Raw genomic sequence first — 266,864 nt, 5'->3', positions numbered from 1 at the left:
CTGCAGTGATCCAGCACTTAAAACGCAAACGTGTTGGGCTCAGGGATGACGAGCCAGAAGCTCAACATGAAGCGAGAAGCTACAAAATCACACTCCTTTCATATGTTGTGAATTGCATAGTATGTCTTTTAGGACTTGTTTTGTCTTTTTATTAAATCATCACCCCATTTGAAATCAGTAGGAGTTAATTAAACCAACGTTAGCATTAGCGTTAGCATTAGCGTTAGTATTAGCGTTAGCTGCTACAGATAGTGGTAGAGCAGAGGGGGTGAACTGTTTGACCTGCAGGTGAAAAGATTGAGGACACACTTTTATTTATTCTCCTTTTTGGCCCACTATGATCTTCATCTGATGACACAATATATTTTCTGTTATTTTTGCAATAGATTCATGTCGTTTTTTTATACCTTATAAATTTAGCATCTATTAAGCTTAAACTATATTCAAATATATTGATTCTTTGTACATATCATTAAGCAAATAATAGTCATTGACTAAAATGACAACACATTTGTTTTTGCAAATTTTACTATTATGCATTCACATACTTATTTTTTCACCCCGATTCATCGTAAACATAATCGTCAGAGTAATTTATTACTAAACTAATCGTTAGTTGCATCCCTGGACATTATTCTAGTTATAAGCTAATATTTTAGCTTTTTTTTTTTTTTGTTCCATTAAAACAAGACATTTTTCTGGACTAATAAGTTGAATGTGGCTCATATCAAGTATAATAAGACAATTTTTATTTAACGTAAGACAAAAACAATTGATAAGATTTCAGTTTTTGCAGTGTATAGACGGCTACTGAGTAATACCAGGCTCTGCTGAATCCAAATGGTAGAGCCAGGAGAGAAAGGCGTGCTGTCATCCTGCGTGTTATGATAAAGTGAGACATGTATGAAGCCTCTTTGTCATTCCTCCAGTGAATATTGTCTCTTGCCTGCCTGCAGTGCAGCAACAAATCCATCAAGTGTTCAATGCAGAGTCTTAAATTGTATGCAAACCAAGACAGAGATGGAGGAGTTCTGCAGCAATGGAGATAAAGTGGCACTGAAATCTGCCTAATTGTCATAGATCTTCTTGTTATGGGCGTTTATTCAAAAGTTACCCCAGAAAGGGAAAGTAAAAAGTTATGGAGGAAGAAGTCATAAATTGCTCTGAAAGCCTCCATCCTGTAAGCATGTTGACCTGGGAAGCTTCAGGAAAATGTCAGCACCAGGCTATTTGAGGCATTCAAAATGTTCCCTGAAAGCAACAATCTCACAGTACACTGGGCAGATTCAAAAAACAAGTCACGTGTGCCCAGAATCTGGCTGCGAGAGGGATGTTTGGTGGTTTTTCTCTGCAGTAGAAGACAGCCTGGGCTTTAAGTTGAAATCTTAATCTGTGAGTCAAAGACAGTCAAATTTTTGTTTCACATATATTCAGGCCACATTCATTTCCATCTGTCAGTTTAGTCCATCTCAAGTGCACTGACTGTGCTCCAAACCCCTCCAGCCACCCAGGGCTTGAAGTACTCTCAGCTCTTGAGGAAGGAAATTACAGCTGGACCTTCAAAGCAGTAAACCCAACGACGACACCAAAAAGATGTGTTTTCCTCTGTTTGGTCACAAAGACTCTGTTCTCTGCTGTCAGGTGAGATAGCAGCTCATCTGTTTTCCTGTTTGGAAACAGTGTATGTCAGCTCTCTGCCCTGCAGCACATACCAACCAGACTCACAGTCACGCTTCATGAGCAAGCCGCCCCGGAGCAAAGCCACCAAAGATTGTCAGTCTGTGGCAGCAGACTCTCCTGTTAAACAAGCAGATCCTACAGAAGCTACAGACGATTAGTGCAGTCATGCTCAATTAACTTTTCTTTTTGTGAGAATTAACACAGAATTTACAATATTGTTGACATTTTAATGTGGTTTCAGAATGCCAAGAACAGCACAAAATCCCCAGAACAGTGTTCACAGTCTGTTTTACAGCAGCTACAGCAAATACTGAAGATATGTAGCATCAAACCTGTGCACAAAAGATTTAGTGTGACATGATGTCATACACTAAGCAACATCAAACTGATGACATGTAGCCTGTATTTCAATCACTACTATTTTTCATGCATCATGACTTAGGTAACTCCAATAACCATCTAGCTGAGTTTACAGACACTTGGCTACATAATGCGCTAGCTTGTTGCTTACACAGCCCATCAGTTTAGGTTTCTACTTCAGTAATCTGTGCATCATATACACTTTAACCAGGAATGTGCTTTTGAGTTAACTAAATGATTAAAGGTTGTCTCACTTGTCAGATCTGGGATTACCAGTGGGTAAGATAAAATATCAACAGTCAGACGGATGAAATACACCACGTCCCGTTCCGTCACAAACGGATCACATAGGATTCCATTCAAATCAATGTGTCAGCTTACACTGGATGTCTGTCTGCATGGCTGGTTCGTCATGTCGCAGGTAATACGCCAGCCATTTGATGGACGCGGAGCTGTGACGCATGAACCCAGCGTGGGGAAGCTCAAGTGGGACAGGAAGTCTTGACCGGAAACTACCTAAAAACACCCAGTGACTTTCAAAAAACAGACCGTGTCAAAATTAGTTTGTATATTTTGCTTGACTACAATGATAAATGGACATAATGAGCGGAGCCAGACCAGGAGTCAACAGGTTGAGGTTTTAGAGCCCAACATGAATGAAGAGAGACCTATCAATGGAGTGGGAGGCACGGGAACTCCAGACTCCAGACTCCAGACATATCTGGTGTATTTAAGGCGAGACTGTAGCCTCAATTAATGGTTGCTGCCACCAATTATTCCTTGCCAAATCAGAGAAACGGCTCAACTAAATGATAGGCAAGCACCCTATAGCTGTAAGTGTGGAGTCTTAAAGTGACACTCCGGGATGGAACAAGTTGGGTCCTATCACAAGGTTTAGGGCAGAAATTACCCCTACAGCAGTGTTTTTGTGCAGCAGAAGCCCAGAGCGCTCGCACCAAACCCCCCCTCCCTGCTCCTCTGCCGGTTTCCTCTGCACTCAGACGGGGCCATATTTTACTTGACCAAAAACACAAATAAACAGACTCCCACTGAAAAAATCTGATATCCATCTGCACTCACGCTTCATTTAGATAATTTTCAGCGCATTACTTTCACACAAAAACACCGCTAAATAAGGCTCTAGTTCTCATTGTGTCTCTTTATCCTGGCAGACTACCTGCGTTTGTTTATATCTGGCACGCCGCGCGCGTGGACTGACACACTAAGCGGCGAGCGCCTCGTAGCCAGCTGTGGCTCTGCAGCGGAGGTAGCGTCGTTTTACAACACAATGAGAAACGGCATTTTAGCCGACCTAAAACGCAAACTTATGAAAATGGACTCCAGAGTGGAATTTTTCTGAAACTCTGCTGACACCGTTGCCGTGTGAATGGTAAGCCGGCGTTTTCAGTGGAAACGCTGACGTCACGCTCCTCACGAGCGCATACAACAGAACAACAGTACAGTTGTTAAGATCGTCATGAAGTACCGTTTTGTGCTCGTGCTGCTCAATCTGTTGTCTGCTGACTGTCTTTCAACAAAATGTGCATCTTTTGCTCCACTTTTTAACTTAGGATTCCCCAATACACCAGATGATCGGCTCAACTCTACTTCGGTGGAGATCTCCCAAAAGCGGCTTCTAGACAAGACAGCTATAGCGCAGAATGCAGGCCTGGCATGTTTACTACAGCGTTTTCTGTCCCCCTGCGTTCCTGTGTAAACGCAGATTTTTTTCACTGCGTTTCAGCGTTTTCAGATGAAACGTTGTCGTGTAAATGGGGCTTCAGACTCACAATCAGAGTCTAAGACACTGAAAGCCAAGTTGCTAATAGCAAAAGCCAGTGATGTGTGCTTGTGTGTGGATGGGTGAGTGTTTAAGCACTTAGCACAGCTTCATCTTCCATCAATGAGTTGATGGGTGAAAGTGTAACGTATTGAAAAGCACATAACGTACAAATTAAAACCTTGAGAGACCATGAATGTTGCAACCAAATGATGTAGCAACACAACCAACTGTTGTGGAGATACTTTATCTACCAAAATGCTAAAATCTATCATTTTAGCAAAGGGCTGATAAACATAGCAAAATTTGGTTTGGAGCTCAGAAATGTTGATTTTGTTTTTTGAAAAGTAAACAAGAAAAGTCAAACACTAAACATTTCTGTGCTTTCAGTTGTTGCCCTCGCTTGTTGTTTTGTTTGGTCTCTCACAAAATAACAGAGATGTCACATATACTAGATCCAAATGTGTGTGGGCATGTGCAATATGGTCTCGTGCTGTGTGTGAATGTGTGAATGTATATACCAGCGTGTGTGTGTGAGTGTTTGTGTGTGTGTGTGTGTGTGTGTGCCAGCTATAGGGTTTTTCCATAATACGAAAGGGAGGAGAGAAAGGACCCCTGCTGTGTTCAATGCCGCAGCCTCAAAGAAAATAAATCAAACCATCAGAATCTCTCCTCACTCAGGGACTAATCTGCAGCATGGTCTCATGAGAGACGGGACTTCTGAGTCGTGATTGGATTTAACTGTAGCGGCTGTATTCAGGCGTTGAGACTGTAACCCTTTTCAGCGGAGCAGAGCGGTGAATGAAAGGGAAGAAGAGCATGAAAAGAAAGTTGAAAAAAAATCTGATTTTACACTCATTAAGTCATGAGTGGCACACCATCCCCAGAAGTATCAGCCGACTCATTTCAGACACCGTGGTGTCATCTGGGCCCTGTGTCTTCAGCCTGATGCTTGCAGTGCTCTCCCACATTTTGCAGGCCAAGTCAATTTATCCACAAAGCCGCAGAACAATCAAAAATTTTATTGGATTTTCAAATTGCACTTGATGCTATTTGCCTCTTCAGGAAATTAGCATCGCCCAGGAAGAAGCCTACGGAGAGAAGAGGAGAGATTACCTAATAAACTAACTCCTCCTTCAGGATTACAATACAACACTCATAAATTATAACCTTAAATGAGCTTTTTGTTTGATTTACTATTGTTAAACAAATCCTGCTGTGTGATGATTATCGAGGCTCTCTCTGATATTAGGAAAATAAAGCCTCAAAGCAGATCACTGATCCACATGTGTCTTTTTTTAACAGAGCAGGAGACCGTGAGGAAGAGGAATATTTGCAGAAAGTATTCTTTCCTGACCTCACAGAGTTGGAAGCAGCACTTATCAGCATGTGCTTAAGGCTGCTGCACAATCTGCCAATCCAAATTCATCACCTGACCTCACTGAAGAAACGAGGTCATGCTGTTTTAAAAGCCCTCGAAGCTAACAGTTGGTATCTCTTCCATCACTGTGGTGAGTAAAACACATTCACACCTTTGCTCAGTGTTTGTGTTGAAAGCACAGGTGAGCCTGTCAGTCAAAGCTCAGGTCTCATAACACCACTTAGAGGATAAGAGTCACCGTGTAATAAAACGTGTTCCCTCATAACACACTGGAGGGATCTGTGGCTGAAATTATCAATAACAGGGACCCTTGGTGGAGAACATGATGTGGCTGTGGAGAGACCTTCAGCTGAACATCATCTTCAGCCTGCTTCAGTTTGAGAGCTTTGTGATCTCAAATGTCTATTTTCGAGATCTTACATGAAATCTTACATGTAACCAGGGTTGCCTTGTTTACACAAGAGATTTCACCTGTTAGCAGCTTGTAGCATGTCGTTACTAACCGTTAGAGGGTAGCGGATCAATCCAAATGTTGATTAAATCGATACCAACGTTGGTACTGATATCGAATGATACCAGTGTAGAAAGATTGATACTCAAGTTTATTTTTCTCCTGCATGCACTGGCTGCTATGGTTTTATAAAAGTGGCGACCTGACTGTGTCTGTGTAAGTGCTACTGTGTTACAGCGCGGAGTAGCACACTCTCTCACTCCCCCTCCTGTGTTTTGATGCTGCACCATCACGTGGCTCAGCGGCGCCAGGGAAAAAGCAAGCAGGTTCTAAGAACAGAAGCATGTTTGAAAGTTTTTTAACATTTATTTTACTGTGATGACTCTTTATGTTATATTATTTAAAAAAATGGTATTAATAATGGGAGACCTTTTAGAATTGCAGTCTTCAACTCTGTACCTCAAAAAATATTTGTTTTCATTTTACCTTAAAGCGTTATTGTTTTGCACTTTATTTTCTTAGGAAAACCATTCCACACATAACAATGTACTGGGGAAAATGTATGTGTTACTGTTGAATTGTTTCTGAACATACGTTTTTATCATGACACTAAAGTATTTTGTAGTCACCATTAAACTTTGACCAAATTCTGTCCTAGGTTTTAAAAACCTAATCAAAAGAAAATATCACAAAAACACCTAAAGGTCAGCAGTTTAATAATACATCAACCTTAAATAATTATGATAAATTATTGTTATTTTTTTCGGTATCAACGATACTGGCCCAGTATTTACTTGGTGTAGGATTCTCAGTATTGCCCGCCGCTACTGCACGTTGCTGGGACTGGTGTTCTCTGCGAGCTGAGGAGAGTGAAGCGAGGAAGATGCTGGTGATGATGTGAGCTAAGAAGAGATGACATACCCCAAATGTAAGATCTATCGCCAATAAGACGGACGAGCTAACCGTGCCAACCCAGCACCGGAGGAATACCAGGAGACAGAGTAGCGTCATGCTATTCACATTCATGCTAACAGAGCTAACACTGGAAACAAATGTCACAGTGGAGGATTTTACCTGCTGTGATTGGACAAGATACCAGAGAGCAAGACTGAACAGATTGGTAAAGAGGTCCAGCTCAGTCCTGGACCTTGTAGAGGTGGAGGCTCACAAAGAAATTATGGCCAAGCTGTCGTCTCTGATGGACATTATATATATATATATATATATATATATATATATATATATATATATATATATATATATATATATATATATATATATATATATTCTCAAACAATTTGGACACTATATTGCTGCTGTCACTCAGAATTTTCACATTCTATTTTATTTTATTCTATGCTATTCTATTCAATTTCAGAAACTGATCAAAATAAACGTGTTTGCTTGTTTATTGGCAGTGTTTTAAGTATAATAATGTACTCTTTGCTAACATGTTTCCAACTCGTTTATATGATTTTCTCTATCCTCTGTCTTTTGAAGCAGGAGAGAGGCAACTACTCTGTAACATTGAGTTCTTTTTCAGGATAAATATTCAATTTACCTTCACACAAGCTTTTTATAATCTCGGTTTGAAAGAGCAGCATGAGCTGGAGTTCATAAGGGGATTTTTTTAAGGATTAAGAATCATTTGCTCTGAAATTGAACTGACAGATATTGTTACCTTAATCACGCCTCCTGTTGAGTGAATTTAAAGTCTCTGTTGGCTCCTTAGACTTCACAAAGTATTATACAACAAGGTGTTACAAGACAGAGTGAAAATCAGTACAAATAAAAAAACGCTTGCTGTGACGGCTTGAAAAAAAAAGAAATCAGATCCCACACTGTTCAAATATGAGCATCCATTACCTCTGAACCACAGATTTCAACATCCACTCCACAAAAACAGAGACATGCACCAGGGTCATAATTCTTGGATGCACAGGGCTCAAAGTGACACAGCCGAGAAACCAAAGTGCTTAAAGTTAAAGGACCGCGGAGCCTCGTTAAATGCTGGGTTAGTAGCCAAAGCTTTCCCTCCATCCAAAGGCTGTGCGCTCGGATTTTCCACGGTGCTCAGAGCATTTTATGAGCAGTCCCAGCACAGCAGGAGGAGCGCTAACGGGTTTCTGTTATACTTTCCCTGCAGCGTCAATTCCAGTGAGGCTTTGAGAGATGCAGCTCTGAGAGGAAGGATGTTCTTACAAAGCTTGCTGCTTTTGTTCAAAGAGGTGCGACTCAATGCAAAGGAGGAAATGCTTATTCTTTGGTACTTCCAAAACCTCAAGGACAAATGCTTCATGAATAAAAAGATAACAAATGTGTATAACACAAACTACAGGTAGTGAACAAAGGCTAAGTACTACTTAAAGAGTATCACGGCAATCTCACTTAGCATCCAATTACTTACACACAGATATCTGGTTAGTGGGGGGCTCAAACAGGAGCCTGTTTAAAAAAGGACAACAAAGCTGTTCCTCAAATCGTTAAGAGCTCCCCCTGCTGGCTAGCTGCAGTATTTCATAAACTCCCTGCCTCCATCACATAGACAGATCAACATGAGTGGAATACGGAAATTTAAGGATGTCCCAATCCTGATCCCTAGTACAGGGTTGGGCCAATAATGGCATTTCTTCTCCCAACCGATCATTCACGTTAGCCGTCAGTAAAACCGAGCACTATAAGAGTGTCCAACCTCATAAAGTTGATTAGAGAATGATAAAATAAAGTATGGTACAGTGATGTAGAACAGCAGCCATAATTATCTTTATTACATAACACCTGTGCACGACCAGATACATTACAGCAATAACATCGGCTTTACAGCACCCTACGGTAACTCTACAGGGACAAATGGCTTAAGCCGAAAACAAACCAACACCTTAAATCCTGTTAGCTTAGCATTTACAACTCAGTGGCTTCAGTGTCAGCAGTGTGGAAATACAAACTAGAAAGTGAGATCAGTCCAACAGCCACATCTAATCTCTGCGATCTGTTCAAGAGGCGTTCAGTTCGACCAAAACAACACAAAACAACACGCTTCGTCGTTTACTTACCGAGGGAAGACTGCTCCGCTGTTTCTGGGCTTTAAAAGAACGGATAAATCCACGAAGAGAGAACGACAGCGTCCAAAAAGCTCTGAGATGAGGTAGGACGCAGGTTTATGCCATCTCAGTTATTCACGGTATATCCTTCCGTCCAGACATTTCGTTTAACAGCCTGCTAGCACAGTCCGTAGTAACGTGCGTTGTGATGAAAATGATATCAGTTTGACAAACAGAAGTTTGTCTGGTGTTTCTGCTGAGCCTCACAGCACCACACAAGATTTATCTTTTGCCATGGATGGTTCGGGTCAGTTGAAGTTATAACCCAGTTGGCAGCATATCCATGAAAGGGGAAAAACATGAGATAGTCCCGTCGGTGTCTAATATTTACCTCTAGCACCGTCTTCGAGGAGTTGTGTTCAGGGCAGCCTCTGATTTTAGGTTTTAAGGTTTGCTGAAGGCCGAAAAGAAGCATAGGATTTTTTTTATTTCAGTTACATTTAGAGAGCAAACCGGTCATTTTCTGCAAATGTTCTGAGAAGACGTGGAATTCAAAGCAGTGTTGATAAGATTCGCTCATATTTTGCGTCATGTTGAGACATGTTTTTGGCTTCGTATGTGATACATTCAAGTGCCCCCGGAAACTTGAGAATCTGACGATTACCCCAGTGTTTTCAGTTATTGGATTGGACAAGGTTCATAAATGCCAGTCATTTAATAATAAGTGGTATTTGACCCTCGCCGACGGGTTTGGGATCCAGAGGCCCCTAAATATTCAAGGTTCAGCTAGCCGGACCAACGGAATTTACGACATGGAGAGGCGCATTACGGAAAAAGGGAACTTCCCTGTGCAGAGGATCAACAACACCATAGCAACAGGGGTAGAGAGAGATGGCGCTGTGTTGTTTGGCAGCTGGAAAAGTGGCAGACTTCGAAACTAGCTAGACTTGGTTAAATGTACTTAATAAGCTTTAACTGTTATTTAATTCTATATTATCTATAATATATCGTATTGTAAACGCAAAAAGATAAATAAATAAATAAATAAATAGATACATAAAACTGTGCTGCTTCACTTTCTCACTTCTTCAGCAAAGATTATCTCCAAACCCAAAAATCTGACCAAAAATTAAATAATCGGGATCGGGAGCAAAATGCTTATCGGGACATCCCTAATGAAATTAACATCTATACAGTTTGAGTGGTTTATGTCTAAGAGGGTTTTCTTTGATTTGACCCGAGACATCTTTTCATGCAAGTTTCTTTCAAGTGTTCATTTATTTAAAAAAGTCAATTTCTTTGGTTGTTTGATGCTCTACATGCGTGTGTTGCTGTATAAAAAACACATAAACATTAAGGCCTAACGCGCTCTGTTTCAAACACAAACAGATCCTCTAACTACTTCTCCATGAACAACACACACTCCAACACTTGAAGGCACTTGTGTGTACTCAGACTGTAAGACACACATAGAGGGAGGAGTGTGTTTCCCCTCAGGGCTGGACAGCACAGCAGGTTAGGAGAGGACAGCCAGACACTTTCCACCCACTGATAAGTCATTGTTTACCGTCATTCAAACCTGCCTGTGGGGAGCCTGCGGCTTCACCCTGAGTATAACCTATCGGTTTTAAATCAGGTTCTCATCCGTCTCTCTCCAAAGGTCTTAAAATGTCTGCTGGAGTGGAAGATGAACATCAGCAAGCACCAAACACTCAGGAAACAACACCATCAAGCATGAAAGATGAAAGTGAGACATGGAAGAGGAGACTATCCTGGGGCATTAGTGCAGACATAGCAGACAGGGATCTGTAAAGAGGAAGTGAACCATCAGAGATAAAGTTGTGAAGGATCAGGTTTTCCTTTTATTTACAAAATCATCCTCTCGTGTTTTTTTCCTAGACAGTGGCCCTCATTTACCAATCTTGCATGGGGATTAGCGCAGATAGGTTGTGATCTCATGTAAGTGAACGTCTTTTGTTATGAAATAGTCACTTTTTCATACACAGTTCACGTTCATATGATAATGTTGTGGGAAGTGAAATAATCATCTTCACAGTAAATCCTGTAATCAATACAGCTTCCTTAAAAAACTCCAGGCAAAAATTTTGATCCAGCGTCCTCTGAATGTTCTCTGCAGAGACTTTATCATAGACATGAGAGTGTGTTAAAAACTGATAACCACCTCTCTCTCCCTCTCTTTTTTTTAAGTTAACCGATAGAGGAAACACATTTTTAAACTGAGAAATCAGCTGACAGCTCACGCTGCTCTTTCATAGCAAAGTATTTTATGGATTTGCAGAGGAACAGTCAAATGCTAGAAACATTTTTGGTGTCATATCTAATTCAAGGATCTAAATTTTAATCTAAGAACATCAGTTTCTATTTCTGAAAATAATTTGTGCTCATATGATCTAATAATTCTCCTCCACACAGGGATTTCCCTCGCTGCACCGCACTCCCCACTGACATGAAACTTGCGTACATGAACTCAGACCTGGCGTGGGATTTGAGCGTACGCGATGCCCACGTTCAAATTGATAAACGCCAATATGTGCGTGGAAAGGAGCGTACACCCATTTTTCAGGCGTATGCACATTTGATAGATGAGGGCCAGTGTGATTGTTTGTCTGCATGCAGGCAATTTACTCCTGAGGAGAGGCTGACAGCATAATAAATACTTAATTCAGATGATGAATGACTAGAGGAAGACAGAAACAGAAAGAAAGATAGAGAGGAAAGCTAAGACACAGATGCAAAGAGTATTTTAAGCTGAGAGTAAACAAGGTTTCTTCTCTCTGCCCTGTGAAGTTCAAAGCCACTGAGCAATGAAACCAGAACAAGACTTTTAATAATTGGGGGAAATTCAAACACATGCACAAGACAGATGCATAATGTATCTGCATCAGTGGGTTCAGAACACAAACCTGAAGCTAATCTTGTGGTTAATTTGAATATGTAAATAATTCTGGCTGAGGCCCACATGGGACGGGATTGGATGAGATGATTTATCTGGAGCAGGACTGTGAGCCCTTCTGTCTGCAGATTCTATCATCCTCAGGGTGTCCTCAGGGAGATCAGCAGAAACCTGTCAGAGCTCAGCCAGCCAGCGCTGCATGTAAGCCTCATTCCCTGAACACACATCTTAACCCTCAGGATTATCAACATCCACATCAAAAATGGTAAGAGCACGGCATGAAACAGACAATCAGGAGGGCTGATGGTCATCTTGATCAAAGTGCCTCCAGGCAGAGGTGTGGGAAAAAGATGTGACAGGACTCCAGCGGGGCGTAAATCTCCATCTCCAACAAATCCTTCACATTGGCGATTACTAAAAGAACCCACAAAGAATCCCAGAAAACTCCACTTAAGACCGTCTTTTAAAGATACAAGAGCACAGTGACCTTTGAAACACTGTTAGAACTAAAACATGTTAGTAAAATTTTGGGTTTATCATTTTAAAAAAGGCTTTAACAACAAAATTATAAGAAACAATATACAAATTGTTTTATTTGGTTAACTTGATAAAATAAACTGCTAATGAGTATTGCAAGAAAACGGGAGGTAAAGAGGAGCAATTTTATTGATACATGAAGGAGTACAAATTTCAATTTTATAATGTTAGCATATTAGTTGTCCTATCACAGCTACATGTTTCAGAAATCAATATTTCCTCATCTTTTCCTTAAATTTCTGCTATCAGATGTACCAACTAGTAAACATGTCTCCAGCTGCACACAATGATTCCAGAAGTAGCTTTTGTTTGTCAATAGGGAGGAACAATGAAAAAAGTAAAAGCATAAAACATAAAAACTAGGTCTGTCACTTTAACGCGTTAATAATATTAAGTACACTGCAAATTAATGCGTTATAAAAAATTTACTCACGATTAACTCATTGGTTGCCAGCCATTTTCAGAGCATCTTGAACGATCTTTCAAGATCCAAATATTATTGTTTTCTATGACGATGTAAACACCAAAACTACCTAAGAAGAGTGGACTCTCTTTTATGTCTCTCTTCCTGTTTTTGATCTAAAAAACAGACAAAGCAAACTTTTTTTGATCACGTTCATCGTGATCAAGCAGAACAACCTTTGTTTTGTTTGCATGCTGCTGCTCTCCATACTGCCTGCTGTGTGTCTCTGCTCCGCTCTCTGTCACACCTGAGGCTCTCACTTTGCATCTGTATGCTGTTCAAGTTTACAAGTTAGCAGCTGCCAGGATGTCTTGAGCAAAAGCACATGATGAGAAATCTGAAAATAATGACAGAGGCCAGGGTCCTGTGTGGATTCAGACACCAATTTATACAGTATATCAGTAAAAAAATGCCCATGCCTTGTTTTAAGATGATCCTCTTACTGTGCTTTTAGGGCGTATTCAGACCTGGACTGTTTGGTCCACTTCAAACGGACCAGGGTTCGTTTCCCACGCTGGTGCGGACTTTTCATGCAGGTGTGAATAGACACAAACGAACTCTGGTGCAGTTTGCGGTTCTCCGGTGCAGGTCTGAATACAAACCAAGGTCCATCTGAACTAACTACAGGATACATGCGTCTTTTGGGCCTATAGAGCCACCGTAACCTAACCGTCTTTGGTTCATACCTGATCCTCAGTCTTCTGTTTAGCCATGCTGTTGCTAGCATGTTGTGGGTCAGGACACGCAGAGCATACCGTCTCCTTGCTGTGCGCATTCGTCTTCGCTGTTCCAAAATTTGAAACGGTGTTGTTAAGCTGCTTTGAAGGAGCTGCTCTTGAAACTGAAAATGATTTTGCAGCTCTAATAAGAGCACAAACACACCTTTACCCCCATTTCCGGGTCAGTATTCTGTGTGCCGCCCTTTGTCAGTGCTGTCCAATGAGAGCACCGATCGTCACACACGTGGATGTGTTTACAGAATATAGTCCACTCGCAAAAAGTACAATCTAAATAAGAACCGCACCAAACGAAAAATATAAAGTCCGCTTTTGGTCTGGACCAAACAAGTGGACCAAAGGACTTTTCTGGTCTAAATACAGCCTTGGTAACTGTTGACATTAGTTCACTTAAAACCACATGGAGGTGGTAGTAAAATTGTTAATATTGTGACAATCGGGTTTTTTATAAATTATAATGTTGTTTTTTTCCACCTTTTAAATATGGAATAAGTTATTTGGAGTATTGCAATATGAAACTGTATGCATCCTTTATCACAATACACATTTTTTAATGCAGCTTAAGTTTTTAATTCTAATATCTATCTTATTTTACAGTTCATCAGTAGTGGTGTCGTGCATGCTTTGAGACATGCATCATGTCATATCTTTGCCAAAATCAAGTCATAATTCACACCCTATGATCTCACTTTTTGTAAATGCAGAAATGTTTTTCTCTTCTTGAAATACTTATACAGCCAAAAAACCATGGTGACTAAAGAAGAAACAAAGAAGTGATACACAAAGGAGGACACACAGAGGCTTTATTCACACGGGGTAATGAGCAACAGGTGTGGACACAGGTGAAACTAGTGAGTGCAATCAAAATGGAAGGAAATACGCAAGGGGTAAAACGTGACATGAAACACAAGGAGTGAGAACTACAAAACAAAGCACATCGTAGACTCAAGGCACAAGTAAAAATTCATTCACAGAAGGAATGAATCAACAGAAATCACCAACAAACAACTCAAGATAGACAAAAGAACAAAGCAAAACTAATACAAACAGGTGGGGAATCAGAGTCAGATAAGACAAAGAAAATCTGCTGTTGTTGAGTCACACTTGGTGTAGTTTCAGTGAGAAACACAGGCGACTCTTTCAGCTTTGACTCAAGGAGAAGCGGTTCAGGGAAGCGAGTGCATTGTTTGTGGTTTATTTACAGCCTGTATCGTCATCAATACTCCTTTTTATTGCCCCATCAAACTTCATTGTAGCATGACGGCCCTGTCCTTCAGTGACGATTGTTTTCGGAAACATGACGACCTTAGCTCTGAACGTAACAGCTCATAATATTCATCTTTAATGATGTGTTGAGCAAATAATACAGAACTGAACAAGCTGTGATAAAGTGAAACTAAAGAGCCTGGTCCACAGAGAGGTCAGCACTCACAGTGGTGTGAAAACCACACAGCATGTACCACATATGTTATATATGTCTATAGAATAAATCACAGTCTCTTCTGGTTTCCACCCCTCCCTCTTTGGTTCTCCTTACCACACACTTACATGCTGTCAGTGCGAGAGCGAGGCAAGGATGGTGTGTAATTGCCATTAAAAGAAAAGCTGTCACACTGTGGGGTCGGCTCACTCTCTGTTAAACCTTTATTTGCTGTCTACTTCCTTGCACTCGCTGATCTGTGGGGCCAAGCTTTCCTCTAAGTAATGAGAAACAGGCAGAGCCAAGAAGAGCACGCTGGGCCCTATGATAACCAAGTGATTGAAATGGAAGGTGCAGTATACTGATGGTGTTACTAAAAGCAGGGCTGGGCAGCCATTGTCAAACTGGTGTGTGAAATATGGGTCTATATGGTAATGGTACCCGTGAAGCACATTTTCCACTGATCACTGGGGATGTCAGTGGGTCCACTTTCTGATATGATGTATTGCTTTCATTATTCTGCCATCCAGTAAAAATCAAAGCAGGGCAATCATTTCTGGGTCAGTGTTTAGAGGTTCGTCGCTCAGCTTTATTTGCAACCATGAAAAGTGAAGAGATTTACAATGTCGTCACTACTCCAACCTGACTGTTCAGTATTTGTTTAAGAGCTTTTTAGCCATTGGCATTATGTTTCTACTTTAACACTCCTGTAAAAAACAGTTCACAGAGCAGGAAGGAGAGTTTTCTCCACATGTTTAACTTTTTTCTGCTTTTCTGGACATTTGAGCACTCTTTAAATTTGACTTTGTTTTGGTCTTCAGTTTCAATTTAGTTTAATCACACACACACACACACACACACACACACGCACACACACACACGCACACACACACACGCACACACACACACGCACACACACACACACACACACACACACACACACACACACACACACATATATATATATATATTGAAAGAGCGACCCCCAAGGAAGCTATGTAAAGTTTTTAACAGGTTTCTGTTAAAACCCAGATGCAGTACACTAAGGGGCCATTTCCACGTCAAAGGTTTTAGGGTGAAACACAAAAGTATAGTTTCGTTTTGTTTCGTTTCGGCCTTTCATTTTAGCCAGCCGACCTAAAACACAAACTTTTGAAAACAGACTCCAGAGTGGAATTTTCTGAAATGCTGCCAACACCTTTGCCGTGTTAACAGTAAGCCGGCGTTTTCAGTGGAAACACGAGCTGAGATTACGCTTTGTTACGCGCAAGCACGCACAACAGGACAACGGTACTGTTGTTATGATTGTCGCTGACCACCGTGTTGTGCTTGTGCTGCTCAATCTGCTGAATCTCCTGACTGTCTTTCAACAGAATGTGCCAAAATGTGGCTCTGTTGCTCCGCTTCTCCACTAAGCCTTCACAAATACACCACATGATCGGCTTGACTCTCCTTCAGTGGGCATCTCCCAAAAGCCACTTGTGGACAAGACAGTTATAGCGCCTCCTACAGGCCAGCGTTTTCAGTCCCTCAGCATTTCCATGTAAAAGCGGATTTTTTTCACTGCGTTTAAGCTTTTCTGGATGAAACACTGCTGCGTAGACAAGACCTTAAACTCAAACTAAAAAGACTAATCCAAACGTTTCCCTCCAGCAGGTTAGACGACATCCAGAATGCTGCTGCTCGATTCCTGACCCAGAACCAGGAAATATAACCATATTAGTCCAGCTCTCAGATCTTTGCACTGGCTTCCTGCTGCTCAGAGAATAGACTTTAAAACTGCAATGCTTGTTTGTGCGTCTTTTCATGGTTTAGCACTTAAGTACATCTCTGACATGTTGGAGCCATATGAACCAAAGTGGACTCTGAGAACCTCAGGGAGGGGTTTCCTGTTGTTGTCTAGAGTCTACTAAATGAAGGAGGCTGCATTCCAGTTTTACGCTCCCAAAATCTAAGACATCCCTGAAGATGTGAGACAGGCCTCAACTCTGACAATGTTCAAATCCCGACTGGAACCAAATCTGTATAGCTTACTGAAAGCCAACTGAAAGTATTTCATCTGCACTCCTTGCTTTTGATCTAGTTTGATTAATGATTTTTAATGTTTTATGGAATTATTTTATTTTGCATATCGTGATTTTTTTTCTTTTTTTACAGTTTGAATTGCCTTGTGTATCAATTGTGCTCTACAAATAAACTTGCCTTGCCTACAACCCTGTTCAAGCTACCTGTCACCTGAGCAAGATGGCTGTCATATATGAGCAATGTGCAGCTTCATCTTAGTTTGAACTCTTGTTGCATCTTTCACTCCTGAGCTCAGGATCAGTGGGTACAATGTTATAAACATGCTGAAAGGGCACATGGTCATGCATGCTTTTAGATCAAACACAGCATATCAACATTGAGTAAATATGGCTGACCCTTCAGATTGTAAGTATTGACCTGTACTGGTAATGTAATTCTCCTCATGTTACAAACACGTGAGGTGGTGTGACGACAACGGTCCAAACATGAGGTCTCACAAAACCTCTCTTCTTTAATAATTCACAGAATCAACTGTGTATTCGAGTTCACCCACATCACTTATCAGGAATATTTGCTTATTGTGAGGCCATGATTAAACCCCAAACACAATTAGATCTGTGAGATAGCGCAGTAGATGAAATACAGAGCCTCTCATTTGTTATCTGCCTCACTTCTCCAAAGTCATCACTCTGTCTGCAGTGTTGTGAAAGCTGGGACATGAGGGGCAAGACCCATGAAATTACCTGTGAATAATCTTTTTGTGATCATTTTGTTTGTTTACCACTTTAAATATTCAGACTATTAGTGTGAGTCACACTCTGCCATTGTACGTCTGCACGCCTCATTCATGGGTTGCTTAATGGGCACCGTGGTTATGGGTCATGTGTTAATAAGAGTTTGAAAACATGCTTGTGCCAGAAAATTAAAATCATCTGAATGCAGTATGTTGCAAATGGTAGACAGACTGTGTTTACATAGTGCTTTCTCTTGTGACGGCTCAAAGCACTTTTACACTTCATGTCACATTCACTCTTTTATTCCAGATTTATACTCTGAACCAGGAACCAAGGCCAGTTTGGGATTGGGTGTCACATGTGTACCTGGGATAAAACCCTTGGCCTTTGGATTGACTCTATGAGCTACAGCTGCCCAAAGTGTCTGGGGGGCACAAATATTTGCAACATGTCCTGCACGATGCTGTTCTTTCTTTGCATGAAAAGAGGAGATAATGATAATAAACCTGGCAACAAATGTGCAGCATTGGTGTTAGAAGTATTAACCTTGTAGCCATGGAACTGCACCTAAAGGTGTAGACATGATGAGTTATCTCATCTGTGCACATAGACTGTCTAAAACATGGATGTAGTTTCTGTGATGTCACCAGTCTGTTCCTGAAATAGTGAAATGAAACTAATCTGCGTATGCAGCCATATTGGATATGACGAGGGCTTTGAGCTTCCTTTCCAGCAGCTATAGGGCGCCCGTCCTTCACCTGAGCTGAGCTGTGTCTCTGACTGGACGACCTGACGATCCCAAATTCATGCTCTGTACAGTGTGTGTCAATAGTGAAATCTGCATTGTAGGCTCAAGCCGTTTTTTGAACCAGGCTGTAAAAAGGCTTCTCAGTGCCATCAAAGTCAGTTTTTTTGCTTGGTGTGTACGTGGTTTCCGGTCTTTCTGTAGCCAGCCTCGTGCAGATTCTCAATGAAGAGCAACTTTCAGCGCTTCTGTGTAGGCTTCATTTTTCTAAACCTTTCTAAACCAGTTGTTGCTCCTTGGCTTTACCCAATGAAATCAAAACTCCTGAGTTTGTAACTGTTGCTGTTTTAAACTGTAAGAACAAAAACCAGTGCTAGCACAGCCACATATCTGGCTGGGACCCCACTTCCTGCCTCAGCCCAGCCAATCAAGCTGCTTTTTTGTTGATAAATCTGTTATTATTTTAATTTGGTCAGTCCGACCATCTTTGTTTCAGCCCTTCATCTGCTATGCATACTGTCACAGGTAAGGAGGACTTGTGATAGGAAATCTTTAGGCCTACTGTAACAGCTCAAATACACCATATGTGTCTCGGGCTCTGCTCCGATGCGTGTTTGTTGGCTGCGTATGTCATCTCTTGCTGGCTGTGTTCAGCTGGAGTCACAGGAATAAGAAGTTCCCACATTTCCCAATCCATTGATGAGCCTCTCCTCTTTCTGGTTTGGGCTGTAAAACCTCCAACCTGTCGACTCCTGGCCTGGATGAGCTCATTATGTTGGCTTGTTGTTGTAGTCAAGTCAAATTCGATCTGGTTTTTGTTATGTTTTATTTTGAAAGTCACAGGGTGTTTCTGAATAGCTCTTGGTCACACCTTCCTGTCCCTCTTGATCTGCTTTTTGTGAAATTGACACATCATAGCACTGGCATCCAGCAAAAATGGGACTGTTACGTATCTGCTGCAACCTGCTGGAGCAGGGATGCAGCTGGGCCGCAACGAAGCAAAAGGGGTGTGAGTTGGCACATTGACTTGAATGGAAAGCTATCTGATACTGTGCTATTTATAAATTAATTGTGGGCCCACTTTTATTTATTTCATATTTGCATATTTATTTTATTCAATTTTGCTGCAGGTCAATTCCTGGCCACGGCACTGTGCTAGCGAGGTCAGTGGCTTGTGGTCCATGAAACAGGAGAAATTCAGAATTGACAGGAAGTGCAACACTCACTTCATAGTTCTGTCCTTTCTGCTCTCATTGTCAGGTATTTTTTATTCAGTATATAGAAACACATAATGGTTTGAACATTCACGTCGACTTCTTTTCCATCGACCTTGAAATATACGTCAGCAAGGCCAAGCAGTCATTTTGGGTGACTTAACACTGAAGCAGTGACCATACAGAGATGTTGTTCTTTGCCCTTTGAGTATAAATGTCACTGGTTAATACAGAAAGTATTGTATGTGTATTGACTGAGATCATAAGAAAAAAGTTATTCACAAAAAGTTTTCTTGCACAAAGTAATGCACCATTACAGAGCTCCCCTGTGGAAAAATAAACTACCACCTTTGAGAATGTGACGCTTAAGATACACCATCATTTTTTAAAACTGTGTGAATACCAGTAATTCACACAAAAACATCAGCTCTCAGGAGGAAAATCAATACGCATGCCTGGAGGACGGGAGTATTGACTCTGTCTTCGTGTGAGGGTATTTGCAAGCACACCTCGCACCGCTGCCGTTAAGATGCATAGTACTGAGTGATCTGGGATCAAATATGAATCATTAGGTCTGCTGTACCATGTCTGTGCTGTGTTTTCATGTTAGGCAGCTGCTTAGCATCATGTCAGATGTTGCTCTTGTTTTCTATGAGTTTTATTGAAGAAGCAGACACTGGGTCTGAGAGAAGAGCCCCCTCAGGTTTAAACTCAGTCTCTATTTTTATGTATTTCAGTCATTCTTTTCCCCATTTTTAAACAATATGTTTACATTTTGTGTACACATATCAACGGGCTCAGGAATGAAAACCCTCTGAATTTACCGCTTCTTTAATCAAAGATGGAACGATTGTTCCTATAGACGATAGTTTATAGGAGTAGAGACGACCTCATCAGCTTTGAAAATTGAATTTCCCCACAAGGATTAATAGAGTATTTCTTCTTTGTCTTGAACAGAGCTCTAATTCTCTTTGAGAGGCCTTTCTATCCTGCTTATGTTTTCCACCACACACAACATTTGTTTCCACCCATGCACAGTTACTCAAGCAACAAATTAGCAGTGAGTGGTGGAACAAGATTCTCAGAGGGCCGTCGTGAAAGTTTATGCAGCGGAGTCTGACATCCAATTAGGAGCTTCAATCTGCCATGTCCGTCAATAAGAAGAGAACACAACACCAAGATGTCTATTACGTTAATGAAAGTAACTGGGTTTATTGGATTTTTACTGAATTATTTCGGGGTTTAATGGTTTCTATGTTGAAAAAAGGGGTAGCCGTCACTATGTTACATTTATCCCAACGTAATTGACTTTGGTTTCTCACTGGTGACTTAACTTCTGAACCCTCATTTGAAATTTCTGGACTCCTTCCCTGCACGGGGGCATAACAGACTCTTCCATGGATGCAGTCAGATCCATTCCCTTGCAGGTTGATTTGGTGACAGGGCTGAATCAATAAAACTACTCTAATGAAAAGCCTGGTGAATACACTTGACTGTCATTATCCCCAAATGGGTTCATCTAAACCCTGCACAGTTCTTCGGTTACAGTTTTCGATTTTCTGCTCTTTCAGAGTGTGACATTGAGATTGAAGGGTGTTCATGTGTGTATGTGAGTTCCAGTTTGCCTGACACCCAAAATTTGTTTTCTACTCTTATATCCTGAGTTGAACCCTTCATCTTGTCCTCTTCTCTGTCAGTGAGAGAAAGCTAACCTGATAGGAGTGCAAGCTGATGAACTCTTTACCAGGAGTAGCCTCTAAGATAAAGACTTCATGATAGGATGAAGATGTAACCGTGTTGTAATTTTCTTTTTATATGTTTTAAATGAGATTATCACTGTGAGGACAAAGAACTTCAACTATCAAACTGACAAAATTCGGCCTATTGAAGCTAGTAAAGCATGCTAGCTTTTGCTAGCACTAGAATAATGCAACTACAGCTAGCTGTTAAAGGTTCAGTTTTTTTTAAGTGGGGTTGTATGAGCTCTATGTGACCACTAAGGACATTAGATACAGTAGAAAGTTGTCTTCTCTCCCTCAGTAAGACACAGACTGTAATCGATGGTGACGAGGAAATAGACGCTAACAGGGAAAGACTGTACCAAATTCAAAGGCTATTTTCTCTGCCTACAAGAACTAAAATCAAAAAGTAATACCACAGTTTAAGAGTACGATACATAAAATAATTTTTAAGTGCATTAAGTCTTCGGAAATATAAACATTTACCCGGACCTAACTAACTGGTCATGTATCCTTCTGCGCAACACCAGCGCGCTCCGTCCCCCCTCCTCCTTTCAGCTGTAGGGAATGTAAACAAGCTATGCTTCGGGCGCCGGTTGTAGCCTCGTGTGAGTTTGATCAAGTATCGTAATTCTTTTGTTTGTACTCTAAGGATTGTGAGGCAGCGTAGGAAATTCAAAATGAGTGACTATGACAGCGACGATGAAGTTTCATTCACTTTGGAACCAAAAGGATACCTGTATGAACCGGAGTACACAGAAGAGGAGCTGCTACAGATGGAGACTGAAAGGAATACAGAGGAAACATCCACGAACACTGGACATCAAGATAGAGTCGGAAATACTCTGTGTATCTAATGTTCTTAGTGGTCACATAGAGCTCATACAACCCCACTTCAAAAAAACTGAACTATCCCTTTAAACTGCGGTAAAAACTTTCAGAGTTTATGTGTTGTCTCATTTCAAATAACAGCGCTACTTAACAGTTGATGAATACCTTACTTTGCCATGTTGTATCTGGTTAAAAGTTGTTCTGAACAATGAAAAATAGTGTTAAAAAGATTTGATATCCTTTCAGTTTTCCAAACACATGCCCTATTAACCCCTTACTGCCTGAATTAATCAACAATTAAGAAAATATTTTTTTTATGTGTTTTTTAATTCTTACAGATGTTAAATTAAGTGGAAATTGTAAATTTGAAGATTGTACACACAATAATTATCACTAAGTTATATCATATATATATATATAGACACTGGAAGTTTATCCCCTGACCAATATATATTGTGACATAGTGGATCTGATCCGGTTTATGGTTTGTGTAGAATATGAATCAATAGGTGATAATGAGATACAAAGGTCGTTTCAGCTGCATCAAGACCTGACAGGGTATGTCGCAAATTTTTTACAATAGACATCAAGGGGTTAAGAGTGACATCATCACAACAGTGTGCATGCAAATCCTGCCAAAGATGTTGTTCTGTCCCTTTGAGTTATTTTATTATTTTTGTACTTACCTGTTTTAAGAAACTGGTAGCTTCGTTAGATGTATTTCGTTCAAAAAGTATAGGTGAGGCTTAAATTCTTTTGGTTGGGGGACATGCAGACACAACAGTAACAGTCACTCACTGAAGACTGATTTTGTTTTAGTAGCAAATTAGATTTTCCCTCAGATATCAGTGGTGGAGTGTTCGGTATCCAGCCAGTATCTGTCTGAGTCCATAATTAACACGCTTGCCCCGGCGTTAGTTTTGTCATCTGTCGGGGCAAGCGCCCCACAGCTTTAATCCTTTTGTAAAAATGGAGTTTGAACCTTGGTAAATTGTAAGCATAGCTCCCATTTTCAACTTGATAAAAGGTGTAATCAGCCAAACTAATTTTATCCCTGCAGAGGGATGAAGGAGGGCAGCAGCTGAGAAACTGGGTTTCACAAAAAGAAGTTCACATGAAAGTTAATAAGAATTCCAGGGCTGAAGATTCAAAGACAGTTTATTTTCAAAAACTCTCCTGTGCCTGAGAAATCTTTCATAGATAATGACCGTTGATAAATGTAAATCCTTTCTTTCATGTGAAACCAGCCTCCCTCATGTCACATCTTATCTTGTCAATCATCAAGCAAAGAAAAATTACCGATCGCCTCTGCCAGTTATTGTTAAACATGTTTGAATAGACATGAATAAAGACTGCGTCAGTGCATATCAGCAGACAGTGAAGAGGTGGAGGCCGTGACACGGTGATTACTAGGAGCTCAGCTCAATGAAACCTGGCAGACACACAGGAGCAGAGAGCGCCTGCTCTTTTATCTGAGAGGGTATCTGGGCCACCGCCTCACAGGAGGTGCTGTCCAGCTGAGCAACCAAATGTGCAGCACAAGGACAGAGGGAACAGCGGTGTGGGCAGGTCATGAATCAGGGTGTTTGAGGGCATGAGGGTGAGAAAATCTCTGCAAGAGGGACTCACAAGGGTTGAATGGTCAAATACTCTCACAGGAACCACAAAAAATAGAAACAGCTACTGATCCATCAGAGCAGGAGGAGGAGAAGAATAAAACCATAACAGAAAGGAGCTTAGAGTCTTCTTCTATTAATCTTTTTGTTGCTGCCATGTTAAGAGTTTCTCCCTTGGGGTATATTTTGAAGCCAGGAGAATCCATACCCCCTTGATGGTGAGCTATGTAAATATCCCACAGGGAGATGCCTGGAGGGACCTGCATGATGCTGATAACAGTCACAGCCACAGCAGAAAAGTGAGCCATCGATCAGTGACTACCAAAGACTGAACCCACCTTATGAATCATCTCATTGAGCACAAAGAACCACTTCACCACTGAGTCTTCATTCACCTCCCGCCATTTACAAGAATCAATTAGGAGTCTTCAGCATCTGACAGACTCTTACAAATAACATTTTGGGTCATTGTGCTTTCAATCTCAGAACTCAATCAGCTGCAGTCTGAAAATGTTATACCTCTTAAAGAGGTAACCAACGAGTACTGGGATCCCATTATGGAGACTTTTATTCCCTCCCGCTGTCAGGGTTTTTCTTCTAGGTCTTGGTCTTAAACTCATTGACGTGAAACCCATTCTATGGAGCTCCTGCCACAGAGTTTTTGTACTTACATCAGTTATTCCCAACCAGGGGTACACAAACACATTGAACAGGAACCATGGAAACCTTTAATAAACTATCTTGGAATTTTTTCTTGGAAATACTGAGATAAGCCGTCAATAAAATGGTTTGTGTGCGCTACAACTTGTTTCCCCCAGGGAGACAATAACCTGTGTCATGGCTGCATCAAAATCAAAATGGATACTCACCTGCAGCCATGAAAATATTCAAAATAAGCAAGTGCAGGGTTTCGCCACGCTGAAACAAAAGCCGCCATGCCTTCCGACTGAAACAAAACTTATGCTTTCTCTGCTGCATCTCAAATTTATCTGTACATAAAGTCAGTGTAACTTAAACACTTGTTTTTGTTTATGGAGTCTGGTAGCTTTGAAAAACCAGCTTTTTTTGGCTGTTGGTCTGTGTCTTTAGTGTTTAGGGTTGTGACAGATTTTCCCCTCCCGATTATTCACCAAAAAGATTCATCACAGCGATATTATCTCAGTCTTCATAGAAAATTAGAAAGAGATTAATTTACAGTCAGATCACAGAACCAAAGTCACGTCTTCACCCATTTCCAAGTAATATTTTATCTGTGCAAAAACAGTTCCCAAAATGGCAAAGTTACTTTCGTTGATCCTTCCACATGATTCCTGATTCAATATCAGCCACACACTGCAGTGAAAACGAGCTACCTGGTTATTAAATCATCTTGTGGAGCTGCGGCTTCTTTGTCCATCCTCAGTTTTATGATGGGTGGCATTAAGCGTGAAGAACCACTTCTCTATTTATTACACTATATCGTTAGTTCATGGTTTAATGAGACTGTTAACATCAATACCAGTTTGTTGGGACAGCCTGACCAATAAGCTTTCCTAGAATCTGAGCCCAACACAACACTACAGGTAAATGTTAAAAAAACACTTAAATTGCCCTTTAAAAATGCAAAACCTGAAAATACATGATTAAAGTCTGTTATCTTCTCCGTATCAGCGTGGACAGATAACTGCTGCACTTCTCTGTACTTTGACTAAAGAGTCACAATAACCTGATACATCCACTGTGAACGTGTATCTGTGAGTTTTGATGCTTGAAGACTTTCCACACCGTGACGACGTCTGTGTCAGGTTACTCCAGATTGAGTAATGTTTTATGTACATCTTTATTTTCTCTCACATCAATCAATATTTTTTACAATCCAACGCTAATTCAAATACTGTGAAGAATTTCAAGCCTTGTTTCTACTAGCCAGAGAAATCTGGATATTTGTACTAAACCTGCTCTGATGAGCAAAACTAAAATAAAGTTGTATTTCTATTTGTTGAATTAGTTTTTTGATTGGTTGATGAGGGCTGTGGTGAATTCAGGTTAAACAATCCTGAAAGAGTAAAAACCAGTGATCAGCTGATTAAAGAAGCAGGAAAAGAAAGATCATTTTTCTTTTTAAATTTTTTTATTCAGTGAAAACATTTTAAAAAATTGAAAATTGTAAAAAAGTAAGAATCAAACATTTACATATAAAAAAGTTCATGAAGAAAATAGTTTTTCTTGTTTTTTTGTTTGTCTTATTTACAGCCTGTGTGTCTCTTAGGACAGACAGGTTTCACCCCCAACCACACGTCTCCTCATCTTTGCAGAGGACGTCTGGTCTCCAGCTGAGCCTGAAGCTGAAGCTGCTTCTTCATCTCTCTTCCTCTTCCTCTTCTGAGGCTGGCCGACCTGAGTCAGGCTGGGAGAGGCTGCTTCTGGGCCGCTGATGACTTCTGTGACAAAGAATGTTTGTTTAATCATCAAACAAATACTGCTCAAAAACACGTCACCAGTTCAAGAAATCTCTGACATCTCCCCAAATCCAAAACGCTACAGTGAGGCTAAAGGTTAGCACGTTTGTTCATGCACACATGCTGATTTCTCTTCCATATCTTAATTGGAAACAGCTCAGTTTCTCTGAAACAGTCCAGAGTAATATTTGACTAAACTTGATCTCATGGCTCTGATTGCTCCACAGTGTTTCAGTGTGTGTTATAATGTCAGCTTACTGTTGACGCTGGCCACAAGCTGCTCGCTGAGGTCCACACTCCTCTTCTTTGGAGGACAGATCAACTCTGAGACCTCAGCATCATCCAGCTTTCTTTTCTGCAGCGAGGACTTTGGAGGGCTGGTTTTTCCTCCTGCCTCAGTCTGTGCTGCATCTTTGGACTCAGTCCTTGCCTTTTTCACAGAGGTGGCGTTTGGGTTTCTGTGGTGGGACAAAAACAGTTTGAATCTCTTGAATCTCTCAGGAAAGCATCAACATATTGGATTATTTGTTTTCTTATTGTGAATTAGATGGGATGATTGATCTTTAAGAATTAACTTTGTAGCTGTGCGGACCTCAGCTTAAAGAGTGGGTGTTGTTTTGTCAAGGCTTTATACTGTCCCTGTTTTTCTCACACTAGTTTTTTTAAAACACGAATAACCCCTCTTTAATGACCCCCTTTTTAGCCCACTAACTTAACTGTCTCTTAATGTAATAACTCGCTCACAGGGGCACTAAAGTTTATCTTTTTTGTTATCACAACACATAGAAATATATGAGTATTAAATATGCATTTTTATATGAAGCTACATGCTGTAAATTTCTGTCTTAGACTCATTTTAAGTCGTCTTGAGCTCTGCGTTAAATGTGCAGGAAAAAATCTCCCTCCTGTTACGCTGAGCACAAACCTGAACAAATAAACGTCTGAATAGTGACTATTTCTATGACAAAGGGAACATGAGAGGAAAGTTATTCCAACCTGTACCTTTTTCCACTCTCTGCTCCATCTTCACCATCTCTCTTCCTCTTCCTCGATGAACTGAGTGCAGGAGGTATGATGGTGCTTTCCTTGCTGTCGCTCGGTCCAGCAGGACGTCTCTCTGGAGGGTCGCTGTGGGGGGCGGAGCCATCAGGGCAGGCCTCCTCTTTGGGCCTCTCATCCTCACAGATGGCCATCAGCTCAACACCCTTTTTCACACTGAAAGAAAAGCAGCCACCGGGTCAAACAGCCTGTTTTCAGAGAACACACACAAACACAGACAGGTGCAAAATCCCCACACACACTTACTGTGGGCTTTGGACAAAAGACCCCAGGTGGCTCATGGTGATAAATGGATGCTGGAGAATCTCTGATGGTGTGATTCTCTCGGCATAGTCCACCTTCAGGGTCTTCCTGAGGAGGTCTATGAAGAACCCCCGGTCCCACTCATCAGCTTCCAGGTCTTTCCCAGAGAGTTTAGGAGACACCTTGCACTGGATCAGAAAAAAACACAGGTTTAGTTTTTATGTCCTCTTGAAGATGTGACCTGATGTTGCAGTTAAAGAAGAGATATCCTACCTTCATCAGGTCAGACAGGCTGATCAGGGAGTGCCGGGTTATATTGTAGTTCCTGGCTTCGAGAATCGACTGAGGAGGAGAAAGGTGATTTTTCAAGTTAACCTCAACATGATGAAAAACTGACACAAACATTCAGATAGATATTCACACTGAAGCTAAATGAAAGCAGAGAAATCGTACCTTTAAGCGCCAGCGGCGTTCTCCTTCAATGAGGCTCAGAGTGAAAAACTCTGGAGCGTACAGAGACGCTGAGAGCATGTGTTGACTCGGCTCTCCAAGGATTAAACTGATATGCCTCATCTGTGGACACAACACAGTGATGTTACACCTCTGTGAACACTTTCAAAGACTGAGCCAAGAGGATCAGCCACCAACAGGAGAATCAGTGATCTTATTCTTTTTGTAAAAATCAAGCAAAACTTTTCAAAACTGCAAAATCATTAAGGGAAAGAGTCACACTGACCATATCATACTCATCGAAGCCAGGGAACAGCACAGAGCCCATCAGCATCTCAGCAGCGGTGCAGCCGAGGGACCAGACATCGATGGCTTCATTAAAGGGGGTCCCCAGGATGATCTCTGGGGCCCTGAGACAAACACAGAAACACATTTCAGAGGACTTCGCATTAAAGTAAAGCATCAGCTTCTGTTTGCTGTCCACATGCAAGCCTCAGTTTGCAGACATCAGTCATCTGTATCGATTTAAGCTGCACAGCTTCCACAGATTTACAGATGAACTGTCGCACAGTCTTAAGGAGTGAAAGCAAGGGGGCCACTGCCCAGCTTCAAAGTTCTTCTCTTTAAAACCTCTGAAAAGTTGTTTTTCTTTTTACTTATTCAAGTGTGTCCAGCTTATTCCTATCATCTATCCTGTATTTATCAACTACTTAGTATATCAATGACCATCTGGAATATCAAATGGACCAAATCTAACTAGAAAACTGACCTCTTGCTGAAAATGTAAATTCTTTTCTTGATTATTTGTTAATAACTTTCAACCTTCCTTTCATTTAAGTTAAGATTTTCATATAAGTTGCTAGGCACCGCCCTGTTGGCTATGGCTGCCTTTTGCAGCAGCTCTCCCTTCTTTGTCCGTTTCTTGTAATTTTTTTAGTCTCTTTTTCATCTCTTTTTCGTAATCTTTGTATTTGGAGTGTTAGTCATGGACACCAAACTTTTTGTGTCTTCAGTGATATTTTTACTACTTTTTCTCCTGTGTTTGTCTGGAGATCCTACATGTAACCATGGCTGCATTGTTTACATGTGAACTTAGCTGTTAGCAGCCTGTAGCATGTCAATGCTAACTGGTGCAAGGCCGGATGTTTTCCCACAAGGTGAGGAGAAGGAGGCGAGGACGACGTGCTGGTTCTCAGGTGTGAGCTAAGAAGTGACGACATGGACCTGTCCTTCCATCCATCGTTATTGGGAACGTAAGATCTATCTCCAATAAGCTGGACTAGCTAGCTGTGCTAACCCAGCAACAGAGGGAATACCAGAGGGCAGAGTAGCATCATGCTATTCACAGACATGGCTAACGGAGCTAACATCAGACACCAACGCCACATTGGAAGAGCTTCACCTGCTGTGAGCAGACAGGATCCAGGAGACAGAGACTGAACAGACTGCTGAAGAAGCTCAGTCCTGGACCCTGTGGAGGTGGAGGCTGAACTGGAGAATGATGGACAAGCTGTCATCATCTATTTTCTTAGGGGTCTTTTTGCTGCTGTGACTTCAATTTCGTTGTACTTGATACAATGACAATTAAGTTATGTTCTATACTATACTCTACTATTCTATTCTAGTTTCACTCCATAAACTGCTGCAGAAATATTCATCAGAAGTCAGAGGGTTGTGTTAGAGGAAGTGAAAAATCTCCTGGGGAAGGACCTACGACTCCCATGATCCTCCCCCTTCACTCACCTGTACCACCGAGTCCCGAATGTCACTCCTCTATATTTCGCAGGATCGGTCAGAGCGAGGCCAAAGTCGATGATTTTGACTTTGAGCGGCTGCTGCTTATGCTCCACCATCATTATGTTGGCTGGCTTCAGGTCAGCATGAGCGATCCCGGCTCCCTTCAAGAAGTCCAGAGCCTTGGCCAACTGAAAGCATCGATAACAGCCAGGTTAATGTCACAGCATCATTCACTCAGTCAATAAAACTGAACAAAAACTTCAAATGAAAGATTTTTGCAGGAAATTTAACCCTAATCTATCAGAAAAAAACTGAGAAGTTGGCAGAAACGTGTTCCTGAGGCAGCTTTAGACGGACTGCTTTCTTGACTGGATCAGTCCATGTGTTGGTTGAGATGGTTTGGACTAAACATGATGGATGACGACTGCAGACACTAAAAGGTCTTTACTTTGACTTTAAAGGACAAAAATCTTACAATCCACCAACAAAGGTCTGCAGTTAAACCTCATTTCTTTAAATTTCAACCTCCTGCTGGAGCCTTTTTTATTAAAGATGTTTTCAAGAAAAGTAAAACAAGGAACTTATCAAAACTGTCACACATGCTCACAGTGACTCAATGCATTCTTCTTCAGCTGCTCCAGATAATTTAGAGCAGCTTGTGGTTTAGATTTCTACAACAAACACCCCACTAAACATCATCAGACGTCGGAGAGACGTGCAGATTAGGTCAATGATGAGTAGGTCCGTCAAAGACCATATCTAGACATCAGAGCAACGTGCAAAATAGGTACAATTTTTGACATCTAAATCTGACCTTTTTGGATGTTGTAATGACGGATCAGATGTCATTTTCAGACAAAATCTTGATGTCACTGAAATGGATCCAAGATTCAGACGTCATTAGTAGACCTATTTTGGACTCTAAGATGACATTCAGATTTGTACCTCATCTGGACATCCGTCAAGGATAAAATCATGACGTCAGCAGAACGTGCAAAAAGAACCAACACCAAATGTTGCCTATACTGTGGTTGTGTCATTCTGTCCACCTGTGTCTCTGAAGTAAAATAATCAATCTGTGTAAAACTTGGCACAACCACTGTTGATGTGTTCAGATAGATAGTGACACAGCCCTTTTTTACTTTTTCAAGTGTAGAGCCCCCCCATGTTGGAAAGACTTGTTAACTTGGTCAAATTGTGGTAGTTACAGACTTAAATTGACATCCACGTTTTTTTTCATATGCTACACTTAATTGATAGAAATAAAAACTCAGAAAGGCTAACAGAAAGACTAGCAAATGTGGGAACTGTGCTTTCCGTCACAATCTAAGTGCAACACAACGTGCACTCAGCACAGCATGTTTGCGCCTCATGGAGTCGACTGTGTGGGAGTTCTGCAAAGTTTTTGAAGGAGACAGTTCAAAAGGGAAAAGTGAACAGCTTCAACACTTCAAGCCTTATCAGTCAACATAACCATTGTTTCTACAGAGTTTTTGAAAGTATATAAGGACACGCAGGCCGCTGAAGACGCTATTAACAAACAGCCAACCACAACAAAACCACAGTTGTAATTGCAGAAGAGATTCAGTACTGGAATTGGACAATTTTTATTCCATTGTTCCCATGTTTGTTTGTTTTTTACCTCAAATGAAGAGATTGGAAATGAGAGGCAACAAGCTGTGATTTCGACTGAAATCGCACGTCATGTGAACATCCGATTTGAAATTGATTTGAATTGAAAATGATTTGTTGGACCTCCATATGACGTCCGAAAAAAGACAAATAAAAACTTTGATTCTGCACCTTCAGGAGACCTGATTTGGACGTCAAAAATTAAGTAAAATAAACGTAATTTCAATGTCACATTGCCAGTGGGACCAACCTGTTGAACGATGGGGCGGATCTCCATCAAGCTGAGAGGCCGATTCCGTCTCCTGTGGATAAACTGACTGAGACTGATGTCCATTATCTCAAACTCCAGGAAGAAACGTCCCCTGAAAGTAAAAGACTCGCCAAGGCAGATGATGTTGTATCCGCCACAGCCAAGGTCTTTCAGCCTTTTCAGGATGGACATCTGAGGACAAAATGAGATGTCAGAGAGATGTGAGGTGGATGTAAAACTGTTATGATGAATTAATGATTAACAGAGTTGATGTTTCACCTCCTCCTCTGCCTGCTCCTCATGCGTCCATGAATTCAGGGCTTTTAGTGCCACGGTTTCATTGGTAGCTGCCTTCAGACACTGAAGAACGCTCCCGAAGGAACCGCTGCCCAAGAAAGCCTGGATCTTGTAGTCTGAGGAGGAGGATGAGACCAGGTCTCCAACCATCAGGATATCCATGCTGCCAGTCATTTTGAGTTAGTGATGTGGAGTTATATCACACCTAGGAAAACATGTAACAGGTCATTTTCACGTCTTATAGCAGATAAAGCACAAAACTGACACGCAGGATTAAGATTCATCAGATTGATGAGAATATACTGCTTCTATTATCTACTCCACTGTCAAGAAACACTGCATGACATGCTTTATGACTGTTTTATGGCTGTTTTAAATGTGAATCTCAAGATAAAACTCAACAGAGCGGAGCGAACATACCCTCTGACCTCACTGACCTCAACTTAAACACGGTAAAAAAGAAAAACTGTCTTTAAAAAAACAATAATTAAAATGCCTGTGATGGTCAAACTACTAAGAACTCATATTTTCTTGTTTTTGTTTTCAAATTAACACATCAAACAATCAAGAAGTGCTTATAATGCCACATGATGTAATTACGCCACAAAATGAAATGATGTCATAAATTTATATTTCTTCTTGTAAAAATGTTGCATTTCATGATAATCTGATGCATTTTGTAATAAAATTCTGAAACGCAATATGCAATACACTTTGCTTCTGTATGTAATAAGTTTCTACATATTTTGCATGTTTGTTCCTGTATTTAATAAGTAAGAACTTATTACACAAAACGGTAAAAATTTATTTTTAATACAGCGTCAAAGAATTTTATTACAAAATGTGGCGGATTATTACAAAATGCAGCATTTTTACAAGAAGAAGTCAAAATTTATTACGGTATTACACATTGAGGAGTTATTATATCATGTGTTCAAAGAAAGCTGTTACTATATGCGCTTTATTTTAAAGACTGGAAATACTAATGAAAACTTACAGAATTTTACAACTTTGAAACATTAAAAATCAAATGCTGGATTCAAAATGTGATTTTAAATCTATTCTTATCTAAACTGTAATGAAATGATTTGATTTCTCTCTGCTGAAATATTTTGTGTTTTAAGATTTGAATCAACTTACCAGACTGAGATCTGACAGTGAAGTTTCAAGAGGATTTTCAGCGAAAATCAGTCTTAAAAGACAAAAGTTTACAAACTGTTTCAAAGTTTGCTTCAAAGGTTTGTTCTGTAAAGGTGTCGAACAGTGATCAAGCCAGCGAACTTGGTTGAAATGGCCGAAATGTGACCTCAGGGTCTAAGGAAATGTTGGGTTCTGTGCTGTGATGTCATAGAGCGGATCAGAACCTCCAGCAGCAGACTGTTAGAATCTGTGAGAAATAACATGTTTGAACAAAAACAAATACACACTCACTGAAAGATCCTGAAAGGACTTTTTATTTGGTTATAAAACAGACTAAAACTAATAATAAAGACCTAAAAAAGACAAAAAGATCATGAATGACCAGGCTGACAATCTCTGTTTTCTAATTATTAACGCCTGAAACCCCTGACACAGGGCAGGTGTCAGACAAGACTCACTACAGCTCGGTGTCATCACTTTCCTCAACAAAGATTCTCACTATGATAACTTATTATGTTATTATGAACACATTTTAATAGTGTAGTGATGTACTGATTTGTCCACAGAGGGCACCAAGCTCAACTTTAACCCAAAAGTTCCTCACAGGAGCTTTAACTTCATAGGGGTCAAAGGTCAACACCAACCACAGTGTTTGAAAATGTCACCAAAGCATCTCATTAACTGACACAAAACACTTTGCAGTGAAATTTAGACTGAGTCATTTCCTGTAAAATAATTAATTACTATTCCCGAACCAGTAATCAGATTACAGTTACATATCCACAGTACCTGGACCAAAAAAGGTGCAGGAGCCCTCATATTAAAGTCATTGTGACATGAATAAGGAGTGCACACAATACCAGTTTCAAGATGTGACCTTTATTATTCTCCCTTTTTTTTTTTTTATTGATAATAAAAAACCAAGCCTAACTCATGAAGAAAGTGAAATAATAAAAGATCAGCCACCCACCACGAAACAACATAAGTGACAATTTGCAGTCTTTTCAGTTAGTATATCTGTTTTTAAAAGCAAGAATAAACAAGTTCAGTTCACCAATTTTTCTTTTCAAGCCAAAACAAATAAATAAATAAAAAACAAAGTTCAACAGTTTTCTTTTTCTTTTTTTTCTTTCTTTCTTTCTTTCTTTTAGATCATACTGATCTAAAATGAGCTTGGGGTGAAAAAGCATATTCAGTGCTGTCAAACATGCCAAATGCAAAAGCCAGAAAACAGAAGGTGACCCGGAAAGTTGCAGCAAACCACTGTCAGTCAGCCATGGACATAACGGGACTGTTTCCAAGAAGTTCAGCAGGCAATGTCCGTCTTCTGGTCATTGTTGACTTCTACACACACTTGGATGAGTTGTTTCCTCCATGCGTGCTGCAGGAGCTGCTTCAGTAGTGCCGATATACCTATATTATTTGGATATGGTTATTAGATGACTTTTGTATGTAGATCTTAATACAAATCAAATTGTGCATGGATATTGTACAAAATATGCTCACAATAAATGAACTGAAAATATGAAAATCTTTGTTGTGTTTTAAGAAAAAAAAAATACATTTTAACAGACAAACAGATAAGATTTAATCAAATCCATCAACAAATATCCCCTGATATAAAAACAAATTTAAACAAAAAATTCACATCATAACTACTTTAATGCAGTCCTATATAACCTGTTTTTTTTAATGACTTTTGTATTTATACAATAACAGAGGGCCATCAAAGTACAATCATCTAAAAAGAAACAAACAAAAAACAAGAAACATTGACCAGGGTGTGCTCACATGAAAGGGGTGGAGTATGCATCGTCTGACCAATTACAAACCCTGCAGAGCGGCCCACTTTACCCTGGAGGAGCAGATAGTGCTTTAAAATTACAAAGAATTCGAGCACATTATCCAGGACAAAAGCAACACTACTGCAGCAGCAACATCCAGAAAGGAATGCTGGGAGAAAATTGTCAACTCTGTTAATACGTTATTTTGTGAATGATCAATCAGTTTCACTTTATTACAGCAGACGTTTGGGGCAGAGCTCTCCCTCAGTGTCCTTCCTTTGGTTTATATCTTACACTGAGGGGCCGTTTACACGACAGCGGTTTTAGGGTGAAACGCAAAAGTTTTGTTGTGTTTCAGCCTCGCGTTTCAGCCGACCAAAACGCAAACTTTTGAAAACGTTGAAACTTTTGAAAACGGCCTCCAGAGTGGGATTTTTTTCTGAAACGCTTCCGAAACTGTTACCAGGTAAACAGTAAGCCGGTGTTTTCAGTGGAAACGCTGACTAAACGCACACCTCACGCACCCATGCATTCAGCAGGACAACAGTACCGTTGTTACGATCGTCACTAACTACCGTGTTGTGCTGCTCAATCTGCTGTATCTGCTGACCGTCTTTCAACAAATTGTGCATCTTTTGCTCTACTTTTTAACTTAGTATTCCCCAATACACCAGATGATCAGCTCAACTCTACTTTGGTGGAGATATCCTAAAAGCGGCTTATGAACAAGATAGTTACAGCACCACCTGCAGGCCTGGCATGCTCACTACAGAGTTTCAGTCATTCAGCGTTTCCGTGTAAACGCAGATTTTTTTCACTGCGTTTTCACAGCGTTTTAGCCTTTTTCAGATGAAACGTTGTCGTGTACCTCAGTTCTTCTGAGGCTCAGCCCTTCCCCCCGTGTGTGTGTTCAGTGCTGGAACCTGTTTAGTGTTAATTCCTCACCTTGACACCAAACTTTTTGTGTCTTTAGCAATATTTGTTACTATATTTCTCCTGTGTTTGTCTGGAGATCCTACATGTAACCATGGCTGCATTGTTTACATGTGAAATTAGCTGTTAGCAGCCTGTAGCATGTCAGTGCTAACTGGTGTAAGGCCTGATGATTTCCCTTGAGGTGAGGAGAAGGAGGTGAGAACGACGTGCTGGTTATTGGGTGTGAGCTAAGAAGTGACAACATGGACCTGTCCTTCAATCCATCGTTATTGGAAACGTAAGATCTATCTCCAATAAGATGGACGAGCTAGCGGTGCTAGCCCACCAGCAGAGGGGCTGCCGGAGGGCAGAGTGGCATCGTGCTGTTCACGGACGTGGCTGACGGAGCTGACATCGGATGCCGGCGCCACATTGGAGGAGCTTCGCCTGCTGTGAGCAGACAGGATCCAGGAGACAGAGACTGAACAGACTGCTGAAGAAGCTCAGTCCTGGACCCTGTGGAGGTGGAGACTGGCTGAACTGGACAATGATGGACGGGCTGTCGTCATCTATTTTCTTATGGACCTTTTTGCACTTTCAATACACTTTCTTGCTTTTGTTTTCTTGATTGCTGCTGCTACTTCAATTTCGTTGAACTTGTTACAATGACAATAAAGTTCTATTCTCTATTCTCTTTCTCTTGACGACACGAGTAGTTGTGTGTACTATGTGCCCTACTGTGCTGTGACACACTTTCAACCTATCTGATGAAATTCTGTATCTTTTACACAGGATGTCATCAGGGTCATCGTAACGATTGTATCTATCCCGAAAACCTCTTATTCTCCTCAGTGCTCCTCTCACAATCTGCGCACTAACTTCGACAGGATCATCTAAGAATGAGCAGACCAGTTTCTCAGAGAGCTGATTGGTCAGGAGGTGGTGCTTTTATACTTGTTGATCTTTTATACAGAACTAAACCTGCATTTGAACAGGTTAGCCATTCAGCATAAGTTACTGTGGTGATGTACTCTGGTAAGAAGTGTATCAGTGTTGTAGGATGGAAAACTCAGGGTGAACTCTGAAGTTACCTCGCTGAGAGAAAATCCAGCTTCGTAGTGTTTTCCTCTGATCTTTTGCCTCGTGGCTGTTGTTCCTAAACACTTCCACTTTCTAACAACGTCGCTTACTCGAAACAGTGAAATATCCAACAGATTTGACATTTCAAGAACCATGCTTGTAGTCTCTGAGCTCTTAAGAAGGAACCATTCACAAAAGTTTGCAAATGGAGACTGCATGGCTTGGTGCTTCATACGCTGCTTTACCAAGACATGAGATTAGAAACACAGCTGTTTGTATCTTCTCTTCATCCCCACACATGCTCAATGACTATAAAAACACCCACATATTTCTATAGTATAAGGAACATAGTGAGTCATTAAGTTAAAATGAGTCATCCACAGCTCTTTTAGCAGGATCAGTGGGTTTCCTCTGAACAGGAAGACTGCAGGGTTTATCCACACAGGAAGCCACGTTAATTAATAGGACAGCGTCCTGCTCCTGGCAACGCAAAGCACCATTAGGATGAAAGGTAACAACAGCTTTACTAAAACAGTTTTTAAAGGTTGGATATGATTCAAAGATTATGAAGATTATTCAGGGCACTGTAAGGATAAAGAGGGAATTAAAGGAATAAACAACAAGAGTCAATTGTTAGTGTGTTTATTATGTTAGAATCATTTTGGTTCAACCTACAGTAAAACACTGATTACTGATTATTTTCACTATAGTGCACTTGACTCTAAACATAATTTGACAGAGTTTAAATATTTGTTTTAGCTTCAGCTGATAAGAAACGAGACGCTGAGAGGTGATCAATGACAGCACACTTCCAGCCAGTATCATATAAAAACCCAAAACAAGACACAAAGCAAGAAATAAATACAGACATTGTTCAAAACATTCACATTTACAGTTTTCTTCATGAACAGTTGCTGAGGAAATATGAAGCTTTTTTGTCTCTAAACATAAATCAACCTTCTCCCCCCTCGGCAGGTCTGGTTTAATGGAGACGACAGGAGGGAGCGAAGGGCTTTGAGCTCTTGTAGTCGACATGGTTCAGATATTAGCTCGTGAAGAATCCCATCATCAGCTCCTGACTGCACAAAGCAACAAAACTGATGGAAACAAACAAAAAAATTAACCTTTTCATTGCTCAGCAAGGAGAAACAAAAGAAGCTGCTTTATTCAGATTTTCAAAATCTCACACCAGGATGATAAATTATTTTACTCCACAGATATGACGATCAAATGCAGCTGGAGCGTATATACAATACGTTGACGTTAACTACACTAGATAATATATATTTTTCTGAATCATCATTATATTATATTTAAGTCATTGATGGACCAAACAAACAAAAAAACATTCAGTCAGGCACAAATAATACCCTGAAGTGAATAGTATACAGAGAAAACAGAAGCAGGAAAAACAGAAAGAGTGCATCAGAGGAACATTCAACCACATGATGTAGCTTGATATCGAAAAGTGGAGGTGTATAACTGCTACACACGCTTCAAGGATCTGAAACCAAATACGCTTTAAGAATTTAACACCACAAGACTTTCAATTAATTTTTCTTTTCATCTCAAAGTACATGTGACAAAGAAATGCTCATTTGGTGATGAAATACCATCAACAACCACATTATCTGTAATCTTCACACTTCGCTTCTTATCCTGCGCTCTGAGGAAGTCTTCTTCTTGAAGAGACTGAAAATGGTTTCAAACAATTTGCAGACAAGCTTGATATGCAGCATGGAAAACACGAAGGCGTGCATTATGATCCTTACTTAGTCTAGAGTAGCTGCAGTATGCCTGAAGGTGGTGGTTTTAGCGATAAGTCGTCAGTATGTCATGAGGTGCATTCAGCAGGTCAGCGTTTGTGTGTTTAACAGGTTTACAGCTGATTAGCAACTGGCTAAAGGATTAGCGGGTTAACATGTTTGAAACACGGCAGCATGAAACTGAAGACATTCTGTGCAGAGCTCCTCTGAGGGGACTTTTTCTACTGGAGTGACCGTCTCTGCTGGATGATGCGTTCAGGGTCGGCTCCACTCAACAGTCTATCTCTTGGGTCTGTCGATGTCATCAATGGCAGCCAGGAGTTTCTGACGAGCCTTCTTGTTTATGTGCGAGCCCAGACAAACATTCACCAGGTTGGCTAGCTGCTTCATGGAGTACTCCTGAACGGAAACACACAAAGAGCGGGTCAGAAACGCTAACACACACACACACACACACACACAGCCTCTCTGTAAAACACCGATGATGACTGCTTCACTGTCTCACCCTGTGGTTCTTGATAAACTGCTCCATGTCGTTCTCCGTTAGATAGTAGGCTTTGATATAAGTCTCCACAAACTCTTTGTCAGGGATTGGTCGCAGGTCGGTCAGTTTCTCCAGCTTCATGAGGAACTGCTGGAAGTCCAGCTGCATCAGGGCTCGGCCCTCGTTGCTGCATTTCTTCACATTGGCATAACTGCAAAAGAAGACGGAGCAGTCAGTGAGAGGTTTCCAGCAACGCTTCAGACAGATTCAAGTTAAAGACTTAAAGCGTGAAGCTCTAACTGGACTACAGTCTAAATGCATATAACTTCCATGAGATGGGCATTGGTAGTCAGAAAACACAAACTCTGCATGTTAATACAATAAGATAGAGGGTGACCCAGCAAAATTCAGGATATTTCATTTATTCCATAATAAATATGAGTTAAATGTGAATTTTCTTCACTCAGGTATAAATTAAATGACATTTCATTACACACAGAAGTGTTCAAGCACCTCCTTTGCTACCCAAAATGAATTCTGATAGTATGAAGTACCTGAAGTATCATATGTCAGTTAAACTTGAAAAGAAGCCCAACATTTCAACTGGCAAGAGCCCAACATTTCAAGTGTCAAGACTCGGTGAAGCTTCACTGACTTCATCAGAAAGAAGTTTGTAAACACTGAGAGTTTGGATCGCAGGAAAGGCTCATGAGGGAAAAACAAAACCTCAGGAGTGAAAATCAGAAGGATCAAGAGACTGATTTTGAACAAGAAATGGAGACGTGTCTGGCAACTAGCTACATATTTTCAATAAAGTTAGTTGTTTTCATGTAAATGTATTGTGTAATAAGCCAATAAATAGTTCATCCTGGATTTTGCTGAGTCACCCTTTAAACAGCTTTGTCCACAGGGGGCACAAAAACCAAGACAAAAAAAAAAGAGTTCCTTATGAGTGTATCCAGACTGGTGACATGAGTCAGCCTTGAAATCAGGCAGACCATCCCAAGTGCCACACCAAAATACAGATGTATGACTGGCTTCATGTCTTGTAAGAGATAAAACTTTATGTTAAAATAAACAACCTGCACTCTGCTGCAACAGGCTGCTTGTAGTGATCTTTGCATTTAAATGAAGCACATTTTCTTCTGTTGGTACTTTAAAGATGCTGTGAGGAGGATCTGTTTTAAATGGACAGTCTCGGCACCTTCTGGCCCAGGGTCTTTCTTACACTGTCGTAAAGATGTGACTTTTAACCAGGTGTGTTTGTTTTCGAACAAATTTTCTTTGCTCGAGACGACTCTTTATCAGATGCAACGTGACGAGGTAAGGTTTCTATCAGTACAGTTATGCAGCACTCTTGTTTGAAACGTGACATCAAGCAAACGTGAGTTTGTACCTTGTGTAGGTAGCCGACTATATGCAGCTCTACTAGCAGCCTGGTGCTACAACGTATCTGTAGGCTAATGTGTCAACAAGCAAACTGTCAGTTCATACAGTAGTTTAGTAGCCAGCCATACATAGCTCCGACAGCCCAGTGCTCTGAGATGTGTCCGTAATGTGGACCGTTAGTACATCCTGGTTATGTCCTACCAAGCAGAGCTAACATAACCTCACTCTTCATTTTATTGATAGACTCTCAAGTTTGAACAGACCACTGCAGAATAACTGCTGACTGTGGGTTGGAACAAACATTAGCACCAACAGTTTAGGTCCTGCCCGACCTGATTGAGAGGCTACGAAGAAGCTACTAAGTAGTATTTTGACATAACTTATATTGGCGCTGATAATCTCATTTTAGTGTTGATTACGATCAGGCATTTATCTAGAAGGGAGACTTTTTCAAGATCACTTTCAAACTCCTCACAGCCCCTTTAAATACTAGAAAAATACTTTGCAGATCAGTTTCATCTGGCAGATTTCATTTGAGGGATCCAACCATAAAAAACTGCAACCCAACTCTTACACAGTTTCCAAAACAGTTTGACAGCATGCAGAAGTTTGCTGAGGATCAGACATTTTATTGTCATTATAGAGTTTCAAAGATCTTTGAATCTCTTTCTGCTGCCTCTAAGTTATTTATTTGTTATGGGTAAAAATTATATAATGTCTGTATGATACTCAAAATGCCAGAAGTCAAAGTACACAACCTTAATGTCACTCTGTACTTGACCCATTTAGGCCACCACAGTGTAAAAAGTCTGGACATGCCCGCTTTAAAAACCTTTAACATTAAAAACTAACAAATTCTTTATTTTGTTTTTTGAGTAACATTATCTCATGTGGCATTTCTTGAAACACTTTTAACCCTTCAATGTTTACATTTATCACTACTTTAAACACAATGTGTCTTCTTTGTTCATTAATGACAATTCAAAGTTGAAATTAGGGATACACCGATCGGTATTCGTGGGAAGAAGAGATCCATGGTGCTGATCCAGGCAAACAGCTCTATGCCTTTTTTTTTCTTTGGTACTTGATTTCTAAATTTTGCCTTTGATGCACTTGATTTGTTTTTTGCTACATTACCAGTCAACAGGGTATTAAAGTTTACATTTAGAAGGGCTTGTGTACATTCTGAGGAATTGTTTTTCTGGTAAACACTTAAACATTACCAGTCTTATACCTCAGTAAGGCAAGCAGGCTATTATTTAACACAGGTATTAGATCGGTATTGGTCGATACCAAAGCCCAGGTATTGGTATCAATATCAGAACCAGAAAAGTTGGATCTGTGCATCCCTGGTTGAAATGATTTAAAATTCTGTCTTTGCAGTCTGATGTGTTCCTCTGTTCATTTGTTATGCATTAAAGACGAGTTCCTGGGCCTCATAAGCCAATTTCTGATGAAAATAAAGTTGGAATTGAAATTCTGTCAAAACTCCTGCAGCAAAGTGCGGTACATTGAGGTACCAATACACTCAGACTCCATTAGACTTTTCCAAAATAAGTGCAAAAATGTGTACAGAGGAAAATAAAAAAGGGTCTCAAAAGAATTCACAAGTTGTGTTGCATGAATTTGTTTTGTATTTGCTGGCCCTGCATGTTGGAGTGAATCAGTTGTTCAGCATGTGTGTGTCTTCTGTTAGTGCTGGCAGCAGGCACCGTGTCGTCCACTGGGAGGTCAGAGTCTGATATCCACGGTACATTAACACACAGCACACAGACAGCTTAGCTTCTCTGTTTAGTGTTTCAGGTTTTCTCTTCCATTTCCTGCCTCTGCTGCTCCCTCTCTCATCACCTTTCTCCTCCACCCTCAGTCGCTCTGTTTTTTTGCTCGTCAGGCCTGCCAGAGCCCAGCGCCGAGCTCAGGCTCCGACCGCTAACAGAGCCTCTGAGGGGAGACGGGCGCTGGACGGCGAAATTGAATAACAGGCTGAGCGGGCCCGAGTACAGACAAACAAATATGACCACTCCGTCTTCTTGTGGTGCCAGAGGGAAAAGGGATGTGTGTGTGTGTGTCCATGTGAGTGTGTGTGTGTGTGTGCAGAGATCAACAGCAGCTAAAAATCTGAAGAGCTCTGCAGTCGTAATGGGCCATTTGGAGATTGGAGTTGGTTCAAATGTTGGCTTACACAACGTGAAGAAAAGTGGTGTAGTGAGGTAAACATGTTCCTGTTTCTCAGCGGACGCGGCTGAGCCCTCCTTCGATCTTTAATGCCTAATGTTCTTTTTCCTCCTTAATGCACTTGGAAAGCAACAAAACACTTCAAAAACATTTTCTGTGCCCACCACAGAGGCATCATCACCGTATCCTGAACAAACGAGCAACCTGCAAAAACCTGTTTCCAATGCAATGTGAGGGAACTCGTGCTAAGTGTCAGCTGTTAGCATCTCGTTCATCTCCATCTATTCAGACGGTCTGACTCAGTGTTTCTGTGCATCCAGTCTGTCAGATCAGACAGGTTTTCATCACACCTTCAATCTAAAAGCCTTTTCTCCCCCTCCCTCCGCACAGGGACGCTGAGTAAAAAGACAGCAGGGATTACAGGTGTCGAGAGAGAGAAACACTCTGCCGCTCTGTCACCGATCGCAGCTCATATCTCTCGCTTACAAAGGAGAAAGCAGTGAAATGCATTACGAGAGAAGTGTCAAGAGCATTTTTTGTGAGAGTGGTCTGTGTCAAAGAATCCCCCTGATGGGCTTTTGGTGGAACTGGAGTGATGTGAAACAGAGGCTTGCAGAGTGAGGAGAGAGGAGAAGAAGATGGCAGCAGCTCAGAGTGGTTTTCTTTGGGGGATTTCTCCAAAGGAACTTGGCAGCAAACTCTTCAGGTTTCTTGTGTACGCGAGGTAATTTCCCCTGTTATCCACCAAGCTTGACAACACGCTCTGGAAAGTTCCTTTTTTAATTTTTAATTTATGCTGTGCAGATGTTAAAACTGGGGGATAAACACAGAGAAATAGAAATCAAGGAGCCATAATGGCTCATTAATGCTTAAAGTTCCCATATTATGTAAAAATCACTTTATTGAGTCTTTTAGTGAAATTTGTGGGTCTTTGGCTTTCCTCCCAGCCCACAAAATGTGATATTCAATGACAAACCCTGAATGTAAAATCCTGACCTATAACGAGCTGTTTGGATTCTCTTTTTTGACCAATCAGGAGCAAGTCTGACCTGATTGGTCCACCTGAGCAGATACCCCGAACCCCCTTCCCGCCCACTCCCCTGCCATGCCAAAGTTGAAGAGCCATCACTGCTCTGTTTTTGGCTGTTAACAGTCATATAGTTCCATGCACAAGCTTTCCATCTCAGAAGAAGACAAGACTAAGTGGCTAGAGTTCATTTGTCAAGGAAATGTTCCAGCTACGCTCAGTAAAACTGTGCATGTGTGTGCTAGTCACTTCACTGCCGACTGCTTCTCCAACTTTGGACAGTACAACAGAGGGCGAGCGAATAGACTGGTCCTGAATCCAGGTGCATCACCAACCATCCACCAACAAACCTCGGACCCTGGAAATGTGAGTGTTTTAAATGCGGTGTGCTGTGGAGCAGATAAAAGAGCTTTTCCTCAGTGTCCCCCCTGTCTCTGTGTTAGCTTCAGGATGCTAACTTAAGCTGCGGTTAGCCTGTTGTTTTAGCCTGTAATGTTACAGTAAACGAGCTTCGCTGTTTTCTCAACATTGTGCACTTGGAGCTCTTGGCACCACTCTCAGTGACGCGGAAGAGCGGGGTGGTATCAGCAGTGGCTCATTGACATATGAAGGTCACGCCCACTAAATCAGAGCGTTCTGAACAGAGGGGCTATGAGAGCCTGGAAACAATGCTGCTGTGCTTGATTTATTGGCTTTTTGGACCAAAACATGTTACTACTATTTCATGAAGACATCAATGATCCATATCAAACTGCAGAAAAGGAGCAGAATATGGAACCTTTAAGTTTACCACTGTAACCTATCAGGAGCAGGTCGTGCATCATACTCTGTGACATACAGCTGCCCTCAATGGTCGTCCCCACTGCAAGTTTTAAAAGCAAAATTCATCAACTTTAAGCTGTTTCAATCATTGACTGTTTATAGAGTAGACAGCATTGCTCTGTCATTTATATGGTTTTGAAACCAAAATATCCCCGTCACAGGCGCCTCCAACGGAAGCTGTTGTGCAGCCAGAGTCTGCGCAGTTGAGGCTATGAGATAATCTGAGTGAAGCCAGGTGACAAAAATGATAACTTTTTTTCTTCTGAGTCTAATCTCTTCTTGGCTCTCCCTCCTGACATATTTTACAATCCTCGGAAAAAATACACAAGATCAGCAGCTGTCAATCATCGTTAAACGTTACGTAAAGCCTCATTTTTAACCTCTTATAACTAATGAAAACAAAACTCTTTAGAAAAAAGGCAGCAAAATAATATCTTCAAATCACCTCAACAATCGGATGTGAGAAACATTTCTACGAGGTGTATTAACTTTTCAAAGTTTGACCACAGCCCATCTGGAATGGCTGGGGAGATGAATTTTTTTACCTATACCACAGCCAGCCACCAGGGGGAGCAGTTATGTTGAGACCTCACCTCGAGCCTAACAAGATGACGTCCATTTTTTTTTTACAGTGTATGGTTTCAATAGCTTGACACAACTTTTTGTGTTGCTCAAATTTCAACAACATGACACTTTTCACGAAAACTGCAGTTTTAAAATCATTCAGCCTTTTTATGACACTCATCTTTACTAGTGGTTCTTCAGTGTTCTCACAAACCTCTGCCCATTCCCCAAGAACAATGGCCTGGAGTACACCAATAGTCTTGGGTTTGCATGCTGCAACTAGGGATGGGTACTGAATTAGGTACTTTTAAAGGTACCTACCGAATCCTGTCAAAAGTACCAGGTATCGATTCATGTAAAATCAAAAGGTACCATGTTTAGATACCTAAATGCATCCTTGTGACTGTGAGGGAGTGGAAGAGTAGGCAATTTTCCATGCTGGACATGAACACAGCATTGCAAGTTTATATATTGAAGAGTAAAGTGAAAAAAAAAACTTAATTATGAAACAAATTTATATTTTTTACCACATGAACACAAAAAAGTACCAAAAATTGGTACCGTTGAGTACCGGTACCGATTACCAGGTACCGGGCATTGGTACCGTATCGTCTCAAATGTGAAAGGTACCCATCCCTAGCTGCAACTGCTTTTTTTCAAAACCCACCACAGATTTACTGAGAGGTTTACGTTAGGTAACCGTAATGACCAGGACTTCTTCTGAAACCAAGCCTTAACAGATGTTCCTTCCTCACGGATGGTTTACATTTTCTCCCACAAATCCCCTCATAGTGCAAGAAGCAGCAAAACAGCCACAGAGCATCACAGAGCTGCCGCCATGCTTTAAGGTTTAGAGAGTTAAACATCCCCTGAAGAGGCTACATAAATATTTAATTTTTATCAGCTTTTTAAAGAGAATTATATAAACTACCACTTTATGAACATTATATCATGATAAATCAGAACATGTATCAATAATGTAAGACGTAGCACATCACAGGTAGACTCACCACAACCTCCCATGTAATCAGTTATTTCTAATCTCTACAATTTTTCTGTGCTCTGCTCTTCATCTTATCAAAGGGGTCATTCACAATTTATAACCTGATCAGTCTCACCCCTTCACTTACACACCACTGTACCTCTGTTCTCTGCACAGTTACCTTCCCTGTCTCCTTCCTTCAGTGTGTCTCCTTCCTCTCTCTGTATGTGTCTGTGGTGAATGTCTTCATCAGCTGTACGTTTCATTTAGCCAGAAAAGTACAGGACTCCAGTGAGAGAGTACTGAAGATGTGTACAGCACACTTCTCCTTCAGATCTTTAACTCTTTGATATCACTGACTCCCCTGATAGGACAGTGTGGTGGTAGGGATTTGGGGAAGACATGCAGCAAAGGGTTGTGGCGTAGAATCAAATCGGTGACCTACAACAAGGACTGAAGACTGAATACCAACCAGCACCTGGTTTGATAAATTTCTTACCCTTCTACGAGAGTCCTGTTGGCCAGGCGGATGCAGTGCTCCCACAAGACATTGGACACAGGCAGCGGGATACGCACATGTCTGGAAACATCTCCCAGCCGCTTGTTAAACTGCTCAAACTCCTAAAAAATGGAAAACAAAAGACGGATTCAAGAGTTAGCAGCAGGAAATAAATGATGTTCATGAAATGGAATTTTTATTGGATTATTAGGTGTGAAGTTTTTGTTATGTAACCAGACGAAGACTATGTGCTGGTTGTAAACAGATGCAGACGATAATTAAAGGTAGAAATCTCAGCAGTTTGTGTATGGCGTATTAAAAAGAGCTGCATAGTGAGCAGCTGCAGTGAGAAACGAGACACAGCAGACAAAGCAGGAGAAATGAAATTTGTTTTTCTACCGGAGAACCTATTCTGAACTCCTGGACAGAGCTGGTGGACTGCCTCCTGCTCTGAACTGCACAACTGAAGGATAAACTGGATCAGATTTTTGTTTAAATCTTTGTCTTTGTTTGTATAACACACAGCAGTCTTACGGTGATGTCAGGTCTATCAATCAATAAAAAGGTTATTGATTTCTTCCCCACAGCAGGCTGCCGGATGTATATATCCATATCTGGGGGATTTTACCTTTTGCTCCTCTTTGACCCAGCTTCTTTAATGACTCTACAGTCTGGACTGACAAACACAACACCCTGATGTACAGAACAGACCAGGGCAGGAAGTATGAATTCACAACGCTGCAAATCATGGGCTGAAATAAATCATTTGTGGGCCTCTGGATACTGTTCTCAGGTTTAAAAACATCCAAACTGAACTCATTTATTATCTTGTTGAACTCTTACAGTTACTCCTCAGTTTGCCCTTTGGTTTCACTTTAAGTCATTTATATAAAACATCTGAACTTTGACAACTGAGAAAATCATTCAACACGGTACCTCTCACTCTTGAGCTGCAGCATCGAAAATGTATTAGCTTATGATTTGGATCACTTCTGAAACTGTTTTGTTTTTGTGTTAAAAGTCAAAATTCTCTGATTACAGCTTCTTAAACATATTTATTTTTAGTTTCTCTATTCCATAATGAGAATTTGGTTTAAGGAAAAAAAAATGTTAGACTTTAGTAAACACTGATTGACATTTTATCCAATCTTCTAAAACTCTTTCAGACTCATATTAAAGAAATAAAAGACAGTGAAGACTGTGTCATTGACCACCTTCACACTGTTCTCAATTTGTTGCACCTTTGGTTCTAGCCACAAACTGTATAAAAGATCACTGACACAACAGCCCTCTTAAAGTGAAGTCATAACATTCACAGCTCCCCCTATTGACCAGCTGCAGTATGAGTAACAGAGCCTGTCTCCTCCATTGTAGCAGATCTGAAATGGCTTAAACTTTTACATCAAAACACAGACATATAACATTTAATCAGTTTTGATTTCTGTTTGTTTTTCTCACATTGAACTCCGAAAAAAAAAAAAAAATTTTTAGAAGTTTGAATTAGTGATGTTTTCACTGAGCTTTCCATGGTCATGCTTTGTGTGGTATTGTATTTGTGTAGACGACTGTCTGCAAAGCCGATTGCCCCATGAGGACATTCAAGTTTTCTGCTGCACTGTAAACTGTATGGATCTTTTATCTATGAGTTAAATGTGTGTTTCAGTTAGCAAAAGAAATTAGATGTCACTTCTTCTGAAAACTGGTTCTTTCTTTACAGACTCTGGCTCTCAATGAGGAAGGGGTCAGTGCATTACTTTTATTCACAGTGGGGGGTGGGAATGCTTGCTACAGACAGTCAATATTTTAAACACAATGACTGTGTCATCACTGAGACACTTTGAAAAGTTTTACAGCCTGCTATATTGTTGTTCTGCACTTATTTGTTTAAATGACACAACTCACAATGCAGAAGTATCTTGAATGTCCAGAAAATGTTGTTGTTATCACTTTAACACTTAAAGGTGGGTACACACTACAGGATAATGGGGCTGATTTTTGTCCTAATATCCTCCGTACAATCAAAGCCAGCAAAGGCCCAATTTGCTGATGTCTGCAAATGACATAGTGTGTGATTTTCCTGTGGTGTGGGGTGTATCAAGTGTGATTTTGTCTGGTCAGAGCTGCTCAGAAGGCCTCTGATTGAGAGATCCTAGATAATGATAACATGTTTAATATTCGCGACTAAAAATTCTGTTGTGTGTGGGGCACTCCGGGAGGAGCCGAGCATGTACAGTGTGTGATGTCACATGTTTGAGAGCAAAGCCAATTAGGACCTAAGCCAGGGGTGGCCAACCAGTCAGAGACCAAGAGCCACAAAAATGACCATGGTACTACAAAGAGCCACGTTACACATGGGGTCTTACAAACACACTTCCCCTCACACATAAATGAAATGACATAAAATGAAAATCAATACATTTACAATTTTCAAAGGGAGATTTATTGTGTTTGTTAGTGTGTTTAAATTCGTGCTAGAGAAGAGAAACTGAAACTTAAGTATTAATCTGTACACCCAAACATTGAACAACACCAATCCCAACGTTGGCATCAGTATATCAATATTTAAGATTGATCAGCACACTGCTACTCTTGACTATATATATATATATATATATATTTTTATGAATGGATCGAGGAGCCACACGCTGAAAGGCAAAGAGCCACATGCGGCTCCCAAGCCGCAGGTTGGCCACCCCAGACCTAAGCTGACTCAGCTGACTGACCAAAGAGGAATAAATAAATCTATCTGTAATACTTGTGACGACTTTACTCATCAACAAGTCACATTGTTAGTCGTACAGCTCATATCCCCGCCATCGCCACGACTTTTTAAATGAAACTTTTTCTTTTTTGTGTTTTTTTCCAAAATTTTGAGGCTGAAAACAACAATTGTTGCTTCTCTGTTTGTCCGTCACATTTGTTTACACTGCAGTCACATTTTACAACCCAAGATTTTGAATATTGGGCCTGAAGAAGCTGAAGCTCTGCTGAAGAATCAGTTAGTATGTGGTTTGCTCCAGAGTGCAGACTACACACTGTAAGATCAGAAGAGAGAAATCTTGTGCGATCTGTCTTTTGTTATCGTCAAGTGTGTGCTCTCTGAATGTGTGAAGGTTTGAAGAATCCTGTACTGTGTACCAGCCTTAACATCACCAAGTGTTTTATGGTCAAAGTCATCCAAGCTTAGCTGAAGCGTCTTGATACAAAATGTTATTTTTGCGGCCTACATTAAGTCATCAGGGTGTTTTATCACAACAGCAACAAGACGTTCTCTCTTTTTATGTTTTAACACAAAGAAAAAATAAAACTGCAATGGAAGGCATTGGCTGCAGGACACATGATGTACTGAAATGAAAGACGAGGTCTGAGGTGTGCCAAACATGTGCTGTGTACTTTCTGCACTCTTAAAACTCTCATTGTGTGTGAAGACCATAAAACAGCTGTGATATGATGTTGCTGTGCAGGGAACAAGTCAAGCTGTAGATCCATATGGTCCAACGTGTCCAGGTCTTTCTTGTAGACCGCATCATGTTGAAAAAATGAAGCTGAATTTTAAGACATTCTTCCATTAATTTTCCTCCCAAGAATGAAATGTTATTCATTCACTAACAGTCGCACAGTAGTGTCTGACTTAAGCACTCTGTCAATGAAGTCATTCTGAGGCTGCTGCATTTCCTCACCACTTTATATGCAAATCAATGCCATTGTTGAATGCCAGTGATCAACCTGAATTCATGAATAAAATATCCTCCAGTGTGCAGTTCCACAAAATGTTGCACATTCTGTTCAATCAGCACACATAATGCTTTCCATATGCATGTCTGACAAGTTGGCAGAGGCTATTAGGACCTGATGGGGAAAGTACATGCTAGCTGTAATATGCTTTATGTTCAGTTTGACACTGTTCACTCATTTAAACCAGGCCTGTGAGATGATGATCCTCCCATTAGGAGCAGCTAGCTCATGAGCTAAATTAATGGACTAAACTGCACAGCTGCTTAATCCGGACAGATTTAAAAGCTCTTCATGGACTCAAAGGTGAGTTTGACTCTTTATAGGCCCACAACTTTTTGCTGTGAATCGGAACTTAAATTATTCACCAGTTTAAATAGGATCTACCACCTGAAGAGAGGTTTAATCTACATTTTCCTGAGAAACTCTGAAGCACGTGGAGGTTTTTCATGCTTTGGGTCTGATCAGGATTTCACACCACAGCAGGCCCTGCAGAGACCTTTCTGTCTCTGAGGTTAGAAAACTGGTGCAGCATGTCCTTCCAACCCAATGAAAAATGTATAATGGGATAAGTGGCCAGAATGCATAAAGACGCATTTAGAAGAAAGCTGTCATTTCTAAAAAAGAAATACTCTGAGCTTGAATGTCTTCCTCACAGCAAACGAGGAGGAAAGATCTGCATTCAGCTCATCCATGTGCTGAATTATTCACCTCTGCCCAAATAATTGATAATAAAAAGTTCCTGAATGAATTTAAACTCAAGTGGGACGACAAGGAACTTAAGAGTTCTTGACTTTAGGTAGAGTAAGAGGTGATGGTTATGTAAATGAAACAGATTTTAAAGGGATAGCCTAGTTTGCATTTCACAGGAACAAAGAAAAACACTGACAGGCCAAATGAAGATACAGGAAACAACACCTGCTTTTTGTACTTTTTCTTTTTTTGGTCCAACTAACTGAGGCATTGGCATTTTTTCCTGGGAAAAATAATCAAATTGAAGCAGATTCTCAACTTTTCTTTAAATAAATATGAATTAAAAAAACCCTTGAAGCTTAAGTAGCGTCATTGTTTTATTCAACTTGCCAGGAGTCGTCTTGCAAATATATTCAATTATCTTAATGGATTTAATTGTGATGTCTCCAGATTGTCTCACAACAGGTCCTTAACACAGAGCAAATTAAGTTCAAATATGAAGGATTGTAATTATAGCTGTGTGAGTTAACATCCCAATAAAAACAACAGATAATTTGACTTTATGTTACATGAATGATGATACTTGCTTTGATAAAATTTACAAAATAATGAATAACTAACCCCTCTTTCCCTCAGCTCTCAGATCATTTATGGAGTCTTTAGGATCTTTTTTTTTTCCAGACAGGAGTTCACACAGGGCTCTTAACAACTACTTATCCAGCAGCAGACCACTGGTTTAATAAAATCAGTTTGCGGTTCAAGCTATAGAATGACCTGTATCCTTGCTTGTAATCACTTTTCAAATTGCTTTTTACTCATTGTTTCTCTATTACTCGGACCTCTTGGATGTTTTATGTGTAAGACTTGATTATAACATCAAAAGCAACATCAGTTCTGATACTTTCCTTATTATCAAACTCAGTTAAACTGACTTTCCAAAGCCCTCTTGTCTCAAAGTAGAAGAAAAATTTGGTAACTGGTTAACACACAAGTGCAGTAAAAACATGAAAAAAAAAGAAAATTGGTTTGAAATCATCAAAGAAATTCATGAAAAAGAAAAATGACTTTACTGCTAAGATTAAGAAAATATTTGTAAACTAGGAAAGCACTCAGAGAGCGCAGACCTCCACCAAGCATATTGTGATTGTGACGCAACACTTTAGTCCTACTTTAATGTTATACTCCCTTTCAGCAGACTGTCTGCTACAATTTGGTGTTAGTTGCAGGTTTGTACGATGATTTCTGACAGTGTTGAGAATGATGACGACCCAGTACATTTTTCATATTACTGATCTTAGTATCCAGAATATTGCCAGGATCTGGATCATACTTTTACATTTGTCAGAAATGATGGTGACCTTGTCTTGTATTGTTTTGCAAAGCAATCTGACCATTTATCATAGTTATATACACATATAGTAAAAACAGCCCTATCTCACAATGATAAAGAATCCTTTAAAAAAACCTGGATCCAGACGGTGATCTAGATCACCTCCACAATTTAAAAACTTCTTCCTTATCCCATTTTGAACATTTCCTCAAAATTTCATCAAGATTTGTTTGTTAGTTTTTGAGTTATGTTGTTCACAGACAAACAGACAAACTCTCCTAAAAACATGACCTCGGGAGGTAATCACAAGGTAGAAATAATGGACACTATACATTTTGTAATAGAGCGTATGTGTGATAGCTGCTCTACTGTTAAAAATATTACTAACCTACATCTTACTAACAAAACCTACGACTGTGAAGCTTATTTGGAACTGTGAATAAAACAAAGTCTTGTCACGACTTACATTTTTTTCTTTTGTATTTGTTGTTCTGTTTTTTTGTTGCGCCCAAATTAAAAAAATGTAAATAATCTTTAAATGTTAAAAAAGAAAATGCATGCATTGTAGTTTTACGGTTAGGCTGGTCAGATGCCTAACTGCAGCTCCATGGAAGTCAACATGTAAATGTTTTTCTGCTTGGTGTGTACAAGATTTGTGTTTTTTTTCAGTGAAAGGTTTTCATCATTTTAATATTCACAAGGGCAGCACCTCTGTGTCTCTATTCAGAAGCCACCAGCACTACAGCGCACCTCGTGTTATGTCAACTCTTATGCAACATTACCTTCAACAGGGCGTCCACGTATACATTATGCTGTGACATTATCTCCCTGATGTCCCATTTAACTCCCGCCATCATCAGCAGCATCTGTTCGTAGTCGATGGCCTTCGCTGCAACAATCCAGTAAATTGGTTTCCGGAGTTCACTGGCAGTTGACACCGTCTGATACAAGGAAGGGAGAAAACATATATGTGTGTTTGATTCAACATGTTTTCAAATATTATGTAAGAAGCAAATGTCACAGAGGCAGACACGAAAGTCAAAGTCCTTTCTGAGGGGAACTTGCTGTGAAGGTAAGAAAACGCCACTGATTGCACAATATTTCCAAGAGTGAAATTACAGGACATGGCATTCATTTGATGTTTGGGGTAAACAGACATGCCTGAGTATCTGGGCGTTTCAAATGCCAAGAGAAAATACAAAAGGGGAAGGGAGAAAGCTGCCTGCATGGTTGTGAGTAACCATTTTATTCTTGATGATTCAGAACAGGTCTGAAGCTGGTAGACACTGCCATTTTTCTCAGAGGAGGTAAAGACTTTTGATTAAAAAAAATCAAAGCAGACTGATAGTTATGAGTTAGGATCAGATTATTCAGAGAAGTCAAATGGCAAACATGGATGACATTCTGCTGGACAGTTAAAGTGGCTCAACATGTCCATAGTTCAATAATATGACAATATCAAATCTCTGTGGTCGCTTTTCAGAACACACAATAAAAAACCTCATCATTCATTCTTCCCTGGACAAACCCCAAGTTCAGCACTGTCTGACACAGGAGAAGTCAGGTGCTGGCCCTTTAAGGCCCATTCCATACAAACCCACTTTCTACTGATTGGCCAACTTTCTAGAGGCCTGTCAGGGAGAGTCTGATGTTATGGACAACAAACACTGCCTGGCCAAAAAAAGTCGCCACCAAAAAAAGTAGTCACACACTCTGATATCACGTTGGACCGCCTTTAGCTTTGGTTACAGCACACATTCCCTGTGGCATTGTTTCGATAAGCTTCTGCAATGTCACAAGATTTATTTCCATCCAATGTTGCTTTAATTTTTCACCAATTTTTCTTGCATTGATGATATTAGAGTCCAACCGCAGTGAGGCTAACCGGAATAATAGGCTTCAATTTGCTAGGGAGCATAAAGATTGGACTCTGGAGCTATGAAAGAAGGTCATGTGGTCTGATGAGTCTAGATTGACCCTGTTCCAACGTGATGGTCCATCAGGGTAAGAAGAGAGGCAGATGAAGTGATCACCCATCATGCCTAGCCCACTGTCCAAGCCTGTGGGGGCAGTGCTATGATCTGGGGTTGCTGTACTTGGTCAGGTCTAGGTTCAGCAACACTATGAGGTCAACAGGATAGTAATGAGGTCAGCTGACTACCTGAAGATACTGAGTGACCAGGTTAGTCCAGTGGACTTTTTCTTCCCTGATGGCACAGCAATATTCCAAGATAACAATGCCAGGATTCATCGGGCTCAGATTGTGAAATAGTGGTTCAGACATCAATTTCATGCGCACATTGGCCACCACAGAGTCCAGACCTTAACCCCACTGGGAATCTTTGGGATGTGCTGGAGAAAGCTTTGCTCAGCGGTCAGACTCTACCATCATTAAAGAAAAATCTTGGTGAAAAATTAATTCAACACTGGATGGAAATAAATCTAGTGTCATTGCAGATGCATATTGAAACAATGCTGCAACAATGCGTGCCATAATCAAAGCAAAAGGCGGTCCAATGAAATATTGGAGTGTGTGACCTTTTTTTGGGTGGTGACTTTTTTTGGCCGGGCAGTGCAGCTCTGTGACTTTGTGATGTCACCAAATCTCAAAGGAGCCAAAAAAAAAACAGTGAAACCTGTTTTTCAAGCAGCCGCCAAACTGGGCTTTAAAGACTGAGGGATTTGTTGAGCATCATATTATCAATTCCTTTTTTTTAATTTGTATTCTAACCACAGAAAGTTTATAGTAAAGCGATAGCATACTTGTGAGTAAAACTGTTGCAGGAAAGGCTTCTTGGCTGCAGGCATCATGGTGTCCAGGTGGGACTGGAGGGATTCAAATTGTTCTGCCAGAAACACACTGAAAGAAAAAAAGAAACGACAGAAAACTCCATTTAATCCAGCAAAGTGACGGCAAAATATCTATAAGTGACAAGACACCACAACAAAATGACTGTGTCCTGCTTCTGTGTTTTCCTGAGTGACAGATCAATTTAACAAAGCTGATATTACTTTGGATTGCATTTTGTTTTGATGGCTGGAATTGAAGCAACAGACATTTAGAGAGGGTTGATTTGTCTATCAGAAACAATCATTTTTTAACATCCAAAACAGGCATCAGAAGAAAAGAAAATGAGGAACGAAGCCTCTAATTTGAAACTGCAACACAATAGCAAAATAAAAAATGGTTGAAAGAGTCAGAGTGGTGTCAGGCTTCTCATATTTTTCAGTTTCACAAGCACAGCAAGTATAGGCATTGTTCTTCTCTGTTAAAGGAATTTAATTTCTCTGTGGGGATTATCACAGTATAATGTAATAAATGATTGAGTTAGGAAAGACTTCTGTGTTGGAACATGATGAATTATCTTACAGTTACTCCACTGTTGTTAAATTGCATTTAGTAAAAACTTAGTCTGCTTCTAAACCCTCAGTTCGCACACCTCACAGACCCAACAAATCAGCCAGAACTTTTGCAGTGAATGGATTTCAGTTGCCCTTAAATATCATGAGGTCTGGCGAAGTAACAGAAAAAAGACAGACAGGACTGAAAAAAATCAATGCAGACAGAAGTAACACCCCTATTCTACAGTGAATCCAGCTCTGTCTGAATAAAGTCCTGTTGACTCGGACCGATCGATGGCTCTGAAGTGCTACTGCGCACCAAACAAAAACTGACGTCTGAATGAAGTTCAGAGCCACGTCCTGAGTTTAACAAGCGTGTCTGCTGCAGTGCTGCCCCTCTCAAGCTGTGATTTCTTGACAGTCCCAGGTCAACAACAACAACAACACAACTGACCGGACAGGGCAGTTTCAAAGAGGGAAAAAGCATGACCAGACAAAAACGTATCCTTGGTAACAGGCCTTTAATCTCTCAGATGCCCTTTGAGCTCAATTTTTGTTTGAACTCTGTCGGAAACAAAGTGAAGAATTTCACAGTCAGCGCCACACAGTCCTGCTTGTTTCACCAAGAAGGACCCTGTCACTCTGAGCTGCTCCAGGTTACTTCATCAATAGATTAACAATCTGAGAGGAAGGGACTTTGGCAAAGAGATAAGACAATAAACATCTGCTTACACTGAGAGCTACAGACGTGTTAATAAAAAAAATAATAAAGGCACCTCAGTTAAAATTTAACCTAACAGAGAAATAATCAAAATGCATTGTACGGTATGAATGAAAGTTTTATTACCTGAGCAATAACAGATTTTTAGATGGTAAAAGCCTGAGTCTTTTCTTTAGTGGTTTCCTCACTAAACAAAAATAAACATCCATTACTCTTCTTTAAAAAACATCTTACTGAAAATGGTTATTTTTTCAGAGAAAACTGAAGATGGTGCTCCCAAGGAAGGGTCTGCAATTCCCAATCCCCGCCTGCCTGATCCCATAATTGAGCCTCAAATAAACCTTCTTAAACAGACCATCTGCAGGAAATAAATGTGAGCCCCCTATTTCTAATAAAAGCAATAATTAATGATAAGTGCTGACTTTTTTACACTACATCTAAAGGCACAACATCTAGCAGAGCCAGAGTTTCATGAATAAAGACCATAGAAAGGTGTTTTCATGACGCAGAGAACATCACAACACAACAAGAGGAGCAGCTTTTGATCTGACAATCACATAAGATACTTGCACCTTTAACAAAAGGCTAACCACTGACTGAGCCCAACACACACATTCCTCTATTCAGGGGTGTGTCTCAAAGTAATAAACTGAAGCCTCCTCTCTCCTCTCTCCTCTGCGGCATCAGAAGTACTTTCCAAGTCACCATTTTGAAGGCTGTCTCTTTCCTCATGTCTCCCCCATGCATCTCGGGTGGGAGGGACTAAGACGCAAGTGGACGATGTTAGTGGAGGAAAGAAGGATGAAACTTTGGAGCTCCGAGACGAACCCCATGTGTGCTGCTCTGTTGATACGTTACATATCCCCAGTAGTCAACACAATCAACATTTCTATACCAGTGTTTTGACAAGTCAGGCCCATGACACCTCAACAAAAGCTCAACAGTTAGCTCCAGTATCCTGGAACTACTCCAATCTATGCTAGACAACATATTCATCAAAGATGAGAACAAAGGAAAAGGGAAATAGAGAAATGGAAAGACTTGTAAAAAAGTGAACAGGAAAGGCTGAGCCAGGGCAAGAGGCAAGAAGCCTACCCTCCTAAGTTTGGCTGTGCGCTCTACCTCCCCAAAATCCCCCCAGTCTGAGACACGTCAGCAAAGAAGAAATCTTGAAAAGAGGGCAGGGCGAAGGGACAGTTTAGGCTTGAGCTCTGCCCCACACAAGTTAGCCTGTACACCCCACCCTGCCCCCATAATCTACGAGGGAGTGAAGAGGAAAAGTGGAGGGAAAGGAGAGGAGCATTTCTAGGCTTTCCTTTTATACTTCACCATGAAGTGTCTTCACCTCTGCACCGCAGCTCTTTTAGCTCAATCAATCCTCTGACCTTGTTGGCTGGCGCCATTACAAGCGATAGTTTGAGTGAGAGAGTGTTGGCCTATTCAGCTTTGTCCATCTGGGTCCTTGGTTTTAAAAATTCTGCTTTAAAAACGCTTATATGAGTGATTCGATAACTAGGGGTACATTTCAGGTAAACAAAAAGTGAAAAAAATATGTGCTTTTTTGTTTCATTTTTTATTTGATTGCAAATGATACACCTGGAATGTACTAAATTCATTAGTTTGCAAGCTCTAATCAATTCTTAAATATTAAAGTTACAAAAAAAATTAGGAGCATAATTTTGTCAACTGTGTTATGGACAAAGGTTGTGATTTTTTCTTAACATAAATCTTTATTCTACTAAATTCAGAGTTATTCAACATTTCTCTGCAAGACTACACTCCCTCAAAATGACCCTCATCATTTATATCACAGTTAAGACAAAATTTAAAGAATTATGGCTTAAAAATCACATGTAACACGGTCGACGGGACAAACGAGTCTCTACAACATTAAAATTTGGTGATGGGTGACACAGTTGACCTTTTCTCAATTTTTTGTCTCTTGCACTAACTGCAGACTTTGAACATGCCACCACCTGACCTCAATCATCTCATATTTCTGTGCATTTTCTTCACTGTTTGTTTGTTTTTTAAACATTTATAGTAAGAACACCAGAAAACGTTGGCAACACAGTTGACGGACAATAAAAGCACACCATGTACAGACAACCATTTTGGTGAAATATTGATGAGGAGGAGTTAAAACATGCAATAATTTCTTCAAGGTTCCCACCAAAGACAATGTGACTTCAATTGATTTAAGTCATGTGACTTTGGAGAAAACCATTGCTGATTTAAAGGTCTTTCTTCAGGGTAACACAGCTGATGCTGATTTCTCAAACACACAAAAAATGATTTTTTTCATCCATATAAAATATTTAAATAGTTTTTTTAAAACACGTTTGTCATATTTTAATGAATATTTTAAACAAATAATACTGTACATAATATTCACAAACATCTATTATAGTGTTAATTTTGAAGCACAAACTTGAAATTTGAGAAATCGGACAGCACAAAAAACTGCAAATTCCAAAACATGATTTTTAGCTAAATAAATGATGGAACCTGTTCACTTTCTGTATCAAATAAAAGTGAAATATCACCCAAATGACCCACTGTAAAATTGGTCATTGCTTGAAATTAATACTTAGTAAAATTGATAAGTATATCCCATAGAGATGAAATGTTCCCCTAATTACAGAATCACTCATACGCTGCAGACCTTTCATGTCTGAAAGTTGTTGAAACCACAATAGCTTGGCCTAATTATGTACGAGAGGGCTTTTAGTGGAGTTTTTGGGAACCAAAGGAAAGGTTAAAAAGAAAGAGGCCAAGAAAGAGCGACAAGTACTGAAGATGATTAAGAAGCTAAGTTTGGTAAATTAAAGAGGCACAGCTGGGAAATCTACTCAGACGTGGAAAAGACCTTGCTGTCACTTTTTTTTATAATCAGCTTCTCTTTTCATACCAAGGAGCTTCATGGATGTGACTGTTGAAATAAACACAAAAACACACTGCAGGTCATTCTAATGTTTGGTGGCTGGGCTTCATGATGATGCTGCTTAATGAAATTATGATCACCTGGAGGCAAAGCAGTGGGTGAGAAGCATCTTTATCTTGATAAGAGAAAACTCTTTGATGCCACTGCTAACAAACATCAGGCTGCAGCACAGCCAAAGATGGACGAGACACAAACTACAAACCACGTTTTTAGGATCTTTACCAACACAAGAGGAGAAAACACCAATACCAATACGTGTCTCAAGGTGTAATTACATTGATTACTTTGTAATGACTTTAATTACAGGAGTGTTTATGTAAAGCGTAAAGTCATTACCCGGAGTGTGGTGCAGGGATTACTTACAGAGACTCAGTGGCCACCACCCGCTGGGCGAGTCCATAAAGAGTCCCGCTGTTAGTGAGTACCACCAGCTGGCTCAGATGGGGGCTGGGAACCTTCTCTTTCCTGTCCTCCGCTGGACCGTGGACCCCTGTGTTCTCCCCCACCGCCTCCTAAAAGACACAAAGGTAGATGGGACAGGTAGTGAGCAGATTTATTTTCTTTTCATGTCTTCAGAGAAATGTAGTCATAATGACAATACAAAATTATTTTGCTGACTTTTGAGAAAGTCATTCATGTCATTATTGCTAAGCTACTTGAACATTTTAGAATTGCTCAATCAAAGCCCTTAAAGAGCTCATTTGTTTTTGCCTTGTTTGGGGATGCAGCACATGTATGTTTTGCCACCTGCAGGGCACAAATCAGCTGCAAAAATACATCCAAACTAAAAAATGATTTCATGAGGATGGATGATAGTGTGGTGGAATTTTCATATTGCTTTATGCCTCTACTTCCAGACAGTATGTTTTTCACGTGTGTTGACCACACAGACTGGTCCTTTAGGACTGACTCTGCATTACACTGGGCACTCATGTCTGTCACTTCTCCTCAGCCGAGCTGTATAAACTTAAGCCATGAGTCCTCTTCATCAAGTGGTCAAGATTCCTGAAATTTCCTCAACAGATGTTTTCTGTTAACACTAGAGGACATCTTTGTGACCAAATTCAAGAGAAGAGGAAGGAGACTCAAAGGATACTGAAAGAGAGGGGAGAAACATTTGTGCTGCCTGGAGAACAAGAGAGACCGCATGTCACCTGGGGGTACAGGTGTGTAAACTGTGAGCTCATGTCCACAAATTGAGGGAGCGACTGGGACGAGGTAACAAGAGAGCAGAGGATACCAGCGTCTCACAAACAACAGCTGCACTTACATCCAGAGTACTGAGTGTAGCTGATTGACTGACTGTCTTCATTTTTTAGAAGTTAAATCAGAAAAACGGTAAAGCTAAATGAACAATCATACGTCATATATATGCGTTTACTTCAGGATATCTTTACTGTACCAATATTCTATATCAACCAGACGATGCATAGATTCTCTCAAACTGAGATGCACTAACACCATTTTTCAAAGTATAGACCAACTTAATGGTTTGCAAACGTTTTTAGTGATGTCCCCCCTGTGAAATGTTTTTTTTTTCCTGCCAAGTACCCCCCAACATGTGCAAAGCAATTTTGGTTGGAAAAAAGATGTAAAACACAGCGCTGTACTTGAGTGTTTAATGGACATAATACTCAATTAATGAACTTTAACTTGTATTGGATTCAAACATTGATTGAACAAATTGTATTAAAGGAATTTTGCTTGGTTGCTTTTTTTAGAATATGCATGAGTTGTGTATGGGGTTACGTAGAAAAAATGGGCTTTCTGATGAAAAAGTAAAAGGTTGTTTGGTGTGGACTGTCTTCAAATTAGCTTGTAGAAAAATTCCCAGTGTCAAACTCAGCATCTGGCTGGTTGATCAGTTTAAATAATAATAATAATTCTCTAGTTGGTAATACACTTAGTTCTGACAAATAGTAAAGCAATCCCACTTCACAAAGCTGCGCTCCCTGCGCTCAGCAGCAAACAGGCACACATAACATCCCCAGGTACAAAGATGGCATGGGATAAAGAGATGGGGAAACTACTTGTGTCTGGGATTGTAAATCAAATTGTAACTCTCCATGTAGAGTCTGTCATGGTTCCTGATGGAGATCTTAGTCCTGTTACCCTAAGAGCAAACACCACAAATCAAATGTTTAACTTGCAAAATGACGATAAAATGTAGATGTATGCTGGTGGGTAAGCATAATCTAAAATTCAATCAACCTTTGGAAACTGGGTAAAATCTGAAATCCTGCTGACCAAACACTCCTCAACAGCAAACATTTATCTTCCTTCTGAAATATTCCTCCACACGTCTCCGTCCAGCGAGCCTTTTATCCCTTCATTTAAAAAACAATTGCAGTAGAAGGCGAAAGATTTCGACCTAATTCTCAACCCATCAATCACAATCATCTTTATTTGCATAAAAAAAGCAGCTGAGATTCCACACAGGAGGGGAGTGGATATTATTTTCAAAGGCACGTCTGCACGGGGACATGGCATACAACACCAGCATGTAAGGCTTTAAAGCAGCAGACTGAACTGTGGATCAGCCTCTGGGAGATCAATAGCAATCACACATGTAATGAACAAATGGGAGCTATTAATGCTGTATAGTGTAGCGTGCACTTACACTCTCCTGTGTAGTCTGGGTCTAATACTGAGTACGGACACCATCAGTCCACAAGGCCACTGGGTGTTTTTTTATTACTGAGACTACAACAGGAACAGCAGAGCCGCCTCAGAGTAAGGATGTTAGTTAACAAAAGCAAAATGTCAAAATGAACCGTTTGGCCCCTTTTTAGTTTATCTCATGAAAATATCTCTGAAATTGCTGAGACATAAACAAGAAAATAACAGTAGAAAATGTCAGTGCTGACGACAAACAAGGCGATATAAAAAGGATGAAGATTTGAGCTGCTCAGAAATCAATTCACATAAAATAAGATAAACAGAGCAGAAACACAACGCATGTATGGCTTAGACCTGCTCCATTGTCTCTGCCTCCTCCTATGTGGAAATCTGCAACCTCTCCAGAAACTCAGTGAGTTATCTCTCTGCATTCAATCAAACCTTCAGCTCGCTGGAATTATTATCAGTCCTCAAAGTTTATCACATTTAGAGGATTAAGGCCTGAATTAGATCACTCTTACTGCACAGTGGAGAGAATCTAATGGCTTTTCCTAAGGAGAGCGAAATATGAACCTCCCAAGAGTAACTCCGTGCAAATATAAATGCTATTTATAAGACAGAAACATTAATTGAAATTAGACATGCCTCAGCAGAGAAGATATAATTAAATAAAGATTATTATGTTGAGCTACCCAAAATGATGACTTAATTTTAAGTTGGAAACAGAGTCTCACACCACATCCAGTAAAAACCCCTTCTGACTTAGATTATGCGCAGAGCTGAATATAAAAGATTTAATGAAATTGCATGTTTTTGTGTTGACTGTAGTCTTTGTGTCCTGTAGAAAATGTCATAGTTGAAACTTCTTGCCTTTATGAAGATGCATGTTCAGTATCTGTAGTTTTTACCAACAAACAAACAAGTTTTGGGATTGTAGACTTGAGGAATATGAAGGACTAAAGTTCATAGGAGGTGATAAATGTACTGTAGCATGTCTGTCTTGTTTACAATGAAAATTATAATCTGAAGCCTAAAAAGCGTATTACTTGTTCTTTTGTGTTTTTTAGTAGGAACACGCACATGTGTAGTTTATTTTGTGTGATTCAAAACTTTGACATCACAGTAAGCTTTTGAACAAAAAATACTCAGTGATTTAACAATTTTCTAACAATGTCTTCTTTGTCAACAGTCATGTTGAAGGCTTAAAGCAACTAAAAGACAGTTATTTTTAACAACAGGACAGGACATTAAAATGATGAGTTTGTTTTGGTTTTGGACTTCATCCAAAAAAGCCATTAAGAAGTCACTTGAAAGCAGTTTGCAGCAAAAGCTTTGAGATTTAGATCATGATAAAAACTGTGCTGGGGCAGCGTCTGCTTGTCATTTGTGTGTGTGTGACATGAAAGACCAAGAGAAACAAAACATGAACACATGAATAAATGCTAAAGTCCCCCCAAATGGTGACTGCTGCTTCCCTGGAAGTCCAGATAATTTAATTTCACATATAGCCCCTGATCACAGCATAAGTAATTCAAGGTTATCTCTCTCATAGATCAGGTCTTTACTTTTTTATTTAACAGACTAAATACCCTTATGTAATTCATCTTCTTACATGACAGGATGTCATTTCTGTCTCTACACAGTCACTATTGTCCCCTGCTCTCTGTGTCTCGCACAGCGAGACGTCTGGAGATCCTACGTGTACCAGTGGCTGCATTGTTTACATGTGAACTCAGCTGTTAGCAGCCTGTAGCATATCAATGCTAACTGGCGCAAGGCCTAATGGTTTCCCTCAAGGTGAGGAGAAGGAGGTGAGGACGACATGTTTGTTCTCTAAGAGGTGACGACATGGACCTGTCCTTCCGGAACGTAAGATCTATCTCCAATAAGATGGACGAGCTAGCCATGCTAACCCAGCAACAGAGGGAATACCAGAGGGCAGAGCAGCATCATACTATTCACAGACATGGCTAATGGAGCTAACACCAGACACCAACACCACATTGGAAGAGCTTCACCTGCTGTGAGCAGACAGGATCCAGGAGATAGAGACTGAACAGACTGCTGAAGAAGCTCAGTCCTGGACCCTGTGGAGGTGGAGGCTGGCTGAACTGGACAATGATGGACAAGCTGTCGTCATCTATTTTCTTATGGACCTTTTTGCACTTTCTATACACTTTCTTACTTTTGTTTTCTTGATTGCTGCTGTGACTCCTCCTGAATTTCCCCTCGGGGAAAAATAAGGTATTTTCTACTCTACTTTATTCTATTCAATTCCATTCTATCCTATTCTATAACATTTCCTACGAAATATCTGATTCAGGATTTTCAGTTTGAAGTTTTACTGAAGAAGTGAACACACAAAAATGTACCTTACTCTCTCCCAAGAGATTCCTGGTCAATACATCCAACATGGTATAAATCTCCTTATTTACCGAAAACAATATAAACAAAGTAGTACTAGCTTAATGCTAACGCTTAAGGAAAATTGCATTCATATGCTAGCGGTGAGCATACACTGGTATAACTTAGGCTTTAGGATAGAATTTTAACTTTCATCACAGAGACATATCACATTTACTCTTCGTGAAAAATACTGACAACTCCAAATGTCAAATACTAGCAGGCTAATGAAAGAAAAGTTACATGCAGACTCATGGCTGACGTCATAACTCCAGCAAGGCTCCAAACAACTTAGAATAACGCTACGACCACTTTAAGACACTAGATGGCCTACTGCATTCAATAATATTTAACAAAACATCAATGTCACATGATGTGCAATTTTTACTAATCTCTGTATATTTACGTCCAGAGATATCCACGTCCAGTGACCAATTACATATCTATTTGTTGTTGTTGACCCAGAAAACTGGTAAAGCTACTTCTCTACCGAGATAATTCACAGAAGGAACTGACAAGAGATAAAATCTTATCAATACTCATCCCTAGTGGACACACACACTTTTTACTGATGAGTGTTTCCAGGGGTTACAAATGTTCCACTCAGAGGGTTCTCAGGTTGAGAAAAACCCTCTTTACGCTTAAAACACGCTACAACACCCTCAGAGAAGAGTTTGGCCAAATGAATGTTATGGTAGATGCCTTCTACAGTAATTCAGCTTTAAAAACATGATAGCTGTATAAACATTCTTAAGATAATCACATCAGCTGATAATGGTTCAATTAGCCTGACATTATAGAGAAGTCTGACTTGCTCTATTTTTAATTACTCAGCATGAGGCCTGACCTTTCATTGACTGCGCCCCGGCAGCATACAGGAGACTTTTGAAAAAGCATTGGGAAAATAGTTGTCTGTCTTTTTCGACTAATAGTGGCTCTACAGGGATCCTGCAGGTAAAAGCAAGACTTCAAGAAAAAGTGGAAGAAAAACAAACTCAAACAACACCCATGACATTTAGGACTTTACGCAAGTGCTGCTCAAAATCTGAGCCGAGAAACAAGTGTAGAGACACTTTCTAAATGTCTCTATGCTTGTAAGAACTTCACCATTGTTTCCCAGCAACTTCAAGTAACACCAACCCTTAAAGTGACACACCTCATGTTCATTAGTTTCTTTAATTCTTGAACTACAATTAATAAATGCACAAGAGGGAATACATGATGTGATGGAAGAGTGTGGAACAACTTTTCATCATTACTCTTTGGTTTCCTGGAATACTGAATTTATGTTGGGGGGAAACATTTAAATCAAACTGTGTCTGATTATCAAGAAGACCAATGCCTGCATACAATTTGAAAGTGTCTGCCTTGATTTATCTGCAAATAAATATTGAGACATCTGGGTATAACAGGATAATCCTCCTACAAATAAAATTTACAAATGAGACACTAAATCTTTTTCACGATGAAGACCCCTGCACTGAATATTTTTTGAGCCTGTTGGCAGATTTGCACAAAATACTGCTGATGCAAAATTCAGATGCAAACACAATTTAGATGCAAAATTTTAGTTTCTAAAAAAAACAAAAAGAAAAACCAAAGACATTTACTCTTTTTTCACAAGTGTAGACCTACTAAAGTCAATCATTTTTAATCTATCGGTTATTTGATATTACTAAAGACACAACTGCTGGACATTAAGATTTTACAATGACTCTCAATCAAATGACACTTCAGTAAGATTAAAGCAAACCGACTGACTCAATGTTCCTGCTGGGTTGCCAGGGAATGCCATATTGAACAAATTAAGCATCAGCGAACAACTTTTCAAACTCTAACATGGCCTAAAAGACTGGAAAAGAAACAGACTTTTCCATATAGCCATGTATCATATTAATCATATATTTCCATGTATGACTTAAAGTGAAGAGGTCATACCCTGTTTGATTTACATCCTGCAGCTGCTGAAAATATTCAGGGGGAGTTCAAACCTTTAACAGCAGTCTCTCAGCTGTGTAACTAATGGGAAAACTTTTCCACAGAGGAGTGCCGTCGATCATTTATTATCACCCAGCTTTCTACCTAATCTTTAGTCTGTGTATGATGCTTGATTCTGATTGGTCAAATCTCCATGATAACTCCAACACCAGAGGCAAACCAATCACACGTCATGTCAAATCAATGTTTGGAAAGAAATTGGCATCTGCTTAAGCATTTATTTCAAAAGGAGCGTCTACCACAGAGCTCAGAGAAGAAGAAGAAGAAGAAGAAGAAGAGGAAGAAGAAGAAGAAGAGGAAGAAGAAGAAGCTAAATGAGGGACATTTCATGTTAACTCCACCAAAACAGAAAAATAAGAACCCATTACTGAGGACATTAACTGCCGTGGAGTCAAAGGGCCTATCAAAAAAACCTGTAAACAAAAATATGCTTCATGTCAAGGTTTTGTCAAACCATGTTGAGGTTCTATTTCCTATTACTATCCATTAAGCACACATTATCCCTAACTTAATAATAATAATAATAATGTTGTTCTCAGAGATGTTAAATATTTTATGCCTCGTGTGTTGTTGTTAAAGGGGCTGTGAGGACTACCTAGAAAAGCCAGAGTTTTTCCTGGGATAAAGACTCAATTTCCTATGAGCACTTGCACCCACTGTTGTGAGAACATGACTCTTACCATGGTGTGTTTATTTTGAAGCAAATGAATAAAACTGGAGCTTCTTTTCAACACGTTTCTTTGTTCAAGACAACTTTTTACGAGGTGATGTATTTATCATTAGTTACGTAGTGCCATTGTTTGAAACGTGACAACAAGCAAACTTTGTCATATCAGTTTGTAGTCTGCTATATTTCGTGCTACTTACAGACATAACCTTGTCATTTTGTTGATAGATTCTCAAGTTTGGACAGACCACTGCAGAATAAATGCTGCATGTGGGTTGGAATGACCATTAGCACAAACAGATTAATCCATGTTTTCAATCTCTTTCCTGTTTTTTTCTTCTGCTCTTCTGTCTCTTTTCTGTCTGAGTTAGGCTCCAGTGTCCACCATCTCGACAAAATTAATCACAGAAATGGTTTTCAGCAGAGAAAGATAAAGATCAATCTTCTCACTGCTAAAATTTGCCAGCCAGCGTGGTGTTGTCATGGGGATTTCAACACGCGGTAAACCAATCTAGTTCCGTTCAACCCAGTGGGGAAACTAAGAAAAAGCATTTAGGAATAACCTTTATTGGTGCTAATACTCTCATTTTAAATTGTGGATTGCATTCAGGCATATATCTAGATAAGGAGACCTTTTCAAGATCATTTAGAAAGTCCTCACAGCCCTTTTAAGTGGAGTGAGACATAAATTATTTTGATGGCTGATTTAATTGGAGATTTGGGGGATTTGGGGGCAGAGATCTTGAACATTTTTTGGTTTTAACTTTAGAGTACTGCATTTTTCATTGTACCACAACAGCAACAGCAGTTTCATTTAAAACTTAAAAAGGGCATTACATTTTTTGAAAGAAAGTTAATTTCTTAATTCACACATATTCACTAACACCTGCATTTAAACGACAGTAAATACTCATTGGGCTACGATTATCAAACTGACACAACAGCTCTTAGCATGTGGCATTACACGGCTATGACAGGTGAATCTATGTTTCCTGGAAAAGAAATAAAAGCTGTGATAGATGCAGAATTAACATGACTTCAACAGTGAGATGCTACATTGAGTCTGATATTACAACCATATGAATGATTTCCTCTGAGCACAAAATACACCATGCGCATCCAGGCGTGTAAAAACAGCTCCACGGTGAGATGCTCACACTTGTATTTGTTCCATTTTCCAGAGAGGTCTCCAAATCAAAGCACACACTCTGCACTGAGGAGTGATTCACAAATCACAACTTTTCAGAGAATATTGAACGACAGCCAGCGGCGGCTATGAAATCAATCAAATAAATGTGGAAGGTTATGGGAAGGAAAATATGCTTGTTTTTATTTCTCACTGTGGTGACTGTCCTCTCGGTCAGGAGTTAGATATCATTTACATTAGCATACTGAGTCGAATACAGGCAGAGACCTCAATGAAAACACAGCAAACTCAGCAGTGAAGCGACCAACAGCAAACAATACGAGACAAATAATCACATGGATAGTTAGGATTCTCTGTCAACCTGAACCTTTCTGTCTCTATGACTACTGTGAGCATTTCATCTTTTGTCTGCCCCCACACTTCTGCATTGAAGAGGTTTATATTCGTCTTTATAGCTCACTGACTCACCCAACAGCACTCACAAAAATGTGTCTGCAGTGGAGTTGAAGCATTTTGCATAACTTGAACAATCTGTGATCAAAAAGAAGGGAAAAGGGTAGACTAAGATCCAAAAATCAAACCTGATTTCCTCCACAGACAACTGTTTTAAAGCTCCACACACAGAATAATTCAGTGCTGTAACTGGGCATGATTTATTGTAAGTTTGTCACTGACCAATGATATTAAAAAGGGTATTACCCATATTATTAATATGGATAAAGAGCAACAATGCTGGATGTTCAGACATGTCTCAATTTTCACCAGTTAGTTATATGTTGTCTCAAAAAAGGCCTTTTCAGTGGTGGGCACAGATGGGTGGCCCAATTGTTGAAAAACGTGTGCCTTCCTGAGTGGCAATGACGTGCACTACATGTGCCTTTGTTTTTCTTTTAGCACCTGCCCATCAAAAAGTCTGTGCATGCCACTGCAATGAGGGAAGTTGTTTTCTCTATTGTTGCAAATCAAATGAGAATTGATCTCATTGCACAAAACTAAACTGGGCGAGAGTATTAAAAAATAGCTTATTTTGTTGGTGCAAGAGATCTCAATTTGTTTATATGCTTTTTTCAATGATATTGCACACTTGTGCAATTGTTTTTTAATTTTTTCTGTGGACCCCCAAGCTACGGTTTGCAGACCCCTGGGGGTCCTGGAACCCCACTTTGATAAACACTGACTTAAGTATCCTTCAACCAGTTCATTAAATATTAAAGTCAGAGGCCTCAAAAACCAAGGTCTGCCCATCAGAGATTAAGCCAAATATAGGGGAGGGGGCATGTAGGGAGGGAACCCTTAAAGAGACTGCTTAAAAGGAGCGTTTAAAATAGTGGCTGAATTAACGTTTTTTTTTTTTTTTTTACCATTTCAAAAAATATAGGTATTTATTTTAGCTGTAAAACATGTAAAGCTATTAGTACCAGAGAGATATTATTAACCCTCAAAAGTCTATAAATAAATAACTCAAAACAAAACAAAAAAAAGTTAATACCCCTCTTTAAAAGACCAATCAATGAACGACAATAATGACAGTGATGATTTGAATGTAATTCTTTTTAATGTCCTAAGTGGTGTCATCGGTTGTGTGTGGGAAGAACAGTCTTTGTTGACATATCTGAAGGGTTGAGGGATGAGGTCTAATAATTAAATGAGTCACACTGAGATGCATTTCTTTGATAAATAATTAAGATAAGGGAAAACTCACAATAGCTGATTTCTCCACAGACCAGCAGCTACAGTGGCAAGTGGGAACCAAAGTAAATTTCAGGCTCTGCAGGAAACAAACAAGGTTGGCATCCTCCAAGGTGGATGCACTGCAGGGTACAATTTGTTCAACACTGGTTCAGAGGAACAGAGAGTAGCCCATCCTGAATCAAGTAACAGGCTGGAAACAAGCCAGCAGGCCTACAGCAGCCTGTGAGAGGTGCTTCAGAAATTAATTCAGTTTATAATAATAATAACTACTGGAGACCTCGGAGATAAATGCCAACCAATTTTAAAATAATATTAATCCAATTATATGGTGAATTGGTTTATAAAAGAGACTTATTCAGTATCTCTTTGACAACTCACTTTAACAATTAACTAGATGTTTGGATACAGACCAACTTTTATCGATTAATATACGTATTAAACTTAAAGCTGTAAAGCAGTAATTTTCACAGTTACCTAGGTGATACCTGGTTGACCCCTTTTAAAAACTTGTTTCTGTCTAGGAAACAGCATACACATGTATTATTTGGCTAGTAGATCATGACACAGCAGCTTGATTTGTAGCGTGTCAATTTTCTTGCTTTACAAGTTGTTCGCCCTTTTCTGATACCCCAAGCAGCAGCGTATAAGCCTGTCATGTGCCAAGAACTTTGAAACAATTAAACAAAAACACAGCAACAGAAACATGTTTCACTTGGCAAGCAGCATTACTTAAAGCCTTGTATACTTTCCCACAATACTCACCTTTAGCCCTTTGCTAACTGGTCAAGCAGAAGCTACATTATGCTCTGACTAACTCAGGATTTTGAAAACTTCTGAATGATAACATTTACTTCAACGTGTATTTCTGGTATGATTTGTCAATTCCACAATACCACAAGAACAAATGCAGCTCGCAGGGTGGAGAACCTCTGATGGTGTCACATGATAGGTCAAAAATGGTCGTGCTGATTTAACTGCAATGGAGCAGAGTGAAGGGAACTGAGAACTAGAAAGATGATGTTCCCATTGGCCCTTCACCCTTTGTGCTTTGCTTGCCGCTCAGTGCTGCAAACAGCAGACACTAGCATTAAAGGCTAGGGTGAACAGAGACTGTTTTGAAACTGTGAATGCTTACAGAAAATAAACTTAAGGCTTTTAAACTTGACATGTGGAAGCATCTAGGTTTTCTGGAGTCAAGAAATGAAAAAGTTGATGTGGAAGTAAAATCAATAAACAAACACTGCCAGACCGTGGTGACATGCTGTGGAAGCACCAGCGCAAACTGTCAGCACCTATCAAGATGGTCTTCACGTCTCCCAATGGGTGGAAACGAGGGGTTTTTGTTCATTCTAAACACAGTTAATGGTTGAACAAAAGACTTTCAAAGAATGAAAACTACACATACATAAAGGCTGTACTTCCTAATGCTAAGGCCTTTAGCCCTTTGTGAGGACATCAGACAGCAACTAATAGACCCTGTGTGTGGAGTAGCTAACGACTTCAGAAACTTAGGAGTTTTTTTTCATATCCCCTATCCAGAACAACAGCAACTTTGTTCCTTTGAATTACACTTTGAAAACTTCATAAGAAAAATAATGGGAGTTCACAAATGAGCCTTTGGTAGAAGAAGTATTTTGCCATTGTATTAGAGATACAGGGACAGAACGATCTGTATGGTTGTCTGACTCTTAAATATATCTGAAATGAGAAAAAATGGAGGCCATGGAGCAGGACTGCAGGGAGAGAACAATTCTTTTCTTTCTTGCCGTGTTTTAATTATCTGTCTGGCACTAGTGCTGAGATAAAAGCAACCCCTCAGTTGATGAACCATTCCCAGACCATTTTGCTCATGTGTGAGCAAAAACAAGACTTACACTTCTTAGTGACAGATGTTTTTCTTTCTTTTTGAATCAAGAGTTCTTAACCACAGGATGAAGTTTAGAAAAGTAACAAACCAAGGTGATTGAGTATTTAAAACCTTTTACTGAAGAACCTCTGTGATAACTTCACAACCAACATCTGAAAAACGCAGGTTGTGGATGCTTCTGCATCTCTGCTCCATCACGGCACTGGGTCAGAAAGGTTCTCATTCAAGTCAATGTGTCAGCTCACACTGGGTCCATTAAGTTGCAGTTTGACTGCGGGCCTGGTTCAGCACATCACAGCTAACATGCAACCATCCCGCTTTTGCCGGATACCAGAGCTGTGACGTGTCAGTTCTTCGTGAGGAGGAACGAGCAGGGCGGGAAGTAGTGTACTGAAACAAAGAGTGATTTTTAAAATAAAACAGAGTGTCAAAAGCAGATGGTATTTAGCTTGACTACAGCAAGAAACAGACATAATGAGTGGAGCCTGACCAGTAGTCAATGGGTTGGAGGTTTTCCAGCCCAACATCAATGAAGAAAGGTGTATTAATGAAGTGGGAAACTATTCACAAGGTCCGGATTTGATTCCTGATGTGATTCAATATCAATTCAATACTGGTTCATTTAGGTTTTAGATATTTGAGTTCTGGTTCTTATTCTACTTTAATATTAAGAGATTCTCAGAGACCTAATGCTTTTAATTATATAAGGAAACCATCTGACCACCAAGCCAGGCACATAATTAATAAGGTTTAGGTAATCAAAATTGCTACGGTAATCTTACTGGAAAAATAAAGTTGAAACCACAACAAGAAACACACAAAACTACACTGTTTTTAAGCACTTCAAGGCCACCTCTGTGAAGACGGCACGTCCATGACCACATCTCATCCAGTAAAGACTCTTTACACTTGACACTTGAGGAAAGACATGCTAAACTTGAGATTTACACTACAATCAAACATGACAGGAATCAAAGCAGCTACATGTCAAAGAAAGTAAGTGCAATGAATTTTAAATTATATAGTTTATGCACATTTTTACTTGGAAAATATATTTGAGGCCAACTAAAATGACTTGACAAGGCCTGGGTGTAAAATGTCATAAAATCTAGTGGCAGTCAATTTTTCATAGCAGGGGTCTCTTTAATAAAAACACAATTTCAGAGGTCTTATTACGCCCTCAGTTCACTTCCTGGTCTCACTTGAGTCTTTTTTCTTCTTGCATTGACTGAAGCTTCAGTTAAGGTCAAACTCCTCTTTGAAAGTCTCGTCCTTTTGTCATTTTAACAGAGTTCTCTCGGTCATGCTGCGGTGGCTTTTCACTTGCTCTGAGGCAGTGTGAAGACATCATCTCTGATCAATAATTTATGTGAATAGGACAAAACACCAGAGTGAGTCAGAATGTGGAAGAAGTGGCACCAAACAGCTTCAAAAGTTAAAGAGGCTGCCAAGAGACAAAACATGGGAACGTCAGTACTTAAAAAGATATTTCACAGACAGTGCGTTTATATAAGGATTATTTAATTATATAAGGACGGCAGCATTACACTTTGCTTTTGGGGAAGACTTTACTTATTCTGTCAGCTTTTCCAACATTCAGCAATTGAGAGAGAATAGCTTGTCTGATCACACATTGACTTCACAGTCAGGGGGGACTTTTGTTTTGTGTTTCTCTGCTAGATATGAGTGCTGAGATGGTTTTCTCACAAGTAGACCAATGGCATCATTAAATGCAAGGAAACCATCAAGCATCAAAGTTTTATCTTTCCTTGCATAATGATAGTAAATCAAGCTGTAGAATTTCCCCCAAATAATACCTGTAAAAATAAAAAGGGCTAAACCTTAAATAACACACAGATTCATTAAGAGTAGCTTAACGTCCTTGAATCTCTGCCTTTTTTTATTTTCTTCATAGAGATCAAAGATTCAGCTAAAAAAATATGCTTCCTGAGGATACAGCTATACAAATCATGATGTTGTTTTTTAATGCATATAAGAAAAGTCAGGGTTTAGTAATATTTCTGGTATGTTACAACGGGAACTGATTGCTATGACAAATCTGCCCTAGCAGATATTTGTCGCTGGAATGCCTCAGAGCGGTGGTTTGAGCCCACCATTGATTGTGATCCACCATCAGTCCTACACATAATTCTAAACTTTGATTGCCTAGTTGAGAAAATAGGGTGGTACTAGCCCAAGTTGACTCAATGCAGCAATTTTTGTTGGTATCAAGTAGTGCTGCACAATTTGGGGAAAAGGTGCGATTTGCGATTAGGTGGACAATATTGCGATTGCGATTGTGCTTGCGATTTAATAAAAAAAGTTGTGTCATGATGAGTTTACAGACTTGCTGGTTATCATGGAGAAAAATCTGAATTGCATGTGCTGACATTGCGATTGCGATATCCTCTTTTGCGATTACGTAATTGCATGTGCTGACATTGCGATTGCGATAATCGTGCAGCCCTAGTATCAAGGGCTGTAAAAGACTATGTAGAAATTTCTGTAACTTCAAGTATCCACTTTAAATTGATAGAAAAACCTGCCCTGCAGGGGGACTTCACTGATCTGGGTGATCTTTACCTTCTGTCCTTTCTTTTAAGATTATCGTGTTCTTGTCCGCAGAAAAGACTCAAAGTCAGTCCAGAAGAATTATCAGTCAGATTGCTTCTGTGTAGAATGTGAATTCTTTTTTAAGTGAGAATGATTTCTTCAGATAAAAAAAGATCAATAAAATGCTTTATATACACTCACCAGCCACTTTATTAGGCACACCTGTCTAACTGCTCATTATTGCACATTTCTAATCAGCCAATCACATGGCAGCAACTCAATGCATATAGGGATGTAGACATGATCAAATGATCTGCTGCAGTTCAAACCGAGCATCATAATGGGGAAGAAAGGTGATTTAAGTGACTTTGAACGTGGCATGGTTGTTGGTGCCAGACAGGCTGGTCTGAGTATTTCAGAAGCTGCTGATCTACTGGGATTTTCACACACAACCATCTCTAGGGTTTACAGAGAATGGTCCCAAAAGGAGAAAATATCCAGTGAGCGGCAGTTCTGTGGGCCAAAATGCCTTGTTGATGCCAGAGGTCAGAGGAGAATGGACAGACTGGTTGGAGCAGATAGAAAGACAGCAACTCAAATGACCACTCGTTACAACCGAGGTCTGCAGAAGAGCATCTCTAAACATACAACACGTCCAACCTTAAGGCAGATGGGCTACAGTAGCAGAAGACCACACCAGGTGACCCTCCTGTCAGCTAAGAACAGGAAGCTGAGGCTACAATTCATACAGCAACACCAAAACTGGACAATAGAAGATTGGAAAAATTGCCTGGTCTGATGAGTCTGGATTTCTGCTCCACATTCAGATGGTAGGGTCAGAATTTGGCGTCAACAACATGAAAGCATGGATCCATCCTGCCTTGTATCAACGGTTCAGGCTGCTGCTGGTGTAATGGTGTGGGGGATATTTTCTTGGCTCACTTTGGGCCCCTTAGTACCAACTGAGCATGGTTTAAAGTCCACAGCCCACCTGAGTATTGTTGCTGACCATGTCCATCCCTTTATGAGCACAGTGTACCCATCTTCTGATGGCTACTTCCAGCAGGATAACACTCCATGTCATAAAGCTGGAATCATCTCAGACTGGTTTCTTCAACATGACAATGAGTTTCCTGTACTCAAATGTCCTCCACAGTCCCCAGATCTCAATCCAATAGAGCTCCTTTGGGATGTGGTGGAACGGGAGATTCTCATCATGGATGTTCAGCCAACAAATCTGCAGCAACTGTGTGATGCTGTCATGTCAACATGGACCAAACTCTCTGAGGAATGTTTCCAGTACCTTGTTGAATCTATGCCACCAAGGATTGAGGCAGTTCTGAAGGCAAAAGGGGTCCAACCTGGTACTAGCAAGGCGTACCAAATAAAGTGGCTGATGAGTGTATTATTTCACCCCTATTTAAGAGATTGTTGATGATTGCCCCCAACAAAAATATCTAAATAAACCTGAGTCATGGTGAAATATCTGAGGCATATTAGATAAAAAAAACTTGAGTTTTAGTTTTTTTTCTTTTAAATCTCCAGTTTGACATTACTCTATTCATTCAAAGAGAAAACAAACTTCCCCAGGCTCCTCCATTATACCTGAGAAGCCCCAGTATGCATTGGGGGCCTTCAGTTTTCATAAAGGACAACGACTCTGTTTTTCCAAAGTGCTGATTCAGTCCCACCTCTGCTGCTGCAGACTCTATTTCATCTTTGGGTTTTCCCCACACGTCCACTGAGGGGTTTGTTGTGAGCAGATCAATTTTGATTAACAGCCCGAGGTATTTTTGCGGTGGCTATGGGAGGCCATATCTGTCAGCCACAGCAGACACCTGAGGGGAGAGTGGAGCTCCCTCTCAGTATCATATCTGCTGGATCCATCATTTGAAATGTGTGAGGCAGAGTGATAAACGTCTGGGGGGTGGGCCACAAGTAAACCTCAACATATTAGAGACGCTATGCAAATATAATTCAATACTCAAAGGTATGTGCAAAGTTTTCCATCATTGTCTAACTTCATTTGACCAATCTGGATTGTGCTCTTTTGCATAAAAATGATAAATGATAGCTTACTTTGCTTGTTGTGAAGGAACTATACAACAAACCAATGCACTTCACTTTAACTCTGATTGTATAAACAAATAATTGAAGCTTCAAGGCTGTTCAGATCAACACCATGCCTCTCTTGGTATTTGCCTAGAAGCAGGTCATTTGTTTAAGGGACTGTTATATAAAAGCCACAGCACTTATACCTTTAAAAATAAACAAAAATCATTCTGATCCTAGATTAGAAAAGGTAGATTAACTCATAAGAGCTTTAATAATTCTGTAATCACCCTTGTCTTGTGGAAAGCTTTCCACTGGGAGCTAAAGAGTGATCTCTCAGTTGAAGTGTCTCAGTCTAACATGACTGTCTGCTCACTCCTCTCCAGTCTATCCCACAGAGACTGACGGCCATGTTGAGTGGACTGGCTGCCAAGCAATTAATGTGAAGTGGATTCTATTGCACCTCTTTGTCACTCTCATACACAAAATTTAGTTCTCATTAGATGAATGTCAAATAGAATTAGGGCTTTCATTTATTCCATGTGATAACACACGATTCTTCTTGGGTTATGTCTGGAAATCTGAACTCCCAGAGCTGCTGGTCGGCTCACCTGCCTCAGTCAGACTAAACAGGCAAGACTCCAGACAGAAACAACTCTAAGAAGTGGAGTAATAAAATCTGAATGGTTGTGTTGTTTTAAAATTGATGCCAGCAGGTATTTCACAGTGTTCCCCACACATAGACAATACATGGAGCGCTGCCCGTGTAGTTTTAAGCAGTCCAAGTATAACACTAACTGTTTTTATCCTCCATCTGAAGGAGACTGTCATGGAGGACCAAAACTGCCAAAATTAAAAATAAATAAAAGTGAAAAATAAAAATAATAATTATATACATAAGTAAATAAATAAATAAATAAATAAAAGTAAAAACAAATACAAAAAAAATGTGGAAATATAATTAAATATCAATGAATAAGTGAATAAAAGCACTCCGCTCTCATATCTATTTATTTTATGTTGCAGACACTGCCAGCATGAAATACAGCAGGAAGTGTTATGCAAATGATGGGGTGGTCATAAGTGTTTCTTTGGTTGAACTGTTTGCCTATTGGCTGATCCACATGTGAGTGAAGAAATCGACGAGGTATGTCTGCCAACAGCCACAGAAAGAGCACCATAAAGGCTGCGAGCGGGTAACCATGACAGAAAAGTGACGCTTGGCCCTTTAATCCTCAGAAAAGTGTGTCCCACAACTCTCTCAGAAAACACACAACACACAGACGTTGCCTGCTGAAGTGCTGATCCCGGATGATGCATGTTATTCTCATTCCTATTCAGTTTGTTACAGTATCAGTGTGAAAATTCAGGAGAAAATCATGAGAAATTCCAAATTGAGAGTTAAGCGGGAGAGAGGGTTTAAAAACAGGAGACCCCCGCAAAAAATTAGATGTTGGCAGGCTGAAGATGATGACTTTCATTCAGTGTTTTGTTCCTGCCTGTTTTGAGTTGGCGTGATCACGGCCGACAGATTGACCAGTGAATAAAAACATTAATGTTCATGAACATTAATCATCATCAGTGCAGTGTCTGGACGGACGTAACATTTTATTCTAATCAAGTCGTACACAAATCTGGTCAGAATGGAAACACCGGCAAGGCGCAATTGTACTTTATCAAAACTTCAGCTGGTAGTGTCTGCAACGTAAAATAAATAAATATGACAGCAGAGCTTTTAGTAACTTTTTTTATTGATATTAAATTATATTTTTTACATTTATTTTGGTATTTTTTTATTTTATTTTATATATCTATTTATGTATTTATTTATTTATTTATGAGTATATATATTTTTTATTTTTGTTTTTATTTTCTGTTTTATTTGTTCTCAATTTTGGCAGTTCCGGTCCTCCATAACTGTTGTGAACTGTCAATGATCAAGACAATCCCTCATCACTTTCTGCCCTTTGCAGTGCCTTACACATGCTGACAAGTGATCAGAGTGACTGAGAGAGGTCGTATCATGTCCCTAATGCAGTGACTGAAAAAAGAGGCACCCTCTGTAGACACATTTCAAAACAACTATTTTTTCAGTAGTTTTATCAGATGTGGTTATAATGAATTTTATAGGCAGGAAGAAAATGGTAACAAGCATAGATGAAGCAAACAGATAAAACAATACATCTCTTAAACACCCATGGAGCTGTATTGAGTCATCCAAACAAGTTACAGAGAGGATGTTAGATTACTGACTCCGCAGGGATCAACTGTCTTCTCCTCCTGGCGAAGGAGCAAGACCCTCAGTTGGGCTTATTGATGAAATGTATGCGTGTTACTGTGAAACCCAACAAAAAGTCGATACCAGTGAGGCGCTGATGACTACAGTGTAAACAGTCACACCATAAAGCTTTAATATGATCTGTAATCCCTGTCAAATGGCAATCCCTCAGGTCGCTTCCACCATTCACAGGGAGAGACAGCAAGCCACTACATGGAGACGCGTCTGGACAGTGATGTGCCCTCAAGAGACACGCAGAACTAATGACTGCTGCAGTGTGAAAGAAACTGTACTTAGTGTGTGTGACATGAGAGGCAGCATGCCAGAGAGTGTTAACAGTGCCAAACCAGAGTAGCCAACCACAACCACAACACACTCTGAGATTATCACTAAGGTTAGGAAAGGGACGTGAAAGTGGCACCGGAGACATATGATAGTACTGCAAACCTGTATAAGTTTGTATTTTCCTTGTTTAAATGTGTTGTCTTGTTTGTAAGTGTGTTTATGCAAGTTGGCAAGCACCACTTAGTGCCAGATTACCGCTGCCAACACTGAAATTACCCAGATTCTCATTCCTGTTGCAGAGCCAGGACTGAAAAAGTCTCACATTACACGAAAGCTGAGCACCCGGAAGGGACACACAAACAAAGAAACGCACCAACACAATGCAAAAAGCAAATTACAGCCACTCTTTGCACCATTATGAGTGTACTTTAGCAATTGTAAGTTGGAGAAAAAGGCATTTTCTGCTGTACAATACCATCTTCATGCCTGTTAGGAAGCTGAACCCCAAAATGAAAACACATCAACGAACCAGGAAGAAGGATACAGGCTGTGTTTTAGAGGCGTGTAATCACTGTCAAACTGCTGCTCAAGAAAATGAGAAAACATGAACAAACAGATGAAGCTAGAAAAGGGAAGGTAGAGGGGGAAATTTGAGAGACAGTGTTAAAAAAATGGAGTGGCTGAGTGAAAAAGTGAACACTGGTGGTTTGAGCAATGAGAGCTTGTGGCAGCTCTCTTCACAGTGACGCCTGCAGCTCGACAGCTGCCACAGCTGAACTTTCTGGCAGCCACAATATGGCCACAGCTGTGGTACATGGCAGTATTCTGACATGCACTATCATCTCACCCACCCAAAGCAGAGTGGATAAAGGATTAGACTTTTTCAAGCAGGAATTCAGGGTTAATTATTATTTTACACCACAGATAATTCACTCCAAAGCTTCTTGTTCAGGTGGAGATGACACATTTGAACCTGAAATTTGTGTTGATGACAGCGCGAGTGATTAAACATTATGTAACAAGTGATTTGCAGAAAGAACTGAGAAGGCAATTACATCCCTGCCACTCTCTGAAGTTTCTGTCAAACCTCACCAGCTTCCAAACAACTCTCCATGAAATATTCAAAGTCAAAAAGAGAGTCGACTCCAAATGAAACTGTCAAACCGCGGTGAGCAGCAGGGTTTCAGGGAGGTAATCAAGAATAACGGAGGCAAAGAAATGGAACGTAAATGAGGGGATGATCTTTTACTTTTTGCCCATGGGGCTCCCAATTTAAGTCGAAGCCATTCGGTACCCGAAACGAAATGAGATGGAGCTTGGAGGCTGTTCATATGGGACTCCAGTCATTATCAGTGCATGGGTTTTGGAATCAGACAGTTGCGACAGTGAGTCAGGTGAACAAAACCACAAGGATTCAGCAGCTCAATTGGAATGCAGCATGCAATTAACTTTATAATCTGTTTACAAATGAGGTCTACCCTGCCTCAATCTCAGGAGTATTAGGGTGCGTATTAGTATGCGGGTGGAAGAATGGGTTAGTGTACTCTTTTCAAATACATCAAAACTTTGGAGCGAAGTCACCTACATGGAAAAAAGGCGGTTTGCAATCCATATAGAAGTTGGATATAAAAAGTTATAAATAACAAAACACATTAGCTCTGGAAACTTCTGCTGCCAAACAGGTGTTCACATTCAATGTGTGCTTTAATGGATAGTGTGTCAGTGAGATTTATATGTTCAGGTCATGATGTGAAACACAGGAGAGCAGAAAGAGCGATGCAGACAGAGAGGAAAAAAGATGAGCTGGGTAAGAGCAGCATTTTCCCAATACTGAATGATTTATCGCAATAAGCTAAAAGAGCTGTGCATATGAGAAAGGACAGACTAAAAGCGTGAGGGCATGCATTAGTGAGAACATTGCTGTAGTTACACAGCCTGCATCGTTGTCCTCCCTCTGAGGACACAGACTGTGATGGGCACAAAGTGATACCATTACAGTCATTTCTAATGCATGTGCAAGCATGTGTGTGTGTGTGTGTGTGTGTGTGTGTGTGTGTGTGTGTGTGTGTGTGTGTGTGTGTGTGTGTGTGTGTGTGTGTGTGTGTGTGTGTGTGTGTGTGATATTCAGTTTTTTGCCTCCATCCAGTCAGTCGTTTATCTGTATTGGATCAGTTGTACAGTCAAGTAGAGAAATAAACCCTGTACAGAAAGCAGCTGGGCTTGCCTGGCTCCTGAAACTATCCGACACATTAACCATAGAATTAGCAGAGCTTAAATCATTTGGCAAAGTTCCCCTTGAGAGGCGGAAACATATTCCTGCATCAAACCCTTAAAAACGATCTAAAGCTTATTAAAAAAAAATCCTGACTTTCATCTTTTATTTTCCGCCATTTCCCTGCTTTATTTCACTCCAAATTCTTCCTTCCCCTCGTCGGAACGAGCCCTGAACTGCAAGGCTATAAACATCACCGCCAAGCAGCAGGCATTGCCATCACATCAAAATGCCATTACACTGCTCTGTCAAATAAGTGCTTTGTTTTAAAGGGGTAATTTGGATGCTGTGGGGTCCCTTACGTGGAAAAAGGCTGATTGTACCTGAATGCAAAGGTGATGCCGGTCAGAAAACAATTCACTCTGTTTGCCTGACTTCTCATTCTGAAGAGATTTACATTGAGACCAGACTGGTGTTGATGGTCACCATTAAGACTCCTCATTTCAATCAACATTTGCAACTCACAGCTCAATACAGTCCTAAACAATGATTAAGTTACTGTTTTTTAAGTTGCTGTTGTTGATCAGACCTAAGAAAAACAAGACAGGGTGCTGAGTACATCTTACAGCAGCTTTGTGTTGGGTGTAGTACACATATACAGATGAAATTAGAAACGCTGATATGAGAAACAGAAAGCCCCACAGATTCTGAGAAAATGAAACAAGAAATAACATTATTCAGGACCTCACCATGGGATTAGACAACTCTTTTTTTTCCATTTTCTAATCAGCTAGTAGCGTACTGTGAGTCACAACAGGTGACATATGATAAAAATCTAATTTGAATGCGCATACGCAATATTGGCCTCTCTGTTGTCTGAAACAGCTCCAGGCGTTTTATTCTTCTAATGAAAAGCTGCACTAATATTGCGAGGCTTCACAAACGTCAGAATAATAATAAAATGATATGTGTAAATAACTGATTCCACTTAGAAATAAATGAAATTTGAGTTTCAGGATCCACATTTGAATAATAGGCTGGATAACTAAAATATGAGTTCACAGACACATTCATTTACATTTATAATGTAATCCAATGTTTAATTTTGATTTATAAAGATAAACAGGGGGTTTATAAACAAGGGAATTGACTCATGTGCTTTTCATTAGCAACACAGGAAGAGAAAAGGAAACAAAAATAACACAAAAGCCCACAAAATAATAGAAACATACTCTTTAACAGGGCCAAGGAATGCCAGAGATTTAAACACAAGCAGCGTGGGAGCCAGCCTAACCTGCGGGGGCAGCTGGTCGCAGAGTTTAAGGGCTACGATGGCAAAAACACAGTCTCTCTTGTTCTTTAGCCCCGTATTAGCTGCAACCATAAGCGAGTGATCTGCAGACCTCAGTGACCGTGATGGGACATGTGGCTGTAAAAGGTCAGAGAGGTAGGATGGAGCCAGCCCATTCAATGCTTTGTAAGCAAACAATAAAATCTTAAGGTTAATCTTAAAATTGACAGGAAGCCAATGAAGGGAGTCCAGGACAGGAGTGATGGGCTCTCTTACCAGTTCCTGTTAGGAGGCAAGGAGCAGCATTTTTGACCAGCTGCAGACGCGACAGAAAGGCCTGGCTGACTCCAACATAAAGTGCATTGCTGTAGTCTAAAACCATCTCAGAGTTTTCAAAAGACAGATAAGGCTTCAGCTTAGACAGTGTCTGCCGCTGGGAGAAGCTTGACTTAACTCCAAATTTATGTTTATCCATTTAAAATCACAGTCCATTTTACTCCTAGATTGGATTTTTTTGTATTCAATTAATCACATAAAAGGACTCGAGAGTGATTCTGCAGATAGTTGCTGAGCTACTGAGTGTGTTCACGTAATCATTGTCAGAGCCAGTGGGTGTGTGCTGCTGCTGACACTGAGCCAAGGAGGAGGAGCCCAGTTTGAATTAGGGCTGGGCAATTATGGTAAAAATAACAATCCCGATTATTTTAAGTGATATTGAAATCACAATTAATAAACACAATTATTCATTTATTTAAAAACTTCAGCATCGATTTACACACAACTTTAAAGAACCAGCGAGTGGCACATACAGTATTATTGATCCACATAAGTCTCACACACTCGCTGTGGCTGCACATGGAACACAGAAGAGCTATGAAGCACAGGAACTTGCATACATCCACACTGTGTGGCATATTAATTGTTTTCTTCGATTATAATGTTTTTATGAGTGTCAGATGGCAAAATTGAAATCACGATTAAAATCCAATTAATTGTCCAGCCCTAGTTTGAATTAATGTTAATTAACAAGTGCTGAAAATTCATGCAGAACCTACCTTTAAGCAGAGTGAAAGTCAGACGGTATTATTCTGTGTTCTTTCTTCTCCGCTGCCCTTAAGCTTCAACTGACATTCTGGTGATGCCTAAACTGTCATCAAACATTTTGTCTCATTACTTGATCACTACACGCTTTTTGTCTCCATTTTCCTCTATTTCATGCTAATTTTATCAGCACAGACTATGACACACCCACCAATGATGTCACAGTTTACAAACGGAGACAAACTTCTTTTGGATCCAGCTGTGAACCAACCGAAACAGGCACAGAGCTGTGCTAGTGTGAAAGCCCTCTATATTAACTCAATCACTAGGTCCAATTTAGTTACCTAAAACTCTGACTAATACTGTGAGGGTCGGGGGAATATTTGGGTTGATTGGACACCTGCACAGATAACACTGTAGCAGAATCAATGAAAGCGTCTCCACATGAAGACAGGTGCAGTGCACATTTACTCATGACGCACAGCACTGTAATTCCACTGATAATTTGAATCTCCAGGCATGCTGACAGGATGAGTCAGAAAGTAATAGTAAAAAATGAAATGTGTCCTCACAGTCAGTGGATGTTCAAATAGAGAACACAAGAGCATCTCAACGAACTAGAAAAAAAAAAAAAAAAATTATTTCCATCAGTTACCCAAGGTAGTGAAAATATAACAACTTTGAGGCTCATCATGTCGACTTCATGTTTGAAGCTCTTTGCTATTTCAGTTTTAATAATTAAGGCCTACAGTGCAAACAATTAAAACACAAATCTCATATACCGAGACACTAGACCCACACTCTACAAAGTGTGTCAGCTACAAAAGCTGTAGGAAGGACAGAGGGGAGCAGGGATTGAACTTCTAATGGATTCACACACATACAGTCTCGAAAACACAGGTAGGTGTGTGTATATGTGAGTGACCGCTGGCCAGATAATGACAACCCATAATGCATTTGTGGCAGTGCAGGCCGTTGACACTTTCAGCAGTGAGACCACACTGAGTGGACAGAAAAAATGACACAAACAGGGGAACGAAAAGGAGAGAGGCACATGAGGATGGAGGATGGAGCATGTCCGTGTCAGAAAATGAAACAAGGGATGAGGTAACGACAGAGGACGATGAAAGAGGGAAAGAAACAGAGTGAGGAAGTTAAAGTCTTACCATGTCGATGAGGCTCTCCTGGATCCGGTTCAGTGTGGTTCTCAGTCGGCTGCTGATAAGGCCCAGTCCAGATGACTCATACTGTAGAGACACATATGTCCACACACAGAGTGAGAAAACACACTTCAGCAGGGTGTGAGAGCACACACACTAATACACACCTACTCCCACCTCACAGAGTCAGAAGGGAGAAAATCTTAACCCGCTTCATTTTATTCAACTCTCGTGAACAAAGGAGCAGAAACTGGGAAGAGGAGGCGTCAAATTCAGACAATTATACTAGCTTCAGTATTTTACAGACTGAAGGTGAAGAAAGGGAAGGATGAGAGGTTGATATCACAGCAAAGTCAACATCTGAACGCCTCTGAAATTACTTTCAGGGGCTCTTGATGTTCCTCAAGAAAGCAAATCACGCACACTCTGAAGGATTCAAATGAACTACAGTCTTCACAGGGAGGGACAGCCCTGTCAGATCTACTCTTACCAAGCAAGCAGGGCCCACCACCCTGCCAGCACCTGCCTCTCTGCCACCATGAGCAGGCAAAGACGGGCTCGGGACGGGCTGTGGATGATGTGTGGAGAGCAGTGAGGAAAAACAAGAAGCAAAATTCCAAATTAAGAAAATATTATGTTAAAGAGAGTTAAAGAGAAGAAAAGACAACAGAGAAGAAAAGACAACAGATAAATAAACCCATGGGTGCGGTCGCCCTTATACGCATGAAGAAAGATACACAAACTCTTTCATGTTCCTCCTTTCTGCTGTAAGTGGTCATGAGCAACTATCTAGCATTTTCTGTCAAAGCGACTCTTGTTAAAAATGGCCCTGTGTGTTTGTCCTTGTCTCTGTTCTAAAGATTTAAGTGCGCAAAATTGATTTCAAAGCCTCCAAAGAACAATCTGGTGACGATTTCAAAGCTTTTACTACTTCTACTATTCTTGAGACTCTTATGTGTTGTTATTTTACGCATAATTTAGGGCAGTGTGCGTGTTTGCAATCCTTTATGCAGTGAGTTTCATTTGAGTTCTAAAACTTTCATTCGTCATCTTCGTCCTTGATATTGAACAGCCTTGCATTTGAGACAATAAAGTTTTCACCAACAAAAAACTAAAAAAAATTGGATACCTTTTTAACCTTTCTTTCAATCTTGAAAAATAATTATTGGGACAGAAATAAAAAGTTAGTTGATTAAGTTAGAGAACTCTCATCTTTACTTTTTCCAACTTTTTTATGATATTTCTTGCAAATGACAAACACCTGTAAAGTACGTCAGTGCAACTGCAATGCAGCATGTGAACAAACCTGCTTTCCCCCTCCCTCCTCCCACCCCAGGTCAAAGCAAACCAGGGACACACACAACTCCCAATCCAATCAGCGGCACACACACACACACATACAGACCTGATTAAAATCTTAAGACCATTTGAAAAATTGCCAGAATTTACCTTTGGCACATTTGGATCTTAATGAGGTTTTAAGTAGGGCTACAATATGCAAAAGCAAGAAGGAGGTGTGTGACAAAAAGCACTTTGAAAAAGTAATTTATTGAAAACAAATAAACTGAAATAGGCTGTTTATCAGTTTAAGACCATCACTCAAAAATTACAAAAAATCTCTCCAAACAAGAACAAAAGTTTTTCTCAGTAGGACTCAGTAATGAGTAGCTCCACCGTTCTCATTTATCACTCCAAAAATTGGTTTGGGCATGCTTGATGCGAGAGTTTCCAGAAATCTTTTGGGAAAATAGCTCCAAGTGGTGAAGATGGCTTCATGAAGGGCATCAACTGTCTCGAACTGATGACCATTTTCATAAACTTCCCTCCCCAAATGTTCTCTATTGGATTCAAATCAGGGGAACATGCGGGATGGTCCAGAACAGTGATGTTATTCTCCCTGAAGAAGTCCTTCGTCAAGCGAGTATGTGAACTGCAGCGTTGTCCAGTTTAAAAAACAGCTGTTACCACACAGACCAGGACCTCAGTCATGAGGGATGCCCACTGTAACATCTGCACGTAACCAGCCGTCATTTGACCACCCTCCTCCACCTGAAGCTCCAGTGTCCACTGAATGAGAAAGCACCAGATCATGATGGACCCCCCTCCACTGTGCCGGGTAGAAAACATCTCAGGTGGGATCTCCTTGTCATGCCAGTAACGTTGAAGCAATCTGGAGCACCAAGGTTACATTTTTTCTCATCAGAGAATAAAACTTTTTTCCACCTTTCAATGTCCCATGTTTGATGCTCCCTGGCAAAGTCTAAACAGGCAGTTTTGTGGCATTGTAGGAGACGAGGTCTTTGAATTTGTTTTTGAAATCCTTTTCTTGCAGATGCCGTCTTATGTTTATTGCGCAGCAGTCGGCAGCAGTAAAGGCCTTAATTTGGGTCGAGGACCACCCTGTGTCTTGACAGACAGCCAATTGGATCCTTCGGCTCAGTGCAGGTGTAATTTTTTGGGGTCTACCACTTGATGTTTTTTGTTCCTTGATGCTCAGGATCTTCCAAAATATTTTAAAATGACTGTCTTACTGCGTCCAACCTCAGCAGCAATGGCACGCTGCGAGAGGCCTTGCTTATGCAGCTCAACAATCCGACCACATTCAAGTAGAGACAGCTTCTTAGCTTTAGCCATCAGGAGGGCATGACCATGTAGATGACAGAAAATGATCATTTTGAGCAGATTTTGGCTTTTAATAGCCTGTGGTCTTACACTTTTGATTAGGTGATAAACAACCTATTTCAGTTTTTTTTTTTTTTTTTGAAGTTCCAAGTGTTTTTTGTCACACTCCTCCTTCTTACTTTTGCATACTGTAGCTCTACTTAAAATTTCATAAAGGTCCAAATGTGCAAAATGCATATTCTAGCAAATTTTCAACTGGTCTTAAGATTTTGATCAGGTGTATTTAATAGACGACAGACAAACATCAAGAAACAAGAAATAACAAAAAACAACAAATAAAACAAAAACAAAAACAAATAACAAAAAAGGTGGAGGTGTCAAGAAATGAATCATCATTAAAAACAGCACACCAGTACACAAACACGTACTGGAGAATAAGTTTACTTTTTCTATAATGTAAGCACCTTCACTTGCACATGTGCAATAAAAAATGTATAACCTCTGTAAAGAACTATCTTTGGGAGTATGGAAGCAAGGATAGAAAAATGAACTGTTCAGAAGTCATCTTTTCCAGAGTGACACATTTTTCTGCTCTGCTCTGTCTCAACATGACTTTCTACTTCATCGTCTTTGTAGCTGGGCGCCCTCCTCCTTCCCTTCTGCCGTCATATCATGGAACAGAGCGACATTACATCTATCTTTATTTCCTCTCAACCATCTTTCTTTCCTGGCGAACTCTGTCTCCTCTTGGAAAAAATAGATGAGAAACATATCAAGTCCATGGGGCACAGTTTTACATAATGTTGAAACATGAATCATGCTTCAAATAATTGTTAATTTCTTGGTTCCAGCAGAAGGAACTCGGTTGAGGTGAGAATGGAGAACCTCTGAGCACGGCACTTGATGTATCTTTTGCTTATGTGTGACAGAGCCAATAGTGCAGCTCAAGCTGGCAGCACCAATATACACAGATAATGGGCAATTTACCCTTTTGAATTCTAATAACACCCATTACTCTTCACACAAAGAAGTCAAGCAGCTCTTTCTTGATTCTGGGGGTGTAAAAAGAACAGAGCCCAGGTCAAAATACAAGCATATGTGCACCGAAATCTCCATAAGCTGTTAAAAAATTCATGGGCACATTAGCATTTTACTGTAGGTGCCTCTTTGGGAGAGACTGCTCATGAAGTGGGTGGGTTCATGAAATTACTCTTAATGAGACCAGAGGTACAGCACTGAAAAGAAAGAGGAAGGGAAAGTTTCACAGAAAGATGAAGAGCGGCAGGGGGGTGACGTGAGGAAAAGTCAGAGGGGATGAAAGACAAATGTGACTGTGTGACGAGAAAAGAACATGTAAGATTAAGGCACAAAAGATATGAAAGGGAGACGAGTATAATGATTTATACAATATGTTTGAAGAAGAAACAGTGAAGGAGCAGACGAACAAAACATACTTTTACTGTTCCAGCCCACGACGGGTGGGTTGAGACACATAAGAAAAGAGACCGCTTCACAACTCCAATGTACACACAGACACACACACAGGCACACAAACAAACATGACAATAATGTGTATCAAAGCGGCTTCCACTGAGCGTTCATCCTGTTTATCTCTTCCACTGTAAAGGGACAGAAGTCATTTTGTTGCTATCATTACCACATCCCTGAGGGCACTGCTGCTGACACAAATGATGTTTTCTTTCTCTGCGAGGCGCAGTATAAATGTCATGATATTCTTTAGATAGAGCGGAGGAGGAAGAGGAGGAGGAGGAGGAGGGGCCTGGGCCTGCAGACTGTAACCTATCATTCAAGGAAAGTTGTACCCGAAACATACTGCCATATGAAAAGAAAGAGGCAGCAGTTATTCCCCAGTCGCACTGTATTTCATCTAATAAACATAAAAAATTCATAAATCCTCTTTTGGAAATAAATGCTGGCAATTTTCTTGAAGCACCAACCCGCTGATGCAGCAGCAGTAGTGTGTAACTGTGAGCTCTGAAATGGAAAGAAAAGAAAAAAACAGCTTCAGATTACTTATGGGGTGAAGCTAAGACACGTCTTGGATTTCAACAGCGAGTAAATGATGCCACACAGCAGGAGCATGTAATGAACAGTCTGAAGGGTTAGGGTCAGGTGGAAGATTCAAAGGTGGAGGTGCTGTGATTTAATGTTTGCATCTTTATGTTTGTAGATGCATCAGGGCTCACTGCTGTTGCTTCATCTCTAAGAAGTAAGATATAGTGATAAAAATTAATGTTTTCCATCAGTTGTTTCAAAAAGATACAATGAACTACATCTCAGACTCATTACATATGTATCTAAATGTTTCAAGTATTTTTTAAAATTTAATTTTGATAATTATTGCCTTCAACCAAAAAAACCTTGAGGAAGAGATTACAATAGTTAGTTAGTTAAGAAAAGTTAGTTCTTGAAATATAGAAAGCTTCATAAGGATCGGAGTTTGTGCATCAGGAGTAACTATTCACTGATGTCTTTGAGCTGCAGCTGCTTACAGCAGCTGCATTTCTAGGCCACTCCCAAACTGTACATCTGAGTTATCTCGCCTGTGCTGCATTAAACAAACTGGTCAGTTGCTTGGTGACCTGAAGTCCTCTTTTCAGGCAAGAGTAAATTTTGCATTTGGTTTGGAAATCAATGTGGTACAGCCTCCCCCAAATTCCCCTTGATTCTGGAGGGACAGTGGAGATAGGTGCTTGAAGTCCACCATGGGAATTCATCAGTCTTTGATGATTCAAGGTGCCATGTCACCTGCCTGTGCCAGTCATCTGTGTTATATCTAGGGATGTCCTGATTCAGTTTTTTGGACTTCTGATTCCAATACCAATTCAATAAGATACTTCTCTGATCTCTGATAAATTGCTAGGCGTCGCCCTGTTGGCTTTGGCTGCCTGTTGCAGCAGCTCTCTCTTCTTTGTCCGTTTCTTGTCATTTTTTCGTCTCTTTTTCGTAATCTTTGTATTGGGAGTGGATCATTACTTTGTTTGGCTCATTTGTTGGTCATGGACACCAAACTTTTTGTGGCTTCAGTGATATTTTTACTACTTTTTCTCCTGTGTTTGTCTGGAGATCCTACGGGTAAGAAATAGCTGCATCAGCTGTTAGCAGCCTGTAGCATGACAATGCTAGCTGGTGAAAGGCCTGATGTCTTCCCACAAAGTGAGGAGAAGGAGGTGAGGACGACGAGCTGGTTCTCAGGTGTGAGCTAAGAAGTGACAACGTGGACGTGTCCTTCCATCCATCGTTATTGGGAACGTAAGATCTATCTCCAATAAGATGGACGAGCTAGCCATGCTAATCTTGCAACAGAGGAAATACCAGAGGGCAGAGTAGCATCATGCTATTCACAGACATGGCTAATGGAGCTAACATCAGACACCAATGCCATGTTGGAAGAACTTCATCTGCTGTGAGCAGACAGGATCCAGGAGAAAGAGATGGAGCATGACTGAAGAAGCTCAGTCCTGGACCCTGTGGAGGTGGAAGCTGGCTGAACTGGACAATGATGGACAAGCTGTCATCATCTATTTTCTTATGGACCTTTTTGCACTTTTTTGTTTTCTTGATTGCTGCTGTGACTTTAATTTCGTTGTACTTGTTACAATGACAATAAAGTTCTATTCTATTCTATTCTAAATCCTGTACTCCGTCGGGTGATTCCACTGTAAATGGCAAATCATTTGTTGTATCAAAGTGAGCCCTGTTGGTACCTCCTCGAGGAACACTCACTTTACAAATGTTTTAAGGCTCTGCTTTACCATCATTGCTTCCCAAAGAGAAGTAGTTCCACACAGTGGACATGTTTGCAACGTGGTTTGATTTACAGCAGCTGCAAAGCGTTACGGTGCTAAAAACATGTGAAAACTGGACCAGTCCCAATCACGTAATGAAATCTGATGCTATCCACTTCCTCATATCGGTGTATCAGATCAGGACATCCCCAGTTGTATCATGTCCAAAGTCAACGCAGCCGCCCTCCAGGAGATTTTTTCTTTGCTTCATGCTTCCTGCAAGACTTAACACCTGACACTAACATCAAAACTACTACCGAAGGGTCGGTGGACCATATTATTACTGTACTTGATTGGCCAACCAACTCACCTGACATGGACCACGTTGAGTATTGTCAAGAAGAGGATAATCCGAAAGTACAGACAACATCAAAGCTGCCATCGAGGCAGCCTAAGCTTTAGTAATCAACAGTGCCACAGGCTGCTCCACTCAAGGCCATGCCACATTGATGTAGTTAATATTAAAGAAGTGAAACCAACATGTGTATTGTGTGTGTAGTTATATCTTCAAAAAGAAAAGTTATTTAACAGCTCTAGTTGCTGCGTCAAGCAAAATGGAGAAGCTTTTGTGAAAACTTTGCAGCAGTTGTGGATAAATCCCAACAGTGCCATGTTATGTTGTGAAATGTCACAACTACAATCAAAAACTGGTTAAAAAGATGGATAATAACACAACTCCCAAAATTGAAGCCAAAAAAAAAAACTGGAGCGCCCCCTGGTGACTGGTTGCAGCAAAGGACAAAATTTCAGCCTTCTTTAACACTTCAACTCCAGATGCTCTGACACAAACACATTTCCACAAGCGCACTTTGAATGATGGTTATTCTGTGATGGTTTGCACGATCAGAAAATTTCTAACGGTATTTGAAAGTTGAGATGTTGCTGTTTCAGCCAATGTGTGGTTATGATGGTGATTTCACTCAGGCATTTAAGGAAGCCTGCAAATATACAGAGAGTGAGGAGCATCTATTTTTCTTGGAAGTTGTTTGATGGTGTAAAGAGTGCTATAATTCATTAGCTGAAAAATGTCTTTGTTGAAAAATGCTCCTTTGGTGCCGTTCAGTGTTTTGCTTTTGTACAGTAGAGGATGTGCATTTTCACAGATAGTGTCCGTCAATAACAAGCCACATTCAAGAGGACAGAGCAGCTGTAGAAAGGGAATAATAAATAATGTACCATGTCATTGCGTCCAAAGAAGGTGTAGACAGCATACAGGTAGTAATCGAACAGCTGGGACACACAATGGATGACATCAAAGGCGATCGGCTTCAGGATGTTCATCATCTGCATGTATTTCCCTGTGCAGAGTGGGAAGAAAAATAAAAAGTCAAAAGAGCCTGGGCTATTGTAAGAGGTTTAAGTATTTTTATTGCACAAGTGGGTCTCAGAAAGTGAACACCCATACTGTTCTCCCTCAACCCAGCATCATTTTCCACTGAAGTTTGTATCTCACTTCTTCAGTACACCTCTAAGGGGGCTCACAGAGTTCATCTGGACTAAGTTAATCTGTGTGGAACAACAGTCTTTTAAGAAGATCTTCAGCAGAGGCACATTTTCATACATTCAAAAGCAAGGACCTGATTTAGCACAGAGGTAATAACAGCACTGGGTGTAGAGGTACAGGAGTGTAACAAGGTTACCACTGACTCAGAACTGATGAATGGAAGGTAGAAACAAAGAAAAGAATAAACTGAATCAAGCTGGCTTTGCCACTGAGACGGCGCTATTTCTCTCACTGTTTCATTTTTCACAGCCTCTCACTCGAAGGGAACTCTCTAACTCCATCACAGAGCTGCACAGAGTGAATTAGAAGTGATTGGTTGGGATCAAACTTTGGGTTCTCACTCCGTTAAAGTTTTGCTGCATGGCTCTGAATCAATATGACTGATTGTGAGGTGAGAAAAAAGATAACAGGTCCCATTATTCTCGTTTTTGTACAGTATGAAAGGTGAAAAGGAAGGAATGATGAAATCAAGGAAGAAAGTAAAGTCTTATTAACATGACCAGAGCAAGAATCAAATCAGCTAAATAATGAAATTAAAGAAATAAACAATAAAATGAAAAGAGAAAAACACAAAAAGTAAACTTAACTGGAAAATAAAATGAAAACAAAAGCTGAAGAAGAAAGAAAAATCATCTGATGAACTTCCATAACTGTGGAGTAAACAAGAGTTGCTTGTGTGTGTAAGCTCATATCTAGGATCATGTATTTGTTATGTTGTGGAAAGTGCTCAGTGTTAAAGGGTAGGAGCAGACCTGTATCAGCCTGAACTGTTTAATTAAATTCATATGGGGTAAGATCATACAAGCTTACAGAGAGATAACCGTCTCCTCTAATTCATCTTCACACATGAAAATCACATCATTAGCTTTACGTTGCCAAAGGGCACGCTTGGCCATGAAAGAGCATTGATGTCTTCAAAGCCACATTACCAAGACATGAAAGCACCTTTCTGGAAACAAAAGGTCAGAGCACAGGGCAAAAGCTAACTGTTATTAGTGTGGCTCAGTCACAAAGGTAGCAGCAGCAGCAGCAGCGAGAGTGTGATGACTGCCACGAGCTGGTGGCTTCACTGACAGATTAATGGAAGTGCAGATTAGAGAGGACTCCCACTGTGGCTAAGATGTGAGAGCTTTCAAGTAGAGCTGCTTTTTTTGTTCCTCCATTCTTATTTTTATTTTTTTTTACTGGTAGAACAATTTTTTGGTTCAGATTTCAGTATTTACCATGCAATACCCATGATTTAACGTGTAATATTAAAAAAATCAACATTGTGATATGCTGTAGATTATAAATCATGCATTATACATTATCAACAGTGGAAAACATCTTTTACTGTGCAATAAACATTATCTATTGTGTATAATGTAATGTCATCAACCCCGTATTACACATTTCTACCACCTCTTTCTTTTTCTGTGTCTGTATGACTGAAAGTTGTTTCTCTAAGTGTGTGACTCACCGACAAGCCGGATGACGTTAAGGGTGGTGTTAGTGAGGATGGGAGCATTGGTTTTATTCAGGTTGTAGTCTGACTTCTTCTTGCTTCTGATGGTCTCTCGAGACACACTGGTGCAAATGTGAAGGTAGAGGTGAGACATAAAGTAGGACTGAGTCATGAGAAAAGAAGAGAGTCAGTTATAATCATTAACACCACCTTCCTTGGCAATGACAGGCCTCGGTTCAAAACCTCAGCACGGGTCAGAGTCGTGTAATTGATCAATCAGAACCCTTCGTACAAAGCTGGAAACAAAATGGCACCTTGATGATGACGTGTTTGAACTGGTGAACCCTGCGGCACCAGACCCCTGACACTCATCACTGAGCCATATTAGCCATTAATCATTATTTCAGGTTGTGACCATGCAGTCCAGTTAACAATTAACCAGCAGTAATTTCTGCTTTAAGAAAGGGAAATTAGTGATTAAGTGACTATAGGTTGATACATGGTTGAACACTTGCATAAATCCAATGTGGTGTGACTTAAAGCAAAAATATCAGGCATGTCACACTTAATCAAAACAATCTGTCTTCATGAAAAGCTATGCAATAAAATGTATTTATGTCTTGTTTGCTGTGGTTGTCTAGTAATGGTTTGTTGTAGTCAGGTTTGTTTTCAGATGTCAGCACAATTTTGTTCTTGCCATTGTAACTGACTAAGTGTCTTACGAAGTGCTACACCCAGCATGGTTAAAATGACTTAACCTGTCTTGATGTCGGGTCTCAGTTGATCTACAAGTCTAATCTGCTGTTTTTGTAAAATGCCACAGTTATCACGACTGGTGCTTCATAAATGAAGATTGACTGTTTTCTTGTGCCTGCACTGCAAAAAAAACGAAATCTTATCAAGTGTTTTTGTCTTTTTTTTAAGTAAAAATTGTCTTGGTATACTTGATTTGAGCCACACTCACTGGTCATTCCAAAAAAAATGTCTTGTTTCAGGTTAATTAAAGAAAAAAAGAGGTCTGAATTGCTCGCAACAAGTAAAAAAAAAATCTGCCAATGGAACAAGAAGAATTTCCTTGAAAACAGAAAAATGTCTTAAAACAGAACTCAGTTTTTCTGTCTGAAAATGTTTCGCGCTCATATGATCTTATAACTCTCCTCCACAGACAGTTTTTTCTCCCAGCACCCCGCTCCCCACTGACATGAAACTTGCGTACACAAACTCAGACCTGGGATTTGAGCGTTCTCAACGCCCACGTTCAAATTGATAAATGCCGATGTGTGCGTGAAAAGGAGTGTACACCCATTTTTCACAAGTTTAAGAAATGAGGGTCATTAAGTCTAAAGAGACATTTTTAACTGAAAATAAGACAAAAAACAATTGATGTAATTACATTTTTTTTCCCAGTGTGCATCAAGATTGAAGTATTCCTGAGCAGTGGTCATGAGCCATGATTGAAATATGCAATGTCAGTTTGATTGTTGTAAAGGTAACTTGAACTGAGTAATTCAACAGATCCTTTTCCTGTGGAGGTGTAACCTAAAATACTGACAGTGTAAGCTGTCGAGAAATAACTGCAAGGTTGATTCTTTAGGATCCACCTTTAGGGCCTGATTGCTGTCGGGTATTGGTGTTCGATGGTGAGCTAAAGCCTCTTGCATGTGATAAATATTGAACACAAAATTAAGACATCTTTTCTTAGGAAAAAAAAAGTGCTAGATGTTGAGTAACTCATTTTCTCAGTTTTATGAAAAGAACCAGTACCTCAAACAGGACTAAGGTTAGGCTCAAACAATGAGTAAAGTGGCCAAAAGAAAACCAGTGTCTGATAGAAGTTGAGATTTACAGATGAAATTTACTTTGCTTTGTTTCATTTTCCTGTTGTGCTTCTTATTTTTCATTTCCTAAACTCCACCACCCCTATTACCCTTTAATATCTGGTCTGATAAACACCCATCAAGTAACAATCTTATAATCCAATATTTTAAAACCTGAAGTAAAAAAATCTGTGAACAACATGCTCAGATTGTGACTGTTTACATTTATTACAAAGGCAAGCAATGCAAAACTTTCCTCATCTGCATTAATTTGTCTCAATTATGTGGAAATGAATTAATTTGTGAGCGGTAGAGAATCACTTGAATGCCTCCGCCTTTATTAAACATCGACTAATCTTTCAGTAGTCACTAATCATGTAGGCGGAGGTGGGAAGAAAGAGATTTTTTCATGGGTTGACAAAAAGCTTTATAAAAGCTTTCTGCCTACTTAGCAGGGTTAGGCAGAGGCAAGGCAAAATTATCATTGCTAAATTCATAAAAAGTGGCATAATGCATGACTTCTCATCCTTTTAGAGGCTCTTGCAAAGAGATTGGAGGACACATCAGTTTGTGCTGTGTCCCTGCTTTCGATGAGAAACTTATTTTTGTGTCTGTTTATGCCCACTTGCTGTCAAAAATGAGAAATACCAGGGAGTAGGAATGATGGACAGCTGGACATACACACAGAGCTGTCATATGTCCTAACCTGAGCTGTGTCGTGTAAAACTGTTTGGATTTGAACTGACCTCTTGAGAGGAGCGTCTCCGGTCTGCTCGTCCACGTAGTCCTGCTTGAGCTCTTCAGGGACATCGCTGTCGCTGTCGTAATCTTGATAAACACTCTTCTCGAGCTCGTCTGACTCGTACTGGAGAGAAATGTCACATGCCAGATGAGAGAGGTCACAGAAGATCAAAGTTCAAGTGCAAAGTGAAACAAAATCTTTTGGTTTAGCTGGTCTTTATTTCATTCATGTCGAGATAAAAATATACATACAATACAAAAAAAAAAAATCTCAAATTAATGAAAAAGAGCAGAAAGAAGAAAAAGCTGTATCATATCTGCCCCTTGATCAGAAAAAAAAAACTAAATACTTAGAAAGGAAGCACCATGCTCACATATTCAAATAAAAGGTTCATTTAAGTCTTAGTAACACTATTTTTATATGTATCAGTGTGAAAATAGCTACAAAAAGACTATATAAAGCTTGATTTTGAGCTGAACTCTATTCATCTTACGAGGAAATTTCATTTGATTCTGTTCTGAATAAACAGCAAGCACAGGCAACACAGCAGCCTTTTGGAAAGGATTACAAGCTTAAGAAACAGCCGAGCTGGAGCTGCTGTGAGTCTAGCATGTTCGACAGTACAATATTGCTTTCCGCATTGAGCCTGAGAGGCAAATACACCAAAATATAAAAAGCCTAGGTGATATGTCAAGATATCTGTACAATCTTTCTTCTTCCACTGTTGGGGAAAAATACTTTTATATAACAAATGTGCCTTTTCTGGGCTTTATACTAGATATGTGTGTATAAAATCCAGGCAATATTCTCTGGCTCACTGTGTCTTTGCTTTAAGTATCAGGTGGAAGTTATTTCTTAGATAAACTTTGCCAAAAGGTGAGTCTGTTTACACTTAGAGCTCAGAAATTCATTTAAGGTCCCATATTATTCACAAATCGCTTTATTAAGTCTTTAAGTGAAATTTGTGGGTCTTTGGCTTTCCTCCCAGCCCACAAAATGTGATATTTAATGACAAACCTGTACTTAGTGGTGCTTGTGAATGTAAAATCCGGACCTAAAACGAGCTGTTTGGAATTCCTGGGTTTTGCCGATGTCAGCGATTCCCATTTTTGACCAATCAGGAGCAAGTCTGACCTGAGTGGTCCACTGGGGCAGACCCCCTACCATTTCATGAAGACATCAATGATACATATCAAACTGCAGAAAAGGAGCATAATATGGGACCTTTAAGCAACCAAAAACTGGGTCTGCTAGCAGGCTTGATGGGCTAGCAGACAACCTGTGTAGCTAGCGATGACAACTAACTATGACCAACGAGACGGGCAAGATGTTTGTTAACCACTGCTCGTCAGAGTCAGGGAGACAGCACTGCTGTACTTGATAGCAAGACTCTTTGAGCTCAACTCGTCCAATAAGAGAGGCCTGATTTCACATCAGCAGCACTGCTGCTAACTCCAAGCTACTTCAGAAATGGAAAGATGTTGCAGAAGCCATCCTCCACCACATAATCTGGTCTTTTGTATAGGATTGTGGTAGATGCTAAACTCATGATAGTTTCAGATTACTCAGGGAAGCTGGAGCTCCTGTTTTCAAGTTGTTGAACAAGACAAAAGGCTTACACTTGCCTTTAAGTAAATCTAGCCCTGTCCTCTGGGTTTGAAGATTCAGTTGCACAAAGCATACTGATGGATGAACAGTCACGCAGATTGAAGCTCTCAGTACAAAATAATCTGCAGCAGAACATTTTCTGTGAATCAAGAGTCTGCCTATTCACATTTTCAACAAGGCAGAGCAGGAGCTGTTTTTCTTTGAAACGAAAGATGTTTCCTGTATTTAAGAGCTGAATACTAAAGACTAGACTGGAAGAGAAAACAAAGGGCAAGTGTTTGGAAAGGAACTCTTCACAAACCTCACGGGTGGTGCTACAAAGAACTGCGGACTACGTGATAAAGAGGATGTAATTTTACAAACTGCTCTGCTTTTTGTCCTTTCCCTCCAACTGGATCAGCTCTCAAATAAGCTTTTTGAGGCATGCTGCAGACTCCAGACAGAGCTAAAACAATCAGGTCATGTTTAATTGTGGCCAGCACACTGTTAATGCAGGTTTGTTACCGTCTTGCTGATGACAGCTTGAGGGCTGAAGAGCCTGCAGTGATCATATCACTGCTGATCAACTTGTCACTTGATTAACTATTTTGCAGACATGGGTCGCCTTGTTAGAGGGCTGGAGTGTGTGAATGACGCTCTTACCCCATTGGACGCCAGCACGTCCTCTGTCTCCTCCTCTCTGTGCTCAGCATGCATCTCAAAGGGGTTCCCCTCCTGTAGAAACTGCTGGAAGAGGGAGAGCTCCTCCTGAGCCGGGCTGCTGGAGGACGCAGCCTGTCTGCTCGGGGAAACGGACGGAGAGCGACACTGACCCATGAACTTAAACTCCTGGGAGGGAGAAGATTGAAAAGATGCAAAAAAATATAAAATAATATATTTTCAATGTTTGGTAAATTTACACAAAAACTGATTCTGGCCTTTCAGAACTTGGGCTTTGTCATATTCAATATCATCTTTCTATTTATTTAGTGAACCAGTTTTAAATAAGCAATCATGATTAAGTCAAACAGATTATTCAGTTTGTGTCATCATGCATAAATCAGCCAAGGGGCAAAAATTACAAGAGAACAACCTGCTTGAAAGGCAACACATCTGCATCATTGGTTTCTCTCCTTTCAAGTTAATGACCTTCAGCAATAAGCCTTCATTATGCTGCGTGTGAGTAGGTGTATCAAAGCTTCTTCTATCACTAAGTAAATGAAGAAGTTCCATGCCCAGGAAATGTATTCATTCCTAATGGGATCTGTGCTGGTTATCTAAGAGGTGTGTCATATGTAGGAGAACACTGAGGGGTATATAAACAGTTACAATTTAATGACTAAATATGGACAACTTTACAGGTACTCTACTTGTATGATACACAAAATACAGTTTGATGTACTTCTGTTCTAAAATTAAATGATCTGACAGGAATTATCTCAACTTGAGAAAAAATAGTTTTCACTAATTGACATGTAAAAAAAACAAATCTTATCTTGCACAAAAGACATGCTTCTTATTGGCACTTTTAAAAACGAGGTATTTAAGAAGCTTGCAGCAAAACTAAATCCCAGGTAAAAGCTAGTAACGTGTCTCATTTCTTCAACTTTTGCCTGGGAGCAAAAATCTGTCCTTGAATTTAAAAGGTAATGATTTGATTTTTATTGTGATAATTATTTGTATTTTCTGGAAATAAAAATTAAACGCTAACTTATTTTTTTATATCCCCCAGTGCTGCAAATAAATCATGTTTTATCCTGCTTCAAAGTTTCTGCGTGATTTCTTACGGTGCTTTTACTGCACAGACCATTAAGTGACCAGAGTAAGTGTTTTTAAAAGCTTTTTATGTCTCTTACAGCTGCCATCGGACTGATGTCAGAAGAGGATAATTTTAGCTTTGTGCCTAAACAGTGGATATATTCCACAGAAAGAAGAAATCATGGATGGTTCCTTCCATCAATAAACACTTATTTCAAACATGTCAGATTGGGATGGGCGAGTGCTGGTATCAGGTATCGGCCTGATACCAGCCTTATTTCAAGGTATCAGTACTTGTGAAGGCTGCCAGCAGCCAATACTTAAGGCAAATAATCTTTCGTGGAGTAAGTTCTCCTCACCAGTAGTTGGCGCTACACTGCTGTGATTGGACACTGTGACATATGTACGTCAGGTCTATGAATGAACCATGGAGAGTTAACGACTAAACTGTTAAAAAAAAAAAGAAAAAAAAAAAAAACAAACTCTGACATGTGTTTTATTTTGCACTTTTGTTAATTTATTAAAAACAAACCATAAACTCACAGAGAGTTGTTTGTGTTTTATTTTGGACTTCACAGCAGAGTGACTGTACTGTCTTTGTTCACAATGAGCTATCACGGGTAAAAGACATTATATGTATCAAAAAAACCAGCCGTATTGGCACTCGGTGTCAGTGAAGAGGGAGTATTTGTACTGGTATTAATATGAAAAAAAGGGGCATCGAACATCCTTTGATGTGGGACACGATCACAAAAAAAGAAGTGATGCACCACATGGGACGCGTAAATGAACCTTCCACAAATCCTTCCTTAGAGGAGCTGTGATTTAATGTACTTTCCTAAACGCCATATCAAAAACTTCTCCCTGCAGAGGTTTTGCTACAAAAATTATTTGGTGATGTGAAATTAGTAAGACAGCTAAGAGAGGAAAAAATGCTTCTGCCTCCAGGTAAACAAGACATCACCTCATGATCTTTTCTTTGAATTAGTTATTGAATATAACCACAAATTAAGTTTAACATTTCCAGGGCTTCTGTACATGATCTTTATCAGGCTCTGGTGATATTCAAGGTTTTATCTTTTATGTGTTGTTCAGGGAGCAAGAAATAAAATCCAGTGACATACACGCCACAAGGAACAACGGGCGTGTCATCTGCGTCTGTGTTACATAATGTGTAGTGAACTTTACTGCTCCTGGGATGATAGATGGGCTTATACACACACACACACACACACACACACACACACACACACACACACACACACACACACACACACACACACACACACACACACACACACACACACACACACACATTCACATACCAAAAGAAATCATCGAGCAGCTTCCCCCGTGTTTCAAATGCATATGCAAATGTCACCGGGGGCTTGGGGTGGCAGTGAGGAATAAATAGATGCCACCGAGTGTCACTGTTTGAGTCAATGATTGGATTTCTACTCACATGGAGTTGGGCGATGTTAAAGTTGGACTTGACCGGGCACAGCTCCCAGGTCTCATTTTCCAAAAACATCCTCAGCTCTTCCAGTCGCGCCCTGGGGGAGTTCAAGAAGAGAGGCAAAAAAGGGTGAAGGAGTCAGAAAAAAGATGAACAAGAAGAAAAAGTCAACATCTGTCCGTCACTGACCTTATACCATTTCCTACATTAAAGCAATTCCTTTGTTCTGGGAGGTCAGATTCAACGTGGGGACATAAAAAAGACAAGGCTGCAAAGGTCACTGATGTGCAGCAAGAAAGGAAGAAATGTGTGTCTGTTTTTGGAGAGTATGTGGTATATTCACAGCTCAAGACTGGACCCCTGGTGCTTGCATGGTGGGTCAATATCGTGTGTGTGTGTGTGTGTGTGTGTGTGTGTGTGTGTGTGTGTGTGTGTGTGTGTGTGTGTGTGTGTGTGTGTGTGTGTGTGTGTGTGTGTGTGTGTGTGTGTGTGTGTGTGTGTGTGTGTGTGTGTGTAATGATTGAGCAGTGTCAGCTTCAAATACTGTGGACCCACCTGGTAGCTTTTCTGAAGGTGTTTGAAGTGACAGTGAGAAAAAGTGAAGCAGAGTGGAAGAGAATGTCGTATAACAAAAGATGAGATTTCAGTTACATTTTAACTTTTTGTCTTCCAAACTGAAAATAATCACAAAGTGTCCTCTTTTCTGCAGAATTTAAGTTAGGAAAATTATAATTACTTACAAACATAACCATAACAGAAAGCGTACATTTCTACCTTGTAGTGTTGTGTGATAAGATAGCATGATTGTCTGTGTACAAGCTGGCACACACTGTGTTAGCTTCATAGCAAAAGATAAAGATGCTAACACGGGGGTAGTTGAATGCTGATCATGGACTGTATAAAACATGGACGTGGCTTCTGCGACGTCACCCGTCTGTTTCTGACACTTGAAATGAAGCCAATCCGTAGACGCAGACTCATTCGTCATGACGCCGGCTGTGAGTTTCATTTCAAACAGCTATAGGGTGCCTGTCAGTCACATGACCTGAGCTGTCATACTGGAAAATCAAACTATCCTAATAACTTCTAAACCGCTGAGTAAGAAAATAAATCACTCACCATGCAGTGTGAGCCGATAGTGAAATCAGTGTTTTAGACCCCATCTGTTTTTTGAACCAGGCTGTAGATACACTTTTTAGTGCCATAAAAGTCAGTTTTTATGGCTGGGTGTGTACATGACTTTCTGTCTTTCTGCAGCCAGCCTCAATTGGATCGATTTTCAATGGACAGCAACATTTAGCACTTCTGCATAGGCTTCATTTTTACAAACTGGATGTTGCTCCTTGATGCTAATGTTAGCTGTTATCTAAATATAACCTAAGGCCACCAGATAGAGTGTCTCAATTTGAAATGTGAATGTGAAATGAACCCTCCCTTTCCCTTTTAAATTTGTGAGTTCGAACATTACGAGGAAACAGCATCTCAATAGCTGCCCTGGGAATATAATGAATTGCGTGCTTAACAAACTTTATTTAACGAGTCCATTTTGCACCGTTCATTCTATTATACTCCCTGAGCGTAATGTGATTTTTAAGTACATTAAAATTTTGAAACCCTAATCACTTTAAGAAAAGGACTTGTGAAATGAAAGCAGAAGCGTCCAGTGGCGAATCGCTAAGATACTTATTGTGTCTAAACCCCTGCCTGAGTCGTTCTGCTCTTTATACCCACAGGCCAATGATAGCAACACACCCCTGCTGACTGAGTGTGTGTCTGCAGGCGGCTAATGCACACATACGAGCAGCATCCAGTCAAAGTTCACTAATGGTAATCACTTTAGTAATGGGTGGGAAAATAAATCAAAGCTAATGTCAAGATGATGCACACAGGAAGCCCCATGGGTAATAGTGCTGATGTGTGAGAGCAGGGGGGGGAATGTGCTTTCTCTTTTTTTTCTTTGTCTGTCACCCTCACTCTTTTATTTTAGCTCTGATTATAATTCCTCCACTCCCCCAGCCCACGGCATCACCTTCAATGTGTCCTATCCCAGAGGCCACCTTTCTTTTCCCTGTGTGTCACCGGATCAGGTCTGTCAATGCTCCCAAATTTAAAAATCTTATCCATGATTCCTGACAAGCAATCAAAATGCAGATCAATGCAAATGCGGTGCTGTCACTTAGAGAGTTTACATATTCATGTGGCTGGTTGAAGGTTACACAATCAGGAAGTAGATGTGCTTTCAACCCTGTGAGTGTAGCTGTGTAATTACATGACTTTCTGAGGAGTTGCACAGAGAAGACAGCAGACAGTTGTTACTGTGTGAGGTAATCAAGCAGCCATGGTAACTCTCCTTCAGTTAAGGTGGGGTCATTTTCAGGTCCATGTAATCTTTTTTTTTTTTTTTTTTTTTTTTTTTTTTTTACAGATAATTGAGTTTATCAGCTAAGGGGACGCACAGAATGTGAGGGTTAAGTATATTCATCTACTCAATGACCTAAAAGGAACATTAGCATCCCACCTGTGGTAGTTTTTGAAGTAGTTGACACTCTGACGTTTGATGGACTCCTGCAGGACCTCTGACTTACTGCCGCAGAACTCCTCACCCACCTGCATCAACCTAGAGCAGGTGTACAAGGAAAGTGGGTAAAGTTTGACCAAAATGTTAATGAACTAAAGAACAGGAGAAACGTGACAGACACTAGACAGAAACAACATCTGATGCATGTAAGAAATATAAAGTATAAAGTCAGAATTAGTGGCAAAACAATGAGTCTGTAGAGGTTCTACCTTATAACTGTGATAGATTTTGAAAATTACTCCTTTTTTCATCTTCCTTTCACTCCTTGTAGATTGCTCTTCACTTAATATAAGTTAATAATCAAGGGAAAGAATGCTGTAATGTATATAAAATAACAAAGGGCAGAAAAAGTAAACAGAAAGTCAGAAAAACTGCATAAAGAAAGAAGGAAAAAAAACATGAAATAAGAAAGGAAGAAAGAAAGAAAGAAAAGAAAAAAAATAATAAAGAAAGAAACAATAAAAGAAAAAAAACATAAATTAAGAAAGAAAGAAAAAAGAAGGAAACATGAATTAAGAAAGAAAGAAAGAAAGAAAGAAATGTAGGACAAAGCTAAAAACAAAGAATAAAAGATATGTAGAAAGAAAGAAAAATGAGAGAAAGAAAGAAGAGCACATGAATAAGGAACGACAGAAAACAAGACAGAAAGAAAGAAAAGAAAGAAATGATTAAAGAAAGAAGAAAGAAAAGAAAGGAATAGTTAAAGAAAGAAAGAAACAATAAGAGAAAGAAAACATGAATTGAGAAAGAAAAAAAGAAAGAAAGAAAGAAAGAAAGAAAGAAAGAAAGAAAGAAACAAACAAACAAACAAACAAACAAACTAACTAACAAACAAAGAAAAAAGAAACATGGGAAAAAACTAACAACAAAGAATAAAAGATATGTTGAAAAAGAAATTAAAAAAACAACTGATGGAAGAACAAAAGACTATGGAAGGAATAATGGAAAGAAAGAAAGAAAGAAAGAAAGAAAGAAAGAAAGAAAGAAAGAAAGAAAGAAAGAAAGAAAGAAAGAAAGAAAGAAAATAAGAAAACAAAGGACAAAACTAAAAAAAGAATGAATATGCAGAAAAAGAAAAAAAAACAACACATGAAAGAAAGAAAGAAAGAAAGAAAGAAAGAAAGAAAGAAAGAAAGAAAGAAAGAAAGAAAGAAAGAAAGAAAGACAGAAAGAAAGAAAGAAAAAAAGAAAAAAAGACCTTCATGGATGTTTTAAAAACGGTCCATTAGCGCTCATACCTCTGGGGTGAGAGCAGTGTGTGTGTGACTGACAGCAGAGTCAGCTGGGGAACAGACACACCATGTAAACAGAGCTGCTCTGGTTACTCTGACTTGGCAGTAAACAACCAGACAATATAATGTCAGCTGTGACGTTAAAGAAACAGAAACAAACTGCTCTGCATCTTAAATAAGCATTTTGACCGTTTTGTAAAATGTATTAAGAAGATGACTGAGCATACAAAGCACCAGCTTTAAGTCCAAACTCCAAAAACATTCACACCCACAGAGAATAAGAGCAAGCTGAACAAGGGGCAGCATGATTGCAGTTCAATACGTGACTTATGTAGGTGTACATACAATTATAACCAAAGTTAATAAAACCACAGAGATGTGTTTAGATGGCAGCTCTCTGATTGGAGAAAGGAATATGTTTGTTTCTGTGATGGTCTATTTGCATAATTGGTTGTACTGAATGAATAAATCGCTGCTGAGAGGTTCCAAAAAGTAAGAACAAAAAGGACCAAGTGAAAAAGTAAAGGAAGAAAAAGGGCAGAAATAGTGACAGCCAATTATTGGAAACAAGGACGAGCTGCCAGATCTGGCTCTGTGCTGTACCTGCTGATGACATCCAGTACCACTATGAAATCATCATATTTGAAGTTGGACATGTCTGTGCCGAGGATGTAGGCCTTCACTTTTAACTGGACATCCTGAAGAAGAAAGGGAGGGAAACTTTTATTAGGCAGAAGTCTTGAAAAAAATATAAATAAGACAAAAAACTTGGAAGAAGAATGTTCATATGTTTGAAAAAAAAATTGAAGGAAAGTACACTCTATACCTGCCAGATCCTTGTCAGTCCATGCTCTAGCTTCTTTTTCACATAGCTACGGTCCACCACCGACTCATCAGACTTGGCTGCTGCTGCATCATCTGTGCATATTCAAACAAAGTAAAGAGAGGGACTGAAAATGAATCACCAGACTGATAAATTCCATTTCCTTTCGCTCAGTTCATTTGTCTATTGTGGACTGTGTCATTTCAGCATGACTCAAAAGATTTCATTTAACTGTATCAATGGGCATCTGCACAATGAGCCAGGAGCAGACAGGATCAGAAACTGTATACAAAAGTCAAAAAAGGCTTTTGTCACATTTGATGAAAAATCTGACAGAAAAACCTCAGAAAATAGAAAGATGTAATTCTGCAGGTGCAACCTCATCTTTGGCGTCAGAAGTCCCTCCGTGATGAGGTTAAGCACGGGCCAGAGGTGAATCTCGTCACAAACAAAAATAGTTCAGACTTCAGGGTTTGTGCAGAATTCAAATGGCTTTGCTGTTTGGTAAAATATATTTCAAAAACAGCGCCTGTTTGAGCTTGCAGGCAGCATGAGTTGAAGGGAAAGAAACTCCACTTTCCTTCCAATGTGGTTGTCAGTCAGCATCTAACAGGAGCAGCTCAGTCGACAGGACACTGACGGCAAACCCAGCATCTAATAGGACAATGCTGGAAGACACTTTAAACAAGATGTCAGGATCCTGGCCACTGTCAGAAAATGACACCAGCCTCTCCCGTGATCGGATCAGTGATGTGCGGTCAGATAAAACAGCGTGTGGTGCAGAGACTGTAGAGAAAACAATCTCATAGAGGTTGTATTACTTTCCACTGGCTGAAAATTGCTTCAATCAGTGTGTCAAGCTGCTCGCTCAGTTTGAAGCAGATTTTGAGGAAGGCCTTGAGCTCTGAGCATGCAAGGCAACAAGAAGGTGGCTGTAAATCCCACAATCGATTCCTAGAACATGTCTGGGAGGTAAAAAACTGAGTTTGGTCAGTGTCTGTTAGCCAAGAAATGTTAACACTTAAAGGAACAAATTCAGTATTAAATTTTTGTTAAAATCAACCACAAACACCCTATAATTAACACTTTTAATAACACTGCTGGCACGACAAGTGAAAATCCTGGCACAAACCATTTAACATAAACACTTTAACTCTTTTAAATCTCCAGTAAAACCCTTTATTTTTCTTATTCTATAAAGAAATTACAGCGTCAGCGTCCACTCTGTTGTTTGCTTTAATAATCTGAGTGTATTTTGTGGACTAAGAGCTAACCCCCATGAGACCACTCCCTCTCTGTCCAAGTAGTACTGGAACTGGTTGTTTTAAATTCTAGTCAATGTAGTCTGTAATCTATCTCTAAATGAACAAATCTAAAGAGGTGGAGCATAACTGGTGTGTATGATCTTCAAGAGGCAAGAGTCGACAATATTTAGACAAAAAAATATGTCTGTTTCCACAGAGCAGTCCGGTTTAGATCAGTACGGTTTGGTACAGGTTGGCTCGATAGCCGCATCAGTAACATAATAGTGTGACGCCATAGCAGCGTGACACAGTGTACCCTGCTAATAAATCCAAGAAGAAAAACACTACACAGTAAACAACGAGCAACAATGGCAGACATCTAGCATTTGGTCTTCTTTGAGGCTGTGTGCTGTGAAGAAAAATACAGGCATTGTCACAGGGTAACTGACAATTCTTTGGACCAATCAATCAACGCTCTGCAGTGTTGTAGCTCCACCTTCCAAGATCAGATTGGTTTAGTCTGGCACCCCTACAGAAGAGTCCCAAAAAGTGGGATGGCTTGTCTCGGTAATTTGGGGATCTGCCCCAGGATTAGTCAGTGGAAACACCATAAAATGCAAACTCCAAACTCTTGGCCTTGGTGGAAATGGAGCTGAACGTGTCAACAACAGAATATGTGTGGATCCGTCGAATTTGCGATCACACCCTGGCCTCTATTAACCGTTAAACCAGAAGATGGTTAGACACATCAGTCTCCAAAAACAAGCTATGAATCATGGGTAGTGTTTTTCTTATTCTGAGGCAGTGCAATGTTCAAAGACCTAAACACATAATTTATCTCGGCTGGACTCAAACATTTCCAAGCTACAGTCAAAACAGAGCAACTGATCCTGCTGAGCAAGGCGTTTGTCTGGAGTGAGTAGGGAAACATTTCTGGTGGCGCTGAAAGTTGACAGAACAGACTATATATGTCACAATTTTCAGAAAATAAGAACAACACCCAGCTGCAAATCATTTATAGCACGGACAAACCAACTGAACGGGTAGAAAAGAAAAAGAACGCGTCATGGGGGCTTTCACAAATAAGATGTCATAAGAGACAAAGAGAGGGCTACATGGTGCCCTGTCAGAAAAAAAAAATCTGTACAAGGTGATCTATCAAGGTTAAAGGTATAAAAAATCAACACCCTAAACAAAAGGAGACTTGTTTATTTTAGGAAATATGAAAAGTAGGTAATGCCATTTGATTCATCTCTCTGTGGTGAAACAAAGGTTTAAATGAGGTGAAGAACCACATCACTCACCTACACTTTGAGTTAAAAAATGAAGCTATAAAATACAATGGAATGTTCTGGATTGACACCAACATATGGAAGGCCTAACCTGGGATTAAACAGTCAGATATATAGCTCAATAACTCTGAAGGAACCACATCTGCTACCATGCCATCATGCCATTCATACCAGTTACATTCACTGTGGATTTAAGTCCCACAGTAGCACCAGAGGGAGCTGTTTCGAATGTGATAAATCTCCTAAAGTGACGTCACTGTTCTCGACTTGAGGGTAGCGGTTTTAGCCAACATTAGGCACTACAAGCACAACAAACCTAAATCTCAAATAGCTCTCTCCAGTGGTTGTTAGAGCTATGTTTAAACTGGCACCAGGTTCAGATAAGTGAGAAGACAGTGTTAGAGACTTTAAAAGAGTTAAGGTCATTTTCATACAGTCAAGTTAGCCCATGGCGTTTTGTTTTCAAGACTAGAAAACAGTTGACAGATGAAGAATTTAATGTCTATTTTTAGAGAAACAAACATGCAGTATAGAAGAGGCTTAGGATCATCTTGGCTGATGGAGAACGCTAAGTAATGCACAGTCAGTGTCCACTCAGAGGTTTGGGACGTGCATGGAGCTTTCACAATGTTTCAGATCAGTGGGTTGGGTGCAGGCTTTGATTTGAGTTCAGATCAGTTTATCTCATTCTATGTTCCCAACATTTAGTGTGACATATGGACTTTCTGGTAACAGTATGGGTCATAAAAGCAGCCCTTTAGGTTATAGCGGATAGTTATGAGTGAATTATCAAGTCAATTTTCTTAAAAACATGGTACTTGGTCCTAAACATGCTGATTTCTGTGCTGGAGTTAATTTTTCTTAAAGTTAAGTTGTAATATAATGCATTGTTATTATTTTTTTCACCTAAAAAGAAGGGATGCCACATTATGATTGACAGCTCTGATGACTTTCACTAAAGTATTATGCTTCATTTATTTTTTACAACAGGAGGGGTTGGAGGTGGGACATCAATATTCAGATACCATGGTCCAACAGCGGCTTGTTTCTACAGTTCAGGCTCATGGTACACACTTTAAATTAAAAACGACAAAATTGGGAGTCGAAAACTCTCTGACTGCATAAATTAACCACACTTTGTTGTTGTTTTGAATGTAGGATGTGTCGCTGAAGACTGCATGAGGGTGTAAACTGTCTCCCCAGGGTGGAAACTTAGTAAACCTGTAAAATGTAACAGCAAAGAGGGGTAAAAGTGTATATTATAGACAAAGCTGTTTCTTGCCATTCTGCTGGTAGTGACTACTGAGTGACCTTTGTTTGGGTAATGGGTAATGGAGTTCTTGGTGACTCACAGGACAACCACCCACGGGGGCCTCAGCTTCCCACTGGTTTCAAACTATGAGTCATAGAAGGAAAGTATTTGCATGATTTTGCATGAATATGTAAGGGTTTAGCAAGAGACCAGTGAAATCAGGATTCGTGATCTGTCAGTGCTGCAACTACACAACCTTTATGAAAATAAAAATAAAAACAAAAATGGTGGAACTGACTTTGAAAAACACCAAAAGCACAAAACTTCAAGCTGCAAAAATGTTTGATATGTTTGTCGGCCCAAATATTTTCCTTAAACACAGAAACCTAAATAAAGGCTCTGTTGCACATGTCTATAGTTGCTGTAGACATGTGACCCATCAGCAGATTGAAAATAAAGAGAAAAACTGACTTGATGTCTTGGTCATGGTAAGTCAGAGGTAGAGAGGTATGCATGAACAAAAAAAAGTGAAATTAAAGCGGTCTGTAAAATCCAACAAATTGCAACGTGTACCAAGAAAGGTCAGCAAAGCAGAGGTTATTTCACATGGAACGCTCCCTGTTTCACTTCATGTTACTTCTGAACAACATAATGGGGTGTGAAGGCCAATTCTCACCCAGACTGCTGAGAACTGATGGCTTTCTTTATCACAGCAGAGCGTCCATAAATTTCAATATCTGTGTACATGCTTCATTCTCATGCGGTGTGTGTGTGTGTAGGACCAGCCATGGTGATTTGCCTGCATACATGGCACAACCCCTGTGCCTGACAGACTCCAGTGCTGATCATTCATGACAGGATGCAAGGAACAGCAGTAAATCTATTTTGTCAGGCAGGTGAATGACCCTGGCCCATGGTACTTCCTGAAGCAACCTTTCCTTTCATTATGGGGCCAAATCAAATACTGAAACATTAGCAAGCTCAAGATTCCAACTAGCCACAGACATTTCATGGAATGGTCCTATACCAGTTTTCGCTCTGCAGTTCCTCTTTATGAACAGAGTCCACCAAAAATGTAAAATCTGTGTATTTGGGTTTCAGCAGATTTTGTCACATTTTGAGAAAAATAAATCATTTTGTAAGAAGAGCAACAAAAAGCTGACAGCAATCCACCAGGATGGGATCACTGCTCCCATTATCAGTTATACGAGGGAAAATTACACCCGGGAACACAATTTTTGTTGAGTTAGGTCTGACAGCTGTCTATAACTAATTTTTGGGTGCTCAATCCAAAACTGATCTTAGTTTTTTTTCTTTCTATTACATCAAGTTTTTAACTATAGGATCCTGTTTTCTTAAAAAAAAATATGAAAAATACTTAACTTAACAGACATGTGCTTGTTTTATTAAAATCTTTAAAAATTGACAAACAATGAAATAGGAAAGAAACAGGTATGACTGCAATGTTATTGAACACTATTATGTTTTTACAAAGGATAGGAGGAGCTACATGAGTAGACATGATCTGGAACAAAGGAAATATAAACCTATGTAAATAAAACACTAAGATGTAATAGTAGCAGGCTTAAAAAAACAGCATAAAACAAAACAGAATTGCAGCAGTATGCACAGGTTTACAAGGTTAGGGGAAAAGCCCAAACCCTTTTAACTCTACTATGCTAGCTTTCTGTTTGCAGATATTGATAGTACTGACCTATTGAGTGCTGCACACACCTCTCGCTGCAATGTGTCAATTGTGACTGCACAAACAAGTTGCCATGTAGCTGTAGATGAGTCCAATCTTAATCAGTTGGCAAGTCTTACTACAGCTAATCAGGGGAATTTTGCTCATCTGAAGGGTGGGCTGTGGGGAAAAAAACTTAATGCGCTAGAAAAAAAAAAATTAGTGTAATTTTAAAATCAGCATGCCAATTTTAGTCTTAATCAGCATAAAAATCTAACTCAAATGATTTTTTTTTTCAAATTGTTCCCCAGTATTATCTATCCCTGTGATCAGATATCTGCATGCAAACACCACTAGATGGTTTAATTTCTTGATTTCCCGGAGCCCATTCAATACACAAGCATCTCAAAACTTGCAGTCCTCTCCCCTTGAGAAATAGCTCTTCTTATAACTATACGTCTTCAAATCAGCTTTAAAAAAAAAAAAACAGGATTCCACAAACTTAAGACTGCAAGTAAAGGCCAAGAGCTTGTTTATGTTTTAGCATGTATACGCAAGGGTGTAGCCTCTGTGTAACTTACTATTTACAGTGAAACTGAGACCAACCAGAAACACATGATTCTGAACACACAGATTTTTTCAAGGTTGACAAGGTAGACTGTGAACATCATAGCACACAAAGGCAAGTCGTTTCTGCAAAACATGTATTGTTAACCACTGGCTACACTGGAATGCCCGTAAGATACTTCATTATCCCCATAGACACACATTGCTGTCAGTTGACAACCATGAGATCTGAAATTGCTTCCTCAGTGACAGTAGAGGTGGGATATATGACAGGAAGAGGATTTGACCGTTAGGACTCTGAAGGCCTCATGCCTGAGATAGGGTCACTGTCACCTCAAAATACTCTTTCACAAATGAGACAAAGCCTGTGCAGTCAATCACTACACTTACAGACCCCCCACACACAACAGGGTTAAGACAGAAGGGTGAAACCCAGGACAAAGGCAGGGTCAGGGGCACCTTTACACAGCAGAGGGAATAAGGTGACAGCCAATCAAATAGTCCAATGATGGATGGGCCGCATGAAGGGGAATGCGTAGTATGTCCTTTCCCCAGCACGAAAGATCGCATCTAATGAAGGATCGTGGGGACTTAGCATGTCACCAGGCATTCAGGACACCCTTGTGGGTTCATCCATTCCCCTAATGAGTTCTGTTGAGGTATGGGAAATGGAAATAAGCTATCTTTCAATACCCAGCAGGACGGCAGCAGCTAATTTGACAATTCTGCTTTTGTAGCTTATACCTGACAAAGTCTGTGGTAGGACAAATGATATAAACAGTGATGAGAAGAAAACTGTTCTACACCAAATCTGATATGGATTTACCAGTGTAAGTCTTTTCTTACACTGGTTAGGAATTCAGCTTCGAGTAGAGCTTACTGTTAAACCACAGAGTATGTATTGCCTTGACAACTGAGCTCCCCCAAGCCAATGTTTGCACATCTGGCAGACTGAAGGCAGGATGGAGAGAGGCAGCGATGGCACAAGCAAGACTTCTCCTGTAAGCTCCGGGTTTGGACAGATGTGGTGTACGGCTGACATGCTGTTCCAAATGGATTGCAACTTGGGTAGAGCTGTTGCAAGTTTCCAAAGAAGAGTCAAAGAACTTTCCACAAAATGTACTAAATGTACAAACAGAATAGGTAACTCGCTTTTCAGCTCAAACAAAAAATAAAATCATAATTTAGAAATCCAAACTGCAGCATCTGATCAAAAATATTAATTCTCAAATATGAAAACAGCCACATGTGTGGGATTATTTTAAAGTCAACATCTTCGTAGGGGTGGAAGAAAAACTGATACGGCACAGTATTGAAATTTTTTGTGTTGTGAAAAAAAAATGAATTTCAGTCTGTAATCAGTCAATTTTTGATTGTTGAGACATAAAATCAATTGCTTTTTGTTCTTCTTTATAGCACTGTTAAGAATTTCTTTTCTACTGATGTCAGCAGAGGTGACAGTCAGTTTCAAGAGCTGTTAGTAGATATCCTCATGAGGACAAATCTTATAGTTTTTTATTCACAACTCATCTACTATCATGGTATCGGCTCTGGAAAGTAAAAGTTATAAACAAAACAAACTGGAGTTTTCTTATAAGAAAAACAAATTGTATAACCCAGTCCAATCTGATTCTATAGTTGTTGTTTTTTCCTTCTGGAGACTAAGTTTTTAGATTTTATCCAGTTGGATGCTTCCAACTTAGTGACAGTACTTTTAAACAACCAGTCCCTGGATATTTAAGTTCTTTATGTATTAGTATTGCATCAGAGCACTCTCAAAGTCATGCACTAGTAAATCCCTGTAAAAGAAATACATCATTTATGACTCATCACCTGTTTACACATTTATCCTTGTAGCCTAGGTCACATTAGTTCTTCTGTATATAAATTATACAATATGTGCTTATAATTAAAATTCATGCAATTAGAATATACTGTGTAAGTAATTTAAATTTGATAATGAAAAAAGATTAACAGACACAAAAATAAGCACAGAGATGCAAAATACACACCTATTTGTATTGTTACAGAGGGAAGGTACTTTACAAACAGCAGTGTAATCAGAAGTGTTTGTTCCACTTTCTACTCAGTCAATGACCTCTACACTGAAGGGGCTTTGGCAAGTGGTGGAAAATATATTCCTCTACTCTACCACCCCACTCTGTTCTGCACCATAGCACCTCAATGCTGGCTTCTCTTTCAACAAACCAAGATTCAATCAGTCAATTCTGTCGGTTCTTCAGCTGATAAATCTACTGTATGCTGTAATCAAACAGCCAGGAAAGAGCAGCACAATAAGTAGAAAGCTGACCTCATTTTCTTTGTAAACTGAGTATGTGAGATACTCCTGCAGCTCGCAGTACGTGGAGTGGATTTGGCATTTTGTGCATAATCCTCGATGAAAAAGGGGACAAAGCTAACTTCTTCTTTTCTGAATGCACCTGGAAAAAACATGGTGAATTTCTACGAGCTCAATCTAAAGGAGAGCATCTGGTTTGAAGAGTCTTTTTAAACATTTTATTACACTTTCTGAGAAGTATGATGTGAGAGTAAATCATAATCAAGTGTTTTAGACTAGTCCCGCACTTTTTGCTGTAAGTTCTACACAACCTAAAGAGATGTGTTTTGAAAAATAGTATAATTTAAATTGGGAAAAAGTTTGTTTAGACATAAGAAACAGCTCCATAAACTTGATCTAACAGCTTGTATGTAATACTGAGCAAAGCTGTTGTGCAGACTGGTAAAAAAAAAAAGGCTTAAGCCAGCTGTCCCTACAATGTTGATGATAAATGTGATATAAACTGTAAAACCTTTTAAAGTGGAATTCATCACCTACTCTCTGAAGCTTTAGGGAACAGAGTTTTGGGAAATGTGGGTGCAGGAAAAAAAAACCCCTAAAACTGCCATTTTCAAGTGAGTTAGGCTGGTGAGACACTTGAAGATTTTAAGCCAAATTTAGGGCCATTAATGTGCTACCATCAGTGACCGAGGTTAAGTGACCTGTTTTGAGGCTGGTTGGAGACTGTGTCCGAGGCTTGGAATCACAAATATCGAACACGTTAAATCTCTACTTTTTCTCTTAAGACTGCCTTCAACAGAACACCCATAATTACCAATGAGAGGAGCAGACTAGGAAGTGTCATCAACCAGATGTTACAGCTCACAAGCATAGCAGTAATGTAAACAAAATTTGTTATTTGTTGCATCCTGACAGAACGTATGCAAAGACAGCCTGCTGACGATGTAATTCTCCCTGTTAATGAAATCACGTCTGCTTACATGAGCTTCTGTGGGATCTCATGTCTATGGCATTTTTACCACTAAAACTAAGTGTGCGTGAGGCTGTCTCACAAAGTCATTCGGTGTGTGATCAAAGGGTTGCCATGTTAAGAATTAGTCTAAATTGTCTTGATGTGTGCTTTCCCACATTTCTAAAATCTGTTAAGATCTGAAAGTCTTTTTAATGTGTCTCTGGCCTCAAAGACAGCTTAGTTCATGCATATATAACAAGCTTATTGTGCTTCTTTTTTTTATAAATGAAAAGCACTAAATGGTCTTACATTTTTGTCCACTCACTTTTTATCCTGAAAGCTGAAAGTCTGGTTTCCTCGTGAAGTTTCGTGTTAATGATAACTGTTTAATTATTTGTGATTCAGTGTTACTCTGAATAAAATTCAGGAACAAGAGAGAAAGCAGATGGGAAAAGGGATTTGACTGTTCCACTCAAAAATTAAGGATATAAAGATTAAAGCACCAAGTTTTAGCTTGCAAAAAAAGCAGAAAGTGCACAAATAATGTTGCCATCAAAGTTGTGATTGTATGTTGTATTTCACAAAGATAAGTTTCTCCTGAAGGAACTGTGTATGTTGTCCCTGCTTTTCATCAGGTCAGAACAAACAGGGGGTTCAGATGAATACAAAGATTAGATAAAAGAAAAACAAGAAGGTTCAAGTCAAGAGCAAAGTATTGTCTCACCTGGAGAAGGGGCCGTCTCCAGTTTGTCATGCTCCTCATGCCACTGCATGGTGCGGTGGTAGCTCAGCATAACCTCCCACAATGCTTTGCACAGATCTGTCAGGCAGGGAATGTAGCTGTCCAGGGTAATATGCTGCCATCAGAAAAGAGAACAAAACAAGGTCACTGATGCACTTTTAATTCCTGTATCTAGACTCAGACATATCTTGTAGGACGTGTCACATGTAATCTGGTAACTTTGTAATTACCTTAAAGAAAAAAGGGAAACATTGCAGGGTTGAAAGACTTTGTGTTGGACCATTTTAAAATCAAGCACAAGATTAACTAGCGACACAGAGTAAGCTTCCCTCTATGTAACATCTCATTAAAGTCTGTTTACACTCCTTATCCAAGGACATTGTGGTGGAAAACATCCATTTCTGTGAGAGAAGAGAGCTTATGGAGGAGCTAATTAGTGTAAGGCCTGATTGAAGTAAGTAGTGCCATAATGGGCCATGGCTACAGTGTTAATGAATTAGTAACAGATGATTCTGATGCTGATCATGGGACAGATTTGTGCAGCTCAATGAAATATGTGACCAAATAAAACAAACATGAACTGTTAGGGATGAATGGTAATACTGTTACGTTATTGTTATCAGCTGGTATGTGCTTTAAAATGAAATATCAGATTTGGCTAGCATGTCAGTATCCACGGATAAAATAAACAGTTAAAATAGTTACTGCTACACTGCTACACAGTGTTTCTAGATCATAGAATTGTGCAGTGTAGAAAGAGCCCACCTACTTATATAAGTTCTGATTAGGGACTGGAGCTAATAAGAAGCAGTCTGTAAGACAAACTTTCTTATTTTATTTGTGTTTAACTGCTGTACAGTCGCACTTCTCACATGTTTCCTGTTAACAGAGATTATTCTTAATAACTATATCAATTGTGAAATTGTCCAAAATTGCCCTTGTTGTGGGTAATATTATAATTACTTCAGGGATAGCATCATCCAAGATTTACCCTTTTTGTATTTTTTTTTTTTTGTTTGAAAGTAATCGCAGTCAACAAATACACAATTTCAAGTATTAAGTATTTTTCTTATTTTGCACAAGAAATGACTAATACATAACAAATGTGATGAGAGTATGCAACATAATGCTGTATGCTACTTCCAATACAGGGGAAAGTTGATGATCTCTGCAGTTTGATACGTGGAAAAGATATCAGTATCGGTAATCAGCTGAATGAGTTGTAAAATATCAGCAAAATATCCAATATCGTGCATCCCCATGAGCTGTATCTCCCAAACTGATCCATAAAAAAGTTAAAGGTGGATGTCAGAAAGCAATCCAAGACTAAAGTACAGTGTTGTTTCGCCTGAATGCATCCAACAGATGCACACTCCAGATTCCTGTGCTCTGAGGAGATCAGACTGGAAAAAATGCATGAGTTGTGATAAAATTTGGCCAACTTCAGAAATGTGTAGCTGGCACACCAGCAGCTCCTGACGGGGTTCAAGGCTCCACAGCACAACTCGCCAATGGAGTCATGTCAACGTGTTCGCAGACAAATTAATCATTGCCAGATGAAACAGTGCTGCCGACAGCAGCCGCACTTTGTGTAAACCACAAGAGTGAATAAGTGTTTGTAGTGCCCTGCCAGCTCTCACAATAGCATTGCAAATTACACACCACAAGCCTCACAAATCGCAAGTTGTTGACAGAGAAAACAGACACCAACTGTTCGAAAACTAACAAGAGTACAATCCCACACCTTCTTTGGGGTATTTCCACAAGCTAGTATGAGTGCCTGACAAACAACCAGCTGCCAAAGCAGTTACTTCACAGAGCCATAAAAGCCATCAGTGAGACAGTGCCGTGTAATGACCACTATCATAGAGCAGGTGCCCCAAGGAAGCTTGGCATGACCACAGCAGTCAAAGAGGACGCTGTTTGAGAAGCTGTAATTTCAACAACCTTTTATCAGCAGTCTAACAACATTACAATTAAACCGTTAAAAATACATCTGAAGCTCTTCAAATTAAAAGCAGGAATACTGAGGTACTTAAAATTAAGCCTTCTCTCCTCCTTGAAAGTCAACGTTCACACATTTGTGTTTGTTGGGCTCTGCTCTGGTCGGGTTAACCAGACACAGACTTTATACAACTTTATCTCCATTTACCGAGTCAAAACGTACCAAACCATGTGTTGCTGCAAAACGCCTTAAGTGCTTGTTTGAAACTGGATAGTAGTTTTCTTTAACCAGAGCCACAGCTCAGACACCACCTATGTCCAGCATCTCAGGCTAATGTTCACTCAGTATCTATAACTTCTTTAAAGATGCTATGAGGAGGATCTGTTTGTCATGAAGACATGACTTTAAACAAGAAGCGTGTTTGTTGTGGTGTTTGTTTCTTTGTTGAAGACAGCTTTTTACCGGATACAACCCGCCGAGGTAAGGTATTTATCAGTATAGTTACGTAGCGCTATGGTTTAAAACGTGACAACAAGTAAACACTGTCAGTTTGTACCGTAGTTTAGTAGCCATCCAAATGTAGCTCAGCTGGCAGCCCAGTGCTCTAAGACATGCTCTCTATGTGTAACTTTAATGAATCTTGGTCATGTCCTGTCAGTCATCTACCAAGCAGAGCTAACGTAACCTCACTCTTCATTTTATTGATGGGCTCTTAAGTTTGAACAGACCACTGCAGATTAACTGCTGCATGTGGGTTGGAATGAACATTATCACCAACAGTTTAGCCTGTGTTAGCTCAGGCTGTGTCACTCTCTTGTTTATCTTTCTTCTGCTCTTCTGTTTTTGTTCTGTCTGACAGTTAGGCTCCTGTGTCCACCATCACTATAAAATCAATCACAGAAATAGTTTTTTCAGCAGAGAAAAACACAGATTTATCAAATCAATCCGGTCCTGCATTTCAAAATAACTTATATTAGCGCTGATAATCCCATTTTAAAGTGTGGTTGCAATCAGGCATGTATCTAGATGGGGAGACTTTTTCAAGATCACTTAGAAACTCCACAAAGCCCCTTTTACAAACTAGAAAAGGTGATAAAATTTAATCAGCCTGTTGACCAAATATGCACATCCCTACTTAATAAGCACTACCTGAAAAAACTATCAATGTCAAAAGTGTGTTACAAAGAGCAGTTTAGTACATGAGCGGGGGTAAACAGCTCTATGTCCAAAAGGGCTCCAGTGCCACTGGTCAGATAGGTGAGCTTAATGAACCAGTTCTGACAAAACAAGGCTTACACCTGACATCTCATGTTCTTCACCAGCCGGCTCTTATGCAGCAGCAGCAGCAGCAGCATGTTGCTAGGCAACTGGGGTTAGGGGACATGACATTTGGGTGAGTGGTAGGAGCGTGGGTGTGGGTTTAGATCTTCAGTGGGTCTGACAAAAAGAGTTAACCTCGGCTGCCCCTAGAACAGAGCTGCTGTCATATCAAGTTTGTTTTCCTGTGTGAACATTATGAATGTTGGAGCTGACTATAAAGTGCATGATGTCACACGTGTGTTGAGGTAACATGGAGAAACAGGTTAAAAAAAAAGCAAAAACAGCATCTTTCTGAGTTCTCAATTAGTGCTAAGAAGAGAAAGGATCTTGATATTTTGGATCAAAAACGTGAATTTCTGAAAATAGTTCCCCGACGCTATGCACATTACATATGCCGAGCTTTGTCAGGGAGGCTCTGTTGAGACAGAAGTACAGATCCCCTTTTGTTGTTGAGTGTGGGCATGTGTAGAAGCGTACAGAAAAAAAGATAGCAGACTTTAACAAAGAGAGACAGGTAGTCTGAATTTAGCTGATTCACTCTCCTTATGAAAGGATAATCACCCCCCCTTCCTCCCAAGACAGAAATAAACAAACAAACAAACGTATCAACCTGCGAGGGATCAAAAACATAGTCAGCAATATGTGGACCTGCTGTGCCAGCAAGTGAGCACAGAAAAAGAACACAGCCTGAAAGGGAAATCATTCACACCCAGTCTCAGACACACTGTAGTCTCAAAAGTGTGTTTTTGTGAAACTGCGTCAACACATAGAGTGTTTTAAAAATATCACATCTGCAGTTGAGTCGCAGGGGGCTGCCAAATGACTTTCTTTCCTAGAGATTTAAGCAAATTTATGATCGAGAAGTCTCATCATAATAAGATAAAAAGGACCACACAATATTAGTGCTTCTATATTTAAAATGTTTTTCTCCTATTTATAGATTATACAGATTTATTTATTTTCACTGATTTCCAACAAAACAGAATAATCACTGAGACTCAATACAAAAAGATCTAATGAAAGCTTTTCCAGTCTAATAATGAAACAAAACATTTCTCTGAAGAACTAATTAAAATGAGACTTTCAGTAATAAGCAGCTGCAGTCTTTAGATTTCTATCACCACTGTGACAGAATAATAACAACAAATCACATGAAAAACCAATTCCCATCAGTTGCAGCTGATACATTTGATTCTGTGATGAAGCTTGATTTAGTAAACACAAAACAACCCCCAGGGTGATCACCATGATTTACATGAAAGAAGCAGCAGACTCTACAGCCACTCCAGAGCGGATAGATAGACCATCTATCTGTTTTAAAGGTCAGTCTAAATCAGAGAGTGGAATTGGTGGCTGTGGGTTACTGCTGTGCAGTTGTTTCAGACTGGGAGAGTGTTGTTTCTATCACCAGAAAAGCTAACTGGTTTAAAAAAGCAAACAAGCTACCCCTACTGGCAGCTCCGAAGGTTGTCCTGTTCAGATCATTGCTAACTTTTGATGTAATTATTCGGGATGCATCAATACAACTTTTCCGATTCCAATACCTGGGCTTTGGGTATCAACCAATACCGATACTGATCCATACCAGTGTTAAATAATAACCTGCATGCTTTACTGTAAGATAAGCCAATATCTATTTAAACTATAAAATATTCAAATGTTTACCAGCAGTTTGGTTAAAAAAACAGCATCAGAATGTGCAGAAATACATTTTTTAGTTCTAATATTTTTTTTACCCCGTAGACTGGTAATTCAGCAAAAAACAAAGAAATTGCATCAGAGGTAACATTCCAAATCAAGTATCCAAGAGAGCCGGGCAAAAAAAAAAAAGGGAGAAAGCTGGTTGCCTAGATCGGCCCTTTCCCACCGACACCAATCCAGCTTTGAGGGGCATCGATACACCAATACCCAATGCCAGGATTGGTATCGGTGCATCCTTAATAATTATTAGAGCTGAATATTAAAAGGAGTCAAAAATGTTCATTATGATACATGGAGTCAAGATAAAAAATACATATTGCACTTATACTTCTCATAACTTACTGAAAACTTAAAAGTGGAGAAAATGAGAAAATATGGTAGTCCCAATGTCAGAATTTTAAACATTAACAGAAACTAGTAACAGAACAAGTCACTTTATTTTTAACACCAGGCCAAAACATAAATACATAAAAAAAAGTCCTTAGTATCAAAAACAGGCAACTAATTCCTTCTTTCCAGGGACAACCCTGAATAACTTCTTTCCAGGGACACACCCTATTAAATATAATTTAAACAACAAAAGGTGCCTGTTTGATCTGTTTTACATATTTATTTGTTGCCTTAAAAGAAGCCAAAGCTAGGATGATGACAGTATCTGTGGCAAAAGATTAACTTAGGAAACACAGAGACACACACAGCCTAAATCCTACCTATCAGCTGTTTTCTTTTGTTTTTATTTCATTCGACGTATTGTTGTGAGGGATGGTAGAAAACAACCATTGTGATACTTTGCTACATCAATATGTTTGCACTTACCTGGAAATTACATATTATTATCTCTGTCAACATATTTCCTTTTGTCTTAATGAACGTCAACACTACAAAAGCTTTATCAGTGCAATCATGCAGTTCAATGAATTACCAAAGTTCTGGCATGCTTTGTACAGTCCTGCATCCTTCTATGACTCTGATGGTGAACTGCTCTATTTCCATCAGGAGACAAGCCAGACAGACCAGGGGATTGATAAGGAGTGAGGCAGGCCAATAATGATGAGATGTTGATGTAAAATTAATAAGACCCTTTCCCAATCAGAGCTGACCTTTTTGTCTGCTCCCATTTCCCTTGAATTTTAAGTTGCATAACTAAGAGGTGACTTCAGAGGTGCTTATGAGGCTTTCACATTCTCTTAACCTTTATTTATCAGTGGTATAACTGGATAAGTTTGCTTCTCTTCTCAAACTTTACTACTTATACAGTCTCCAAACATACCCACATCAATACTTAGCAGCTCCAATAGAGAGGGTTCGATTCCTTGCTCAAGAGCCAATCGATGCTGTTTTTTTTAAGTGGAAAGAATTGCTTAGTTGATTGTACATTGTTTCAGCCGGTCTTGTCCTTGTCACGTGCGTGCCTCAAATATTTGTTAGAGCTTGTACACAAGTCAATATGTGGGTCTTTCTAGTAAAGAAACCGTTTAAAGTCTGAGAATGACACCGGAGAGCACTACAAACACTTATCCAGGACTCAAATACCATATTTTAAGCCTATTTAAAATTAACTCAGACCACTGAGCACATATCAGAGCTAGAGATTTATTTTTGTTTACTAAGCAGGTAATTTCATCATCATTATTGCAATTTAAATACTGGTATATTAGTATTGGACTAAAGCAATAGGCAACACATAATCTTCCTTTTCAGTCTCCACAGGCAGGCTGATGAAGATGTCGTGACATTTAAATAAACAGTACATATCGAGTCAAAATCTTCATTTGAGTGTGTAATTTGGTGTTCAAGTGCAGCCCCATCAATCGTGACCAAACCGCCAAGAGTTTATAGACACATCTCATCAATCTTCAGAAGCTACTGTTGTTCATGCGATGGATGTGTCTGTTAGTAGCATGAGTGGATCAGACAGGGTATCCATCAGACACATGTAAACATGAGGATGAGTCTGTTGCTACTTTACAGATACAAACACACAGTATTTTAGTTTTCTAGTGAGCCTAAAATCAGGTCAGCAAGAGAAAATAAAGGAACAGAAAGTACGAACTGGCTCTCCAATTTTCAAGTGGTCTTTAAATTACCATAACTCTTCAAACATTGTAAAAGGCTCCTTAAAGAAGACAAGCTTTACAGCAATACCATGGTATTATGGTACCACATAGGAATTCACGTGCAACAACGTTCCAATCACAGGCAAAAAATGAAGCTCATTTTCAAGTGCTTCTATCACAGTAACTCTTCAATCATTTGGGCAACTGAAAAAAATGTAGGGACTGTTCACAGGACAACGGTTTTGGGGTGAAATGCAAAAGTATTGTTGGTTTCAGCCTCGTGTTTACATGGAAACGGCGTTTTAGCCGACCTACAATGTAAACTTTTGAAAATGGCCTCCAGAGTAGAATTTTTCTGAAACGTTGTGTAAACAGTAAGCCATCGTTTTCAGTAGAAATGTTGACATTACACTCTGTTTCATGCAAGCGCTTACAACAGTGGAATTGTTAAGATCGTTGCGGACTACCGTGTTTTGCTTGTGCTGCTCAATCTCCGGAATTTCTACTTCAGTGAATAAAACAGTAATAGCGCCATCTACAGGTAAGGCATGCTTACTTCAGCATTTTCAATCCCTCAGTGTTCCTGTGTAAACATGTTTTGCAGTTTTCAGATCAAACGTGTTGTAAACTGGTCCTTAAACAGCTCCAAACAGAAGAGAGGAGCTTTCCAAGCATTATTTCTGACTGTTTTAAAGCCAAAGTAAGAAAAAAGACATCAGGCTGGCCTGTGTGATACAAATTAAGGTTAAATGCCTCTGGAGCTTCTGAGAAGAATGTTTTGTTTAGCTGAAAGTATAATGGTGTAGTGGTAATTTTGAGAAGCATGTTATAAAACCCCACTTTGAAGAAAACAAAACAAAACAGAACTATCCCACAAAGCTCTTTTGGTGCGACACAACAAGAACTGCTCTCAAACCTAATTTAAAATGATGGGAGGACTGATATATTATTCCACTTTCAGCCTTAACACCCAAACAATTTTGCCTAAAAGTTCTCGTGCAAGCTACCATCAAGCTCCCAAATCTTCAACAAAAAGAAATGCAGCCCCCCAGCCTCTATAAACTGAATAACGCTCCATCAAGAGTGCTCACAAATTGTGTTAAGGAAAGAAGAGGGGGGATAGGCAGGAAGCAGGTGCAGTGAGGAGTAGGAGAGGTAGCATGGAGGTAAGAGGTAAAGGACAGGGCAGTGTGGTTTTATGAGCACAGCAGGCACCTCCTCTTGTTAACGCTGAGCAGTCAAACAGCAGGCAAAATCTGGAGCCAGAGGGAATGGGAGGAGAAAAACTATAAGTGCTGATTTATTGGGAGAGACAAATAAATTGTGCTCCCAGATTGAGCAGAGATAACCTTTAGTGGTGCCTATATATACCCCTGCACATGGAAAGTCGGACTGTGACTCTGCAGATTCATGATTAGATCAACCAACTTTTTGCTTGGTGGGCAAGCAAATGTGATTTATTTTGATCTGCAGACTAGAAAGCTGGGGGAGCCGAGTTCAGCCTCTGATGTGGTTCTGTATTGTGAGCAGGATTAATTATCTCATAGTTAGGGGCTACAGTTTAGTTTTTAACTCCTTTTTCCACAATACTGTCTCTGCACTCTCCTCTTCCTCCTCCACCTTTATTTCATTCTATCATGGAGAATCTGTAGATTCCCTCACCATGAAAATAGGTATTTTTCACTTGGCTACAAGGCAGAAAGAATCCAGAGTGGTAATGTGAGTAACAAAGTAGGTGAAAATGGGCTTAGCAGTGTGTCAAATGTCCTTTCAGCACTTTATGGGCTTCTATTCACATTTTCTCTTAACTGACTACAGAAGAGGTTGAATCCGACACTGGAACCGAAGAAAGAGGACTGGACCTTTTCTAGCTTGATATTACTGTGAAATTACAGACAGAATGGTGGAATAAGTTGACAGGTCACACACACAAACACACACACACTTATCTCCTACCGTGCACAAGTCTTTATACTGCATTTTCTGGAACTTTGTGTCAGCGTTGCCGGCACACAGCTCCACGTATCCGAGGACAACTTGGAACACGGTGTTGTGGATGGCCTGGGTGAAGTGCATGTGCAGCTGGTCCATGGCAGTCTGCAGGGACAGCCAAACACATTGTAAGGAAAACGATAATGTCAAGTTGTAACGGTTATCTGGCAGCATGGAAAGATGGAAAAAGAAACCACAGGAGAACTGCAAATCATTCTTCTTGGAGGCACATGCTGTATCATAATAATTGGAATTATTAGTAGACATACGGTTTAAGCCACACAAGGTCACAAGACTGATAATTGAGATTGTCTGGACTTCTGCTGATTTGGAGCCCAAGTGAAAATGAGCTATTCTGTCTCTACTTGCCATGAATCATTTCTCTCAAAACGGCTCAGATTTTGTTGAAACTTGTCCCAATAGAGGCAACAAAGAGCTATTAGACATGTTGGGACACAGTGTGCAGCCAGAACAGTTTGGTTCTGTCCTGACTTTGATTCTTCAAGTTTCTGAAACTATTTGAAGCATGACTGAACATTATTATTTTAAATCATTATTATGATTATGGTAGTGGAAGAATTGCCAACAGGCTGGTTTTAAACTCGTCATTAGGTTGAAATGTAAAGACAGTAAAGGCCAAAGTAATGGCCTTGTCAGACATTTCAGAGCACCGTCCTTTCATCAGGCTAAAGTCCGGACTAGTCCAGTCTCTAGTCTCTGAAAAGTTCAACATAAAAAAGTTTTTTCAAACTATGCCATCTAATAGCATTACACTAAAACATAGCCTCCTGAGCTCCATCAAGCACTGAGATAATCATTTTCAACCCGTTTGTAGAGTCCCCTAGTTTGTCCATTTACACCTATGATATAATGTGAAGCCTGAACCAAAATTACCAAAATTAGTCACATTTTACAAACATGAGTCAAGGACATGTTTCTCTTTTTAGATACTCTTGAATTCAGTTTATGCATGACCACTGTCCTGAATATCAGAGATTTATTTGGTTTCTTAAAAAAAAATAGAAAAGAACTATTTGCAAAGTTGTTTGGTGTATTATTACTTCACGCAGGCTTTCCAGGCTGAGAGATGGAGAGACAGGGTCCAGAACGAAGGGACTCTGAATTAGACAGTTACTCAGCGACTAATGTAGAGCTGTGACGTTGATTTTCACACAATGGTCATCAGTGCAGGAGGGACCTACTACATCTCTTACTGAAATGCATCCTGTTGTCATAGAGTTTGATGTATAAAGACAACAAGCCCTTATAGAGAGCTTTAGTTATAGTTCTTATCATCATCATCGTCATCATTATCATTACTACAACACAAACCACCAATTATTAGAAGCACACGTGCTTCATTCACATATGTTTGGGTTTTGATTAAAGCATACAAAACAAGCCAGTTTTAGTAGGGCTGTCATTTTAACGTGTTAATTAGATTAATTAATTACACCGTAAATTAACATGTTATAAAAATTAACGCAGATTAATCTGGATCCCAAACCCGCGGGGCATTCATAGACGCACTTATTTTGAAATGTCTGGCATTTGCAAACCGTTTGTCCAATTCAAAAGCTGTAAAAAAGTTGTGTTCTTGTCAGATTCTCACATTTCCGACGGTCCCTGAATGTATCACAGGTGAGTCAGCAACAGGCTTTAAACGGGGGGGAAGCGAGAGTGATTTTTGTGAGACTGCTGTCCACATCTTGTTTATTCACACATCATTTTTGAAAATCTGCAGAAAATCAACCGTTTGCTCTAGCTCAATTCTGTCAAAAACAGCTAATTCTACACTCTTTACTGCATTAAACGAGCCCTGAATGTTTGATATTTGTCCTTTATTAAAATCTAAAGAATTCTTTGAAAATTTCCTTCCATCTTCCTGGTGTCATGTTTCAGCTTGGGGCTGCTCTGCACCAATCAGCAACAGTTTGTGTGTTCAGAGCATGTGAAACTGAAAATACTTCACTTTTCTTTGATCCAAGACTTGAATTAAGTGTTTTGTACATAGTTCCTCACAGTTTTTAGCCTTTAGCTCTGGTCCTCCTGACCTCATAGAAGTATAGAAGTTCATATTGTAGTGAAAACTGAGTCCACATTGAGTAAAAATGTGACAGAAGCAAAAACCGTCCTAAAAATCAAATCAGCTTATCTTAGGTGCAGGACTGTGTAGATTTTGTAAAGATAGAACCATAACACTTTTTTCATTTGTTCCTTATGCTTCAGGGTAGCTAAAAATGTGTTGTAAATATTCCCACCTTATTTCTAAATGTTTTTTAATGTCTTTTAATGTAATTTTAATGTCCTGGAATTCAAATTCTTTATTTTGGGACTTTAAGCAGATATGAGATTAAAATATGATTAATTAAATTAATTAATTACAAATCCTGTAATAAATTAGATTATTTTTTTAATCGCCTGACAGCACTAGTTTTTAGTTTTTCAAAAAATTTCTAGGGTCTTTACTCTAAAGTAAAACTGTTTTGTCTATCAAAAAAAATATTTTGTCTCAAAAATATGTTTGCCAAAAAGTCTGTCCTAAAGAGGTGACATGACTTTTTATCAGGGTCACCCTGAATAGACACAGTATCAACACCACACAGATTTTCAAAAACCGACTTTAACTATCTACTGTCTGCGTATGCTCTGTTGAATTTGAACTATAATCAGGGCAGGGGACTTTCTTTGTGTCTGCATTGTTTGATTTCATGGCTCTAAAGAGGACTATCACCTTATAAATAAGTTACAGCTAACATGTGAGCAAGTAAGTTGTGTTTTATACATAGAAGAAACTAGAGCAACATTGGCAACACTGGAAGTCCCAAGTCCAATACACATCTTTCCTTAAAGCCTGGCTAAGCTCACCTGTACTCACAGGTTTGATCCGTGCTGTTTGTGTTTGAAAGGAAGTGAACTGAACTTTTTGCTTGTCAAAGCAGCAGATGAGTAATGTGAGACGCAGTAGTACAGTTGTAAACATCATGAGCGGGGCAATATTTCCTGATAGTCTGGAGAAAATCACCCCTGGAATCAGTACTTAGATCAGTATTCCATCTATAATTTATAATCTGGGATTTAGTTTTCAAGTCCAACCAAAAACCACTCAAACCATGAAGTACAGTCTTGCTCTGCAGCACTGTGCTCTGTTGATCTCTTTGCAATTCAAGACAGTAACTCCTCTTTCAAAGAAAACTTCCATTTAACAACCATCCCTCAGTCGGAGCTCCCACCCACCGTCTCGCTGTGGAACCACAGTGAATTGAGGACACCAGAGTCGCAGGAGACGAGGGCACAGCATTGAGCTAAGCCCCATAGGTAATGGGTGTTGCAGAGCAATTAGATTTTCTTACAAGCTCCTGGCCACAAGATGTTGCCCCCATCCATTCTGAATGCCCACTGCCACAAAAGTAATTTAAACGTTTGTTCACTTTTCTAAGAGAGAGTTTCATTTCATTTGTCCAAGAAACACCATGGAGTTTGCTGTCAGTAAAAAGACTTGACTGGAAAGTAAGAGGGAAAATGTGGTGACTAACTAGGGCTGTCACTTTAACGCTTTGATTAAAATAATTAATTACACTGCAAATTAAAGTGTTATAAAAATTAACGCAAGATTATCTCATTGGCTGCCAGCCATTTTCAAAGCATCTTGAACGATCTTTCAAGACCCAAATAATATTGATTTCTATGACTCTCTAAACACCAAAACTATCTAAGAAGAATGGACTCGCTCCTATTTTGTCTCTATTCCTGTTTTGATCAAAAAAAAGACACAGTGAACTTTTTTGATCGCGTTCATCTCTGGCGCCATGATCTCTGTCGTATTCTCTCACGATTTTCTGAACTACAGCTACACATCATCCGTTGGAGTGTGAGCTGCCTGAACTTTCTAACCTTCAGCATCTCTCTATGCCTCTATCATCTCACATCTTCTCCTCATATCCTTGCTGATCTCTAATCCAAAGAGCGCAACGCTCTCACCCACACTAGTTTGATTGACAACCTTTTGATTGACAAGCTTCACCAGACACCTTTAAAGTAAATAAAGGAAATTCAATTTAGAGAAATGCAGCAGTTTCAGGGGGAATAAAAAAAAGAAGAAAAACACATGATCCAAGGTTTTATAAGGTGCAGTACAAGCACACTAAGGGCTGAAAATCTGAGAAGGAATCACAAAGTTCAAACAAACTTGGTTGAAAGTTGTTGAGGGTTATTTCTTCTGTTACAAGTTTTCGATTGCAGTTACTTCAGCAGAAGTCCAGATTATACATTCTGTTACAAACACATCTGAAGATTTACGGAAAAATTTGAGCAGATCATTTTATTCTCTCCTCAAATAACTTGTTCCAACTGAGAGCACTCGACCAGGAAATGCTTTGTTCTTCAGCCCTGATACAGGATTGTTTGTTATAAAAGAGAAGGAGAAATGTGAGTGAAGGCATCGTGATCGTTGGCTGTGATGATAGAGTGGCTTTACTCTTTCATAAAAAGAGAAGTGGGCAGGGATGAGACGTGAGTAGCAGAAGTATCATCAGTCAGATTCCAGTGTCTGATATTTCTGCCCAGGCATTTCTGTCAGAAACCACAGTAATCTCTTGTTATTGTTCAAGACAAAGAAAGCCTTACGCCTTCAAATCAACTGTATAACACACTGCACACAAGCCTGATGCTGTGAAGGTGTTGTTACCATTCTGGTGATTTGAGGGCTTAATTTATTATCTTGGGATTGTCTGTGAGGACTCAGTTTCTCCTCGTGGGTGTTATCTGTGGGTGTTGTTTGATTGACAGTAAGCAGAGAGTGATCACAAATCACAAAGGACAACGTGCGTGCTGGTCATACTAAGAGGTTCTCAAGACAGTTGAAGAATTTAGAATGACACTGACAGGAAACTGGACCAAATCGCATTCAGTTGTCTCCTATAATGATTAATTCAGACCGTCTGTGGGAGATTTTTCTTTGCTGTTTTCATCAAAATCGCCTGTGAAAGGTTGTGAAAACAAAGAAAGACCACCTCAACTTAAAAAAACACTCTAAAATCCAAATTTAAGGAAAAAAATGGCTCAGATATATACAACAAGTTTGCAACCATCCAGCATTCACATCCAGCCATGTTTCACCATTCCCAGTGACCTCATATGAAAGTCAAATCACTGACCTGTGTCTTGCCCAGGAGCGTGTAGGCCAGCTGGACTTTGGTGTAGTGCGAAACATCAAAGTTTTTACATGTCTTGGAAAGGGCGACATCGAGCTGCTCCTGTGGGCAGAAATGAGGGATGACAAAGGTAAACAGAAAGGGAAAGTGAGGGGGAAGAGAAAAGAAAGGGATTATCAGCGTTAAGACCGGGGATTTGGATATAGATGTGCAGATGTAAAGCTTCCACACAGAGCCAAGGGCAGGTAGCAGGATTGTGGATGTGTCTGCATAGATGTGAGTATATGCCAGTAAGTCTTTGACAAAGACATTGAAAGTGAAAGTACGGCAAGGTGAGACAGAAGTTAGGGAGTACAGCGGTGTGTAACAACCCTGACACAAAAAGCTGACCTCAAAGATTAAAGTGCTGACAAAGGCTGAGGATCAGAGAACTTGTGTGGCCACACATTCTCTAATGCATATGTTTAAAAACGCACTTGAACTGTGCAACTATTGCTGACAGTACGTACATGCACAAAACCCTAAAACAAAGTACCAGGTACTTTCAAGGTGGGCTGCACATTTGAAAAGTGCCTGGGATGATTCTCTAACTGTAAGCTGTGTTTTACTGACTGTTTCTACGTACAGGGTAAACGTACCTTCTTTATCAAGCCTTCTGTCTGCCAGGAAGCTGCTGCGCTGAGGATAGATTAACCTCTCAATCTAATAGGATGATTAATCTTGTGTTGTGACCGATCTAATTTACAGTAACATTTGGCAGCTCTTTTAACATGTCTGAAACTGCTACAGTGCTAATGAACTCTAAAAGTAACTTGATACACCACTGGTTACTGCGAATAGTGTTGGAGTTGAAGTATCACCTTGCTTGGAAACGAGTGGCAACCATTGACTGTTTAATTTATGGAAGTGGTGTCTGTGATGTACCCAATTCTGTGACAGAGTTTAGAAGCCTTTTTTTGCCAGGGGCCATATTGGAAATACAAAACTCCAACTAGCATCATACCAGTTTGGATGATGCATTAATGCCCGCCTGTCTGTGAAGTCAGCCATGCACTGAAATGGACAAAAATCACAAGTTTAATAACTTGTGATTTTAAAAAAGTTTTGAAACTGAAAATTACAAGTTTGTAAAAATGCCCTGTTAAAATATTTGTTGTGCTGTAAAAAACAGTTTTTTTATATTAGTTTGTATGTTGTTTCCAGTGTTTTGGCATTAAGCCTCAAGCAAATTCTTGAATAACTGCTATTTTTATTAGTTCCACATCAGCTTTATATTTTTGGACTTGAGTTTATGGCTTGGTTCCACCCAAGAGGCAACCTCCGGTCTAAGAATATGAGACAATGGGGAAGTGCAAAAATCTGCTTTGTCGGGTGTCCGCTTGAGGCTGGCTCCAGAAGTACCAGAAGTCACATACACCAAGCCAGAAAAAGCCATTTTCACAGCAGAAATTATCCTATTTACTGCCTGGTTGAAAAACATCTCCTGTCTGAATGGCTAACATCATCATCGGCATACACTGCACAGGGGGGTGAATTTTGTTCTGTCTCAGAAGTTCAGAGGATATTAAGATTTTGAGCTGGCCCAATCAGAGGCACAGCTCAGCTCATGTGACTGACAGGCACCCCAAAGCTGTACTCAAAGCCCCCGTCACTTCCAATATGGCCACGATAGCCAATATGCTTTGAAAGTCTGTATCTTAAACAGACATGTGACGTTGCAGAAACTACGTCCATTAATTATACAGTCTATGGTTCCACCACTCATGCCATCATATAGCAGAGTGTGGACATCTCAAATACTAAGGATGGACATTTCAAGCAATAGTGCAATTCATTTCCGCCGGCAATATTAAGATTTTTTTTTTGAAGATTGTTGATGTATGATGTATGTAATGCAATGTTTTCACTCATTTTTTCTCATGCTGCAGTCTTACAATGAAGATTAGAATGGTTTCCCTTTAAAGATGAAATGAAACTAAGCAGCAACCTCCAGCCTCCAGGAAATGGAGCTGATGTTGAAGTGCTTAAAACTGCAAGTCCCTGAGTGTCCACTCAAAGATGGCTCCAGGAGTACCAGAAACCATGTACACACCAATCCATAAATTCAATTTGTGAAAGAAAAATAAAACGTGTTTACATCCTTAATAGCTAATTTTTCAAATGACTCTCACTGTAAAAAGGTGAGTTTTCTTATTACTTTGTAGTTTATGCTAAGATTTCTGACAGTGTAAAGCATGATGGGTCATAGGTGGAAAATAAACAGAGCTTACATTAAATCATAATTTTTTTTTTTTTGCTTCAAGCATCATTAAGATGGAAGTTTTTGAGACTAAATTCCTTTGTGTGAGTGTTTACCTTCATGATTTTGAGGGTTTAACTTTGCTTATTCAGAAACTCAAGCTGAAAGGTAAACAAGGTAAACACCATGCTGCCTGGCTCTGTGTGTGTGTGCACATGCTCGCCTGCTTCCTGTGTACAGACAGATCTGTAAGTAATTAATCTAGTCAAGCGCAGCGGCAGCGTTGCAGAGAAAATTGCTTTGCATACCATTTATCACACACAAGTATCACTACGCAGCTAGAGATGAAACAGATATAATTTATTGTGCTCGCACCCCCACAATAATGATTCTGAATGTGTCAATATTTGCAAGGCTCAGAATGAGAATGCTAAACTATTAAAATGTCAAAATGAAGAAGAATTGCTTCTTTCAGATGAGAGATTCTGGAAAATTACAAGGTTAGAGGCAAATGTGCCTCAGTGCTAACAGCCTTTTCACTAATTTGACTTTTAGATAATGTAATCAGAGATAAGGAAGAAAATGTACAAACCTCGATTTGCTCCAGAGTGTCTTGTAGTTTGGAATTCAATTCACTGCAGGGAAAGAAAGGAGACGGTTGGGAGTTATTTCTTCAGATCTCGAAATGAAAAAGGAATCGCTTATGTAAACATTTCAAACATTAGTAGTACTCCAAGAAAAAAACAAAACATTGGTTCAGCTCTTATCTCAGTCTTGTGGTCACATTTTTCAGTCCAGTTAGGTGTACATTATTGTTGTTTTGAACACCCCAGATTACCATATACCCTAATAATCCACAATAAACAGATTATTTTTAATCAATAATGTCATGTCCAGTCATGAAAAACCTGGAAGAATAAGGCTGTTTCCCATTTCAAACACCATTGAAGCTGAGGAAAGCATTGCTAGTTTCAACATGCATACTCCTCAGTAAGGACAGTCACTAAAAGTCACTAAATGACACTGTTGTTGAATCTGCATAATAATCCATTAGCATGTAATTGTCATAGACTCTGTAGGAGAGACAGAAAGCAGGTAAAACACAACATCATAAATATGTTAACAACTACAAATTAACTTTCTTCTGTCCATTATTCTTTTTTTTATGTCAAATATCAACCCTCCTCCTTTATCTGGGCTGGGGACCAGCAGAAGTGACCATAATGAGACACACACTTGCATGATTTCATCTACTGCGAGTGAGGAGGACTGTGTTTAAGGGAGGGGCTCACACACACTGATCATTGAGGAGATCAAAACATGCTTGAAAAACTTGCCAGAGGGGTCTGAAAAGTCATTAAATGTAACGACAAAGTCAACAGATCTGTGTCCAGTCCAATCACAGCTCCTGCACCTCTTTATGCATGTACCACACTTTCTTTTGCTAAAAATGCAGACTCAAACTCCTCCTCAAAAACTACCAAAGCAACGGACATCAAAACTACTTTACCTATCCCACGAGGTTAACAATTCCCTGACTCCTCCATTCATAATTATCCACTGTTCCACCATCAGTACTTTGTCTTTGCTTCCCTGAAGGTCTTTTTCAGGTCTCTTAAGTTGTGCCTTGAGAGACCGAGTTCATCGAGGGAAGCAGTGTCCTTAAAAAATTGCTAATTAAGCATCTTGTCTTCAGTTGGGAACAGAGTTAGGAGTGTACAGAGAAGAGGAACTGTGAGGAGACTGCAGAGTAACTACCATAGGTTGTCTGCCGGCAGGGAAAGAAAAGGATCAGTGTAACCCCTCTCCATCCGCCTGTATAAGTGTGAACAGGAGAAATATTTGGTGGAATAAGGAGAAAGCTGTCACTATAGTTGGAGACTGGTGGAGTTATCAGTGAAAATGTCCAGTGAGCACAATGTGAGCAATAGACAGATGTCAGCAGATGTCTGACCTAAACTGCCAAGGATGTATGAGGACGTACCTTCAGACACAATGACAGCACAAACCAGAGAATTTCTACTCTCAGTTACTACCAAACTGTCACTGCCACAGCTATAAAAAAATAGATATACTTTAAGCTGAGAGCTCAGAAAGGCAAGTCACGTCTCATTTCCCTGATGAAACAGGGGCTAGTTTAAAGAAGAAGTCCTGCTCTAACTACAGAGGGGGGGTTAGATCGATGTCAGGTCCTGACTTCAGAAGGAATACATTTGAATGCTCATGTGTAACGCCCAGGAGAGCGTTAAACAAAGGTCTACAGCTCTGGCAGGCACACTAAGAAGCTACACCAGCAGGATAAATGTGGCTGTTCATCACAGCACATGGGTATACTCCCATGCCGCAATGTGGCAGAAGCGAAAAAACACAAATAGACCAGCATTGGAAATGTGCGTGAAAGATCATGATTTTGAAGTGCTGTGCATCAACAGAGCCTAAAATGACATAAATACACATATATTACTTTCATTTTATTCATATAGAATATGGGAAAAAGCATATTGATAAACATGAGGATGTAAATGTGTCTGATTGTAGCTTCAGGTTAATTTTCATCTGTAGACCCCGGCAGGTTGGTGGTCACATGTAGCTCAAGCATGTATGTGAAGTCTGGCTTGTATTTTGGTACATGGCAATGTGTTGCAACCATGTGAAGTTAGAACTAAAAAAATAATAGTTAATGATTAATTACAGGATTTTTAATTAATTAATCTAATTAATCACATTTTAATCTCATATCTGCTTTAGGTCCTTAAATAAAGAATCTGAATCCCAGGACATTCCAAAATTGTAGTGCATGACCAATCAAATGAATACAGGAAGAAGAGAAGATCTGAAAATCCACATTTTATTCAACTGGCCAATATTAAAATGTCCATGTTCACTGCCATTGATGTTTAAAGACTTCAATTTGATTGCAACTATCTGCATCTATAGAAGTAAACTATGTTTTTCAGGGGGTGGGAGTCTGGTGGAGCTTGTCAATCAAAATCTTGCTCATAAACTAGTGTGGGTGAGAGCGTTGCGCTCTTTGGATGAGAGATCAGTGTGGATATGAGGAGAAGATGTGAGATGACAGAGGCAAAGCGAGACGCTGCAGGTCAGAAAAGTTCAGGCAGCTCACACTCCAACAGAGGATGTTTTGCGGTAGTTCAGAAAATCATGAGAAAATATGACTGAGATCATGGAGAGGATCAAAGGATGGAGCGCCCAAGACAAACACGATCAAAAAAAAGTATGTTTTGTCTGGTTTTTGGATCAAAAACAGGAAAAGAGACATAAAAGAAGAGAGTCACTCTTAGGTAGTTTTGGTGTTTACACGATCAATGGGTCTTGAAAGATCTTTCAAGATGCACTAAAAATGGCTGTCAGTGAATGAGTTAATCGCGTTTATTTTCTAACACATTCATTTGCTGTGTAATTAATAAATCTAATTCATGGGTTAAAGTGACAGCCTTACTTTAAATGTTGGGATTAGCAGTTTTTTTTTTTTCAACTGAAGACAAAAAAAGGCTATTGACTTCAGTGTTTTGACTTTCTGTAGCTCCCCACATGATAAATGGAAATTTCCAACAAATGTTGAACTTTTCCTTTGCAGCTAGAAAAACACGGGACATATTATTAACAGATGGCCTCCATGCTGGCAGGTTTAAAGAAAGAAGAGCCATAAAGCTGCCAACAAATACCAGATTTCCAGCTGAACAAGCACTGGTTAGGTCGAGTACATCCATTATCTTGTGTGGCATGGGTTCAACATAATGATGTCACTGAGGAACTCTGCTGAAGTGTGTTGTGAAACAATCAAGATGGTTTCAGCTTATGTGAAATGTTCTGAATCTGTTTTCACACCAGTTTTAGGTGAAGAATACGAAGGTTGATGCAGTGAAATTACGCCCTGCATGGGCTCCACTGGTCACTAAATCATGCCCTGCAAATCTGTTTTTCTTCTACAGCTACTTAGCCTGGCTCGTTAAAGGTTGACTGGTATGAATTTTTCAATGATGGAGCCAATGTCGACAACCTACACTCCAAGATTTGCCCATTTCCCACAATTCCATGGCACCTGGGCTCTGCCAGGAAAAGGGAAATGCTGACAAGACTTGATAGCAGCCATACTGATGAGGGAGGCTGCCTGCAGTGTCTACAGACATATTTCTTTTTCAGCATAGGCATCACTTGAAGCTGATTGTTCCAAAATCTGAGAGATTAAATTGATCAACTGGCCAACAGTGTCTGATTGATATATGAAGTTATTAATTGCTCTGAATGGTTTATCTATGCAACTGGTGATATTACCTCTGTCAGGAAGGTTATGTTTTTGGGAGAGTTTGTCTGTCTGTCTGTTTGTTTGTGAACATAACTCAAAAAGTAACAAACAATTCTTGATGAAAATTTCAAGAAATGTTCAAAATGGGATAAGGAAGAAGTGATTACATTTTGGAGGTGACCCGGATCACCGTCTAGATCCAGGATTTTTTTTTAAGGATCCTTTATCATTGTGAGATAGGGCAGTTTTCACCACATGTCTATATAACTCCACGATAAATGGTTGGATTGCTTTACAAAACAATACAAGACATGGTCACGATAATTTCTGACAGATGTAAAAGTATAATCCAGATCCTGGCAATATGCTGGATACTAAGATCTGGAATATGAAATATGAACTGAGTCATCATAATTATCAACACTGTCAGGAAACAAATTATCGTACAAACCTGCAACTAACACCAAATTGTAGCAGACAGTCTGCTGAAGGGGAGTATAACATTAAAGTCGGACTACAGTGTTGTGGTACAATCACAATATGCTTGGCGGAGGTCTGTGCTCTCTGAGTGCTTTTCTAGTTTGATCTGCATCGCTTGCTAACACTACTTACTATATCAAATATGAACTTGGATGCTTCAAACTATTTTTAAGTAAAAGACCACACTGGGGATGATCCTGCAGCTTATAGGTCCAAATGGAGCTGAAATAAAACAAGCCAAGGCAAACATAGATCCCTCAGTTCTTGCTGTAATTCATGGTAAACAAACACTAGCTTCTTAAAGTTTTCAAAGAAAAGTCAACTAAAAGCCAATAACACAGATGCCCATAAAAGTCAGTCCTTCTGTTATCTGGTGCCTGTATGACTACAACACTGTCCAGTGTGTGTTGAGGTGCGTCTCCTACCAACATACGGGCCTCCTTCATGATCTGAGAGAATGCATAAATAACAGATGAGTTGAAAAAACTAATTAACAATCTGTTCCCCACAGGGAGGCGCAGAACATTTAAATAGACCTATGAGAAAACCTGGGACTTCGTTTTACCCTCCCACAGTATTCAATTATCATAGGCAATAGGTGTCCACAGAGCCTCAAGGCAGTGGCTGCTGACTTGCTTAACAGGCAATGTGTGGATTTTCATGCTTTAAGGGCCTTTCCGGATTCTCAGCACTTGCAAAAAAAAAATCATTTTTTTGCAGTCACGTTAGCCACGGTTACGAGGCAAGGGAAGAGGCACCAAAGTGGCAAGGGAAGGAGTTCAAAGAGTGAAACAGCCAGAAGAGACAAGTAAAACCATGATAATGATCGTGGAAAAGCAGAGGAGGTTAGAGGGAGGCCAGCAGAGGAGAGGCTCAACAGAGAAGAGAGTCAAAAAGAAAACCAATCACCAAAAAAATACGAATGTTTTCTTTTTTTACCAGTTGAGGGTTTGATGTTAAAACTGGTCATGTGTTTGTGGTTGTTTTAAAGCATTTGACAAAGTAACTACAGAACTGTAACAGCTTTTGATATGTACAGTCTGGTATCAATAATCACCAGTATTCAAATGGCTCCAGTCTCTGATGTTGCTGAGAGTGGTAGGGAGCTTCTATGATAATAAAGCAAGAAAATAAAAAATAATAGTGACACACTTTCAGCCAATACAAGGAGAGATTTCTAAGACAGCAATCTATCACTCACCATCCAAAGGAAACAAGGTACAACCTCAAAGAGGAAGAAGAATGCCCCTTGACTCTGAATAAATAGCTGTATTGCTGCAGTGTTTGCAGTGTCATGTCGGGCAGCCTGCTCAAAAATTGTTTGTTTATCTGAGACACAGAATTTAATTGCAGTCCTTTAACCTTGCTGTTACACCGTGCTCCTCTTGAACACACAGCTGGACTGCCCTGTTCTTTGAGAACTGTAAAGAGCCCATATAAACCGCATCCTGCCAAAGCTAAGACAGCAATTAGCCAAAGTGGAGATCTGATGGAGCTTTACCCAGAATAACCTGCTGATAATTTCAAAGACGACACGCCCAAAATATCCAGTGTGTTGTGAACATCTGATATGAAAAAATACCTATTTGTGTCAAAATTAACTAATTAGAAGTAAAGCTGTCTTGATTAAAATCATAAATTAGAAGTGACTGTGGCTCCGTGGGGGCTGCAGTGGTTAGCCAAGAAAGTCACCAGTTCAAATCCTGGTTTGAGCAAGGAGGGCCTTTCTGTATGGAGTTTGCATGTATGCGTGGGTTCTCTTTGGGTACTCTGGCTTCCTTCCACAGTCCAAAAACATGCTCATCAGGTTAATTGGTGATTCTTTGTTCAGTTTGTTTGGGGGGAATTAAAATAAAAACTGACTAAATAAAGAAATGTTTGCTCTTTTCCTCTTTGTCCTCACTCTATTAGCCTTGCAACTACGGGATAGAAAATATCTAATTCCCCAGTTTAGACTGCACCTTCGTTTCACAGGCTGCTCGGTCTATGATCAATGCGCTGATATGTGGGGGTCTTATCCCCCAACAGCTGCCTATTTGGACCAATGATGAAAGTGGACTGAGACGAAGCATGAGCGTGAGTAAGTGCCTTCTTGAGGAAACAATGTTGACTTTTAAAAGGCTCCAGATGGGGAAAAAGAAAGGGCAGGCATGAAACAAAGCCATGTAGTGCTTAAAAAAGGTATAGCTACAAGGTTAAATCAAAGTGCAGCAGACCAGCAACGAGCCGCTTAGGGAGGCCAATGCTGAAGGCAAAGCTCCAGCAATTTTGGGCACAGAGCCAGAGTACAATGTGAATGCTAATGCAGAGTGAGCCAGAAGTGTGATCAATGCACCAATGTTAAAAACTGCGACATTCAGGAAGTAGTATTTGCATATATCAAAAGAAAGCACAGGTGAAAAGGGCAGACAGGTTTTGATCCAGCAGGTAAAGTCACAGCAAGGCCGCATTTAAATATTGAAACACTGATGGTTATGTTCAGTGTGAATGTTTGTTTTTATGGTCAAACTGCCTAATCTAAAGGCTGGTTGTGATAGGTGGTCATTATTCATGGAAAATGGTGCAGCATAGTATCAGCACATTCATCAAGCATGAGTGGGCCGTGGGTGTGCAGTGCTGTTAAAATGATACTAATGACACGATGAATACAACTGTGAAATCCACACAAAAACAGCAGCTGCATGTGGGATGGAACGTCTGAACACACACCTTATTGATCACTTTTACCCAGAATTCATTTTATCAGGTAAGCAGCTGGAGTCCCTTTGTTGCTGTGATAAATGATGTCATTGTTGTTGGAGATATGAACTCATTACTTCCTGAACGTACTGCATAAGAAATGCAGTTTATCAGTGTGCGCCACAAAATTACTATGAAAACCACTTCAGGAAGTGATGATAATGCTTTCATGGTCAATTTCAGACAGAAAGAGCTGATTTGATTTTAATTATTTCAAATATAAATAGTTTTTGGCCAGTATTGTCTTCAGGATGATGATGATGATGATGATGATGATGGCAGTGGTGATGATGATGATAATAATGATGATGATGTTTCAAACAAAATGTCAAGGCTCCAGCAATGATCCCAGGTTTCTTTCTTCATGTGTCGTTTTCTCTGGTGGGCGTGGTTCCTACAGTCACCCCAAACCCATCTTCTCATCTGTCTGCCTTGGTACAAGAACCCTGGCTACACTTCCACTCATTGTGAAGTAAATTAGCCTGTCTGCTTTAAAGATGCTATGAGAAAGATCTGTTTTATTTGGACTTTCTCGCTACCTTCTGGCCTGATGTCTCATGCACACGCCGTTGTAAAGATGTGACTTTTAACCAGGCGTGTGTTTGTTTTGGAACAAATTTTCTTTGTCAACTTTTTAATGGATGTAACGTGACAAGGAAAGGTATTTATTAGTACAATTATGTAGTGCTGTTGTTTGAAACATGACAAAAAGCAAACGTTGTACTGTACATCAGTAGCCGTACATCACTAGCCGGCTATATGTAGCGCTACTAGCAGCCCAGTGCTACGACTTATCCATAGGCTAACATGACAACAAGCAAACTGTCAGTTCGTAGAGTAGTTTAGTAGCCGTCCACCTGTAGCACCACTGAGAGCCCGGTGCTGTGAGACATGTCTGTAATGTGTAGCATTAGCGAATCCTGGTTATGTCCTGTCAGTCATCTACCAAGCAGAGCTAACGTAACCTCACTCTTCATTTTATATACTCTCAAGTTTGAACAGACCACTGCAGGATAACTGCTGACTGTGGGTTGGAATGAACATTGGCATAAGGGATGGGTACCAAAATCAGTACATTTAAAGGTACCGACCAAATTCTGTCAAAAGTACCGGGTTCCGAGTCATGTAAAATCAAAAGGTACCATGTTTAGGCACCCAACTGCATCCTTGTGACTGTGAGGGAGTGGAAGACTAGGTGATTTTCCATGCTGGACATGAACACAGCATTGCAAGGTTATATATTGAAGAATAAATATGTTAAATTTAAAATATATATGTATATTTCATTATTAAACAAATTAATATTTTTTACCACATAAACACAAAACAGTACAGAAAATTGGTACCGTTGAGTACCGATACTGATTGCCAGGGACCGGGCATTGGTACCATATCGTTTAAATGTGAAAGGCACCCATCCCTTATTATCACAAACAGTTTAGCTCCTGTGTTAGCTTTTAGCTCGGGCTGTATCATTCCTCCATTTATCTTTCTTTGTCATTTTTCTGTCCGACAGTTATACAGTGTCCACCATCAGTACAAAATGAATCACAGATATCGTTTTCAGCAGAGAAAAACACAGATCTATCTTCTCACTTCTAAACTTCTTCAGCCGGCGTAATGTTGTGAGAGAGACTTGAATGTGCCATACATAAATCACCCCAGTGTTGCTCGACCCAATCGGGTAGCTACAAAGAAGCTCAGAAGTAGCACTTTGAAAAGCGCTGATAATCTCATTTTAAAGTGTGGATTACGATCGGGCATATATCTAGAAGGGAGACTTTTTCTAAGATCACCCTCAAACCCCTCACAGCCCCTTAAATGGCAGCTTTTATCAGCATCTTAGTCTTGGTCTTACATTTCCAGACAATCTAAGGACAGTTGTTCATGCACACAAATCAAAATATCAATCTCAGCTTGATCAGCTGTTCCTGACTGTTGGGATTTTGGACAGCTAGCTACATTTTTTTCACACAGTAAAAGCAGGGCTACAAGCTGAGTTTCAGGGGTTTTTTTGTATGTGCTTGCACCTGCATAAAATGGTGAGCAGCATCTGAAAGTACCATGGCAACGCGCTTGGTGATGTAGTCAACCAGAAAATGCAGAGATACACACTGAATCAATAAAATCATAGCTATAGCTTAGCTTTGGATAGTGGTGCAATATTGTGGGAAGCGTGCCTACCACCATAAAAGTCCAGTTATAATACTGATACAGATCCTCAGCAGAGCACATTTTTTCAAGGATGAGCCCTATGAGCTTGGTTATAGACTCTAGCTCTTTCTAAACAATTCAGAGCACATGCAGCCATTAAACCAACACACTTTACCATATTTGATAAAAGAGCTGAAATGAGTTCAGGAGCATCATGCTGGGTTGTGTTTGGAGCAGTTAAACACTGTAATTCCAACACTTCACTTCATTAAGCATTCTGTCTGAGTTTATGTGGAGTGTTACAGGAAGGGGAAGGAAGTGTGTGATGATATGCATCCTTGATCTAGTCTTGATCAATACATAAAGAGGAGCAGTGTGGCATCCACTCACAGACTTAAATTGAGGACAATTATAAAGGAAATTACACAAACAAAGGTGACTGCCTCCCTGATCAACATTTTGAATTCAGCTCTCATCTTAAACAGTTCTGTGCGAGCATTACAAAAAAGACAGAAGTGATAATATGTTAATATCAGGCAGCTGCTTCCAAAATACTCTAAATGTGTGACCAATTCCTCTCCAAAACGAAAACACCTGACAATATTAACATGCATCATTTGACATCGCAAGTCATGCAAAAGAGCAGAGAAGCAACATGAAAAGTCCTTGTGTACAAGACAAAAAAAAGATTGAGCTCAAAATGAAAGTGAATCAAATTTGACCCCATTCAGAAGGACTTCTCAGAGCAAAGCAATTACTTCAGAACACAGGGTCACAGTTTTAAAAGGGAGCAATTTCTGATTTTTCTCCAAAGAGCTGACATCAGTCACGTCTCAGAACGATCATGTTTTGATCCATAAGATGAGAAAACTTTGCATTCAGCTCAGGGAAAAGCAGTCTCTGCTTGTTCCCATTTGGATACAACTGAAAATCACTCCATCAATCTGTTCCTCCACCTTACCTGATGCAGCTGTAGTGTTTGAAGGTGCTGGCAGCCTTTTGACATTCCAGGCAGAGCTGGATTGCACCTGGATAGTCCTCCTCCTGAAAGAACAGAGCACTGGAGTCATTCAGCAGCATGTTGAAAACACGATGTATGAAGTAGAGCTGCATGCACGCAACAGTTGGTGCGATTTTATTTAGACAAAAAAGAAAAGCTTCAATAAAAAAAATGTTTTGATAATCATAATAAGAAGAGTGGTATGTGTGACTTCTGTTTTGCCTTATCCAGTTTTATACACCTCATTCTCAGGATCCATTAGCTGTTGACTGACATAAAGCAGAAAGCCTTACTTTCTGCTTTATAGGGATGAGAATCAAAAATCAATTCCTGTTGAGAATCGATAAGAAATGATTCAATCCATTGATATTATAAGCCTTTGTGCTTAACGATTCCCTTATCAATTCTTCACACTATGCAGAGCTGCAGGACCTTACGCCCACTAGTCTGCCGTGGCTATCTTAGCTTAGCAGATGATAATACTTAACCAATAAAACTCTGATTCAGGATTTTTATTGTGAAGTTTTACTGAAGAAGTGAACTCACAAAGAAATATATTACTCTCTCACAGGAGATTCCTATTCACTACAGTCAACATGTTATAAATCTCCATTAAACAAAACGGTACGCTTGATGCTAGCATAAAAGCATGGTATGGCTGATATGGCTTCAGGATAGAATTTCAACTTTCGGTACAGCCATATCACAGTTACTCTTTGTAAGAAATACTGAAAACCTTAAATGTCAAAATACTCACAGGAAAATAAAATAAAAGTTAGGTGAAGGCTCATGGCTGGCTTCGTAACTACAGTAAGGTTCCAAACAACTTAAAATAATGCTTTAACCACTTGGAGATACTAGATGGCCTACTTTAGTCCGTAATATATTACAAAACAATACACTGACATTACATGACAAACTACTTTTACTTATTTCTGTATATTTACGTCCAGAAATATCCAGAACCAGTGACCAATTACATATTTATTTACTTATTAACTCAATTTACTGTTGTTGACCTAGAAAACCTGTAAAGCAACCTTTTTTAAAGAGAAAATTCAAAAAAGGAATTGATAAGGGAATTGATAAAGAATTTGATCGATACGCAAAATTGATACGAGCATTGGTATTGATAAAATCTTGTCAATACCAATCCCTACTGCTTTATGTGCTGCTTTGTTGACAGTCTGATAATCAAACATGAAAGGAACAATTTCACAAACCCTTAAATGTCTGTGTCTTGTCTTTTCTGTAAGATTTTTCAATAGAACTTAATATGAGCCACATTCACCTGATAAGTCCAGAAAAGATCTTCTCGTCACACAAAATATAAAATGCCTGATTTTCTTGTTAAGAGTATGAAAATATCTGTGAATGGGGTGTGAAAGGTTTCCTTGTTTACTTTCTTGTACTAAGATGTTTATCTCTTTAAATTTGTCTGGTACACTTTTTCTCTTTGTACAAGCAATCCAGGTTTCAGTTTTGTCTTTTAATGTATAAAAATAAGACCTTGTCTGGACGTGTCAGGTGTGTATGGCTCATATTAAGGCCCATAGACACATTTTACACAAAAATGAAACATACACACCGGTGTAGATCTCAGTTTCAGAGCATCACCCAATTGTATGTTTCTCAAAAGTCTCGGTTTCATTGTTAATGGAAAGTTGTTCAGAGGCTTCACTTTGACTAACCAAGAGGAAAAGAAAAACTATTTTCCTGCTAACTACTCCAGATTTACAGTTAAAGGTAAAAGTTAAATTTCTCAATTGGACATCAAAAGCAATCTGTTTTTTTCCTGGACATTAAAAGCAGCAAAAGGTGAAATGCTTGTTTGCTGAACAGACATCAGTATGTCAAGAAGACCAGAAAATTAACATGTTTTTCATAACAGGGTCCACACCAGTGTAAAACTGAGTGACTAGAGGCTGCTTTGAAAACATCAACTCAAGAATTTAGCTCACTGATAATCAAATCCACTGCTAGTGCTAAAGCCAATCTTCAAAATAGACAAACACTGGTCAGAGCATCTTGTGCTTGTAAAGCCTTTCTTTCAAAGTGGAAAACCCTGCTGATGTTTGACCTTTAAGTCAGCGATAACCAAATCTGCATGTGTGCGACGTCGGTGTGTTAGTGTGTGTCTGTGGAAAGGAACACAATACCTCAAGCATCTCGCTGAGTCGTACATCTGTTCTTTGCTGCAAGAGGAGGACAGAGACAAGGAGGATGTGTATTCAGCACAAACTCACTAGCAAGCCACACATGAGATAAACACAAACAAATAAATATCAACAATTTAACATTTTAATGTCATACAACAAAGAAGACAGCGCCACAGTTATTTCAAATGATGACTAGTTCTCCAGCTATAATTCATTCAGTTATCACTGTGGGGGCTGGCGTAATCTCTGTAGGGTGTTGGACTCAAGCTGGCAGGTAGTAATTTGAATCTAACAGTGAACAGAAAAGGCCAGTAGTACATACACTGCTGTGGCCAAAGGGACTGAAGGTAACATGCTGGTTTCATTTAACAGGTATTTAGAACAAATTATATTACATGCAAGCATTTCAGACTAGAAGTCTTACCAGCGTCTTGATGGTTCTCAGTGACTTCAGCAGGCCTGTCAACAGCTGTCGTCTCCTCTGATTGGCCAACAGACCGAGGCTGGCTTCTGTGAAACCCTCCTTGGCTACACTTAGTTGCCTTCACACAGAACGCCAAAGAAGAGAGAGGGAATGGTATCAATGTAGGAAATTCTTCATTCTGTGATAGTTAGTCTGAGTATAACACTTGGAACAACTTTTAATTCCTTATGATGGGCAAACAAGAGATAAAACTGGTTAAATCAGAAAAAAGGTCTTAAAGCGGAATTTAGGTGGTTACATTATTATTGATATTTTAAGCGAAATCTGTTTTATAAGAACACAAAACAATAGATTACATTCCAAAAAAATTGCCACCATAATGTACATTAAAAAAGCCATGATAGCTATGATTTTGACATTCTGAAGCACTCTGAAAGAATTCAACCCTAGTAATTGTGGACACTTTTGGTCATGTCTTTTTTTACTGTAATCCACCATAGTGACTTCAAAAGAATAACCATCTCCTAAAGATGAAGCAATTTCTGACAAATCAATAAGTACTGATAGTTTGAATAACACTGATTTACCAAAGGATGCCAGATCCTTTTGAACTAACAAGCATGAGACAGGAATCCATACATCTGCCTCTGTCTTTAAAGAGGGGGTATTACACCTTCTCTAATTTTAAAAATTGATTAAAAAAAAAAATATCTGTGCTGGATGCACAAAATGTGCAAATATTGAAACTGTCCGCCATATTTTTGTAGAAAGTCTGTCCGTCTGAAATTATAGGGTCAATGCATTAGGAATTGTAGGGGCAGACCTTAAACACCAAAGTACCAAAGCCTGCCTCATTAGCTCTGGCCATGACAGTCCTAATCGGGGCTGACCAAACAGTGGGAAGGGGGTTTGTGGAGCGGGTGGCTTCAAAGAGACAGCAGCCAAAGAAAGCATTTCAGACAAAGGCTGAAACAAGGGTTTTCCAAAACACCATTTTGCAACAAAATAAAAATTTCGTCAAGCAACTACAGGGGCACCAGAGGACATTTTAAAGCCTGCAAAACACCACAATACCCCCTCTTTAAACGACAGAACTTACAGTCAGAGAAATGACCACACTACAACACAATGTATCGTGTAATCAGTTTTTGGGGGCACAATTGTATGTCTCAGCAGCTACAAAAATATAACTAACAACCTGACATGAATGTGAGACAAAAGCCCTCCAGATTAGAATCATATTTCAGAGTATAAGCTGCGTAACCACATGCTTACAACACGTTATCCTTTACCTATCTGATTGGACTAACAGTGTAATGCTGCTGTGTTTACGAGAAAAAAATGGTCCTGTGGAGCATTTTATTTATTTCATTTTTCCTTTTCCATTAAGGGGAATGACAGCATGTGATAGAACACTATTACCTCCTTGCATTAGTGCAAATGACTGCTGCCAGCTGCAGGTTAGTCTGCAATGCCGTCACTCTCTCCAGCTCCTGTGGGGAAGGAAAAACACAGTAAAACACAGGCAGTAAACTGTTTCTGAAAAAAAACGGTAATATTTTAAAAGGTATGTTTTATAGAAATATTTACAACAAAGCACTGCTTTAATATTAATTTAGTGCTTAAAGGCAGCTCCACAACAATAAATAAAGGTGGGGGCTTGTAAAATCTAAGCTGTCAATGAAAAATCCCTGTTGTTTGGTCAGTTACTGTGTGAAAACTCTTTACACACTATGTTCCCTAATGTTCTGGCGTACACACACATATCAGCGCAGTCTCAAGTGTGATGCACCCTGCTGTACACACTGGAAGAAGATAGATGTTAAAGTTGATGCTATTTGTGCAAAGAGTGTGTCATCAGAGCCAGAGTGTAGTTTAAGAGTCTTTCAGGACAACAGATAATCATAGAAAAGCATCCTCTCCTCAGAGCTTTGACATTTGGAGGATCAATGAGCACTTTGCTCAGAGAGTTCAGCTGTTATGCCACTTCAATGACCTCTGTTAAGAGCAAACACCCTCAGCTGAACAGGCCATTTTTTTTTCAGCTTTTCGCTCCCTCCTTTTAGTTTTAGTTCTTTTTGATCTGGCAGATGTCATGCCTAAGGTGCAAGATGCTTGTGCTTTGATCTTTTTTATATATATATGTTTGATCAAACGTCCGCACAAAATGGTCCAGTGTTCACAAGAAAGTCCTCGTTGCACTGTCAGACAAAACAACCTTTAACAGACAGAGAGGAGTCTGAGAGGAACATGTCCTCAAGGGTTACTAAAGAAAAACACAACGTTACAGTAGCACTTCAGATTTATTTATAAGATCAATGACCCCATTCAAACCAATCCGTCCTCCTCATCTTGAGTTTAGACTAAGGCTTTGACAAGTCCTCAGAGGAGTTTGCAAAGGTTGACTCTCACATGGGGGGACAAACATGACAAAACTCTTTTCTGCTCAGAGAAAAAAAGAAATTAAACTGCTGGACAAGATGTGCATGCTATGATATTTAAATTTTTCATAAACAAATGTTTAGGATTATTCTTGTTCACACCAGAATATGTCTTCTCAAATAATGGCAGATGTATAGAAAAACTTTATAAAAGGCAACAGTGTGTCTTGTGATTTTTTTTTAATTTTCAACTTTCATATTTACTGATTTTTTATCGGTTTTGAAGAGTTATAGAAGATAGTTGATACGATGCTGCCGCCAGCACCATGCTAGCCTTGCTAGCTCTGCTTAGCTTCGCATCAAGACTTAAACCAGAAATAACGTCTTTTTTTTACCACAAGGAATAGCTTTGTTGGGTCAATATAGTAGAGGTGTAAAAAATATTGATACAGCAATATATCACAATACTTTGACCTGTGATAAAATATCAATTTCAACTCTAAATATCAATATTTTTGTGAAAATAAAAATTCATATTTGAAGTGAGTTGGAAGTACAATACATCTTCCACACCTCCACTGCGGTAGATGGCTCTGAAGAGCTCCTCCGCTGTATGTTGCCTAAAAACTGCGTAATAAACATTACCTCAAACTCGATGGTGTGGGTTTTGATGCTGTAAAAACAATGCTTTCTCTCTATTCTTCGACCAGTTATTTTAAAATCATTTTAAGATTAATTTTAACAGTGTAGTAGACTGATAAAACAATAATCATAGTCATGTTTCATGCAAATTTTTTTTTTTTTTTTGCAACATTAGTTTAATGTCACAGTAGTTTAAGTGACAGACTTGACAAACTTTATGTTTTCTGGTTAAGTGTATGTATGAAATACTGCATCTGACTTTCGGTATTTTAAACACAGTTAAATAGAAAAATTGTTTTTAATCAAACAGTTGACTGAGTGGAATATTGCAATATATCACATTATTGTGATATCATGATACTATCTTATCCTGAGTTTCTTGCCAATACTCACCTTTACAATGAAGTGTATCTTAGCTAATAGTAAAGGTCCTCCATACAGTCATTAAAATATGGACATTGTATTGCTCACTCTGATGCTTTTCCAGTGAAACCAGTCACACATTTAAGTGCAATAATGCATCCAGATAAGCACACAAAACTGCTGTTGAATAAGTCCATAAGCACCAGTTAGAACAGTTTATTCATACATGAGAGGGCCACTGTGGCTTCAGCAGTCCCAAACCTACATTAAAATGTGTCCTCAGAATGTGCCCTCGCTCCCCGTCCCAGTGGGGACCAGGCTTGGGTCAGGCTGACTCACCAGGTCCGGCTGAGGAATAATTTAGCGTCTGAATTCGGCAGATTGAGTCACGTAGTGGGTGCAGTGCTGCAACACCACTGCAAAGAGTTCACAGAGGAGGAAGGTTATCATTCCTTCAGAAGACATTCCAGACTGCAGAGTCTTGAAAATGATGTAATTAAAAGGAAAATGAATGAGTGATTGAGAAGCAAATCCATGCATAGTAATTATTAAGTAACCATAGAAGTGCATTTCAGTGCCAATGTGTTCAAGAAAGATTGGCGCCTTTTTTTGTCAAAAAAAAAAAAACAATCTTTTGCTTTGCACAGCACATGGTCTGGCATCAATTTTCAACCCTTTTAATGTGCACTTACACTTTTTCACAAATAATACCATAAACACTGCATCTATAAAGTACTGTGCTGTGTAAATACTCAAAATTCAGTTCTGCGCACAAATCCACAGAGAGAAAAGGAGAAAAAACAGCTTGAGCTCACATGTGGCTTCAAACCAAATCACACACTCCGAGGCACACATGAGCGCTCAGTGTGTTGCCTGGGGCTTCAATTTGTTGCTATAGCACCATTCTGCGCCATCTACAAAATGTGACAGCCGCAGCTGACCTGACAGACACAGGGCTCAATCAGCTTAGCCTGTGAAAGAGGGTAATTCACTAACTGTGTAGTAAAAGACTCTGACAACTGGTCTGTCAGGTTTAGGCTGATAAAAAAGGATTAAAGGACCAGTCAGCATGGCTACTAGGATGAACTTAAATGATTATGATTAAATTTAATAGCCCAGAAAGCAGATCTGTGTACTGTAAACAAGCAGGAAAGGTGAACAGTTTAACTATACAACCGCACTCACAAATGTGCAGGAAGAAAAGAAAAGGACACAGAGGACAACATGCTTAGTCAAGAGGGAATTTTTACAGATTTTTTCCTATTCATATATTCATGCTACAGCTCCTCTCTGTGACCCACCTGCACATTGTACTTTGTTTCCAACCTGCCTCCACATACTTAAGATGCCTGTTCAGACCAAGGTCAAGTCATTTTTTTGGAACAGTGAATAGATCCAACACAGAAACCCCTAAATTCCCAACTGAAAAACCTTGACATAAGTTACATGACTATGGCTGAACATGACCTTTTCTGAATAGAATAGCTCGAACTATGAAGCAGCACCAAGACCCTCCATGTAATCTGCAGGTTTGACCACCGAGATTAACAATCGTTTTCAAAGAGAGCAGCAAGGGAATGCAATCAGCTCCACCAGCAGCGTTTCCACAGGAGAGTAATTCAATAAGAGTTCTTGGTCCTACCTTGGTCAGGGCTACCTGGTGTAATTCATTAAAACATGTGCTCTCAGGCAGGCTTTTGTTCCTGCGGGTTTCAGGGTCACACAGTATGTCAACCCTATTATAACTGACAGTTGTTTTAAATTGTCCTGGTGCATGTTTTGTTGATAAGAAAATGAAAGTAAATAGACTGTTAAGAGTTTTAACCCATTCAGACTGGATGCAACATTGCATCGTTTTTACCTTTAAGGCTAGGTGCAATGTGTGGGTTATTTGAGAAAGGTGACTCATGAAATATGCTGTTTTTTGAAGAAATACATGTGGGGGGATGATGTGCATGTTTTGGGATTTTTTTTAACACATGGTGGAATTGGAAAATTTGGATTGATTTTTATTTCTCTTTTCGACAGGCAATTTAACAGGTAAGATTAATGACGCCGTCTGAAAAAGAGCCCAAAGGTTGCATCTGGTCTGAAAAGGGATAAGATATACACGCATAAATGTTGCATCGGTCTACATGGGTTAATAGGAATAAATGTCACTTTCTATTGCTGTGTGACTCAACCATAAACTGTAAAAAATTGGACTTCATCTTGCTTGGCTTGAAGTGAAATGGCTACAAAAACTGCTCCCCCTGGTGGCTGGCTGCAGTATAGGTAAAAAAAAATCCATCTCCCTGTCATTCCAGATGGGCTGCGGTCAAACTTTAAAGGTATAAATACACCCTGTAGAAATGTTTCTCACATCTGATTGTTGTGGTTCTCTAAAGATATATTATTTGGCAGCCTTGTATTCAAGTCCTATTTTTTTCTGAAAAGTTTTGTTTTCATTAGTTATTAAAGGCTAATAACAAGGCTTTACGTCACCTTTAACAATGATTGACAGCTGCTCAATCAGTCCTCTGCATAACTGGGCCCATAGAGCTTATTTATTTGAATGAAGTTAGAAAAATCTGAAGTTGCAAAAACATATTTCTCTGTCTCATCCTCATAAAAAAAGGAACAGAGATTGTACTGGTATTGGATTGGTTGAGTATCAGTGTCCATCAATGCCAAAGCCAAGGTTTCAGCATCAGGGCTTGAAAAGTTGGATCATGCATCCCTACTGGGTACCTTTCATAGGATGGATAGAATAAGCAGAAAAAATCAATGTAATGAAAGTACTTCAGTTTTGAAATTTTAGTTTGGTCATTTGGCAGTTGTCTGTATCAGGGGTGACAACAAAAAATAGATTAGAGGGTAGGCATTATTTAGGGGTGAGTATTGGCAAGAACCTCATGATACTTGGGTCAGAGTACGATAGTATAACAATCACACGATGTTGTGATATATTGCCATATTTAACACAGTTAACTAAGAAAAAAGAAGAGATGATATTTATGTAAATCACGAAATATTATCCAAATTTTAAAGGAAAAATTAAGTCAAAACTATTTGTTTGAAAACAACTTTTCTATTTTATTGTTTTTGAAATACTGAAGTCAAATTGAGTGTTAAATACATACACTTAACTTGAAAACACAAAGGGAATCAAGTTTGTCACTTAAACTACTGTAACATTCCGCTAATGTTGCAAAGAAACTAGTGTAACTGATAAATGTCGGTTGGTCTAGCCAATTACGCACGTAAAAAAAAAAAATCTGATATTACGAAAAAAAAGTTATTGTGATTATGATTCTATCAGTCTACTACACTCAAAAAGCTAAACTGGAAATCATTTTAAGCTAATTGACCCCAAAATAGAGAAAAGCATGTCTACAGCATGAAAATCCATATCATCAAGTTTAGGAATAAAATATTTTTTTTTATGTAGCTACCCTGAAATTATACTCATTTAACAGTCTATGGGCAACATACATCTCTGAACCAACAGGACACTATGGAACAGACTTCTCAACCCAAAGGGCCCACTTTAAAAGAGCCCATGTATACAGGTTTTCAGCCTTTTTTCAAAGTTACACTTTGGTCTATATAGCACATTGTTCATACACACCACTTACACACATGCAGTTACAAACTAGTGCCAGAAGCAGTGCCAAAGAGAACAAAACAGTAAACTCTAACTGGATCAAATTTGAGAGTACAAGATTTTGAAAATGTATAAATAAGTCTGAGCAGCAAACACGGACACACAAGTTATGAATAAGAAGCTAAAAGGTTTTTTTTCCACATGAGGGAAAATGATCGCAATGTGACCCAGTCTGAGTGCAAGTGCAGGCCATGTGTTCCCAAAGGGCAGCTACAGTGATTAGACGCAGGCCCTTACAGAAGCAGGGGTTGGTCACTACACAGCCATGACTCACATCAGAGACCAAGCGAGCCATCATTTTAAGCTCTGAGGCACGAGTGAAAGTGTCTGTACAATTTATGTCCAGAGATGTGTTATACACGCTACACAGGCACAGTGGCACTGGGCCCTTTGGCTGTGTGTTTTCTGCTGTGATACTTGTTTCTATGTCTGTGTTTGGTAAGGCGTCACAGAGTGGACAAAAGAAAAGCTGGAAAAGGGAAAGTAAAGAAACTCCTCTTATAGAAGTAGGTACGTTGCAGTAAACAGAACACTAAGAAGAGCCCAGAGTAAGCCCCCATTTTTTACTGAAAGTTCCTGAACCGTGGTCAGCTGTAGTAAATTTTCCTGGTTGTATTTACTTAAAAAAGCAAATGAATATCAGTATGTGGGCTATGGAGGGTTTTTTTCTTCAAAAACTAAAAACTGTAATAAAAATAAACTCTTTGAATCAAACTGAGGCATGAATTCAGTAGAATAAGGAGAATCCCGAACACCCTCTCAACTCCACACTGCATTTTTCCCTGGGTGAATATGGGCAGAAAGGGTCAATGCAGTTGCCCCAGAAATCCCCTGTAACGTCTACTAATAAGCTCTGCTGTCATTTGGACTCTGCAGAGTCACTGGGAGGGTCGCAGAAATAATGATCAATTTGCTATTCATAGACTGACCTTCACATGGTTTAACAATGACAGTAATTTCACTGCAATTTCAACACATACCAAGATTATACAAGCTATCAGTCAGCCACTGAGTCCAGCTGGGTGTAAAGATTCACTTACACAACATTATTATGACAGGCCCTTCAAAACTGCAGTGGTGATATATATCTGACAGGACCAGTCAAGCTTGGCTACTAAATCAAATGAAAGAGACAAACTCTTTCAATCCAATTCAGCATGTACACAAACATGCATATTTCAGCAGAGACCAATCCCTGACACGCTGCCAAGACAGGCTGTGCTTCATTTAAAGATTTCTTAGTTATCATGTTCCTTCTGAAGAAAAGCATTTGGCATATTTATGTCTTGGCTCTTAAACTTGCATGATGTTATTAAATTGATGAATGTAATGTCTTCTTAAAGTCGAAGCTCTTGCCAATAATCCCACATTAGCATAGGCTAACACATCCTCATACAAGTGCATGGCACTACAGGACCTAAACAAGAAATTCACACGTTTAAAAAGAGAAGTACTGAGGAGTCAGGAGAGTCCAGGTGATCTGCACACTACATATTATATCTAGCTTGAGACAGTGATAATATGTTTCCATATGTCAGAATTAAAATAACTTACTCAATTTTTCCAGAAGCTGCTGCTGTAAGATACTAAAGAATGCAACAGACTGGTCATTTGAATACATCTGTGTGGGGACCTTGTGTAGTTGTTCTCTCTTCTCCTAGATTTGGTTCTCACTTTAGAAAAAAACCTAGGTGAGAGGACACTGGTCAGGGAGGATCAGCTACTTTGATGGTGGAAGTTGGTTAAGAAAATTCATACCACAAAAGCTGAAATCTATGCATGGGTTTACCTTATTTTTTATTAGAAAAAAAAATTATTAGACTTAGTATCAACTTAAACTTTATCTTTTTTTAGGGATGTCCCAATATTACATTTTCACTTCCAATACGATACCGATACTGCAGCATTGAGTATTGGCCGATACCGATATTAATCTGATATAATATCAGCATTAAACATGCATACTTTTATTACTTATTTTGTAGTATGCCTGTCAAGTTAGAAAAGGCTTGATTAAGTGATATTATTCAAACAAAGAACAGTAGTCAGCAACAGTAGGTATGAGGAAAAACTGACCCATTTATAATTAACCAGTGGGTGACAGAAACTGCTTATATCGGCAATTTTAGATGCATGCCGATGTAATCCGATTAGGGCTGCACGATTATCGCAATTGCAATCGCAATCGCAATGTCAGCCCATGCAAGTACGTAATCGCAAAAGAGGTTATCGCAATCGCAATGTCAGCACATGCAATTCAGATTTTTCTCCATGATAACCAAGCAAGTCTGTAGACTCACCATGACACAACTTTTTTTATTAAATCGCAAGCACAATCGCAATCGCAATCGCATTATTGTCCACCTAATTGCACCTTTTCCCAAAATCGTGCAGCACTAAATCCGATACTTGTTTTTTTGCTGATATCGGACCGATATCCAATATCAATATCAGACTGGGACACCTCTATCTTTTTTATCCCCCAAAGTGAAATTTGCTTTGCAGGTAGCCAGGGAAAAACTTGAGAACACAGAAAACACAATCACATCCAGACATCACACTGAAACGGACATGTGCACAGATACTCCAAAGAATAGCGCCTCAAATACACCAGATACGTCTGCAGTGCGACTCCATTACGCTGTGTCTTGACAGCGTTCATCAACTCGCACCGGCTGCTTGTTTATTCCAACAAGCTGTAAGTCTCTATTTATGTTGGGCTGTAAAACCTCAAACCTGTTGACTCCTGGTTTGGCTACGCTCATTATGTTATTATCATAATTATCATCATAGTCAAGCTAAATACAAACTGATTTTGACACCGTTTGTTTTACTTTGAAGGTCACTGGGTGTTTCTAGGTAGTTTTCAGTCAGTACTTCCTGTCCCGCTTGGTTTTCCCCATGCTGAATATATGCGTCACAGCTCCACATCAGTCAAAACTAGGATGGCTGTGTATTACCTGCAACACGACAGAGCAGCCATGCAGACGTACTGCAACAGAACGGATCCTGTATGAGTCGACACATTGATTTGAATGAAACCTGTTTGATCTGTTTGCTGTAATGGAACTGAAATGCACTGCAGATGCATCCAGTGTATATTAGCCGTGAGGATAACTTGAGGCAGCACCACCATTACAAACAAAAGTACAACAATAGTAGGATCGCAAACTACTAGCGACTTTGACAATGTGTCTCAACATCTTTTTTTCTCCTATCGAGAGGTTGACAAACCAGGAGACGAAGGCAAAGGTCAATGTAGTATAAGCCACATTCTATTGACAAGTCTAGAAGAATGTCTTATTTCAAAAAAAATTATCCCCAAATTGATTAGGAATTTAAAAGTAATAATTTATATCAAAAAAAAAAAGAACTGGCATTGTTGAACCATTCACTTTTTTAGTTTCTTGTATTGAGACAGTATTCTGATACCAAAAGACTCAATAGCTAGATTTTTTTTTCACCCCATTGGCAGATTTTTTTAGCCCTAACAAGTAGTCCAGATGTCATTTTTGCCTTTTAATATCTAAAAATAAGACATTTTTCTGCACTTGTGTAGTGAACGTGGCTCAAATTGAAACCAAGAAATATTGTTTTTATTTACTCTTGCTAAGAATTCATTTTTTGCTGTGTATCTCTATCTAAGAGCAACTGCTGATGAGGCCTAATGATCTTTGGGTCCACTTGATGGAGAAAAATCTGCATGTAATGTACATGGATATGATTAAAAAAAAAACTAAAGACACTAATGCTGTCTTTTTCTGTTTCATGAATATATTTATTGAGTTCATTTTGCTGAGGAGCAAACCTCCAGAAAAAGTGCTCCATGTTCTTCTCTTTCTTTTTAAATAGCAGGTGCTTTAGTTCTCTTAGCTCATGTTTTTCATGTTCCAGGGGTCAAGAATGTTGCTGTTGCTGCAAAGTGCATCGCTAAAATGGATGCAGCATTTGAAATCACATCAGTGTTCATTCTGAGTCATCACTAAGGCAAAAGTGGTCTGGGATAATAACTGTTCTCTGCTGAATTTGTCTGACTGCAGAGTGAGTAATGGCTCACTTGAAATAAAAAGTCATCACACATTTAATTGCAACATCACTAGGGGGATGCAAGGAGGGATTTAATGGACTTGTTCTTAATACACATCCTAAATCTTTTCTGAATATAAAATCTATTATTACCCTCATTTCCTTATCCACGATGAGTCAAACTGCCGTTGGTACAGAGGGTAATGCTGATCTTTTCGGCAGTCAGACTCTAAATCAAGCATGAATCCACTAGCACAGTGAGATGATCTAAACAGGTCTATGTCTGAAGTCAAGAGGAGATGACGTCAAAACTTTGCTTGACTGATGTGTTTTGGTGCAAAATTTCAGCAGTTGAAGAACTTTTTAAATCAAGTGGCTTGTCAGGAAAAGTTGACACTGGGGGCTTACCTTGACATACGCAGGCTGTTTCTCCAAAATGAGATCTGCAACCTTTTTAGAGACCTTCAAACAGAGAGGGAGAAAAAGAGAGAAACAAATATTACAACAAAAAAGTAAAAGAACAATTTGATGTTCTTCAAAAATGTCACCTCGCAAAAACATTTTGTGATGAGTGCAATCTCACTGTTGAGGATGGGTCAGGAATAACAATCACTGCTGTCTGTCTCCTAACACAATATAGCCAAAGCCTTTTATGAGAGTGTCTTCCTTTCTCATTTTCATTTCATTCTGTCTCCCTAAACAGCATTTCTGTTGCTTTAAGAGGAGACTGTTCTCCCTGTTCTCCATTGTGTTTTTTAATGTTCTCTCTCCTTCTTGTCTGACTTTGTGCAGCAGGTTTGTTCATTTGCATCAATTTTCTTAAAGCCCATACATATAAAAAAGGTAGTCCTGTGGTGAAGAATTGTATTTCCAAGTGTTGCAGTAAAAAATAGTTTCCCCCAACTAGCAGCAAGAGTTTTTCCACAAACACTAAAGACAGTTTATCAAGCCTTTAAATGTCTCCTTATTTCTTGTTGAGAGGATCAAGGGGAGAGAAGGGAAACCAGAGAAACGATGAACAAGGATCAAAAACCACTCACTTAACAGATCCTATACCACAGATCCAAACTGACAAACACCTAACATCACTGGAGTTGCGTAACGGACAAAAGACAGACCTCAAGGGTAGAGTCTGCAGGATTTTCCAAAAAAAATAGAATTTCAACTTCTACAGGAATAATCCTTTACAACTGTCACTGGGCCTCTTTACATGTGTGTCGGTGTCTGTGTCTGCCACAACCCCCTTCTCAGCCTGTATGTTGATGCTTTGATTGTTTTGGGACATTTCTGGGCAGAGAGTAGGCATGGTTACCACAGCCAATCAAAGTGAGCTCAGTGTGCAAGTGACTTTACGTGTTAATTAGCGAGGGGAAGAAGCTATCACAGGTGGATATGATAGTGGACGTGGCACTGAGAAAGAAAAACACAACCAAAGTAAAACGAAATGCCAAACAGATAAAGCTTTTTCCTAAACAGCAGTGAGGCTTGGCTCGACATTTACTCGCTTTCAGGCACTTGAAGAGCAGCTTGGGATGAAGAGCGACGCAAGTTGGCATTCTGCTAACCAAGTACATGTCAAATACCCATGATGATGCATGAAAGAAACTTCTGTTATTATCATTTTCCAAGTAGTTAAAGGGATAGTTCAGTTTTTTTGAAGTGGGGTTGTATGAGCTTTATGTGACCACTAAGGACATTAGATACAGTAGAAAGTTGTCTCCTCTCCCTCAGTAAGACACAAACTGTAATCGATGGTGACGAGGAAAAAGATGCTAACAGGGAGAGACGGTACCAAATTCAAAGCTATTTTCTCTGCCTACAAGAACTAAAATCAAAAAGTAATACCACAGTTTAAGAGTACGCTACATAAAATATTTTTTAAGTGCATTAAGTCTTCGGAAATATAAACATTTATCCGGACCTAACTAACTGGTCATGTGTCCATCCGCGCAGCGCTAGTGCGCTCCGTCCCCCCTCCTCCTTCCAGCTGTAGGGAATGTAAACAAGCTATGCTTCGGGCGCTGGTTGTAGCCTCGTGTAAGTTTGATCAAGTATCGTAATTCTTTTGTTTGTACTCTAAGGATTGTGAGGCAGCGAAGGAAATTCAAAATGAGTGACTATGAGAGCGACAAAGAAGTTTCATTCACTTAGGAACCAAAAGGATACCTGTATGAACCGGAGCACACAGAAGAGGAGCTGACTAAAATTATTACTTAGATCATTTCATCCCCAGGGTGGTGTCCATACATCTGTTTCTGGGGAGTCTCAGTTATACAGTATGCAGTAGGTTACACAGAGGCTTTATTCTGGCTTTCTGCTGCAGTATAAGCCCAAAACAAAATAATATAAAAATTACAATCTGTGATGAATACCCTTGGGTGATGGAAATCACTGTAGCTGTGATATACCTACTATCACCCACTGATAAATACAGAACAGTGCATATGTCAGTCTCTGTATTATATTTAAAAGTTTATTTTCTTTTTATAGTAAAGCAAAATTTTCAAACTGTGCTACAAATACTTTTCTGTAGAAAATTTGGAGCTAATTTTAATACTCAAGGACATTAAATGATTAAATAGATTTTAAAAAGCAACTATCACCTATTCCCCTCACTGGCACTTTTCCATTTTTATTGCTGTATAGGTACTCACACCGACATTTACACACACCCAGCAGACATTTCATGGTAAGTAAACAATTTATTCAAAGTAGTCAAGAGGTGTTTGTATCTGTCAGTAAACAGGAGGGCAATCTAAGGGCAGGGAAGACTTTTCATCATGTGAAAATATTTATGTGACCGATGGGAGACCTGAGCAGATGGCGTAAGCTGCTCAGAAGGAAATCTGAGCGTTCCTCAGTGGAGACTGCCGCTGTCTTTTAACATTAAAATATGTAAATCAGATGCCGACAGAGAAAAATGTTCAGTCCTTGGTTGACGCTCATCTTCAATGTTTCCCCAAATTAAGGCCAACCCCCACCCATTGGTAGCCAAATGACAACAGCACATTATACCGTACTTCTTGAAGCAGTGAACAAGTCTCATCCTACACTACAAACCCAGCTGTGAGCAATCAAAACCTCCTACCTCAGCCAAAAGGCCAAAGCCATTAACTCCTGTGGCTTTCACTCCCTTATAGAAACCATGGCTAATTGTGAATCAGCTGAATTGTCGAGCAATAACAGTGTATGAAGATGAAGAAAGTGTTGCTGGTAATTACTGACTAGCAATGAAAAACGCGGGGTCTGGTTTGAAGGACACACTGTTAGACAACAAGGGAGATATCTTTCCCTGTAGGTACAGCAGGATGCCAAAAAAAAGAAATATGAGCAAATTAGCAGCAAAAAGACAGATTTATGAAGTCGCTCACAAATAAAAAAAATAAGCTTTAACAAGGCAATACAGCAGTGATGATAGTTTTAACCAAGAACTCTGATAAATAGAACATGCTAAGCTTGTAATAAATAAGTCAGTGTGTGAACATGCCTTCCACTTCTGAAGAGTGATTTGAGATATATGTGGTAATTAGGACTGCATTAGCTTGTGCTAATTAGGGTCTTAAGCAGTGGAAAAATACCAAGCAACTAAGTAATAGCGAAGGTAGGCCTTTGTAATTAAGACAGCTAATGAGAGAAAACTTAACATTAGAGGATTTTTCGCCATAATCACTAGAAGTGGTGTACTGGTGTAATTTTGCAGAACTGAACTTCCTGCAGATGTGGGTGTGTCTTTGTCTCTACATGTGATTAACTGTCGACATGTCCAAGGTGTAACCTGCCTCTTGCTCAGTGTAGGCTGGGAAAGTTTTCAGTCTTCCAAAGGGGTAAGAGGTATAGACTGACCTGGACACACTCAAGGTGCTCTGGAGCTATAGGCTTCTTTTATATGCAGCAATGTGATCTACCACAATTCACTTTCACTCACACGCATCACCTGAAGCTGCACAGCAAGATGTCTTCAACCCCTGATTTAAACACGGGAAGAAACTTGGCAGCAAGACAAGGGTTTAAGCAAAGGTTGCATAAGCACTCATAACTTTAAAAATACTGTGCAGAGGGAAAGAATTCATCATTCCTGCTGGAGGGAGAGTCATCTTTAGCTTTCAAGTTTCATTAAAAATTGAGAATGTTCACCCACATTATTAACATCGCCTCCTCAGACAACTCTGCAGCCTACATTCCTGGGAAGAAGACACTTTGAGGTGCATGGGAAGTGTTATGTAAAATGTTGGGTTACTGCACATGATGAGTTATTCCTGCAGAAGGATTAGGGGCTTCATGCGATATAAAGCGGTGTTGTATTGTTAGATCTTTAGAGCCAATTTCAAGGTTTTAACTACTGGAGTGAGAGAAGATCAGGTTTGGCACAAAATAAGAATCCTGAGGCGGTCGTCTAAAGATGATGCATGGCCTTAGGAACACAGGATGAGCAGTTCGCATCAACATTTTTTTTTCTGCTGCAGATAACCTACACCCCAACTAGTGACCTGTGAGAAATTTGCCTCTTTGTACACGTGTCAGCTACAGAGGGCAGGATCATTTCATCCCTCAGAGTGGGGCCATTTCGTCTGTTTATTGGAGAGTCCCAGTTTTACTGTAAATAGTAAGTTACACAGAAGCATCACTCAGGCTTAAAGTAATACCCCGGGATGGAACAAGTTGGGTCCTATCACAAGGTTTAGGGCAGAAATTACCCCTACAGCAGTGATTTTTGTACAGCAGAAGCCCAGGGCGCACGCACAAAACACCCCCTCCCTGCTCCTCTGCAGGTTTCCTCTGCACTCAGACGGGGCCAATTTTTACTTGACCAAAAACACAAATAAATGGACTCCCACTGAAAGAATCTGATATCGGTCTGCATTCACGCTTTATTTAGAGAATTTTCAGCACGTTACTTTCACACAAAAACACCGCTAAATAGGGCTCTATTTCTCATCATGTCGTGAAACGGCGCTACCTCAGCTGCAGAGCCACAGCTGGCTCAGTGTATCAGTCCGCGTGCGCGGCGTGACAGATATAAACAAACGCAGGTAGTCTGCCAGGACGAAGAGACACGATGAGAACTATTTTATAAAGTTATATAGTTATATATTATAAAGTTTTATAAAGTTTTTCAAGAGTATTTTATAAAATTAGTTATTATTTTAGTTTTAGCTCCTGTGTTTACTCATTTTAAGTCAGGATGGCATTTCCTCAGTCCTCTGATTCTGTTTTCTGTCAGAATGTCCTTTTTATGTCTTTGTGTGTTTGAGTAAGTGAGTGTGTATATTGAGTGTGGTTTGGGAGAGGGAGGATTGTGGGGTCTCATGTTTTTATTTTATTCAATTGTGCAATTTTCTGCTTTTTATTTCCCTTCTTGTTGTTTCATTTTTATTTTTTTTGTATTACAAAGTCCTGTACAAAAAGTGCTATACAAATAAAGTTTGATTGATTGATTGATTGATGGATTGATTGATTGATTAATTGATTGATTTATTATCTAAAATCCATCACCATAGTAGTGTTAAGAGCGTCATTTGAATTTTTTTTCACCAAATTAAGACCTTTGCACACCAACAGCATGAAATTGTGAAAAATGTTGAGCGTCATATTCGATCTCCGCAGCTATTCTCCTCCAAACGATGTCTTTGTAATTGTTGTCTTTGTAGTTTCTCTGTCTTTTGTGGTAAAGAACCAGCTGCTGGGACACGAACACAATCAATGTTGATTGTTTTGGTACGTGACGTGTCAACAAGTGATTTGATTGGTGGGACGTGTACTCTTTGCAAGGAAAACATTGGAAAAATCAACCTCAGTCCAAAAAAATAAAAGCCGCAATTTTGCTCAGCTCAGTGTGAAAGCTTGTATTGAAAAACAGTAGGTTAAAAAATAAATAAATAACATAAGAAATATTTGTGCAAACAACATGTGTCTGGTGTGTTCGATGTGACATTTTAGAAAGGAGAAGTTTGGCCTCTGCATGTTTACATTTGAATTTGAGTTTAAACCTGAGAACAAACAGAACTCTAGAACCTCTTCACTATGAAGTCACAGTGGAACCTTTACATGAACCAGGGTCTATGAGAGAGCAGCTTTCCAAGAGATCATTACAAACCAAGCATTCACTGGAGACACACGTGTCTGAAAAGAGCCAACAAACTGAGCAAAATGTATCCAAAAATGGAGGCAGGAAACACTCAGGCCGACAGAAAGGTCTGCAGGAAAAGAACTGCCCATAAAAATGCCAGTAATGGCAACAAGGTGAGAAGCAAGCTCAACCTGAAGACTTTTAAACACCAGGTCCAGGGACGAGCTGTGGACACCAGCAAGTTGGAGGTCAATAAACTCCGACAAGACGCAGGCAGGCTCAACATCATGTTGAACAAAGAGAGGAGCACCTGCCAGTTTGAAAAGAGGGAGAAGGCTGCACTCAGTCACAAACTGGACATGGCCAAGAGAAATCTGGTCAAAGAGAAAAACCTGAGAGAGGTTTATGAGAACAGGTGCAAAGAGCTGGAAGCACTGCTTAAAAATGCCTCAGTACCAGTTCCTCCTCTGCAGCTGCTGAAGACCAGGAAGGAAACTGGTGGCAGGACGGATAGAATGGAGGTGGACAACGCTGAGCGCGACCTAGAGAGGGGGAGGAACAGACTCCTGAGGCAGGAGCTGGAGAAACTCAAAGGTGCTCACAGCCAGCTGCAAGCCCTGCACCAAAGCCAAACAACTGAGGCCAGGAAGACAGTGGACGAGCTTAAAAATCAAGTCCAGGTCTATGCCAACAAGGTGGCCCAAGATCAGGCCACTATGGCGGCTATGACCAGAGAACACCACGCCCTGCTTCAGAAGATGGCAGAAGAGAGGCAGACTGGCTTAAACAACCTCAAAAGTGCAGGGCAGAGGATTGAGGCTCTGCACCAAGAGCTGCAGCAGCAGAAGAAGGCTGCTGACAAAGCCACACAAGATCAGGCTGCCTTTACATCTCTGCAAGCCGATCACAGCGCCCTGCTGCAGAAAATGACCGGGGACAAGGCTACCATGGAAGCCATGACCAGGGAAAACAACACCCTGCGTCAAAAGATGGTAGAGGATGGACAAACCTACCAGGCTCATCTCAGGCACGCTGAACAGGTGCTGCAGTCACTGCAGCATGATCTCCAGGAGCAGAAGAGCAACAACAACAAAGCTCTTCAGGATCAGGGAGCCTACACATCCCTCAGAGCTGAACACCAAGCTCTCCTCCAGAAGACCACGGAGGAAAACAAGAGGCACCAAGCTGATCTGTTCACTGCCAGGCAGACAGCTGACACCCTTCAGCAGGAGCTTCAGAAACAAACCCAGGCTCATGCTGACAAGGTGTCTCAGGACAGGGCTGCTATGGAGGCAATGATGAAAGAACAGAACGCCATACGTCAGAAGATGGCAGAGCAGAGCCAGACGTACCAGGCTCATATGCAGCACGCTCAGCAGGTGCTTCAGTCGCTGCAGCATGAGCTTCAGCAGCAGAAGGAAGCTAACACCGCCTCCAAGGACCAGTCATCCATCACGTCCTTAAAGGCTGAACACCAAGCCACCTGCCAGAAGATGGTGCAGGAGATGACCACCCTGAGGCAGTTCGCAGCCCACAGAGAGCAGATGCTCCTACAAGAGACGGAGAAGCTAAAAACTCAGCTCCAGGCGAAGAACAAGCTCCAAAAAGACCACGAGGAGCTTCAAGCCAAGATCAGCACCAGGGAGGAAGAGTTCAAAGCTGCCATCCTGGAGGAGAGGAGGAACAACGCTGCCATCAGACGAGAGATGGAGATCTTCAAATCTGCTCACCAGAGGCTCACAGAGAGGCAAATGCTGCTCCTCCAGAGCTCACAACAATCTGGAGGAAACCCTGGGACTTCCAGCGAGTAACCTTTGCTCTGCTCTCCTCTCCTCTCCACCCTCCCAAAACCCTCCCCCTCGCTCAGAGCTCTTTTACTGGGCATGTCAGGGTTCCTGAACATGCTTTAAAAAACTAAAACTAAAACAAACAAACAAAAAAAAACAATAAAAACAAACAAACAAAAAAAAATTAAGCAGTTAATTTTGATTTCCATGTAAGGAGTGTTTCCATGTTGTGGAGTGAGGTGTAAAAATAATTTACATATTATGATGGAGGTGTGGGTGTCCTTCCCCACCAACATTTGAAAGAAGTAGATTCAATTTCCTACTTTCTGGTGCATTTTATCATGTTTTTATACTGAAAATGATTTCCCTCTTTAGTTGTTTTTCCTTGGAGCTGGCACAGTCTGCACTCACTGACAATTATTACTATGTCCAGGTGTAATACACAGAGAACGATAATAATTATACAATTATTCATTTATTCATCCCTAGAAGGTCCTGTGAGGAGTTTGAAAGTGATCTTGCAAAAGTCTATTTTCTAGATATATGCCTGATTGTAATCCACACTTTAAAATGAGATTATCAGCACTAATATTACTGGTTACTGGTTATTTCAAAATGCTACTTCTTAATTTGAGATCAGGTCGAGCAGGATGAGATTGATTTACAGCATGTCTGATTCTCTATGACAACAACGCAAGCTGACAAAGTTTAGCGGTGAGAAGAGATAAAACACAGAGATCTGTGTTTTTCTCTGCTGGAAACGATTTCTGGGATTCATTTTGTAGTGATGGTGGACACTGGAGCTGAACTGTCATACAAAAAAAGGCCAGAAAAGAAGAAGAAAGCTTAACGGGAGAGAGATACAGCCCAAGCTAAAGGCTAATTAGCTTTGAGCTCAGGCTGCATTAATATGAGAACAACACATTTACAGTGGGGAAAATAGGTATTGAATGCATTAACTTTTTTCTCATCACATTTATTTCCAAAGATGCAATTCAAACTAAATTTCTACCAGACATTGGTATCAACTCAAACAATCCACACATGAAAAGAAATCACAACGTTCAGGTCCATAAATAATGATTATGTGGAATTAAGTACGATAACACAGGAAAAAAGTATTGAACACACAAACTGAGACTCATCTAATACTTAGTGGAGAAGCCTTTGTTTGCAATGACAGCTTCCAGACGCTTCTTGTATGTTTGAACTAATGGCCCACACTGCTCAGGTGAGATTTTGGCCCATTCCTCGGCACAGATTGTCTTTAAATCTTGAATATTCTTTGGTGCCCTCTGGTGAACCCTTTTCTTTAGTTCTTTCCACAAATGTTTAATTGGATTTAAGTCAGGTGATTGACTAGGCCATTCTAACAGATTGATTTTCTTTTTTTGAAACCATTTGAGTCAACTTTGCTGTGTGCTTTGGATCATTGTCCTACTGGAAGATCCAGCCACGTCTCATCTTCATCATCCTGGGGGATGGCAGCAGATTCATATCAAGAATTTCCCCATACATGGCTCTATTCATTGCTCCGTCAATTACATGAAGTTTGTCAATACCATGAGATGAGAACAACCCCATGCCATGATGCTTCCACCTCCAAACTTCACTGTTGGTGTAGTGTTTTTTGGGTGATGTGCAGTGCCATTTCTCCTCCAAACATGGTATGTACAGTATATTTAGTTGTCAGATTACTGCTGATGGAAGACTAACTGTCCCTACAACAGTCTGGGATCTGCATGCTTTTGCTCCCCTTACACACTGGCTTAATGATACAGAGCAGGGGTCTGCAACCTTCACTTTCAATAGAGCCATTTTGCCTCAGCTCACCTGGATTGAAGTCATTCCAGAGCCACAAAATCTACTTTACCTTCACTATAAAAACTAAAAAGTGTTAAAAAGAATGTACATATTTAAAATATAGTGAAAAGTTATCTAAACAATATGATTTTATTATTCATACAATGCTATATGCTATGAGATAGTTTATGACTTTTAAAAAGTTGAAAAAAAAACAATTTCAAAAATTTGCAAAAAATTAAATAATTGAAATTATAAAATTTGCAAAAGTTTTGACGTTTTTGAAATCATTCTTGAATTGGATACCATATATCAATTATATTGTTCAACTCATTCATTTTTGTTGTTTGCTTATGTCTTGCCACATACCAAGCGTATATAAGCCGGCAAGTTGGCAGTCAAATGAATCCATCCACAAAGAATTTGAATCTGCATTTCCTTCCAGATTTGTCTTTTTGTAGATTTAGTTTTCTTACCAGGGCTAAAAAACTTGAGGTTAGCCACAGCTGCATGGAAAGTTGGTGGGCTATTGATGTTGTAGGAAGTGGAGTAGGGCGGTGGGAGGCTTTATTGCAAGATGTGATTCAGATTTAGTTCAACATAATGTTAAATCATGATTTTATTTAGTGAGCATGTCTTTAATCAGCCATACCCTCTGCAAGAAAAATAAAAATTCTTTATTTCATTTTTTTATTTTCAAAGCTGCAAGGAGCTACTGCAAAGGGGTCAAAGAGCGGCATGGGCTCCAGAGCCACAGGTTGCAGACCCCTTGTATAGACCAAAGCCTGCTGAATCGTGGCTGGTCGAAGCAACACAGACTATGATTCTTTTTTGTCTTAAGTGAAGAATGAAAAACCTTGCCTTGGCTTGCCTTCCTTTGCCTGGCCTTACAAACAAACCACAGATAGGAGCTGTCACTTCTCTTCAAGGACTTGTAAATAGGGATTATTTTCTGGAAGGCACTCACAAATGTAAGCTTTTCCAAATCACTTAAGGTTTCATGCATCGGTGTCTTCATAGGAGAATTTAAGCAACAATGCACAACCAAAAGATTTCTCTGGACCCTGACATTTTGGAGTTTTGCAGCGATTGGCCTTGAGCAAAGCCTCTTCAAGGCATGTGTCAGAGATGCCAATTAAGCTTAGATGCCAAGACAGACACGCAGGGCCGATTTTCTCATCTCTGATCTCAAAGAAACTCCATTCTGCCCCACAGCAGAGAAGGGAACTTGGTCAATATGTGTCGATATAACAGTTCATCTAAACTCCTCATGGCAGGAGTGAAAAACGAGCGCGAACAGAGGAAAAAGTACATGGTGTGCACATTGTACAGAGACCTGTCTTTGTCACTTTAATCTCATCTGCTCACAACTTACCTAGGTCAGAAACCAGTACACACACACACACACACACACACACACACACACACACACACACACACACACACACCAATCGAGCTGCTATAAAGCTTTCCAAAATTGTCACAGATGAAACCTTGCACATCATCTGCCGGGGGGAAAGGCCGTCACAAGATAGCCCCGTGGTGAGAACCTGAAAGACCCATTATCACCTTTTCAGAGGGCTGTGCTCTATTTCACACACTGAGAGCCATAGGTCTGTATGTATGCTGGGGTGTGCGTGTCGGTATTTATAAGTAGGGGGGTCAGGTTGTGTACATTATGAAATGGTATAAATATTTTCCACTTGCAGAGATGGGAGTACTGTGTGTGACAGCAGAAGATCAGCATGAGTTTGGTTCAGAATCTGCAGTCTGGTATAAAAGAAATAGTGTTTGCCATTCCCTTTATTCTATAGTCTCTTTCATAAAGGACTTGTATAATATCCGTATAATAAAAAGGAGTCAGAGCAGGTGTATATCAAAGGTAGCTTATAGGAGCTCTGTGGTATTTAAGAAACCACACTGGTTGTGGGTTTGTCCACAAAAGCTCAAGAATGCAGGTTTGCATTGATGAGCTCTGTGAGAAACAGAGCTGCAGATAATATGCCTGCCAGCACACTGGCCCAATTACCACGGCTATTCCAACAAGGTGCCTGCAGGCCCACAGCCAAGCAGGCAGAAAGACAGACAGACAAAGTGAGAGGGCTTTTGTGTGAGTACGTTTGTGTATTCTTCGGCTCTCACACACTCTGGAGAAAATGAAGGAACGGCTACGTGAGCATCTGCTGGAAATTTCCAAATGCTCAAAGTGACGTCCGATGACTGTGGAGAGCTGCATGTACGAAGCGGAAAAATGAGACAAGATGTGGACTGTAGAGAAAGGAAATGAGATGAGGGAGTGTTTGAGACCTCAGGTGTGCCAAAGTGACGCTTGTCAGGAAGGCAGGATAGTGGGTGAAATCTGCTCCAGACAGTGGGGATTGAGGCAGCAGGAACCAAAACAGCTGCTTTCTCGCCCACGTGTTTCTATAAATAGAATTTGTTGACAGGGCAGCGCTTCAATCTAACACTGAGAACCTGCCTGACCTGAGAAAAGCTGGCATGTGTAGAAATGATCCTGCTGGGACTGCAGGACGAAAACACAGAAATTACTGACTTTACATCAATGAAAAAGTATGTCAAATGTTTGTACGTCTTTCTCCATGTCAGCTTTCTTCACGTAAAGAACCACTGAGGTTTCATGGCTGTTCATAACCCCATGCATTCCCATACTATGTAAGTTCCTTTCACTGGGGTGGGACATACACAATCTGCAGGGTGCCACTAAATTTGTTTTTATGGAATACTAGAGCATACTAGAGAATGAAATGAGCTTTAGGGTATTTTTTTTTTATTCATTTATGCCAGAAAATTTCTGGCATTTCTTGGTTCTTTGATTTTCAGGAAGACTCCTGTCCTCCTCCAATTATATGTCACTAGCTGCTAGGGCTGGGAAGATATGCTACTCTCACAATTCAATTCTCTCAGGATTTTTGGGTTGCCGATTCAATTTAATTTGTGATTCTTAGATATTTACAATTTTAACAACAGACATTGTGAAAAAAGTTAAATGATAATGATAATGCCAACAGACTATATCAGGATCTATATTTTCACATACAATGCACGTCACATGAGTCAGAGAGAAACATTTCACCCTCTGCTGGAGAAAAGTGGAAACTTTTTTCCAATCCAGTTTATAAACAAAGACTGAAATGAAGAATCTTAATTTGAACATTACCAATTTTTTTGACAATGAATCCCAATTTTTGATATTGTCAAACAAAAGACCCCGGTATATCGCATATCGATTTTTTTTCTCCCACCCATACTAGCTGCATTTTCATTACGGTAACAATTCCGCAAAACCTAAATATCGCAATAAAAAATGTTAATGGAAATTTTGAAAAACCTCTCAAATTTTGATAAAACGTTTTTAAGCTCTCATGAGGTGGATTTTCAGAAGTTCTGATATTGAAGTTTATCACAAAAGTGTAATGGGAACACCTTTTTTGGCCACGGTCCTCTCCCAAAAGTCCCTAGCATGTGTCTAGTGCAGATGTTTGTGTTTTTGAGCGTCAGTAGCGAAGGCATCAGAACGACTGAGAGCCAGTCAGAGTCAGAGTACACAGGAGGGAGGGACGGAGGTGTGTGAGTGTGTGTGTGTGGTAGAGCAGGCAAGATGGAAGTAATGATTTTCATTCAGTGTTTTGTTCCCGCCTATTTTGAGCTGGCGTGGTCAGGCCGACAGTTTGACCAGTGAATAAAAAAACAATGTTCACGAATCAACATCATTATGATAGCAGCGCCTGTACAGATGTTGTGTATTACTTTACTCAAGTTGTGAGCAATTCTAGTGATAATGGAAATACTGACACATTCATTCTTTATTCAAACTTCAAGAAATATCGCTTTTGTTTTGCGAAATTGTGTAGGAAGGAAACACAGCTAGAGTCTTTTCATGTTTTCTTGAATGGGGTGAAGTGGAAATGCGATTGCATTGCCATATCAAACCAAATGGACCGTTGAGGGATACATTTTTCAGCTTGATTTAAAAGACAATGATAAAACAGAGCAATTAATTAGTTTTCAAGAGAAAGGGGTGTTTCAATCTTTATAAAGGCTGGACTTGAGCTGGTGGAGATAACATGATGGATAACACCAATAGAGTGCATCTGTTACCTATGTGAAGTGTTGTAGAGCTGAGCATGCCAGCCCCACACTCATAAACTCTTATGGAGTTAACCTGGAGTTTTGGGACAGTGTACATGCTCTTCATTAGGAGATGGGGCTGTGGCAGGTGTGAATGTAAAAGAAAGAGATGAGAGACTTACGGCTGCTTGTTGTTTCTTTAGTTTGTCTCTGTACTCCTCCAGCTCCTGCAGGTTGAGCTCAGGTGGGAGTTTCTGTAATCACACACAGAGGTACAGACATACGTTACTGATTGTCAAAAATTCATCCTCCTACGTATGTGAGCACCTGAGACATCTGCAAAAACAGAATCTGTTATATGTTGTACTTCCTGTTTGACTGTCTTGTCACAGTATAAATAAAAGTTTAAAACATGTTTCTTATGTATAGGGTTCTTGCACCATTTAAAAAGTGAAATTTAATGCTTTTTAAGACATTTTTAAGACCAAAACAAATATAATTTAAGATGCAAAATTTCATTCTGTTGACGAAAAAAGTCAATTTATTTGCTGTAAACACAATCACAACTCACAGTTGGCGTTTTCTCTTTTTTCCACCATTTTATTTTGATTGTGATGCAGAAAAAAAATAACAAAAGTTGCATTATGGTAAACAACACACTGCGTTGCACTTAACCCTTGTATTGGGTTGGAAACCTGCTGACGTCTTTGGTGTTAGCGGGTCAAGTTTGACCCATGGGTAAACTTAACTTGTTTATATTTAAAAAATAACAGCTATCACTGAATATTGTTTTTCACTTTACAGCTAACTTATTATGTATTCATATCCATGTAAACAATGTTTTAAATGTTATATTTTTTGGCTTTATACTTTTTTATCTTACAATATATCACTCATTTTTTAATTTAAAAAAACCTATTTTAAATCACTTTTTATTTCCTAATGTGAAGACCATGGGTAAGCACATTATGCAAGACTAAAATTAGAGCACACATTCCAATAAGTTAGTTGTATTCTTTGTTTTTAACCTAACATTATCAACAATAGAAACATCTGTGGTGTCGCGGGTCAAAACTGACCCGTATGGATTTATGTCAGGGGTAAGGCAAAAAAAACTTTCTTTTTCATTAAACCAACTCTTTTTACTCACAATAGCATGTGCAAATTCAAAATAAACTCACAAGTTGTGTGTGCTTGTATGTATGTGTGGGGGGGGGCCATGAACTGAATAGTGAAAAGCATCACTGCACCATCATTGTTTGTGCATTTGTGAAAACAGCAATCACGCTCGGATGCGAGACAAAACAAGCGGTTTGAGATCGCCAAAAGTAGGTGGTCTCGGCTTGCTTCCATCCGAGCACTGTAGCTGTTCCTGTGCAGTGAGAACACAACCACCCCAGCAACCGGCACAACTGACTCATAACTGCGGCTAACACTGTAGTGATGGGGGCAGTAATGAGCCCGGTTGACAACTGTAAAGTCAAAACAGTCGAAGAAAAAGAAGTAGAAGAATTAACAACAGCAGCAGAAGAAGAAAAGACTGAAGAACTGAGGAAAATGAGTCGTGGGCTCATGCGGAGCAGTAAAGAAAAAAAGTGCCTTATCGAAGTGGCTTAACGCGGTTGGGACTCTTGAAAAAACTACATATGTTGATCGTATAGCGCACACTGTTAGCCAGATAAACGCTATAACGCAAACTAGCCACAAACGTTGCTGATGCTCCATGGCTGTTGTTCCCTGAGGAAAGCAGGTAAGAACATGAATGAATGAATGAATGAAGATAAAGAAACTCCCCACCTTCCAGGTATGATTTCTGACCAATGAGAGAAAAAAATCAATCACGTGGCATTTGTTTACAACTTTGGACCACAAGAGACTTTTGCCTTGTGAACACAAACAAACCAAGTGACAACCAATTACAATTGTACAATTGTATAACAAGCCACAGGTGTGAATACACCTTTAAATGGAGGTGTCCCAGTCCGATATTGATATCGGATATCGGTCCGATATCAATATCGTTTTTCCTCATACCTACTGTTGCTGATTACTGTTCTTTGTTTGGATAATATCACTTAATCAAGCCCTTTCTAACATGACAGACATACTACAAAATAAGTAATGTTTAATGCTGATATTGTATCGGATTGATATCGGTATCGGCCAATACTCAATGCTGCAATATTGGTATCATATCAGAAGTGAAAATTTAATATCGGGACATCCCTACCCTTAAAGTATGCTGCAGGAACTTCTGGTGCTCAGGGCCACAGCAGGGATTTTCATCTATCTTGGGAAACCTAATCTCCACTCCTGAGCATCTTATTTTTTCAGATATCTCTTAGTATTTCAGAGAACTTAAGCTTGTTAAACTGGTGTGACCCAAGAAGGCTGCAGCTCCGTCTCCGCTTGACAAAACAAAAAAGAGTGCTCGGTAAATATACTCTGCCAGATCGGAAGTCAGATTAGTGAAGAAGGTTGAGGAGGTTATTTAGTACACAGCAAACAAACTCTGCGAGGGAAAGTAGATATTACGAATTCATGGCCCAAAGGATGATAGGTAATTACTTTCCCCTTGACTGAGAGTCTCATTTCAGATGGTGTAGCAATACCAAGATAAATCTAATGAGATTTCACACCCTTCCTCTGTTGAGCGGATGCAATCCATCAATCTGGACGTCAACGGTACACACACGGCTCTGCAGAAGTGGAAGAGGCAGCAGCTCAGGTGAGAAGGAGCTTTAACTCTGCCAATCAGGCGGGGTTCGGAGCGTAGGAAAACCACTTCTGCTCACATTAGAGATGCAATGCTGCTGTTATCAGACTTAACGAAATGTGGTGGGTGTGATGGAATTATTATTTCACTGCACAGAGGGGGCGTGGGAACTTTCTGAGTCAGTCTCTTGTCGTCATTTAACGAGCAAGTGGTGCTCGTTCAGCCAATAAAGCTCATTCATACGCAGAGAGTCTGACCTCCAGCTCGTGCTGCACCATGTCGAAGGAGTCGTTAGAGAAGTAGACCTCCTCGATGCTGTCGATGATCTCCTGCTCCGCCTGGGGGTCGATGGGCTGCTCCCTCAGCTCCCGCAACTCCTCCTGAAAGATGATGAAGACAGAGGAAAGTTCAAAATGGCCTTAAATTAGCATTTCAGGAAGATTTAAATACAAACATAAAAGCACGAAACCGAAAATTACATCACTCTAAAAGTCATGTGAAAAAAACAAACAAAATCTGCAAAATGACCTTTAAGACAATTGCATCAGACAGAGAAAGAGAAATGGAGCAATGCGGGAAAAAAAAACAGAGACAAGATGCCAGGGAAAAGAGATCAAAGGAACATGAGGTGCAAAGTTTGAGGACAAGAGCAAGGGTGAAGGGCAGTGTGAAGAGAGGAGGGAATACAAATGAGGACAAGAATAAGGAAAAGAGGAAGTGAAAAAGAAGGAAAGGAAACATTCATTTCCGAGCTGGGGAGGAGATTGCAGCTTGTTTCGTTGGATAGCTGTCATGGGAGACGGCAGACAGCCTTGAGAAGAAAGACTAGAAGAAATGAATGACCGGGAAAGAAGAGCAGAGATCCCTCTTCAGAGCGTCTTGGAGAAACATCAGAGTTTCATTGATTAACAGGCTGTGTATCCGTCAGGGCTTATTGCTGCTGTGAGTTTTTTAGATGAAGGGTTTTAAACCCACATTTCTAATGAGCCAAGAAAGTCACGGGTCAATGACAAGGACCGGGATAACTGTGCCAGCAGTTTACAACAGGGGGAAGTTACTGAACTAAAAATGAAGGTAGACAGAGACTATGGCTGTCCCCAAGATCCACTTTAACCATGTTAAAGTCATGTTGCTATTTCCTCCAGAAAAACAAAGCATTAAAATTATAGCAAGTACTTCTGTTGAACCATTCAACACCTAGGAATGAAACTTAATGTGTGGCAAGTGTCTCAATATACTGCTAGAATAGAGTCCTGCAAAGCGCTCTGAGTCTCAGCTTAGTGCGAACATCATAATACTGCTAATAATTTGCCCATTTCGTTTTCTTTAATGGGGGTTATGAGGTTCTTGTCAATTAAGTGTATTTCCCACAGGAAATGAAGCTGAGAAACCAGCCAGATGCCACAAACACACTGGAACAAACTGGGCCATTTGTTCTGAGTCTTGAAGGTCTGAGGCCCCGTTTACACAACAATGTTTCATCTGAAAACGCTAAAACGCAGTGAAAAAAATCTGCGTTAACACGGAAACGCTGATGGGCTGAAAATGCTGTAGTAAGCATGCCAGACCTGCAGGTGGTGCTATAACTGTCTTGTTCAGAAACAGCTTTTGGGAGATCATCACCGAAGTAGTGTTGAGCCGGTCATCTGGTGTATTGGGGAATGCTAAGTTAAAAAGTGGAGCAAAAGATGCACATTTGGTTAAAAAGACAGTCAGCAGATTGAGCAGCACAAGCACAACATGGTGGTTCGCGACGATTGTAACAACATCTCATGCGGAGTGACTGAAAACGCCGGCTTTTCAGAAAAATCCCACTCTGGAGGCCGATTTCAAATGTTAGCAATTTAGGTCGGCTGAAACGCCGTTTCCGTGTAAAGGCAAGGCTGAAATGCAACAAAACTTTTGCGTTTCACCCTAAAACCGTTGTCGCGTAAACGGCCCCTGAGTCCCTACTACACCAAAGCCAAGCAATTTACAGCTAAACATGGTATCACAAGAAACCAAGGGTCAGCATCCTGTTTAAAGAACTGAAGCCAATGTGAAAGTGCTCAATGGCATTGGGTCATCCTATCTTAGGTCACTGCGTTTTCAGCATGCAGGTCTGCTCGTTGTTCCTGGGGTCTGTAAAAGTAGTATGGGAGGTTGAGCCTTTCGTTATCAGGCTCTTCTTTGGAATCACCTACAGGTTGAGGTCTGGGGGGCAGACACAGTCTCACTCTTTTAAGAGTAGACTAAAAACTTTCCTTTTTGATAAAACTGACACACTGGGCTCCTGTTTCCCTCTTTATCTGTCAATCTAATTTCTAGTCTGAATGTCCTGTTATAGTTACTGTCCATACACCTCTCTGGGAGGCTCTGAGTTTGTCTTGTAAGTTCCTCTGGATCTGTGATGTGGACGGCCTGCTGCTGTGCTCCTGTCAGACTATGGTCTGCTACAGCTTTGGATTATTGCTGGAATGGTTTGCTGATGTAGACCCGTAGTTTCACCTTAACTGTCGCCAGTGTGTGTGTGAATGTGTGTGTGTGTGTGTGTGTGTGTGTGTGTGTGTGTGTGTGTGTGTGTGTGTGTGTGTGTGTGTGTCCGTCCGTCCATCCGTCTGTCTGTTGATTGTCTATCCGTCTGTCTGTCTCCCTCTCCCTCTCTCACCCCCCCTATCTGTCTCTCTTACCCCATCACAGTCTCCTCTAATGTCTGTCTGACATGAGTCCGGTTCTGTCCGAGGTTTCTGCCCATTAAAGGGAAGTTTTTCCTTGCCATTGTAACTTGCTAAATGTTGCAAAGTCCTGTACTCATGGTGGATTAAGATGAGATAAGACTCATTATCTTGTCTTGATGTTGGGTTTCTGTTTCTAAAATTGTATTAACACTAACAGGTCTAGACCTGTTCATGTTTCTGGAGAAGTGTCCTGCGGTAACGTTTGTTATGATTTGGTGCTATACAAATAAAGAGTGACTGACTGATTGAACACTGAGATTCATGATTCATCAAATTTAAGCTTTCCCAGAGCTCCAAGTCGAAAACAGTTAAAGGGGACATATCATGCTTGTTTCTCCTTTTCACTATTCCAGACTAGGATGCCTGTAAAGCATTTCTGCCCACAGTACAAGTCATTTACTTCCTTCATTGCCCCACAATAGCGTTCTCAATATCCTCAGTTTAGGCCATTCTGAAGATCTCGTTGAAACGCTCCGTTTCCAGAATGACCTCCAGTAACCTCGCAACGTCACAGCCCTTTGTGCTCTGATTGGTCAGTTCTATCAGAGGGACGGAGGGGGTAGAGCCAGGGGGCAGTTTTTGCAGCATGGCAGTATTTACAAAATCGCCAAATTGAATGGAGCAGACCGAGCGAGTTTGCTGTTTGCCAAAACTTCACCGTAAGGCATTGATAGCACTAATAAAATGGCAGAGTTTAGGATACGTCCTTTTGTATTGGACCCCGAATCAGACCCGGACGGTTCTGCAGCTCAGGAGGAAGAATATCCACCTCGACACAGATCATCTCAGGACGCTTCAGTGTGGTGAGTCAAACCGGTACTGTAACATGTATAGTTTATACGTTTATACTCGGCTCTTGGTGGGTGTATCCCTCTGTGGCGGTTGTGTGACTAACTGACATCACAGAAAAGGAGCTGCTTTATCAGATTACTCCAATAGAAAGAAAGGATCCTCGTGTCGTCACAAAGGTCGAAATCTCGAAGCCAAATGTCAATGACCTATTTTCAGAGGCATCAAATCTCGTTCTAGGATATCAGAGAAAATACAATATCTCATTTTTGGAAAATTCAGGGGGTGTAAGGTCTTGTTTTCAACTTTATTATTTTATATGTAAGTATTATATCACGGATCAGCATGATATGTCCTCTTTAAACTTTTGGGATACCACCTCCCTCATCAACGTCACTGACCAATCAAAATCAAGAAGGGGCAGAACATCTGAAATAATATTTGTCAATTAAACTGGAAGAGGTCCTCACAGACAGTCCCCACACTTTTTTTTTTCAAGGTATGACTTTTAAGTCAAGAGGTGCTGCTGGGAGAATCTCATAAACTAGAAACAGAAAACGCAGCAAGAAGCCTCTGAATTGAGGTCGTGGCCACTGCCAGCACAACAAAAAAAAGCCCCTTAGTGAACGCAGACCCTTACACTTCTAATAGCTTCAGATGGCTAAGACTGGCTGCACTGAATGAAAATATCATCAATCCACACACGGCAAACACACATCGCAAGACCACAGCTGAGGTGATCATTTATCCGATGAAGATTGAGCAAAACCAGCACCAAACAACTCCACTTCCGTTTGGGTACCACACGAAGGCATATCTTGGTATGATGTTTGTACAGGAGGAGGAAAGACATTTATTTCATCTTTATCAGTTATTGATACAAACATCACAGCTTTTGAGGAAAGGTCAAGGTATCCCCACGGTCATGTGGATTTTTTCCACGGGGAGATATGTATGAAGGCTTGCTGCAAGTTTTAACTAAAGAAATCCAGCAGTAGCTTTTATGTTTAATTCTAGACTAAAGTCGTGTTGAATGACAGTCAGTGTCACCCAGAGGCTCGTGCTGTTAGTATACTTAAAAAACCTAAATAGCGATATTTAACAGGGCTTTCCGTATAAAGAAATACTGGGTGCTTTAGTTCATGCCCTCAGTAGACATCCTGTATTTGAGGTAATCCTAAATTTAACAACTCATTTGAGTGGGATCAATGCACTGAGTCATCACACATAAAAGCTTAATGGCTGTAAAAATAGACGGCAGGATTAGGACAGAGGTTAGGGAGGGGAAATTTTGGGATAGATGCAATTCAAACACCCCTACATATCTCTAAAACTCTATTAAATAAAACATCTCTTTTAAAGATCTGCACTCGTCTTTCATATGAAAACCTTCTTCCACACCTCCCTAACCACAAATATTTCCCCAGCTTCTATCAGCAAGGACGGAGCGGCAGGGGTGATGAAGTGAGCCACCCATGTGAGTGAATCTGCTCCTGGGGGGTGAGAGTGTGTGAAGCTGAGCGAGGCTTAAAATAAGGAAATGATGCTGAGTTGTTTTCATCTTCACAGACAAATATAGCCTCATTTAATTCAATTACACAAACACAACCCCCAACGTAAACTCCTCCTTTATTCAAGGAAATTTGGGGGCTAAAAATGCATGCATGTGTCATCATCCGTGTATGTGTGTGGATGTACGTGTGTGTGTGTTAAAATCTGGTTTAAAAAGTAAGCAGAGGCCCCTGGAGAAAATGCGTGGGTGATGGCATGAGATTGGAGAGGAGGGGTAGAAAGGTAGGAGATCGTGCTCTGCTGTCAAAAAGAGGGTGGGTGGGAAATCAGCTCGAATGAGAGGAAAAAGGCAAAGGGAAAAGGGAAGGTAAGATAGGGGAGGAGGATGAGCTGGATGACTCACTGGTGAAAGTTAGAGCTGAGAAGAAAGGACAGAGAGGAGCGAAACAAAACACAGCGATGTGCTGTTTCTCCAGAGAAGCCACTTCAGCGTGCTAAGATGGATCCCTACACCTGTTCTCTTCTCTTCCTCCTTTTTTTATCTCTCACACACACACACACACACCTGCAGAGAAAAACATGAATATCTCAAAGTTTACTGAGAGGCTACAGCGGCCTTCTCTACCACAGCGAACAAAACAGACAAATAAGTGTGGATCTCAACATTAGCTGCTGTGATGCTTTGATCAGATTTCACTTTGATAGATGAGGGACAAACACCTCCCCCTCCCTCTTCCTGCGTCTGCAAATTAATCGAATTCTCATCTCATTACGGAAATTAGAAATCCAACACGCCCTATCAGAGAATCAAAGTGAACATTTGTTGTGCAATGAGGGGGCTGTGTTCAAATGTGGAAAGTCAAAATGGGAACACAAATGTGCTCTTCCACACGTGGTCATTAAACGCCAAGCTGGATAAAATCAGAGGGGGTTTGTGGGAAATCCTGTGGGAGAGAGACACAGCAGGGGGTGAAGAAATGTAGAAAAGGGGGCAATTATTTTCATAAAACCCCCTCATTGTTATCACTCTTGAATATTTATGTGAACCTCACCGCAGTGTGCACCCTCCTCTGTCACCTAAACAAGGGTTTAACACAGCTGCCCTCAGGGACATTAGTGCACAATCCCAGCCGACAGCCATACCCAGGATGCAACGCTGGTGTCAGCAGCAAGGTTAACAGGTAATACAACCCAATTTGTTCTTTGAAGTACGTGATTGTTTTGCTTCCACAGCCAAAAGCACTCTTCCTCTCTGTTTCTGTGACGTCTTACAGTGGTTCCTTTCTCTTTATACTGGCCCTCACTCACGCTGCGCAGTCAGGTCCTTGAAAATGATAGTTAGACAGTAGCTTCAAAAATCAATTCAAAAAACACTGACTCAGTCACCTACGGCCAGGACATGTGATCCATCAAAAGGAGACAAGACAGAAAGAAATCATGACAGGTCTTCAAACTTTTCACCTCACAATTTCAGTCTCAGTCCTTTGAAAAAAGAAAAACCCAGCGTACTCTGGAGGCTCCCAGCTAATCATATTCATGCTAATTTTGGGGAAAATAATAAAATATTAAGGAGGGGATGCACTCAGAGTGTGAACATTCATGCTTTTTTCAACACTTTGTGAGTTAAGATGCAGTGGAAAGATGTACTGAATGGAACAATGGTGACCCCTGCTGGTGGGAAATGGTAACTGCAGCCATATCAATTATTACCAGCAGGTTTCTGCAGTTAGAAAACTGTTGGCCTCCAGTAAAACTTATGGTTGCAACAAAAACAAAACAGCTTTCAAGTTAAATAAAAAAATAAAAAATAAAAAATGGAATGGAGATGTTATAAACCACCTTTTTCAAACAGCTTACTTAATGCCTTACACTCAATGACAGACACTTCATCTGTCAAGAATTAATCATCAGTATTTGTATGATTGATAGTCATAGGTAAAAGAAGAAAAGAAAGTTTCTATCTTGAAAATATGTTTTTGTTTTTGTTCAAAGTTCAAGGAATTAAGCCTCCTTATAGTGTAAAAGCTGCAAGGACACAAACCATCAAACAGAAACAACACTCACTTTAAAGGGGTGGAAGTCTTGACTTAAAGGGTTGAAGAGGAGAAATAAAAGTTGGTTTGTCTCTGCTATGTGGCCAAAAAGCAGACTGTCCTCCAAAAGGAGATTAAGAAAAAGAACAGAAACATCAAAGTGATTTGTCATGTTAATAAAGTTGGTAACCGTTGTTGTAAAGGGGGTTGTCAAGGCGTCAATCTCTTTTTGTGCTTTTCCTACCACAAACAACCAGTGTCAAAAAAAGAGTCTGTGAATTGAGCACCGTTGGCGATCTAGGGTGTCAAGAAATAACCCGTTGTTGTTACTGGAAGATCAGAGGAAAGTTTTTAACACAGAACTTAAGGCGGTTTGTGACCGGTAGATTATTTCTTTGTTGTAACAATGCATTTCCGTAAATATCGTGTACTGTTGTAAAGCCTGTTTCAATCCCTTTGTGGCACCATTTGTAACGAAAATGCATTTGTGCAACGAGCAGCAGAGTATGTGGGTTGTGGCCATTAAAAATTTGCCAAATCTTTTCTGCCAATGCTATACAGCTCATTCTGCTATCTCTCTATTGACTCTTGTTGGTGTTGTTTGGTGGATTGGATGATTTAAGTCAGGACTTATTTTTAACAAGTTGTTATTTACAAAGAAGAGTCTAAGTTTACAACCTCAACAGCCTGAAACCAGTTTGTATCCCACTGCAGCCTTTAACTTACTTTTTAAATGTACTTTTGCATTAGTAAAGGGCACTCGTATGCACACCGCAGCTGGTACTATAGTCGACAGACATCTGTGCACTCAAATGACCAGCCTGATAACTGTGAAAACACGAATGGACCACTGCAGTTCTAGTCATTACCTGCTGTGAACATCTCAATATGAGAACAAATAGTAACAAAAGTGAGTTAATTTAGTCAATAAGAATATCGGAAAGTTAGGAGCACAAGTCCTCAGAGGACTGAGTGTCCTTGGCAGGGCGATGAAGCCTGTAATTGCTCGCTATGGAACATCCAGCAACTAAGTAGCAAGCTAACTAGCTTATGCTTATGTTTTCCAGATTATCGCTCCATCAAACTTTCCAGTCAAGTCCAAATAGTGATTGAGGGCATCATTTGTCAATCATCCCCCGTTCATCATTCCCCCCTCCTTGCAGTACGCCAGCTGTTACTGTCAACTCCTGCAGGATGATAAACGATGTGAGTCACTGCTAAAGTGGTTGGACGCACACAAAGAGTTCCACAGGGTAAGTATTAGATTAAGTACCACAAACACACACTCACGTATACACAAACACAACTGTGCCTCTGGGTCTCCACAAGGCAGCGTGTTAGGCAGAGTATAGTGCTCCCTTCAGTAGCTTGTTTAGAGGATTATTCACCTCTAATCAAAGAGGACTGTGGGTTTAAGTGAGTATAAAGCCTGATGTGTGTGGCTCATGTCTCATTTACCTGGAGCAGCAAAGTGAATAAAGTCAATGCATAATGTCATCACACGGTGAGCCTGGCGCTACAGTTTCACACACCACAGACAGGCAAACTCAGGAGATGTAGTTCAGCCGTGATATCAAGCATTGGTTAAGGTTTATGTAATCTAAGAGTGAAAAAACCCAATGATAAAGGCCTCTGAGTATGATTCTTCTCTGGGCTGCTGCACTGTCTACCATCCCACTGGCAACTTGAGAAGCAACCCCCAACAACCCCTTCACTAGATATGTCTGCAAGATGTACAGTATGCTGTCCTTTATTCATTCTTTTCATCCCTTAGAGCAGCACCCATTCATCTGTTTCTAGTCGGTCTCAGTTTCACTGTAAACAGTAAGTCACACAGCAGCTCTATTTTAGTTCTAATGCGGTATGACCTAGAAAACAAAATATTATTCACCTGGGATTTACTTGCATTTTTCAAGCTTTAACTTTGCCAAAATACCATCATAACACAGTTTAATAAAAGTTCAAATCATGCTGTGTGTTACCAAAAGATGAGAAGAAAACAACTTCTTACAGGTTTGTTGGTTGAATCATTTCTGATGCGTACCAGGAAGACAGGAAATGTCACTAATCTGATTAGCATTCACAACACACCAACAAGCAGATTTGCTGCTCAAGCTGAACTTTTGGATCCAGCACAGACTGTTAGCAACACTAGCACGTAAACATCCATCTCCAGTGATAAATGAATTGTTTTCAGACTACAACAGATGGGACCCAGGACGTTTTTGCTCTTCATATGAAGGGTTTTTACCGCTGGTGTATAACTTGAAAATTCTTCTCTGACAGCTCAGCTCCAGAAATGGAAAGCAGCATTCAGATTTTTTGGCTTGAAAAAAAGAAGACATAAGTCAAGCAGAGAAGCAGGGTGGTTGTTATACACTCTGCGTGGCCACATCACCTGCTACCAAATTCAAAGCCAGCATACTTTAAGAAAAAAAATAATAATAAATAAGATAATTTTCTTCTTTCTACAGCTCTCCTTATTTTTCATCCTGGCTCGTCTTACACCTGAGAAGAACAAATAGCTGCTTCTCTTATCTGAGCTTGATCTTTGTCACCGCTCTGTATTCTGCAAAAACAGGTTGAGCAACCAGAAAACCAGAAAACATTAACAAATACGCTGCAATGATCTCAAATGTGCAGGTAATGAAGCATTTGCAGTTTGTCATCAGGAGCCCTGGTTTGTGAAGTTTTTTCATAAGAGGGCAGAGCTGTTTTTGTCTGGTTCCTGACCGTGTCTTTCCCTTTTCTCATCTGAAAGATAGATTTCAAAGTTCTCAGAGATTCATATCTCTCAACTCTCTTAGACTAACAGGAAAAAACAACTTCCTTTAATTCTTCTTTCAGATAAAACTAAAGGAACTAAAAGTAAACAAAAATGTTTTGCAATATAAGCACATCATCATAAAATTCCTTCTGTTGCAGTCAAACTGGGGTGAAATGCAAAACCATGTTCAATATAGTGAAGGGCTAAATCTTTCAGAAAGAAACTCCACAACATGTTGAATCAACCATGCTAATATCAACTTTCCAAAAAAAAAAAAAAAAAAAAAAAAGAGTTTGTCAGCTCCTGAAATGTGCTCTGCACCAAGAGGTCACAAGGACACAGCAAAGTCCCTGACTTGCAGTGCATTGCAGTGGAAGTGACCTTACATTAGCAGAGCCAGTCTGCAGTGCCACTCTGCCTCCCCCTGACAAATTGAATTTGCACAAGTGGGTAATGACAATTGTTTCCTGTGACTAAGCATGATGATTGCTTTTTCAGTTCCTGCCATACCAAAACGCTGACAAAATAAAACCGTTAAATGTGAAGCATACTGTATTTCACAGCACTGTACTTTCAGGTTAAGCTGTTCTGTAAGTGATAAATCTGCAGGTTACCACATTAAAGTAAACTTTTTAAAAAAAGTTTAGTAATGTCATTACAAAGACATTGGAATTACAGTAGGGCCTTATATGATTTAAAAAAAACTACTAACATTTCCAATTAGGCAATGAATCTGATTAGAAACTATAAAAATGATTGACACAACCCAACTTACTGTGTCCAAGCTTGTGCAGTAACTACTTCAAACTGATACAGACTTGACTTCTCAAACCTGACAGACAAAGATGTCCTATTGTCCAAAATAATGTAAAGCTTATAATATCAGACAACTTTAAAGCACACTTTTGGATGTGGAAACTTTCATAACGTTCAAGTAAAAGAATCGAAAAACCTTTAAAAGGATTCAAATGAGGCAGCAAATACATCCTGGTGTCAGTCTTACATTAAACTGTAGATAATTTACTTATTTATACTTTAAATAAGTGAAACAAGTTACTTATATGGAGGTCAGATATTTGCCAGTTACTGCTGTAGCACTTTTTAAGATTTATACAGAAAATGCAGTCACAATGCATCCATCATACACCTGAAAGCTGCAGTTAAAGCTCTGTGATGTGGGTTACCTTGCTTGGGATCCTCAGGTTCTCCACTGGACTGAGGTCTGCCATACTCTCTTGAGGGCTTTTCAGACCCTGTCAAAATAAGACTCGAAATTAGTCCCAAATATGTCATGTAACTTTAACACTGCTTCAGTTATAACCTGTGTCTATCGTCGCTTCTCACCACACTGCAGCATTTAGTAAAAGGGGAACTGTTGGGTAGATTTCTGACAGAGATATATTCTGTCGTGTCCACTAGAGAACCAATAAGTCTAGCATTACAGCTGTGCAAACTGAGAACTTCCCCAACCGCCCAGTTTCTCCTGTTGTTGTGCTTGAATGACAGCACACTGACAACAGGGACATGAATAAAAGTGCAGAAAAAACGTGGTATTTTTCATTCAAAGTTAACGGCAAGTGGCTGTGCAAGAGTCGTCACAAGAGGTGGTGAATGAATGTGTCCTTTCTTCAGCTTCACGATGAGCTGTCAAATTAGCCACTTAGCTTTGCTAGCTGTCATGCTAGCTGGTGCAGCTTTCAGAGTAAAAGGCTTAACTGCTCTTTTTCTGTGGAGCTGCTTCACTCACCTGCCGGGCCATAAGAGACTTTATCTTCTGCATTGTTAATCCCACTCGCGTCAGTCAATAAACTCTATAACAAAGAGGCAGTTTTGTTTTGTTGTCAACGAAGCGCCTACATCACTACGAGAGGGGAGCCATAGTTGACCGTCACGTGATTGGTGCGACGACACTGGAATGTTCGATAGTATCATGGGAAATGTAGTCTCTTTGTTGAAGCGCTCGTACGTCTACATAACATATATAATATAGCCTAATATATTTATAAGCTTTGAAAAGAAAGTAAATATATGTAATATAATGTCAAGATAATGTCTGATGTCTGCTTCTGTGTAACATATCATCCCAAAAGAATATGTAAACTATTGCACACATTTGAAAACCTTGCTTGTATGAATAACATTTTTTACGCAAGGCATTAATTGCACCTTATCATTTTCTTTCCATAGACACTGTGTGGATAATCATGGACAGCTACATCCGAGAGACAACCGGGAGCAGCCTTGGGATCCAGGGGACACGGATATGCTGGTTTGGCTGGAGTGGACTTAGTTGGAGGGGCCTCCTTCCCCTCTTTGCTCACTCACTGCATGGGAGGGCAGCATCAGATGTCCTCCTGATCCACTGCAGGGGCAGGTCAGCAGTGTGTGCCTAGTCAACACCATGAAAGAGGACCTCCAGCAGCTCCGTGTTCTGCACCCAGACATGAAAATAATTTTGTCTGGCATCACTCAAAGACGCCAGTGGAGAGATAACTGTAATCCGGCAAAGATGAAGAAGAGTAGAAAATGTATAAACAGTGTAATGGCTACATTTGTAACCAGCATAAATGCAATTCTGATTGGGCACCCAAACATTAGACATGACAGTGCTGGACTATGTTTCAGGGATGGAGTTCATTTCACACCTAGGGGAAATCATATATTTTCAAGTAAATTGGCACAGTGTCCTAAAGACCAAATGCAAACGCCGTTAACTGTCTCTGCCTTCGGAGTTAGCCTTTAGGATCTTTTAATGTGCAGGTAGTCCATCACTGTCATGCCAAATGTTGAAACAAAAGCATCTGTGGCCATAACACTGTTGTTTTCTAATCTTTTCCATCTTCCCTATTATTCATGTCTAGGTGCCCTTTTTCTAAGACAGCTTTCCTGACTCTGCAGCTCTTCAAGCCCATTGCGGGCGTAGCTTGCGTTGTAAGGCCTGTGTTCTCTTGCCTGTGTGCTGGACCAAAGTTTTTGTTGTTTATTATATAGTACATGTGGGGTTTTTTTGTTTTGTTTTTTTGTTGTTGTTTTTTTGTTGTTTTTTGTTTTGTTTTTTTGTTGGAAATGATTATTTTATTGTGACATATAATCTTGTTCAATAAATTGTTGTGTAAAAACTACTTTGTCTAACTACTGAAAGCAAAATTTTGATTGCCAAGTGAGGATTCACCCAGTTCTTTGGTCATACTCCTCTAAAGAATCACCCGAAGAGGAGCTATTCCTCAGTTCAGCATATATTCTGATCACAAGTAAAGTTTATAGCACTGGTCACCAAAAAATTGAGCCTGATATCTGGGAACAACCGTAGCAACAATCATTGCTACGTCTATCTAGAGGTTGAGTTAAACTAAACACTGGAGAGTAATTGGCAAAAAAAAAAAAAAAAAAAAAGACTGACACCACTGTCTCAACCCACAGCTGGTGTCAGGTTTCAGAGAGATGTGCTATCAAAGTGTGTGTGTGTTAAATCAGAGCATGGAGCTAGGAGACTGGGTGAAAGTTAACGCAAGGTCAAAGAGACCTCAGACACAAGCTGGAGACAGGAGCTATCCTTCTATCTGCCAGATAAACATACATCAGCCTTGAACATAGCATGTGACTTTATTAAAATACAAAATGATGTGAGTTACTTGAAAATATATAACAAAAGACAGAAAATGCTGAACCCATTCACTCCTGGAAAAAAGGTGTGCTTACACAAAGCTTTGCATTTGTAGGATATTAACAAAGATGCAGTCTAACTGTCTGGCTAAGACTATTTGGTTTTTCTTTAAACCACATGACAAGCAAGCAATGACCATCAAATACAATGAGTTTTAGGGCAGTCCTTTCTTAAAATTCTTTATATAAAAGTCAAGACTCGTGGGAAATTATGAATTATATTGATTATGTGTACATACAGTATAAGCAAAGTATGTCATGTACTGGATAAATTATCTCAGGTGAAAAATAGAGTCCTGCAGTTATGGCTACCTTTCGAATTTGAATCCAAATTCAGAACACAAAACACTGAGAGGAAGAGGCTGTTACAAGAAATTATGTATTTAAAAAATAGCAAACAAAATAGGTGGCCAATAGTCTTTAGTCTGCAGGAGAAACAGTTACACACAAAATCAATGTTTTTATATTATAATTGTTATTAAATCATTACAATATCTGTTGTCTTACACTGTGTGTGTGTGGTGCGGCTACTTTCATAAGTTTACCTACAGGACAAGTGGGTTGAAAAAAACAGTATTGGGCCCTTTCACATCACACTGTATTTTACTGAAATAATTGTTGTATACATTTGTAGTTTTGTTTTTAACCACTAGAGTGTGGTGTTTTCCCTTTTTCTCAATGCCACCAATGTTCACCTGGTGTGTTGAATTAGAGCAGGTATGCTTAGTTTGTAGTTTGGAAGATAAAGGGAGCACATGACTCTAACCATTGAAATACCAAATACTGACTCTGAGTTAAAACAGCCAAAACTTGATTTTTTTGGGTAAAGCCCATGCCATTTCATTGCAATAAAGGGGAACATTACCAAACACAGATTGTTGGTTTGGACATCAGATTCATTGCTCTGTGTAAGGATATGTGTAAGAAACATCCACATCACCTCACAAAGAGATTTGGTGAAGTGATTTAAAAGTCACTACAGCAATATCAAACTATTCTGTCAAGTTACATAAATCCTGCAGTCATGTTGTCAACTTCTCCCAATTATTAACCATTCATTCTTACTAAATAGCATATAAAAGATCTCTGTCAGTACAGAAGTAGCAGCTCTCAAAATGTTCACTGCACAGGCGAGAGCTTTTGGTGGCGGTCCATTTCTGTCTTCTAATGTTGGGCACCCACTGGTTCAGCCTGTCTAGATCACCTAAGAGGAAACTATTCATAGAAAAGGAAAACACATTATCATTGACAGGTTCTGTGTTTTAGACATAAAAAGTTTCATAAACTACTTCATAATAACTTCAGACTAATAAAAATAAAGTGGCCAGCTCAATTTTGATACTGAGTGCATTGCGTTTAATATTCACAGTTATGATTATTTTTTTAATACTATTAATTTACTTATTTATTTATTTATCTATTTTTCTGTTTTGAAAATCCGACCAAGTGTAAGCAATTCGTTTCTGTTTCACATGTAATGGCATTATATCAACAGGGACTGAATAAAACTTAGCAGCTGCAGCCATGCCAGCGAAACTGGTATTTAAACATTATCATGACAGCTTTGATCTTAAGAGTTATAGGATGAAGATACATTTTTTCCTTTCTGAAGAAGACAAGACCATTCGTTTGAAGTCACAAAAAAAACACAAAATGTTTAAAATTTGTGCAATATTACTAATCGTCATGAGCAGATCTTAAGATCATCCTCTTAAAATTGGATTTCAACATGCTTTTGTGTGTCTCAATTATCATTTAAGGTTAACTACATTTAAATAAAGTTCAGTAGTAACTTCTGTAAGTACTGTAAGGTACTGAATTAATGCAAAATACTACCAACGACACATGTACTTCAGCTGCATCCATAGAAAGTACATAGGTGTGTATCATCAACTTCAGCATTAGTAAAAACACGGAAATTCATCTTTACATTGGTTTAGACCATGTTTTTTTTAACTGTGCCACAATAGTCAGTCAAATATAACGTTGTAAATGGTTTCAGGAAGGTCCGATATAGAGGATGCAAAACGCCTGTTCCAAACTCGACAAAGCCATATCTCATATCTATGCCAAGAAAACGTTCACAGGCATTGCAGATGTATTTTCTGGCTTAGCTTTTGCAACTTTTTTATTCATTATTCAGCCTATGACTACAACAGGTTCACTAGCTTACTCACCAAAAGCTAAAAAGTCAAGCTAAAGGGGCTACAGACGGTGTATAAAACCCTCGTTCTAAGCTCTAGCTCTGAAAAGCACCGTAGGCTACACCTACTCATTAATCAAGCATGAAATGTAAATTTCACTTCCCGAAAAAACTGAAGAGATGAGCCCTTGGACGGTCTGTTAATGCAATTAAATGCGCTGCAAGCAATTTTTTTTATCATACTGGCATAAAAAATACACTCCAAAAGTCCAAAGAACACACAAACAAAAGAACAGATCAAGGTCAGTTACACGACCTTGTAACAAGGTCAAGTTATGTTTAACATTTTGTTTAGTGTTAATAAAATGCAAATTACATACACAGATCTCATCTCCTGTGTGCTTTATCTATACTTAAATATACTTCTATGTTGAGGCTCTCTCACTACAATTGATGTTCGAGAAACAATTTATTGTCAGTCTGTGGACCCCCTGAATAGGCCATGGCCACCCTTTGGCCACCCTAATAATGAAAGTCTAGCTCCGCCACTGTGTGTGATCACATGTGGAAAATATCGATGTGCATGCTTCTTTTTTCTTCTTCTAGCTTAAACATTGGAATGTCAGGGAGTTATTATGTATTTTTAGCAGGGTCATGAGAAAACCAGCTTATCAGAATGCAGCCAACTTCTTACTCTTCTATACCCTCCTTCAGTTCCATCCTAAACCAGATGTAACCTCCTCTTCTTCACAGCCTCTGCCAAACTTCTGTCAACACTTCTCTCTGAACAGCATCCTTCAGACCTGAGAGTGTGTTTTCATGTATTGCTGGGCAAGCCGACAGCTCAGTTTTTACAGCACAGAGTGAGGAAGAGGAACTGACCTCAGGAGAGGACACAGATGTGACTCTTCCCCAGGAGCAGGCGTCATCAGAACAACCCCCCACCCTCTTCGCTCTCTGATTCCTGATTAGCAAAGGACACATTAGGTCTGTCCAGCTCTGATGAGTTCACCTAAAGCCTAAGAGATTATAAAGAAGCACTGTCTTTTTATTCTCCTCAGGGGGACAAAATTTAACTGTACCATAGATGTTTAAAGGGGACATATCATGCTGATCCCTGATTTAATACTTACATATAATATAATAAATTTGAAAACAAGACCTTACACCCCCTGAATTTTCAAAAAAAGGTATATTGTATTTTTTCTGATATCCTAGAACGAGATTTGATGCCTCTGAAAATAGGTCATTGCCAGATGGTCGTGAGATTTCGACCTTCATGACGACACGATGATCCTTTCTTTTTATTGGAGTAATCTGATAAAGCAGCTCCTCCTCTGTGATGTCAGTTAGTCACACAACTACCACCGAGGGATACACCCACCAAAAGCCGAGTATCCCCCCTCAGATGCTGGATGCAGGGACTCTGCTCTGTGGAGCAGCTCGGCTTTACATGGTGAATCAGCAGTTAAAACACTGTAGTTTTAGCAGACGTGGTAATACTTGTGAGACTGTGATATTTGCATGCTTGTTCTGACATGCACTGTGAACCTGGACCACAATAATGCTGCTGTAATAACACAGTGACGAACTGACGGTAGAGGCAATCTTTAGACTATACTTTCAGCATGATGGATAAAACAGACAGAGAAAAGTGAAGGAGCAGGATGGAGCCCTGTTATAGAAATAGTTTATTGGTGAAGTCTGCCTATATTTCCACGTATAAACTATACATGTTACAGTACCGGTTTGACTCACCACACTGAAGCGTCCTGAGATGATCTGTGTCGAGGTGGATTTTCTTCCTCCTGAGCTGCGGAACCATCCTGGTCTGACTCGGGTCCAATACAAAAGGACGTATCCTACACTCTGCCATTTTATTAGTGCTATCAATGCCTTACGGTGAAGTTTTGGCAAACAGCAAACTTGCTCGGTCTGCTCCATTTAATGTGGTAATTTTGTAAATACTGCCATGCTGCAAAAACCGCCCCCTGGCTCTACCCCCCTCCGCCCCTCTGATAGAACTGACCAATCAGAGCACAAAGGGCTGTGACGTTGCGAGGTTACTGGAGGTCATTCTCCAAACGGAGCGTTTCAACGAGATCTTCAGAATGGCCTAAAATGAGGATATTGAGAACGCTATTGTGGGGCAATGAAGGAACTAAATGACGTGTACTGAGGGCAGAAATGCTTTACAGGCATCCTAGTCTGGCATAGTGAAAAGGAGAAACAAGCATGATATGTCCCCTTTAAAATATTCTGTTTTTTTGTTGTCTGTTGGTAGGATGAGGCAGTTTAAAGCTTGACCTTCACTTTTTTTCATTTTAACTCTGACACAAAGACTATATAAACAGGGTTAGTGTCTGTAGCTAAAGCTAGATTAAGTCAAGACCAATAGCTATACACATGTAATAATTAGAAATGATTTTTCCCATTGCAGTTTTCTGAATCCATATTGGATGTCATGGTCTGTTAAATAAAACAATTACCTGTAATTGGGGACCTTTGCAAGCTTTATTGGCTTGAAAGTGACAAACATGAAATGATATAATTGATTCTAACTTCATTTGATGCCACAGAATAGGTTAAAGTGGGAAACATTTTTGTTAAGTGTCAAGACAGATTTTTGTGTTAACAACCAGAGACAAAAGAAAGGAGGTTTTATACACTGGAAATATACAGATACTGGTTCAGCCTCAGGCTTGTTTACTCATCCAGAAGTGCGCTTTTTTTTTATGTGTATACAAAGAAGTTTCTCACAATACCGCATAGAGCAGGGGCACAACAGCAGCAGGTCATTGATGGTACAGATGGAGGCAACAGCTGTCTGGGCTAAGAAAGTGCTCATGTGACACATCCGTCTGCCAGAGGCCCGTCATTTCCCTCCTCCACAAATCAAGAAACATCAACTTAAGCTCAACCTCTCTGAAGGGCTAACGTGGAGATTTTCCAAGATCATTTCACTCACCCTTTTATAACGCCCCTCTGTGTTTTTCAAGCACCAACAGCCTCACGGATGTATTTTTGGATCCTCATCCAAAAGCGTCGCCCTCAGCGCGAACTCAGGCTTCCATTTGAGGCCCCGTCAAAGTGAATGTTCTTGGTTCAGCGTGGACGTACATCCATGTGCTGGCGGGAAGGCTGTGAGAGGTTTTGTGCTTTGAGGGCAGAGTTGGATGATGATGGATCGGACACAGATCTGACCTGAGCCCGGGAGAGATTGGCGGGTTGTGTGTGAAGAGCACCACGAGGATGTGAGGGCTGCAGCTCCTGGTAACAGACGAAACAAGAGTCTGGTCTGATTCTGTCTGATTGATAGACTCTGGCTGGGTCTTTTGTTGTATGCGGGCTGTATGCAGATATCTGAGGGCAGCTTTCCTGTTCTTTGGGTGTGTGTTGCTACGTTCAAATCTATCTGGACCACGTCACTCAGACTGTCCACACAGACACTCCTCTTTCCCCCTGTGCAGATAGCTTGTCACAGACAAGGCAAGGGCAAGAGTAAGTGGTGCTTCACTCTGTTTCACCATCGCCACATCCATCATGACTTCCCTTCAAAATCGATGTGACAAACTGCCCCAGAAGCCAGCATTATTTCTGGCCGTACAGTGCTGCTGCTGCTGCTTCTGCTGCATATTTGAGCACTGACAGTTATTTAGAGGTTTGCAAGATAAGGGGAAACCGTCTGAGCGGGAACATTTTGTCGTCTATCACTCTCAAGGGGGCCGGGGATGAAGCCGGCTAGGTGCTATTTACAGACTCATGCTTTGATTTGGTGTAAGGTTTTGATTCAAAGGGATGAAACCACAAAAAAGTGTGAAAACATCTGTTTACGAGCCAGTTTCAAACGGATAGGCTACCAGTTACCTTAGGCTGCTTTTTAAGCGGTTCAAAGAATGTCAAGTTAAGACCAAGGGCAGGAAAACACTCAGCGTTACATAAGGTTTCCATAGCTATGAATTATTTAACAAAAGATGGGAGGGATGGATAAAACATAAAAGCAAAAGTTAAAAAAAAAAAAAACTTGTTTGACTTCTGCTGAAACGTATTATATACAACTTCAACTGAAGTATCTTTGGCCAGTTAGCCTGGCGTAGCTTAAAAGCTAGCTAGTGTAGCTTCAAAAACCTAGCAAGTGTTACATAGCTGCTACCAAGCCCAAGTCTTGACGACCCCCCAAAACTAAAATTTGAGTTGTACTTGTTTGCTAGTAACTGAGTAATAATGAAGAGGGTTATGTTTGGCACTGGAAGGAAAGTTGACAACATCAAAAACAATGCAAAAACAAAAAAGAGAACACCATGACAACAAAACACTAAAGCAAAAAAGAATACTCAAAAACAGAAAACAAAAAAAAAGAAAATGCAGGGGCGCATATGGCCGAGCGGTGTAGATCGCGCCACATATGGTTCACCCTTGAGCGGTTCAAATCCAGCCTATGGCCTGCATGTCACTCCCCACTCTCACCCCCTTTCCTACTCTATCAAATATCCTCTTCTAGCTCTTTACAGGCATGAAAAAGCCCTCAAAATAACTTCACAAAAGAATTAAAGAAACAGATTCAAAAAAAGAAAGAAAAAAGGGAAAAAAAGGAAAAATGCAAGCGCAAAAAGAAACAAAACAAAAAAGGTAAGTACCTGCCCTGACAGGGATCCTTGCTGATTCGACAAATGTACCTGTCCATCTGTTTTGTCACCAGTGTTTGTGTTTTCTCCTTTGTGTTAGCATTTTCTCTTTTGTTTTGCATTTTCAGTTTTGTTTTTCTTAAATTGACATGTTTTGCACGTAAGGTTCACCAAAACAGATGGATACATTTTTTTCCTCAGTTTTTATAACAGGTGATATGTTTAAGACAAATACAGAAAAAACACATACAAACTGAGCAAACGTAGTAAAAAGTTGAACAGGTTTTATTTTCTCTCATAAATAACACTGAACAAGCATCGTACAGCGATAAATATTAATATTTATACACTGTAAAATTCTCTGTATTACAAAATACAGCATTTGTGTAATGCACTTGATACAGATGGGAAGTATTGCATTTCATAGCACCAAATGAGACCCTTAAGTTGACTTATGTCAAGTTATACTCCTTTACAACAGTTTAGATGTGCATTTACACCCCAGTCTCAGGTCTCATGTTGGTTCCAATAAAATATACTTCCCTTAGGAATCAGTTGTTGCATAACTATATCTAGAGTTAAGTAGAGCCCATCTAGGAAGAACCAAAGCATTTATTTAAAAAAGAAAAAAAAACTCTCTTTTTTGACAATCTTGAGTTTCAAAATCCCACTAGAGACTAAATTATTTCATTGTGTTGATGGTAGCTGATCCCATTTTTTAAAGTTTGTGATTTTTGCATTGAGAATGGTGTAAAGTCAGCATTTTGAAATGGGGATTTTTAGTGCTCTAGAAAAGTGCTCTAGAAATGAAGGTTATTAATGTGTCCAGTTATTTTCTGAGTCTGAACAGAACAGCTTTGTGAAATCACACTTTCTTTGAAGGGTAAGAGGTCACTGCTGTCAGGTGGAAGCCTAGTGTATTTATAGATTCTCATCAGGAATGAAGGAGAAATCCATTTTTCAAACATGAGAAGGTGAGACTGGTGAGCAGGTTTGATATATGTCACTCATCTCCCTCAACATAAACCTTCAGTCAAAGTTGAAGACAGGGTAAATGTCTTGGTTGTTGTTTTGAAAGAAACCTGAAAGTGAGTGGTGAGCAGCACATTTTGGGACCCTTCAAAGGAAGTGCAAAAGTTTAGAACAAGCTGTTTTTATCATAGAGCAGAAACTCTCAGAGGCAGCGGGAGGTAACAGGCAGGTTGAACACTAGCACAAACCTGGGAATACCGATACTGAACCATACAGGGGAACATGGATCAACAAACAAGATGGATGCAGTTTTTGTTCACCTTTAAAAGAAAGTCAAAGTTTACAGGCAGATATTTGGCAGCTGTTTCTGACACCAAGCCAAAGATCTTATTGGTCAGACTTTTATCATGTTGTTTTTGCTTTCAAAAATTATTGCTAAATTCAGACAGGAAGGGCCCTCTAACCAATTTATGTCATCAAAATAACTCAAAAATGATTTGGAGGACTGACAGCATGGAATGTGCATGGGTGGTGGCATTTCATCTGGCTTTGAAGACAAAAAAATGAAACAAATATTTGTTTTAGCATTAATAAACAGGCATTAGTAGAAAAAGAAAACAGGGACATAAAGGTGTATATTTCACAAAGGAGCCCTTATTATTCCTCAATCAGACATTGTCCGAGGAGCAGCATCACAATTATACATGTAAAAATGAAAAGTATTGTCACATTCATTACTTAGTGTCCGTGTTGTGTTTGATTGTCAGCTTCTGAGACACAACAGTTTCAACTTTTGACAAACCAAACCCCCTTCCTAGTTTAACATCTGTATGAAAATAATCTGTATTAGTGGACTGTGCAAAAGAACCTATAATTAGGAGAGCATTGTTGGTATAATAAGAGCTTAACCGAGGAGGAATTCTTCACAGATGATTTCAACATTGACAAAAAACATAAAGTTATAAAATAAGTAAGTCACATGTTGCCTCAGCCCAGGTGGGGCCAGTGTCATGGCGTCTGGTTAAGAGTTTATCAAATTATGGCACATAAAAATAACAGCCTCTTCATCCCAGCTAGATCACTTCTTCTATATTGTGAGTAAAAACTTTAAACTAACACAAGTTGTGTTATTTTGTATGCATTTCTGATTAGTTTGGTTTCAGCAATGAAATATGACATTCATGCCATTTTATCATGGTTCTTGATATTGCACAAAATTAACAAAAACTAAGATCCTAAACAAAACTACGCATTAATCCCAATGGATCATCTTACAAATTAGAAAAGTAAGACAAAAAAAGTAAAGTTAAATCAGAATGAGTTAGAAAGATATACAAGAAAGCTCGACATCAGTTTCAGATCAGTGTGGGGATCTTTCCACAGCAGAACATGTGGCTGTGCTGCTAAAGAGCAGATCACGCTGCAGCTTTCAACTTTTCTGGCAGAAACATTCCTGAGTTTCCTGCTGTGAAATCTTTGCTCCTCTCCAGCTGCTCTTATCAAAACTGCAGAAGCGCTAAAATGAACACCCGGCAGACGTGGCCTGTTCAGCTGATGTGGCTGTACACCAGTAGAGATCACAAAGTCAGAGATGAGTGCCTCATCTCCCTCTCTTCAAAGTCCCAAAATATGACACATGAACAAAAGTTTAGGACTCAACAGCCAAATATTAAAAAAACATGAATAATGCCCTTGTTATTTATACTGTGGATTAGCCGTGGAGCTCGACAGATAATGAAGGTAAAGAAACGACAGATGTAGAATGAAAGAAAGGTGCATAGGCTGGCATTCTTTGACACTGACATGGAAATGTGATCCTTGGTTTTTCTAGAAAAGCTCCAGATTACACATTCATAGTGTTAGCAAGCAGTTAGCCAAGCTAGTGTTTTAGTCACTCACCCACTCAGCCACCTCTGATATTTCTAAATATCATTATTTCATTGACATCTCCTGTAACAGAGCAAATGTTAGGAAGTACCTTATGGAAAATACTTTTAAAAAACTAGAAAATAATAATAAAAAAAAGACTCTCAAGAAGATGTACCCCCAAACCGTTTTCATCAGTACCGTTCGTTCAGAGGTGTATGGTCCCACACATTTAAACAACACAGACCAAAGACGTACCCTTTCCAGACACTGTCGTGGTTCAGTGTGGTTCCCTTTTAGCTCTGCACTTTTACAGGTCCAGGACCAGTTCATACAAGCTGTCACCTCCTGTGTCAATTCTTAGTCACACCACATTAATGCAGTTTCCTCCGCCCACCGTCGCTCTCTTGCTGCAGTAGGTGAAGCCACTGTGGTTGGTGGCAGAGCCGTTCATGTGTGATGACTTCAGCTCCATCTGGCAGGCGGCGATGGCTGCGTTGAGTTCGACCTGAGCGCGGTGCACTACGTAGAACATCAGGCCGATGCTGATGACGATCTACAGAGGACAGATGAAGAGATACATGAGAATAAAATACTTTTCATGGCCAAGTATCACTCTCTTGGCTCAACAAACCGTGGGGGAACATCCACTCGGGCTCTGCTTACAGACAACAAAAGCTGTTCACTAACATCTCTAGAGTCTGATTACTAAGTGGTGTCGTATTTTCATCTCTACAGGTTATTCAATAGGTTCTTGTGGGTCAGACTATTTCTGGGCAGAGTGTGGACACTGCCATCTGTCAACAAACATATTTCCAAAAATTATCAAACTAGTCCTCTTAGGCCAGGATTGTTATGCCAAGAAAAGACGCCCGAGATTACATAACACATGCAACTAAAAGTGAAAACATCTTATTTTTTAACACTGATAAAGAAGTACAATCAATGTTGTCCCATTGGATAGTTTCATATCTGTGAAAAATAATTCATCCAGAATCATCTTTATCATTTAACCACACAAGCTTTAGAATAGTCCACTGTACGATTAAGGCCAGAGGACATTTGGAGAAGCAGCTTCCCCTTCTGCATTTAACATGTATACCGACTTAATCTTAAACTGACCCTTGACCTCTAACCCCCTGACATTCTCCAACAGCCTCTGATCTCTGAGAAACTGCGAGGATTAGATGAAGCCAAACAGGTGTTGGAGATGTAGTGCCAGCGTCAGGTGACCTTTGGGTTCACTGAGCAGCACTGTGGGAAAACTGTGATTATTGACAGAAGGCTTGGCAGGCATACGTGGAAGTTTAATGTAACTTTTGACTTTGGAAAGGAGTAGATGTAGATCCTGTGCACTAGGATTAGGTTTGACAGGCTCTATAGAAAATGTATACACTAAATGTGTGGAATGGAGAAAGAAAAATGAGAAGTAAAACATATCACTAAGGGCTGGCGATGTTCAAGGCTTTTTATCACCTTGTTACAAAAACACATCGCAGCTGTGCTGTAGATAGTCTGCAAAACCAAAGAAGCCAGTCTTTCCTGTTGCTGTTTCAATATGTGGTTGAAACTCAACAGCCTGATTGACAAGATGGTTTGCAAGTGATTCATACGGGAGTGTAATCGTAAGATCAAACCATAACGTGCAATTAGATACTGTTACCAGTGGCATATCTATCTATGACTGGGCCTGGCTCGGCCTTGGCCCAATTAATCAAGATGCTTTCTTTTACTAAATCTGTCCTGTGGATCCCAAACCCATCTGCAGGACCAAATACCACATATTTTGAAATGACTGGTAGTTACAAACCAGTTGTCCAATCCAAAAACTGAAAAAAAAAAAAAAACAAACAGGTTAATTCTCAGATTCTCAAGTTTCCGAGGGTACCTGAACATATCTCAAGTTACGCCAGCAGCATGTCTAAACAGACCAGAGAAGACAAGAGAATTTTGTCAACACTGCTTTGATTTTTGTGTCCTCTTTGAAGATCTGCATAGAATAAACAATTTACTTTATTTCAATTCTGTATGTACAAAAAAATACCCTTTTTACTGCTTTAACAAGCCCTAAATGATCCACATACACCCTGTATTTGAGCTTGAAAAATCCTTTGAGTTTTGCTTGGACCCATAGAGGCACTATTAAAGCGAAAATGAGTCCACAGTGAGTAAGAAAAAAATCCAAACATCAAAACTTGTAGATTCTTTGAATGTAGTTGTTCCCTGGGCTTGAGGGTATCTGAAAATGTTGTGTTCTATACACTAATTCCTTTTTTTACAATTTGTAAAAGGATGAAATCAGAGAAATTTATTTCAAGTTTTTCTTTTGTTTCTAATGGTTTATAGCTTTTAAATTTTGTTCCACTGCATGAAGACATAATTTAGTTAGCCTATGGACATTGATGTCTTGAATCTATAGAGGCGCAGGTCTTTACTTTGCAGAGAAAACTGAGAAGACAGTGGCAGAACAACTTAAGGAGCAGAGCCTACTCTGAGGCTAAATGCTTTTGCACTATTTATGAAATCACTGTGTGGCCCAACCACTTTTATTCACGTCCTGCTGCAGGTTGGTTTATGGCTACCCCACTGACTGACACTAAAAAGAAAAAACTGAAAACTGCAAATTATTGCAGAAAACAACATTTTAAAAGAAATAACACAAAGTTCTCACCTGCAGGCTGAACACAAAGTAGCCACTGACGCTCTGCTCAGCGATGACGTCTTCCATGGTGCGAAGCGTGGTGCCCAGGTAAGAGTTTAGAAGCTGAGTGGGCAACAGGCCCACGGAGGAGGCCACCAGGTAGTTTGGCAAGGACACGTCTGTGATCTGAAACCAGAGAATACAAAAATGGAATAATTGGCAACAGAACATTTGAAAAACTAAATTTTACTTTTTAATGCACTTAAATAAAAATAATCCTGCTTACATCAGTTCTCTATTATATTGGATTTAGGATTAGGTTTTTGCATTACTTCCTGCACTGATTATTCACCAGAACCAACCATTTCTCAATCTATTTAGGCTAATCTTGCCGTTACAAAAACACCTTAAATCAACTTAAACTTGTTACTCAAATAGCTGAATCTAAAGCTTCTTAATTCAGGGTCCATCATAGCTCATGGCCCCAGTAGCCAGTGGAAATTATGAAGAGTGAGTTCAAAGGCTGCAAATGAATTTCTAAAAGGAGATGGACACATGGGAAGAAGAATTCCCTATGGTATCTGTGACAGCAACATGTTTACATTTTACTGTCTAGTGACACACAGCTGGCAGCATTTTACTTTGGACAACTCAACAGGAGCAATATGAAAGTCTGCCTTAAAAAAGGACCAAAGGCTGTTGTTGCTACCTCTGCTAATGTTAGCCAGACTTAACATACAAAGAAAGTGTGAAATAGTAAATAAACTGTGTTCAATTTTAACCGTTTTCCAAGTGTTACTTACTTACTTTTAAACAAAAATGTTTATTTAAACAACTTGGAAATCTGTCACTTTGAAAAAACTTTTAAAAAAACGTAACCGCTACAGCATGGCAGATAAATGGCACGACAGATAAACAGCAGAAATATCCTTTGTTTACATTAGAAACAAGAAAGATAATCAGCAAGACATACTGTGCTGATAGCTGGAGTAAACTAAGATAAGATTTTGTTATGAGAAAACACCATGAACATGTGCACAAGATAAAAAACGATACCAGAACCAATGCAAATCCAAAGTCACAGCAGATTTAAAAAACAATCTGATTAGCTGCTACACAACTAAGAGTGAGTCAATAAATCCACTATGAACAAATCGAACCTTTGAGCGTTATGTGCAGCATTTTCATACAGTTTTTTTTTTTTTTTTTTTTGGAGGAAAACACTTTAAGAATTTAAGCTAAGAAGCTGCAGCGAATTCACTTCAAAATCTGCATCATCATCTTGGCTCAAAAGCTAGCATATCGCGATATCAAATGTGAAGTGTTTTATTTCATATCTTATTACAAACTGAGTATGTGCCAGTGTCACTGTCACTCTGACTTTCTTGATTAAAGTTTGACATAAGTGGATGTGTGTTAGTGTCAGGGTGGATTTGACCTTGGCTGTGTGTTCACTCTGACTAAACTCCAAACTTGATAGCAGTGAGCCCGAGGGGGGAATGACGTGTTGCTGAAAGAAACCACCTGAGTCAAAGTCTCATCATAGCTGGGGATTATGTATGCTGCAAAATGCCTCCATGCAGTGATAGAAACTCAACCCTCTCCTGTAAGCACACACTGATTAGAGTTACGTTACTTATCAAACTCGAGTTACACAACTGGTTAAACAAATGAACGAGACTATCAGGCCGTTTGGACCAGTATGCATCAGGAAACAGGACATTCTCCTTGAAAGATTAGTGCTGATGTGTCCACACTATGTGTCAACACAGTCCCAACGCCTTCAGCTGATCTCTGAGACATGACATGCGAGCCGCGCAGAGCTGCAGAAGAAGAAAAAAAGGAACACGCTGTCTTTTCTCTGGGCCCTCTTTGCCGAGTTGTGAAGCACATGTCCTCTGAAGTCCCTCCCTGCCCGGGCGTCTAGTGCATGCAGCTGTCTAATACACGGCTAGGGGAAGGGGCTATTCAGTGGTATTTTTATAACTGCACAGAGAATTCCCGCTGAACCTTCCACTTGCCTCTGCAGGCCTGGTTATCAGATAATCTGCAAATTCAAGTGAAAAAACGCCCCATCCTCAGCTTGACCTGATTTATTCAGAGCAGCAGCAATGCAGGTCTGAGTTTGTGCTCGTAAACAAAAAAAGGAAAGTGGGATAACTTGACTGCATCATAAATTTTTGGACTTATCCTATGATGCTGTATGCCTTTTCTTATCTGCACAAGAGCAGGGTTTACAGTGTAATCACTGGCTGCACAAACATGTCTCCCTGTGGTTATGAGCTTTGTCAGCTCATTATGACAGCAGAGGAAAGGTCAGACTGCTGTGATTAATGTACAGATTTTAATGGGGCATCTTCATGTTCAAGGTATATGCAAACAGTACTTCCCATAGCGGTCTCACTGTTCTGCTCGCCTCTGCAGTCTGTGAGTCGTTTTAGGTTACCCACTATAATGTAGCACCATCGACTTCAGCAGAAAGAAGCGGGGAGTACTGTGAAATGTAGCCTCATCCACAGAAAGTGCTTACCAAGGGCAGAGCAGACAACACATAACTCCACTGTGAGCCAGAACAGGCCAAGAAGTATCCACCCACTGTTTGTTTCAGCAGAGGGTAAGATCTCGAAGATACAATATCAGCCAGGAGCAATAATGAGGCTTCAGGTTAGGTGACTAACAGGGAGTGCAGGGAGAGGCTGGGACAGGAAGTGAATACTGAGTAAAGGGGAAAGGTGAACTCAGGACTCAGCTTATTAAACTGCTTCTGGTAAAGCCTGCTGAACTCACCAACACACATTCCTCCAACTGGAGAAAAAAAAAGGATCGTGCTGAAGTTTTTTCCACCAGGAGATCACAGTCTGTCTTTAAATTAGCAGCCTAGCCTTGGTACAATAGCCTAATGGGACTGGTATATGTGAGCATTATCCCTGACAGTGAAGCTGTTTACCCAGACAGCTCTCGAGGAAATTGACACAAGTTAATTTTTATCCCCAACAGGCTAATGGAACGAAGCTGGACTGATAACGCTTCATTACAACTGTCCAGTGTGTGTTTAACTTGTGGCTGTGTGTGGATGCAGGGCATGGTAGGACATGTGTATGCAGGGCTAGGTGTATTTATGTATGAAGGTTTAAATGTTTATGCACAGGTGTATGTGGATGGAAAGTCCAAGTTTTATATCATAGTGCTAAGCCAATCTATTAGACCACCTCCCAGTGTCAGGTGTTTTACCAATACATTTTTTTTATGTTTCTGTGATGGTTAATCCACTAGTTTGTGCACTCTTTAGTCAAAATAATGTTTCAATGCCAAAATATAATTACTGATCTTATGAATGAATCAGAGCATGTACTGTTTTACAACAATGCAGAGAAACAGCGAAGCACATCGTAGTTTTTTGGTCGTCAAACTACAGTTACTTTCTAATATTCCAAAAAGGAAAGAAAGTAAAATGACAGTTTACTGATTTCTACAAGTAAAACTAACCATTTCCAAATCCTGAAGATCTGTCATCAAACCAAGTTTATGAGTCTGGTTTGCAAGTTTAGCGTGTTTCTTTGCTCTTGTGTAACTTAATTTATGTCCAAAGGTAAGCACAGATTATTTCAGAAGATTCGAGGGAATTTAAATCCTTTCTAGCAGGGAAGAAAGCCTTAAATAGCATTTTACCTTGAACAAAAAGAAACGTGGCTTTGAATGTTTGTTTTTTAATTTCCAGATTCCTCATTGAGTACTTGTATTGTAAAAAGACAAAATAAAAACATGCTATGTGTCATAACTCATTGTTTAATTACTTGAAAGATTTAAGAGCCTGTATCAAACACCTGCAGCACTGCTCATAAGAAAAATGCAAGGAAAGAATAAATTGTTCAAACTCCAGTCTTGCACCTTACATGTGTGTTGTTTTGTTTCTCTTGTTTTTCTTGTTGTCTTCTTTATTGTCATAATCAGTGTAATATATGGAAAAATAATAACAAAAACATTTGTTTAAACAAAAAAAAAACTGTTTTAGTTAGGGATGCACGATATTATCAGCACAATATCGGTATCGGCTGATCAAAGCTTAAAAACACGTTTATCGGTATCGGCAGATATGAAAATTTCTGCCGATATGCACAGCCGATAAGGTGCTATTCAGTTAGGATTATTATTATTTTCCATCTGAAAAATAAGCTCCTTAAATAAAATGTAACACTTCATTTATTTGCACTGCAGAGCTCTGTGTCTGTCACCAGGTTGTTACAGTAGCTCTAAAATAATCAAATGCAACTTGGTTATGTTTAAAAATGCATTGTACATTTAAAGTTCATGTGATCTAAAGAAATTATTTTTCTGTATTTCAATACTGAATGTCTTGAGTTTGAAAAAATAATACATTTCTTATTTATGGTCAAATCAAATGTTTTTTGTCTTGTTTTATGTGTGTTTCTTAAACAAATAAGACCGTCACAATAAGAGTAACATATAAATTCCAGTACAGGATAGACTTAGCTTTCTTTACAGTGAAAAAAACAAACAAACTTGTGATTATCAGTATCGGTATCGGCCAAAAGGGGTTTCGATATATCGGCATATCGGATATCGGCAAAAATCCAATATCGTGCATCCCTAGTTTTAGTGGTTTGATGCTATTCTTGATAATTTTATGAGTTCTCAGATAATTCTAGTGTGCTTGTCAAAATACAAATATAAAAATGTTAATTCCATTTGAAATTTCTAACTCCTGGTCAAAACGGTGATGCATAGGGAACCCGCTGAGATAGAAAGAGTCCAATTTAAAGCACTTCATGATGACAGATTATCTCTCCCTATTGTTTGATAGTTGGCCTAATAAATTTGTTAAGCACTGTATGTATATATTTGTACATACTCTCATAGCTGTTTTTAGAGTCTCGAGCCGGATATATCAAAATTCTGTTCAGCTGCATACCTGTCAAGCATCTTGAATCTATCTTATCCTGAAACCTAGACTTTCAAATTTGTTGACCCTAATGGCACTGCAGTCAGAGTAGATAAAAATAGAACGGTGAAAAATAATGGAGAACACAGTAGGGATACATTCAGTCTCAGTATCAGGTATCCACCAGGTACTGACTCAAAAAGCTAGATCAGATATCAGCAGGAAGAGACCGACCTATAAGTGTGATCTGTTCAACCAATTTAGAAAAGCCTGAATTTGCCAAAATGTGATTCTCCATCTCACCCTGGTTTTAATAACAGACACTGATAAAATAAGAATGGTATCAGGTCAGTATTGGTATCAGCTGATACCAAAGCCAAGGATTAAGTGCTTTTTCATTGACCTTTGTTCAAGCTATATCAGCCAACCAGCTCAGCTCAAAACAGAGAAAACTTTGTACGACCCCTTCAAATGAAACTAAAATGTTACATTTATGTAAATCCTTAAAAAAAAAGTTAGGCCAAAGGGAACAGTCTCAGCGGCCTCACAATGAGTCAAATACAAACGAGCAGCATTTTCAAAGACAAACAGCTGTCATATGCTGAATCTAACCAGCAGGAATATGACAAATGCAACCTGGCATACAACCCAGTATGACCCACTTTCTCTCAAGTTGCTTGGAAGCTGACGTCTCTTTCTTAAAGTCTTTGTTTTCTATCTCCTCAAGGTAATGACCTGTAGAAAACCTATCAAAAAACACAGTATTTCACAAGACTGTCTATCATCCAGTCTTTTAATTTGACCCTGGCAAACAGATTGCAGGATGGAGCAGTGGCAACGCTGGTGACAGTGACAGAGGCAGCAACGTGACAACACAGTGTAAATGTCTGTCCTTTTGACTTTGACACCTCATTTTCACCTCTGCATGCAGGAACAGTAAGTGCTATGTTGTAAGCACTGTTAAAGCCCGATCCTGGCGTGAAAGAGACTGGTCAACCTTTGGACACAGAGCTATGTCCCAACTGTACAGCGGAAAGTATGAAACAACGACAAACAGAACAGAAGCCATTTAAGCCAGTCAGGCAAAAAGAGACCATCTGCCTGGTTTTTAGGTCCTGTTCAAAGAAGTCCTTTTACAGGTGGACAGCTTGCCATGGTGGGGGGATAACTCAGAGGAATTGTATTAATGTGAGGCAAATAAAACTCCTTTTCTCCTTGTTTGAAACTCTTGGGAAGCAGACATTGAGCTCAGACGCCAACATATAACAACAGCTGAATGCACTCGCCTTTTTAATGAACTTAACCTAATTGACTTAACAGATAACAAATAAATTAGCTGCGTTTTCACGATCAGCTTAACATGTCAGCACCAGTAATCCCTTCCTCTGTGTTTTCATCGAATGCCACGGCCTGAGCTTTTGAATTCAAGATGCTTCACAAACAACAAACAAGACGTACAGACAAGGGCAGCTTGGACGGTTTCTGAAAGCAGTGATTGTCGTAGCTACAGTCAGCTAATTCCTGCATGATCTCATCACCACGTTATCATATGACTGTGTTCCTTTTTTTATCAAGTAGCCTTAGTCATTGAGTGTGAGCAACCAGCTCCTCATAAAAGTGTTATCTGTCAACAAGCAGTCCTTTAAATAACAAGTATTCTTTGTAAACCTAAATGTTTGAACTGAATTTAATAATTTAAAGGGAAGATGCCCATAACTATGAAAGGTTTCTTTTGTTAAAATCATGTCTGGTATGGAGTAAGGTATATATGAAAAGAAAATGCTATAAACTCTGGCTTTAAAATCTTAAATTGGATCAATTTAGTGTGACATAAGCAACAATGCTCAAGCACTCTTGTTTCCAGAGAGAGAGCTGATTCACAGGTGAAAATAAGTAAGTTTAAAACTGTGAAAAGCCAAATCCAAATAGCTAAATCTCCATACAGCAGAGAAGTAAAATCAGTCACCCCAGAAAACTGACTGGGTTTGCAGCGTGCAATTACTGTGCTTGTGAAACTCTCTTACGTCATTTTCCTTTTTCCTGCCTCGGGCCTGTGCATCAACTCCTTCATGCTCTGAGCTATAAATGCCTTTCAAGCTCCCCACTTTGCATCCACTTCTGAATGTTTGTGCTACAGTGGGTTTTTTTTCTGTCAACTCTATTTTGATTCCCTCCAAACCAGATATGTTTCCATAAACACAGCCTGGTATTAAACACTGCTTTAGTAAGGAGGGATGAAAATGTTGATTAAGCAGCTTTTTTTTGCTGTGGAAATGGTTTAAAAACAGGCTTACTACTTGTGAAATGAGATCTGGTGTTAGCAGGCTGAATTCCAATTTAATGTGAGCAGGCTGGACTTTGGCTACGTTCACGCTGCAGTCAAAAGTGACCTGAATCTGATTTTTTGGCTCAAATGTGACCTGTATCTGATTTGTTTCTGATAGTGTGAACAGCACAAGTCGCATTGATCTGACCTTTTCAAATCAGAGTCAGGCCACTTTCAAATGTGGTACTAAATCAGATACATATCAGATTTTTTTGAATGCGACTGCAGTCTAAACAGCCAGGTCGCATTTAATGCGACTTTAATGTCATTCTACACCAGCAGTTTACCTCAGGGCAAATGTTTTCAAAGTCACTTCATAGACAGAACATATTTAGAAGTTAATATAGAAGTGATTACTAAAAACTGTATGTTTTTTTTTTAATTAAGAGTTTTAGTTATTCATCCAGCTACAAGCTTGATTAAACAATGCATAAAAGGATGAGTGATGAGAAAAAGTGAGAGCGCACTGAGGCCATTACACACTCAATAAAGGATAAAGGTGAATGAATGACTTTTTGAATGGATTAATCGGGCTAAAATAACAGTTTACAGGACGCAGAGACACCGATGTTCCACTACTGTCCATCTCATTTGTGCGTATTTGCGCGCTGCTGTACTTTCCTACGAGACAGCGTCAGTCAGAGATCCGTCTGCTCCTGTCTGATCTGCCCCCAGACAAACTACGAAACATCAGAACAGATGACGAAACTAAGTTTTTGCCTCTTTGTTCATCTGTTCAGCGCACTACGGCTCTGAGATGTAGCAGGGTCAGCAGGAGAGACCCCGGTGCAGGAGAGAGTGTCCGCCTTAAGGTTTATTAGAAATAAAATATAGCCATAATTACTATAATAAGAGCTCACTCAATGTGAGCTGCTGTAACATCAGGTTTTGCGTCATGGAAACAAACTTTCGAGCATTGTGAAGTAGGGTTGTCAAAAGTATCGATACTTAAAAAAGTACTGATACTAAAATGTTGTATACGGATACAATACTCACTTTCAAAAGTATCGATACTATTATTAAGGGCTGCAGTCTGAACGTAGCCTAAGTCACTTTGGTTGAGTGCTCAGTCATATCATAGTTCACCACACATAGGCAATTTTTTAAATTACCACATAGTCACATGTTGTAAAAAAAAAAAAATCATTGAATCATTGAATTTGTCTATAAAGTGCTCACAGTGGTTTGTTTTAAAAATCACCACAAGATCTGTATGAGATCTTCATGAGACTTGCTGAAATGATGAAGTCATTGCACAAGGATCTTCTAATTGGTTCATCGCACATTGAAAGGGTGGGCCTCAAACACCAAGGTCTGCCCTGACAGGCCTCTAGAAGGCTGGCCAATCAGAGGGAAGGGGGTTTCTGGAACAGGGGGCCTTTTAAAGAGACAGCAGCTATAACAACCTGTGTCAGAGGCTGAAAATAAGGATTTTCTAAAACACCAGTGTGACAGTTTTTTTTAAAGCTGTAAATCATATAAAGCTAATATAGGGGCACCAGAGGGACAGTAAGAAGCCTAAAACGATATATATCCCTTCTCTTTCAGTGAGTCGAAGTATGACATATAGATTTGAAATTCAAGATTTATCTTTTCCAAATCTGCAGCCTGATCATTTTTGTATTTTGTGAAAACTCAATATTTGCAAGAAGGTAGAGAGTGAAGTGAAATGAAATTGGTCCAGCTAAACAATTTTTGCTAAACCCAGGAGATATGTTTTTAAGCTACACTGTGACAGTAATGAGAGGTTTTTTGAAGCAGTATGGCTCTCAGTACTTTAAAAAGATTTATAACATTACATTCACCCCCAGATCTGTATTCTTCATTTATCACTCTGACACAACTGCCGTAAAACCCTCATACTGCATGAAATCCCAGCTGATTTGACACTACAGTAACACATCCCCCGGGGTCTCTAACATTTGAAGGTACCAGTGGTTCAACTGGGGAGGATAACCAGTTAGTATAAATTATTCATGGAGTGCTTGAAGGTCAAAGCCCTCAGGTTAGGAGTATGAATGTAGCTCAAAGCTTCATTTCGTTATTGCTTAGCTTGATATTGTAGGTGACATGGAGTTTGCTGCTTTGACAATTTTACAGAAAGGAAAAAAAATGCAGAGCAAGCATGACTGCGCTCAGAAAAGCATCCATCAAACGCAGAGACTAAAACTGACACAAGAAAAATGTGCAACTGCTCCTTCCAATTGAAAAGAATGCATCCCTTAGGGTTATGACAGCGCCGGTGTTTGAGGAGCACTTTCTCCATCTGCAGAAGGAATGAAGGGCTCAAGGGCTTTGCATCTCATGCATGTTAGGTGTTTTTAGAAAGCAGCCTGACTTTAGAGAGTGAAGTCATTAGTCAACTGTTATGTCCAATGTGTGCAATTCATTTCAATGAAACGATAAACATTTGCTACATCCCATCCTGTCTTGAGATTTGTTGTTTCTGCTTACTGATGATTTCCCTTGAGTGCTGGTTTGGCCGAGCACTCAGTAACTATTTCTTTCTGGAATAAAAAAGGTCAAAGATGAGACTCATGAATGCAGGTGATTGTCTGAACTGTCCTTCAGCACCTTACTGAGCTTGACCCCTTCTCAGTGTCAGCTCATATGAGCCTAAAGAAGGTATTACTATAATTATATAATGTTGTGTCAGAGAGGGGCAGGAAACAGTAGTAAACAGAGTTTCATACTCACAGAGAAAACTGCATTTTGGAGCCCAAAGGGTATGGGAGTGAGTCTTGCTAAGGCCACAACTTTGAGTCCACTTCCTCCTTCCACCACTCGAATGACAGCGCTGAGCTGCTCGCTGTTCCCAACTTTGTTCAACACCCAATCAGTCAATAGTCGTTTGCACACTAGATGTGCCACAAAAGTCCCTATCAAAACTCCAACCATAACTAGTCCCATTCCCAGCACGAAGCCGTAGAGGTAGCCAGCTGCCACATTAAGAACAATATATCCCCATCCACATGGGAATGACACAATAATCAAACCGACTATAAACAGCATGGCTCCTACGAAGCTGTCCAAGCTCTCTACCCAGAGCAGCAGGTCCTTGAGGTATTGACGCACCAGGGCGACTGAGGAGAAGCACACAGCAGTCAGTATGCATGCCAGCAGGGCACTCTTGAAGCAGAAGGTGGTGATACAGCATGGGTGCCTGAACTCAGCGCTGCTGCTGAAGGTTGCCCCTCCTGCAGCACTGACGACCTCAGGGTCTCCATCAGACTTCCCAATGCCAGCTCCCGTCTCATCAAAGGCGCTGCAAATCAGGATGTCTATTTTGTCACACTCCTCTGTGGCAGTCCTCTGCAGCCAGCGGTTTAGCTGAATCTGTGCCTTTCCCACTGCATGCTTGATGAGCTTGGTGAAGATCTGCACGCTCGTGGACCCTGACATTGACATGTTGGCCCTCAGGTGAGCTGTGGGGGCCAGCAGCAGGGCTCAGATGAACTGCCTGACCCGATGACAGCTGTGATGTTAGAGATACCCAGACAGTCTTTACATCCAGCACAAGTACATGTCTGGCATTATCTGTTTGTTGAGATTCAACAAATGCAGGAATCAATGAACCTCTAAAATGACCGTTTCAGCAGTTGTGACCCATTGTTATGCAACTGACAGCAACTGTGAAGTGAGACATGAAGACGTGCTCCGTCACTCTCCTTGGCCATTACATAAAAAGTCCAAGTCAACAGTATTTATCTTGGGTATTTCAGCTGGTCACATCGCCAGTCCAGTGATTTAAAAATGCCAGTTTTGTACTCTCTGTGTGAAGCACTCGCCATATCCAGAGTTGTCAGGACAAGGATGCCAGTGACAAAACAACCAAACACTGTAGAGAAGACAAGTATCGAAGTCGTCCTAGAGCTCCAACTTCTTATGAATCCACCTGCATCGCCATCCAGCTAACAGTAGCAAACTGGTTAGCATAAATCACTGCACGGCTAGCCCACTCCTGTCGTGAGCTAAATAACTCTGCGTGGAGAAAGTCCAGCGCTGCATTTCAGAGACTCAACCGCCGTGGCTGGCCTCCACGTCCGCTCCTCCCGGATAACAAAGCGACAGGCGCAGCCCTGAAGTCGGACACGAAAACCTGTTTGGTCCTTTTCTGCTAGCTGGGTGTTGTTGTTTCTCCCGTGTTTTTTCTCCCACAGTGGAAGATGCTGCTGTTGTCGCTGTTAGAGCTATTCATACCGACCACTGTTTGTGTCCCAGAATGCCAAGTAACCCGTGTACACGTGACTAGCCGTTACACGTTCTTACCCAATCAGAGCGGTTTGTTTGTCATCGCGAGGTTTCAGCGGGGTTTCACTGCAAATTGTGTTTATTTTGGATCAAGTTCATGGAAGTTAAACTGGTTTATGCTGCAATCACTGGAACTAACCACTCCAGACAAACTGTGCTCATCATTCAATTGATTGATTTATGAATTGATTGCTCATTATATAGCCTGAATACCTAAATTAATAGGACTTAAAAATACAACAATATATCTGGCTTCACAGCTGCCAGGTATGAGAGGCTGGTGTTTCTCTTGTACATGGGTAAACTGCCAATAAATTATGCAACTACTCTTCATATACAAACCTATTAACATTGATTTTAATGAAGCTTGCATAAGATATCAAATGATCATTTACAATACTTTTATTGTGCCCTATATCATAGTGTCATTAGAAAAATGACCAAGAAAAAAGAATTCCCCTTACCCTCATACATATTCAAAATACTTTGACCCACCACTGGCAGATTTCTGTAAGAAGCTCATCACTTTGAGTTATCTTTTTATTTGTGCTTGTACTGTCTGGGTTTTTTTGTTGTTGTTGTTTGTTTGTTTGTTATTACTTATGTATATTTTGTCTTTGTTTATTATTTGCTATTTATGATAATGACGGCCCTGTGTTTTAAAAATTACTCTGTATATAAAATATTTTAACAAAAATTGAATTACAAATGCTATCCAAAATCAAACTTAATCATTCTGCACTTATAACTATGCTATAAATCAACACAGTTGGAGGACTATATTTTCTTGTTTGATTTCAACCCATTAAAGGGAATTAAAGGGAAAAGCATGAAAAAATCACTTGATATACTTTTGCGTAAAAAGAGGTTTTCAAGATAAGAATGATAAATAAAATACACTTTATGAAGCCTCAGCTGGTACATTTAATACTAAATGTTTCATGAATAACGTTTTCCTTAGAATTTAATGTGCGTATGATTTGTTATAAATGCTCCCCAAATAAAAATGTTACAGTGCCTTCTACCCCTCCAGAAAACCAGCATTAATTTATGTTGAAAATTAGCAGATCAATGAAAGTGTTTGAACTCCTTTCTCAAACTGAAATTAATCACAGTGTCAAAATTGTCTACTACAATTAAAGACCTTGCATTTTAAAGATCACTAAATAAACAAGTACAGGGGAAATAGCTGTCGAAAAATGTAAAGTAGCTTGCAAAATAGTAGTAAAATATAAGTATCATAAGGTTTCAATTAACAACACTGTTTCAGGGAAAATGTGGTGATTCATTTAAAATACAGGAAAGTAGTTGTATTTTCACCAAGTGCTTTTGATTCACTTGGCAGGACTAGCTTTGTTTGTTTGTAAAATATCACAAGGACCATGCAGGATTTCTAGAACGTATACTAATACTAATAGTCTCCCATATTCTGCTGTATTAATGAGAGTGTACAGTATAATGCAATTGCCTGAAGGGAATCTCCTGCTTGGCATGCTCACCATAAATTCATAATGAGGGGAGTGAAGCAGACAATATGTGCATTCATGCATCTACCACAGCCTGCCGAATGGCAAACACAGCTGTGGTCTGGGAAAAGTTTTCAGAGAATACTTTGATTACTTTGCATGGATTATACTTTTCAAATTAACTTGTCTTTCCGAAGTCATCCACTGCACAGATGTTGGTGCACAATAGAAAACACTCTGGGGTTCATGCTCTCAAGGTGTGGGAGGTTTGTTTTATACATTGGGACTGATAGTTGTACTGCTGTAACACCCCACTAGATGGGACTGTTGCACTGCAATACAACCTAAACCAGAACACTGAAGAAGTTAGGCGCTGACTAATTCGTGTTCTTACCTCAGTAAAAATTGATAACAATCGTGTTCATTTCATCGCGTCAGTTACTGTGTGTGTGTGTGTGTGTGTGTGTGTGTGTGTGTGTGTGTGTGTGTGTGTGTGTGTGTGTGTGTGTGTGTGTGTGTGTGTGTGTGTGTGTGTGTGTGTGTGTGTGTGTGTGTGTGTGTGTGAAACTAGGTATCCTTTCTGAAATCTCACAACTATTAACAGTTTTAGGGGCGTTCTATTGCCGGTCAAAAACAATTTCTTAGACATTGACACAATGAGTCTTTGTTTTTCACTTAGTATCCTTTTATTGCAATCCCATTTTTTATTTTTTTTATTTTTATTATTATTTTTTACTTGTTCGTTTATTTTTATTTATTTATTTATTTATTTGGGGGGGGGGGTTAAGTAAGAAAATGCAGTGATAAAAATGAAAAAAAAAACAGTGAATACTACAGAAGTTAAGTTGAAAGTTTAAAAAGGTCAAAGGTTGCACTTCGTACACATTTGCAAAAAAAAAAAAAAAAAGATAAATACAAGAATAAGAGCAATTGCAACAAAACGTGAAAAAACGTGCGAAATTATTTTAGTATGATTAAATAAATGACGAATATTATTTTACTAGACTTGAAACGGTCTGTATTTGACATTAGAAAGAGATACATGTTTTTGCCTGTCAATATTACAAAGTATTTCAATCAGTGAGAGTGCCAGGTTGGATGAGCTACAGGTAAGGAATGCTGAAGTTGACCAGACAAACAGGAAGTTCACTGATTTATTCTTCAAAATAAAATTACATGGCGTAAGGAAGAGTGTAAAGTTTTTGGCCTTGAAAAAGAAACATCATAAAAACAGCCTTAGACCGTGAGACTTATGTGAAAAAGAGTGGTAAAGTAGGCATCAAAAAATTTTGATGTTGTGTGTCATGAGGATACGATAAATTTTCGTATTGTGTTACCGGAAGTTGTGTGTGTTACTCCTGCTAACTTGATGAAGAAACAGGAGTCGCTCTCTTTAAATCTTCGCTTTGATCAGATAAGAGGAGCACGCGGACACATCCCTCTGCAGTTTACGGCTGAAGCTACATTTCGGATGATGGATTGTTCAGAGGAGGTCCAGTCTGTTCCTGAGGAGCCAAGCTCTCAAATTGAGCTCAAAAAGGGAATGTCGATCTTCATTGATGTAAGTAAAACATATTTTATTCTTACACAGCTCGTACCAAGTGTTTTACCTTTAACTACCAATGCTGAGTTATATTTTTTCAATCAAAAAACTTAACGCAGAAATGTAATTTTAATAGATTTAAAAGGTACTGACCAGCAGCAATAAATACCAAAGAGGGATACTTTTCATTGCAGTTTACTTTGAAAAAATAAACCGTTCCAAAAAAGGTCCATGTGCATTCTTATCAAAGTTATCTGTTTCAGATTCGGAATTACCTGAATCAATGAGCACCTTCCTTATGCATGCAAGACACAGAGGGTCCCTTGTTTCAGGGAATGAGTCAGTTTGACAAGGATGCCCTTTAATTTTGCTCTATGGTCTAAGCTTTCAAAGGCTGGCCATTGTTTTTGAAGTCAGTGTTTAATATGGAAATGCCAAGTTAAGGTGATGTTACAGTCTACTTCCACTCAGTTTTGCTCAATATAGAAAAAGGTTGATAGTTGCAACTTCTGGATTCCAAAACATCAAAATAAATTCCCTTACACTCCAGGAATGTGATAAAGCTTACCGGCACGGGTGGATTTCTTTGCATGGTGGGGCATGAAATATTGAAATCACATCTTACATGCATGTCAGTGCGGCTAATGATCTCCATCAAACACTCCTCACACCCGCCACCCCGGGTATCCACTGCTCCCTCATTTTATTCCCCTCATTCCTCCACTCTACAAAAACCTGTTGGATGCCTTTGGTTAGTGTGTTTGAGAGACACGCTGAGAGGAGAATGTGCACAGGGGAGTCATTACAGGTGGAGAGCTGTGTGCACACCACATAAGATGTCTCTCTGATGTTGGACATGTCATATCCCCTGGCTTTAATAGACAGGGGATGAAAACACAGCCTGTCTCCAGACGCGTGATCGACAGAACGATGTCTCCTACGGAGCCCAGATTATCTGCTGCCAATGGTTAAAAACACACAGTTTGACTCCATACACCATCCTTCATGCAGTTTGTAAGCATATGTGGGTGATGTCTGGTTCTCCATTCAAGGTAACAGAGGGGAAATGTTCCCCAAAAGACCACTGTGTAGACTTGGCTGACTTAACTATCATTTCATGAGATTTGAAAAATGATTAATCTTTTCTGATCTTTCCAAACAGTCCACAGTTTGAATGGACCACAATTTAAACAACAGAATAAGCTGTAGAAACAGCTTAATCCTATTTATTTAACATCATAGAAAAGAAAGAGCTGCAATTTCTCAGTTTTCAGAAGCAAAAACTGCCTGATGTTTGATTTTGATAATAGTCTTTTTTAATTTGTTGCTTATGATTCTGTTGTAGTTGAATTTCAAAAAGGAGCCATTTTTAAATCAAAGGTAGTGTCTTACTTTAATTACTAATCTTTCTTATGCACTTGTGTGATTACTTTTATCTAGGTGGTGGCATTGCTAAATTAATTTCTGTGAATCCTTTGAGAGGAAAATCCTTTTGTATTATTTAGGTTCTACATTATAAACTGACAAATCTGCGGTAACGGCTGATATAACAGGAAAAAGAAGCAACACTTAAAAACTGGTTTGCAGAACATTTAAAACAAATCATGTGTGGCCATTACAAATGACAGACTGCGTAGTGCTCGAGGAAGGTGGGTGGATATTTGTCATCATGTTTTTATTCATCTGTAGCAGGGCTGAAGTCCCCCAAGCGCTGAAAATCTGAATAAGGAGGCTATTTTTGCTCTCTTTGGACGGCATGTTTTTGGTTTGTGATTATGCACATTTCACATTATGACGTCAAATTTAGCAAGAGATTACAGATTAGCAATAATCTGTAAACTGAGTTTAAATTGTGAGACAAGAGAAGAAGTAAATGAACCTATTTTAAGGCGGTTTGACCCTTTCAGAGCTGATGTGGTCATTCCCAGGATGCCTTTCATCTCCTTCGAACCCTGGGACAGGACTATCAATAATTAAATGACGCGCTGCTTTGAGAGTGTGATCAATCACACACACACACACACACACACACACACACACACACACACACACACACACACACACACACACACACACACACACACACACACACACACACACACACAAACACAAACAGTGATGTTGTGAAACCTTTTTGACATTTTTCTTTTTCTTTCTTCAATCCAGATTTTGCGGCGAGCTGATAAAAACGGTAAATAAACACTCACACAAACACTCTCTTTTCTCCCTTTCATTACTAAAGCCTCTGCCTTTCATGTGAAAAAAAGATGTTCCTTCTCAATGGAATTCTGATCATGACTGTCTGCTGATACTGTGTCAGTTTCCATGGAAACAGAAACTGACCATGCCCACTGAGGTTCAATTACAGACTAATAATAAAGGAGGCCTAAAATGTGCATCAGGTGGATGTTTTAATTATCAGCACATGCTAATAAACTTCCAGGAGTAGAGCAGGTAGTTCAGGATTTGTTTTGAAGACACTTTCTCATTTAGAAGAGTTGATATTACCCATAGTTTGATATACTGGCTGATCTAAGTTATGGACTTGAAAAGAAGACCTGCCAGACTATGAAACACAGAATAGGCAAGAGGAGGAGAGGTCAGCCTAAATCAAAGACGATTTGGAAGAGATGGGTCCTCACAGGGGATTGAAAAATGTCAAGCATGTAGCTGCATAAAAGAGTTAATCATGCACTAAACCACAGTATGAAAACCCGTATGAAGCTCTTAAAGAAGCCTCCTCCAGATAATCTTTGCCATTATGTGTTATTTCATCTCTGGTGGAGAACTTGTATTCTTATGATAACAATGTGCTTTGATTTTTCCTTTGCTTGAACTCCAGGAATATGCTGAAACTAGACTGCATCACCCCTCACCCTTGACATCAGATGGCAAAAATAGCTGTTCACATTCATTATTAACTTGGCATGACAGGCTTTAACTATTCATTATATGAACATCTCAGAGTTTGGTCATGAAGCAAGACATGAAGCCATTAACGCTAACTTGGCAGTTTCATTAGTTATCCCTCTCATCCAGCTCTTCTGCAGTGAGTCACTCTCACCTCAATTTATGTGCATGTGTTTTCCTTTTCACATCCTCCAAAAGAGGCTCTTGCCCACAGCATCCACAGTGACATGACAGTCACAGTGCGCATCACCTCGAGAGCAGCAGGTCAGCAGTGAACATTTAAATTTCAGCCACCTCATCCCCCACTAGTAGAGGGAAAACACAGGAGCCACAGCTGCGTGAAGAATGTGCTGTTTTTGGTTGGTTATCTTTGTTTTGCTGCAGGACATTCATATTTGGGGCTGCTTCTTTGGAAATTGTGTTGATTTTCACCTCATGAATATTTTGTACAGCCTTTGTTATTTTTTATCATAAATATAGTGCTTCGGAGCACAAAAATGATGACTTAAATGTATCCTTCACTATTAGAAGTCCTTAAAGATGCTCCTTTTCATCCCTCTTTCTATTTTATCCCACAAATCAAATATAGGCTAAACTTATTCAAGATTCTGAAAACGGAACCATTATTTCAAACAAAGGACTTCTGGTCAATACTTCTCTTCATGCACTTCATTGCTCTCCATCAAGGTTAAAATAGTTTTGTATTTGTCATTGTAGTTTAGTTTTAGTTAGTTTTGACAATTTTTTTTCCATTATAGTTTAGTTTTAGTTAGTTCTGACATTTTTTTCCCATTATAGTTTAGTTTTAATTCATTTTGGAGCGGGCATTCCAGTTTTTATTTAGTTTTAATTTTTGCAACAAGGCTTAGTTTTAGTTTAGTTTTAGTTTAGTTTTAGTTAAGTTTTTGTTTAGTTTTTGTTTAGTTTTTGTTTAGTTTTAGTTTAGTTCCAGTTCAACATAGTGCTCACTGCTCAGTCAATGCTGATACTGAACTGTTGGCTGCTGCCTTAAACACATGAAAATAATATAAACTTAATATACAAATATAAACATAAATTATAGAAAATAATGTTAACATGAATTAAATAAAAATAATAAAAACATGAACTATATAAAACAATATAATATGAGCTTAAATAATTAGAAACTTGGACTCTGTAACAATAAATTCAGACTCACATGAAATTAAACTATTACAGATGCTCTAATTCATTGCTCCACTACGTTTCATCGCAGCACAGCGCACAGCCAGTCAGTGCAGTAAACAAGCACGTCCCAGTAAGTTGTTGTGATGGTGCCGTACGGCGCTGACAACTGCCGAAAACTGTCGTAAAATTGGTTGGGAAAATGTGTTGAATTAATTTAAATCCTAAAGGCTATTAATATTGTTAAAAAGTATAACTAAGGGAATTTTCTCTATCATTTTAGTTAGTTTCAGTTAGTTTTGTGAACACAAGATACAGTTTTAATTTACTTATCGATTTTGTTTTCTTTTCTAGTCTTTATTAGTTTGAGTTAACTGCAATGTATTTTAAATTTTAGTTTTCGTTTTCAGTTTCATTTTAGTTAACTATTATAACCTTGCTCTCCATCCAGACTGATTTTCTGTGTAGACTTTCGTGGACCATACCCAACAAAGAATTATATAAACAACAAAAACCAGACCACATGCTTGTGGACTCAATTTACATCTTACATAACAGGGTTTAAAGGAAGGGTCTGCAGGAATATTTGCTACTTGTTAGTAAACACAAATTCAAACTGGGCTCCTCCTCCTGGGATCAGTGCCAGCAGCAGCACACATCCACATCCTCCGACTGTGACTACATGAACAGTCACTAGCCTACTGACTACCTGTAGCATCACGTTTCTAGGTGGGAGAGACTCGAGAGCCGTGCATCTGACTTAGCATGTTAGCACAAGGGTTATTTGACACATACCTGTTTAGCAGAAAGCCAAATGCCATCGTTCTTCGTCCCATGCTGCTCTCCAAGTGCCTAAAAGTGAGTGAAAGTCCAGCCAAGCTTCACCCTCATTTAGTAACAAGCTTTATCTGTTGTTTTGTTTTATTTTGCTTGCGTTTTCCGTGCTACGTCCGCTATCGTTGCCGCTCAGGATAGCTTCTTCCACTCACTAATCATCATGCAAAGTCATTTCCATAGTGGGCGCTCTGTGATTAGCTGATGTGACCACACTTGTACTCTTTCCCAGAAACGCCCGATACAATCAAAACATCAACATACAGGCTGAGGAGAGGGCTTGGGGCTGACACAGGCACTTACCGTCATATATAGAGGTCCATAGGAGACGATTGTGCAGGATCATTCCTGTAAAAGTTGACATTTTATTTTTTAGGAAGCTCCTGCAGACCCTACCTTTAAGTCACACAGGTGTAATTCTACATCAGCTTGGCCTCCAAACCTCCCTGGATGCTGCAGTCCTGACAGCGTGTTGACAAGCTGCATTTTTATGCTCTCTCTTTCCCCAGATGACGGAAAACTGTCCTTTGATGAATTCAAAGCCTACTTCTCTGACGGTGTTTTGACAGCTGATGAATTGAAGGAGCTCTTCCACACAATCGACACCCATAACACAGAGTGAGTGAATGAGCAGCTTCATCTATCTTATTATAATCCACTTGGTACAGAGAGGCAGCTATCAAACATCCCATTGGGCCTCATTCACTGACAGTGCAAACTGCAAATACACTAATAGGTGCCTCAACCAGCATGCACACAAACTTTTAAAGCACAAACGTATTCTCACACTGTGACGAAAAACAGGACTTCTTCAAACCTTGGGTATACAAGAATGAAGATGACCAACTTTCTCAGAAAATGAAAACTCATACTTTTTTTTCTAGATTCGTGACATATTTAGACTACTTTCATTACAAAAGCCTTTTATAGAATTCAAAAATAAAAACTGCGATTTAACTGAATTTATTAAATAACCATGTTATTGATGCCTTTTCCCCCTTATCATACTTTGAATATTGAATCTTTAATTTGTCAATTAGTTTGTAGTCAAAATTATGACAATGTACATATCTAAATGTCACATATTTGATGTCAATGAAATCATCAACCACTCTCACCAAGAGTGCCATGAATTGGCTCATCTGTTGCCCAAACCAGCTGATTAGTTGGAGCTTATTTTAGGGCATACAGTGAAGAAAATTGGCTAGAACGAACGTGTCATGAATCGAACAGTGATTTTTCATATGCACTAATTTTAAGCACAAGCTAAAAACATTTCTACCTATTTATAAATTCACCAACAGCGTGTTCGCCAGATTCAGGTACAAATTTGTGCAGATGCACTGTTGGTGGACGAGGCCAATTGTCTGGATGGATCATCACAGTGAGACAGGTTTTTGTTGCAAATGATGAAAGAAAAAAACCCAACAAATGCTGCTTGCTGACCAATAGATAGAAGGGGTTTTGAACTTGCTTGATGGTAGATTCAGCCCCCCAAAAAAATTTACTTAATAATATTATTCAAATTGCACAACTGGGTGTGGGATAAAAAAAAAATCAATGTATCTCACTAGCGGGATTTATTTGTTTAATGATCTTGAATTGTGATTTTTTTTTTTTTTTTTTTTTTTTGGGTGTTCAAAATTTTATAGTTTTTTTGTTGTTGTTCTCTAATTTAAATGGTCATTTTTGGGGAAAATATGGCCCATGATGTAGCCTGTAGACATTATCATCATCATCACCATTATTAACCTTTTACATAGTCTGATGTTAAAAAAGCAAACTAAAAATTGGAGCTATTGAAGAAACGCTAATTAAATTTGAATCAGCACTACAAGAATCGTAAAAAAAAAAAAACCAACCTGGAGAAAAACATATCGTCCCAGCTCGATGCATGACTATGTGTAATGGAAAAACCTTCTCACCAAGTTGGATGCTGGTGTTTTTAGAGTGTGTATTTGTTCATTTGTTTGTATTATGTGAAACTGACAACATACTATATAGAATAGTTATAATTATCCAGAGGAATCAGGCCACACACTTGTAGGGTTTTCTTTACGCATAAGCTCTGTGTCACACAAGTGATGACAAGCAGACTGAGATGTGATGAGAGGCGCCCCAGGCAGCCTAGCTCCCTCAGCAGGACACAGGAGACTCCTGTCAACCCTGTCCCTTTGTTCTCCTGTCAGCCTGTCCTCCTGTCTTATGTCACATACCTAAAGAGTAAAGAGAGAATTATACTCGTTTAAAAAAGAAAACCTACATGTCTTTTCTCTTAGACAAACTACCACAGTTCAACCACCCAACACAGCAACAATAAACCAGATGATCAGCTGGTACCACTGTAGCACAAGAGCAGCTGCACAGACACCACGTCGCAGAAGTGATTAACCTTATGAAACCCTCATTTTCAATCCATCAACCATAGCAGGCAGTGTCTTTCACACCCAAGCATAAATTAATGAGAGCAAAATCAACAAACCATGATCACATTGCACTCCTTTATTTCAGAAATAAATTACTACAGCCACTGTAACATTTTATCAATAAACCTGATTCATTACACAGGCTAACTTATGTATTTGGTTCCAACGTTCCCTTTCAAGTACACTTTCTCGATTCTTGGACTCAAGGAGGTTTGAATGGGCAAAATCAATAATTTTCATTCAATATATGTCATTAAACACTTTTTTCAACTGGGAGCTGCTGCAGTTTTGGGGAAAATGATTTTTTCATAATGAGCACCTATTACTCCTGGGTTTGCAGCCTTTTTTCTGTGGGCAGCATTTCCCTCTCTTGCTGAATCCTGCTGTAGGAAAGCAACCACAGCTTAGGTAACGCAGGACTGACCAAAGCTAGAATCCTGTGCTCGCATTTGATTAAAGCTGGCTTGTTTGTGTCTAATCTTATACAGTGGAGGAAATAAGTATCGAACGCGTCAGTTTTTTTCTCAAAACATTTATTTCCAAAGCTGCAAGTCAAACGAAATTTCTACCAGACATTGGTATTAACTCAAATGATCCACACATGAAAAGAAATCATGGCAGTCAAGTCCATAAATAATGATTTTGTGGAATTAAGTACTATAACACAGGAAAAAAGTATTGAACACACCATGGAAAGGCTGTATACTTTGACAAGGAAATGCATACAATACCATACCACCTGAAATCTGTCAGTAATTATTACTTGAACTTCCAATTAGTACAAACCAACATCAGCTGGGCTAGAGCAAATTGATGGTCCTCTAAAAAAGGTAGTTTTTTCACCAAGCAGTTAAATACGACACATCTCATGATGGTTAAAGACAAAGAGCTCTCTGAAGACATTCACAACCTGATTGTTGCTCAGCATCAGAATGGAACTGGTTACAGACTTGTATCAAAGCACCTGAATATTCCAGTCAGCACCGTTGGAGCCATTATTCACAAGTGGAAGAAGCACCACCTTACCATCAACAGGCCACGCACAGGAGCTCCTTGGAAGATTTCTGACCAGGGAGTCAGAAAGATAATCAGAAGAGTACTCAACGAGCCAAGGACCACCCTGAAAGTACTCCAGAGAGACTTGGAGGCAGCAGGTACAATTGTTACAGAGAAAACAATAGGCAATACACTCCACCGCCATGGCCTCTATGGACGCTCAGCCCACAAGTCTCCATTCCTCAAGACAAGGCATGCTGAAGCTTGTTAAAGTTTGCTAAACAGCATCTTGACAAGCCTGTAGAATACTGGGAGAATGTTGTCTGGTCAGGTGAGACCAAAATTGAACTTTTCAGCTGTCATACTATTTTGGCTCCTCTATGTTTGGGGGAGATATGGCACTGCATATCACCCAAAAAACACTACACCAACAGTGAAGTTTGGAGGTGGAAGCATCATGGCATGGGGTTGTTTCTCATCTCATGGTGTTGGCAAACTTCATATAACTGACGGAGCAATGAATGGAGCCATGTATGGGGAAATTCTTGATATGAATCTGCTGCCATCCACCAGGATGATGAAGATGAGACGTGGTTGGTTCTTCCAGGACAACGATCTAAAGCACATGGAAAAGTTGACTCTCAAATGGTTTGAAAAAAAGAAAATCAATCTGTTAGAATGGCCTAGTCAATCACCTGACTTAAATCCAATTAAACATTTGTGGAAAGAACTAAAGAAAAGGGTTCACCAGAGGGCACCAAAGAATATTCAAGATTTAAAGACAATCTGTGCAGAGGAATGGGCCAAAATCACACCTGAGCAGTGTGGGCCATTAGTTAAAACATACAAGAAGCTTCTGGAAGCTGTCACTGCAAACAAAGGCTTCTACACTAAGTATTAGATGAGTCTCAGTTTGTGTGTTCAATACTTTTTTCCTGTGTTATCGTACTTAATTCCACATAATCATTATTTATGGACCTGAATGTTGTGATTTCTTTTCATGTGTGGATTGTTTGAGTTGATACCAATGTCTGGGAGAAATTTAGTTTGAATTGCATCTTTGGAAATAAATGTGATGAGAAAAAAGTTAACGCATTCAGTACTTATTTCCCCCACTGTATATAACATCTAATATTCTTTGGAGAATTGAAAAAGTAATCCAACACCTTCTCAGAGGAATTTCTGTGATAGGACTTTAGTGATATTTATTTGACAGGGTTTTAAAAAAATGTAACATTTCTGTAATTAATTAATTTACTGTAAAATCATGTTACATTGTATATTACTGTTGAGTATGCCTCAAAAATCTGAGGTGCTCTAAAGGCAAAAATGTCAGAGCCACAAAGTTTCAAGCAACACAAGTCAGAGCTTTCTGCTCCGTTAGTCAGTTCATGTCTCACCTCTGTTTTACCCCCTCTGCTTCTGTCTGTCCTCTAAGTGTTTTCTCCTGTTTGTGAAGATTGATTGCTTCGTCACTTTGCCCCGTAGAGAGCAACAGCTAAAGCCTGTGTGCAACAGAGTTTAAACCAGTGTTTCCCAGGCCTCTCTTAAAAAATGTCTCCTTCTGGTTTCATGAATGACATGTACAAAGTCTGATTCTCCCTGATTCTACCACTTCACCTTCATGTCTCTCTTTCCCCCTTTTTATTAAACTTCTTTCCTTAGATCTACTTATGCATGGGCATGTATCACAAAGTCTAAATTTGTGAAGGGGTTGCCTGTTTAGGGATTCACTGCACAGCCAATTGGTCCCTAAAGCCACCCCAGAGAAGAAACTCCAACTAATTAAGTTATTCATGACATATTCCTTACTTTCACTAGCTATCACAGACTGAATTCATTACCTAAACTGTTCCCCAGAGATCAGAACTACCTGTGAAAACTTTTCTTTAAATCTTTTTCCTTTTTTTTATTCTGCAGCAACGTGGACACGGATGAACTCTGTGGTAAGTAAACCCCTTATACAACACAATATTTGAAAACAATAACAGCTCATTCCTACTATTATAACTCACATTCAGGAGCACCACAGACTAAAACACTATGTGACGTTTTCACATGGAAGTAAAGAACCATGTCAGATGTGGTCACATGGTCTGTGGCCAAACCCCCACAGGCTGTGTGACTGAGGTGTCACACCAATGCTGCAACAACAAAACACCTACAACCCCAACCAGGCAGTGGAGCTCATGAAATGTTTCCTCTCTCTTTCTTGTCTTCTTGCTACAAAGAATATTTCTCCCAGCATCTTGGTGAATATGAAAAGGTTCTGGGTGCCTTAGAAGACCTGAACATGTCGATATTGACAGCCATGGACAAAACAAAGAAGGTAAGTTGATGAAAAACAGACACCGTGCCACAGAAAAGTCTTTTTGAATCTTTATAAACTGAAAACTGTTCTAGAAAACTGATATACAGTGATAAAAATGTAATAAATTAACTTTATCTCGGTGAAACTGCCGATCTCCAGCAGATGCCTCATTGGAAATGCTCAGCCAGCCTAACTGGGGTCGACCTAATGTGACATAAAGGCATGAAGATAATGTGACTCTTTAGCATGTTTGCTAACAGCTACAGGGTGCCCGTCTGTCAGCCAGGTCTTGATACAAAAATCGTATCGCATAATTTTGCTGTAGAGATCAGGCTTTCTGAATGGGTGTTTATGTGGTTTACAGTACATCAGAAGATAGCCTCAAGTGTATTCTCGATGAACTGCAGTTTTTCTGCATTGAGTTTCATTTTTTATAATGGAGGTTATTATTTTAACGTGAGCTCAAATTACTCAAAGGGTAAAACATAGTTTAAACCATACTTGCCAACCTTGAGACCTCAGAATTCGGGAGATTTGCAAGGCGGGGGGGGGGGGGGGGGGGGGGGGGGGTCGTCATATTGATGAGTTGTCGCCGTGTTCAATTGAAAAGTCAGATCTACAAAATGTGCACGTAGCATATCCCGTCCCCTTTGCATTGTCCCGGATAAAGGGGAATTCTCTTTTCCACTCATTCTGGAATTTACACGAGTACTTTCTCTTCTTACTTATTTCTTCTTCTGCTTCTTCTTCTTCTTCTTCTGTTCTGTTTGCCGTGCTTGACTTCGAGCCGAGGTGTAACTGTTATTACAGCGGCGCACGGTCAGAAGAGAAGAATGGTGTGGCGATATTGTTGTGCGGGTGGAAATCAGGAGAAATTCGTGAGAATTTTGGGCCCGGGAGATTTTCGGGAGGGGCACTGAAATTCGGGAGTCTCCCGGGAAAATCGGGAGGGTTGGCATGTATGGTTTAAACTTAACTATAATTCTAAGAACCCTGATCCGATCCTGAATAAGATTTACCTAACTGATAATATTAAAGTAATAAACCTGCTTAGTAGACTAATTAACAGTTGACACCATTAAAAACATGTGTGTGCATTTTGGCAATGGAAGCAGCATTTAGCTCTGTTCATTCAGACAAGTTAGCGTTTTTTAATCACTAAATTAAAGCTGTTAGCTACATAAAAATGTCTGTTTGTTCTGTGGTTGGAAACAATGCTTTACCAAGGAGTCACAGACCATGTGGAATGCCAAAGCCTGATGCAGGGAGAGCACACCTCCAGTCTCTTTCTGTGAAAAGTCAAGGCAGGGAGAGCAGCAGCAAAGACCACCAGAGTACAGAACAGAGCGAGCATCAGTGAAAATACACATAACACTGGTTAAAAGGAAGAGCCAGGGTAGAAGTGGGTTACAAATTGAGAAGCTGCATGAGTCAGCTGGCTGAAGGAGTTTGAGTAAAGCATCTTTTTTGCTATTTGTCAATTAGATGTGTGGATATAATCAGCTGAGCTGTCAGCGAAAGGGGCTGGTGTTGAGAGCAGCTGATGTTCTGTGGACTAAGCTTGACTTTGTGACTTGACTTTGCCAGAGCCAACACAATGCTTGATTTTTGGCTTTGTTGGTAAACAAAGATCTTCTTGAAAATGGGAATCTGGGAAAAAGATAGGACATGGGTGTCCCACACGTGTGACACATGCTGTGAAGCTCAAATCGCCTCTCAGATCCTCACTGGAGACGACCAGCCTGATTGTGGCTCCTTCAGAAAAACAGAGAGTGGGAGTCATGCTGCTCAGATGCCAGTGGGAGTATAATTTGAGCACAGACAGAGGTAATACATGATGACATCCAAATCTGGTTGGATTGTCTATAATCTGTGGTGGTAAAGATAGAGGGGGTTGTTCGGTAAATGTTTTGACTTTGAATGGATTAAAAATAGCTTGCAGTGAAAGAAGACCACAAGAGTACATCAAACATCATACAAAAATATGGAAATAAGACTGGATGAACAAATGAACAAGGCTAAAGAAAATAAATCAAAGTCATAGAAGTAGCTCTCCCAGTCAAAATGAATCGCCTTTTGTTTTAATCGGAGGAGCATTTCATAGAAGTACATGTCCATCAAGTTCGGCTCCGATTTCTGAGCGGGCAATGAAGTCTCATATAACTACTTTTTGCACTGTTTACTTCTTGTTTTTGACAGTGATTCAAAACTGTTAGTTTCTGTTCCCATCATATTGGTAAATATTGTGGCAAATTTTGAAGCTCTGTCAGCATGCTAAATTGGTAGGCCTAACAAAATGGTTATTTTTATTTATTTGATTCAGTTCAGCAATCAAGGCAACAGTAGCCAATGCCTTTGGGTGCGCTGTGACCAATCATTATAGAGAAACTTACCATGTGTGTTAGTGACAACAAAAATAGTGTTCTGATACTGACTTGTCAGAGCACAAAATGTAACATTGACCCATAATGTAACAAATGTGCTAAGCCTGAAATGTAATGATAGAGAAATGTAATAAAACCCAAAATGTAATCACTTTTTTTTTTAAGATTTCAAGGCTCTCTAGGTGGCGCTACAGAGCACATTTTATTTGAAAGCACTCGAGTCATTAAGTTTTTGGCATAACTGAATTTTGCGGCATGTGTCGGTACGTTTTTAGCTCACTGAAGGCACGTAATTTGGGGCTAGAGGCACAAAAAGAAAGAAGAAGAATCCTGAGGGTTTCAAAAGGCAGCCTTCCTCAGTTTTTGGGGCTCAGGCTCTAATAAACTGTTTATCCAAAAATGAGAGGAACTAAGCAGCTACTGATAAATGCGTAAACAAAATAAAATCACTGGACTACTGATGTCTTCACTGGAGCTCTTTGCTCAAAGAGTTTTTCCTTGAAACCTAATTCAGAATTTTTCCTTCCACAAAGTGCTTTTGAAGCCATAGATGAGCACTTTGACTTCTGTGAGTCATAGGACGTCATAGTTACAGGAAGAGTGAGTTATAACATTTGACCTGCTGGGTTTAGGGAATATTTGCACGGGAGGAGAGTAAATGTCGTGTTAGTCACAGAGTAAAGCTCAGCCGTCTCTGTTCAGATCTATACCTATGTGAGTGGGTGGTGGTCTCTGGCTGTGGACCTGTTTGAGAGTGCAGGCAACATGCATGTTTTTGGGGTCTATTCCAGAAGTGTGTGTATGTGTGTGTGTGTGTGTGTGTGTGTGTGTGTGTGTGTGTGAGCTTACATATGCGCAAGCTGATAATGTATAACCATATGAAAAATCTGTGCATAGTGCGTGGGTGCTGGAACCGTTTTTCACATCTAAGCCAGAGCTGGGCGTGTGTTTCATATCTGTGACACACTTTCATTACACACAGCTATGCCTGCCAAAGCTGTTTACGGGTTCACATAGACAACCTCCTTTTGCTTTGACTTCTTTTCTAGCAGCTCCAACCTGCTGATAGAGTTAGAAGGGTTTTTTTTGCACAATGCTCTTTTATTCAGAAAAATGAAATGAATATTAGAAGCTCCCGCTATGATTTAGCTGTAAAATGAGTAACTTACACCAAGAGTCGGTGACACTGCCTTGGCCAAGTTTGATCTACATCTATGAGAAATCAATGCTTATCAAATGAAGGTAGTCACATCACAAATTCAAACCATGCCCTATTATTAAAATGTTAGCTTTTTATTTTTGAATAACATAGCCTTAACTACTGTGGGGATGTCTAGTTCACTAAAAGACGCTAACTGTCGCTCGCTAGCATCCGACTAACTTATGGCTTCAATGAGGAATTTTTCATTGATCATGGAACAGGCTGAATTAATATTGTCAGTCACTCAAGATGCAAAAAGGCAAACAAGGCGTTCAGAAACAAGGCTGATTACTTGAAGCTAGTCATTTTTAACGCCTTGAACTATCGCCACAGTAATTTACAGAAGATGATACATGTGCCTGATGTGAGAGAGCAGAAAAAATGTTTTTGTTTTGAAACACATCAGAAACAAAGCAAATAGGCACCACTTTTGCCACATGGGGCGGCAAAAATGCCATAAGTTGAAGTCTATTGAATTTTTAAAAAGTTGCCAAACTTTTGCTCTTTGATTTGTTTTATCTGCAAGCATTTTGGACTTTAATGTCTTTATCCGTGTTTTATATGTGATAAAATTGTAATTGCAGGTTGGGCAAAGTGCTGTTTCAGAGTTAACAGTTGATCTACCTGTGCAAGGGGGTCAAAGCTAGTGGTGATTTTATGGGAGATAGTGTTTCTCTGAAATGTTTGGAGGTGAATGTAGTCAACTTTTCGCAGAGAACTTTGCCAGATACTGTGACTTTGATTATTTTTTTCCATGGTGCTCGGAGTTTGTTTTCCCACCCTAGAAGAAAACTCAAGTTGCAACTGGATTATTATTATTAAAAGTTGTCTTCTCTTGATACTACCCCTAAAATCAGGTCTTAGGAAGTTAGAAATTCAGCTGTATGTCAATTTGTGAGTTTTTTTCTTTTTCTTACATTTGAAGAGACAGCACTGTGTACAGAGACTCAGCTAGCCAGTGTGTACATCCAGCAGATGGTTATGAGAAATTCACTGGCTTTAATAAAGATTGCACAGGAGTGAAATCACATTTCTGCCTGATGCAGTGAATTGGTATCTTCAACCAAGCCTGTAGCTTTTAAAACATCAGAGAAGAAGAATTTATGTTGAGCTATCATAGTCGAGTCTTATTTCTCAAACTGTGGTAGTAGAATCTTATTATTGACATTACATCATAATGTGCTACAAAGATGTTAGAAATGCTAATTAAAAGCCAAAGGGAGTTGTTATTGTTGTGCACAGTGTGTACTCTCTCAGGCTCTGTTGGCGTAATCTTATTTTCAGCCCAGAAACTTAAACAGCTGCAGCACTTCTTTGACCTTTAGGATAACTAACAATGACTGATCACAAGAAGAAAGCAGAAAGGTAATAACTCATGCAGGCTTTAAGCTGCTTTAAATGTATGCAAAGTAGTCAGGCAGTCTCACATAGACACACATGACTGTAGGCAGAAATCCAAGGAGGCAATCTAGACTCAGGTGATAGACAGGTGAATGACCTTTTTAGTCGTGACTCACTCTCTGTTTAAAAAAAGCACTTGTGTGAGTGTGTGAGTGGTTGTGTGTGCTTAAATGTGAAGGGATCAAACAGTACCCAGGGACCAATGACTGTTGATGGTTTCTGAAACATCATCTCTCACAGCAGATATTACTTGTGATGTTGTCAGTGTAAACAAAGTTCAGGTTGTTAGGTCTTACTTTAAAGACAAGCTGTTCAGTCTTCAGTCAGACATTCTGCAGAAGAAGGCCAAAGGGAAAACTTGTGACTAATAATCTGCTCTGTATCCCAGAGTGTTCAGCTTTCTCACTGAGAGACTGCTGCTCAACAAACTCAAAATAAATCTGCGTGTGTGTCTCTTCTCATTCAAAGTCTGACAAACATTGGTTTCATTTTAGAAGCCTCCTGAAGGCACTTTTTAACCAGAAATAACCCCTTGCCCCTCTTGATCACACACACCTTTCCACACTCATACATCCATGTTCATGCATTCATCATCCTCCAGTCTGACTCATTATTATTTCCCCTCGGACCCTCATTGTTAGTCGAGTGCACAAACCGTCTGTAGGAGCAGGTGCAGTGTGCAAACAGCAAACCCTGTTCTACCCAGCATCACCAGTGATTAGATCCAGAATAACAACACTCGACCCCCCCTGTTGTGGTCTAGGTATGCAGAAAAATGATGCCTCTCCAACAAGTCATTTAGTTTGATTTATTTTACATCAGCTTCTCTAACTAACAAACAGCCTGCAGGAAATAAATGCAGCCTTGAGTCACAAAGTGACAAATTGTTCTTCAGCCTAAAATACACGAGGCAAAGCAGAGGAGAGTGCTTGTTGAAAAGGTTTTTGATTGAAGCTTTACAAGCTTTTTATATTTCTTTGTTCTTTTAAAAATAGACTTTGTAATCACGTCGGTGACCAAAACCTACGCAGTTGCCCGATGCCTAAACATGACTCATAACCATACCAGTGTCAGAGAAAAATAAGTTAAAACACAAAACCTGATTCTATAGTTTGAGGCCAAAAGTTTAGTTCCCTTAAATTAAATGACTAACAATGTACTTCACTATTTTTTTCTGATTAACATTTTGCATTTGTACTACAACAGATGGCTCCTGTGTTATTCTCTTACTTCTTTCTGATGATTTTTTCCTTTGATTTAGTTTTTGTTATAACCGTACAACCCTTTCTTGTTTTTTGTAGATTGACTCAGACAGAACTTCGTGTCCACCTCTGATGTTCTTTGTTCTACTTATTAAAAAAAAATCTCAAAAAAAGTGAATTGAGAGTCTGTCTTATCTCACATGATCCTTTTACGATCTAAACATTTCCAACACAAATACAGAGAATAACTCAAGTAAATTTTGTTTTCTGCCTATGCACTCAGTTAACAGGCAACAGGATGTGATCTAGTACAATACAACACAACACAGCATGATATGACAAGCTATTGCAAAGCATGGCACAACACATTATATTCCAATACATTATCAAACAAAATAATGCAACAGAACTGAACCGATACGCTATATAAAAAATTGATAGTATATTTTGGCCCATGATCATAACACAATACTTTCTCCCTGAGAGTTAGGACCCTGTGTAATTGGAAAACAGATTTTGATGGTTTGCAGTTCATCAAAAAGCCAAATTTAATCAACAGCAGTGCAAAGTAGGGCTGAACAATTAATCAAATTCAAACATCGCAATGTGACCAAATGCAATTTTCACAGAGTCTGCAATTTATAAAAATTAAATTAAATTAAAAAATCATGTACACAAACCTGGAGAGGATATAGTAACTTGTGCTCCTTCTTCCTTAAAACCAGCAAAAGTCAAAATGCTGGGTTTTTTTGGCAAAAATATTACATGTCTACAAGGCTTGAAGTTAAATCAATCAGTCAATATTCTTCTGTGATTGTGATAGTAAGTTTAAGGGTATATTATTCATATCAGTTCATGCTTTAGTCTATTTCATTTCATCATAACATGGCCTTCATACTATAGAATGATTTTATTAATTGTTTTTAGAAAATAATGCAAAAGACCCCCCCCCAAAAAAAAAAATCTATATCTATATCTATCTATATCTATATCTATATCTATATCTATATCTATATCTATATATGTGTCTATATCTATATCTATATATCTATATATCTATATATCTATATATATCTATATATATATCTATATATATATATATATATATATATATATTTATATATATATATATATATATATTTATATATATATATATATATATCTATATCTATATATATATATATATATATATATATATATATATATATATATATATATATATATAAATATATATATATATATATATATATATATATAAATATATATATATATATATATATATATATATATATATATATATATATATATATATATATATATATATATACATATATATATATATATATATATATATATATATATATATATAATTGCATGCTAGATCGCAATGGCAATATAGGTCCAAAAATTGCAATTACATTATTTTCCAAAATCGTTAAGCCCTAGCACAAAACAAAAACCCAGAATCCACTTTCATTTGCAAACACATCTATATTTTATGCCTTAACTTTAAAACAAGTTTTGTTTGCCTTTATTACTGTACCTGTATCAGCTACAGTCATGTCCTCCACTTTGTGAAACTACGGTAGTGTTTCATTACTCAGGTTTCATTGGTTTGTAGCCTTCAGTCAAACTTCTCCTACTAAGCTGACGGGTGTGTTTCCCAGGCTTACAAAATACTGCACAACAAGTGATAAACACCAGTGAATAAGTTATACTACTAATACTCTCTTAACCTTTGTGTTTGTTTTTTGGTAACAAGTCTTCACACTGCATTTTTAGTTAAAAATAAGAGAATAAAAAGAGTTAGAGTCTGAGTACTTGATTATTCACATCATTCATGGTTTTCTTTCTCCTCTCCTGCAGCTGTCTTATGTAATCTTGTTTTTGAACGAATGATCTTGTTGGCATCTTCTAATTAGCGCTGGATGTCTGGACGCTGACTGACTGTTGACTGGCATGTGGAACTTGTCACCACTTGACTTGTTCTACCACCCCTCTCTTTTTATCTTTCCTCCTACACTATCCTCACCACCAACCACCTCCTTCTCCTCTCCTTCCTAATTGACAGGATTATCAGGAGTCCACCCACCTGGAGCAGTTTGTGACCCGTTTCCTGCTGAAGGAGACAACCAATCAACTTCATTCGCTTCAAAGCTCGCTTGAGTGTGCCATGGAAACCACCGCAGAGCAGACCCGACAGGAGAAGTAAGGAGAACATTTTCTGGACGCTTTCACACACATACTCACACTCACACTCTCAAATAAACATTCACATTCACACTCACACGTACACACACAGAATTAGTCATTAAAACATGGACAAACTGCATTGTACCAGGGAACACGTAATCACAGCTCTCACAGCGAGACTCACGATGTTGTTCAAACCACACGCAACAATTTACATCCCACATATTAAACTAAAATTCTCCTTTTATTTCAGGAGTGTTAGCACAACACAAGTTCATCCTGTAATTATGAAGACTGCTTGCCTTTTCCTGTAATAAAGATGTAATCCATAATACGCGGGGGGGGGGGGGGGGGGGGGGGGTACATTGAATCATACCATATTTTTTCCAATCATATCATATCATATCATATCATATCATATCATATCATATCATATCATATCATATCATATCATATCATATCATATCATATCATACTGTACTGTATCATATTGCACTGTTTCACATCATATTACATGGAATTGCTTCTCATAATAATATCACATTCTGCCATATAACACCACATCGGACTGTCGTATTACATCAGATTGTATCATATTATGTCATGACATATCTTGTCTTTGTGTCATATCTTATTGTACTCTAACATGGTGTACAACATGGGTATTGCATCACGTGGTATTAAGTTGTATCATGTTTTATCACATTATATACTGATTGTGGTATATGCTGTCATACCTTATTGTATTGCATCATGTTGTTTTTTTCACATTGGATTATATCTCTTTATATCATCTGATATCATGATATATCATATCTTGTGTCATGACACAACGTCATTTCATTTTCATTTTTCATTTTATTGCATGGTATTACAAAGTATTGCATTGTATTTTATTATATTACACAATATTTGATATCACAAAATATTGAAACGTATCATTCCACATGATATCATACCCTATGTATTTAATAATAATAATAATAATAATAATAATAGTAATAATAATAATGATAATAATAATAAACTAAATGCAACAAATGAGGGAGGTAAGATCCTGTGATACTGCCTGTAGAAAAAAAAAGTTAAAAGTAGAATAAAAAAGATGAAAACATTAAAGGGTTAAAACACGCTCATCTTAAAATCTAATTAATCCCATTAAAATGTGTTTTTAAAAGAGTTTTAAAAGAGAGATTTAAGAGCAATTCAAACATTTATCCTGGTGTTCTTCTTCAAACTGTAGTATACTGTACATTGTTGTATCGTATTGTGTGTTGTGTTTGAAACCAGTTTGAGGCCATCCCTAAAAATTTTATGTAACGATAATTATTTCAAGTTTTGGGGGTTCACGGTATTTGATTATTCTGAGCCTGTATTCAGATTTAGGCATGTCCTGTTGTGCTCCATTCATTAGTGATGGAGATGACTCATCAGGGTTAAAGAAGTTCACAAGATTTCTGTGTGTGTGTGTGTGTGTGTGTGTGTGTGTGTGTGTGTGTGTGTGTGTGTGTGTGTGTGTGTGAGAGAGAGAGAGAGAGAGAGAGGGAGAGGGAGAGAGAGAGAGAGTTCATGGGAATGAAAGTGGGTCTAGCCCTGCAGGTAGTTTGTATTTAAAGACAAGTGATGACTCATGGTGTTTTTATGTCTTGTCACCTACCTGAATTCAAATCTGAGCTGCAGCTTCACCAACCCTGTTTTCCAATTAAGAAACAAACAAAGCTTTGATTTCTTGGGGATCTGATAAATGGCTACGAATAAAGCGGTGTTACTAGCGGATGTAAGTGAGTTCATCTCTGAGCTCTAATTGGAGCAACAAAAAATGAGACTGGATGCTTTGAATCTTCCCAGGTTTTAATAGAATCTGAAAACATTTTAGACTTTTTATTGATGGACTGGTGAAATTGCTCAATGAAACCACTGTTGGGAAGACAATCTGCCTGATAGTTTCCTCAATGAGCTGTACTATGAGAAGTATTTCTGAATGACTCAGCCTGATTTGGGAGCCCTAAACACCAGGGAATGTCTGTGTTACAGCTCTATCTAGGACAGTAGACTGAGGCTGCTTGGTCCAAAGCAGCGGATGCTGGCAGAGTTTGATGGCAGGAAAAACTGTTACTCTTGTAGAAACCAAAATAAGGGATGAAGAAAAGAGTGCTGAGAGAGCATCATTCAGAGCTGACATCTGGTGGCCTGAGTGAGGGTTTGAGCAGGTTTAGCCCCTGAATGATAACACAGCATAAAGTATGCCAGGATTAAAGTTGCTCAGTTGTCTAGGAATTTAACTGATTATTTAAAGGTACAGTCTGCAGAATTTTCCTAGTGGAGATGCTATCTTGAGTAGCTATATTAGTCAACGTACCATGGAAGAAGAAAGACACAGCCGAAGTGAAACTTAACGCCAAACAAAAAAAGCTCTTTCCTAAACTTGGCTTGACTTTCACTCTCTTACGGGCACTTGAAGAGCAGCTCAGGACAAATAGCGACGCGAGGTGACTTGTGCCAAATAACCCAGTGATTAGCTTGTGCTGAAATGCCAGGTCAGGTCCACAGCTCTCGAGTCTCTCCCATGTAGAAACACGATGCTACAGGTGGCTAACGAGTGTGTTCACATAGTCACTAACAGAGGCTGTGGGTGTGGCTGTGAGTCTGCCGCTGGCTCTGATCCAAGGAGGAGGAGCCAAGTTTAAACGATGTGTTTACTAACGGGCAACAAAAATTTTTGCACACTTGCAGAATTTTAAATCATTATTTTGTATTCTGTTTTCAAGCCTTTCCATGCATCTGTTTAAATGATTATTAATACTTAGCCTTTTGTTTTTCAACATTACTAAATGGAGAATAATAAGGTCCCAGCAGTTTTTTGTTGGCGTGTTTTTGCACAAGTTTAGCGAGAGTTTTAGGGGCTCTTTTGTCTTTCTCTCTTTCTTCCTCTCATGTCATTTCAAAGTGTGACTGTCCCTCGCTCCCTAAGCTGCTTCTTGTCCCTCGCCTCCTCAGAATCTCAGCACTTGAAAAATCCCCCTGTGCTCCTGAATGAAACCACACTTTCCAAGAAACCTCCAGAGGAAGCCTGGGCTGTTTCTCTGGTGGCTTTAAATAGGTTTCTGTGGTCAGTTGGATACGTGTGAAGAGGACAGTGGGGACCTCGAATTAGAAGATGCATGGTGTGACTCAGTGCAAAGCTCCAGCTGTGCAACTGTGCTGTCCCTTCAGCAGAAACCATTATTTCCCTCTCGGTTATCTGCTGTTATTGGCCAGGTAGAGGACCATGACCTTACTTTTGTAATTTATTTTGCAGCTTTCAACTTGAGCACAGAACAGTAGAGATACTGATCTAATTTTCCTGGGCTGTATCCTCAGATTCTAGCCATACAGTTTTCTCTCCAGCCCTTAACCTGGTCTTTCTCCTTCAGTTGATATCAAGGCTGTGGGAGGAACAAGATGATACAAAGGCTGCTGGTCTTTTCCCCATGACTGGTTTTGACAGTTTTAGCAATTAGATTTGATATGTAGCCTTGAACACAGTATGAGTCAGTGGCAGAACAGGAGGGACCTGCCACCAGCTGCTCAAATATACGCCAGAAATACGCACACACTGGCTGTAACTAATGGGTTAATTAAACTACTTTTCTTAGATATGGAAAAGAGCATTTAAAACTTAACGTAAGAAACTTTTAAGTGGGGAAAAAGGGAAAACAGTGGAAAAGACAGATCAGACCTGTAACCCTTGCAAAACTGCCAGGATTACTTACCCCATCATGAATGCTCTGATTTAATTGGATTTGATTCTTTATGTGAACATGTTTTTAAAATAGCACAAAAATAGTACGAGAAATTCAGAGGTACTTTAAGGTACATTATTTTATGTTTAAACAGCAGTAAAGGACAGAAAGTCAACTTAAAGGTCCCATATTGCTCCTTTTCTGCAGTTTAATATGGATCATTGATGTCTTCATGAAATTGTAGTAACATGTTTTGGTCCAAAAAGCCATAAATCAAGCACAGCAGCATTGTTTCCAGGCTCTCATAGCCCCTCTGTTCAGAACGCTCTGATTTAATGGGCGTGACCATCATATGTAAATGAGCCACTGCTGATACCGCCCCGCTCTTCCGCATCACTGCGGCACCACAAGCTCTGAGTGCACAATGTTTAGAAAACAGCGAAGCTCGTTTACTGTAACATTACAGGATAAAACAACAGGCTAACCACAGCTAAAGTTAGCATCCTGAAGCTAACACAGAGACAGGGGGGAAAAACTCTAACATCTGCTCCACAGCACACAGCATTTAAAATACTCACATTTCCAGGGTGCGAGGTTTGTTGGTGGATGGTTGGTAATGCGCCTGGATTCAGGACCAGTCTATTCGCTAGCCCTCTGTTGTACTGTTCAAAGTTAGAAAAGCAGTTGGCCATGAAGTGACTAACACACACATGCACAGTTTTACTGAGTGTAGCTGGCACATTTCCTTGATAATTGAACTCTAGACACTTGGTCTTGTCTTCTCCCGAGATGGGAAGCTTATGCATGGAATTATGTGGCTGTTTACAGCCAAAAACAGAGTAGTGATGGCTCTTCAACTTCGGCATTCTCCTCCCCACTGCTGGAGAGTGGGGAGAGGAGTGGGCGAGGAGGAGGATCGAGGGTATCTGCTCCAATGGACCAATCAGGTCAGACTTGTTCCTGATTGGTTAAAAAAGGGAATCGCTGACGTCCACAAATCCCCAAAATCCAAACAGCTCGTTTTAGGTCAGGATTTTACATTCACAAGCACTACTAAGTACAGGTTTTGTCATGAAATATCACATTTTGTGGGCTGGGAGGAAAGCCAAAGACCCACAAATTTCACTAAAAGACTTAATTAAGTGGTTTTTGCATAATATGGGACCTTTAAACAAATGTTGGCGTATTCAAGGCAAACTGTACATATTCAAAAAGAAGCAGAATGAATGTTAAACTTGTTTTACCCTGCTCTCCTCTTTCTTTTCTTACTAAACACACAAAAACAACATTCACAAAGAAAATGTATATAAGAATTTAGATTTAACACACTGTACAGTGCTTTCTTCTATTCACTGTAAATGTTGAAAATCTTTCTTTTGTAATATTTCTCAAACAGCACTGAACTTTGGCTTTGCATGAGCCCAGAATCTAAACTATTCACTTAAGCAACTCCATAGATTGTAATGCATTAGGGAGAAGAGCTCTGTTAACGAAGCTGATTTTAAAAGTCCTGCCTCTTGTTGATTTTTAGTGCTGAACAAGGGATAATACTCTTAGTGGTGTGCCCAAAGAAACACTTTTTAATTTACTTGAAGTGAAGGAGAAATACATAGTTAATTAGTTAATTAAATGTTAGTTTAAAAGTCATCATCAAGGGCATTTTGTGCCAAAATACTATAATATTTATTATAATTTAATGTTGAGTGCTGAAAAACCTTGAACCTGAAACCTTGAGGTGAGCAAGTGAATAAATAGGTTTTCTCTCATGTGTGAAGACTGGCTGATTTTAGCTCAAATAATCATAGTCTGGGATACATTGGAAAAAACTGACATTGTAAACACACTACAGAGAATTGCAGGTTAAATGTGAAATATATTTGTTTATATGATGCACCTGTCACTGTGGAACACCTGAAATAAAACCTGTAACAAAAGGTAAAAAAAAAGAAGCATTAGCTCTCAAAATATATTCAAACACACACACAAATAAAGGAGTGCGTGCGTTCACCTGCATACACACACACAAACACATCCCCACAGACACCCTGAGGTCTCCTCAAAGTATGGGACCAAATGAGTTGACAGCACTGAGATAAATCTTAGGTGATGTCACCCTGCAGCTGCATGTACCTTGTCACTGGCAGTATCATCACTGTCAGACCAACAGAAAATATAAACATAAAAGAAACTCAGACAACATCAGGCTTGCAGAATTTGCTCACAAGGGAGACATCTATACACGAGACTGCTTGCTTTAGTCGTGTGCTGAAGAAAATGTGGATATGAACAGCAGGAAATATTGCTCCTCATGGTCCCCCTTCTTTTAGACTTCTTTTTTGCCCAAATGAGATAAACAATAGCTTAGAGTCAGCAAAGACCAAATCAATTCTGTTTGTGTAACTGATCTGATGTTTTCCACAGAAACCGCAGAACAAAAGGTCAAGGCTTTTAACTGTAATGTCAGGTGTCCTACGGGAGAGCAGTTACAGGATTTTTCAGATCAAGCATGATTTTGTGAAGTCTGAATAATCCAACTCCTGTCTTGACTCCAGACAGGGCCCGCTGAAGCCAGAGGTTTTGTCCATCCAGTGGTCTGGTCGTAGATCCAATCGGAGGCTACAGAGGAACAGCAGCCTCTCGCCAAACAACCCGCTCCTCAGTCTCATAAATTCAGGTTGGTGCTATTTTCATGGTCACTTGTTGATTTACACTGAAGTCGTTTTGTGTTGCAGCTGCCACCAGTAAAAAAAAACAGCTTTTTCTTTATTTAGTTTCAATAATTTTAGACAAGTAATCTCACAGAGATAACAGGTCTTAATATGGAAAGAAGAGACACTGCCATGTCAAGAGAAGCAAAACAATTCTTTGAACTTTATCAGTAGTTTCTCAGGTTTTTCTTACTGGTAAACTGTTTTTTTCTCCCCACCACAACAGGCCTTGTTATTCTATGTCTGAACTATTGTTTGAACCATTTCTATTAGACCTCCACCACAACACCAGCTGTGGTTGCTAGGAGATAGGAGCCTCTATAAACTTCAATTGCAGGTCTCAAAGCTTTAATATTGATTAGTCTGCTTGTGCATTGCATTACATGAAAAGAAATGTTAAAATGCCTTTCCAGAGACTGTCACTATTTTTAGTTATTCAGCTAAAAAAAATCAATGAGGAGGAAAGTGCTTTTAAAATACCAACGATGCAGCAACACCTTTCATCCCTTCACCTTTATTGTTTGCTCCTTTTGTCTGAAATCTCTCCCACAGGTGTGTATGATGAAGACAGCCAGTGGATGATCCAGGTCAACAGACTGCAGAAGCTGGTTGACCGTCTGGAGCAAAGGGTGACTTATTTTTTTCCATCTTTTCCACACTTGCTCCTTCTCTTTTATTCCTCTTCTGTGATATTTTCATTCTATTTCCTTCAACATTCAAGCCATCTGGTCTTTACATCGCTCGCTCATAGTAATCACAGATCATGCCAAATGGATTCAAAACAAATTCAACAAATAAACTAAACTCCACAACACCCTCCCACATATAAACACTTGGGCATATGTACAACACAAAGTAAATTCTCCCAGGGAAAGTCGTGCGTTGAATACAGCATAGCTTTTGTTTGAAACAGGTGTTTTCTGTGATATTTTTGAATTCAGACAAGGTGCAACTTCAGTTTTCATTCTGGATTAAGAAAAAGGAAAAACTTTAATCTTTTGTTTATATTGTTTGTTGCTGATCAATTAACTTAAAACGGAAACATTTTGACTTCAAATGTAGCATAAAAGTTATCAGACCATCTTCCAACCTGTCATTTTGTAGTATTTAGTAACTTGCTGATTTTATTTCTTCATAATTCTTTCTTTTTATAGTTTTCTAATATTTAGATTAAGAGAGTTTAGACAATTAACAGATCACTTCTGTGCTAACTGGTGTTTATTTTTCAGGAGATTCGTTTGGAGCCGGTTGAAGAGGAGGTCCTGGAGAGCAAATCGGTCAGTTTGAGCTGACTTTTATTTATATTTTTCCCACTGTGGCTTCTCTGTGTCAGTCTCCTCTCACATGATGGAGACTGACTGAAAGTGAGGCCACAACGCTAATGACTGCACAGCGGTTGCATAGCAACAGGAAGGGAGAAACTTAAAAGAGTCATATTCCCCCTTTTGCCTTGGCACTGTCTGTCTTCATCGAAAAATGTTTCTCATCAAGGCTCTGTATTGAGTTTTGTGGTGAAAGCTCAGGGGTAATAAAGCAGAAATCGAGGACTGGGTGAAGTTCAGAGAGTGTGTCCGTGCTATCTGATGCTGCAATCCCAAAAACCTATCATTTCTATAATTATTAATTATGTCATTTTACATGAATATATCATTTATATAACTTCTTTGCATGGATGCAGTTCGCAGATGTGTGTGCGTGCATGTTTTCATCAGAGCATGTTTAACCTTAGAGGCTGCATGCCAGGCTCTGAGAGACTGCTTTTTCCTCCCACCAGGATTCATTTCACTCATTTCATGGCTGAGAACCTCTCTCAAGCAGACGACTGACTCACTGACCATCAGAGCAGACCGACTCAAACACTCACAGGGGGGCCTCTCATATACCACACACATGAAGAAGAGAAAATGTTTACTGTGAAATGAAGTTACTTTTCTAAAGACTGTACAGTGGCGTTTTTTACGAGATAACTATCTCATTAAAACAGGGGATTATTAATTTTTGATTTAACTATCTCGTAAAAACAGGAAATTATGTGTTTTTAATTTTGCTATCTCATAAAAACAGAAATTACTGAAAGGCTTTTATGTTTCGTCAGAGCCACGTTTGGTTGTAATCACCAAAAATGCACTTATGCCCTAAATAACAACAACTTGATGGATGTTAAAACACTACCATAAGTTCAGTCTAAAACCAACCTTTACAATAAATACACAGAGTAAAAACTGGATTTCGAATATCAGCTGACAATCACTTAGCGTCTGGCTTGGCAGTTAGCAGTTAGCAGTAAGCACGATCACTCCTCACTCCAAACACCAGTTTTTGTAACAGACCTGGAGAGGAGCTGACTCCATGGTGTACTATCGTTCTTGGACATTGACCACAGAATAACCCAACATTATTTTGCAGACAACAGTTTTTAGTGTTTAAAGAACGCTAAATCATTTGAATGACTGGAGCTAAAAGCCAATTCCGTTGCCCAAGTGCGTGCACATATTTATGATGACTTAAATCCTGTTTTTACGAGATAATTATCTCGTATCAGTTGAGTATCACAATGTGCACTCTCTTCCTTTGCTTCTTTGTGGTTGTATTAGCTGCTCCTTTTGCAATGTGTCTAAACTTTCTTTCTAACATCACACTGCCCATAATGCACCATACTCCTCATGTCGACTGAACTACTAATGGAAAACAATTTTGAAGATGTAGGCCATCACGGTCGACATTTCTGTCCCTCTTTCAACCACTTCTCAAATAACCTAACAAAAAAAATGTGGGGCTGATGGCACACTGTTTTTTTACCTTGCTGAAAACTTGTGAACATTGAGGTATTAAACATTCTGCTTGCAGCCAAACATCAATGATAAAATCCTGGTTTGTGCTCACTGAGCAACACAAGTAAATTAATAATTTTATTATCAGAAACAATGTAAACATCTGTTTTTTCAGCTGGAGTGCAGCAACAACACACTGAATCACCAGGATAATCAAAATGGCAATTTTGACAATCAAGATGTCAAAGAATCTGTTGAAAGAAAAGACATTGCTTGCTTTTTATAATTAAAATATTTCTTATGAATGTTTCATTGATATTGTCATTTTTCACAAATCTTAAGATAAAAAACACAAACACAGGGGTTTGGTTATAGATATAATCTGACCATCTAACACCTCCCCCTCATGAAGGGAGGCTTGTGAAATGTTGCTACTGTGTCTGAATCAGCTCCAGCTATTCAATACTGTATGAATACTACACTATAATAATTACATGTTCCTAAATAAAAAGTGTTAAATCATTAATGTGGCTTGTTGAGTCACAACAAATGTATTTTCTCATCAAGTATCAGTTTATTGGACTTTTTTTTTTTCTTCCGAGGAAAGAATTTTACAGCTTAACATGGAGCAGGCTGTCATTTTAAAGGGGGTGTGAGGAGTTTCTAAGTGACTTTGTAAAAGTCTCCCTTCTAGATATGTATGCCTGACCATAATCCACACATTAAAATGAGTTTATCAACACCAACATAAGTTATTTTGAAATACTACTTCTTAGCTTCCAGATCTGGTCGAGCAAGAATAGTTTAATTTATGGCACGTCTGGGTCTCTATGACAACACCAAGCTGACTGATGAAGTTTAGCAGTGAGAAGTGAGATAAATTTTAGATCAAATTTGTTTGGATTTTTCCATCCAGCAGTTCCAAACAAATCAGTCTTCAATGAAATATTAAAGAGTCTGAGTGAAGTCATTAATTATTCCCTCTGCGGGGACCGACAGTGATACAGTTTGTTCACCACAAGTATCATGCCACAGCAGACAGACAAGAGCGTGCGTATGAATATTACATGATCCTGTCATGTCACATAACTGGCGCTGTGTTGACGACTCTGCTCATGTGTGAATTAATCAATACATAATTGGTGTGTGTCACTGAGAGTAAATGTTCACCCCGAAGAAAATCAGTAATGATCTGTAACACATGACTGATGTGTGACTGTGTGTATGTGTGTGTGTGTGTGTTTCTCTCAAATTGACAACTGAGAAAATGTCCTGAGGTCTTTTAAAAGGCAAACACACACATACACATTCAAACACATGGTACCTTAGGACATCGTCTGTCCCTTCATGCTTTGCTCCAATCTTCCTCCTCGACCTCATGACATTGTTAGCATGCTTTTAATCGTCATAGTTACACCACGTCTGCTTTTTCTTCTGCCTTTCCAGCGATAACAAGCATGGCCAGAGGCATTACCATAAAAAGGTTTTGAAGTGGTGTCCTTAACATCTGCTTTACAAGGACACAGCAAATCTACAGAATACAAATTATTTTTGCAAAAGTGACACACACCAAGGGGTTTTGATTGCTGACCACTGACAGTAGATTGGGACAGTGAAGAAAGTGTCAAACGTTCTGGTTTCATAACACCTCAGGTCTCCGATCTTCTTCAAGATTAGAACAAATTGAGTGACAAGCCCACAGATCGTATGTAGGTCATGTAATCAACAACATGTTGAGATCATCAGCAAGCCTGCCATCAATAAACAGTGTTATCCACCTCATCAGGCCGTCTCTCATGAGAGAAGAAAAGGAGGAAAATCACTCTGTAAAAGGTGTCTTTCCTTGTGGAGTTTGAACGGTCTCCTCATGCATGCGTTTGCTCCAGTTTCCTCCCACAGTCTGAAAACATGCTCATTAGGTTGATTGGTCACTAAATCACTTGTAGGTGTGAGTGTGTGTGAATAGTTCAGTCTGTACGTGTTAGCTTCGAGGCGACCTGTCCATGGTGTACCATGCCTTGATTCTAATGGCAGCTGGCTCAGGCTCCAGCCTCTAAAGCAGCATGTGAACACACTCTTTGAATTTAGCTCTGATTTTTATTTCTCTTTGCAACTTGTACATCTATACTCTTACTCTGTTTGCAAAGGCATTACCCTATATCATTGCATTAAATCTATCCAGGAAAAAGTCTGCAGTTTGTACAATACTGTTCTGCATCACTCACCATTAACGCACTGAGCTAAGGTGAAACCCTGCAAGAAGATCTTTGAAAAACTCCCAGAAGCAAATCCTGACCCTCTGACTTTGCATGTCTATGCATATTTTTATATGTGTGTGCATGCTTGAATTTGAGTGTGTTCATTTCTTGTCTTCACAGCACATCCTGATCGTCCAGAGGCAGCTCTGCGTGCTGGAGGAGGAGCTGGAGGAGTTTCGCTTGGCTCTCAGACAGTACATGGAGTGTTCCTGTGCACAGACTGGATGTCTACAGTCAGTTTATTATGTTCTCTTTGAATTAGGGGTTTACCGTAAACCATTTCATATCTGCCTGCTTAAGCTTTTAGAGAGAAACTATTAGAAGAAATGCAGCAAGAAGATATACGTAAAAACCAGCCTCAGAGCAGGAAATGCAACATTTCACATTTATTCCACAAATGACCTTTTTTTTCCACATGCGTCATCTAAAGTGTGTTTTTTCTAATGCAGGATAAATCTTTTGTTCATCTTTCTGTTGTGTTTTCATGTTTAACAAATTTAAACCTCCCAGACAAAGGCTTTGGGGACAGATGCTGCATAAAAGTTTAGGTTTTAAGACGCAAATGTGAGCTTTTCAGAATACTTAATGTCACCCATCAAATGTTGGTATTTTTAACATTTAAAATGTTCTCTCTGTTTTCAAACCATAGATAACAGTTGTGTCTGCATTAATATGAGGTTTAATATATGTGAGGGATAATATATAGTGAATAAGTTGTTATGCAAATTAGATTTCCTACAGGGTGAGCAGGATTTGATTGATTTAATAATGACTATTTTTATGCATTTTAAAAAACAGTCCCTCTGATTCTACAGAAGGTAATACTTCAATGACAAGAAACTCTTATGAGCTTCTTTGTGGGACTAAAATAATCAAGTGAAAATGTTACGCTGCTTATTTAGAAAAAAGAAAGTTAGATCTTACTGAACATTTCTCCTGAAAGTAACAATAGACATGATTAAAAAATGTATCGTTACCACCGCTTAACACCTAACCTGAGTTACTTAGCAGCAATCAGCAACTTAGAGATGCACTTACAAGCTCTGCTGCAGCTGTCCGGATTGCAAGACAGGATCTTGCTTCATTCTACAGTTTCTTTTAGCAGACACTTTTGTCCAAAGTGAAGTAAAACTTTAATAATAGAAATAATTGATGTCCAGGTTAAACAGCAGTGTTTCCCTCTAAAATCCAAATTCCAATTCCAATCCAATTTGGTAGACCGTCTGTGCAGAGATGGGTGTGACTGTGGGCCAGGGGGAGTTGACGGGGCACCAGGGGGAGGTGTCAGCAGATTCATGTTGCCGCAGAGACAATTTCGTGCCAAAAAAGTGCGCTGAAAGCTCGCCAGCTCCAACCTGGTCTATCCTCGGCGCAAGGCGCAGCTGTAATTTGGTGACAGGCGCACATGTGCGCACATGTCATCAAAGCCTCAGAGGCAGGTTTCCAGAGTGTCAGGCACATTTTAATGCAGTAAACAATCACATCAATCACTATTTAATGTAACCGTCTGAACCAGCATATACATTTATATCTATATTAACTGTCCCGTCACATCTGATGTCAGATTAAAGCCGTTTGTCATAATGGAAAGTTAACCTGACGGCAGCTGGAAGTTTGATGCACATCTTACAATTAAACAATAAACAGCCTTAACATCTGATACTGAGTATATATCTGGTTCTCTCATTTCATTTAATTCAAAGAAAAGAGGGAGAGAAAAGACGAAGAAAAAAGAGACAAAATACCAGCACTCTCTCCGCGGTGCTGGAGATCAGTCAGACCAATCAGACGCTGCGCCTCGGCCGCAGGGCATTTAAAGGCGAGGAGAGGCGCTCATTTGATTGGTGAAAACAGCGCTCGGCTGTGTTAAACCCACTCACGGCTTTTCTCCTCCCTCTCTGCCATTTGCGCGGAGGGAGGCGTGGACGCGCAGCTCTGCGCCTGGACTGTGCCTCTCTTGGCACTGCAGGAAACTTGCAAAGTGCGCCGGTCACGCCCTGTCCGCACGGCGAAGGCCGCCGCAGGGCAGGTGCGCCTGCGCCTGGTCTACAAAATTAGAGCCCAATAGCCTGACGCCATAGCAGTGCAACACAGTGCACCCTGCTAATAAATCCAACTAAGAAGAGAATGCGACAAAGTAAACAAAGAGCAGTGATGGAAGACATCCAGCATTTCGTCCTCTCTGTGATTGGCATGTAGCTTTTTGATACAAAGTGCAATCAAGCTTTGTTTCAGAGAAGACTGTGTGCCGCCAGGAGAAATGCAGCCGCCGTTGTGCAGTGACAATTCTTTCAACCAATTAACAGTCTGTAGTGTTGCGTGCCGTACCGAGACGAACTGAACTGGACCGCTTGGTGAAAACGGGGCTTTAGACTGAAGGGAAAACCCTTAGCAAGTGTGACAAAGTGCTTCAAGTTTGATTGGCCGCGGGTGCTGCCATCTAGTGCCAGGAGTATTACCAGGTTATGAGGGAGTATTTTTTTTTTCTCCTTCACAAAAATTTACCACAACTAGTAAATCAACAGTATCAACAATTTCATCAACAGTATCATTCAACTTTTAACAAAATTCAATATTCAGCATTGTCAGTGCCTGAATATCGACACAGAGCTGAGTCTAAGACCTTCTGACTTAATCTACCCCTGCAGACAAAGAGGAGAAGGGTCAGATCAAGGGCCTGAGTGTCCCCTTTAACAGATGAGTCTTCAGACATCTCTTAAAAGTAGAAATGGACTCTGCAGATCGTATAGAGTCCACACATAAATCATGCTCTGGCTTTGATTCAGCTGAATACATCATCAGAGGAAACAATATGATCTGCCGTCAAACTTCAGGCTTTGTTACATCAGAGGCTTCATTGGAAACCACATTTTGAGAGGGACAAAAGCCTCAAATTAACTGTCTCTTTGGTTCAGACAAAATCCAACAGCCTGGAGGACACCCTGACATTTACATGCTTTGTAATGTTGTAACCATTTCTCTAAATGCTCAGTCACTTTTACTTATTTCAACTTTTAAAAAACCTCCAAAAAATAAATACACATTGAAGTATTAGAAAAATGTTATTTGACAGGTTCACCCCGCCTGCTTTCCATCACGCTGTGGCAAACAGGCGGTGCTGGAGGACAGGATGTGGCACTCTAATTAGCAGTTGCATGACTTGTGTTCTCTCTTGTTTTTTTGCATTCGGCAGCATCGCAGTTCAGCGGCTGGCAAATGAATCACGCTTCATTCTCTATGAATTCTGGGAGCATAACAACGTGTGGAAGAAGTAAGTGTTCGCCCTCACCATATGCAGTGTGACTAATGAAGCATGGCCTGTTCACATAAAACCCAAATTGGGTTTTTTGCTCACTCAGAGGAGGTCTTCTTCTCTCTTGTGTCCAGAGCAGTCCTCACTGTGAGTCCTACATGGAAGTAATGAGGAAAAACAAGCACATCTCCATAACAGAAGACAATTTGTTTAGTTTTGATTTCACAATATACATCAGAATGCTCCATAAAGGGACCCGTGAAATGAAATCCAATTTAAAGGACAATTCCTCGATTCAACCCCACTCATTTACTGATTGTACTTTTCATATAAAAAAAGAGCTCTGAGCTCTTAACACATGAACAAACAATGACGAAAATGCCCACAATAGATTTTTTTTCTTGCACGGCGTACATTGTCATTTCTATGCTCTGGGATCCATAAAAAGTCATATTTATGCCCACCACTTTGCTCCTGAAGATGTCTGGATATATTTCCAGGCTCTTGACAGAAAGAGGCCCTTAGTACCATCATGAGCCAGACTCCTGTCTGTTCACACAACAAACTGTATCAAACCATGACAGCATATATATAATGGACAGCTTCACTTAAAGGGGCTGTGAGGAGTTTTAAAGTGTTCTTGCAAAATTCTCCCGTCTAGATATATGCCCAATCATAATCCACACTTTAAAATGAGATTACCAGCGCCAATATTAGAAGTTATTTCAGAATGCTACTCCGTAGTTTGCCGATTCAGGTCGAGCAGGACCGGATTGATTTACTAAGTCTCAATGACAACACCAAGCTGGCTGACAAAGTTTGGTAGTGAGAAAAGAGATTTCTGTGATTAATTTTGTAGTGATAGTGGACACAGGAGCCTAACTGTCAGACTGAACAAGAACAGAAGAGCAGAAGAAAGCTGAACAGGAGAGTTATAGAGCATGAGCTAAAGGCTAAAACACAAGCTAATGACAGTGTGCATGAGACTAACACTCAGCATCCGTGGGCATTGAGTCACAGCTCAGACATTTACACCAATGAGTATTTCTGACTCTATCTTGATGTCCAGTGTCCGTGGATGTTTCCTCTGTATTCCTTTCAGTCGCTATCTGTAGCAGCTCCTCTTCTGTGTAGCTACTGTGGTTCATACAGGTATCCTATTGGTTCCAAAGTGAATGGAACTTCATCGTCGCTGTCATAGTCACTCATTTTGAATTTCCTACGCTGCCTCACAATCCTTAGAGTACAAACAAAAGAATTACGATACTTGATCAAACTTACACGAGGCTACAACCGGCGTCCGAAGCATAGCTTGTTTACATTCCCTACAGCTGAAAGGAGGAGGGGGGACGGAGCGCACTAGCGCTGCGCGGAAGGATACATTACCAGTTAGTTAGGTCCAGATAAATGTTTATATTTCCAAAGACTTAATGCACTTAAAAAATATTTTATGTAGCGCACTCTTAAACTGTGGTATTACTTTTTGATTTTAGTTCTTATAGGCAGAGAAAACAGCCTTTGAATTTGATACGGTCTCTCCCTGTTAGCGCCTATTTCCTCGTCACCAGTTAGTTAGGTCCAGATAAATGTTTATATTTCCAAAGACTTAATGCACTTAAAAAATATTTTATGTAGCGCACTCTTAAACTGTGGTATTACTTTTTGATTTTAGTTCTTATAGGCAGAGAAAACAGCCTTTGAATTTGATACGGTCTCTCCCTGTTAGCGCCTATTTCCTCGTCACCATCGATTACAGTTTGTGTCTTACTGAGGGAGAGGAGACAACTTTCTACTGTATCTAATGTCCTTAGTGGTCACATAGAGCTCATACAACCCCACTTCAATAAAACTGAACTGTCCCTTTAAGGCAAGAAGGTGGTGGGCCAGTCCAATTGCAACAGATCCTCCTCATAACATCTTTGATTTTCCCCCTCACTCTGAGCTTTAGAATATAGAGTTAACTGCTATGGAAGCAGACATTGGGACATGGGCATGAGTAAAAGCAACTTGATGTATCAAGGAGCTATTGTTACTGTTCTGTTCCTTGTGCTTTTAATCAGATGTAAACAAAAGCAAATGGCCCAGCTGAGTTATGACTAAGACGGTAAAGGTAAAAGCTTTTTGCACCTTGTCTATAATCAGTAAATGGATGTTCTCTTACATAGTCACCTGCAGACCAACTACAGTAAGACCTTCCAGAGGGGAAATGTGGACTTCTTGGAAACTCCTGAGACTCTAACCACCATGCTGGTTCCTGGTAAGAGCCTTCATCATCACACTCAGATCAATCACATACATGTCTCTCACATTTTTGGAGAGTGAAGTTTTTAGCTTCAGGGTCTCTTCATCGAGTCACATCATCAGTCACAGAGACAACCCAATCCTTATATTCTGGTCAGGGTGACTGTTTTAGAAATGTTGCAGTCACAGATCTGTGAGCGTTTTACCTTGTAAATCTGAAAATACCGTGATAAGCCAATGGTGAGTGTATGATGTGGAGAGCTCGAAGGTTTGTTTTCAACCTTGGAAAGTCCAAATGTCAACACAACGTCAAACTTGGTTAACACAGAGACAGACTGAGTGGGATTTGGCTGTCAGTTTGGAAACACAACGTTACTCATAATGCCTTTAAGGAAGGCCGAGATCACAGAAGGAGACATATTTTATGACTGTTTTACAGGTGATATTTGAGGAAACCTTCAAGTGATGTTCCAAAAACTATTAAAACACCTTTAGATTTAAAATCAAGTGTTTATTTTAATATCTGGCTAACTTAAGGACATAGGATGAGCAAAATGCGACCTATGCTGAGTCCTTTTACATAAAGCTAGATTTTTTTCAGTTATTTTATTCCCTCTTTAAGATTTGTTTTTGTAGTTTTTGGATCAGTTTTTGTTTTTCACAAACAATTAAAAAAATGTAGCCGTCATATCATCATTTAAGTGTAAAACCTTTGCCCCCTTTCACCTTTACAGCCTCATGGTGGGTCCTCAACAACAACTGAAAGTAGACGAGCATCCTTGATGGTTCATCACTGATGTGTGCAGCCCTCAGTACACCAGGAAGTCTCACACAGCCTGCTCTCTCTCACATTCTCACACACACACACACACACACACACACACACACACACACACACACACACACACACACACACAGAAACTCAACATAACTTGTGAAGTCATGGTGATTAGTATCGATTTTGTGACCTCCATGTTCCTTCATAGTTTAGTGGTAGCTGAAATAGCCCACACGTGTGTGTGTGTGTGTGTGTGTGTGTGTGTGTGTGTGTGTGTGTGTGTGTGTGTGTGTGTGTGTGTGTGTGTGTGTGTGTGTGTTGTTACACTCATAGGCAACACTCTGACATCCTGAAAGCAATGACCTCATTATGTGATTATGTGACACCATCGCTGTGTTTGACATGATATCATTCACGGCCCATTGTAGATCAAAACTGAACCCAAGTGTGTGGTGCGTGACACACACTGAGCTGTGTTCGTGTGTGTGTGTGTGTGTGTGTGTGTGTGTGTGTGTGTGTGTGTGTGTGTGTGTGTGAACGAGAGACAGCGATAATTGTACCAATAGTAGCAGCTCTGGGGAGCTCATTAAACTGTTATTCTGATGTTTCTGTATGTACTGTGTCAAACTGAGTCACAAATAAAGATGTTATAATGTTGTGTATTTTTGTGTGAGTTTCTGTTTCTTACTTTCTTTGGGTGAAGAATACCTCCACATTTTTTTGCTCAGATTGATTATCTGGAGGGACATTTTCAGCTGTTATTTAAATGCATAGGTTGACCTTGCTGTTAAAGCATGCTCCATATACAGAGGCTACAGCCAGCGTCATTACATCATAGCTGCTCCTGTTCTTTTCTGCTGCATGTCTACCCCCACGATCTACTCCCCACATTTCCTGACTCTCTTCAGGTGTTTCATTAAATAACAACCCCTCTCTCTCACACACACATAGACACACAGGTCTGCATGATTCCCTCTGTGTTGAATCATCTCTGAAAATGCTGACAGAAGTCAACTGTTCTTTTGCAATGTACTGATTTACAAAGAAAAAAAGGGGCCAATAGCACACCCATGTGGACATATTGCATTACTGCAATTTGCCATTTTTTTCTATCCTCATTTTCCTCTGCTTTCTTTTCTTTTCCCCTTTATCTTCACATGGTTCTTCCTTTCCCTGTATCATTCCCCCTAACTGTCACACAACCAACACTCACAAATATCAGCAACTACAAATTCCAGTTACAGCCTAGACTCAGAAAATCCCACAATGACCCTCTCTGAGACTCTGATCAGACAATTAATATTTGTGAACAGGTCTACACTGTTGGCTAAGAGTTTTTTCTTAATCGTTATGAAATCTTTCAGATTTTGTATCTTTGCGCCAAGAATTTTCTTTTTCAAAATGTTGATTCTTGCTGCTCTTTCTTAGTTTCTGAACAGTGACAAAAATATGTCCCACTGTCACCCAGAAAGGTTCAGTCCCCGTTTACACAACATATCATCTAAAAACGCGAAAACGCAGTGAAAAAATCTGCGTTTACACGAAAACGTCGAGTGACTGAAAACGCTGTAGTAAGTATGCAAGGCCTGCAGGTGGTGCTATAACTGTCTTGTCCAGAAGCAGCTTATCAAAGTAGAGTTGAGCCGATCATCGTATTGTTAAATACTAAGTTAAAAAGTGGAGCAACAGATGCACATTTTGTATGAAGACAGTCAGCAGATACAGCAGATTGAGCAGCACAAGCACGGAAAAGTAGTCTGTAACGATCTGTGACGTAGCAACTGTACTGTTGTCCTGTTGTATGCGCTTGCGCGAAGCGGAGTGTGACGTCAGCGTTTCCACTAAAAACGCCGGCTTACTGTTAACACGGCAACGGTGTCGGCAGTGTTTCAGAAAAATCCCACTCTGGAGGCCATTTTCAAAAGTTTGCGTTTTGGGTGGGCTGAAACGCCATTTCCTGAAACGCAACAAAATTTTTGCATTTCACCTTAAAACTGTTGTTGTGAAAACGGCCTCTCAATTGGTCTGGATCTGTATCACAATGGGCCAATCCTTCGGACCACGCCCCCTGTTGTCCAACAGTTAGGACAGGTGTGTTACACAGTATGGCCCCCTTTTCCAGGGGACAGTGGACCAGGATGAGGGGTATTGCATGTGACAAACCTCAATAAATCAGCTGACACACAGGTCACGTCATCATCACTTGAGTTTTCAAAGCAAGACTGCAGGAAATTTATGGTTAAATTCACACTGGGCTCATTAGAAGAACTGTCTCATTATTTCCCACTGCAAGTTTGATCCATTTTCAGCCCTCTGCCACTCCACCTCTTGGCACTCAGTTAAAGCCTGCACCCTATCAAGTCTTCATAGAAATGACACCAAAACTAAAACCAACACTCTCTGATACTTTTTAAGAAGTGTTAAACTGTGAGTCACTCAAAGTTTCAATGTTGAAACTGAAATTCGCAGCTGCCCTGTTTCTTCTTGTCAACATTGTGCCCTGAATGTAAAGTGGTTGTTTAGCTGAGTATCATGAAGAGAAAGTTTTTGTCTTGTGACAAATCGACATGAGGGTAGGGACAGCAGTCTTGCAGAAAGCAGTGCTGTAGGTTTTTGACCTTCATAGTTTTAAATATTACCTCCATTTCACTCAGGACGTTTCAGAGCGAGTCATAGCTCAGGGACACTAGCCCTATGACTGATGTTGGTGAGGTAAACTATTGTCCACTGTGTGTGAGAATTATACACTGTGAGTTTTTTCCATCAATCACACCTAAAGCCACAGATTTCCACTTTCTATTCCAGAGCACAAGCAACAATCAGGTATCCATTTCCTGTTTTTTAAAGTATTCAATTCCTTTTTTCCAACATGCGAAACTGAACTGAGAATTAGTTTAAACTATTAGCTCACATTCATATACTCTAAAGTCTTTCAAAGTGCCCCAGGGAGATGTATCCAACCTTTTTTTCTTGTCAAGTGAGCGACATCACTCCGGATTACATAAGTTTGATGTGCATATTTGTTTAAATGATGTTAATCTATTAGACACAACAAGCCAAATATTTCACAGTAAATGTATGATTTATCTACTACTCTACAATTTCATTTAGCAGAAGCTTTTATCCAAAGCGACAAACAACACAAGCAAGAATTTAGATAGGAAGGAAGATCTTAGTGTGAAAAAGTGCTTCAACTTTAAAGAGAAGAATCTGGCTAGAGATTTAGAGCCATGATAGGCTGGGAGCACCACGCGTCTTTGACAAGCAGAGTGTAGCAGGCGAGAGGGAGTTAAGACCCAGATGAGGGACCCCAGGTAGGCAGGAGCCGTTCTCATCACTTTTTTGTTAGCCAGAGTAAGAGCTGCCACTGAAAGCCAGTGAAGCCAGACCTGCTTCTGCATTCATGAACACTACCCTTAAATCAGGGATGTCCAACTCGTGCCATGGAGGGCCAAGAGGCTGCAGGTTTTCTTTCCAACCAAGAACTCCACCAGCTGATTCCACTGATTAGCCCCTGCTCTCTGCTTGAAGGTGAGGTAATCAGTGGAATCAGCTGGTGGAGTTCTTGGTTGGAAAGAAAACCTGCAGCCTCTTGGCCCTCCATGGCACGAGTTGGACATCCCTGCCTTAAATGGTCATCAATAATGACACCCAGATTTCTAGCAGAGTTTGTGGGCTCAAGTTGATTGATGTGTATCAGATGACATGCATGTTTGTCACACTGTACAAGAGAAACTGATCTGAAAATGTATCTAAAGCTTCTTATGTATTTACAGTGATGAAAATACCAGCCATGGAAAAAGTATTCAACTTGAGTTAAAGCATTATTAGCACATTATAAAGAATTATTTGTTAAAGGGTTAATCCCTGCATTCAAAACCAAACAGAAAGTCTGGGTAAGAATGATCAAATCTGTAAAGCTTGGAGCATAAAAAAGTACTTAGTCTACTGGAAAAACAAGCACATTAAAAAGTGTTACTCTATCACGACATTTTAACTCAAAAGAAAAGAGTGTTGTAGGATCATTTAAATGATCTTTGTGTGTTTATGTGTGTGTGATTTGATTGTAAACTTGTGTATTCGACAGAACATTGAACACATAGTGTAACAGGAAGCACGATATGTCCCTCTCAAACAAAGTGCAACGTGTTAGTCTTAAGCCCTGTTTCCACTAAGCAGTTCAGTTCTGTTCATCTCGGTACGTCACCCACTTTGTGGTATTTCCACTGACTAATCCAGGGACAGATCCCCAAACAACCGAAACAAACCGCCCCATTAGGGAGTCTAATGGGACTAGTGCCGGCCAGAACCACTCAAGGTGCCCACGAGTCTTGTTCCAAAAACAGCACTGGTCACAATAGAGCTCCTTCCAGAAATGTATATATGTTTCCTACCTTCATTTCAGTGTAAATTCAATTGAACAATTAATAACAATAGTGGAACAGTTAGAATTGAAATGTGAGCATTGACTTTCCATAATAATAGTATCTTACTATAACTACAGATCGTGCCCCTGAAACAGGGCTGTAGCTAATGCTGATCTTAAACTGCTCATCATTTTTAGCTTGTAGCAGTCTAGACACAAAACATACACATATTAAACTTTTTACAAAGAGAAATAACCCTCAAATGTTCGCGAGCCAAAGAAAACAAACGGGAAAAGAGAAAAAAGAATGAATGAGCGATGCCGCTAACCTCCATTTTCTCACATTGACACTGACTGTTAAACTTAATATTTACCCTTAGCACACTTTTGACATTTCAATCACAATACATTAGGGGTTCATTCATCAGTTTACACAAAACACCGCTTACAAACCTGTAAATATTAATATAGAACAGGTGTCATGCTGCTCATCTTCCGTTGAACCCAGCTCCCGCTACGTAACCCAAAGAGTCTCAGTGACGCTGCTGGTCCGTGCTGCCCCCAAGTGTCCATTTAATGAAACAACATGTCCTCGTGCGCATCTCTGCGGTTCTTATTATAAATAAACCAGACACCATGAAACGACAGATCACAATTGTGATTTTAAAAAAAGGACTCTAAAAGGGAATCAAAAAAAATATTAAAACATCAATAAAATACTTATTTTGAGGGTATCACACGAGCAATTTTGTTCAGTAGGTTTGTGTCTAACAAGAAGCCCTTCGTACCACTCACTTCCTTTGAAGTAGCCCTCAGTCTCAAAAAGGTTGGAGACCCCTGGTCCGGGGACCCTTCTGCTGAGGTGCCAGGATCAACCGATCCGGTCCCAGAAGGTGGAGCTACAACACTGTAGTCTGTTGATTGGTCGAAAGAATCATGACTTACCGTGCGACAGCAGCTGTCTCTCTCCTCGCGCGCAGCCTTTTCTAAAACAAAGCGTCTTTGCGCTTTGTAACAGAGAGCTGCTTGGATCACAACTCACAAAGACGAATTGCTGGATGTCTCCCACTGTTTCTCTTTTTACTGTGTCGCGGTTTTCTTCGTGTCGAATTTATTAGCGGAGCACACTGTGTCGCGCTGCTACAGCGTCACGCTATGACATAACTGACGCAGCTGTGTATGGTCTATCGCAGGCATGGCCAAACTACGGCCCGGGGGCCACATGTGGCCCGTTAAACGTTTAAATCCGGCCCGCCGAACTTGGAAAAAATTAAATGAATAAACCTTATTAATGTTTTATTTCCCCTGCAATTCTGATGTTTTCTATATAGAGAGTTCACATTTAATATCAAAATATCACACAAACAGTTTTGACACAATCTTTTATTATTTTTTGGTTTTTCATTTTTAAAACCAGGACAGAAAAACACGTTTTTCTGTTTTTCCGTTTTGGTTTTAAAACAGAAAAACAAAAAAACAAGTCAGTTTTTTCGATTTTGTTATGAAACAGAATAACGAAAGAACGAACCATACACGGATTAAAAATCCCATTGTAATTCCATTCTCTCATATTCTAATTTTAATTTCAAAACAAAATCAAAACAGCGAAAAATAGACCGTTATGTGTTTTCTGATTTTTGTTTCGAAAACGAAAAATTGAACAAGTCGTGATCCGTTTTCTCAATTTTGTATTCTAAAACGGATATGGAATTAATGAATGATACCCTGATAGTTACCAAAGCACTCCATCCATCTGCTCTTGGTCCGGCCCCTTTGACAAATGTTAGAACCCATTGTGGCCCACAAATCAAAAAGTTTGCCCACCCCTGGTCTATCAGCAGTCAGCATACGTCGCTGTCCACCATGAGAGGGAGCTGTGAAAATGCATACTTGATCCAACCCACACCAAACTGTACTGGTCCAAACCGAACTGTTTGGTGGAAACAAAGGTTAAATATGATAAACTCAATAAAACTACAAACACCTCAAATACATGCTTAAGTTTAGTCATTTCAAGCATGATCACTTTCTGGAAACATCCCAGTCAATAAAGAGAGAGATGAAAACAGGCAGTTTTAGCTTTTTATTGATAAATTATCATTTTAAAAAGACCCACAAGTCTCCTCTCCTTCATCCTCTCATTACAGTTTCCAGGTACTGAATTTGAACTATTTACAAAGGTTCTTTTTATATATTTCTCCTTAATCATCATCATCATCCTCAACATCATCATCATCATCATCATCACATTCAAGACAAGGTTAGAAGATTGCAGACTGGTCGAGAGACAGGATGCTGAGTTAGCCTATAGCAACCTAGCTAGCTAGCACGGAGTTCACCAGAGGTCAGAGAGCAGCGATAAAAGCGACAGGAAGAAGAGGAAGAGGAGGAGGAAGAGGAGGGTTTACATTCTAACTTACAGGCAGATGGAGCAAAGACAGGAGTGTCAAACACTTCAGCTACCTCTCTGCAACGGGAAGGAAAAAACACAACCCCAGTGGTAGGACACCAACATGCAGACGTTTTTTGTGAGTGCGTAGGAAACAAAAACATAGAGAGGAGAAAGAAGGGTTCAAACAAAAGGGTTATTGCTGTTATGTGTTTAAAAGCTGCATGGCACCAAAAAGTCAGCTCAGGAAATAAATAAAAAAAGAGCTCCTGTTGCTCCACTCAACTAACACTGAGGAGTAAAGCTGGCACAAGTGGGTAGTTAAAGAGGACTTTAAAAAAAAACAGTTGATCATTTCACAGGTTAAAATCATAAAGCAATACTATGTCAGTGCACACAGGCAAGGTTACATTACGGTACAGATATGAGCCTGGAGTCAAACTAGCAGCAAAAAAAACCTAATACAATTGCATATAATCGTAGTGCAATGGGTAAACTAATCTCAGGAAGTTGTCTCATTTTGGTCTGGTCAGAAAAAAAACGTCAAGTAGCTAAAAAATATTATTCAGTAATTAGTCCAGAAAGACCATTCCAACCAGTTTGCTTGAGTACTTTTAAAATCAGCTAATTTTGGCATTCACACAATGACAATCACAGTTTTATTGGAGTACTTGATTCTGTATTTCAAAGGATTTCAGCAAACCTGGGCAGGATTTGAGTCAATGTGGACTGATTGACACAGAGTAGTCTATCTTCAGTGAGTAAAACTCTAAAACAGACATAAACACAACAGGATGCATCTTCAACGCAACAGCTCTCCAAACATTCATCCCTCCATCACACTCTGCAGGCGTCCCACTCTGCTGAAAAATGGCCGGTTTGAAATCTAAACACGATGAAACAACTTAAAAGTGGGGTCTGTTCTCCCAGTCGTGCCCCCCTCTCCACTCTCTAGGAGAAGCTGTTCTCAGGGTAGCTGACTTTGATGGCCCCCCAGTAGCAGGCTCGTATCAGACAGATGAGGCCAAGCAGGTAGGCCAACGCCCAAGAGACGTAAGTGGCGTTGTAACGAATGGCGAAGTTCCGAGTGCCGACCTGTAAATGCAGAGGAGAGGGAGAACATGGGTGAAGAGTTGGTGCGTATCAGTCGATCTCCACAGTTCAGAATTGTGTTAGTCCAAATTGATTAAAAGCAGACCAACAAAGGAACAGACTCATGTATGAATAACACTAGTTGCACAATAAAGGGTCCCTCTACACTGAGCCACAGCCTGCTGTGCACAGGCTGATGTAATGTAGTGTTTGGCTGATGAGTTTCTCAGGCTGTAAGGGAGAACCTGTGAAGTAATTTCCAACCCTCCACGTGTATTTCTCCTCAGTAAAGAATGCACTGTCAAATGAAGATAATTCCGACACTTCCCACAGATGATACTCACGAAGAAGTTCTAGTTTTGAAAACATTCACTCATTGGAGTACAACAACACAAAAAGCTACTCAGTCACAGCAAAGTGAGTCAATGGAATTAGTAAAAACTTCCAAAATTGAGCTTATTCATGCCGGGTTTGCTTTCCGATTTGCCTTCCCAAGCTTTAAAATAAGCACTCCAATCCCCTGAAATCATTAAGAAGCGATTATAGCTTTAATATGAAGTCTGACATGACTCAGATATATTGTGAGAAACTGAACAACAGAGGTTGTTTTTGTTTACTGAGAAGTCCAGTGGGCTAACACGCTATGTATTGATTTATTGTTTGAGTTCACACTCATGACTGCCATTGTGTATTGACTCTACCAGCACAATCAAAAGCTGCCTATAGAAGAATTAGAATATTATTTTTATAATAAATAACTTTTTCTGCAAAAAAAAATGTGTGAAATGACAGATGTTGAGATTTCAGAGACCTTGTTGAGCATTTTTACATCAGATACACACCTGATCAAAATTTTAAGACCAGTTGAAAAGCCACAAGATTTTTAATTTTGCACTGTTGGATCCTAAAAAGGTTTCAAGTAAGGTTTTAAAATGCAAAAGGAAGAGTTGGGAGTCAGACAGAAAAAAGTTATTGAGTAAGCAAATTATTGCTCACAACAAACATGGCCAGGTATCTGGGAAATCTGTCAAAACGCAGCTTTACAGCACTTAAAACAATGTTTTCTGAAAACTTTGAGCCAAAATGCAGATTTTGGAAAACTCAGTTTTCATGGTTTCGTATATATGCTGGGAAACAGAGTTTTTAAGGGATGATCGATACCACTTTTTGAGTAGATCCATACCAGTACAAGTACTCCTTCTTGAATACTCACCGATACCGAGTACCGATACTACTAGCACTTTTGATACATAAAATTTCAATTAACAGTGACAGATCATTTTGATCAAAGATAACACAGTCACTCTGCCATTAAGTCCAAACAAAACACAAACAACTCCCTCTGAGTTAGGAACTTTTTTGATAAATATTAAAATAAACAATATTAAAAGTGCACAATAAAACTAACAACTGTCAGAGTTAAAGATTTTTTTAAAGTAAACTAAAGTGCAAATTAAAAACTCGTCCTGGTTCATTTATGTTGTCTGAAAAAGGCCTGGTGCACGTTTGCAGTGGTGTTAAACCCCAGCAATTAGTAGGGCTGGGCGATAATGGTAAAAATAAGAATCACGATTATTTTAAGTGATATTGAAATCATAATTAATATACACGATTATTCATTTATTCAAAAAACTTCAGTACTGATTTAAACACAACTTTAAAGAACCAGCAAGTGGCACATACAGTATTATTGATACACATAAGTCACACACACTCGCTGTGGCTGCACATGGAACACAGAAGAGGAACACAGGGACTTGCATACATCTACACTGTGTAGCATATTATACATTGTTTTTCTTCGATTATATTGTTTTTATGAGTGTCAGATGGCAAAATTAGCAGCATCTAGTGGCGAGGAAAACTTGCTTGACATAAGATTTTTTTTGCCTGGAGTATCGGCAGCCTTCTTGAATACCGATACCTTAGAAAAAGGCTGGTATCGGCCAGATACGATACCTGGTATCGGTATCGGGCCATCCCTAGAGTTTTTGCCTCTCAAACCTCACAGCTGAATGACACTGTCCATTCTGATTGGCTGGCATGGGTTTTACATCTGAAAAACACTGCCGTTTTTAGTTTTGGCATGCTTCGAGCCGCACTTATTGGTGGATTTTCCCAGTCTGTGTGGGAATGAGGGGGGAATATTTGTTTTTGAAATACCCTGCTATGTGTGTTCAAAGCCTGAAATAGTACAATGTTGCGATGTGAATTTGTTGTGTTCAAGGTTGTAAGGTTTAGATGTACAGTGTCGGACACAAATGATCAATTCACTGCTTCTGATGAAAGCAGTGCAAAAAGCTGAAACCACCAAAACAGATCAGTGTCTTATTCCCTTTGCAACTTACAATCCTGAAATTACTATATTTGTCCACTGGAACCTATCCCAGCTTTCACTTGATGCAAGGTGGGGTGCACTCACAGGTCACCAGCCTATCACAAAGCTTAAATGTAGAGACAGAGAACTTTTCACACACACTGGGTAATTTGTGTGTGAATTTAGAGCGACAGATCAACTTGATGAGCATGTTTTTGGATTAAGGAGGAAGCTGTAACTAGAGAGAACACACACTTACAAGGAAAGTAAAAGCAGAGCAAGGCACCTGTTCATCAAAGCAGGAACCTTCGTGCTGTGTGGTAACAGCTCTAACCACTGCACCACCATGCAGATCAAATTTTGCTTCTGTTTTTGAAACATGTTGCCCTCATTTTGTTAATCTACACATATACATCTTCCTTTATGACTTTCTTAAAATACAAAGAGAAACAGACAGGACTTACTGTTAATCCCACTCCAATGAAAATACAGATCATTCCTATTGTTACGTAAGCACAACAGCGCCTCCTGGGGAGTGCACTGCCAACAGAGGATCTGTGGAGAGAGGAGCAGAGAAACAAAAAGCACAGAGGGTCAGTTTGCAAGGAGAAACTGATGAAAAATTTCATTACAGTAACATTCAAGCACAGAGAAGACATTTCATGTAGTTTCTATTCTTCTTTTCTCCTGAGTGGCACATCATGAGGCATCAGTGTGTGCATGTGTAACTCGTCAGGTATAGAGTAACTGTAACTACAGTTTTCTCCATCAGGAGTTTGACATTTCTAATGGACTCAAAGTTGTGGAAAAATTTCCCATCATGAGGTGTCTGATGCTTTTTCAATCTCACACTTTTCTGCGCAGCTCTCACTCTCCAGCACTCTCTACAATCCCATGAGTCGAGGAGAAATCTCCTCCTCCTTCTACGTAACACACAAGACGAACACAGGGAGAGTCACATGAGCAGTTCCCAACACTTTCAGACTCCAATGAACACAAGAACAAGCTGACCGCCCTAAAGCACCAGACTGGAATCTGTTTTTTTTCCCACTATTATTTCACTTTCCTCCCCCCTCGGTGCTCACATGCCCCTCATGTGACGGGACTCAAGCATTCTTCAGGAATCGCTGGTATTCAGGTGACCTAAGGGGGCCTGATCACCTGATTTCTTTTACCTTCTGCTACTACTTCTTAAACCTCCTCCTACTTTCACTTTTTCTCTTTCTCCACACATTGTTTTTAAGGACAGTGGATATCACTTGCAAAACATGATTCCTCAAGCATCCTAAGGTTTCAGAGACAAACTTTGTACAACATTTACAATACAACTAGATGGGTCTGATTTGGGACCCTTGTAAAATGCTGCAAAAAAGTTGGTAGGGAGTTGAATTCTTTATTATTATTGTTTTTTTAACTTTTGAGAGGTATGGAGATAAAAATGAACAAACAAAAATTACCAAGGTATAAAGTTTGGACCCAGATCTTGATTACATCTTTTTACTATCTGCTTCAAAAACATATATCTCCTGATCTACAGGCAATGCTTGATGAAAAAATGTAAGCACAGGGCTTGATTTGGCCAAGTCGTTGGCTCGTGCATTTCATGTACAGAGGCCAAAGCCTTTAAGCATGCCCATGTTTGAGTCCAACTCTAGGCCCCACTTTCTGCATATCACCCCTGACTTTCTCCCTGCTTCTGGCTCAATCCACTGTCCTATTTTGATCCACTGAAGAAAAGGCATAAAAACCACCAAATATAACTATAAAAGATGAATAAAAATTTGAGTGCACCATGAATTCTCTGGCACATTATCCATCATGTTTATGAGATGAGACAAAGCTCGTATATTTACTTTATTTGCCCTTTAAAGGCTTGCACAAGCACAGTTTTAGCAGAGAGAAAAATATTTGCTGAAGATGCAGTTTTTTATGTTGATACTCTGTTCTGTCTTGACGAATTTTTGTTTTTTATCCAGTTGGTTTTATTTTTATTTTTATTTTTATTTTTTTTGGGGGGGGGGTTCATCATAATGGCCCATTTAATAATATTACCAGAGGCTTCATGAGTCAGCTAGTGGCAGCTGTGATGCTAGGCTCACAGAAGTACTTTTTCTATGAGAGCCCAAGATATGCTTGGTCCCCCACGTAACACCAAGGTTATAATAGTTAACTAAAATGAAACTAAAAACAACAACTAAAAATTGAAATACATTGCAGTTAACTCAAACTAATAAAAACTAGAAAAGAAAACAAAAACGATAAGTAAACTAAAACTGCATCTTGTGTTCACAAAACTAACTGAAACTAACCAAAACCATAGAAAAAATGTCCTTAGTTATAGTTTTTGACAATATCAATAGCCTTTAGGATTTTAATGAATTCGAAATTCGACACAATTTTACCAACCAATTTAACAACTGTTTTAGGCAGTTGTTAGTGCTGTACGGCACCATCATAGTGACGTACTGGGACGTGCTTCTTTACAGCACTGACTGGCTGTGCGCTGTGCTGCGATGAAACGTAGTGGAGCAATGAATCAGAGCATCTGTAATAGTTTCATTGTTACAGAGTCCAAGTTTCTAATTAATAAAGCTCATATTATATTGTTTTATATAATTTACGTTTATATTGTTTATATTTACTTTATGTTAACAATATTTTTATATAATTTATGTTTATATTTTTTATATTAAGTTTATATTATTTTTTTGTGTTTAAGGCAGCAGCCAACAGTTCAGTATCAGCATTGACTCAGCAGTGAGCACTATGTTGGACTGGAAAATAAACTGTATGACAAAATATTTACTCTGACTTTTTTGAATCCTGCACCTGGTGAATAAGGTAAAAAAACTAAAACTAAACTAAAACTAAGCCTTGTTGCAAAAATCAAAACTAAATAAAAACTAAACTGTAATGGGAAAAAAATGTCAAAACTCACTAAAACTAAACTATAATGACAAATCCAAAACTATCATAACCTTGCGTAAACATATGCTAAAGGCATTCAAATTTCTAAATTTGGATGCCAAATTCACTTTTATTGCAAATGAATATCAGCCCCAAATATTGGTTATCTGCTTCCCTGACAACGGATGATTGGTATGGGCCCTGAAAAAACCATATTGGTCTGTCTCTAGTAAAAGTACTTTCAGAGATTGCTCTCACTCAGTCAGAGAGTGCCAGTCTCTAACTTCATTCACCGTGCCAGATACAACTAACAACTGCTTTTAAATGTGAGTTGAAGGCATTTCAACATCATCTACCTGATGCAGATTTTGTCCGTTTCATCATTTCCACACTCCTCATTTTCCACACACTCCCACCACCTCTGACCCCGCAGCCACCCTCTTTTTTGTCGTTATTTGCATCGAGGCAGTCTTTAATTCCTGTCACCTGCTAGATTAGCCTCCATGAACCTCACCATCATCACCCTCCCTTCTCCCAGAACTACAAAGTCCAGACCCCTGAAGCTCAGCAGCTGATTACAATAAAATGATCCAAGTAGGTTAGGTACTACAACCGAAACAAGAGCCAAGAAGTATTTGTGTTTTACAAAGCTGCACGAGTCAAAGTTTTTGCCAATGGGGACGAATGTGGATATTTTTTTCCTTCTGACAAAAGTCTAGTTTTTTCAAACTTTTTGCTTCATTTACATTCAGAAGATTAATTTTCCTGTAAAAAGAAGGAAACTGTTTGAAAAGATGAAATGTTGGAACATCTCACTTCAATGTGACAGTTTCTTTGGGATTCAACAAAACATCTCATCACCTTCTGAACTAAATTGTTTCTTTTTGCGCTAGCTACTGACAAGATAGCAGTTTGTAAAAAACAACAACAACAACAAAAAACTTAAGTTACTACCAACTTCTTCCAGCTAACCCTTTCACTCTGTTGCTCAAGGAGACCTTGCGCTGTGGAAACTTGTGGAAAGTGATTTACTGAAGCTAAGGACTAAGCAAACATGAGTTTACTGTCTGGCATTTGGACTAGCAATCAGAGCGCACCCGTTGCAAAACTTTTGGCAAACCTACTTTGATTGGGAACAGTAAATCACACAGATTATGTTTCTGCACGTTTCTTGGCCACCAGCTAAGTAATTCTACTGCTGAAATTCCAAAACTGGATAAAACCTTTCATTATTTAGACCCCCAAAATATGTGAAACAGGACACGAGTGTACTAACAGATAAAAACTGACACATTTCTTAAGGAATTTAAATACACTGAAACGAACTATTTGCTTTTCAAATAAATCTTAACCTACTTTGAGGAAGAGCTGCCCCCATTTGTTGTTTGAAGGGATGAACCATCACCTTAGAAATTTGTTATCCAGTCCAGACAAAGAAAGAAAAATTTAACTCCAGGTCTGTAAGAGTCAAATAGTATACTATTCGCAAATAGTTCAACTATTACAGACAAAAAGTCAAGAGCTTTAAATGTAAATCTGAAAATTTCATCATTTCCTGCACATAACAAAACCAAAAGTTTAAGAGAATCAAGAGACATTTTAGAAAAAAATGAAACTGTCAGATGCTAGTACTGGATTATACTTTAAAAATTGGCACTGCATAAAAAAACAGACATGACTCTGTGGTGGAAATCACTGTGTAGACTCAAAATCATTTCCAAAAACTACCACCTGTGATCAGGATTCATCCACAAATGCAGGTTAAAAGCTGTACTATGCAAAGAGGGAACCACACACACAAACATGGCTCAGAAATGCCAGCAACTTCTCCTGGCCTGGGCACAACCAAAATGTGACATTCTTTTAGGAGATCATGGACACACTGCATCCTCTGCTCTGAAGAAGAGAAAAGCTACTCAGATTGTTATGAGAGTACACCTCAAAATCCAGCATCCACAATATTAGGATGCTGTATAAATGCCTCTAGCATGGGTAGCTTACGTATCTTGGGAAGCACCAATAACACTGAACAAGATATACAGGTTTTGGTGCAACATATGCTGCCATTGAAAAACAGCATTTTCTGGGAAGACTACGCACAATACAGCAAGAAGATGCAAATTTACATTTTCCACTGATCCATGGTCAAGTTCTTTATGAAACAGTTTTAAATACAGATACAGGCTTGAAATGGCGTACAACCATCAGTTTATGTTTTTTTAAAGTTTTTTTGGGGGCTTTAATTTGATAGGAGTTGTCAGTGGGTAGTGCAGGAGTGGGGCAAGAGCGGGGAGTGAAATGCAGGAAAAACACCACAGGTAGGGCCCGAACCCAGGCCACCTGCTCAAGGAGCACAATCCAAACCACTAGGCCATTTGTGCTTCAGCCAAAAAGGGGGACCCCACCTGAAAGGGGTCCATGGTCTAAAAAAGTTTGGGAACCCCTGATCTAAATACTTGAATCCCAAAAGAATAGAAAGAATTCATGAACTGTGAATTCAAAGCTGCGATGGAGTGCAGGTAAGGAGTGTGTTTTACTTTGTGTACTGTTTGATGGGTGTTAAATGGACTCACATTTTTTTGCAGTGGGGACACTTGGCTAGTGTGTTAAACCGAAGCTCCATCCACTGCAAGGAAGCAGAAAAAGAAGTTACTCAATGAACACACATGCACACATTCACAACACGCTAAGATCCTTCTGCACTTCAGGGATAATCAGTATAAAACCATCAGAGGATGATTGTTCACGATCAACTATGAGGGTTCTCAACTTATAGTTCAACTGAAAAACATTGTGTTCATATTGAAGAAATGGTAAAATTATCAGTAAATATGATTCATAAGATGTATTGGTTAGGATTGTTCATACGTAATTTTTCATTCAGGATTCTGATGTACGAAAACACAGATCATACTTTCAGGTCATATTTACACAAGTGTATCATGAAACTTTAGACAGTCCCATCCCTTTGACTGAGACCATCCTCTACACTTGATGTGCACAAAGTCACATGAGCACTGGTGTAAATAGGACCCAGGATTGGACTGGAGCAGGTTAGACTGTTGTTAATTTGTCCACCAGTGTCACCAGCTTCAACCTGTTGCTGTGATGGCGGGGTGCCATCGCTGGGAACGCCAGACATTGGCTGGGAAGACCTGGCGTCCTCACTCCCCTATGGACGCCATAAGCAACAATGTGCACACGTTAAGAGGACAATACCACTGATTTAGATGCTGTCATGAGACATTACCTGTTGTTTTGCACCTTCTTCCTTCAAGGTTAATATGTTGCCTTTCAAAAATATCAACTACACATGCAGGGAGACAAGGGCATTCAAATGAATGGGAATATTCTGCAGAAAGCTGTGATCCTGCAATAATAAGTCTTTAAATGGGAGGGAATGTATTTGTGTAATGAATACCAGCTGATACAAATAACATATTTATTCAAAATCTACAGCTGAATGGAGGTTTTTATTTCCACTACAGTAAAATATCTAATAAGCTCTCATGTGTGCTCGGGACTAACATGAATAAAGTCAATCCTGATATACAGCACAACAAGCTTTAGGAACCAGAACAACTGCACAACTGTTCCATAACACAGTAGAAAATCCTTATTTGTATCAATACATATTAAAGATTACAGGTCTCAGGGTTATTAATATGCAAATACCAACAAACAAAATCTGCATGAGCAACTCGTGAAACAGTTTTTGTGGGTTTACGTACGAGGAAGGTGTTGCCACAGTGACCACACACCACCCTCATCCCCTCAGGCTGGATGGGCAGAGCCGGCTGTGCAGGTTGCTCCTCAGGGATCACCATCACCGGGCTTAGGTTGATGATGCGTCTGCTGTTGG

General features: G+C 39.7%; 4 protein-coding genes across 6 annotated transcripts in view; 1 reads left to right on the top strand and 3 right to left on the bottom strand.

Moving 5' to 3' along the window:
* Positions 1 to 37,331: 37,331 nt before the first annotated feature.
* Positions 37,332 to 184,718, bottom strand: vps50 (VPS50 subunit of EARP/GARPII complex). The gene is made up of 28 exons (XM_074686866.1): positions 184,548 to 184,718; positions 183,985 to 184,053; positions 173,240 to 173,362; positions 170,449 to 170,520; positions 156,929 to 156,982; positions 146,885 to 146,955; positions 145,463 to 145,580; positions 145,039 to 145,074; positions 142,841 to 142,923; positions 132,832 to 132,874; positions 130,004 to 130,102; positions 124,812 to 124,952; positions 115,815 to 115,947; positions 105,804 to 105,895; positions 105,581 to 105,675; positions 103,686 to 103,784; positions 101,174 to 101,264; positions 98,617 to 98,802; positions 96,371 to 96,489; positions 93,823 to 93,929; positions 92,036 to 92,157; positions 84,435 to 84,515; positions 59,527 to 59,675; positions 54,920 to 55,016; positions 52,939 to 53,097; positions 46,402 to 46,523; positions 38,965 to 39,154; positions 37,332 to 38,858 (listed from the first exon to the last, which is right to left on the bottom strand). Exons 1-28 carry the CDS (start codon positions 184,578 to 184,580, stop codon positions 38,739 to 38,741), a joined length of 2,904 nt encoding a protein of 967 aa, XP_074542967.1. The 5' UTR covers positions 184,581 to 184,718; the 3' UTR covers positions 37,332 to 38,738.
* An 8,811-nt stretch (positions 184,719 to 193,529) lies between these two features.
* On the bottom strand, positions 193,530 to 210,160 carry tmem64 (transmembrane protein 64). Its single transcript, XM_074687525.1, has 3 exons — positions 208,634 to 210,160; positions 198,741 to 198,896; positions 193,530 to 196,625 (listed from the first exon to the last, which is right to left on the bottom strand). Exons 1-3 carry the CDS (start codon positions 209,342 to 209,344, stop codon positions 196,434 to 196,436), a joined length of 1,059 nt encoding a protein of 352 aa, XP_074543626.1. The 5' UTR covers positions 209,345 to 210,160; the 3' UTR covers positions 193,530 to 196,433.
* Positions 210,161 to 213,039: 2,879 nt separating this feature from the next.
* Positions 213,040 to 250,571, top strand: necab1 (N-terminal EF-hand calcium binding protein 1). Its single transcript, XM_074686931.1, has 13 exons — positions 213,040 to 213,214; positions 215,363 to 215,387; positions 218,596 to 218,704; positions 223,429 to 223,454; positions 223,740 to 223,837; positions 232,079 to 232,215; positions 238,475 to 238,596; positions 239,183 to 239,259; positions 239,860 to 239,907; positions 243,780 to 243,892; positions 246,853 to 246,930; positions 249,078 to 249,169; positions 249,888 to 250,571. The coding sequence occupies exons 1-13, from the start codon at positions 213,125 to 213,127 to the stop codon at positions 249,914 to 249,916; spliced, it is 1,044 nt and encodes a 347-aa protein (XP_074543032.1). The 5' UTR covers positions 213,040 to 213,124; the 3' UTR covers positions 249,917 to 250,571.
* Positions 250,572 to 256,371: 5,800 nt separating this feature from the next.
* The window catches only part of pip4p2 (phosphatidylinositol-4,5-bisphosphate 4-phosphatase 2), a 19,388-nt gene continuing 8,895 nt past the window's right edge, over positions 256,372 to 266,864 (bottom strand). For 2 of the 3 annotated variants that reach the window (XM_074687266.1, XM_074687265.1), the window contains exons 4-7: positions 266,734 to 266,857; positions 265,576 to 265,628; positions 260,560 to 260,650; positions 256,372 to 257,781 (exon numbers count right to left, since the gene is read on the bottom strand). In XM_074687266.1, the coding sequence (XP_074543367.1) occupies positions 257,638 to 257,781; positions 260,560 to 260,650; positions 265,576 to 265,628; positions 266,734 to 266,857 (412 nt within the window). In that variant the 3' untranslated portion in view covers positions 256,372 to 257,637. Of the gene's footprint in view, positions 257,782 to 260,559; positions 260,651 to 265,575; positions 265,629 to 266,099; positions 266,175 to 266,733; positions 266,858 to 266,864 lie in introns of all 3 variants that reach the window. The other variant, XM_074687267.1, reaches the window with a different exon arrangement.

This window comes from Halichoeres trimaculatus, unplaced genomic scaffold, assembly GCF_033239565.1.
Source record: "Halichoeres trimaculatus isolate MK-OKI-2021-1 unplaced genomic scaffold, fHalTri1.1 fHalTri1_scaffold_14, whole genome shotgun sequence".
NCBI classification, from domain to species: Eukaryota; Metazoa; Chordata; class Actinopteri; order Labriformes; family Labridae; genus Halichoeres; species Halichoeres trimaculatus.
Note: the sequence above shows the minus strand (reverse complement) of the source record. Positions and strands in the feature narration are given on the sequence as shown.

Coding starts and splice junctions, on each gene's coding strand:
- vps50 (XM_074686866.1), bottom strand. CDS start 184,580: ATGCAGAAGATAAAGTCTCTTATGGCCCGGCAG. Junction 103,785..105,580: donor GTACTGGATGTCATCAGCAG/GTACAGCACAGA, acceptor CACCTGCTCTAG/GTTGATGCAGGTGGGTGAGG. Junction 59,676..84,434: donor AGGAGAGCCTCATCGACATG/GTAAGACTTTAA, acceptor TGTGTCTTTTAG/GAGGCGGTGGGGGAGAACAC.
- tmem64 (XM_074687525.1), bottom strand. CDS start 209,344: ATGTCAATGTCAGGGTCCACGAGCGTGCAGATCTTCACCAAGCTCATC. Junction 198,897..208,633: donor TCCAAAATGCAGTTTTCTCT/GTGAGTATGAAA, acceptor CTCTGGTTTCAG/ATCACAGACGTGTCCTTGCC. Junction 196,626..198,740: donor ACTTTGTGTTCAGCCTGCAG/GTGAGAACTTTG, acceptor TGTCCTCTGTAG/ATCGTCATCAGCATCGGCCT.
- necab1 (XM_074686931.1), top strand. CDS start 213,125: ATGATGGATTGTTCAGAGGAGGTCCAGTCTGTTCCTGAGGAGCCAAGC. Junction 213,215..215,362: donor GAATGTCGATCTTCATTGAT/GTAAGTAAAACA, acceptor TCTTCAATCCAG/ATTTTGCGGCGAGCTGATAA. Junction 246,931..249,077: donor CATAACAACGTGTGGAAGAA/GTAAGTGTTCGC, acceptor TCTCTTACATAG/TCACCTGCAGACCAACTACA.